At 48.5% G+C, this 229,344-nt stretch overlaps 4 protein-coding genes across 6 annotated transcripts; 3 read left to right on the top strand and 1 right to left on the bottom strand.

Annotated features, from left to right (window-relative positions):
• The first annotated feature begins 22,916 nt into the window (after positions 1 to 22,916).
• CDK16 (cyclin dependent kinase 16) lies at positions 22,917 to 125,217 on the top strand. Of its 3 annotated transcripts, XM_060252452.1 has the most exons (18): positions 22,917 to 23,112; positions 78,681 to 78,820; positions 85,942 to 86,082; positions 89,894 to 90,027; positions 94,512 to 94,637; positions 94,804 to 94,860; positions 98,277 to 98,391; positions 101,016 to 101,110; positions 106,920 to 106,982; positions 108,885 to 109,008; positions 110,391 to 110,511; positions 111,089 to 111,186; positions 112,309 to 112,414; positions 114,933 to 114,975; positions 116,833 to 116,923; positions 120,744 to 120,821; positions 121,394 to 121,443; positions 122,886 to 125,217. In XM_060252452.1, the coding sequence occupies exons 2-17, from the start codon at positions 78,703 to 78,705 to the stop codon at positions 121,429 to 121,431; spliced, it is 1,548 nt and encodes a 515-aa protein (XP_060108435.1). In that variant the 5' UTR covers positions 22,917 to 23,112; positions 78,681 to 78,702; the 3' UTR covers positions 121,432 to 121,443; positions 122,886 to 125,217. The 3 variants fall into 3 exon arrangements, with proteins under 3 accessions (XP_060108435.1, XP_060108434.1, XP_060108436.1); XM_060252451.1 differs by lacking the exon at positions 121,394 to 121,443; XM_060252453.1 differs by lacking the exons at positions 85,942 to 86,082; positions 121,394 to 121,443.
• A 13,134-nt stretch (positions 125,218 to 138,351) lies between these two features.
• USP11 (ubiquitin specific peptidase 11) lies at positions 138,352 to 195,935 on the top strand. The gene is made up of 21 exons (XM_060252685.1): positions 138,352 to 138,560; positions 155,231 to 155,340; positions 155,837 to 155,967; positions 157,768 to 157,885; positions 158,456 to 158,601; positions 163,348 to 163,409; positions 164,713 to 164,812; positions 167,857 to 168,030; positions 169,875 to 170,033; positions 173,722 to 173,946; positions 176,964 to 177,047; positions 177,143 to 177,237; positions 178,719 to 178,925; positions 180,698 to 180,798; positions 181,078 to 181,422; positions 183,310 to 183,380; positions 183,491 to 183,603; positions 186,967 to 187,116; positions 188,645 to 188,760; positions 190,183 to 190,271; positions 194,125 to 195,935. Exons 1-21 carry the CDS (start codon positions 138,448 to 138,450, stop codon positions 194,293 to 194,295), a joined length of 2,880 nt encoding a protein of 959 aa, XP_060108668.1. The 5' UTR covers positions 138,352 to 138,447; the 3' UTR covers positions 194,296 to 195,935.
• A 4,963-nt stretch (positions 195,936 to 200,898) lies between these two features.
• Positions 200,899 to 211,903, bottom strand: LOC132581313 (ER membrane protein complex subunit 3-like). Its single transcript, XM_060252502.1, has 8 exons — positions 211,716 to 211,903; positions 209,895 to 209,952; positions 209,059 to 209,152; positions 206,980 to 207,084; positions 205,806 to 205,887; positions 205,604 to 205,683; positions 203,635 to 203,720; positions 200,899 to 201,041 (listed from the first exon to the last, which is right to left on the bottom strand). The coding sequence occupies exons 1-8, from the start codon at positions 211,871 to 211,873 to the stop codon at positions 200,931 to 200,933; spliced, it is 774 nt and encodes a 257-aa protein (XP_060108485.1). The 5' UTR covers positions 211,874 to 211,903; the 3' UTR covers positions 200,899 to 200,930.
• A 548-nt stretch (positions 211,904 to 212,451) lies between these two features.
• UXT (ubiquitously expressed prefoldin like chaperone) lies at positions 212,452 to 224,169 on the top strand. Its single transcript, XM_060252326.1, has 7 exons — positions 212,452 to 212,536; positions 213,164 to 213,280; positions 213,589 to 213,670; positions 214,713 to 214,780; positions 222,389 to 222,496; positions 222,781 to 222,844; positions 223,800 to 224,169. Exons 2-7 carry the CDS (start codon positions 213,195 to 213,197, stop codon positions 223,863 to 223,865), a joined length of 474 nt encoding a protein of 157 aa, XP_060108309.1. The 5' UTR covers positions 212,452 to 212,536; positions 213,164 to 213,194; the 3' UTR covers positions 223,866 to 224,169.
• The last annotated feature ends 5,175 nt before the right edge of the window (positions 224,170 to 229,344 follow it).

The raw sequence follows: 229,344 nt of genomic DNA, 5'->3' as shown, positions 1-229,344 counted from the left end.
GTGGAGTCTTGTGAGCAAAAGTTCTACTTGGTGAGCTACTGGTATTAAAGTTGGGAGCTGCTGCAGAAATTAGCTTGCTCTAGGACCATTTTTCCTGAGCTGAGACAACAATGTGTGAGCTGGAGGCTAAAAAATTGTGAGCTAGCTCAGCCTAGAGGGAACACTGTTTGTCATAGCGATCGGTTGTTTGAAGTAGGCGGTCAGGAAAGTCTTTTTTGCTTTTCAAAATACGATGGCCTTAGATGAACGCAAAGACTTGTGCAATGCCTTAAGCTGCTTTGGTTGATCTTAATGGAAGGTGTTACACTTTGTTCTTGTTTTCGGTTTTCCATGGAGCAATCTCGCTTTGCCCTAAGGCAAACCTGCTCTTGTTAGATTTCACGAAGCGAAACAGGATTGGCTCTGCTTAGTATGTGGATGAGAGATCCCCCAAGAAGTCCAGGGTTGCCTTTGCAAAGTTAGGCAACCCCCCTCTGTTCATCTCTTGCCTGGAAAACCCTCTGGGGGTTTCCAGATAGCTGAGACTTGATGGTACTTTCCACCACCAATACAGCTGGACAATTTAATCATATCGGTAAGGGACACACACCCTGCTATAAAAACAGAGAAAAGACTGCCCCCTGACCAGGCCTCAGATGCAGCAGGAGCTTGCAAGAGCGCAGCTCCTGAACCTTTCTGAGGGTTCCCCCCCTTCCTACCTTGTCCACTGAATAGTAGGTGCAGCTGCATAACAATCCCTGGATTAGGAGAGCAGCCGGCCAGCCAGCCAGCCACCAGGGGCTTTGCCACACCCCCAGTAGCCCTCATTAACCCCTGGAGAAGCCCGTGCCACTCTTTCTCCACTTCTTATGTGATTTTGGGCTGGCCTGTTGACTTGGGAAGGGGCGGCCTAGTAAAGCCCCAGGCGAGAAAGGCCTGCTTGGGGTTGGCTGGATCTCTAGCCAGCCCAAGCAGGTCTCGCTCGCCCGGGGCTCTCCTTTCTTGCATCGGGTTGCTTTTGGCTGGTGTGTGTGTGTGGCATATATGCTAATGAGTTATGCTAAGTTCTGCCACCTATTTTTCTACAAAACGACCCCTGCCCTTAACTTTTTTTGGGGGGAGGCATTCTAACTCCCTAATGGATCTTGAGATGACCTAGAGCAGGGGTCGCCCAACTGTGGCTCAGGAGACACATGTGGTTCTTTCACGCTTATCATGTGGCTCTCGAAGCTCCCATTGCCTCGTCAGCTGGCTTGGAGAAGGCAAGAGTTGCTTTGCTCAGAGTTGCCTATTCCAGATTCAAAAATGCCCAGTAGCAGGGGTGGGATTCTAGCAGGAGCTCCTTTGCTCCTTTACACCTCATGATGTAGCCAATCCTCTAAGAGCTTACAAAAAAGAGCCTTGTAAGCTCTTGTAGGATTGGCTACATCAGGGGAGTGTGGCCTCATATGCAAAGGAGCTCCTGCTAGAATCCCACCCCTGCCTAGTGGTTTGAAGATGGAACCTAGGAGAATGGGGTGTAGGGAGGCAGTATAAAATAATGCAAGAATTCACAGGCACTCAGTGAAATTCATGAGTTTAGGACAGATTAAAGGAAGTCCTTCTTCATCCAAAGAGTCATTAACACGTGGAATTCACTGCCGCAGGAAGTAGTGGCAGCTATAAGCATAGACAGCTTCAAGAGAGGACTGGATAAACATATGGAGCAAAGGTCCATCAGTGGCTATTAGCCACAAGGTCCATAGATGGACAATTATGTGTACAGCTGTCACGCTCTGTATTCTTGGTGCTTGGGGAGGGCACAGCGGGAGGACTTCTGGAGCTCTGGCCCCACTAGTGAACCTCCTGATGGCACCTGGGTTTTTTGGCCACTGTGTGACACAGAGTGTTGGACTGGATGAGCCACTGGCCTGATCCAACATGGCTTCTCTTATGAGGCAAGGGACCACGGCAGGGTGTAATGCCACACAATTCATCTCCCCAAACAGTCATTTCCCCCAGAAGAAGTGGAATAAGAGAGTCAGTTTGGTGTAGTGGTTAAGTGTGCGGACTCTTATCTTACAGATCCGGATCTGATTCCCCCCTCCTCCACTTGCAGCTGCTGGAATGGCCTTGGGTCAACTATAGCTCTGGGAGGAGCTGTCAGAGCTCTCTCAGCCCCACCTACCTCACAGGGTATCTGTTGTGGGGATGGGGGAAGGTAAAGGAGATTGTGACCCCTCTAAGATTCAGAGTATAGGGTGGGATATAAATCCAATACGTTTTTAAAAATTACTTTTTATTAAAAATTAAGTTCACCAAAAAAGAGCAATCTAAAAATAGAACCATCACAACATCAACCAGTAGATGTTTGATTTTTCTCTTTCATTTGCAGAATAAATGTGTTAAATAAACAAGCCACGTCTCTAGTCTGGAGGGCAGTTGTAATTCCAGGAGGTCTCCAGCTCCTGCCTGGAGGCTGGCAACCCCACCAGCATTGCCAGTCAGAGTCTCTTATTTGTCCATCCAGCCACGGCTTCTGTCCCTTTGCCCCCTAATGGCCGATCGAAGTCTCCTTGAGCGCGGCTAAGTTGGCGACCCCTTGGCATTGCCAACTCTTTGAGGAATTCATTTGTGCCAACCGCATACGGCGATCAAAGTCTCCCGGGAGTTGGGCTGCGGCGTCCCGCTTGTTCAATATTCAGTGGACTAAGTAGGTCAAAGCCGACCCAGCCGGGCAGCGCAGGAAGCACCCCGGTGTGGAAGCCTCAATTAATTAGAGCTGGGAATGGAAACCGGCTTTCTCCCATGCCCCTCTTGTAAACTTCCAAGGTCACCTATGCCAGGAGAGAAGAAGAAGATATTGGATTTATATCCCACCCTGTACTCTGAATCTCAGAGTCTCAGAGGGGTCACAAGCTCCTTTATCTCCCCACCCCTCACAGCAGACACCCTGTGAGGTTGGTGGGGCTGAGAGAGCTCTGACAGAAGCCCTTTCAAGGACAACTCCTAGGAGAGCTATGGCTGACTCAAGGCCATTCCAGCAGCTGCAAGTGGAGGAGTGGGAAATCAAACCCAGTTCTCCCAGATAATAGTCAGCACACTTAACCACCATGCCAAACTGGCTCTCAGCGCCCATTTTGCTTCCCTTAGGTGGAGATGCAGGGTCCTTTGGAGCGGGGCACAGCTGTACAAGAGAGACCCCGAACCTGCCCCTGAATGCAGCATGGGATTGGGGTGCCAACAGGTAGGGTTGCCAAGTCTAATTCAAGAAATATCTGGGGACTTTGGGGGGCGGAGCCAGAAACAAGGTTGTGACAAGCATAATTGAACCAAAGGGAGTTCTGGCCACCACGTTTGAAGGGACCGCACACCTGCCTTTCCTCCATTGGAAATAATAGAGGATGGGGCACCTTCTTTGGGGGCTCATAGAATTGGACCCTCTATTCAATCCTTTTGAAACTTGGAGGGTGTTTTGAGGAGAGGCATTGGAAGCTATGCTGCAAATTTGATGCCTCTACCTCAAAACACAGCCCCCGCCTCCCCCCCCCAAGCCTCAGATATCCTCAGATCAATTTTCCATTATACCCTATGAGAATCAGTCTCCATAGGGGAAAATGGAGTGCCCAGCAGACATCCCCCCCCTTTCTGATGACCCTGAAGCGGAGGGGGGGCTCCAAACCAGGGGATCTTCTGCCCTCACCTGGGAATTGGCAACCTGGTCCCTACCAATGGGCCAGGAGAAAACTGTCCTGCCTCTTTTAATAGAGGCATGGAAACAGGTAGCTGAAGGCTTTCATGGAGCTGGAGGTCCATAACAGTACCTGGTCCCACTAAGCCTCTGTTAAAGGGGCAAAGCATTTTCCTTCCATTTTTGCTGGCAACCCTCTCAAAGGATGTGTTATTAAAAGCACAGGGGCAAGCAAGAAAAGGGCCAGAGGGTTTTTTCCCTCTTCTCTTGTTTGTCTGCCTTCTTCTCATCCCTCCTTGCCTTTTGCTAGAAAAAAACATTTAAACCAGGGGTGGTCAAACTGTGGATCGGGAACAACATGTGGCTCTTGAAGCACCCTCACCTCACCCCACCCCACCCCACCCCACCGGCTGACTTGGAGAAGGCATTTATCTCTTTACAGCACCTCTCCAAGCCACATTTAAAGTTACTTGCTTTCTTTCTACCTCCCTCTCCCATCTATTCCTCCCTCCCTCCTTCCTTCCTTCCTTCCTTGCAGCTTTCAAACATCCGGCTAAGTGTGCGGACTCTTATCTGGGAGAACTGGATTTGATTCCCCACTCCTCCACTTGCAGCTGCTAGCGTGGCCTTGGGTCAGCCATAGCTCTCTTGCAAGCTTTGTTCTTCAAAGAGCAGTTTCTGGGAGAGCCCTCTCAGCCTCACCCACCAAACAGGATGTCTGTTGTGGGGGAAGTAGTTAAAGGAGACTGATTCAGAGAGAAGGGTGGGGTATAATTCTACGATCTTCTTCTTCATGTCTTGCGGCTCTCAAACATCTGACATTCATTCTATGTGGCTCTTGCATTAAGCAAGTTTGGCCACCCCTGATTTAAACCAAACTAAAATTTAATTAATCAATTATTCTCACAAATATAGACCTGAAACGACTTACATCCATCTCCTGTCCTTCATTTTATCCTTTAAAAAATCCCTGTGAGGTAAGTTAGTCTGAGGGGATGTGACTGGCGCAAGGTCACAGGGAGAGCACAAAAGAAAACCATGGTAGTGTGATGCCTTTTAAGTCTATCAGTGTAACACGTTGTTATCCCACTCATCCTGTGGCAATCTTAGAGTGACATACACAATTTCCCTTTTGTCATTTTCTCCTCACAATGACCCTGTGAGGCAGGCTAAGCTGAGAGTGACTGACTGATGGGCGCAAAATTGCCCAGCATGCATCATGGCAATGAGGGGATTTGAATCCAGGCCTCAGAGATCCTAGCCACTGTCAGGACTAAACTGCACTGGTGCAGAGTTAAATGGGTCCTAACTCCTTTGTGTGTGAGGACTGGAACTCACAGTTCCAAGCCGGCAGTCCTAATAAACTTATGTGGGAGTAGAGTCCATTTAGAAAAAGAAAGGTTGGCTTTTATACCTGGCTTCTCACAACTTGGAGGAGTCTCAAAGTGGCTCACAATTGCCTTCCCTTCCTCTCTCTACAACAGTTACCCTGTGAGGTAGGTGGGGCTGAAAGAGTTCTGAAAGAACTGTGACTGGTCCAAGATCACCTAGCAGGCTTCATGCAGAGGAGGAGTGGGGAATCGAATCCAGTTCTCCAGATTAGAGTCTGCCTCTCTTAACCACTAGTCTAGACCACCCTAGCCTTCTGAGTACACACGTCATTGCCAAGAAATAGAAATGCATGTTTCAGGTTGCCAACTTTTTATCAAGCCTGTGTTCATGTGGCACTCCATGCTTATCTCTATAACATGAAAAACACCTAATCAGGGCACCTCGGGCTGTTGTTGAAGTCGGTGTGGTTTAGTGGTTAAGAGTGTTGGACTAGTCCTCTGGGAGCAGGGTTGCCAATCACCAGCTGGGGGTGGGGGATCCCCTTGTTTTGGAGGCCCTCCCCCTGCTGCGGTTATCAGAAAGCAGGAGAGGGGATGTCCACTGGACACTCCAGTATACCCTATGGAGACTGGTCTCCATAAAGCAGGGGTGGTTAAACTTGTGTAACATTAGAGTCATACAGAATAAACATCAGATGTTTAAGAGCCACACGACGTGAACGTCAGATGCTTGAGAGCCACAAGGAAGGAAGGAAGGAAGGAAGGAAGGAAGGAAGGAAGGAAGGAAGGAAGGAAGGAAGGAAGGAAGGAAGGAAGGAAGGAAGGAAGGAAGGAAGGAAGGAAAATAGATGGGGGAGGGAAAGGTAGAAAGAAACAACTTTAAATACATTCTCCAAGCCACCCCCGGGCTTTGCTTGGAAAAGTGATTTAAAGAGACCATTGGATTCTCCAAGCCGACCAATAGGGCTGTGGGGGCCTTGAGAGCCATACAATATGTGTGAAACAGCCACATGTGGCTCCTGAGCCACAGTTTGGCCACTTCTGCCATAGAGTATAATGCAGAATTGATTTGCAGGTATTTGGAGCTCTGGGAGGGCTGGATTTTTTTTTTTTAAGGAAGAGACACCAAATTTCCAGCATAGCATCTGGTGCCTTTCCTCAAAAAACTTTCCAAGTTTCAAAAAGATTAGAGCCGGTGGTCCAATTCTATGAGCCTCAAAAGAAGGTGGCCCTATCCTCCATTATTTCCAATGGAAGGAAGGCATTTAGAGGGCATGTGGTTTTTTAAAAAGCTGATGGCCAGAACTCCCTTCGAATTCAATTGTACTTGTCACAGCCGTGCTCCTGGCTCCACCCCCAAAGTCCCCAGATATTTCCTGATTCGGACCTGGCAATCCTATGTGGAGACCCGAGTTCGAATCCCCACTTTGCCATGCAACCTCACTCGGGGAGTTTAGGCCAGTCCCACACTTTCAACCTAACCTACCTTACAGGGTTGTTGTGGGGTTAAAACAGAGGAGAGGAGAATGATGTAAGCTACATTGGGGCCCATACCAAGTAGAAAAGTGGAGGTATAAATGAATGAATTTTTAAAGCCCAAGAACAGGGCGAGCCAGCTTTTTAGGGTCAGTGGGCCACCCTATTCTGCTCCCTTCCCCCTTGACCAGCCCATCCTCCATCATTTAAATTCAGAGATGCCTGCACTCCACCCCCCAGCCCCCGTGGTTTCTTGGCATGCACTCGTGGTCAGATCTCCACCACCTCATGGTTCTATGGCAGCATTAGTCCTCGTTAAGATGATGGGCATCACTCTGACAGGCCCACGCTTGAGTTCACCGAACAGAATCTGACAGGGGAATGTCCAAGCCGGCAGCCGAGAGGGGGAACACAATTCTCCGGCTGCTCTGGGCAGGAAAACAGAACGAAAGTCAGATTGTTGTTTAATTGGATGAGGCGAGTGGGCGTGCGGATGCTAGCGAAGTCTGTCTTCTCTCACAAACACGGTTTGGGGGTGGGGGGGGAGGCTGGGAACGGAATGTTCGGCAGAATGGGAATTCGGGTCCGTTGTCGGGAATTTGTAAAAAAGAAAAAAGATGGGGGACCCTCTTTCTCCAAGACGTATCAGGTCTGGGGCAGCCGGAATAACTTCTTTTGGGGAGGTGAAGAGGTTAGTGGTGGTATCTGGTTGCCCCCTATATTCCTGTTCAACCGCTATGGGAAACTGAAGGAGGCTGAATACTCGCTCTAAGCTGTGGAGTCTTGTGAGCAAAAATTCTACTTTGTGAGCGGCTGGCATTCACGTTGTGAGGTCCTGCATCAATTCGTTTGTTCTGGGGCCATTTTTCCTGAGCTAAGGCAAAAATGTATGAGCCGGAGGCTAAAAAAATGTGAGCTAGCTCACTCTAACTCAGCTTAGAGGGAACGCTGTCTGTTTCTTTGTTATATGTTCCCTGTCCCAAATTCCTGCTTTCAGCTACCCTTTCCTAGGAATCTAGGTGGGTTGGCTATAAAGCAAGTGCTCTAGAGTCACACCCTAGGTTTGCCAGTTCCCTGCCGAACACCAGCCAGAGATGGAGGGGTAGGATTGCTAGAGCCAGGCTGGGAAACTCCTGGAGATTTGGGGAGTAAAATGCCACAGTGTCCACCCTCCAAAGCATCCATTTCCTCCTGAGGAATGGATCTCTGCAGTCTGGAGATAAGCAACAGTGGCCTACCCAGTCCAACACTCCGTGTCATGCGGTGGCCAAAACCCATGTGTCACCAGGAGGTCCACCTGCAGGGCCAGAACTCCAGAAGCCCACAGGCACCAAGAATACAGAGCATCACTGCCCCAGACATCTGACTGAGTGTTGTATTCTTTCCGCTTGGTGCTTTACTGTGAAAATCACCTGTACTCCAATGAGGGGGTGATTTTGCTAAAATATATTAGCAGAAACAACCTAGTCCAATTAAAAACAAAACAGTTCAGCAGCTGCGGGGTTTGGACTGGCAGACTATTATAGCAGATTTGCACATGGGTTTAACTGTAGGTTCCCTAGGGAACAGGGGCATACAGCACAATATTTTGTTCCCTGTGGGTGGTATTGGCAGAAATAGACAGCTGAGCCTTTATGTTGTAAAATGCGGTCAAGCCACTGCACTGGGAAAAAAGCAAGTGAGGCAGCAATTACCACCAAATATCTGGAGATATGGGGAGGGGGGTTGGAGCCTGAGGAAGGTTTGGGGAGGGAGGAACTTCCATGGGGTATAATGCCAGAGAGTCCACCTTCCAACGTAGCCATTTACTCCAGTTGAACTGATCTCTGTTGCTCAGTTGTAATAGCAACAAGATCTTTCACAACCGAATATTCATTCGTATAACCGAATATTCATTCGTACAACCAAATACTTCATTCATTCACTGCCTTTCTCCTCAATGGCCCCTAAAGTGGCTTGCATCCTTCTCCTTGTGTGAGGTACAATGAAGGTTGAGTCCACTGGCACCTTGAAGATCAGCAAAGTTTTATTCGAGGTACAAGCTTCCGTCTGCTTGCACACTTCTTCAGATACAATTAAATAGGAATTACCAGTCCACACATATCTGTAGAGGGTGAGCAGACAATCAGCATACAGGAGCAATAAATCAGCATTCAGCATAATGAAGATGTTGAACAGATTTGAGGACCAAACTGGAAGAACAGGTTTTGTTTATATGGTTATCATTTGTTTGGGTTTAATTCAAGGGGAAACATAGTGAGGGAAATAAATATGTCAAAACTGGAGATGGATGGGCAGATGTATCCTTAATTGCGGAACACTGAGAGTAATTACCTGAGACCCTGCCATTGTGCTCCATCCATCTCCTCTCAAGCATGGAGGCTGAGAGTATGTCATTGGCCAAATCTCACTCAGAAAGCTTCCATGGTAGAGTGGGGAATCAATCCTAGGTTGCCCAGATCCTTGTCCATCACAATAGCTCAGGGGTGACCAAACTGTAGCTTGGGAACCACATGTGGTTCTTTCACACATATTGTGTGGCTCTCAAAGCCCCTACCACCCCTTTGGCTGGCTTGGAGAAGGCATTTGTCTCTTTAAATCACTTATCCAAGCCAAGTCAGCTGGTGGCTTAGAGAATGCATTTAAAGTTAAAGTTGCTTTCTTTCCACCATTCCTTCCCTTCTCCCCATCTATTTTCCTTCCATCTCTTCCTCCCTCCCTCCCGCCTGCTCTTGCATTAAGCAAGTTTGGTCACCCCTGCTCTAGCTCCTACATCACACATGAGCCCCTTCTTTTTCTTTTTATTTCTTCTTTCCCCTCCTGTATTCCTCCAGCACTCCCTTCTTCTCCTTTCTGCATTCCCACCTCCTTTCCTCCCCCAGAAGTCTCTGCCCTTCCCCCCCTCAACAACACACCCCTCCCTCCCCTCCTTTGCTCTCCTTGCCTTATCTGCTCTTCCCACTTCAGCTTCACTCTTCCCATCCCATCCCATCTAATACCTTTCAGTCTATCTCCCTCTATGGGCCCTCGCACCTTTAGAGGTCCCGAGATGATCTTCCTCCTGGTTTCCCCCCTGCTTGCAGCCCTCACAGTCTGCACACACAGCCAGAAACTGAGCTACTCATTGCCCAACTTGCCTGGTGTGTAGGGTTGCCAAGTCCAATTCTAGAAATATCTGGGGACTTTGGGGGTGGAGCCAGGAGACTTTGAAGGTGGAGCCAGAAGACTTTGGGGGTGGAGCCAGGAGCAAGGGTGTGACAAGAACAATTAAACTCCAAAGGGAAGTCTGGCCATCACATTTAAAGGAACCGCACTCCTTTTAAATGTCTTCCCTCCGTTTGGAATAATGAAGGACGGGGCACCTTCTTTTGGGGCTCATAGAATTGGACCCCCCAGTTCAATCATTTTGAAACTTGGGGGGGTATTTTGAGGAGAGCCACCAGATGGTATGCTGCAAATCTGGTGCCTCTACCTCAAAAAACAGGGGGCCCCCTAGACCCCTGGATACCCACGGATCATTTCTCCATTATTTCCTATGGGAATAAGTCTCCATAGGGAATAATAGAGTTCGCAGCAGACAATTCCCTTCCCTCCCCTCCCCTGCTTTCTAATGACCCTGAAACGGAGGGGGGGGGAGAGCCTCCAAACAGGGAGATCTCCTGCCCCCACCTGGGGATTAGAATGACAATAGAGAGAATCACGGAGAGAATGAAAACCCAAAGAGATACCGTGACAAAATAACGAACACAATTGTTAATCCCTTTACAATTATTTAAGTATGAAACTTCAAAGCACTGACTATTATAATCCAATTCAACAATTAATATATCAAGATAAGTACATGCAAATCATTTCCAAAACGCATCTAAGCACACACTTTATTGGAACAAATTGCTTAAAGCGCTTCATGCTACCAAGTGCTTGTAGGTCAAAGTGCCTGTGCAGATTTTTCTTCCCAAAAGGAATGAATCCTTTTCCCTACCTGGGGCTTGGCAACCCTACCAGTGGGGCTGCTGCTGGCATTGCGTCACCAAATTTGCCTCTCTCTGCCTCCCCCCCCCCCCAATCCCGCAGCTCTGTCAAAGGGGCTTCTGAGAAGGGGCCTGCAGGCTGCAGTGGGGGCCGCAGGTGGCAGGGGCTCTGACTCTGCGATTATTTGTGAGGGGGCCCCCGAGATTTTGACTGCCTAGGGGCCTCCACAGGGTTTAATCTTGCATTATCCATAGTTGAACCGTGCACGCTGAAGAGGCACATGGATGTGGGCTGATTGTATTCAAAACATTCTGGCCCCCAGCCCCAAATCCCAGTTTTTGCACAGAAGAATTCTGGCAGCCCCCCACCCCCGCTCCCGCCCCTGTGTCAACTGGTAAAATCCGTTTCCTGTAGGACTGAGTTTCTTGTGCATAAGTACATATGAAGCTGTGTCATGCTGAGTAAACCACCAGGCCATTGCCATTAGCAGGTCTCATTTTGGGCAGGAGCTCACAGGAGCAGAGCTCCAGAACCTCTCAATTTTATTGTGCTCTTTCTTTCTTAAAGGTAAAGGTCAAGGTAGTCCCCTGTGCAAGCACCAGTCGTTGCCGGCTCTGGGGTAACATCGCATCACATTGTTTTCACAGCAGAATTTTTACGAGGTGGTTTGCCACTGCCTTCCCCAGTCATCTATGGTTGACCCCCAGCAAGCTGGGTACTCAATTTATCGACCTCAGAAGGATAGAAGGCTGAGTCAACCTTGAGCTGGCTACCTGAACCCAACTTCCGCTGGGATCGAACTCAGGTCATGAGCAGACCTTGGATTGCAGTACCACAGCTTCCCATTTTGCATCACAGGGCTCTTTCTTTCTTACCCCCCCCTCCAAAAAAATTGCTACTGGCTCCATTGTTCACCCTCCCCCATGAGAATTTTGCTGAACTTTAAGATCTGACAAACTTTCTAATATTTTCCCCACACACAAAAAATGGGGAAATAACCAAAACTTATAAAGCAGATGGATGGAAATCTGCATGATGCCATTGTGGCCACATAGGAGAAAGTAATTTTAAAAGTATGACGGGAGTAAGGTTTCATTCATGACGGGAGTAAGGTTTCAAGAAGCATTTTAAGGTAGATGTTGAGCTGATATAATTTAGTACACCTTCCAGTGATGTCCTTCCGGTGATGTTGGGTGTATGGCATAGAAGAAGAAGAAGAAGAATTGCAGATTTATACCCCGCCCTTCTCCCTGAATCAGAGACTCAGAGTGGCTTACAATTTCCTATGTCTTCTCCCCCGACAACAGACACCCTGTGAGGTGGGTGGGGCTGAGAGGGCTCTCACAGCAGCTGCCCTTTCAAAGACAACCTCTGTCAGAGCTATGGCTGACCCAAGGCCATTCCAGCAGGTGCAAGTGGAGGAGTGGGAAATCAAACCCGGTTCTCCCAGATAAGAGCCCGCACACTTAACCACTACACCAAACTGGCTCTGTTTGCAGATGAAACATGCAAATAGGTTGTGCTAATGAGCTCTGGCACCTCTTTTTCTATGAAACAATCGCTGGCCATTAGACTTGTCTGCTCAGACTGGCAGCAGCTTGGTTTTGTGTACTCAGACTGGCAGCTGCTCTCCAGGGTCTCAGGAAGAGGGATTTTGCATCACTTACTGCTTAATCCTTTTAACTGGAGATGCCAGGGATTGAACCTGGGACCTTTTGCGTGCCAAGCAGATGCCTTATCATTAAGCCACGGCCCTCTGCCCTCTCTGCTTATCTATTTATCTTCTGAATAACCCCTTGCCCACACACCTATGGCAAGGAAGAACCAGTGGCGGACTGGGTCTAAACATATTGCTTGCCAGGAGACAAAGGGGGCCCACCCACAACTATAAGGCTATCATTTAATTTTTATAAGAAAGAAACAAAATTTTCAAAAAATGCATAAGTGGAAAAAATTAAAACTTTTGTAAAATAAATGTGGTAAATACAGTGTACGTATATTGTACATTTTACTGGCAGTATGCAGCAGATATTAAATGTAAATACAGATTGCATTTTCTCCAGGGGAGTTGATCTCTGCCAGCTGGAGATCAGTTGGAAAAGCAGGAGATCCCCAAGCCCCACCTGGAGGCTGGCAACCCTAAATACAATGTAAATTTTAGCTGCATTATAGTAATAGTATTGGGACTTCTATTATATTTTCAAGCTGCTAACATATTGTCTAATGTTTAAGGGGGGCCATGTCATTGGGGGCCCAACTGCCCTTGGGCAAGCTGACACCCTGGCCAGTCTGCCACTGGGAAGAACTGGTTACCGTGCAAGATGTACCCGGTTGGTCAGTGTAATATCTTGCTTGGAAAATACGCTGTCTTGTATCTGATGCCACCCTGATAACAAGCGAAGTCCTTCCTGGTCAACTAACATTCTGGCATAATTTTCCTGATGCTTAGATAGAAGACAACGGGAGATCTGTTTCTGTTTAGTTTACAAGCATTGCTGATGGATATCTTCTTGTTCGAGATGCAGATCTGGGATTGTAGCTTGGGGTGATTCATGGTGTTTAATTTTTTTTTTTTTTAAGAGACGAGGCACCTTTCTGGGAAGGGAAGGCGGCATGGAATAACGCAGGCATGCCAGCCTCCAGGTGGGACTTGGGGATCCCCCAGAGTTACAGCTCCTCTCCAGACTACCGAGACCAGCTCTCCTGGAGAACTTGGATGCTTTGGAGGGTGGGCTCTGGGGCACTGTGCACCCCACTGAGGCCCCTGTCCTCCCCAGGCTCCATCCCCAAATCTTCAAGAGCTTCCCAACCTGGATGTGGCAACCCTACCTAACCCTACCTCCTCCCCCATCCCCCGCCAGGGGTTCAGGGGGAAACCTGGCATCCCAAACTCATCAGAGCTCAGCAAGGCTTTTTTTTTTGGTAGAAAAGGCCCAACAGAAACTCATTTGCATATTAGGTCACACACCCCCTGACATCACCACAGTTTCACACAGGGCTTTTTCTACCCCCCCCCCAAACCCCGCCCTATGTGGAACTATGGTGATGTCAGGGGTGCGTGCCCTAATATGCAAATTAGGAGCTCATCTGCATATTAGGCCACACCCCTTACCTCACACAGGGCTTGTTTCACACAGGGCTTTTTTTTGTTGGAAAAGCCCAGCAGAAACTCATTTGCATATTAGGTCACACCCCTGACATCGCCATTGTTTCATACAGAGTTTTTTTGTAGAGAAAGCCCAGCAGGAACTCATTTGTGCATTACGCCACACCCACTGACACCATTTTTCCACACAGGGCTTTTTTGCAGAGAAAGCCCAGCAGGAACTCATTTGTGTATTAGGCCACATCTATGACATCACCATTGTTTCACACAGGGCATTTTTTGTAGAAAAAGCCTAGCAGGAATTCATTTGCGTAATAGGCCACACCCCCTGATGCCAAGCCTGAACGGTGTTCCTGTGCGTTCCTGCTCAAAAAAAGCCCTGCAGTTCAGAAGCTAGAAGAAGATGAGAAGAAGATGAAGAAGAAGATATTGGATTTATATCCCGCCCTCCACTCCGAAGAGTCTCAGAGCGGCTCACAATCTCCTTTACCTTCCTCCCCCACAACAAAAACCCTGTGAGGTGGGTGCGGCTGGAGAGGGCTCTCACAGCTGTTGCCCTTTCAAGGACAACCTCTGCCAGAGCTATGGCTGAACCAAGGCCATGCTAGCAGGTGCAAGTGGAGGAGTGGGGAATCAGACCCGGTTCTCCCAGATAAGAGTCCGCACACTTAACCACTACACCAAACTGGCTCTCCAAGCTAAGCAGAGTCGTTACTTAGAAAGACTCTGCAGAGGAAGGCCATGGGCAACCATCTCTGCATCTCACTTGCCTTGGAAGCCCTTTGCTGGGGTCTCTACAGAGAGCCAGTTTGGTGTAGTGGTTAAGTGTGCAGACTCTTATCTGAGAGAATCAGGTTGGATTCCCCCGCTCCTCCACTTGCAGCTGCTGGAATGGCCTTGGGTCAACCATAGCTCTCACAGGAGTTGTCCTTGAAAGGGCAGCTTCTGGGAGAGCTCTCTCAGTCCCACCCACCTCACAGGGTGTTTGTTGTGGGGGGGAGGAAGATAAAGGAGATTATAAACCACTCTGAGTCTCTGATTCAGAGAGAAGGGTGGGGTATAAATCTGCAATTCTTCTTCTTCTATAAGTTGGCTGTGACTTGGTAGCACTTTATGCACACAGATACCTTTCGGCAGGGGTTGGTTTGTAGAAAAATAGGTGGCGGAGCTCGTTAGCATAATTTGCTAGCATATGCCTCCTCCCCAAAGCAACCCAATGCAAGAAAGGGGAACCCCGGGCCAGTGAGGCCTGTTTGGGCTGGTTAGAGATCCAGCCAGCCCAAGCAGGCCTTGCTCACTTGGGGTCTCCTGGGCTGCCCTCCCCAATCAAAATGCCAGCAAGCCATCCGTTGCCCAAAATCACATAAGGTGCGGAGAAAGGGTTCTCCAGGGGTTAATGAGGGCTGCTGGGGGCATGGCAAAGCCCCTGGTAGCTGGCTGGCTGCCTGCTCTCCTAATCCAGGGGTTGTTATGCAGCTGCACCTCCTATTCAGTGGACAAGGTAGGTGGGGAGGAGGAGGGGGGCCATAAGAAAGGTTCAGGAGCTGTGCTGCTGCTGAATCTGAGGCCTGCCTTTCGGAAGCCTGCGTAGCGTGAGGCGGGAAGGTAGGAAGGACAGCAGCCCCTGTTGGATCCCCACATGCCTGGCGAGAAGCTTTCTGCCTGCAGGGTTGGTGAGGGTGCCCCGGCCTGACCTCCAACGTGAGAACCTTTGAAGCAATCAGCATGTGCTTGCCGCGGAACACAGTCACGATGCCCTAGGAAGCCTTTTTTTATACCCGACTAGAGCCGCACTATTTGCAGCTGAGAATCTTGGCACGGGATTCGTTAGCGAGAGCTTGTTACCAGGAAAACAGACACGCTCAACCATGCCTTTCTCCATCTGTTCCCATAGCCTTGCTTGGAGGATTCAGGGCTGTGCTGGAATCCAGGCTGAATCAGGGCAAATTAGGGCTGCCAATCCCCAGGTGGAGGCAGGGGATCCCCCAGTTTGGAGGCCCTTCCCTTGCTTCAGGGTCATCAGAAAGTGGGGGGAGGGAAATGCTTTCTTGGAACTCCATTATTCCCTATGGAGATCAATTCCCATAGGGTACAATGGAGAATTGAACCGTGGGTATCTAGGGCTCTGGGGGGCTGTGTTTTGAGGTAGAGGCACCAGATTTTCAGCATACCATCTGGTGACTCTCCTCAAAATACTCCCCAAGTTTCCAAATGATAGGACTGGGGGGGTCCAAATCTATGATCCTCAAAAGAAGGTGCCCCTATCCTTCATTATTCCAAATGGAGGGAAGGCATTTAAAAAGGTGTGCAGTCCCTTTAAATGTGATGGCCAGAACTCCCACAGTTTGGCCACCCCTGCCATAGGGAATAATGGAGCGCCTAGCAGACATTTCCACCCCCCCTTTCTGATGAACCTGAAGCGGAGGGCCTCCAAACCAGGGGATCTCCTGCCCCCACCTGGGGATTGGCAACCCTGTTGCCTGGAGATCAGTGGCAAATCTCCAGCCACCACTCTACTTGGCAATCCTATAAAAACAGCAATCCGATATTGAAAACACTGATTTGTTAGAAAGGTGACACAAGGCAGTGGGGGGGGGGGGGGCGGGAAGTATGTGAATGATAAAAGGTGAAGCTGGCTGGAAAACTCCAGTCTACTTTCCTTCTAGAAAGGGGAATAAGTAGATCATATTGTATCTGGGAGGAGATCAACTCTGGTGTTTTACGTACAAGTGCAGTTTATGTCAATAGCATGATATATTCAAGCGTTTATTAATGACGTCCTACGTAGAGGTATACCATTCAGAGTCTGCTGCAGTCAATGGGCTTAGAAGACTATAACAGGGGCCCTTTCGCATTCCTATTCTAAACCAGATGTTATCTGTTGTTGGCTCGTTTCCAAGTAAAGCAATACAGGGATGGAGGTTTCCTATAGCAAATTTCATTCTGTTACTGAGCTGTCTGTGAAGCAATCTGGCCACTTCAAACAGTTCTGTGCTTTCCCCGCATCTTTTCTTGCCCGCATTATCTTCCTCAAGCTGCTTTTTTAAGTGTTCTAAGTTGAGCGCTATAGTGCTAGACAAACATAGCACTGAGATGCTATATTCTAGCGCTATAGTGCTTAACTCAGAATGTTCAAAAATGTTCGAGGAAGATCGGGGGGGTTGAAAAAGGGTGTGTGTGGGGGGGAGCGCATATTTTAAACAGCCCACTAAAGTGATTCAGAAGTGCAAAGAAGCAGTGAAAAGAGGTTTGTTAGCAACTCTATGTTGGCAGGGGGGTGGCCAACTTCCAGGTGGTGGCTGGAGATCTCCCAGAATTATAATTGATCTCCAGGCCCTGGGCCTCACCTCAAAAGCTGGCAACCCTTGTTCCAAGTGTGGTTTGAACTGCAGCCTTCCTTCCATAGAGAGGGGCCAGTGCTTAGAATTTATTAAGATCCCCCTCCAAAGCCATTATCTATCTATCTATCTATCTATCTATCTATCTATCTATCTATCTATCTATCTATCTATCTATCTATCTATCTATCTATCTATCTATCTATCTATCTATCATCTATCTATCTCTCTCTCTCTCTCTCTCTCTCTCTCTATCATCTATCTGTCTGTCTGTCTGTCTGTCTATCTACGTATCTATCTATCTATCTATCTATCTATCTATCTATCTATCTATCTATCTATCTATCTATCTATCTATCTATCATCTATCTGTCTGTCTGTCTATCTATCTACGTATCTATCTATCTATCTATCTATCTATCTATCTATCTATCTATCTATCTATCTATCTATCTATCTATCTATCATCTATCTCTCTCTCTCTCTCTCTCTCTCTCTCTCTCTCTCATCTATCTGTCTGTCTGTCTGTCTGTCTGTCTATCTACGTATCTATCTATCTATCTATCTATCTATCTATCTATCTATCTATCTATCTATCTATCATCTATCTGTCTGTCTGTCTATCTATCTACGTATCTATCTATCTATCTATCTATCTATCTATCTATCTATCTATCTATCTATCTATCTATCTATCTATCTATCTATCTACCTACGTATCTATCTATCTGTCTGTCTGTCTATCTATCTATCATCTACCTACGTATCTATCTATCTATCTATCTATCTATCTATCTATCTATCTATCTATCTATCTATCTATCTATCTATCTATCTATCTATCTATCATCTCTCTCTCTCTCTCTCTCTCTCTCTCTCTCTATCTATGTATCTATCATCTATCTACGTATCTATCTACCTACATATCTATCATCTACCTACATATCTACCTACGTATCTAAGTATCTGCCTATCTACCTACCTACCTACCTATCATCAACCTACGTATCTATCTATCTATCATCAACTTACGTATCTATCCATCTATATATCATCTACCTACGTATCTATCTATCATCTACCTACATATCTTCCTATCTACCTACCTACCTATCTCTGTATCCATCCATCCATCTTAATTTCTAGTCCGCCCTATCCCACGATAGGGCTCAGGGCAAATTACAACAAATTTAAACAATAACAATAAACAATAAAATTAGAAGTAAATTAAACAGTTAGAACAATAAAATTACTCCATTTCAGGTGGAAGACAACTAATCAGACCGTAGTGCAAACAGAGCTGGAATTGATAATATTTCAGTAGGCCCGACAAGGGAAGCCAGACTCAATGTACTCACGGAGAAGAAAGCAGGGGGACTTTACACTGGAGTATTTGAAAAATAAAAGAATAATTTATAATGACATCAGTGACAGAAGGCGATACAAGTAGTTGGCAACCATCTAGCACAGACAATATTACTTCCAAACAGTTCATTTCCCCAAGTCTGTTTGTTTCTTTGTCTACAAAATGATTTTACATATTTCTCGGAAGAGAAAGATTCCAGCAGGCAGCTGTGTTGCTCTGAAGCAGCACAATAAAGTTTGTGTCCAGGGGCATCCTGAACACGAGCAAAGTTTTATTCAAGGTGTACACTTTTATGTGCAAGCACAATATGCTTGCACATGAAAGTGTATACCTCGAATAAAATTTTGTTGGTTTTCAAGATGCCACTGGACACAAATGTTACATTTCTAGGAAGTCTGCTAAGCAGGAATGCAGTTTACAGGATTCGACCTGCTTAGCCTAACATTGGAACTGTATCAGTACAAAATTAACTAAACCAAAAACCAACTTTTTGCTAATGTTGCAGGGTTGCCTAAATGAATCCCTTCAGTGGCATCTCTAATAGCTGCATAAAAGGTAAAGGTAATCCCCTGTGCAAGCACCAGTATTTCCGACTCTGGGGTGACGCTGTTTCACAATATTTTCATGGCAGACTTTTTAATGGGATGGTTTGCCATTGCCTTCCCCAGTCATCTACACCTCCCCCACAGCAAGCTGGGTACTCATTTTACCGACCTTGGAAGGATGGAAGGCTGAGTCAACCTTGAGATGGCTACCTGAACCCAGCTTCTGCCAGGATTTATTTATTTATTTATTTATTTATTTATATTGGGATTTATACCCCGCCCTTCGCACCGAAGTGTCTCAGGGCGGCTTACAACATGATAATTCAAATACTACAATTTAAAACACTTACAAGTAAAATTAAAACCATAAATTAATAAAAGCAAGATAGATAAAAACCGGCGGTCTACAGATGCATTTTGTTCCATCCAAAAGATTTCCTTGTCAGTCAGTATTATAGGCCTGCCGGAAGAGGGCTGTCTTACAGGCCCTGCGGAACTGCCCTAGGTCCCGCAGGGCCCGCACCTCCTCCGGCAGCTGGTTCCACCAATAAGGTGCCGTTACTGAGAAGGCCCGATCCCTGGTGGATTTTAGACGGGCCTCCTTTGGCCCGGGGACTACCAACAGGTTTTGTGAACCCGAGCGTAGTACTCTCTGGGGAACGTGTGGGGAAAGACGGTCCCTAAGGTAGACAGGTCCTAGGCCATATAGGGCTTTAAAGGTAATAACCAACACCTTGTACCGGACTCGGAATATTACTGGCAGCCAGTGCAGACCCCGGAGCCCCGGCCGAATGTGCTCCCATCTTGGGAGCCCTAATAACAGCCGGGCAGCAGCGTTCTGCACCAACTGCAGTTTCCGGGTCCGGCACAAGGGTAGCCCCATGTAGAGGGCTTTACAGTAGTCTAACCTCGAGGTGACCGTAGCATGAATCACTGTTGCCAGGTCGTCAGGTTGAACTCAGGTTGTGAGCAGAGCTTGGATTGCAGTACTGCAGCTTTATCACTCTGTGCTACGGGGTGGGCGGGCTGGCTCTCTATTTATTGCTACATAGGGAGCTACTATTAAATGGTGATATAGCCATTGTTAAGGCTTTCCTGGAAGCAAGAATCACTGAATACAATGGAACTAATTTCAAGTAGACCTGCTTCCAACTGCTTCCTAGGTCACTTTAAGAAGAAGACTGTAGATTTATACCCCACCCTTCTCTCAGAATCAGAGAGGCTTACAATCTCCTATATCTTCTCCCCCCCACAACAGACACCTTGTGAGTTGGGTGGGGCTGAGGGCTCTCACAGCAGCTGCCCTTTCAAAGACAACTCCTGCGAGAGCTATAGCTAACCCAAGGCCATTCCAGCAGGTGCAAGTGGAGGAGTGGGGAATCAAACCCGGTTCTCCCAGATAAGAGTCTGCACACTTAACCACTACACCAAACTGGCTCTCAGAGCCAATCACTTTCTCTCTCTTCCTCAGTTGCTGATCTTCAACAGGGGTAGGGATACCAAAGGCCTGCCATACAAGGTTGTTATAAGGATTAGTGTGCTGATGTAGGTGAAGCACTTTGCAAAGCACTATTCAAATAAAATAAAAGGGTTGCTAGGTCTGTGTTGGAAAATACTTGGAGACTTTGGGGGTGGATCTGGGAGAGGGCAGGGTTTGTTGAGGGGCCTCACCTCAGCATGGTACAATGCCATAGAGCAGGGGTGGCCAAACATATTGTGTGGCTCTCAAAGTCCTCACTGCCCCGTTGGCCAACTTGGAGAAGGCATTTGTCTCTTTGAATCGCTTCTCCAAGCCAAGCCATCCAGTGGCTTGGAGAATGCGTTTAAAGTTGCTTTCTTTCCACCTCTCCCGCCCTCCTCCCTCTATTTGTCTTCCTTCCTTCCTGTTCTCAAACATCTGACGTTCATGTCTTGTGACTCTCAGACATCTGACATTTATTCTATGTCGCTCTTACGTTAAGCGAGTTTGGCCACCCCCTGCCATAGAGTCCACCCTTCCAAGCAGCCATTTTCTCCAGGGGAGCTGATCTCTGCCTGTAAAAGCAGGGGATCTCCGGTCCCCACCTGGAGGCTGCTAGCCCTATGGTACTGCATGCCTAAGAAATGGTTGATCGTGCACTGATATGAGACTTCACTCTCCCAAAGAATTCCAAAATTCAGAATGGAGATCAGAATGCAGGGCTCAAGCCTACATGTAGTAACCCAAGCCAAAGGGTAAATGTAGGGTTACCAGATGTCTCCCTCTATTATTTAGCATAAACAAGTCAATTAAAATGGCTGCTATTTAAAAACAAGAAAGGTTAGGAATAGTCATCGTTAGTAGCAATGATTACAGTTTAAAGAGTAAAATAAGATTGGTTATAGCAATCAGGTTGTTTGAAGCAGTCTGTCGGGAAATATGCCCTTTTATTTGCTCTTCTAAATATGGTAACCCTAGTAAATGGATACATTCGGGATCCTATTTCGATTACTTTAAAACAGGGGTGGCCAAACTTACTTAATGTAAGAGCCACACAGAATAAACATAAGATGTTTGAGAGCCACAAGACATCAATGTCATATGTTTGAGAGCCACAAAACAGGAGGGAGGCAAATAGATGGGGAGGAAACAGAGGTAGAAAGAAAGCAACTTTAACTGCATTCTCCAAGCTGCCAGCTGGCTTTGCCTGGGGAAGTGATTTAAAGAACTGGCTAATAGGGTGGTGGGAGTGTCAAGAGCCACACAATATATTTTAAAAAAATGCAAAAAGAGAAGTTTCATTTTCTAAAACTCCCAATTAGTTAAAAAAAATACAAGAACAAAATGTGGTTCATTCTGCCGGTTGAAAAGGAAAATGAATAAGGAAAATCTACCTGAGTCAGGTACTCAAGTACTACAGACGTGGGGGGAGTATCTAATTATCCCCCTATTTTTTAGATATGGTTGCGGCCAAAAAATGGCGTATATGAGAGCCAAACCATTATCAACCATTATAGAGGGAGAGTACACACGCTTTGTTCTCGTCCCTCAAAACTTCCATTTTTAAAACTTTTCAAATACTTTATTAAAACTTTCACTTTTTATTTAATGACGTATTTGACAAAAGGCCCTAGCCTTTTAAAAAAGATCCCTAGCACTGATCTGTTAAAAAAAAAAAGTTCCCCACTTTGCTCTGTGGTATCGTCCCGCAGCCCTTGGCTCAGTGAGGTGGAGCAAACCATCGCGACGCTAATAGAGGAGGCAAAATGCGAACCGCTTTCTCGTCAGTTATTCTCCACAAATCAATGATTTATAACGATTGGAGTCTGTTTCCTTGGACTTTGTTCTGTTTTTTAAAACTAGTACTTCCACTTTCATTACATCCCAAACTTCTCTTTTTTATTAATGGTATCGCCCTCTATTCTTCTCCTGATAAAGCTGCTTGGGCGAGCTTATTTGGGACGTCTGAAAAGAAGCGGCGACTGAGTTGCCCGCGTCTCCGTGAAAGCCATTTTTGAGGCTTGTGAAAGACGCAAGATGCCACGTTGACGGCAGTTTTTGCCGCATTGTCTAACGTCCGGCCGACGAGACAAAACCCCTCACACGAACCCCCACCTTGAAACGTCAAAATGGTATCGCCTAATCCAGGCATGGCCTGCGCGTGCGTCTGGCGGTAGTTAAGAAGGACGATTAGTTGAACGAAAGGGGGGGGGCGGAGAGAAGGCGTGGAATGTACTATTACAACACTGGGGGAGGACAATAGATTACTTTTACATTGCTTACTGAACCTCTGTGGCGATACGAGTTCATCCCGTTTCAAAAGATCCGTATATAGTCAACTTCGGGTTCAATAAGGGGCAGGAATTTGTCATTCAAGAAAACTGCTCCCCCATTTCAGAAAATGGTAGAGCCTGGGTGCTACCAAGTGAAACGAAAGAGGGAGACCCTTTACGAGTCTCTCACTGATTAATAAAGCTGCGGCTTTGCGAGTAGCAGCGAAGAGCTCCACCCCCCCTTCTCCATCCTCAGTTTTGTTTTGAAGAGTCTAATGGCGCCCGTAGAAAAACCCCTGTCACGAGAGCCCAGGTTTTTGCCCCCCCTCGTCTTGCGGAGAATGGTACACCCCGAGGGGAGGGGAGAGTGAAGCCCTGCCAGGAGGTTGGCTTTGGCCAGTCGCAGGGTGGGAGGCGGCCAGGCCGGGGGGGGGGGGGGCGGCGGCTCTGCGCAGCTGGGAGGGCGGAGCCGAACGAGCCCCGGGCTTGAGGGGGGAGACCATGGGCGGCTGAGGGGAGCCGCGTCCAGAGGCGGCCCGGGCGGGCGGCCATGGCCGAGGATTACTGGGACTCGCCATAGCAGAAGCCGCTGCCAAGGTAAGAAGACGCCCTCCCTTGTTTTTAGCCGGGGGGTGCGGGATCCACTGTGACCTTTGACCCCGGCCAGGAGCCTGCTTCCCGGGGATCATCAGCTCTGCCGGCTTTGCATGGGATCCTGCAGGGACCTCCGCCTTGACCTCTCCTTGATCCTCTCCCTGGCATGGGCTTTTCCCAGTTAGACCAGGGCTTTGCCTCCTTTCTCTTTACAATAGATTCCCCCCTTCCCCAAAAGGCGACTACTTCACACGCCCAGCAGCTTCCCTTCCCCTCTCCCCCCCCCCCCCCATCAGATCTTCCCCTCTTTCCCCTTTAGGAGATGCATTTTAGCCTGGGACAGCGCCGGTGATCCCTGGTAGCTTCTCGATTTACGGGGGATCCGTTCGGGTCCCTGTGATTTGCAGGGATCCTCCCGCTCTGCGCGTGTTTCCAAGCCAGCCTGCATGCTTTGCGGCTGGGAAGGGGGGAGTGGTGTGGTGTCTAAGATCCTGGGGATCGGTGTCGTTCAACGTCATAAATCCAGTTTGTATAGTTAAATTCCTGGGGATTTCGCTGCTGCCGTGCCCTATAGGTTCCCTTGCCCTCCCCGCCCGGCCTTTCTTCGTGCCCCAGGCGGTTCAGTGGCTTTCACCTGAGAAGGAGCTTTCAGACTCTAGGCGATTCTCCCTTTTGCCACATGGCTGCCGGTTTGGCGTGGCCCTTTCCGGGCAGAACATATGAAGCTGCCTTATATTGAATCAGCCCCAGGGTCCATCAAAGTCAGTCTTGTCTGCTCAGGCTGGCAGCGGCTCTCCAGGGTCTCAAGCTGAGGTTTTTCACCCCTGTTTGCCTGGACCCTTTTCAGTTGGAGATGCCAGGGATTGAGCCTGGGACTTAGATGCTCTACCACTGAGCCACCATCCCTCCCCGGGTTTGGGGTGGGTTGAAAATATCCTTCTGATATTGGCACACTGGTGATCTTTCGTGTGTGAGGCCCAGGGTTCCCTTGCTTTTGCTCCCGGCCTTGGACTGGCGAGGGTGCCCCTTTCGTTCCTGCCACCAACCCTGTCAGATGGGCCTCTTCTCTTAGGAGGGGGGTGGGATTCAGTTGGCCTTTTCCCTACCGATCCTTTATTTAGCCCCATGTGCGGGTAAGTGGCTACATCCAACCTGAGAGCTAGGAGCGATTCTCTGGTGGGTGTAGAGCGAACCTGGGCAATCGGGGATATTTTTTGAGAGAAAAGAGTCCCATCTTCTCTGTATCTCTTCCATTGGGGTTAGGGGCTGGGCAGAGGGTACAACATGGGTCTAGTGTTCCCTTGGGGGCACCTCAGCTTATGAGAGAAGGGGCTGAGCAGGCAGAGAAACTGCAGTCAGCCTCCCTGGGGGATTCTCTCGCTGTTTCTGTTCAGGAATTCCAGCTGCTCTCTTCTCTCCCTCCCACCGTAGGGGGGGGAAGGGAGTTCATTGTCCCCCCCCACTTGATGCTATCACCTGCCTCCTTGCCAGCCTGATGATGTCATGGGGGGGGGTGAGATCTTCCTTCCCCTGTCACACAACGCTGCGTCTGTGCGCGACTGAGAATGCACCGGTAGACAAATGGCTCCGTCGACGGTGCTGCGAGGTTGGCACGGGTTCAGGGCTGTCTCCCGCGGGACCGGCTTCCCGGCAGCTGTGAGCCGGATTAGCCACTCCAGGGGTTTTGGTGCAGAGCCCTGCTGCTGGCGGGCAGGTCTCCTCCCTCTTGTCCCCCTACACATGCAACCCAAAGTTCCCAGCTTTGCTTCTGTACTGGTAGGAGCTGGTGGCTTAGCAACCCCCCCACCCCCCAATGTCCAAATGCTTGTCCTCATTTGCCTGCCAAACCTTTGCCAATTCTTCATGGGGGGGGGGGAGTGAATGTGTTCGTTTGGGGCCACAAAATATATGGTACTCGGATGTGTCCTCAGATGGCACCTTTCCTTAATCTCCCCCCCCCCCCCCCCCGTCCCTTCTGCCAGCTTTTGGCACTCTGGGATGTTGGCACCGGTGCCTGGTCTGCAGAGAAAGCGGCATTAACATCTTAGCTGAGAGCAGGAAGGACTTGGCTGCAGTCGGTGTTGATGTTAATTTTTCTTTCTCCCGCTCTCCTGGGAATGTGTGTTAAAAGGATGGGACTGTTTCTTGGCTCTCAAGCCATTGGAGAAGGGTTTTATTATCATATCTGAAAAAGGTTCTTATCTGGCCTTTGGGATCATAGAATCAGAGTTGGAAGGACCTCCAGTGTCATCTAGTCCAATCCCCTGCACTATGCAGGAAACTCACAAACACCTCCCCCTAAATTCACAGGATCTTCATTGCTGTCAGGTGGCCATCCGGCCTCTGTTAAAAAACCTCCAAGGAAGGAGAGCCCACTACCTCCCGAGGGAGCCTGTTCCACTGAGGAATCGCTCTGGCAATCAGGAATTTCTTCCTCATGTTGAGGCGGAAACTCTTGATTTAATTTCAACCCATTAGTTCTGGTCCTACCTTCCGGGGCCACAGAAAACAATTCTGCACCATCCTCTATATGACAGCCCTTCAAGTACTTGAAGATGGTGATCATATCACCTCTTAGCCGCCTCCTCTCTAGGCTAAACATGCCCAGCTCCTTCAACCTTTCTTCATAGGACTTGGTCTCCAGACCCCTCACCATCTTTGTCGCCCCGCTCTGGACCTGTTCCAGCTTGTCTATATCCTTCTTAAAATGTGGTGCCCAAAACCGAACACAATACTCCAGGTGAGGTTTTATCAGAGCAGAGTAAAGCGATACCATCACTTTGCGTGATCAGATTACTCTAGATCTTGGACTGCTACAATTTGCCCATGTCGAAGCTTGCTTAAGAGGAGTTGGACTCAAAACTCATATAGTGCTACCCTTGATTAGGGCCATCAGTTCATAAGAACATGGAAGCCATGCTGGATCAGGCCAATGGCCCATCCAGTCCACCACTCTGTGTCACTCAGGGACCAAAAAACCCCAGGTGCCATCAGGAGGTCCATCAGTGGGGCCAGAACACTAGAAGCCCTCCCACTGTTGCCTCCCTCCAAGCACCAAGAATATAGAGCATCACTGCCCTAGTTCCTTCCTTCAACTCACCCTATCCAGAAAACCGAGTGTTGCAGTCAGAAAGTAGGTGAACCTCAGAATCTCTGCTCATGCCCTGAAATCAGACAGCTACAGATAACTTGAGCAAGTGAGCCAAGTTTTATATTTTAGAAGATGGCGCAGTAAGAAAGGGTTATGCAGATAAAGGTTATTTTTATAGTTCTTTTTGGTAGCCAGGGTACTTTACGATTCCTGTATCACTTATGTGCCTTGTCATGTACTAGGTTGAAAGATGGTTGATTGCTTCTTCAATGGAGTAGCTAAATAAGGAGCTGAGCCTGGATTCCAATGCCAAACGCTTAATTCGATGGCTCATGATCAAGGCTTTTTTTCGCAGCGGGAACTCCTTTGCATATTAGGCCACAACCCCTTGATGTAGCCAATCCTCCTGGAGCTTACAGAAGGCCCTGTACTAAGAGCCCTGTACTAAGAGCTACATCAGGGGGCCGTGGCCTAATATGCAAAGGAGTTCCTGCTCCCAAATAAGCCCTGTTCATGATGTTCTCTTTCTTTAGTCACTTCGATGTGCAAAGTGTGCTATGATGTTTTTCATTGGCTTTTGCTATAATATGTGAGAAACCTGACTTCCTTTGAAGACAGTGAACTAATAGGGACCTCAAGCCTCTGATCAGGATCTGAGAGCCACAGGTTTGAACCCCGCCCCTCCCCCGGGCCTCCGCCACTGAAGCTCGCTTGGTGACCTTGAACCCGTCACACGTTCTCAGCCTCACGGGGTTGTTGTGCGGTTATAGTGGAGAAGGGGAGAAAGTTGTAAGGCGCTTTGGGCCCCCACTGGGGAGAAAGGCAACATATAAATGAAAGAAATGCCAAAATAAAATTCAGAGGGACAGGGCTGAGAGAGTGACATTTGCTGCCTTGAGATCCTCTGAGGAAAGGTAGAGTGAAAATGTACTAGATGAGAGGTCTTCAACCTTATTGAGCATGTGGATGTTTTGAGAAAGGGTGGTGGGCACCACCACAAAGTGGTTGCCGTGGGAGGCACGCTCGATCACAGAATGATGACGATGGTGATATTGGATTTATAATATCCCGCCCTTCCCTCTGAATCTCAGAGTCTCAGAGCGGCTCACAATCTCCTTTACCTTCCTCCCCCACAACAGACAGGTAGGTGAGGTAGGTGGGGCTGAGAGATCTCTCCCAGAAGCTGCCCTTTCAAGGACAACTCTGCGAGAGCTACGGCTGACCCAAGGCCATCCCAGCAGCTGCAAGTGGAGGAGTGGGGAATCAAACCCGGTTCTCCCAGATAAGGTTCTTCTCACTTAACCCCTACATCAAATTGGCTGTAGTGGGTGGGGCAATTTTAAAACATTTGCAGGTTTTGTGCCAGGCGCCCTTCTGTGATGGGGCAGCTGTTTCCCTGCAGATCCAGAGACGATGCTTCCTGCCATCTTCTGAAGCACCTCTTACACTGGTGAGAGGTAGGAAATCGAGCACTGGCAACTTGCAGTGGGCACAAAGGAATACTTTGGTTGGGCACTGTGTTGTCCACCAATCCCCCAGATGGGGAATCTCTGCACTGGGTAGCATTCTGTTATTCTGTCCCTCGGACAGGGCTGTCCTCTTAATGGATTTTTGAATCTTGATTTGAGATCTGGTATCCCATACGTAAGTTCTTGCACTCCACGGTAACAAACTTAGAATAACTGCGTCCCCCCCCCCCTTCCACGTGCTCCGAGTTCCGTGTTCTCCTTTAGAACCTCCACCATTGATAAGAACTTGAGCTTATTCTCGAAGTGTGTTGACTGTGGCTATCATGGAGAGGTAAGGGCGACTCGGGCTGATGTTTTGTATGCGCCTGTTTAGGAGAAAGTCCTCTCAAACTCACTGGAATTCTGCCTCAGACACCATTAGAAGTAGGGTGTAATCCATACCGTGTATTTCCTCTTGGGGGAATGCTGGTTCTCACCTTTCATCCTTTCTGTTCCGACATTTAAGAAGGGACTCGGTTGTAATCAGCAAGCAGAGCATTTCAGACCCATGCCAATGTCCCCTCTAAGCTGCAGAGTCTTTTTTTTTTTTTTTTTAATGTCCAAAAACTTTTTTATTGAATTTAGTAAACATACAAATAAAGCAATCAATGACTGTATCTGCAATCATTCTTTGTGTATAAGCATAGCATACCAGTAGAAAACAGAATATATATATATACACAAAATACAAACAAAACAACACATACATACATTCACACATACATACATACTTGGCAGCTGAATTAAAAAATAAGTACTCTGTCCATATGTTAATTACATCAAATTAATAATGTCATAATATCTACCAGGAATACATGTACGCATCTGATCTACAGGACTAAAAGAAAATTTAAGAAATGGAAGCCACTTGTACATCAGAGAATCGTTACCTTCTGAATTATTTATATTGCATAAACTATCTAGCTGCAGAGTCTTGTGAGCAAAAATTCTACTTTGTGAGCTGCTGGCATGAAAGTTGTGAGCTGCTGGCATTAAATTAGTTTACTCTGGGACCATTTTTCCTGAGCTAAGACAAAAACGTGTGAGCTGGAGGCTAAAAATCTGTGAGCTAGCTCAGCTTAGAGGGAACACTGACCCGTGCATGTGCAGAACTGAGCACCCTGAAGATTTGCAGCTTGCATTATTAAGTTTTGAAAGGGAAGAATCAAGTTTCTAGTCCCTGGGTCTGGAAAGATGGCTTTGAAAAGTGCATCGGTAATGCTCTGGCCTGGAGGGCCCCAGTCTCATCGGAAACTGGAAGCTAAGCAGGATGGGCCCCAGTTAATACTTGGATGGGAGACCGCTGAGGAAAACGAGGTCACTACACAGAGGCAGCCGTTGTTTGTCTCTTGCCTTCAAAACTATACGGTTGTGGTCCCCAACCCCTGGGCCATGGATCGGTACCAGTCTTTGGCCTGTTAACAACCGGGCAATGAGTTGTATAATTATTTCATTATATATTACAATGTAATAGTAGTAGTAGGAATAATAAGACGACACTGGATTTATATCCTGCTGTCCACTCTGAATCTCAGAGCGGCTCACAACCTCCTTTATCTTCCTCCTCCACAACAGACACCCTGTGAGGTAGGTGGGGCTGAGAGAGCTCTCCCCAGAAGCTGCCCTTTCAAGGACAACTCCTACGAGAGCTATGGCTGACCTAAGGCCACCCCAGCAGCTGCAAGTGGAGGAGTGGGGAATCAAACTCGGTTCTTCCAGATAGGAGTCCACACACTTAACCACCACACCAAAATAAAGTGCACAATTGTATCATCCCAAAACCATCGACCCCCCCTCCCCTTCCTGGTCCGTGGAAAAATTGTCTTCTGTATAGCTCCTTGACAGTCCCCTGGATTAGCATAATCAGGGTTCAGTTATGTTAAATAAGCAAAATAGAGGCAGGATTGCTGGATTTCCATAACATATGGAGGCTTCAGGTTTTTCTTGGCACAGATTTTGGGACACCTTGGTGCGCAAGTTTGATATTATTTTTAGCACAAACAGCTCTCGTTATAATGGGATCTTTGTTTTGTGAACACTGACTGTCTCTCTGTTGGCGGCTCGGACTCCACACGAACCTCCTGCTGTTTCGTATTTGTTTTGGGGGCAGCCATGGGGCATGGGCATTATCCCGGGCACAGAACTGACTGAAGAGGTGTTTTGTCTTTGTTACCAGGCTTACCAACTCCTATATTTTCATGGAAAGGAATAAAATTTAAAAAAACAAGACTGACAACGTTTTTATTTCGGTATGAGCTTTTCGTGAATTGTTTCATTAGGAATGCACTGGGAAGATAGTAGGAGTTCTTGTGGAAAATATTCTAAAAGGGGCGGGGTGGAACTGAGGTAGAAGTTTGGTGTGAATTCTGTCATGAGTTTTTCACGTGCAAATTCTCTGTGTAAAGGAAAAAGAGAGGAGCTGAAGTAGAAATGTTGAGGGAAGAGTCTTGTCCTAGATCAACAGAATTAGCAATTGCAGAGAGTGGATGGTGAGAGAGGTCATAGATTCAGACAGACAAGCTAAGCAGTGAAGGTAGATAATTAGGGAGAGTAAACATTTGTCAGAGAGAAAAGTCTAAAGTTAAGGAGAAAATTAACAGATCCTGGTATAGGGTTATAGTTTGATGGACGGAGGCAGCTCATTCTCCAGACTTTCCAAGCTCTCTGAGAAACGATAAGGTAGTTCCATTTCTACCTCAGCAGGCGGGTTGAAAGTAGGGTAGCCAGGTCCGGGGTAGGAAATTCCTGGAGATTTTGGAGGTGGAGTCTGGGGAGAGCAGGGTATGGGGAAGGTTATAATGTGATTGAGTTCACCCCCTGAAGCAGCCATTTTCTCCAGGGGAACTGGACTCCTTGGTCTGGAGATCAGTTGTAATTCAGAGAGATCTCCAGCCAGTACCTGGGAAGTGGTAGCAATCCCCAGATCTCCAGGTATTTCCCAACCCAGAGCTTGCAAACCTTTGTTGTTGTTGTTGTTCAGTCACACAGTCGAGTCCGACTCTTTGCCGACCCTATGGACCGAGTCACGCCAGGCCCTCCTGTCTTCCAGCATCCTCCGAAGTCTGCTCAAATTCATGTTAGTTACATCAGTAATGCTGCCCAAATATCCCATCTTTTGCTGTCCCCTTCTTCTTTTGCCTTCTGTCTTTCCCAGCAGCATCAGGGTCTTCTCCAGGGAGTGCTCCCTTCTCATTGGGTGGCCAAAGGATTTGAGGTTCAGCATCTGGCCTTCCAAGGAACAGTCGGGGTTGATTTCCCTTAGGACTGACTGATTTGATCTTCTTGCAGTCCAAGAGACTCTCAAGCTTCTTCTCCAGCACCGCAGTTCGAAAACATCTATTCTGCGCTCGGCCTTCCTTATGGTCCAACCTAGGGTATAGGAAAAATGGAGTATGGGTGTTCCATGGAAGGCTTTCAGGGAAGATTGAGTTTGGAGAAGGGAAGTCAAGGTTTAGGAACTGCTCTTCCAGCTGTCAGAAGGCTGATTCGTAGAACTGCGATTCCCAAACGGAGTCTTTCTAAAGGAGGTCCGCAGGGCAGTTGGTAAAGACTACCGAAACCCCTTTCTGGATGCCTTTGGGTCACCTGTCTGAGCCAGCCAATGAAGATGCTGAGTTGGCCAGCACGACACCAAAATCTGCACATGTCCAGGGCTTTTTTTTGTAGCAGGAACTCATTTACATCTTAGGCCACACACCCCTGATGCAGCCATTCCTCCAGGAGCTTACAGGGCTCTTAGGACAGGGCCTACTGTAAGCTCCAGGAGGATTGGCTACATCAGGGGCGCGTGGTCTAATATGCAAAGGAGTTCCTGCTACAAAAACAGCCCTGCACATGTCCCCTTTTTGTAGTAAAGCAACATTTGTAATAATTAGGGAGCGTAAGTAATGCAGAATATTCAGGCAGCTTCCCTTGACACAGCCTTACAGGGGTGGGGCCATGGCTGCGTGATAAAGCATCCGCTTTGCATGCAGAAGGTCCCAAGTTCAAACCCCGGCCTTTCTAATTGAGAGGGCTAGGCAATGTGGTGGAAAGTGCCATCAGACCACAGCTGATTTGGAAACCCCCGTGGGGTTTTCAAGGCAAGAGACATTCAGAGGTGGTTTGCCATCGCCTGCCTCTGCAAAGGCCCCGGAGAGCTGCTGCCAGTCTGAGTAGACAATACTGACTTAGATGGACCGAGTGTTTGATTCGATACAAGGCAGTTTCATGTGTTTGTGGGTGTGGGTGTTATCCATTTTCCGACTCTGTAAAACAGGTCAATAGAATTGAGACCACGGGTCTATCAAGGTCAGTGTTGTCTACTCAGACCAGCAGCAGCTCTTGAGGGTCTTGGGCACGGAGTTTGCACATCACCTGTTCCCTGATTCTTTCACCTGCCGATGCCGGGGATTGAACATGAGACCTTCTGCATGCCTGGCAGATACGCTACCCCAGGGGTGTTGAACTCTTTTGTTTTGAGGGCCGGATCTGACATAAATGAGACTGGGCCGCGCCAGTCTGGGCTGTGTCCGACCAGGCCATGCCTATTTAAGATTAGGTAGCAGAGATATAAACTTTATAAAGGACACAGACAAACATGACTAAAGATTTTTAAAAAACCCAACTTAAAATAAAACATGCTTAAAACATTAGCCCTTGTTGGTTTTAAAGGTGCTTTCTTTGTGTATCTCCCGTGGAATCCAGGAAACTGGGCAAAGGAAGCTCTGGCTCTTTCCCTCCCTTCCCAGGGGACCAGGAGGGGGAGGAGCCTCAACCAATGGAGAAAACTGAGGTTTTTGCTCTGTAGCTCCTGTGCGATTGAGCAAGCCTTGCAAAGCGAGTTGAGATGCAGAAGGAAGCAAGAGAGAGGGAGAAGGAAGCAGACAAGAGCCAGTTGCTCGGGGGCCTGATAGGAGGCCTCCGGTGGTCTGATTCGGCCCTTGGGCCATGAGTTTGACACCCCTGTGCTACCCCATCTGGCTTGGCGGCAGCTGGTGTGCTCAGACAGCGTGAAAGGCAAGTGAGCCAATCTAGCAAGTTCAGGGCAGAGTCAAGATTCCAAAGAGGAAAGTGTGGCTGTTGCACACCGTATCTGCTGGCCGGTGCAGAGACGAGAGCCAACGAGGTATCACTCTGCTTCATTAGTGGCTAACCCGCATATCCTCAAGGGCCGTTCTTTTCAGAGGGGAGCCCAGTAGCCTGGATGGGCATCCGGCCACCCATTTGCTCACTTAACGGATGGCCAGCCTCTGCAGGAGTCTTGGCAGTCAGACAGAAGGAAAAGGTTTTCCAGTCCTGCAGCGAGCCGCGCTCCGGAACATAGCTGGAGCATTGCGTACAACGGCCGAACAGGGATGTGCGATTAAAGTGTGGAATTTTAATCTCGTTCTTTTGCAGCCTTCTGTTCCCCCCCCCCCCGAAGAAATTTCTTCTCCTTGCATGTAACTCTTGGGGAGGAACATTAAAAACAAAAACCAATCTTAAAACTTGGCAGGAGAACCAAGGGCCAAGTAAAATTGCTTTGGCCCGACAAGCCACCCACGGCGTTTCAGGGTCAGCCGTGGGCACCACTCAAGGACGCCGAAACTCAAAGCAACCTGCAGCCCGACAGCAGGGCTGCCTCCCATTTCTCCTCGTTCGGGGCCCCCGCTTAATGGCATTGGATCGGTGCCCATTTTCAGATGGCAAGGACGGGCGGAGAAGATGTCCCTGGCGACGCCTCCCCCTCCTCCTGTGGCGGTTATGAGATTCTCTCCCACTGGAAGCTCGCCAACGTCACTTTTTTGGAAAGACTGTCAGAAGTTATCTGTTCTGGCTGGCTTGCGGGGGAATTAGGTTTACGCCACAGTGCGGTGCACAGCGTGCTGCTAAAATATGCGTTCGTCCTGAGCTGGTGGGGTTAGGCTGTCTCTGGATTTATGGAGATCTCTTTTTTATCATTAACTATTATTATTGTTATTATTTCACCTTATCCCGGCCAATGCTGGGCTCTAGGCGATATACAACAAAAGGTACACACAAAATCAATAAAACCAGTAATTTAAAACAGTTGCAACCCAATGAACATACTTTATAGCGTGCTGTAATTCTGCTTTCAAGGCATTGGGAGCAGTTCCCCCCCCTCCTTAAGTTGAGGGGGGTTGCCAGCCCGGCAGCCGTCGCTGTCCTCAAACAAATTTATTTGTCATATTTTCAATAACAGTAAGGAATGACGATTCATAAGAAAACGCATAACGCCATAAAACCAACATTCGCAACGGGCAGACACAAAGGTGCTAATAGCTGTAACAGGCGGTCAGTGTTGTGGGCTAGCTTATAGAAAATGGGGAATATCTCAAGCCAAAGCATAGCAAATCAGTGTGTTTCAGAAAAAGAGATGAATCAAATTAAAATTTATAAAGTGGAAATATTGATGTCCTCGAGAAGGTTTAGAACCATCAACTGAATGAATCAAGTTTCTCCAGCAGGGGAAACCAGCGCTCGTAAAGAGCCGAGCTATAAGATGAAGATGCATTACAGGCGATATTTTCCGATATTTTGTCCATTAGTGGATGAGTCCATATCTTAGAGAGCCAGTCCTTAATGGTGGGGAAGTCTTCTGTTTTCCAGCAAGAAGCAATGACGGTCTTAGTGGCTGAAAGGAGTATAGTTATGAGATCTGTCCTTGCATGTGGAATTGAAACTCCATTCCATTGCTTTAGTAGAACAGTTACTGGATTACAGGGTACTGTATAACCTGGGGGCGTCGAGCTCATTCGTTATGAGGGCCAGATCTGACATAAATGAGACCTTGTTGGTCTGGGTCATGGGTGTCATAAAATGTAACACCAAGTAGCAGAGAGATAAGGTTTAGAAAGGACACAAACACAATTACATGTGTTTTTTTAAAATCCCCTTAAAATATGCTTAAAAGATGAGCACTCTTGCAATATTTTGTTTAATGGTTTCTGATAACTGACACCTCTTGCTCTGAATTATTGCATCAAAATCTGAAGACAGCATCTGCGCTGTAGCAATCTTGATTATGCTGTTCAGGTGTGTGTCTGTAAGTTGCAAACTTACTTTTGATTGATTAACATTCATTACAGAAATCTCATGGTCAATGCTTTGAGCCTGAGACCCAGGGGAGAACGTGAAATGGCCTGGCATTGTGAGCTTTTGTACATGTTACTTCATGTGCTGGTCAGCCGATGGAGAAAATAGCTTTGCTCTGTAGCTCCTGTGCAATTGAGCAAGCCTGGCAAAGCAAGCTGCGATGCAGAAGGAAGCACGAGAGAGGGAGACTGAAGCAGACGATAGCCAGTTGCTTGGGGGCCTGAGAGGACCCCACCGAGAGCCTGATTTGGGCCACATGTTTGACCCCCCCCCCCCTGATTTAAAACATTTCTATGCTGCCTACTCTCCCAACTCCCGGTTCCCCAACAGACAAGCATCAAAACATTTAAAAAGTTTTAAAAATTGAGGCATTAAATAGCATTAAACTAAAGTACTGTGGTTGTTGTTCAGTCACACAATCGAGTCCGACTCTTTGCGACCCCATGGACAAAGTCACGCCACGCCAGGCCTGCCTGTCTTCCACCATCCTCTTCAGTCTGCTCAAATTCGTGTTAGTTACATCAGTAACGCTGTCCAGCCATCTCATCTTTTGCCGTCCCCTTCTTCTTTTGCCTTCTGTCTTTCCCAGCATCAGGTCTTCTCCAGGGAGCGCTCCCTTCTCATTGGGTGGCCAGAGTATTTGAGCTTCAGCGTCTGACCTTCCAGGGAACAGTCTGGGTTGATTTCCCTTAGGACTGACTGATTTGATCTTCTTGCAGTCCAAGGGACTCTCTAGAGTCTTCTCCAGCACCACATCTCGAAAGCATCCATTCTTCTGCGCTCGGCCTTCCTTATGGTCCAACTCTCACAGCCATACATTACTACTGGGAATACCATCGCTTTGACTATACAGACTTTTGTTGGCAGGCTGATGTCTCTACTTTTTATTATACTGCCTACATTCGCCATAGCTGTCCTCCCAAGGAGCAGACGTCTTTTAATTTCATGGCTAAAGTATGTATGTACATTATTTTAAACGTTGCAATAAAACCATACGAACCCACAAATGCAAATGACAACACAGCTAGGGAGGAGGGCTAATAATAGTGCCTGGGAGGTTGCCAAACAAATCAGAAAGTCTAGCAGAAGACAGAAGACTGCGGTAGTTGTATCGGAGGGCCTGTCCTCCTCCAGTCCAGGCTGCGGCCTGCTCCAGCCCATCTGCTCAAGGATGTTTGTTCCTTAGATGCCTAGAAGTCCTGCCTGGTCTCTGCGTTTCTTAGATAAAGTCTGACCTTGCCAAAGTGCTATCTTGGAGTCCTGTACAGAACTGCACACGGTGTACCCACGGGTCCCTTGCCTAATGCATCTAGGGCTCTTGGGAGAAATGCCACATCATGCTTCTGCCACAGCAGGATCTGGACAAGATCTCCACCTCTGCTGGTGGAGGGGTGCCACTCTTGACCGAATAAAGACAGCTTTGCGTCTTGGATAAAGTTTGGGTCTAGTGCAGGTTGCGGGGGGGGGGGGGGCAAACTGTGGCTCGGGAGTCACATGTGGCTCTTTCACATGTATTGTGTGGCTCTTGAAGCCCCTGCAGCCCCATCAGCCAGCTTGGAGAAGGCATTTGTCTCTTTAAATCGCTGTGAAGAAGATGATATTGGATTTATATCCTGCCCTCCACTCCAAACAGTCTCAGAGTGGCTCACAATCTCCTTTACCTTCCTCCTCCACAACAGACACCCTGTGAGGTGGGTGGAGCTGAGAGGGCTCTCGCAGCAGCTGCCCTTTGAAGGACAACCTCTGCCAGAGCTATGGCTCACCCAAGGCTATTCCAGCAGGTGCAAGTGGAGGAGTGGGGAATCAAACCCAGTTCTTCCAGATAAGAGTCCGCACACTTCACCACTACACCAAACTGGCTCTCCTTTGCCAAGCCAGCTAGCAGTTTGGAGAATACGTTTAAAGTTAAATTTGCTTTCTTTCCACCTCTCCTCCCTTCCCTCCTGCCTGCCTGCCTGCAGCTTTCAAACATCTGACATTCATGTCTTGCGGCTCTCAAACGTCTGACATTTATTCTTTGTGGCTCTTACGTTAAGCAAGTTTGGCCACCCCATGGCACCTTTAAGACCAACAAAGTTTAATTCTGCAAGACAAGACAATGCTATGCCACTATACTATACTATACTATGCTATGCTATGCTATGCTATGCTATGCTATAGCTTCTTGCTTTATTTATCATAGCTGTAATCGAATAAAGGTCATTACCTTTAAAGCCCTGTATGGCCTGGGACCTGCCTACCTGAGGGACCGTCTCTCCCCACACGTTCCCCAGAGAGTACTGAGGTCTGGGACTCAAAATCTTCTCACCATCCCCGGGCCCAAGGAAGTGCGCCTCAAAAGAACTAGAGACAAGGCCTTTTCCACAATGGCCCCTATGTGGTGGAACCAGCTACCGGAAGAGGTGAGGGCCCTGCGGGATCTTACTCAGTTCTGCAGGGCCTGTAAGACGACCCTCTTCCGGTTAGCCTACGCCTGACTGGACAAATGTAGCTTTCAGATTCCAGATTTTTGTGATTATACTGTATAGTTTTAATGTATAATGTAAAATTTTAAGGTTTTTAGGTTTTAAATGCTTGATTTTAAATGTTATTAATTTGTTCCGATTTTATTGTTTGTTGTAAGCCGCCCTGAGCCACTTGTGGGAAGGGCGGGATATAAGTTACGGAATAAATAAATAAATAATGGTTTGATATGTTATGTCCTACCGTCACCTTCCCCTTTTTTCTCCTTACTTTCGTATGTAATGGTGTTTTTGTTTGTTTTTGATGGTGGGTTCTTTTTCTTTCGTTACGTTCATTATACTCTATATAAAAACCAATAAAATTGTTTTTTTAAAAAAGTTTAATTCCGTGTATAAGCTTTCTTGCGCATGCCCACTTGAAGTGTGCATGCCCACGATAAGCTTACACCCCAAATTAAACTTTGTTCGTCTTAAAGGTGGCACCACTGCACTCGAGCTTTGTTCTGTTGCTTCAGACCAACATAGCTGCCCGGCTGAAGTTTTGCATCTTGTGGGATTCCCTAAGCGATGCTTACGTTGGTTTAGTGCTAGGCTACATCGCCAAAAAGTGCTAGTCTGGATGCAGCTGCCATTCCTGTCCGTCATCTGATTAGTTAATCAGAAAGGAGAAAGGGGTCACAGGACTTCATAAACCTGGCTCATGGCTGAAAGTTCATGGGAACTCTCACCAGGAATCTGTTGTCATCGATGGCTCGCTGTTGAGCATGCAATTATCCCTGTTCATGTTGCACTGGTCCGTTGTTAACATGGTGCTTAAGGAGAGAGTATGAGGGTGCTTAAGGGTTAATGCCTTTGGTCCTCCAGGACAGAGAGAGCTGGACAGAGTGTCCTTGCAAAAAAAACCCAAACCCATGCCTAGAAGATGGAATGGCCAAGTTTGCTTCTCAGCTGCAAGATCAGCAGTGATGTTTAAATGGTCCCCAAAGTGTCTGAGTAAAGAGTGCAGCATAGGCTTGTTCTGTTTTACTTGTTCATTCATATCGTCTGTTTATCTCCCTGTGTTTCCTCCTCATCGCCTAACTCTAGAGGAGACATAAATGGAGCTGATCCTGTTTTTGTTTTCTCAGCGGTCCTGCAACTCACGTCTTGTTGAGGATGAGAAAAAAAAAGACTGACTCAAAGTCACCCAGTAACACTAGCTTGACTGATCTGTGGGTCTGAACCCAGATTCCCTGAGCCTGCCTCTGATATTCCATCTTCTGCATTAGTACAGATACTCCTTTTTTTGGAGACTCAAGAGTGCTGGGGAGTTCCGAGCATCAGCTGGGATCCATTGGAGCAGGAGAGCCAGTTTGGTGTAGTGGTTAAGTGTGCGGGCTCTTATCTGGGAGAACCGGGTTTGATTCCCCACTCCTCCACTTGCACCTGCTAGCATGGCCTTGGGTGAGCCATAGCTCTGGCAGAGGTTGTCCTTGAAAGGGCAGCTGCTGGGAGAGCCCTCTCCAGCCCCACCCACCTCACAGGGTGTCTGTTGTGGGGGAGGAAGGGAAAGGAGATTGTGAGCCACTCTGAGACTCTTCGGAGTGGAGGGCAGGATATAATTCCAATTTCTTCTTCTTCAAACTTGCTTAATGTAGGAGCCACATAGAATAAATGTCAGATGTTTAAGAGCCACAAGACGTGGATGTCAGAGGAAGGAAGGAAGGAAGGCAGGCAGGCAGGCAGGCAAATAGATGGGCAGAAAGAGGTGGAAAGAAAGCAACTTTAACTGTATTCTCTAAGCAGCCAGCTGGCTTGGAGAAATGATTTAAAGAAAGAAATGGCTGATGGGGTGGGGACTTTGAGAGCCACACAGTATGTGCGGAAGAGCCACATGTGGCTTCTGAGCTGCAGTTTGGCCACCCCTGAAGTAGAGTGAGGTTCTTAGAATCTTAGTGGGTTTTAGCAGAAGTCACAGAGAAGGAGACGCTGGTCAGAGGCTGGGATGTGACTGTCGTATGCAAAGGCTGCATACGCCAGAATGCTGCTTTTTTGGGCAGCCATGCCCTTTCTTCGATGGTTTTTGGCTTCTCAAAAGCATCTGGGGAAGCCGCTATAGATGACCATCCCTGGGCCGAGAGAGGCCAAACTCCAAAACACCAGAGTACGAGCCTTTTCAGTTGCGGCACCTGCACTGTGGAACCAGCTCCCGGAGGAGGTGCGGGCCCTGCGGAACCTCGACCAGTTCCGCAGGGCCTGCAAGACTGCCCTTTTTAGACACGCCTATAATGATACGGACTGCTGAGTTGCAATGAACGAAGAACCGCCATCTCTAACACCATTTAAACTGGCAGAATCAGCGCCAGAACAGTTATTACTGCCAGATATATATATAATGTAATGTAAAATTAAGTATTTTAACTGAATTAACGGGTTTTTATATGTGTAATTTTAATTGCTAGTCTAATGTTTTACTATTTATGTTAATATATTACTTACTGTTAGCCGCTCTGAGCCGCTTTGCGGGGAGGGCGGGGTAGAAATAAAATTTATTATTATTATTATTATTATTAGATAATGGAATGCCGAACTAGATGGGTGCCAAGGTCATAGTTTACCTGATGGTGGTGAAAAGTGCCATGAAGCCCCAGCTGATTAATGGTGACCCTGGTGGGGTTTTCGAGGCAAGAGACATTCTGAGGTGGTTTGCCATTGCCTGCCTCCCCATAGCAGCCCTGGTATTCCTTGGAGCCCTTCCGTCCAAATATTAACAAGGGCTGACCCTGCTTAGCTTCTGAGACCTGATTAGGGCTAGCTGGGGCCATCCAAGTCAAAGTTATAGTTTGCCTGTGGCACCAGAAAACCTTGGATGGATCACCACACTAAGTAAGTTTGGACTTCTGGGCCACCATACCGCAGCCACTGCAATGTAGAACCGTCATACATTCAGGCTATTATCAGCCATTCAGACATGAGGAACAATAATACAATTGATCTTGCCTTTTTGGGGGAAAGAACAGCCAAATGTCCCTCCCACCCCTTTATTCAGCTATCTTATTATTCTCCATTCACTGTGTTTCTCTAGCCCAGGGGTGTCAAACATGCGGTTCGGGGGTCAAATCAGGCCCCCGGAGGGCTCCTATCAGGCCTCCGAGGAACTGGCTGTCATCTGCTTCCTTCTCCCTATATCTTGCTTCCTTTTGCATAACAAGTTGCTTTGGAGGGCTTGCTCAATTGCACAGGAGTTACAGAGCAAAACCTTTATTTTCTCCATTAGCCGAGCCTCCTCCCTTGGGTAGGAAGGGGGGGGGGAGGCAGAGCTTGTTTTTCCAGGCTTTCTCAATCACACAGTAGAGCTACTGAGCCAAGCCTCTCTTCTTTCTATTGGCTGAGGGAAGGAAGGAAAGAGCCACAGTTTCCTTTGCCCAGTTCCCTGGATCCCATGGAAGAAATACAAAGAAAGCACTTTTAAGACCAACAAGTGCTAAAGTTTTAAGTTTTTAATATATATATTATAAAGTCTATATCTCTGCTGCCTAATCTTAAATAGGTACACACATGGCCTGGCCCGACATGGCCCAGCCCAACCTGACATGGCCCAACCCAACAACGTCTCATTTACGTCAGATCTGGCCCTCATAACAAATGAATTCGACATCCCCTGCTCTAGCCAGTGGAGTTCCCAGGGCCTAGTCTGTCCCTGGGGAGTGTCAGCAGCCCACTTAGTTGCTCATTTGGGAACAAGCAGGGTGGGGGAGGGTGTATGGAAAAAGTAGAGGGCTACAATACAGGAGGGGCTTGAATAGAATGGTGGAGGCCCGGCATCTCTCCAGGAAGCTGAGTTCAGTCTGTGGAGGAATGAACTCCACCCAGTCTGAGGGAATCCTGCTATTGTTCAGATGATCACTTAATCCAGGGTGAAACCCAGGAATGCGAGCCAAAAACACCGAATGCTGGAGAGAATGGCCAGAGGCCAATTTACTTTATTAACTCAAATGCAGGACTCTGTCTTTTCCAGAACAGAGTTGGAGTCCAGTGGTACCTTTAAGATCCATGAAGTTTTATTTGAGATATAAACTTTTGTGTGCACGCACACGTCTTCAGATACAGTGAAACAAAACTTCCTCCACCATAACATATATATATTTTCCAGTCAGCCATCAAAAAGAAGAGGGGGTGGTTTTACGTTTTTATGCAAGTTACAGTTATGTACACTTTTTTAGACAGGTTGTTATATTCAGGGGAGCCCCGTGGCGCAGAGTGTTAAAGCTACAGTACTGCAGTCCTAAGCTCTGCTCACAACCTGAGTTAGATCCCAGCAGAAGCTGGTTTCAGGTAGCCAGCTCAAGGTTGACTCAGTCTTCCAACCTTCCAAGGTTGGTAAAATGAGTACCCAGCTTGCTGGGGGCGGAAATGTAAATGACTGGGGAAGGCATTGGCAAAACCACCCCATAAAAAGTCTGCCGTGAAAACATTGTGAAAGCAATGTCATTTCAGAGTCGGAAACAACTGGTGCTTGCACAGGGGACCTTTCCTTCCTATATTCAGGAGAAGAGCCCCGTGGCGCAGAATGGTAAAGCTGCAGTACTGCAGTCTGAACTCTCTGCTCACGACCTGAGTTCAATCCCGGAGGAAGCTGGTTTCAGGTAGCTGGCTCAGGTTGACTCAGCCTTCCATCCTTCCAAGGTCGGTAAAATGAGTACCCAGCTTGCTGGGGGGGAAATGTAGATGGCTGGGGAAGGCTATGGCAAACCACCTCATAAAAAGTCTGCCATGAAAACATTGTGAAAGCAACGTCACCCCAGAGTCAGAAACGGACAGTGGCTCAGTGGTAGAGCATCTGCTTGGGAAGCAGAAGGTCCCAGGTTCAATCCCTGGCATCTCCAAAAAAGGGTCCAGGCAAATAGGTGTGAAAAGCCTCAACTTGAGACCCTGGAGAGCCGCTGCCAGTCTGAGAAGACAGTACTGACTTTGATGGACCAAAGGTCTGATTCAGTATAAGACAGCTTCATATGTTCATATATGTTCATATTTTTATATTCAGGGTCTTCTCTTTTTTAAGAGTAAACATGGTACCTTTTGGATATGCACCCTGCAGAAGGGCTTTCTTTTTGAGCAGGAACGTAGCCCCAGCTGACTTTGGCATCAGGGGGTGTGGCCTGATATGCAAATGAGTTCCTGCTGGGCTTTCCCTGCAAAAACGACCTGTATGAAACAATGGTGATGTCAGAAGGTGTGGCCTAATATGCAAATGAATTCTTGCTAGGCTTTTTCTACAAAAGAAGCCCTGCCCTGCAGTTTTAAGACCCACCAGAGAGCAGTGTAGCGTAGCGGTTAGAGTGCTGCACTAGGATCTTGAGAGACTCAGGTTCGAATCCCCATTCTGCCATGGCAACTTGCTGTGTGACTTAGGGTCAGTCATATTCTCTGAGCCTAACCTACCTCACAGGGTTGTTGTGAGGATAAACGATGTCAGCTGTTTTCGGTCAGCATACCGAACATCACAGTTGGGGTGCTTTTTTTTTTTGTGAGGTTGGAAATGTGTTGACTTGGGGGAGGGAGACCCCTGTAGTTTTATTTGCTCCCTCCCCCCACAACCTTGTCCTCAAGTGCTGTCCTGCATTTTCCCCATAGGAATGAATGGAAGGCATTTGTTTGCATAGGAAAAAAATAGAGGCAGGTTACATCATGTTGGGGACTCAACTTGCCCTTGACGATTCTACAGTGCTGGGAGCGGGCCTTGGTTTCTCAGCTGTGTGCCAATTTGCACCCTGTTGGGTTTCTTCCATAAAACTGCTTGTGACTGAGAGGAAAGACCAAGAACCAAGCCCGTCCCTGTGTACCTGTGCCCTGCATTCAAGTTCTTGGATGTGCTGGAATGGTTCTGAATTTCTTTTCTTTTTTTTGGGGGGGGGGGGGGTTGAGTGTGGAGTCAGCATCTACAGAAACAAAATAGAATTTTTTTGTCATCATAACTCTGGGTGGTTATGCTCGTAGGGCTGCTGTCAGAAAAGCTGACGGAGTTCCTTTTAGGCTGATGGTATTAATAGGAAAGCAGGCTTTTGGATTACACAGCAGTCTTGCCTGGAGAAGAGTCCTTAAATGCATGGCCTAAATCTGGTGTGGCTTAGAAAGGAAGGACCCTCCTTTCCATTTGTGGACTTGGCTCGTTGCCCAAGAATCAACCCTTAACGTCACTCAGAGCAGGGGTGGTCAAACTGGCTTAATGGAAGAGCTACACAGAATAAATATCAGATGTTTGAGAGCCACAAGACTTGAACATCAGAGAAAGGAAGGAAGGAAGGAAGGAAAATAGATGGGGAAGGAAAATAGATGGGGAGGGAGAGGTAGAAAGAAAGCAACTTTAACTTTAAATGCATTATCCAAGCCAATGGCTAGCTTGGCTTGGAGAAGTGATTTAAAGAGACAAATGCCTTCTCCAAGCTGGCTGATGGGGCTGCGGGGGCTTCGAGAGCCACACGATATGTGTGAAAGAGCCACAGTTTGGCCACCCGTGACTCGGAGCATTCTAGGAGAGACGGAGCTGTGATCCCCAAAGCTTTTACATTATCTGTATCCCAGGACAGAGAGACCCAAAGTCTTCTCTCTTCTACATGTCCCCATCCCCGATTTAACGAACTCTTGGCTATTTGCTGTTGGACTCTGCAGGGTTACTGCTATCCCTATGCATCATCGGCCAAGTTATTCCCCAAAGTATTAATAGAATGACGAGCGCCGTCTCTCTCGCATACCGGATGGAGCAAAACGTCCTCCGGCCCAGAGCCTCTTATTGGGGTAGGATCTTTTTCTTCTTTGTAATCGGTCCCTTTAAGACTTGGGGTGGGGTGGGGGAGAGAACTGATCGTTATTGGGGAAGGGGGGGAACTTGGCACAACCTGTGGGAAGTCATGCTTAGCTCTCCTTGCAGAAAGCGTGGCGACGTCTTCTCCCCTGCCATTTGTCGGCAGAGGGCTTCCTTTTTGACATATTACGTGGGGTGCAAAGGCCTCCCACGTGAGAGTCTTTCCACCTAGTGAATCACTGTCTACTAATGGAAACCTGGGTCCATGGATCTGGGGATCGGCAACTGCTGCCTGTTGCTGAGCACACGCACAGAGAGCGTTTGGAGAGTTGCCAACCTGCCAGCAGGGCCTCGAGATCTCTCAGAATTACAGCTGATCTATGGACTACAGAGAGTGGTTTCCTTGCAGGAAATGGCTGCTTTGGAGAGTGGACTCTATGGCATTATACTAGGGGTGGCCAAACTGCAGCTTGGGAACCACATGTGGCTCTTTCACATATACTTGAAGCCCCCTCCCCCTGGCCAGCTTGGAGAAGGCATTTCTCTCTTTAAATCACTGTTCTGAGCCAAGCCAGCCATTGGCTTGGAGAATGCATTTAAAGTTGCTTTCTTTCCCCCTCCCCATTTATTTCCTTCCTCCCTCCCTCCCATCTGATGTTCATGTCATGTTAGCGTATCCAGTAATTAGGTGGGGGGGCAGGCAAAGAGGAAGGGTTTGCAGATGGCTTAGATTTCTCTCTCTACTCTGCTGCCTCTGAAAAACGTCTGAACTTGGGTTGGGAACAGACCCTGTCCAAAGGATGTGGTTCTACTTATCAGAAAGGGCCAGAGTCCAGTGGCTGAGTCATAAAATATATCGTAGTTGCCCTGTGGCATGCAAATGCCCTAACCTGGATAGTCAGATCTCAGAAGCTAAACAAGGTGGGGGCCCTGGTTAGTATTTGGATGGGAGACCTCCAAGGAATACCAGGGTCATGACGCAGAGGCAGGCAATGGCAAAACCACCTCTGAAATGTCTCTTGCCTTGAAAACCCTGTGGGATCACCATAAGAAGAGAAGGCAGAGAAAGAAGTACTTTTTCCCCCTTTCTCACAATACAAGAACTTGTGGACACTCAATGGAATTGCTAAGCAGTCAGGTTAGAACGGATAAAAGGAAGTCCTTCTTCACCCAAAGGGGGATTAACACATGGAATTCACTGCCGCAGGAGGTGGCGGCGGCTACAGGCATAGCCAGCTTCAAGAGGGGATTGGATAAACATATGGAGCAGAGGTCCATCAGTGGCTGTTAGCCATAAGGCATTGATGGAACTCTGTCTGGGGCAGTGATGCTCTGTATTCTTGGTGCTGGGGGTGGGCAACCGTGGGAGGACTTCTAGTGTTCTGGCTGCACTGGTGGACCTTCTGATCCCTGCACCTGGGTTTTGTCCACTGTGTGACACAGAGTGTTGGACTGAATGGGCCATTGGCCTGATCTAGCGTGGCTTCTCTTGTGTTCTTATGTTGTTAAGTCACTGTGACATGATGGCAAAAAACAACAGATAGCGTGTAAGCACTGTTTCCTTGTTCAAGTTTTTAACAGACTATTAACCACTGGTCTTTAAATATGATGATGTTTAAATATGATCTGTGTTAGATAGGCTATCACTGGTTGGTTTGGAATGCAGATGGATCCCATTACTGTTAGGTGGATCTGTAACTGGTTGACAGATCTCACCCAAAGGCCCTGTTCACACAGCGTGTTGAGTCTGTGTTAAACTGACCCGGTTCTGTTCCGAAAGACCTCTGAATAGCAGAGTCAGAAGTTAGCATCAGATGAAGTTAGCATCTTAAAACAGGGGTCCCCAACTTTCTTGAGCCTGTGGGCAGATATGTAAGACTGACACAGCATGGGGGATGCAGCAACAAAATGGCTGCTGTGAGAGGTGGAGCTAGCCACAAGATGGCTGCCGCAGCTTAACTTCAGTCTAGATCCTTGTGCTGTGGTAGCAGTTGCTGCCAAAGCAGCATCTAGACAGCCAATCAAATCTGTATCAGTGAACTGGAAGGCTTGCTGGGCAAAAGAGCCAACCTGGCGATGTAGTAAAAAAAAAAGGTGACCGTAAACTGGATGTCTGAGGCTCTTTTTGCTCTGGGACAGCCTTCAGACATCCAGAAGATAGTTAATATCGCAGCAGAACTATCCAGATGGAGAAAACTATGAGGTGAAACTGGAGAACTCAAAAAACACCGCAAAGGAGCAGGTAACAAAATAATCCGGTTCTGAGAAGGATTGGGGGGCTACCACAAGTTAATACCGAGAGGCAGATGTTGCTGTCTGATCAGCCATTTTAAATCCAGAAGGAAACAGCAGTGACATCTGATTATATTGTGCGTCTGAACCAGGGCCAAAGAGTGCTTGTGAATGGTTCCTCATCTTCTTGGAGAGGAGTGACAAGTGGAGTGCCTCAAGAATCTGTCCTGGGACCTATTTTCTTTAATATCTTTATAAATAATTTAGATGAAGGAACAGATAGAATGCTTATTAAATTTGCAGATGATACTAAATTGGAAGGGTTAGCAAAGAAGGTAGAAGAAAGAGTCAGGACACAGGATGATCTCAAAAGGCTGGAAAACTGAGCTAAAACCAATAAAATGAATATTAACAGGGATAAATGTAAAGTTCTGCATTTAGGTAGAAAAAAAATCCAATGCATAATTATAGGATGGGGGAGACTTGTCTTGGCATGTGCAAAAAGGATCTAGGAATGTTAGTGGACCGTATACTGAGCATGAGTCAGCAGTGTGATGCAGTAGCTAAAAAGGCAAATTCCATTTTGCACTGAATCAACAGAAGTATGGTTTCTAGAGATCAAGTGAAGTGATGGTATCACTTTGCTCTGCTCTGGTTAGACCTCACCTAGAGTATTGTGTTCAGTTTTGTGCATCACCATTTAAGAAGGCTATAGACAAGCTGGAACGTGTCCAAACGAGGGCAACAAAGATGGTGAGGGGTCTGGAGACCAAATCCTATGAGGAAAGGTTGAAGGAGCAGGGTATGTTTAGCCTGGAGAGGAGGTGACTGAGAGGTGATATGATCACCATCTTCAAGTACTTGAAGGGCTGTCATCTAGAGGATGGTGTGGAGTTTTTTTCTGTTGCCTTGGAAGATTGGGCCAGAACCAGCGGGTTGAAATTAAATCAAAAGAGTTTTTGGCTAAAAATTAGGAAGAGCCTCTTGACAGTTAGAGCAGTTCCTCAGCGGGACAGACTTCCTCAGGAGGTGGTGGGCTCTCCTTCTTTGGAGGTTTTGAAACAGAGGCTGGATGGCCATCTGACAGCAGTGCTGATTCTGTGAATTAGGCAATACATGAGGAGGGCAGGAAGGGTTGCATCAGTGCCTCGTTCTCGTGGCCCTTTCTCACATGACCAGGGAAAAGCCGTTTGCCCCTTTGGGCTCAGGCAACACTTTTTCTGCAGGCCAGTTTGGCCTGAGATCCTGGAGGTCCCCCCCCCCCCATCTTCTGGGCACGGAGCAGAGGTCACTGGAGGTGGGGAGGGGAGTTATTTGCGAAGTTCCTGCATTGTGCAGGGGTTTGGACTAGATGACCCTGGAGGTCCCTTCCAGCTTGGCGATTCTATGCGTGACTCTTAATGTAAGAGGAAAAAGGGGGAAGTCGGTGTGGAAGGGGGCGGGGTAATGTCCCCATAATAAATAAACAGAATTAACATCATTAGGGTTTGTAGAATCTTTCGGGATCAAGTGCCGTGTTCTACTGGAGAAAGTTTTCCTTCCAGACGTTTCGTTCTCAGCTGCGGAGAACATCCTCAGTGGCGTTGCAGCCGGAGCAGGCGCTCAGACCTTCTTGGCTGCTGTGCATTGAGTGGGGCCAGGGCTGCTGGAGAGCTGCTATTTCTAGGCTGGAGGGGGTGTGATGAAAGGGCAATTGGTTTGTGGATGAGCCCATTGTTTGGTGGGGCTTCCTGGAAGGGTAGTGATAAGGAAACTGGCTGTTGAATGTGACCATTGTTCCGTGTTAATTGCTGGGAGGGTTGGAAGGGGTTTGAAGATAAGGAAGATGGTTGTTGACTGTGCTGATTGTTCTGGGGAATTTGCTGGTTGTTCTGAGACTTTCTGCAATTTATAGTCTGTAGGGTGTTTTGCAGAGCTGGGTACCAAGATTGGTGGATGAAAATGCCTTCTTCCTTTCTGTTAAAATAAATCATTAGAGGTTTCAACAGAGCAGCTGATGGTTTAAGTCAGGGGTCCACAGTGTGTGGTCCATGGGGACCTGGGGACCCACCATCTTTTTCCGGCACCCACCAAGTATTTGAGGAACTGGGTGTGGTCATGTTGGCTTGTCTGCCCAGCAAGCCTTCCAGTTCACTGATACAGATTTGATTGGCTGTCTAGATGAAGCTGTGGCAGCCATCTTGTGGCTATCTCCACCTCTCATGGCAGCCATTTTGTTGCTGCATCCCCCATGCTGTGTCAGTCTTACATATCTGCCCACAGGCTCAAGAAGGTTGGGGACCCCTGGTTTAAGATGCTAACTTCCTCTGATGCTAACTTCTGACTCTTGCTATTCAGAGGTCTTTCAGACCTCTGAGTGTGGAGGTTCCCTTTGACTACCATGGCAGCCCTTTTTTTATAGCAGGAACTCCTTTGCGTTTTAGGCCACACACCCCTGCTGTAGCCAATCCTCCAAGAGCTGACAGTAGGCCCTGTAAGAAGAGTCCTGTAAGCTCCGAGAGGATTGGCTACATCAGAGGGGTGTGGCCTAATAGGCAAAGGAGTTCCTGCTACTAAAAAAGCCCTGATCACGGCTAATAGTCGCTGATAGACTTGTCCTCTGTGAATCCATCTAATCCTCTTTTAAAGCTGTGGGTGTCTCTCTGTATGCTGCAGTCGTATGTTACTCCGAATGTGTCCCTAAGTGCGGGTCAGGTGGCCACAAAACGCTGGAAGTATAGAGTGAAATGAGGTAAAATCGAAAATCGGATCAAGAAAAACACAGAGGCTTTTTTATAACTGCGTTGCCTTGCTTAACACCTGTAAAGAGTGTTTTTGTTAAGCTGGTCACGGTTAATAAATCACGCAAGAATGCTCTGTAAGCTTAACTTCAGATGACAGATTCTCCCACTCTTGTTCTTGTACAAAAAAGCAGGCTTTAACACTTCGGGTTGGATGTATGCTCGCAATTTGGTTTCGACATTTTTAAGCTTAGGCGCGAACGTCTTTGTTGGTCTCAAATTCAGCCTCTGTTTTAACCTTTTTTAAAAAAATGTGTGTTCTAATGTACAATTTAAAAGGTTGGTTTTCTTTTTTTAGTCACTGATTTCATAGAATGTAGAGTTGAAAGGGGCTCTGCTGGCCATCTAGTCTCACCCCCTGCTCAGTGCAGGATCAGCCTAAAGCGGGGGTGGCTGAACTGTGGCTCGTGAGCCGCATGTGGCTCTTTCACACCTATTGTGGGGCTCTCGAAGCCCACCGCACCAGCTGGCTCGGAGAAGGCATTTGCCTCTTTAAATCACTTTTCCAAGCCAAGCCAATCACTTCTGCAAGGCAGCTTGGAAAATGCATTTAAAGTAGCTTTCTTTCCACCTCTCCCTTCCCCGTCTTTTTGTTTTCTTTCCTTCCTTATGGCTTTCAGACATCTGATGTTCGTGTCTTACAGCTCTCGAACATCTGGCCTTTATCCTGTGTGGCTCTTACGTTAAGCAGGTTTGGCCACCCCCAGCCTAGACCACAGCATCCTTGACAAGTGTTTGTCCAGCTGCTGTTTGAAGATTGCCAATGAGGGGGAATTCACTGCCTCTCTCAGTAGCTGATTCCACTGTTGAACTAGTCCTGCTGTAAAAAAGTTTTTCCTACTGCCCAGCCAGTAAACCCATTATCTCAAGTTCTCTCTTCTGCTGCCAACAGGAACAGCTCCTTGCCCTCCTCTAAATGACAGCCCTTCAGAATACTTCAAGAGAGCAATCATGTCCCCCCCCTCAACTTCTTCTGCAGACTGAACGTTCCCAGGACCCTCAGCCTTTCCTTAAAGGGCTTGGTCTCCAGGCCCTTGATCGTCCCCATCACTCTCTTCTGCACCCGCTTCATTCATGCTTGCTTGCATGCTTTAGTTCCACTTTGCACACAGCAGAAGGGGATAACTGGTTGAATGTTTTTGTTCCTCTACCTCTTGTTTCCCTCTGATTTTCATTGCATGTGGGTCACACAAGCTTGTATCAGGGAGTCCGGGAACCGGCCGTGGCTTGCTGGTGTGTCCTGCTTCAGTCTGAATGCAGGGAAGAAAATTGTGTGGCCGTTCTGCACATCATAGGTATTTCCTGTAATATGGAATGTGGTCCTTGTGATTCTATGTATCGGAGCGGCCAAACTGCAACTTGGAAGCCACATATGGCTCTTTCACACATATTGTGTGCCCCCCACTACGCTGTCGACCGGTTTGGAGAAGGCTGTTGTCTCTTTAAATCACTTCGCCCAAGCCAAGCCATCCATTGGCTGGGAGAATGCATTTAAAGTTAAAGTTGCTTTCTTTTTTCCTCCCTCTTCCCATCTATTTTCCTTCCTCCCTCCTTTCCTCCCTCCCTCCCTCTGATGTTTATTCTATGTGGCTCTCATGTTAAGCAAGTTTGGCCACCCCTGCTATATATTCACTGAAACATATTCCCACCTCTTCCCTTGGCCACTCAAGGGAGCTTACAGAATTAAAAATATCACAGAACAATACGCCCCAAACTTCACCCGCGTCTTCCGTTCCCATCCAGATTTCTGGACCCTTTAAAAATGTGGACAGTACCACCAACTCAGTTACGTCTGACTTACGGTAGCCCCGCAGGGCAAGAAGTGAACAGAGATAGTTTGCCATTGCCTGCCTCTGCGTTGTGACCCTGGACTTCCTTGGTGGTCTCCCACCCAAATGCTAAGCAAGGCCAATCCTGCTACGCTTCCAAGATCTGATGAAACTGGGCTAGCCTGAGCTATCGGGGCCAGGAAAGAGAAAAACAAGGTGGTTTGCCATTGCTTGCCTCTGCGTTGTGACCCTGGACTTCCTTGGTGGTCTCCCGCCCAAATACTAAGCATGGCCAATCCTGCTACGCTTCCAAGATCGGATGAGACTGGGCTAGCTTGAGCTATCCGGGTCAGAACGGAGAAAAACAGAGATGGTTTGCCATTGCCTTGCCTCTGCATAGCGACCCTGGACTTCCTTGGTGGTCTCCCATCCAAGTACTAACCAGGGCCGACCCTGCTTAGCTTCTGAGATCTGACAAGATCGGACAACCCTTGGCCACCCAGGTCAGGGCTAAACAGAGGGCGAGAACATAGCAATAGGCAAATGTATTTAGTCCGCGTAAAGTTTTAACAGTTGAAAACGATTTCAGATTGTAATTGTTCGGAAGTGCAGAACGTTTGCCCTGCCCTCCCCTCTTCCGAAGGCGCTCCTTTTCCCCAGTTGCCAGAGGCTGGCTTGGTCTCCTGGCCTAGCTGATCAAAGGCAAGAGGCTTGTCTATTGATCCACTGAGCGAAGGGCAGCCTCTGACAAAACGAGCGCTCATTTTCTCCGGAAGGCAGCGGGTAGCGGATGGTGCTCTTTGTGTCCGGCTGCGGCTCTGAAGGCTTGGCGTCGGTTCAGGGCTTCTGCCGTGGACGGAAATAGAAACCCATAGAGCTGGAAGGGCTTGAAGCTGACCTCCTTTCTCTGTCAGGTTGTCCTGGATTGAAAGCGTTTCTCTCACATGAGCCGGTCCACCTTCCTCCTCCTGAACGGCACCAAGAAAGACGATTCTAGGCTCTTTCAGGGCAGCTTGCAGCCCTCTCTTCAGCCAGAATTAACTGGTCCTGAAGAGAGTAGCCTCTATTCTGGGTCTTGGGAGCTGAAACCTTTTCTTGTCGTCTCCACAGCGGATAGGGCAAACAGTTGTTCCCTTCCTTTCAGGCATTTTTCGGCCTTTGTGGGATTTCCCCCTCCCCCCAATTTGTTTGCTACTTTTCTCCCTCAAGGGAACCAAAGTGTTTTAAGCAGGGCTTTTTTTTTTAATAGCAGGAACGCAGTTCCGGCTGGCTTAGGTGTCAGGGGATGTGGCCTGATATGCAAATAAGATCATGTTGGGCCTTTTCTACAAAAAAGCCATGTGTGAAACAATGGTGACATCAGAGGGTGTGGCCTAGTATGCAAATGAGTTCCTGCTGGGCTGGTTTTAAGGGCCATCAAGTTGTTTTTGACTTGTGCCTCTGTGAATAAACATCCTCCAAAAACATCCTCTCGTTAACAGCCATTCTTAAGTCTTGCAAACATGGCTTCCTTGATTGACTGAATCCATCCCAATGTTGGTTCTACTTCTTTTCCTGCTGCCATCACCTTTTCTCTAGTATTATTGTCTTCTCCAGTGACTCTTGTCCTCTCAGGATATGACAGAGTACGACAGCCTCAGTTAAATCATTTTAGCTTCTGGAAAGAGTTCCTTGTACCAAAAAAAAGCCCGCCGGTCACTATTTGAAACGGAGTTTACCAAGGAATACTAGAGCGATGATGTGGAGGCATCAGAAGTTGGTTGCAACTCGATGGCAGTTTCTATTACCTCCACCATGTAGTTGCCAGTTTGGAATATGTTCCCTTTTTCTTGAATTCATCCAAGGCTTTTGAACTTTGCTGTACGTTTTGCTCCTCTCCCACCCCAAAGTCTGAAACAAGTGTCCTTTTAAATCCCAGAGAATGGGTTGTGGACCCGCCTTTCCATCCAAACGGGCTCTACCAGTCGGCTCACCGCGGGCTTAGTACAATACAAAAATGCAACCCAAGAACGGCCAGCTGTGTAATCCCATAACCCTGTTTTCTCTGTCGGTTTATTAAGAGATTTGCGTCCTGCCCTTCCTGCGTTCAGGGTGTGGCTCACAATAAAAAAAACTAGAAATCCATCCGGTGAACAGTCCCAATAATAAAAAGCTGTCCCAGAACCTGCAGTCGTATCAGTAATGAATAATAAAAAAACACAGCTCAGATCACAAGTGTTTCACTGAAAATACCACCCTGTCACAGTTGCAGGTAAGAAGCTTGTTTTTAAAAAGGTTTTTCAGGCTCTGCGTCACCCAGCCAAAGACATTACCTTTCTTATCCATATAGATAAGAATCTGAATCGTAATCTGTTTTAAACATACCTGGTTCTTGCAGCTTGACCTCCTGGTGTCTGTTGTAAGCATAACAAACTCAGGACTCTGCCTTATACTGAGCCCGATGGTTAGCCCCAGAAGGATAGCATTGTCACCGCACCTCAAAAAAGATATTGCAGCATTGGAAAAAGTGCAGAAAAGGGCAACTAGAATGATTAAAGGGTTGGAACACTTTCCCTATGAAGAAAGGTTAAAACACTTGGGGCTCTTTAGCTCGGAGAAACATTGACTGAGGGGTGACATGATAGAGGTTTACAAGATTATGCACGGGATAGAGAAGGAAGAGAAAGAAGGACTTTTCTCCCTTTCTCACAATACGAGAACTCGTGGACATTCAATGAAATTGCTGAGCAGTCGGGTTAGAACGGATAAAAGAAAGTCCTTCTTCACCCAAAGGGTGATTAACATGTGGAATTCACTGCCACAGGAGGTGACGGCGGCTACAAGCATAGCCAGCTTCAAGAGGGGATTGGATAAACATCTGGAGCAGAGGTCCATCTGTGGCTATTAGCCACAGCTTATCGTTGGAACTCTCTGTCTGGGGCAGAGATGCTCTGTATTCTGGGTGCTTGGGGGGCACAGTGGGAGGGCTTCTGGCCCCACTGGTGGACCTCCTGATGGCACTTGGGTTTTTTTTGGCCCCTGTGTGACACAGAGTGTTGGACTGGATGGGCCATTGGCCTGATCCAACATGGCTTCTCTTATGTTCTTATGTCAGCTCTGGCTGGCAGCTGCTCTCTAGGGACTCAGGCAGAGATAGAATCATAGAGTTGGAAGGGACCTCCAGGGTCATTAATCCAATCTTCCACAATGCAGGAAATTCACAAATTCTTCCCCCCACACACACACACACCCTGATCCATGCCCAGAAAAACCTCCAGAATCCCTGGCCAAATTGGCCTGGAGAAAAGTGCTGTCTCACCCCAAAGTGGCAAACAGCATTTCCCTGGACATGTAAGAAAGGTCCATGAAAACTACACACTGTCCTCCTTCCCATGATCTGCCTAAGTTCACAGAATCAGCATTGCTGTCAGGTGGCCATCTAGCCTCTGTTTCAAAACCTCCAAGGAAGGAGAGCCCACCACCTCCTGAGGAAGCCTGTTCCACTGAGGAACCGCCGCCTCCTCCTTCCCCGTTTCCTCCTCCCTCACTGCCACTCCCCACGCATCCTCGCTGTCTCCTCCTCCCTCCTTTGCTGCTGCCTCCTCCTCCCCCTGTTTTCACCATTTTAAGGCCAGGGAAGGGGCCGTGAAGTGCCTCCCAGGCCAACTCCCCCCCCCCCCCGCCCAATCAGCTGGTGGGCGGGAAAATCATAGCAGCTGCCCTTGTCTCTTTCCCTTCCCCGGTCTTAAAATGGTGAAAAGGGGGGGGGGGAGGCACCACAGAGGGGGGGGGGCGAGGTTGCACGGCCCATTTCAAACAGACCGTGGCCCGGTACTGGTCCCCGGTCCAGGGGTTTGGGACCCCTGCCCTAGGGGATCACCATAAGTCAGGTGTAACTCGACGGTGCTTTCTGCCAGCACTGAAATCTCATGTGTTTGCTAAGCTTGGGCTCTCTGTCGTGCTGAAATTTCCTTTGTTTGTGGGCCTTCTTTTTCTGATAAATGTACAGAAGCTTAGTCAGAGGAGACAGCACCTCAAGGTTCTCTCCTCACTGTTTTATCCCCCAACAGCCCAATGAGGTAGACTAGAGTGAGAGAGTGTGGCCGGCTCAAGGGCTCCGAGCAAGTTTCCATAGCAGGGGGGTTCGATGCCAGGGATCTGAGGCTGACACACCAGCCATTATGCTGCTGTGGCTCCTTGGGTTATGATATGAAGCCAAAACACACAGCAGAAGTCACATCACATTTATCTTGGGTTACCAACCTCCAGGTGGTGGTTTGAGTTCTCCTGGGATTATAGCTGGTCTTCTGTTGACAGAGATCAGTGCCCTTGGAGAAAATGGCCATTTTGAAAGATGGGTTCTATGACATTGTACCCCATTGAAGTTCCTCCTCAGGCTTCACCCCCAAATCTCCAGATATTTCCCCACTCGGAGTTGGCAACTCTACATTTATTGCTTGCAGATGGGACTACGTGTGGCTCTGGTTCTCACACAGTGGCCATAAGTCCCAAAGCATTCATGCTTGGTGCCATAATTGTACCATGAGGAGCCATGTTGCATGATTATACCCATGGAGTAATCTGTAGTTAGTTATAGACAACCCCCACCCCTCTCCAAATTGCTGCTTGCAGGAACTCAAGAGCTCCTTGAAGTTTAAGAATAGCCAGGTTCTTTCAAACCACGTGAGCAGTGCTAGGAGTTTTGGTTCTTGTTTACCAGACTTCAGCCACTGTGAAGAGTTTTCTGCAGAAGATGGATTGTCTTGTGTTCTGTCTGTGGGCAAACCTCTCTCTCTCTCTGTGGAGCTGATTGGCAACCTTACTTTCAATCCACTTCCAATGCACTTTCCAACTGGATTTTACTGTGTGATTTTACTGTCTCTCTTTTTCTTTCATTCTTCCGTCTTTTCCTTCCTGCCACCTACACATTCATAACCCCCTCCTGAATATTTTAGCGCCCGTTGTGCAATGGGCTTTACTGCTGGTTAACATATAAACCCCAAAGGCTGAAAAAAAAAGACTGGCTCCTAATTTTTTTGAGCGAGGGTACCCCTAAAGCTGGAGGAAATTTTTTTAAGCATTTCCTCGCATCAATATGGACATTGATGGAGTGGGAGCTAAATCTGGGCTCAGTTTCCCATACTTCTAGAGTAAAAGGCATTTAACATCTGACCTGGGAGAAGACTGCCACCCCACATCTCTAAAGAGCTATGATTACTATATGATCACCATCAGGAAAAGAATCCGCCTATATTAAAGACAGCACCATAGAATGTTTTTTAGAATGTTTTAATTGTAATTGCATTTTATTGGTTTTTAAATTGTAAATGCAAATATTTAAATTGACTGTTAGCCGCCCTGAGTCCGCTTGCGGAGAGGGCGGGATAGAAATTTAAGGTTAAAAAATAAATAAATAAAAAATATTGCTGCGGCCTGCTGCCACTTGAACAGTTTTTTGTTTTTTAAAAAAATAAATAGCCTAATTTTTAACTACCCATAGCCCTATTCGATGTCAGCTGAGTTAGCTGAATGTAATCACTTGGTAGCAGCTTCTGCATGGGGGGGGGGGGGGGGAGTCCCTTGTTGCTTTAGCATGTGCCTGCTCACCCACTGTTGGAGACAGAGCACTAGGCTACTGGAATTTTAATCAGGCAACACGGTTTTTCTTACATCTAGAAGATGGTGCAGTAAAAGCCGTTTTTGGCTTTGGATTCTTTTTAATCTCTTCCATCAGCATTCCTGAGGTTGGAGGCAGCATTGGGGGAGCTAAATTTGGGAAACCCAGAATTCCTGGAGGGTATAGTTCAGAGGTGGCCAAACTGCGGCTCGGGAAGTTTCACACATATTGTGTGGCTCTCGAAGCCCTCACCACCCTGTCAGCCTGCTTGAAGAAGGCATGTGTCTCTTTAAGCCTGTTGGCAGCTTGAAGACTGCATTTGAAGTTAAAGTTGCTTTCTTTCTACCTCTCCCTCCTTTCTCCCCATCTCCCTCCCTCCCTTCCTGGTCTCAAACATTTGATGTTTATTCTATGTGGCTCTTATGTTAAGCAGGTTTGGCCACCTCTGGCATAGTTGCTGTGGGACCTGCATAGACCTTCCTGCATTTGTATGTTCAGCACCCAGTATCTTAACGGGTCAAGGCTTAGATTTAGATTAGCAAACATCTGTGCTGATTGGACTGTTCGTAGAGAAGGAATGTTGAGGGGGTACTGAAGCAGCTAGGCTCTTTCAGCTCTTTCTGATATAGAAAAGCAAGGCCAGGCCAGAGAGGATTTCTTGGTGCTTTTCATTTAATGGGACTCCACGCTAGTAGCATGAAAGGGGGAAGCGATCTCTTCAACCCTAGGGATATATTTGACCTTGGATATCCCTTCAAGCTGCTGATTTCCTGGGCCCAACTTAGAAAGGATTAGGTATAAATAAGTTTACTGGGCTGAAGCAGGGTGATTGCTTGCAAGCACAGAAAGGCATAGGCTGTGTCTGCACTGTAGGATATCCTGGTTGCATCTGTTTGGATTAAGCATTCTGCTTCTGCAGCACCGGATTTTGGCAGGCAGGGGCTGGAGTTGCTACTGGCTTCGAAATGTTCGGTGTCTAAGCAATCCATGAGCATGTGGAAAAATCCAAGGAGCCTGGGGCCATAGAACTATTTCCCCCCCAGTTCTGCTGACTCCATATTAGCCTGACAGGGCTGTGAAACCACATGACGTTAAAGCAGTGCAAAAGGAGATCTGCCACTGGTGTGAATTAGCCAGGTGTTTGATTCTGCCTTACCTGGGAGCAATACTCCCTGTGAGCTGTGGTGTTTTGTGAGCAAAAATTCTACTTTGTGAGCTACTGGCATTAAAGTGGTGATCTGTTGCATACATTAGTTTGCTCTAGGGCCATTTTTCCTGAGCTAAGACAAAAATGTGTGAGCTGGAGGCTAAAAAACTGTGAGCCAGCTCACATTAACTCAGCTTAGAGGGAACACTGCCTGGGAGTGGAAGAACTCCAAGCAGAGGGCAGATGCAACTCCAGTAGAGTCATAAGAACATAAGAGAAGCCGTGTTGGATCAGGCCAATGGCCCATCCAGTCCAACACTCTGTGTCACATAAGAACATAAGAGAAGCCATGCTGGATCAGGCCAGTGGCCCATCCATTCCAACACTCTGTGTCACATAAGAACATAAGAGAAGCCGTGTTGGATCAGGCCAATGGCCCATCCAGTCCAACACTCTGTGTCACATAAGAACATAAGAGAAGCCATGCTGGATCAGGCCAGTGGCCCATCCATTCCAACACTCTGTCATAAAGTGGCCAGAAACACCCCGGGTGCCATCAGAAGGTCCACTAGTGAGGCCAGAACACTAGAAACCCTCCCACTGTTGCCCCCCCAAGCACCCAGAAAACAGAGCATCACTGCCCTGGACAGAGAGTTCCCTCCTTCCCTGTGGCTAATAGCCACTGATGGACCTCTGCTCCATATGTTGATCCAATCCCCTCTTGAAGCCATCTATGCACGTAGCTGCCACCACCTCCTCTGAACCTTGTATCTGTAGGGAGGTCCTGATAGCTATCAGGGAGCTGCCCCTATGCCAACTGGCATGGGATTTAAAGGGTTCTAGATTGGAGCCCTGTGCTGTTGCACCCTTGATTGGCTTTGAATTTCCCTTCCCCAGTTGAAGTTGAAGAACAAGCTTCATTGGGTGGTGAATGAGCAGGCAAGTCTAGATCTGCCCTTTTAAATGTATCAGTTCCTTCATTTTCCCATCATTTGATGGTGGTCAGTGCAATAAAGTTGCAGCTGATTTATGATGACCCCATTGGATTTTCAAGACAAGAGAGGAACAGAGGGGGTTAGATGTTGCTTGCCTCTGCATAGTGACCCTAGACTTCCTGTGTGGTCTCACATCTAAGTACTAACCTAGGCCAATCCAGTTTAGCTTCTGGACTCTGTATGGATGTGCTGTGCCTGCAAAGAGGCCTTTCAGTATGGCTGAGGGAAAAGAATTTTAACCGAGAGAGCATAAATTCTCTTCTATGATGAGGGATTGTTAGGTCATTTAGGTAGCTCTGGCTAGCATAAGAGAAGGGAACGCCAAAGAATGTTGGTGAGAGTAGATGCCGTTTGTGAGGCTCTCAAAGCCCCGCCCCAACATTGGCCGGTTTAAAGGCATTTCTCTTTAAATCACTTCTCCAAGCCAAGCCAGTTGGCAGCCTGGAGAATGCATTTAAAGTTGCTTTCTTTCCACCTCTCTCCCCCCCCTATTATTTCCCTTCCCTTTCCTTTCCTTCCTTCCTCCGTCCCTCAAACATCAAGCCTTGTGGCTCTCAAAAATTTGATGTTTATTCTATGTGGCTCTTACGCTAAGCAAGTTTGTCCATCCCCAATCTAGATTCAGTACTGAGAGCTTTATTTGTTTTACGACATCCATCTCTTTGTCATTGAATCCTAACCGTTGGGAGTCTGTTCTTAACTATCACTTTCCACGGCCCCATAAAAAGGTCTTTCTCAATAAAAATTTATTTATTTATTTATTTATTATTTTCGACCTATGGGCTCTGGGTGGATAATAAGTCAATAATACAAGGTTAAAATCAGATACGTATAATAAGATAATATACAATCTAAAAGCAATATAACAGTCTAAAAACAAACTCCAAGTTGAAAATCCCTTTCTTTGCATTTAAAATCCAAGATCCAGGCATGGGTTTCCAGTGAATTCTGGGTGAAATGTGCTGCAGGCTTTAGCCTCTCCTTCAGACTTGGGTTTCACTCTTGTCTTTCACCATAGTGGCACCATGGGTGCATGAGCATGGAAGAGTTCCATTGTGTGTGTGTCAGGAAGGGAAAAAAACTCAGGAAACAGGCAAAGGAGAACATCAAGTGCAGTTTTCCCACTGCCTTGTGTCTTCACCACCCCACGGGGGTTGGGGAGTGCAGAAGGGAAGGCTTATTGCGGGAAGACTTATTGGTATCTTGACCGCAGGGCAGCGCGCACTGTAACTCCCGGCAAAACGCAGGCAACATTATCTGCTGTGAGTGGATACGGCTGTAGGCAGAGATAAAAATCTATCTAGCACATTTCTATCCTGCCTTTTCTCCAGAGAGCTCGGAGCAATGTATAAGGTTCTTCTCTCCTCCATTTTACCCTCGCAAGGAGACTGGGAGTTAAGGTGGACTTAGAGACAGAGAAGCTGAGCCAAGGTCATTTGGAGAACTTCCTGTGTGAATAGATGTCTCCTAGCTCAGGGCTTCCCAACCTTCTTGAGCCTCTGAGTACCTTTGGAATTTTGACACTGTGTGGTGGGCGCAATCCTGACGTGGAAGCCCGAAGCAGGGGATAGGGTTGCTGGGTCCAAGAAATATTTGGGTGCGGAGGCAGGAGCAAGGTTGTGGCAAGCATAATTGAACTCCAAAGGGAGTTCTGGCCATCACATTGAAAGGGACCGCATACCTTCTAAATGTCTTCCCTCCATTGGAAATAATGAAGGATAGGGGCACCTTCTTTGGGGGCTCATAGAATTGGACCCCCTGGTCCAATCTTTTTGAAACTTGGAAGGTATTTTGAGGAGAGGCACCAGATGCTATTAGGGTTGCCAGTCCGCAGGTGGGGCAGGGGATCCCCTGGTTTAGAGACCTTCCCCCCACTTCAGGGTCATCAGAAAGTGGGCACTCCACTATTCCCTATGGAGACCGATTCCTATAGGATATACTGGAGAATTGATCCACAAGTATCTGGGGCTCTGGGGGGGGGCTGTTTTTTTAGATAACCAAATTTTCAGCATAGTATCTGGCACCTCTTCCCAAAACACCTTCCGAGTTTCAAAAGGATTGGACCAGGGGGTCCAATTCTATGAGCTCCCAAAAGAAGGTGCCCCTATCCTTCATTACTTCCAATGGAGGGAAGGCGTTTAAAAGCTGTTTGGTCCCTTTAAATGTGATGGCCAGAACTCTTTGGAGTTCAACCATGCTTGTCACAACCTTGCTCCTGGCTCCACCCCCAAAGTCCCCAGATATTTCTTTGATTGGACTTGGTAACCCTAGATGCCATGCTGCAAATTTGGTGGCACTACCTCAAAAAACAGCCCCCCCCCCAGAAGCCCATGGATCAATTCTGCATGATACCCTATGGCAGGGGTGGCCAACGGTAGCTCTCCAAATGTTTTTTTTGCCTACAATTCCCATCAGCCCCAGCCATTGGCCATGCTGGCTGGGGCTGATGGGGTTTGTAGGCAAAAAAAACATCTGGAGAGCTACCGTTGGCCACCCCTGCCCTATGGGAATCAGTCTTCTTAAGGAATAATAGAGTGCCCAGCAGACATTTCCCTCCCACCCACCCCCCTCTGCTTTCTGATGACCCTGAAGCAGGTTGGGGGAAGGCCCCCAAGCAGGGGGATCCCCTGCCCCCACCTGGGGACTGGCGATCCTAGCAGGGGAGAAGAGGGATAATTTAATACACTAGGAAAAAGGATAAAACCAACTCTGCGGGAGCAGCTGCCCCTGGAACAACCTTATCTTAATCTGCACAGCCAATCAGATCTTCATCGGGCAGTCAGAAGAGTCTCACAAGCCCCACCCACTTTCTAAAATGCTTGTTGGGCGTCAGGAGAGGTGTTGGCGGATGCTGTGGTGCCCATGGTCACCAGAGCCAGTTTGGTGTAGTGGTTAAGTGTGCGGGCTCTTATCTGGGAGAACCGGGTTTGATTCCCCACTCCTCCACTTGCACCTGCTGGAATGGCCTTGGGTCAGCCATAGCTCTGGCAGAGGTTGTCCTTGAAAGGGCAGCTGCTGTGAGAGCCCTCTCCAGCCCCACCTACCTCACAGGGTGTCTGTTGTGGGGGAGGAAGGTAAAGCAGATTGTGAGCCGCTCTGAGACTCTTCGGAGTGGAGGGCGGGATATAAATCCAATATCATCATCATCATCAAATATCATACGTTAGAGATCCCTGCTCTAGTTTAATAACCTTATACCACAACGGCCTCTGTAAAATGGCCTGTATTTATTTATTTATTATTTTATTTTATTTTATTGGATTTATATCCCGCCCTCCCCGCCGAAGCAGGCTCAGGGCAGCTTACAACAATAAAAACATTTACAAATACTGAGCATTAACTAATTAAAACCTTAAACAGTATAATAATTAACACATTTTAAAACAATTTGGTCCTTATGGTAGATCCCAATAATTTGGAAGAGTTAATGAAGAGCCAGACTTCTAAGAGCGGAGAAGTATGGTTCATTTTGAGACACTGCCGCTACATTTTTAGATGGCTGGGATTTTTCACTGTGTGTCATGAATGGGTGTCATTCAGCGTGGTGTTTTTGTGGGAGGGGTATCTCAGAAGGCCCCTCTGCCAGAGTAATGAAGTGCTCAAATAAAAAAAAGGGGGGGACACAGTAGTGAAAAGCCTGAGAAATAACTGCAGAGAAACTGCGTTCAATATTGCTACAAAATCATGCAAATAATATTTACACAATATCAACAACACATAACAAACCAATAACAAGTATCAGTTACAAACAGGGCTTTTTTTTTAGAGAAAGCCCAGTCGGAACTCATTTGCATATTAGGCCACACACCCCTGACATCACCATTGTTTCACACAGGGGTTTTTTTTGTAGAAAAAGCTCAGCAGGAATATTTGCATATTAGGTCACACCCCGACACGAAGCCAGTCGGAACTGCGTTCCTCTGCGTTTCTGCTCAAAAAAAGCCCTGGTTATAAACAATGTCCTTGAAATGTGGCAGAAAATCCACCTCCCGGTATTTTGCTGGTAATATTCCCAAATAGGTATAATCTGAGTCATGCAGTCTTATTCCATTTAAGGATAATTCTATTGGTCAGATTATTCACATACAAGAAAATTTTCCTTTTCGGGGTCCCCGTTAATACATTCTCCCAGCCATGCAGCTTCACAAAATTCAAGCTCGGGTAGGCCCCTCTGCCAGAGTATTGAAGTGTGGCACTCCACAATAATGGATTCCTGGATTGCCATCTTTTATCGTCATTCTCTGCCACTCTACATGGTTTGTCCTTGGCAGGGGTGGAATTCTAGCAGGAGCTCCTTTGCCTGTTAGGCCACACCCCCTGATGTAGCCAATCTTCCAAGAGCTTACAAGGCTCTTTTTTTGCAAGCTCTTGGAGGATTGGCTACATCAGGGGGTGTGTGGCCTAATATGCAAAGGAGCTCCTGCTAGAATTCCACCCCTGGTCCTTGGTTTCACTAGATTATTGCTGTATCCTTCCCCAATATTCATCAGAGCGATCGCAGCTCAGTGCATTGGAATTCCAAGATCCACGCAAATGCAAGGACTTTGTTGTGGTTGTTGTTCAGTTGCACAGTTGATTCCAACTCTTTGCGACCCCATGGACAAAGTCATGCCAGGCTCTCCTGTCTTCCACCATCCTCCGAAGTCTGCTCAAATTCATGTTTGTTACATCAGTAACGCGGTCCAACCATCTCATCTTTTGCTGTCCCCTTCTTCTTTTGCCTTCTGTCTTTGACCCCATCTTATTTGTTTAATTTATTTATTTCAAGGATTTTCATGCCGCCTTTCCCACCTGATCAAGGTCCTCAAGGTGCCATACAAAAATAGGATAGAACATTTAAAAACAACATTTAAAATTTTAAAATAAGGCAATAGAAGCACATGAAGAAACAATGCCAGAACCTCGGAGGAGGGCCAATAATGGCTATGGGGGGGGGGGTATAATAAACCAAACGAAAAAAGGCTTCGCCCACTGGTGGAGGACATTGATAGAGGCAGACAGACAAATGTCACTTGAGAAGAAGTTCCAAAGATGTTGTTTTTTAAAGTCAGGGCCGGAGGATGGTTACATCTGTAATTCCTCCTTCCTTCAAAGAATTCACATTGGTGTGTCAGCGTTTCTTCCTACTTCATTTCACAAGGGCCTAGCATTCCTGTTACAAGCCAGCCAGATAACGGTATGGTTGAACAGTCTTTTAAACCCAGGACCCCACCAATACTTCTCTAAGCTGTGGAGTTTTGTGAGCAAAAATTCTACCTTGTGCGTTACCAGTGTTGTGAGCTACGGCATAAGTTACTTTTCTCTGGAGCCATTTTTCCTGAGCAAAGACAAAAATGTGTGAGCCAGAGGCTAAAAAACCTGTAAGCTCACACTAACTCAGCTTAGAGGGAACACTGGTCCCCACTCTATTGCATTCCAGCCCAAATCCACACAACCCAGTTTTGAAGCGTTTCAAATCATCTTGAAAACGCCAGAGCGGGGCCGTGGCTTGGCAGTGGAGTGTCTGCCTTGCGTGCAGAAAGTCTCTGATTCAATCCCTGGCATCTCCAGTTCAAAGGATCAGGTAGGAAGTAGGTGATGTGAAAGACCTGCATCCGAGACCCCTGGAGAGTTGCCGCAAGCTGGAGTAGACAATACTGGCCTTGACACATAGTTTGTTAGAAAAAGGCAGCTTCATGTGTTTGTGTGATCTGTCTGAATCTTCAGCAAACCCACTGCTAAGAATATCCAAGGTTGTCTGCATGAGCGTGCAAGCTAAAAGCTTAACTGAGAAACGGAATTCTCAAAATACTGCTTTCTGTAGTCTTTTCAGGCTGGGGGGTGGGGAGAAAATGTTTCTTCCCCTCCACCCTTAATTTCTGTGCTCATGCCAGCTCAATCCGATGCCCGTAGGTATCGTATCTGGCCCCCATGCAATAGATCAGGGACAGCCTTTCTGCAAGGGGTAGGGGGAGGGAATGTACTCCCCTCCCCTTGAAACCAGCATCAAATACCCAGCGGCCAGGAGAGATACTGCTGCTGTATGAATAATACGGGCATAGCTGCAACATAATGCAAAAAGATCAGGCGTCTGCCCAGGGGGCGGTTTGCCATCTTCCGTTTCAACAGTGGGGGAGAGAAGAGAAAGCTGAGGGTAAACCAAGGATGAATGTAGATGAATGTATTCGGACTTCATTTCAGACGTGGCGGGGGAAGGACGGAAGGGTTGTGTCCAGAGCTTCCCGGTAAGATTTGGATTTGGGGGAGGGGTTCGGAGAGAGATGAAAATGTGGCACCAGGCAGATGTTCATCGAGAGAGCAGCAAACAGGAGGCATCAGGATGCAGATCCGACAGCACGCGAAAGAGCAATGAGATTTCCCGAGAATAAGTTTTCAGTCCCTGATTTGGATGGCCCAACAGGGGTGGCCCAACTTGCTTAACGTGAGAGCTACATGAGAGCCACTTCAGATGTTTGAGAGCCACAAAACAGGAAGGAAGATGGGGAGGTGGAGGTGGAAAGAAAGCAACTTTAATTTTAAATGCATTTTTCAAGCTGATGGCTGTATTGGCTTGGGAGAAGTAATTTAAAGACCAATGCCTTCTCCAAGCCACTGGCTGACAGGGCAGCGGGAGCTTCAAGAGCCACACAATATGTGTCAAAGAGCCGCATGTAGCTCGTGGGCCACAGTTCGGCCTCCCCTGGCCCAGACTAACCCAGTCTCGTCAGAATCATAGCGTTGAAAGGGGCCTCCAGGGTCATCTAGCCCAACCCCATGCACAATGCAAGAAATTCACAAATCCCTCCCCCCCCACACACACACACACCAGTGACCCTGTTCCATGCTTAGAAGATGACAAAAACCCTTCTGGATCCCTGGCTAAATAGGCCTGGAGAAAAATTTGGGGGGTGGGTCCTGGGGAGAGCAGGGCTTGGGGAGAAGAAGGACCTCAGCAAGGTATTAAAGCGATGGAGTGCATCCTCCAAAGCGGCCATTTTCTTCATGGGAACTGATTTCTGTAGCCTGGAGAGCAGTGGCGATTTGGGCAGCTCTCCAGGCCCCACCTGGAAGTTGTGCAACCAAAAACAAGCAACGTGGATAATGGAGCAGGAATAAAGGTATAAACCTCTGTGAAAACCAGCCTCCAAATTTATGAAAATGTTTACTATAACTGTAATCAGTAGAAATTCTCTCAAATAGTCACCAGCAGATTTGTACATAAAGGAACATCACCCGATCACCCAAAGTCATTAAATAACAAATAAATGTCCAATTTTTATAACAGACAGGTACAGGTGGCGATTCCAATAGTGTAGTCCTCCACGGAGACCGAAGCTCCCAAAAATTCCTTTTCTCCCTGTACAGCAAGGCACAGAATAATTTGCCACGCAGTTGTACTTAATCCCACATTTCGCTTTTGCTTCGACGAGCTTTCAAAAACTGCTTCATGTTCCAACTGCTGTCGCTTGTAATGTTCATTTATGTACAAATCTGTTGGCAACTATTTGAGAGAATTACTGTCTTAGTAAACATCTTCATAAATTTGGAGGCTGTTTTTTGTAGAGGTTTATACTTTTATTCCTGCCCCACCTGGAAGTTGGCAGCCTTATTTATTGCTGGTTGGAGCCTCCAAGAGCCATGAAGGAGAGAGACACTGGGCTAGACCAGGGGTGGCCAAACTTGCTTAACGTAAGAGCCACATAGAATAAGCGTCAGATGTTTGAGAGCCACAAGAGATTAACGTCAGAGGGAGGGAGGGGTGGAAAGGGGTGTTTGAGGGAGGGAGAGGTGGAAAGAAAGCAAGTTTAAATGTATTCTGCAAGCCACCGGCTGGATTGGGTTGGAGAAGTAATTTAAACAGAAATGCCCTCTCCAAGCCGACCAATGTGGCGGTGGGGGGTTCAAGAGCCACACAATATGTGCCACAGTTTGGTCACTCTCGAGACACAGTGTGGCCACTCCTTGACTAGGCCGTTGCTTTCAGACTGATCCAGAGGACGAAGGGTACTAGTTTGGCTGGGCCTGTTGCTCTGACTGTGTTAGGCTGGCTTGTTCAGAAATGCATCATCCGGGGCGGACGGGAGTTGCGCTTTCTGCGATTGTTCCTGTGGGCATCGAGGCTTTCCTCTGACCCTTTCCGATCCAAAAGGGGAATTCTATTTAATACGGAGTGACAGAGCGAGGTGAGGGGTGTCATCTTTGTTCACAGCACGCCTCCTCCGCTCGCTGCCTGCCTGGAAGCCTTGAGCTCCCAACTTGTCACATCTTTCTTCCTCCGCAGAGCTCAGAGGGAGGCAAGCATCAGTGGGGGGCTGGGCATTGCGCCAGCGAGGACACCAGCCCTTGACACCCTAGGCCAGTGGAAGAGGAGGGCGCTGGAGGGAGGATGGGATCTTCGTTGCTAGGGCTCCGTGAGGTGATCTGCATTTATTGCAACCCAGAACTGGATCCAGAAAAAGTAGATTTCTGCAGAGATTTTTTTGTAGCAGGAACTCCTTTGCATATCAGGCCACTCCCCTCCCCATGTAGGCAATCCTCCTGGAGCTTACAGTAGGGTCTGTATTAAGAGCCCTGTAAGCTCTTGGAGGATTGGCTACATCAGGAGTGTGTGGCTTAATATGCAAAGGAGTTCCTGCTACAAAAAAGGCCCTGGATTTCTGAATCCATTTTTATATGTTCCAGTATACAAAATTCAGTCATCTCTGAGTCGTCACACAATATCCATAGCTTCCCTCTTCAAAATTCAATCAGTTTATTCAAATTATATTCAAAATTCTACCACAACGGATGGCATATCATAGTGGACAGTGTCAGGTGGATCCTGGGAGACCTGTGTTCGAATCCTCACTTCTACCATGGAAGCTTGCTGGGATAGGGTATTGGGCTAGAATCCTGAGAGACCTGGGTTCGAATTCCTGCTTTACCATGGAAGCTTGCTGGGGTGGGCTAGGATCCTGAGACACCCAGATTCGAATTTCAACTTCTACTGTGGAAGCTCACTGGGTGACCTTGGGACAAACTCTGAGCCTGGCCTACCTTGCAGGATCGTTGTGAAAAAGCAGAGGAGAGAAGGGTTTTCTAAGACATTTTGAGTCCCAACTGAGGAGACAAGCAGGATGTAAGCAAATAAACACAAAATACATAAGCCTTCGTGGTTATAGTTCTAGATCGACTATCAACTGAAACAGCTGTATGGTTAAGTAGTCTAGAACAGGGATGGCCAAGCTTGCTTAGTGTAAGAGCCACATAGAATAAACGTCTGATGTTAAAGAGCCAGAAGACTTGAAAGCAGAAAGGAAGAAAGGTGCTTAGAGAAGTGATTTAAAGAGACAGATGCCTTCTCCAAGACAGCTGACAGGGCAGTGGGAGCTTTGAGAGCCGCACAATATGCGTGAAAGAGCCACATGTGGCTCCCGAGCTGCAGTTTGGCCACCTCCTCCCCAGTCTTGAAGCTAACATGCATGCTTATTTTATTTCTTTTAATGGACTTTTACTGCTGATCTTATCACATGAACACTTAAAGCTGAGTACAGGAAGCGGCCCTTATACAGAATCAACATTGGTCCATCAAGATTAGTATTGTCTACTCAAGCTGGCAGCGGTTCTCTGGGGTCCCAGCCAGGCTGAGATTTTTCACATCACCTACTACCTGATCCTTTTAGCTGGAGATACCAGGGATTGAACCTGGGACCTTCTGCATGCCAAGCAGATGCTCTGCCACTGAGCCACAGCCCCTACCAAGAAAGTCCAGGTTCCATCTTCCTTTACCTTGCCGCATTGCGTGTGCATTTTTTCCCCTTTTTCTAAGAAGTGCAAGCATTTTGGTATAGGAAGTCATGTTTTAGAACACCTTTATGGTGCCTCACGCATTCATAGGTATCAAATCTAATAAGATCCTTGGGGCTGACTCACCAGGATATCGGCATTGTTAGGAGACTTCTCCACCAGTTAGAAACTGAAGATTTGGTGTATAACAATGGTAACAAGGCGTTTCTATGAACAGAGAAGTGTGAAAATAGGATATTTTTACATCTAGCAATCAAAGTTCAGCACACAGTGACGGAAGCCGGTGTTCCAACAGAGAACAATCAAAGCCATATGTTGGAAAGAATACAATACAGGCTGCTGGTGGAAGCCACAACTGAATCTGTCTTTGGCAGGGATTTGTAATATTGGACATAACCAGGGCTCTTTTTTCTGAGCAGGAATGCACAGGAACACAGTTCTGGCTGACTTGGCATCAGGGGGTGTGGACTAATGGGCAAATGAGTTCCTGCTGGGCTTTTTCTACAAAAAGCCCTGTGTGCAACAACGGTGATATCAGGGGGTGTGGCCTAATAGGCAAATAAGCTCTTGCTGAGATTTCCCTACAAAAAAAGCCCTGTGTGAAAAATGGCGATACCAGGGGGTGTGGTCTAATATGCAAATGAGTTCCTGCTGGGCTTTTTAAAAAAAGCCCTCGATGGAACCGTATAGGTATGCCTGGAGAATGCAAGTTGAATTTTTCTTAAAAAGCTGGTTTTGAAGGTTGTCACATCTAAGGTTGCCAACCTCAAGGTGGGGCCTGGAGATCCCCCCACTATAACAATTGCCCTCCAGACAGTAGAGATCCGTTCCCCTGGAAAAGATGGCTACTTTGCAGGGTAGATTATTATGTCATTGACATTGTACCCTGCTGAAGTCTCTCCCTTTCCTAAACCCCACCTTCCCCAGGCTCCACCCCCTAAATCTCCAGGTATCTCCCAACCCAGAGCTGGCAACCTTGCACATGACTCTGTGGCTGTTGTGGCAGAGGAAGAGGTAGGGTTGCCAAGTCCAACTCAAGAAATATCTGGGAACTTTGGGGGTGGAGCCAGGAGACATTGGGGGTGGAGCCAGGAGCAAGGTTGTGTGACAAGCGTAATTGAACTCCAAAGGGAGTTCTGGCCATCACATTTAAAGGGACTGCACATCTTTTAAATGCCTTCCCTTCATTGGAAATAATGAAGGATAGGGGCGCCTTCTTGTAGGGCTCATAGAATTGGACTCCGTGGTCCAATCCTTTTGAAACTTGGAGGATATTTTGGGGAGAGGCGCTGGATGCTATGCTGCACATTTGGTGCTTTTCCTCAAAAAACAGTCCCCCCCCCAGAGCTCCAGATATCAGCAGATCATTTCTCCATTATACCCTATGGGAATTGGTCTCCATAGGGAATAGTGGAGTCCCTTGCAGACATTTCCCTCCCCTCCCTGCTTTCTGATGACCCTGAACCAGGGGGAGGGTCTCCAAGCCTGGGGATCCCTTACCCCCACCTGGGGACTGGCAACCCCAGGAAGAGGGTGCTCACGCATGTGTGCGCTGATCAGCCCTGAAGCTGGTTAAGAGTCGATAGGGAGCAGCATGCTTCGAGGCAGGGCTGGGAGGGCATCTCTGAGCCGATTATCGCTGCAGAAAGGTATTTAACAACAGCTTGCAGACTGAACCAAGAAGCTTATCTAGTGGGGATTCTCCCTGCCGCATCTTATCCCTTCAGGGCTGACCGCAGAGGTGGATCTGATGGCGGAGAAGCGACAAGGCCAGATTTGGCGATAACGTGGAGCTGCTTTTTCCATGCAGGGGGCAGAGTCTGGGATTGCTATCTTCTCCAGACAGCTTCTGACTAAATTGTCTGCATGTGTCACTTGGTGTTTGTGTGTATGCGTGTGTCTTCTTTGTTCCTGATGGCCCCGAAACTGCTCTCATTTAGAAGAAGATGATGAAGAAGATGATATTGGATTTATATCCCGCCCTCCACTCCAAAGAGTCTCAGAGCGGCTCACAATCTCCTTTACCTTCCTCCCCCACAACAGACACCCTGTGAGGTGGGTGGGGCTGGAGAGGGCTCTCACAGCAGCTGCCCTTTCAAGGACAACCTCTGCCAGGGCTATGGCTGACCCAAGGCCATGCTAGCAGGTACAAGTGGAGGAGTGGGGAATCAAACCCGGTTCTCCCAGATAAGAGTCCGCACACTTAACCACTACACCAAACTGGCTTGCCAAGTCTGACTGAAGAAATATCTGGGGACTTTGGGGGGTGGAGCCAGGAGCAAGCGTATGACAAGCGTAATTGAACTCCAAAGGGAGTTCTGGCCATCATGTTTCAAAGGACCACAGTCCTTTTAAATGCCTTCCATTTGGAATAATGAAGGATAGGGGCATCTTCTTTTGGGGCTCATAGAATTGGACCCCACAGTCCAATCTATTTTGAAACTTGGAGGGGTTTTTTTTTGAGGAGAGGCATTGGATGCCATGCTGAAAATGTGGTGCATCTACCTCAAAAAAACAGCCCCCCCCCCCCAGCACTAGATACCCATGGATCAATTCTCCATGATATCCTGTAGGAATCAGTTTTTTAGGAATCAACCTGAAGATGGGCAAAATCAACAACTGTATGTCCTCTTGCTTTCTCAGTTGCGGCTCCCGCCTTGCCAGTATGGTGTAGTGGTTAAGTGCGTGGACTCTTATCTGGGAGAACCGGGTTTGATTCCCCACTCCTCCACTTGCAGCTGCTGGAATGGCCTTGGGTTAGCCATCGCTCTCATAGCAGTTGTCCTTGAAAAGGCAGCTTCTGTGAAAGCTCTCTCAGCCCCACCTACCTCACAGGGTGTCTGTTGTGGGGAGGGGAAGGGAAAACAGATTGTAAGCCACTCTGAGACCCCAAGTGAAGGAAAGGAAAGGTCCCCTGTGCAAGCACCAGTCATTTCCGACTCTGGGGTGGCATTGCTTTCACAACGTTTTCACAGCAGACTTTTAATGGGGTGGTTTGCCATTGCCTTCCCCAGTCATCTACACTTCCCACCCCAGCAAGTTGGGTTCTCGTTTTACCGACCTCGGAAGGATGGAAGGCTGAGTCAACCTCGAGCCGGCTACCTGAGAACCCAGCTTCTGCCGGGGATTGAACTCAAGTCGTGAGCAGAGCTTAGGACTGCAGTACTGCAGCTTTAACACTCTACGCCACGGGGCAGGGTATAAATCCTCTTCTCTTCCTCTCTTCTCCTAGTCCATATTTTGGGGTTGTTGGTCAAAAGCATTGCAGAGCGGGTCTGTGGCTTTCTGATGCAGTTGTGTGGGTTACTATGGTCCCTGGCCCACTTAAATTCTTTTGTGCCGCACCCCCCCCCCCCCCCATTTCAGAAAGTGGGCCTGTGTTACGTTGGGAGAGCTCTAGCCCCGAGCAAACCCTTCACCTACAGTTCTGGCAGTAGTTGGATGCCAGCTGCCAAGTTGTGTGCTCAGACCGGGCGGTTTCCTCTTGCGTGCCAGCCCTTTGGTGCTAAATTTAATCCCTACCCTTCATTACAGGAAGGTTCAGGAGGTAGATGAAAGCAGTCAGGAGTTACCCACAAGTACAGCTTTCTGACCAAACACCGGCTGGTTCAGAACCTCAGATGAAATCATCTTTCCTCTCAGCACCGGGTCACGGATGGGCCTTTGTGTGTGTGGGTGATGCTAACGTAGACACACACACACACTCACACTCTCCCCAATTATGTGCTTAGAATGAATTATGCTAATTGTGTTGCTAGCCAGATTGACCTGAGGGGAAATTTCTTCTCCTCTCCAAATATGGTAATAAGTACAAAACAAAAAAAACCCTCCGTTGCCTACTAATAAGGGAAGCTTCTTATTATTTCTGTCATGCCCACCGATTGTGATATGTCTGGCCCTGGCAACCTTTGGCACTTCAGATCGGCGAGTTTTGAGCTTTTTGCCTTAGGGGACTCTTTCCACGTTGACTTGTCGAAAAAGGGACGTTGCCATGCCACTCTTTGTGTGGCAGAGGATTCTGGGAAGGGCTGATGAGCAAAGAGTTTAGTTCTCAGGGGGTTCTGGCCGGGCCTGTGGGCTATGCATTCTCTCCACACATACTGTGAGCCCAAGAACACACCTAGCCCTGATTTGCTGAGGGAGTACCTCTCAGCAAAGTTTGTCCTCTGTTCCTGATATTCTCATTAAGGAATCCCTGATGGATCCTCCGAGGAATTCCAGGGCTCTCTAGAAGAGGGGTTCTCCATCTTTTACAGCCGGCAGGCACCTTTGGAATTCTTATCCAGCATGGTGGGTGCAGCCACAAGATGGCTGCTGCAGGAGCTGCAAAACCATTGCCAAGTCCAGGGCTTTTTTTTTTTGTAGCAGGAACTCCTTTGCATATTAGGCCACACACCCCTGAGGTAACCAATCCTCCAAGAGCTTACAGGGCTGTTATTACAGGGCCTACTGTAAGCTCTTGGAAAATTGGCTACATCAGGGGGTGTGGCCTAAAATTCAAAGGAGGTCCTGCTACAAAAAAGACCTGGCTTCAGTCACATAGCATGTTGTGGTGGCAGCAGCTGCCAAAGTGACAGCCAATCAGATCTTCAGTAGCCATTCAGGAGACTTGCTGGGCAAAAGTCCTGCCTGGATCAACCAACTTCATAAGAGGACTTGGAAGTTGCCAGAAAAAGTGTCAAGCCAGTGCCATAGTTCCCAGGGGCGCCATGTTGGAGAACCTTATCTTGGAAGGTGGTTGGAAAGCCACTGTCTTGGAGGAAGGGAAGTAAAAAAAAAATCTCAAGACTGGCAGTGGTTCTCTGTATGCGTGAAGGGAATATCACATGCTTATTGAAAACACAAGTAGGCTTCCCAATCCCCAGGTCCCAGCGGGGGATTCCCTGGTTTTACAGGCTTCCCGCCCCCTGCCAGCTGGCCTGCGGGTGAAGCTCCTTCCCCCACAGCCACCATGTACCTTTAGATCTTTTAAAATGTGTGTGTGCCTTTAAATTGGAGCAGGAAGTACTTCATGGGGAAGGGTTAGAAACAGCAGACCTTGTCGGAGTGCATCCCCTGTGTTTTGTTTTGCTTTCGTTTCGGACAATGAGCGTGTGTGTAAAAGAGCAGCATAGCCCTTGTACTTTCCAGACCTCATTGTGGAGGCACCAGAGACTTCTGCTTTGTTCTGCTTCAGACCAAAACGGCTGCCCACTTGCACCAGAAACAGTTAAGCGTCTGTGTGAGTGAGAAAGAGAAAACGGGGGGGAGGGGAGGGAACTCTATTATTCCCTATGGAGACTTATTCTCATAGGAAATAATGGAGAATTGATCCACGGGTATCTGGGGCTCTGGGGGGGCTGTTTTTTAAGGTAGAGGCACCAGATTTGCAGCATAGCATCCAGTACCTCTCCCCAAAATACCCCCCAAGTTTCAAAAAGATTGGACCAAGGGGTCCAATTCTATGAGCCCCAAAAGAAGGTGCCCCTATCCTTCATTATTTCCTATGGAGGGAAGGGATTTAAAAGATGTGTGGTACCTTTAATTGTGATGGCCAGAACTCCCTTGAAGTTCAATTATGCTTGTCACACAACCTTGCTCCTGGCTCCGTCCCCAAAGTCTCCTGACTCCACCACCAAAGTCCCCAGATATTTCTTGAACTGGACTTGGCAACCCTAAACACAAGTGCAAATATAATCTCATTCATTGCTTCCTTGCTCCCAACTTGCTTGTGCCCCTCCACATCTGCACACACTGTTGTTGTCTCTGCCTCTATGGCACATGGTTTGTGCCGTGTTTCTTGGTTATTCCTATCCAGCAGGGCCTGAGGAGGAGGCAGTGCCTGTGTTTGCACTACTGGGCAGCGCCCGAGGGGCAAAATCGCACCTCGTTGGGGTGGTGCCCATGCAGCTATTAATTACTCATCCTGTAACTTTGCTTACCTGCCCTTCCTTTCTGGGCCTGTCTGCAGATTCAAAAAGGCGGTGCATTTGTTAGAGCGGGGGTGGCCAAACTGCAGCTTGGGAGCCACATGTGGCTCTTTCGCACATATGGTGTGGCTCTTGAAGCCCCCCCTGCCCTGTCGGCCTGCTTGGAGAAGGCACTTCTCTCTAGGGTTACCAAGTCCAATTCAAGAAATATCTGGGGACTTTGGGGGTGGAGCCAGGAGACATTAGGGGTGGAGCCAAGATCAAGGCTGTGACAAGCATAATTGAACTCCAAAGGGAGTTCTGGCCATCACATTTAAAGGGACGGCACACCTTTTCAATTCCTTCCTTCCACAGGAAATAATGAAGGATAGGGGCACCTTCTTTTGGGGCTCATATAATTGGACCCCCTGGTCCAATCTTTTTGAAACTTGGGGGGTATTTTGGGGAGAGGCACTAGATGCTATACTGAAAATATGGTGCCTCTACCTCAAAAAACAGCCCCCCCAGAGCCCCAGATACCAACGGATCAATTCTCCATGATTTTCTATGGAAATAAATCTCCATAGGGAATAATAGAGTTCCCAGCAGACATTTCCCTCCCCTCCCCCCGCTTTCTGACGACCCTGAAGCGGGGGGAGGGCCTACAAACTGGGGGATCCCCTGCCCCCACCTGAGGATTGGCAACCCTACTTCTCTCTTTAAATTGCTTCGCCAAGCCAGCCAGAAGTTTGGAGAATACATGAAAAGTTAAAGTTGCTTTCTTTCCTCCTCTCCCTCTCCCATCTATTTGCCTCCCTCCCTCCCATGCTCATGTCTTGCAGTTCTCAAACAGTTGATGTTTATTCTTTGTGGCTCTTACATTAAGCAAATTTGTCCACTCCTGTGCTAAAGGAATCTCATTGTCAGATGTTGAGTGGTAGCCAGAACACATGCGGGCCTTCCTCCCTTCTTTGGCCCTCAGGTTGTCCATTTCACGTTGGGAAATTTCTGGAAGTTTTGGGGCTGCAGTCTGCGGCAGGCAGGCTTTGGGGAGGGGAAGCCCCTCAGTGGGGTATAATGCCATAGAGCCCACCTTCCAAAGTAGCTATTTTCTCCAGGGGAGCTGCTGTCTCTAGTCTGGAAACCTATTATAATTGTAAAATTATAGATTTCCAGGCCCCACCTGGAGATTGATCAAGATGGGTAGCCATAGGGTTGCCAGGTCCCCTCCGCTCTCCAGAAGCAGAGACTTCTGCATGCACGTGACGCATCGATGTCATTGCGCCGGTGCCAGCACTTGGGGACGCTCTAGCCATTTGGGAAGGAAAACTCTATGGTACCTATTGTATCATAGAGTTTTCCCTTCCAAATGGCTAGAGTATCCGGGAAAACCATAGAGTTTTCTTGGAAATGCCTAGAAGAGCGGCCGCGCACCATCGCACCAACGACATTGGGGGAGGTTGGGAACCTCCCTGCCTGGACCGGGGGGGGGGGCGGCTTGGCAGCCCTAGGTAGCCATGTTAGCCTGTTTGTAGCAGTAGAAAAAAGCAAGAGTCCAGTAGCACCTTAAAGACAAACACAATTTGTGTCAGGGGAGGAGCTTTTGCGAGTCACTGCTCACTTCTTTAAGGTGCTACTGGATTCTTGCTCTTTTCCCACCTGGAGATTGGGCCCCAGTAGGGGTCCCAAACAGTATCAAGGTCCGCTGTGTGGCCTCACAGTTGTCATTCAAAAGTTCATCTTCTCACAACCGCTCTCAGGCAGTGGATTCAGATGACTCTGCCATGGTTTTCAGAACAGGGGAACTCTGGATGGGTTCAGAGGAACGGGAACTACATGGAAGACCCTTGGAAAGCATTCTGCATGGCATGTGGATAGGCAGTCATCTGTAGCTGTCAACCACGGTGTTAGACCTCACCTTGCTGCATCTGCTGAGAGATCTGGAAAGTCAGAGCGTCCATCAGTGCAGTCAGAGGATTTGGGTGCCCCAGTCTCTGAACTCTGAAATGGCTGCTGCGTGGTTCCAGAATCTTCCCTAAAATCTCCTCATAGCTCAGTCCCCATTTTGCACACATATTGCCCGTATCCTTCCCCAAATAGCTTCCCCTCCTATTTGTTTATGTACCACTTTTGTACTGCTTCTCCAGGAACCTGCCTGAGGTGCCTTCCAAATTTGAAAAAATAATGTATAAACAAAAAAAAAGTTATGTATTAAAACTCCGCTTTAAAAGCCCAGCCCAGCATAAAAACAAAGGCCACAGAAACAGGTCACTGCCAGCCTAAAATAACACTTTACAATCTAAAATAGGATTAAAAGATCCACCCTGGGTGAAAAACCCGGGTGAACAGAAACATTTTGGCCTGCTGCCTTTAAAAAAAGCAATACAGGTTCTAAGCGAGCCTCAAGAGCTACAGTGTTTCACAAACAAGGTGCCACTACTGAAAATGACCTGTCACTTCTTGCCACCTGCCTCACCTCTTAAAATGGTGGCGGAAAGAACAGGGCTCATGAGGCAGATCTTAACTGGCAGGCTGGGCAATACATTCTCCCTGTGCTAATTTTTTATTCAGGTAGGTCCTCAGATGTCCTTTACTCCTAGGCCTTTCAGATTTCACATTACCAAGGACAGCTGACTGCCAGCTCAGAGGCCACCTTTGGTCCTGAAATATTCTTACGTGGTTCTGAGTAGTCTCCTCAGACTAACGTGGGCTACAGTGTTGTGCTCATGGCTTCACTTGTGGAGAAAAGCAGCATTCGTTCTGTATGTTTTTCACTGCGAAGCTGATATTTGAGAATATATTTAAGTTAGCACATTAGCACTTCCCACCAGTGCCTCCAAGCTCATTGGCGCCGGCCCTGCGAAGCCTTTAACGGCTAGGTAATGCCAGCTTTGTTATAGAACTGGAGAGACGAGAAATCCATCCCTAAAAATGAGCTAGGAAGCTAATAACTATGATGACAAAGACCTGTCTCGGGTTGTCATATTATAGGTGGGAGAAACAAGAAGCATGATTGCATAACCATTTTCTTAATGTTCTGAGCAACATTTCCCCCCTGCTGCTGACGCACGTATCTGTATCCCTTCTTTCTCCCACATGGTTCAGGTGAACTTATGTGGTTCTCCCCCTACTGTTTTGCCCTCACAACAACTCTTTGAGGTAAAGAATGGCCAGCCCAAAGTCACCCTCAGAGCATTATGGGAAATCAAGGGCTGGATCCCAGGTCCTAGTCCAACACTCCAAACGCTAGACTCTACTGGCTTGTTTCCCATTAATAAAGTTGCTCTGAAGCGGATTACAGGAGTGGCTTCTGGTCAGGAATCAGAACGTTAAAAACATTTCCCCTGCATTAACGTGGGTCAGAGTGGTTCAGGCTTGTGAGCTCATCATGCCCCCTGGGATTCCCATCAAAGACTTGGAAATCTCTGAGGCTGGACTTTATAATTGCATAAATAGTAATGAAAAACAAACTTTGAAGCTTGGTGGCCACGAATCTAGCAAGGAGATTATGTTTGGTATAGTGGGAGGCAGTTTGGTGTAGTGATTAAGTGTGCAGACTCTTCTGGGAGAACCGGGTTTGATTCCCCGCTCCTCCACTTGCAGCTGCTGGAATGGCCTTGGGTTAGCCATAGCTCTCGCAGGTCTTGTCCTTGAAAGGGCAGCTGCTGTGAGAGCCCTCTCAGCCCCACCCACCTCACAGGGTGTCTGTTGTGGGGGGGGAGAGAAGATATAGGAGGTTGTAAGCCATTCTGAGTCTCTGATTCAGAGAGAAGGGCGGGATATAAATCTGCAATTCTTCTTCTTCTTCTTGCGATGGCGTAGATCTTTGAATGGCTCAGCATTTGGATTACTGATGCTGCTGACCTTTTTTGTGCTCCACAGAGATCCTTCTTTAGGGCCAAAAGGTTCCAAATCAAATGTTTAATTGCACCTACCATCGTCTGTATCGAGGGACAATTTCCCTGCACGTGTCGAACTCATTTGTTATGAGGGCCGGATCTGACATAAATGAGAACTTGTTGGGGCGGGCCATGTATGTATCTATTTAAAATGAGGTAGCAGAGATATAAATTTTATAAAGAACACATATTTTTTAAAAAACTTAAAAACATGCTTAAAACGTTAGCACTCATTGGTCTTAAAGATGCTTTCTTTGTATTTTCCCCATGGGATCCAGGGAACTGGGCAAAGGAAGCTCTGGCTCTTTCCTTTCTTCCCCAGGGGACTAGGTGGAGGAGGAGCCTCAGCCAATAGAAGGAAGAAAGGCTTGGCTCAGTAGCTCTGCTGTGCCATTGAGCAAGCCTTGCAAAGCGAGCTGTTATGCAGAAGGAAGCAAGATACAGGGAGAAGAAAGCAGATGAAAGCCAGTTGTTCAGGGGCCTGATAGGAGCCCTCCAGGGGCCTGATTCAGCCCCCAAGTTGCATGTTCGACACCTCTGGTCTGGAGTGTAGTAATCTTTTTCTTTTGCTCTCATGGCAGTGACACTAGCGATTTTCCCACCATGGATCGGATGAAGAAGATCAAGAGGCAGTTGTCTATGACGCTGCGGGGGAGCAGGACGGTAGAGAAAAACCTCAACGAGCCCATCAACATAGAAGAAAACAACAGCAGCGATAATGGTGAGTTCTTTGGGGAGGGGGGGGTTGTGGGTGACACATTAGAGCAGGTACAGACAAGAGTGGCTCCAAATTTCCACACTAGTAAGATTTCACCACAGAGTGTGACATCCAGTGAAGAACTTGTTAAATGCTTTAGAATCCTTTGACCTGAAAGATCATTTAAAAATGCCCTTCTAGGCCTTAATATTGTGAAGGAAAGGAAAAATCCTACACATAGAAGATAGATTGACATTTTGTTTGACGTTGAGGATTAGGTGGGTCTGTGAGGGGACTTCTCTGCTTAGCTCAGCATCTCCCGGGTTTCCTAGATTTATTCCATTCTTATTGTACTGTTCCATAAGTGTCAGTCTGAACAAATGCGAGTGAAGTTTGTTATCTTTAAAGAACTGACATAGATTGTGGCAAGAAATGAGTTTTGTAAAGCACAAAATTGTTAAGCAATGGTTTTCCATTCTTTACAAACAGGGAAATATGTTCAGTAAGATAGTTGAGTATCTTCAAATTTAATAAGGAAACAAGCCTAGCATTTAAAAAAGAAACCTTCCTTCGTTGCAAAATATTTACCTGAAGGGGAATTTGATTTAAAGTAGTCAACTGCTGGCTTCTTTGAACCTGTGGAGAAAGAGAAGAGGTGAATGAGTTCCTCCACTCTAGCCTCCTCTCCTCTCACGAAGGCCCAGAGAGAAAATATTTCTTTTGTTTTTCTCTTTCTCAACAGCTTTTTTTGGTTGTTTTTTTAAAAATTGCCAGTGGAAAAATTTGGGAAATTTGGGGGAACAATGAAAAAAAATGAGCACACCCCTTCACAAATTATATTTTTTTGAAAAGTGAAATGCTTTTTTGAGATGAGGTTTCATTTGCTGAAAGGGTATGTCATGAATGCCTGTGGTGATCCCCCCTCCCAGTTTTTGTGATGGAAAATTTTGAGGAGTGCTGGGAAAAGTTGGATTTCCTCCCTTTTTGAATGCGTGAAATGTGCTAAGATAGTACAGGATTAGGGCTGCCAATCCCCAGTTGGAGGCAGGGGATCCCTTGGTTTGGAGGCCCTCCCCCACTTCAAGGTTATCATTAAGTGGGGTAGGGGGAGAGAAATATCTGTTGGGCACACCATTATACCCCTATGGAGACCAATTGCCATAAAGTATAATGGAGAATTGATCTTTGGTTATAAACGATACATTTGTATCGTTATGATGTTAAAGCAGCAAAACAGGCTTAGGTTTGATAGGACAGCAAGCATTACATACGTTTTATCTTTTTTTCCTGACAATTTTCTGTTTCTTCCACTCATAGCTTCAACATTTCTGGAAATTGTATATCTCTATGCCCACCTTTTGTTGTAAGTGTTTTTGTTTCTCCCCTTTGAATTGTTTTTTTTTTTTAGGGGAAAAATCCCATTGTTCCATATTTGTAAATACTCATTTTAATACCTTTTTAACCTGCTGAGTTTTTAACTTTCTTGGACTCTTTTTCTAGCAGGAGCTCCTCTGCATATTAGGCCATGCCCCTCTGATGTGGCCAATCCTCCAAGAGCTTAGATGGCTCTTAGTACAGGACCTACTGTAAGCTCCAGGAGGATTGGCTACAACAGGGGGCGTGGCCTAATATGCAGAGGAGTTCCTGTATCTCAGTGATCCCCGGTGTGGTGTGCCCTTGGGTGCCATGGGACTCACCATTTTTTTTCTTGACGGTCCCATGCTCCTTCCCTAAGATATCTTTTACCCAGAGCAAAGAGGAATCCTGGCTTTCCTCCGTTTCTCTGGAGCAGAAGGTGCTTCAGAAGGTGCCTGGATTTGGGGGTTCACAGGTAGGCTATAGTAGACAGTGTCCATTTGCCCTAATAGGCAAACATTTCTATGAAATTCCCCAGCATTTTGTGATTGGCTGCCCCAGGGCTAAAACCAATTTATTATGGCGCCCCCTGAACATTCTTTGTTCTTTGATCTGGGTAGTCCAGGTTAGCCCGATCTCGTCAGAAGCCAAACAAAGTCGGCCCTGGCTAGTATTTGGATGGGACACCACCAAGGTCATGGCCCAGAGCCAAGCAATGCCAAACCACCTCTGAACATCTCTCTCTTGAAAGCTGCAGTAAGTCAGTTGAAACTCGATGGCGCTTTCCACCACCAAACTGGAGTGGCTTTCCATAGGATTGCTCTCTAATTTTAGCCTATCCAAAGAACTGTGCCGAAGATCCCATAGATGCCATTGCCCGCTCATCCATCTCAAAGAAGAATTTAACTCTTTTCTAAGCGGTTGCTTGAGTACCTCCGTTTCATCATTGCTCTCAGTATCTTCACTTGCATGTCTTGCCAGTTCCACATCAGACCGGGGATGACAACATCCCTTCCGCCCATCTGAGAGGAGACATAGAAACAGGCCTCGTTTTGGGCAGGAGCTTACAGGAGCAGAGCTCCGGAACCTCTACATTTTATTAGAACAAAGTAGGAGTCGACTTGCATCTTTAAGACCAACAAAGTTTTATTCATAATGTAAGCTTTTGTGTGTGCATGCACGCTTCTTCAGACGAGGAATCAGGTACAGTGAGCAGAGCTACATATAGCTGGTAAACTATACCAGCTATATGTAGCTTACCAGCTGTATGTAGCTCTGCTCACTGTACCTGATTCCTCGTCTGAATAAGTCACACACACAAGACAGCATTTATTGGCATATATAAGAATATAAAATAGAGGGTCGGCCAGGTTACATATTTAAATACATAATCCATACAGCAGGGGTGGCCAACGGTAGCTCTCCAGATGTTTTATGCCTACAATTCCCATCAGCCCCAGCCAGCATGGCTGATGGCTGGGGCTGATGAGAGTTGTAGGCAGAAAACATCTGGAGACCTACCGTTGGCCACCCCTGCCATACAGAATAAAATTAGTATTACAAGATAAAAACAACATAGCAATTTAGTAAAACCTGATACATCATACTACTTATCAGGACGAGTAACCATGGCTCTATAAAAAAAACCTTGCTACTAATTGTTATTTCCGGATCAGAATTATCAAGCAAGAAAAGCACCTTAAAATCATCAGAGGTCTCTAAAATTTGGGTCAATATGGGGTATAAAAGATCCCAGCGGGACGCCAAATAGAGAGGACATTGGAGAAGAACATGGCCAACAGTCTCAACACAATTGATTTTACAGGGACAGCACCTGCTTGAATAGGGAGTCCCTTGGAATCTGCCAAATAAAATGGCTGACGGAAGGGCATTGGATCTGGCCAAGGAAAAGGCTTTGCGCAAATTTGGAGCTAGAAGTTGGTAGAGGTACACAGCTGGAATATTTGCATTTGGAACAATTCCTAAGTTTAGGGGAGAACAGGTTCTGTTGGCAAGACTACTGTCTGAAGAAGTGTGTATGCATACATGAAAGCTTACATTCTGAATAAAACTTGGTTGATCTTAAAGGTGCAACTTGACTCCTGCTTTGTTCTGCTGCTTCAGATCAACACGGCTGCCCGCTTGGATTTATTTACATTTTATTGTGCTCTTTCTTTCTCCTCCCTCCCCCTCCCCCCCGAATACTTGCTTCTGGGCTCTATTGTTCAACCGCCCTGTGAGAATTTTGCTGAACTCTTAAGATTTGACAAACGTTCTAATATTTCCCCCCACAAAAAATGGGAAAATAACCAAAACATATAAAGCAGACAGATGGAAATTTTCGTCATGCCACTGGGGCCAAATAGGAGAAAGTAATACAAAAACTATGATGGGAGTCAGGTTTTATTATGACAATTATAATTCAAGAAGCATTTTAAGCTAGATGCCGAGCTGATATAATTTAGTGCCCCTTCCGGCGATGTCAGGGGGTGGGTGGCATATGCAAATGAGTTGTGCTAATGAGCTCTGGCACCTCTTTTTCTACAAAATGATCCCTGCATATAAATAAGGATTTTTTTTTTTAGTTTTGACTGCCTGCCAATCAAGTGAACTCATAACTTGCTTTTAAACTTTGGATTATTATATACGTTGATGGTATATTTCTCTCTCCTTCTCCCCGATACAAATTGAATGAAACTTCCATGGACTGGCCTCGTGCAACTCCAAGGAATAATCGCCTGAAAAAAACATGAATTACAACTTTGGCACGGTTGAGGTTACCTAATGCTGAGCTGGCAATCGTTCCCATTCATTGTTGTTGATTTTATGAAAACAGCAGCTCTTTAGAAATGGAAAACTTTCCACGGAACATTAAAGGCATGGAATGTTTTCCACCCCGCACTTCTGGATACAAATGCTGCAGACTGGGTATCTGCGTTCCAGGAGTAAGATGAAGGTGTAGCAGGGGGGAAGGGAGACTTGTCTGTTTCCAAGAGGGGAGTGTCTGTTGGGGAAAGCTCTGAAAGTTGGCTCAGGGGCCATGCAGTGGTCTCACCTTCCAGGCTCTCATTGGGAGTGTTCCTGAGAATAATGGGAGTTTTTGTGCTTTTCTCTGGATCTGTTGCCTTCTTTCTCTTCTGCCTCCTCTGGTTTCAATCTCCGTTTGGGCTTCAAGTTTATAGAATCACAGAGTTGGGCGGGGTCATGCAGGCCATCTGGTCCAGCTCCTGCTCAATGCAGGACCAGCCTAAAGCATCCCTGACTAGTGTTTGTTCATCTGCTGTTTAAAGACTGCCAGAGGTGGGGAGCTCACCAGCTCTCTAAGCAGGCCATTCCATTTCTGAACTACTCTTACTGTAAAAAAATTTCTCCCTTAATATCCAGCTGGTATCTTTCCCGCTTAATATCCAGCTGGTATCTCTCAAACCCGTTATTGCAAGTCCTCTCCTCTGCTGCCAACACGAGCAGCTCCCTGCCCTCCTCTAAGTGCCCTCTTCCTTCAAATACTTAAGAGCAGGGGTGGAATACTAGCAGGAGCTCCTTTGCATATTAGGCCACACACCCCTGATGGAGCCAGTCCTCCAGGAGCTTACAAGAAAGAGCCCTGTAAGCTGTTGGAGGATTGGCTGCGTCAGGGGTGTGTGGCCTAATATGCAAAGGAGCTCCCGCTAGAATTCCACCCCTGCTTAAGAGAGTAATCATGTCCTCGTTCAGCCTCCTCTTCTTCAGACTGAACCTTCTGAGGACCTTCAGCCTGGGCTTGGTCTCCAGGTCCCTGTTCATATTCATTGCTCTCTTCTGCACCTCCTCCATTCTGCTCATTTTTGAAGTGAGGCCTCCAAGTACATATGGTACCCCAAATACAGCCTGACTGATGTGATGTACAGCAGGACTATGACATCTTGTGATTTGGATGTTACACTTCCGTTGACACACTCCAAGACCGCATTAGCCTTTTTTGCCGCTGCATCACACCGACTGCTCATATTTAGCCCACAGCCCACCCATACCCCAAAAATCTTCTTCACAAACACACACTGCTTCCCAGAAGTGAGTCCCTCATCCAGAATGCGTGCTTCTCATTTTTGTTACTTGGATCTAGCACTCTGAACTTATCCTTATTGAACCTCATCTTATTCACATCTGCCCACTTTTCCAGTGTGTTCAGATCTCAAACACTCTGAGCAGAGGATTATCCTTGAGCAGCCCTTCCGTATCCCGAGTTGCTGTTCGCCGTAGTTTCCTCAGGTTCTTTTTTCCTGTCTTCAAGAGGGAGCTGTGTGTTAGCTGCTCTTCCAGACAGAGGGCAAACCTGACAGATGCTACGGAAACCGGAGAAGGAGAGGGAAAGGGGTTGACAGCAGATGAGCTGAAGTGGAACAGAGGCGAACAAGAGATCCGCTTTCTGGATTTTTAAACTGCAGTGGGCTAGTCCACCGCCTCGCCTTCTATCAAGACACGTAGTTTTGTCCATCAGACTGAGGTGCTGTAGCTTAGCACGAATTGAAACACAAATTTCGCAACCGGAGGGGAAGAGACCAGATTCTTCCAGTTTATAAATTATGGAAATGACGGTGAAAGATATCTAACCAGCCGTCTCTCGTGGGAGATTATTAAAGGGCAGGAGGTTGAGGACTGGGTGGTTGTGGCTGTAAGCGAGTAGGGGAGTGGGGAACTCTGTCAAGTAGGAAGACTGTTCCTGACCGTTGAAAAGTCCCTCATTGTCCTGCTAAAGGCTTTGTAGTACTGAACAGAATGCTGCTTTGGCTCTTTGAAGTACTATCCCTGTAGCACTAAGGGCTAGAAACTCGTTCTAGTTTTGACAGCTGGGGTTCTAAAGAATTTGACAAGCGCTGGGGAGCCCACACTTTGAAGCCATGCTCTGTGGGTTGGAGCCATGCGGTAAGTTTTGACTCCAGAGGAAAGTGGTTTCCTGACTTTTGCAAGGAGAGAGGCCCCTAAGTTTTGGTGAGATTCGTTCTTTCATTGTTAATGGCTCTTACCCTCAGGATCATTGGGGCGGGGTGGGGATGGGGGGTTGTGCTACGAGAAAACCTGTCCCTCTCAGGTAAGTTGTCCCTGTCTGTTATGCTCCCTTCATGCCTTTCTGCTGAGGGCCCCCTTTTTAAGTTGGACTTCCATTCTGGTTTGACTTTTTTTCAGTTTGCCTTTTCCCTCCCCCCTTCATATTTCTTTCTCTCTTTTTTTTTTCTCCTTCTTCCCTGTTCTTTTTGATTCCTCCTTCCTTGTGCTGTCTCGGTGGTGACCCCACCCCTGCTTGTGTCATGACTGACCCTTCCCCTTTTGTATATCTGACTTTGGTTTGTGTGCTTTTCCCCCCTATTTCCCTTTCCCTTCCGTGCTTTTCTTCCCCTGGTCTCTGCACGCCCATCTGTTTCCCCCTTCCTTTTGGTGTGTGCACGGGATTTCTGTTCCTCTTCATGCATCCATTTCCCTTCTTAATTCCTGGATCTGGCTTCTCCTCATCTGGTGGAGGGGTGGCTATTTTCCTCTTGGCTCTCACTGTCTCCTACCTGTGGTCTTCCCACACCTGTTGCTTCTGCCACTCACTGGTGATTTTCTCCCTGTCGCAACTGTTCTGCCCTTTGTTGATTTTTGGTGCTCCACCCGCCCTTGCACCGTCGCACCCCACCTGCTGATCTCGGTCAACGTCCCTCGGTTCCTGCACCTTCCGTATCCCATCGGCTCTCACCTCCACGCCCCTGTGTGTCTGTCTGTCCATTTGTCCATCCATGGGCTCCCCTCTTCCCTTCCCCCTTCCCCCCCAGGCCCCACAGTGAAGAGCGTGCGCCCAGGCACCTCCCGCAGCGTTAACTCCTTCCTGCACCACTATGCAGGCACCTTCCGCAGGCCCCGCCTGGCCATCAGCCGCAGTCTGAGCACTCACCTCAACCGCACCGCCAGACTAGGTGATTATTGCACCTCCCACTGTGCCCGCAAGGACTCCCGGTGGTGGGTAGGGGTTCTGCCGATCCCTGCTGGACTGAAATAAGATGTTTTGGAATCTAGACTGAATGACTGACACACAGTTAGGCCCCTTGTCATCAAGCTGGGCTGTCTTAGAGCTGGCAGTCTCTTAGCTGAGGAGACCAGGTAGGCCAGAGTATTGAATTTCGGTTCCTGGCTTCAGAAGGAGTGTGATAAGGGTGCTGATGTCGTCTGGGTCTTGGTCCCAGTGAACTCTGCATGAGTCGTATCAACTTGGTATCAACATGAGCCTTAAGACCTGTGTCTTAATAGTGTGTCAGTCATGGTTTGGGCTAATCAGAAGTGCACTGATTTCATAAGTATCTACTTCTAGCTGAAGTTTGTGCCTCAGGGATGAGGTTGCTATGAAATCGGCATGCTGACTCTTCAAAATAATAGCTTACAATGGGGATTCCCAACATGGAGAACCTGTTTGGTGTAGTGATTAAGAGTGCGCCCACTCATCCACATGCAGCCAGCTGGGTGACCTTGGGGCAGCCACAGTTCTCTCAGAGCTGTTCTTTCAAGAGCAGGTCTCTCAGCCCCACCTACCTCACAGGGTGTCTGTTGCGGGGAGAGGAAGCGAAGGAGATTGTAAGCTGCTCTGAGACTCCCAAGTGAAAGGTAGGGTATAAATCCAATCTCTTCTTCCTTGCCTGGGGTTCGTCAAGTTTATTTAGAACACTTTAGACGGGGCCTGTAACTGTTGGGGCTTTTCCGCAGCCAGACTTCCGATCGGCCATTGTAAATTTGATTGGCTGTGCCTATTTGCAGCTTACATCACAGCACAACAATCTTCATGGTGTGACGGAAGTTAAGCTGTGGCAGCCATTTTGCGGCTGCGCCCACCACACTGTGTCAGAATTCAAAGGTGCCTTCAGGGGTCCATAAGGTGGGGGACCCCTGGTTATAAGATCCCTGCTGATTTTCAAAAAGTTATCTAAAACCATGTGATCCAGGCGGTAGGTGTTTAAGGCATGGATCCACATGCAGGGCGTCTGCTTTGAGTATGGACTTGCTCTTAAGTGGCCTTGAGCCAGGTCTGTCAGTGGCTATTAGCCACAGTGTATCGTTGAAACTCTCTGTCTGGGGCAAGTGATGCTCTGTATTCTTGGTGCTTGGGGGAGGGGGAAACAGTGGGAGGGCTTCTAGTGTCCTGACCCCACTGATGGACCTCCTGATGGCACCTGGGTTTTTGGCCACTGTGTGACACAGAGTGTTGGACTGGATGGGCCATTGGCCTGATCCAACATGGCTTCTCTCATGTTCTTTATCTCTGAACTGCATCTGTAGATTCACAAAGAAAAGAGTCTGGGTTGTTAATCCCACATATGGGACTTTTCATATCAAGATGGTTATAAGCAGCATGGACAACTCAATTTAATGGTTCTGGATAGGTTTTTATTGGAGAGGTAAGAGTGGGGAATCCGTACAGTGCGTTACCCAAAGCCTCCTGATTTGAGGCTAGACCTGTCCAAACAGCCATAGGATGGTAGAGCTTTGAGGAGGTAAATTGGACTGTACCACTTCAGACCACAGCTAGCATAGAATGGATGACTTTTCTATACTGTCCCATCAAAAAAGTCCCTGCCTGTAGAAAACTAGCACCCTAAGGTGAAAGGTCCAGCCTTCCTCATATTTATAGTTATTAATTTAAAAAAACTATTTCTATTCCACTTTCTCTCTAATGGGGACCTAGCACAGTCCATCACATTGTTCTACCCTCTACCACTTTATCCTCACATCAGCCAAGCTGTGAAGAGTGCAACAGAGTCAAGGTCACCAGGCTAGCTTCCAGTGTAGAGCGAGGACTCGTACTCAGGTGTCCTGGTCTTATCATTTATAGTCTGCCTTTCTCATGGGACTCAAGGTGGATTACACATAGTGAGTAAATAGTAAAAACAAAATGGGAAAGTCTCTGGAACCAACGGAAATAAGGGAAGCATAGCATAACTATTCACATGACACATTAAATGGTGCAAAAATTACAGAATGGGGTCCTACTTTCAATAAGGGATATGCAGAAGTATAGAACATAGTCCTGATCATTTTATCTGAATAAGTTTGTGAACCATTTTGTTCAGTGGGAGGGATGGTGGCTCAGTGGTAGAGTATCTGCTTGGTAAGCAGAAGGTCCCAGGTTCAATCCCTGGCATCTCCAACTAAAAAGGGTCCAAGCAAGTAGGTGTGAAAAACCACAGCTTGGGACTCTGGAGAGCCGCTGCCAGTCTGAGTAGACAAGACTGACTTTGATGGACCCAGGGTCTGATTCAGTATAAGGCAGCTTCATATGTTCATATGTTGTTCTCCCTGCTTCAAAGGAGTCCACTCTGGGCTCTCCTTTACTAATGGGGAGGGACAGTGGCTCAGCGATAGAGCATCTGCTTAGTAAGCAGAGAGTCCCAGGTTCAATCCTTGCCATCTCCCAACGAAAACGGGTCCAGGCAAATAGGGGTGAAAAACCTCAGCTTGAGACCCTGGAGAGCCACTGCCAGCCTGAGTAGACAATACTGACTTTGATGAACCGAGGGTCTGATTCACTATAAGGCAGCTTCATATGTTCATATGTATAGTGTAACCTTGTGACCTGTGCAGAAAAGCCCTCTTCAGTGGTTCACTTTTGCACAGTTTGTGAAAGGCCAGGAGCCATTTTGCAAGACCGTAGATTTATTCCCTTCCCTTCTCCCTGAATCAGAGTCTCAGAGCAGCTTACAGACACTCTGTGAGGTGGGTGGGGCTGAGAGGGCTCTCACAGCAGCTGCCCTTTCAAGGACAACCTCTGCCAGAGCTGTGGCTGACCCAAGGCCACTCCAGCAGGTGCAAGTTGAGGAGTGGGGAATCAAACCCGGTTCTCCCAGAAAAGAGTCTGCACACTTAACCACTACACCAAACTGGCTCGCAAATGTGCTGTGATGTAGACGGGGCTGAGAGAGCTCTGACAGAAGCTGCCCTTTCAAGGACACCTCTGTGAGAGCCGTGGCTGACCCAAGCCAATTCTAGCAACTGCAAGTGGAGGAGTGGGGAATCAAACCCGGTTCTCCCAGATAAGAGTCCGCACACGGAACCACTACACCAAACTGGCAAGGCAGGAGCCGCAACAGAGGAAGTATGAGCATAGTTGTTGAGTTTGCCCATTTTCAAGTTGGCTCCTGCAGAAGCCCCTGTTGTCATTAGGAAGAGAGGTGGTCCCACAAAGAAGAGAGGCCAAGACCATGAAGAGCTTTGTACATGATAACCTATACCTTGAGCTATCCACTGCTATGGTATCCTTGGTGGTTTTCAGGGGTTTTTTTTTTGTAGCAGGAACTCCTTTGCATATTAGGCCACGCACCCCTGATGTAACCAGTCCTCCAAGAACTTACAGGGCTCTTAGTACAGGGCCTACTGTAAGCTTCAGGAGGATTGGCTACATCAGGGGGTGCGTGGCCTAATATGCAAAGGAGTTCCTGCTACAAAAAAAGCTCTGGTGGTTTTCTATTTGCAGGGGACGTTTAATGTAGAGGATCATTCAGAACCATGATCCTGCTCCCTTATTGTTTGAAGCAATCCTGTCCATTCATTCTGTCAATGGGTGGATCAGTCCTTATTTCTGTCTACGAGAGGGAAAGTTACAAAGCCGTTTCATACCGAATCAGAGGGGGGTTTGCTTCCCTGAGTCCAGCTTTATGGAATGTTAGAAGGACTGGAATAAAGGGAAAGCGGCCGCTAATTTCCCTTGCCTCTGGGATCTGCCTCTCTCTCTCCTTGGCACAGAAATCGTCCATGAAGACCTCAAGATGGGCTCGGACGGTGAGAGCGACCAGGCATCGGGGACGTCGTCAGACGAGGTGCAGTCTCCAGTCCGCGTGCGCATGAGGAACAACCCGACGCGCAAGATTTCCACTGAGGTGCAAAGCCTTAGAGGTGGTGGCGGGAAGATTGAGGGGACAATCTCTATTGAAGGGGCTCTCTGTCTCCCTTTAGTGTTATTTTTTTATTGTGTGTGTGTGGGGGGTGATGGGGTACAAATTAGGGTTGCCAGACGCCCCCCCCCCCAAGTGGAGGCTGGGGTCCCCTGCTGCCAGGCTTTGCCCCCCAGCCGCCAATCATCTAGCTGGCAGGGGAACTTAGCAGTAGAAAGAAGGCCTAGGCCATGTCGGAGGCATCGCACTGGAAGTGATGGCATCGTGCCAGCAACTTCCAGGTGACACTCTAGTATTTGGGCAAAAACTGTATGGTGGGAGATAGTTTTACCATAGAGTTTTTAACCCGAATACCAGAGCATCACCTGAAAGCCGCTGGTACGATGATGTCACTTCTAGTGCGAGCTGGTGATGTGGCCACTGTTCCCTCTTAGCTGAGTTAATGTGAGCTAGCTCACAGTAGGTTAGCCTTCAGCTCACACATTTTTGTCTTCTCCCAGGAAAAACGGCCTCAGAGCAAACCAATTTATGCAGTAGCTCACAACTTTCATGCCAGTAGCTCACAAAGTAGAATTTTTGCTCACAAGACTCCACAGCTTAGAGGGAACTTTGGATGTGGCATAGGTCTTCTGCCTTCTACTGGTGAGCCCCCTGCCCCCCCATCTCCAACCAGTTGCTGGGGCAGGGCTGGCAACTCTAGTGCAGATATGTATGGATAGCTGTGTACATAATGTACTCCCTTGGGAGGGACAGTGGCTCAGTGGTAGAGCATCTGTTTGGTAAGCAGAAAGTTCCAGGTTCAATCCCCGGCATCTCCAACTAAAAAGGGTCCAGGCAAATAGGTGTGAAAAACCTCAGCTTGACACCCTGGAGAGCCACTGCCGGTCTGAATAGACAAGACTGACTTTGATGGACCAAGGGTCTCTGATTCAGTATAAGGCAGCTTCATATGTTCCTCCCCCCCAACGCAGCTTCCATTGTGAGGGCAGTCAAAGTCTGCTCCAAGTAATCTCAACTTCCATATTCCAAACAGGGCCATCCCATCCTTTAGGCAGCTGCCTAGGGCACAGCCCTGGGGGTTGCCGGTTTGGGCGCTCCCATCCACCCTTGGCTCCTCAGTGAGGGAAATAGGTGAGCGTGGGGGCGAAGATGGGGAGAGGGAGGCTACAAGCAGGGGGCGGGGCCTCACCTCAGGTGCCAGATGTCCTGAAGGCAGCCCAGGTTCCAAATAAAAAAATACATATTAGTGACATGAACAAATGTGATTCTGTGTCACGTAACCCATTGATGGGCACCCATTACCCCTTTTTGTAACCTCTTTGAAGTCCCACATGAGGAATTCTGACAGTGAAACCTGTAACCACCAATGCTCCCTCTAATCTGTGGAGTCTTGTGAGCAACAATTCTACTGTGTGAGGTGCCGGCATTAAAGTTGTGAGCTGCTGCATACATTAGCTGGCTCCGGGGCCATCCTTCCTGAGCTGAAACAAAAACGCATGAGCCGGAGGCTAAAAAACTGTGAGCTAGCTCATACTACCCCAGTTTAGAGGGAACACTGGTAACAAGCCAACTTTCTGGCCACAAGGGGATCTTGCTTGCTCCTTAGGCCAGGGATGGCTAACTTCAGTATTGGGGGGGGGGGGGGCTCCTCACTCTTCTGCAGGCAGTGTGCTGGTGAAGAGGACAGGTCAGGCTCAGCAGTTCCGAGGCCATCCTTTGAGCATTGGGCATTACATGTGAATGTGTACTTCTGCAGGTTGCAAACAAAAACACTTGCATGCACAGGCTTTCATGACTTGGAAGAAGAAGATGAAGAAATTGGATTTATATCCCGCCCTCCACTCCGAATCTCAGAGCGGCTCACAATCTCCTTTATCTCCCTTCCTCACAACAGACACCCTGTGAGGTGGGTGGGGCTGGAGAGGGCTCTCACAGCAGCTGCCCTTTCAAGGACAACCTCTGCCAGAGCTATGACTGACCCAAGGCCATTCCAGCAAGTGCGAGTGGAGGAGTGGGGAATCAAACCCGGTTCTCCCAGATAAGAGTCTGCACACTTAACCACTACACCAAACTGGCTCTCAAATGTGCTCCGTGAGCTACTTTCTGTGTACTAAATAATAGCCCAAGGCACATGCTTTGTAATATTGGAGCAGCATTTGTTTTGTGTTGAATACAAGTATGCAGTCAATATTTACCTTTTCCTAAAGGGCTCAGTGTTTCTTTTTCTGGTGTCTTTCAATTATAGCTATATTATTTTGTCTAAAAGCCTGTGCACTGTGCATACTTCTAAGAAATATAGGGTCAATAGGATATCAACATCAAGATGTTTCACTAAAATAGAAAAGTTTTCTAAAACTGCAGAGAAGCTTGCCCAAAATTACATCAAATTAGTTGTGCATTAATCTTGGAAGCACTGCCACAGGAGTTGGTGGCAGTGACAAGCATAGCCAGTTTCAAGAGGGGATTGGCTATGCAGCAGAGGTCCATCAGTGGCTATTAGCCACAGCGTATTGTTGGAACTCTCTGTCTGGGGCAGTGATGCTCTGTATTCTTGGTGCTGAGAGGGACAACAGTGTGAGGGCTTCTGATGGGCCTCCTGATGGTGCCTGGGTTTTTTTTTGGCCACTGTGTGACACAGAGTGTTGGACTAGATGGGCCACTGGCAAAGGATGGAAGATGAAAGACACTACTTCCATCTTAAGAAAGGATGGAAGACACTACTTCCTGCCTTCAGATCAAGTTGAATTCATGTTGGCATCTATTGTCAGGGAAGGGCAATGGGAAAGGAATTTAAAAAATGAACTCCTTTTGCTAGATTTCTCTAGGGACGCCAGCCTCCAGATGGGACCTGGGAATCCCCCAGAACTAAACACTGCTGAGATTAGTTGCCCTGGAGCAAATGGATGCTATGGAGGGTGGACTTTGTGCCCCACTGAAGTACTCATCCTCCCCGGACTCCATCCCCAAATTTCCAAGTTTCCCAATCTGGTTCTAGCAACCCAATCCTCCTGTCCCCAGCCAGGAGGGATATGGAAACTCTAGGTTTCATGCACCTACTGTTTCAACCTTAGAGATGACGTTCCACTAGCCTCCTCTCTGAAGAGGGCTTCTGACCCACCAGAAAGTTCAGCTCTTTGGGCTGGCCCAGGGGTGGCCAAACTGTGGCTCAGGAGCCACATGTGGCTCTTCCACACATATTGTGTGGCTCTTGAAGCCCCCAAGGCCCCATCAGCCAGCAGCTTGGAGAAGGCATTTCTCTCTAAATCATTTCTCCAAGTCAATGCAGCCGGCAGCTTGGATAATACATTTATAATTAAACTTGCTTTCTTTCCATCTCCCTCCCTCCCTCCCTCCCTCCCTTCCTTCCTTCCTTCCTTCCTTCCTTCCTTCCTTCCTTCCTTCCTTCCTTCCTTCCTTCCTTCCTTCCTTCCTTCCTTCCTTCCTCCCTCCCTCCCTCCCTCCCTCCCTCCCTCCCTCCCTCCCTCCCTGTTTTGTGGCTCTCAAACATCTGAAGTTTATTCTGTGTTGCTCTCACGTTAAGCAAGTTTGGCCCCGCCCCTGGGCTAGCCTCTTCAAATCAAGCACAATCTGGAGGCATTCCGGCTCCTCCAATATGACACCTGATTGCCTTGTGTGGTTTGAGACAGCAGCTCTCTCTGCAAAGCCAAATGTTTGGCAAAGGTTGCGGAAACACTGGAGCTCAAGTGGGATCCGGCAGCCGCATGTTTGAGCAGCAGGGCGGGTGGGGGAACAGAATACGGAGTCAGCGGTGGACACTGAGAGAGCTTGACAACGTTGTGGGAGTAGATGGCTTATTTTATTTAGCCTGTCAGTAAATCAATATACCCACCTGTCCATCAGATCAGTATTCTCAGGGTGGGTCCCGATACAAACACAAACGTTGGCCTTGAAAACCAACCAGGCAATAAAAGGAGTAAAGACAATAGGGCAGGGCTTTTTTTTTGTAGCAGCAGCTCCTTTTCATATTAGGCTACACCCCCTTGATGTAGCCAGTCCTCCAAGAGCTTTCAGGGCTCTTAGTAGGGGGCCTACTTAAGCTTCAGGAGGACTGGCTACATCAAGGGGGTGTAGCCTAATATGCAAAAAAGCTGCTGCTACAAAAAAAAAGCCTTGCAAAATAGGGTAGTGGCAAGCAAGGTCTAGCGGTGCCAGAATCAGCTTGGTGAGGCCAGTGCTTCTGAACCTGTAGCAGATTCCTTGGGAATAAAAAGGCTTTTACTGCCATTATCAAAAAACACCAAAAAACCCAAAAGAGGCCTAGTGGGCAGAGTTCATCTAGGCAAGGCACCCCTTATGATAGTCAACCTGGCCCCAGAAGGTTATCAGCACTGTTTGGCTGTGCAGTGGGTATCCTCTGAGCTGCAGGTGGTAGGATTGATTCCCTGAGGGTTTCACAGTTCTAGCTTTCTCAGCTGGCACCGAACCCAGTTTTCTCTTGCCTCCCTCAGGACATCAACAAACGCCTGTCGCTCCCGGCTGACATCCGCTTGCCCGAAGGCTACTTGGAGAAGCTGACCCTCAACAGCCCCCTCTTCGACAAGCCCTTGAGCCGGCGGTTACGGAGAGTCTCATTGGTAAGAGGCGGTCCTGCCCTCCCTTGCTCCCCCCCCCCCGCTGCTTCTGTCGTGCCCCTCATGGGAGCTGGAGCAGCAACGGTGACCCTCCTTTCTGACTTTCGAGGGCACCCCCTAGCAGAATAGAATATCACACCTCTGTGTTTCTCTGTTCTTTCTTGTGCAGTCAGAGATTGGGTTCGGGAAGCTGGAGACGTACGTCAAGTTGGATAAGCTGGGAGAGGTGAGTTTTACTGTCCTTGTGCGGCCTGGCCAGAGGAGTGGGCTTGGCTCTGCTTGGCCCGTTTCCCCTACATTGTCTTCGCTTGGAGTACCTTGAGTAACCTTCATTCTCCTGTTCCTTCTAAGAGTGATAAACGTTGGCCAGTTCAGTATCTCTCTGGTGTAGTGGTTAAGTGTGCGGACGCTTATCTGGGAGAACCGGGTTTGATTCCCCACTCCTCCACTTGCAGCTGCTGGAATGGCCTTGGGTCAGCCATAGCTTTCGCAAAAGTTGTCCTTGAAAGGGCAGCTGCTGTGAGAGCCCTCTCAGCCCCACCCACCTCACAGGGTGTCTGTTGTGGGGGAGGAAGATAAAGGAGATTGTGAGCCACTCTGAGATTTGGAGTGGAGGGCGGGATATAAATCCAATATCATCATCATCTTCTCTCCTTCACCACAGTAACAGCTCCACTCCTGCCTTTCCAGTAGCCCCTCTCCCAGCTGCTTTGGACCAGTCAACCCTGGTGACAATCCAGACTTGGTTGTTGTAGATTTTCCGGGCTGTATCATCATGGTCTTGGCATTGTGAGACCTGACGTTTCGCCAGCAGCTGGACTGGCATCTTCAGAGGTATAACCCAGAAAACTGGAGAGTAATACCTCTGAGGATGCCAGTCACAGCTGCTGGCGAAACGTCAGGTCTCACAATGCCAAGACCATGGCCACATAGCCCAGAAAACCTACAATAACAAATGAACTGCAGCCGTGAAAGCCTTGGACAACATATAATCCAGACTTGGGTTTCGAAGTCCTGAATTCCAGTCCTGGCATGGTTTTGCAAAGCATCTTTCTACTACTTCTTTCAGTTCCGTGGACTTAGAATTGGGTATTATTGACTTAGTGATGGCTTCCGTATTCAACCATATGCAGTCTGCCTTTCTCAAATAAGAATCATGGAAATTCTCTAATGTAGAGTGACTGTCATTCTATCAGCATTGAGCCTTTACTGCACATGGTGTTTTGCCAGATAATGTAAGCTTTAAAAAGACTGGTTCCTCTTCCAAGGAGCTTGAAATCTATACATTTTATTAGTATGGATTTATGACCTAGAGGGAGGGGAGGAATGAAAGAGGCGAGCAGAACAAGGGACGGATACGAGCAAATGCGCTTGGAAGCACAGACGCTTTGTTTCTGAAAACGTTCCACAGAACTCAGCTCTGCAAGAGTCTCAGTATGCAAAAGAATGAAACTGGCCGATGCTCGTAAGAGATTATTGGGCATTTTGACAGTTGCATTCTGGGAAGTTTGGAGTTTTCACTCCATCTATTGAGAAGTATGGTGCTCCCATCCTGACCCTGTTTTCTTGAAATTGTACAGTTTGGTGTAGTGGTTAAGTGCGTGGACTCTTATCTGGGAGAACCGGGTTTGATTCCCCCCTCCTCCACTTACAGCTGCTGGAATGGCCTTGGGTCAGCCATAGCTCTCACAGGAGTTGTCCTTGAAAGGGAAGCTTCTGTCAGAGCTCTCTCAGCCCCACCTACCTCACAGGGATTCTGTTGTGGGGGAGAAGATATAGGCGATTGTAAGCTGCTCTGAGTCTCTGATTCAGAGAGAAGGGCGGGGTATAAATCTGCAGTCGTCTTCTTCTTCATTTCACTGAGACGTGCTTTCAAGCGTGTATGCTGAGAATTGCAGCACCTGGATCGTTCATTTTCCAGATCTCAACCTATAGTGCTCTGATCCAGAGCTCCATGTTCACTTGGGTCTCTTGAAGGAAAGGAAAGGTGCAGAAAAGGGCAACTAAAATGGTTAAAGGAATGGAACACCTTCCCTTTGAAGAAAGGTTAAAGAGGTCAGGGCTCTGTAGCCTGGCGAAACGAAGGCTGAGGGGTGACATGAGAGAGGTTGGCAGAATTATGCATGGGCTAGAGAAGGGAGAGGAAGAAGTACTTTTCCCCTTTCTCACCGTACATGAACTTGTGGGCGCTCCATGAAATTAATGAGCAGTAGACTTAGGAAGTATAAAAGGAAGTCCTTCACCCAAAGTGTAATGAACACATGGAATTCACTGCTGCAGGAAGTAATGGCAGAAAAGGGCAACTAGAATGATTAAAGGGTTGGAAGACTTTCCCTATGAAGAAAGGTTAAAACGGTTGGGGCTCTTTAGCTTGAAGAAACGTCGACTGAAGGGTGACATGATAGAGCAGGGGTGGCCAGCGGTAGCTCTCCAGATGTTTTTTGTCTACAACTCCCATCAACCCCAGCCAGCATGGCCAATGGCTGGGGCTGATGGAAGTTGTAGGCAAAAAACATCTGGAGAGCTACCGTTGGCCACCCCTGCGATAGAGGTTTACAAGATTAGGCATGGGATAGAGAAGGCAGAGAAAAAAGGACTTTTCTCCCTTTCTCACAATACGAGAACTCGTGGACATTCAATGAAATTGCTGAGCAGTCAGGTTAGAACTGGTAAAAGGAAGTACTTCTACACCCAAAGGGTGATTAACATGTGGAATTTACTGCCACAGGAGGTGGCGGCGGCTACAAGCACAGACAACTTCAAGAGGGGATTGGATAATTATATGGAGGAGAGGTCAGTGGCTATTAGCCACAGCTTATCATTGGAGCAGAGTGGTAAAGCTGCAGTACTGCAGTCGGAATCCTTTGCTCACGACCTGAGTTTGATTCCAGCGGAAGCTGGTTCTCAGGTAGCCGGCTCGAGGTTGACTCAGCCTTCCATCCTTCCGAGGTCGGTAAAATGAATCCCCAGCTTGCTGGGGGGAAAGTGTAATGACTGGGGAAGGCAATGGCAAACCACCCCGTAAAAAGTTGCCGTGAAAACGTTGTGAAAGCAGCGTCACCCCAGAGTCGAAAACGACTGTTGCTTGCACAGGGGACCTTTCCTTTCCTATCATTGAATTCTCTGTCTGGGGCAGTGATGCTCTGTATTCTTGGTGCTTGGGGGGAAGCACAGTGGGAGGACTTCTAGTGTCCTGGCTCCACTGGTGGACCTCATGATGGCACTTGGTTTTTTTGGCCACTGTGTGACACAGAGTGCTGGACTCGATGGGCCATTAGTCTGATCCAACATGGCTTTTCTTGTGTTCTTACAAGCATAGGCAGCTTCAAGAGGGGACTGGATAAACATACGGAGCAGAGGTCCACAAGTGGCTATTAGCCACAAGGTAGAGATGGAACAATCTGTCTGGTGCAGAGTATTCTTGGTGGTTGGAGGGCAACTGTGGGAGGGCTTCTGGCCCCACTGGTGGACCTCCTGATGGCACCTGGGTTTTGGCCAGTGAGTGACATAGAGTGTTGGACTGGATGAGCCATTGGCCTGATCCAATATGGCTTCTCTTATGTTCTCAACCTCCATGGTGGAGGGAAGCAAGATAGCTGGGTATTCTGTGACAGGCTCCTAACCATGTCCTCATTGCTGCAGGGGACGTACGCTACTGTCTACAAGGGAAAGAGTAAACTCACAGACAACCTGGTAGCCCTGAAGGAGATCCGTCTTGAGCACGAGGAGGGGGCCCCTTGCACGGCCATCCGGGAAGGTGCGTAGAGGTCACTTGGAAGGGAGAGTTTGTAAACGAAAGGGAAGTATTCCTCGCTGTGTAGCTAATCAGAACTAACCCCTGGAGCTCAACTCTGGGGGATGTCATGGAGGCAACCAGAATGAAATTTTTTTAAAGATGATTGCACAAATGTAAGGCAGATGGGTTGATCGAATGGGAGGGATGGTGGCTCAGCGGTAGAGCATCTGCTTGGTAAGCAGAAGGTCCCAGGTTCAATCCCTGGCATCTCCAACTAAAAAGGGGTCCAGGCAAATAGGTGTGAAAAACCTCAGCTTGGAGACCCTGGAGAGCTGCTGCCAGTCTGAGTAGACAATACTGACTTTGATGGACTGAGGGTCTGATTCAGTATAAGGCAGCTTCATATGTTCATATGACTGCTAACCAGAGTAGTCACAAGTGCCAGTTCATGAAACAGTTAAGTAGATTACAGAGAGGATCAGGATCCAGCAAGACAATTGCAGCCCACGAAACATGCATATTGTCTGACTAGGAACTGTGACTAGAAAAGCAGGAAGTTGGCAGGTGCTTGGCACAGTGTGATGGAGGATTGGTGAGCTACATTCAACATGGGCTGCAATTGATACGTGCACCATGCTTGTGGATCTCTGTGTCTTCTGGGTGTCATGGTGCCATGTCACTCACTATGGTGGGAGACCTCCCAGCAGTTCCTTTCATTGCCCGCCAGCATCTCAAAGGCTGATGAGAGAAGAAATAGTGTGGTTCGGAGGTCACTTCCATTGAGCACCAAAAGTGATGTCATAAGCCCAGGGACACTCTAGGACTTGTTAAAATTCTATGGTTAAAACCATAGTGGATTTAAAAAAATTCTAGAGATCCCCTCACATAATGACATCACTTCTGGTTTTCCCTAGAAATGACTCCATTCCCCCAGGCTGATGAAAGAAGAAATAGTGTGGTTGGAGGTCACTTCCATTGAGGTGCAGAAGTGATGTCATAACCCCGGGGACACTCTAGGACTTGTTAAAACTCTGTGATTAAAACTACAGTGGATTTTTAAAAAAAGAAATCCTAGAGTTCCCCTCACATAATGACATCACCTGGTTTTCCCCAGAAATGACTTCATATGAAGCTAGCACAACTGTCCTCACTCCCCACATCTTCCTGAGGGTACCAGACCATGGCCTGGCATTCTTATCTGGATGTCTTGATCAGTGGTCCTACACACCATAGCCAGCGTTTGTGTCCCTGACATCATAGGCAAAGGAATTTGCTTTCGAACAAAGCGGGATAGAAGAGAAAATATTTTGAGACTGGAACCATCACAGGACCCTAGAACCATTGGAAACCTTTGTTAGTTGGGCTCCATGGGTTATTCTAGAACCAGTTGGTCCCAGCAATTCTGCCAGTTCCTTTGGCAGCGATCTGCCCATGGGTGCCAAAGCCAAATGGCCTGGCATGCCAAGTGTACTTGTTTGTGGTGAAGGCTGCATATTCCTCTAGCCATGGCTCACACATTTGCTACAGCCATAAGGACTAGGATCTTGCTTTTAAAATGGCAACTTGAGGTGGTTTGGGCAGCCAGATTCAGTGTTGGAAGCCAAACTGTGCAAGTTTGTGCATTGAAAGGAATTTGCATGAGTTTTGGAAGTAGTAGCTAGTGATGGATTTGGAATAACACCAGCAGGGTCGTTTTGTAAAATAATAGGTGGTGGAGCTCATTAGCATATCTCATTAGCGTAAGCCGCCCCCCCCCCCCCCCAGCCAAAAGCAACCTAATGCAAGAAAGGAAAGCCCTGGGCAAGCGAGGTCTGCTTGGGCTGGCTAGAGATCCAGCCAGCCCAAGCAGACCTTGCTTTCCTGGGGCTCTCCTGAGTCGCCCCCCTCAGTCAAAAGGCCAGCAAGCCACCTGCCACCCAAAATCACATAAGAAATGGAGAAAGGGTGGCGCAGGAGTCTCCAGGGGTTAATGAGGGCTGCTGGGAGCGAGCCAAAGCTCCTGGTGGCTGGCTGGCTGCCCACTCTCCTAATCCAGGGATTGTTATGCAGCTGCACCTACTATTCAATTGACAAGGTAGGTGGGGAAGAAAAGGGGGGACCCTCAGAAAGGTTCAGGAGCTGTGCTCCTGTGAGCTCCTGCTGAATCCATGGCCTGAACACCAGTAACTTGAAAGGGGAAGCGAACACGTACCTGGATCGCTTTGTGTCCTCTGGGACAGATGACAAATTCCCATGTGCTGGCAAACACATCCCCAGGAGCAGAGACACAGATTTTTTTTCCTGAGCTAAAAGTGGAACCAGGCTTTCTTTTTATGCCTCGAAATAAGTGAATCACCATTCAGAGTGTACCCTGTGATTTGAAGGAGGTCAGCCCAGAGCAGTGACTCATACAGAGTCACAGAGGGCGGTATCTTCTGAAGCAGAATTATTATTTTTACCCATCGTGAACTTTTTATAGTTTCTGAATAGGATAGTCGGCGGAACAACAAACAGTGTCATCCAGCTCCCCGTCCTCTTCTCCATGGCACATTCTCTGTTGCAGCGGGCATTTTGGAAATTATTACATTCCATTGCTGTTTGTGATTCTTGGGCAAATCTCACCACATACCTCTTTTTCATTCATTCTCTCTCTCTCTGCCTTCCAGTATCGCTTCTAAAAGATCTTAAACACGCCAACATAGTGACTCTGCATGACATCATCCATACAGAGAAATCCCTCACGCTTGTCTTCGAGTATTTAGTGAGTATTCGGGTGAGGGAGACAATAAAACTTAAGGTGCGTATCTCTCGAGAGCCTAAACGCTTTCAACCAAGTTCCAGGAAAGTGCAGAAGATTGACCAAGCGCAAACCCCAAAGGTAGAGTTTGTTTGAACAAAGATTATATTTGTCACACAAACTGACCTGGATGGCCCAGGCTAACTAACATCATCAGGAAAGCTAAGCAGGGGTGACCCTGGTTGGTATTCAGATGGGAGACACTCCCCCCCCCCCGGAAGTCCAGCATTGCTCTGCAGAGGAAGGCAATGGAAAGCCCATCTCTGCTCATCTGTTGCCTTGGAAACCCTACAGGGTTGCTATATAGCAGCTGCAAGCGGACCACACTTTGCATCACCAGCATTTTTTAATGAACCATGATTATATTTGCTGTGGCTTTATTTGTCACGGCTTCCTCCCGAGGAAGGGTGCTGAACACGTGGAATTCACTGCCACAGGAGGTGGTGGCAGCTGCAAGCATAGACAGCTTCAAGAGGGGATTGGATAAACATCTGGAGCAGAGGTTCATCAGTGGCTATTGGCCACAGTGTATTGTTGGAACTCTCTGTCTGGGGCGATGCTCTGTATTCTTGGTACTTGGGAGGGGCAACAGTGAGAGGGCTTCTAGTGTCCTGGCCCCACTGATGAACCTCCTGATGGCACCTGGGGGTGTTTTTTGGCCACTGTGTGACACAGAGAGCTGGGCTGGATGGACCATTGACCTGATCCAACATGGCTTCTCTTATGTTCTTATATGGGGGAATGTACTTCAATGAGAGAGGTAAACAATTAAGTAGCCTGACCTAGTTAGATCTTGGAGGCTACACAGGATCAGCCCTTGGATGGGAGACCACCAAGGAAGTCCAGGGTTGCTGTGCAGAGGCAGGCAATGGCAGACGACCAACTGACCCTCTCTTGCATTGAAAGCCCTATGAGGCTGCCATAAGTCCTGCTCTTCACTCAGAGCCTCAGAGCAGCTTACAATCTCCTTCCCTTCTCCCCACAACCAACACCATCTGAGGTACGTGCGGTGAGAGAGCTCTGAGAGAACCGTGACTGTCCCAAGGTCACCCAGCTGGCTGCATGTGGAGGAGGAGTGGGGAATCAAACCCGGTTCTCCAGATTAGAGACCACCACTCTTAACCACCACACCAAACTGGCTGCAACTTGACAGAGAGAGAGAGGGAGAAGAAGGAAGGAAGGAAGGAAGGAAGGAAGGAAGGAAGGAAGGAAGGAAGGAAGGAAGGAAGGAAGGAAACACTGAGGATAATTCTCAGTAGTCTTTCCAAGCCACTATTTCAGCAGGGTGGTGCTGTGATGCTCAGTCTGCCTCCAGATCATATTAATTTTTTTTTTAGGAAATGTGGTCCACATTTGTGGAAGGTAAATAATAATTACAGCTATTATATGGCCGCGTGTGTAGTGTAGCCAGGAGATCCTAAAATTGTCTGGCAGCCAAAAGTTCCTGCTCTTTTAATGTTATGCACCACTAGGTGGCCAACTAGACTTGTTTTCAAGGCAAGAGATGTTGACTCTGCTTCACAATCACAAATGAAAAGCCTTGAATGCAGGGCTTTTTTTTGTAGCAAGAACTCCGTTGCATGTTAGGCCACACCCTCCTGATATAGCCAGTCCTCCTGGAGCTTACAGTAAGCCCTGTACTGAGAGCCCTGTAAGCTCTTGGGGGATTGGCTACATCAGGAGGGTGTGGCCTGATATGCAAAGGAATTCCTGCTACAAAAAAAGCCCTGCATGAATATAAATAACTAATGCACTATGTATTGACTTCAAAAATGAATTATAGGACAGTTACAACAATCCAATAAAGACAATATAAATAAAGTGAAATGTGTACAATTTCTTCCAAATGTAGATAAGGTACAATATATAACAGTCCTTCCAGTATAATCCAAATCCAAACCTCTTCAAACTAGTAGGTACAAAAGCACTAGTGGTGATCCTCTAAAGCAGGGGTGGCCAACGGTAGCTCTCCAGATGTTTTTTTGCCTACAACTCCCATCAGCCCCAGCCAACATGGCTGATGGCTGGGGCTGATGGGAGTTGTAGGGGGGAACATCTGGAGAGCTACCATTGGCCACCCCCGCTCTAAAGCGCTTCAAAATATATCCAGTCTCTTTCAATATAATCTTGTGAATTCCCAGTTGATGACGTTTCCAGATGTAATGGGCGTTCTCAAGCTCTAATGAATGCTGTTGACTTGTGGAGTCATTTCTAAATAATTCTACCTCAGAGTGGCATAATGTCAGTCCATATCTTTCCACAGTGAACAGCAAGCTTCAAGCACCAAGTTTCTCAGTAAGGCCATTCACACGACAGCAATATGGACTTGTTTTCAAGGCAAGAAACATTGCAGGCGGTGTTTCCTCTAAGCTGAGTTAGTGTGAGCCAGCTCACAGCTTTTTAGCCTCCGGCTCACACATTTTCGTCTCGGCTCAGGAAAAATGGCCCCAGAACAAACTCATTTCTGCAGGAGTTCACTGCTTGAATGCCAGTCGCTCACAAAGCAGAATTTTTGCTCTCAAGACTCCACAGCTTAGAGGGAGCATTGGTTGCAGAGGTGGTTTGCCGTTGCCTGCAGTGCCGGATTAAACCCTGTGGAGGCCCCTAGAGCAGGGGTGGCCAACGGTAGCTCTCCAGATGTTTGTTGCCTGCAACTCCCGTCAGCCCCCGCCATTGGCCATGCTGGCTGGGGCTGATGGGAGTTGTAGGCAAAAACATCTGGAGAGCTACCGTTGGCCACCCCTGCCCTAGGCAGTCAAAATCTTGGGGGGCTCTTTGGAAATTATCTCAGAGTCGGAGCCCTGCTGCAGCCTGCAGGCACCTTCTCAAAATCCCCTTTGACAAAGCTGCGGGGGGAGAGGCAGAGAGAGGCAGACTTGGTGATGACACCAGCAGCAGCCGCACCAGGCAAGTCGGGCAAAGAGTGGCTCAGTTGCTGGCTGCACATGCAGGCCGGGAGGGCTGCAAGCAGAGGGGAAATTGTGGAGGGAGCTGGCCCGGGGCCCCTATAGGCATGGGGACCCATAGGCCAGTGCCTACTTGGCCAGTTAATCCAGCCCTGGTTGCCTGCTTCTGCGTCCCGACTGGTATTCTTTGGAGGCCGCCCATCCAAACACTACCCAGGGCTGACCCTGCTTAGCTTCCGAGATCTGACGAGTGGGCCAGCCTGGGCTATTGAGGTCAGGGCCGTGGAAGGTTAATCCCGTAGAGCACGGTAATGACAACAAAGCATCCCTTCACATTTATATAATCCCTTCTGGGAGCACTTCCCAAGCCCGAGCTCCATACCAGCTGCAACAATCCTGTAAATTAGACATGTTTCCCTAAACTTCAGAGAGGAGAAGTCTTGTTTTCCAAGCCACCTAAGAGGCTTGTAGCTTAAGTAAGAATTGAATTGGGGGTTTCTCAAACTGCTGCACTGCCAGGGGTGGGGGGTAATCTAACGGTGAGCAAAGTTTGAGTCCAGCGGCATTTTTAAGACCCAAAAAGTTTAATTCTGGGTATAAACAGGGCTTTTGGGGGGGGGGGTAGAAAAAGCCCAGCAGGAATGCATTTGCATATTAGGCCACACCCCCTGACACCACCATTGTTACGCACAAGGCTCTTTTTGTAGAAAAGGCCCAGCAGGAACTCATTTGACACCAAGCCTGCTGGAACTGTGTTTCTGCGTGTTCCTGCTCAAAAAAAGCCCTGGGTATAAACCGGGGGTGGCCCCAAACTTACTTAACGTAAGAGCCACGTAGAATAAACGTGAATGATGAATGTCGGAGAGCCATGAGACATGAACGTCAGATGTTTGAGAGCTGGAAGGAAGGAGGATGGAGAAAGGAGGAGGGAGAGAGAGGTGGAAAGAAAGCAACTTTAACTTTAGATGCATTCTCCAAGCCAGCCGAAGGGGCATTGGGGGCTTCGAGAGCCATACAATATGTGTGAAAGAGCCACAGGTGGCTCCCGAGTCGCAGTTTGGGCGCCCCTGGGATAAACGCTCATGTGCATGCATCTGAAGACGTGTGTGTGCACGCCAAAGCTTACCCAGTATTAAACTTTGAAAGGCACCACTGGACTCCAGCTTCGTTGCGTTGCTTCAGACCGACACAGTTATCCAGAAGAACGGAAGAGTTTGTCTTAGGAAAAATGTTTCTGACATGCATGAAACTTTGATAGGATTTAACAGTGACACCCCCCACCCCCAGCTAATTGGTAGCAGTTCATGGTGATTTAGAAGAGATTGTGCAACTGAAATGGCTTGCATCCACTTGTGAGAAATTGTGCAACTGCAGCTGAGTGGCTCCCGGCACAGAAGATTTTTCTGTATGCACTAGGGTTCTATGCACAAGTGGAACTTAAGGGGAAACTGAATTAAATGGCCTGAGCTGCTTTTTCCACTTGCACAAGATATCAGGGAGGCAATTTCCGAGCGCTGTAACATTTAGGAAGGAGAACGCTACCCGTTATGGCAGATCTGGCTCGAGCAGAACTGTGCTAAGTCTGTTTCCTTCTCTGCTTCTGCATCACTGGATCCGAGCCTACGAATCCTAGAACTGCTGCCCACAGAGAAGGAGGGATTGCCAGGACTTGTCCTTTTACCAGCTTGGCATACTGAGAGCCAGGTTGGTGTAGTGCAGGGGTGGCCAAACTGTGACTCGGGAGCCGCATGTCACTCTTACACATGTTGTGTGGCTCTTGAAGGCCCCACCGTCCTGTTGGCCAGCTTAGAGAAGGCATTTTTCTCTTTAAATCACTTCTCTAAGCCAAGCCATCTGGCAGCTTGGAAAATGCATTTAAAGTTAAATTTGCTTTCTTTCCACCTCTCTTCCCTCCATCTATTTTCCTTCCTTCCTTCCTTCCTTCCTTCCTTCCTTCCTTCCTTCCTTCCTTCCTTCCTTCCTTCCTTCCTTCCTTCCTTCCTTCCTTCCTTCCTTCCTTCCTTCCTTCCTTCCTTCCTCCCAGCTCAGAAACATCTGATGTTCATGTCTTATGGCTCTTGAACATCTGATGTTTATTCTATGTGGCTCTTACATTAAGCAAGTTTACCACTATACCCTGGTATAGTGGTAAAAAGCGGTGAACTCTAATCTGGGAGAACCTAGTTGGATTCCTCACTCCTCGACATGCAGCCAGCTGGGTGACCTTGGGTCAATCCAAGTTCTCTCAGAGCTGTTCTCTCAAGAGCAGTTCTCTCAGCCCCACCTGCCTCACAGGGTGTCTGTTGTGGGGAGGGGAAGGGAAAGGAGATTGTAAGCTGTTCCAAGACTCCAAGTGAAGGAAGGGGCATAAATCCAATCTCCTCTTCTTCTCCTTGCCCTACTCTCAAGTGGTCTGCTACTTTGGCTTTATACAATAAATATTTCTGTTCTGTTCTATACTGAAAGGTGATTCCCCCCCATCCCGGAATGAATGGTGCCCACTGACTTTAATCAGGGCTCTTTTTCTAGCAGGAGCTCCTCTGCATATTAGGTCACGCCCCCTGATGTAGCCAATCCTCCAAGAGCTTAGAGGGCTCTTAATACAGGGCCTACTGTAAGCTCTAAGAGGATTGGCTACTTCAGGGGGGCGTGGCCTAATATGCAAAGGAGCTCTTGTTAGAAAAAGAGCCCTGGACTTTGTAAAGAACAGAGTATGGCCCTACGCAGGCTCATTTTACAAGCCTTCCTGAGTTCCATAGGACTTGCTGCCAGGGAATTGTGTAATAGGATTACGAGCTTAATTCAAGACATAGAAGCCATGCCCGATTTTTATAGCCATCTCTTTTGCCTTTCTTCCCTCTCTGCAGGATAAAGACCTGAAACAGTACTTAGATGATTGTGGCAATGTCATAAATATGCACAATGTGAAGGTAAGGATTGTCTCCTCTCAGCCTCTGTAGATACCTGGGAGCATTTGGGAAGGGGGAAGGGCAACTTTTACAGGATGGTAAACCCAGGGCTAGCTCAGGTTGGTAAACCATCTTTTTTGAGAAATCGTTGCCCCTTTATAAATCTGTGGTGCGGCCTCATTGGGAATATTGTGTACAGTTCTGGTCACTGCACCTCAAAAAAAATATTGTAGCATTGGGAAAAGTGCAAAAAAAAGGGCAACTGAAATGGTTAATGGGATGGAATAACTTTCCAATGAAGAAAGTTTAAAGCTCTTGGGGCACTTTGGCTTATAGCAGGGGTTTCCAACCACCAGGCCATGGACCGGAACCGGTCCGTGGTCTGCTAGCAACTGGGCTGCTGAGCGAGGCAGAAACACCACACTGCCCCTGCCCGCCTGGGACTCAGTGTGGCCTCGCTCTGAGGCAGTGAGGCAGCCTTGGAGCAAGGACACGCCGCCTCTTTTGTCTGCCTGGGTCACAGGCTGGCAGAAGGGGCAGCACTGCTGCTGCCTTAGCCTAGCCCTTATTTATAGGCCCTCGCTGATCAGCTGATTGTCTTTAAATGGGAGGGGGAGACAGATCGGCCTTCTGCCACCTGGCCACCTAGCGGGGAGGCAGCAGAAACAACCCCAGTCTCTCCCCCCTCGTTTAAAGATCCCATGGGGCGCAGGCAGGGGGGCAGCCTGGGGCGTCAAAAACCCCAGCGCCCCCCCCCCCCCACCGGTCCATGGAAAAATTGTCTTCTACAAAACCGGTCCCTGGTGTCAAAAAGGGTGGGGGAGCCACTGGCTCAGAGAAACAAAGATTGAGAGGTGACCTGATAGAGGTTTACAAAATTATGCATAGGATACAGAAGGGAGAGAAAGAAGTATTTTTCTCCCTTTCTCACCATATAAGACTTGTGGGCGCTCCGTGAAATTAATGAGCAGTAGGCTTAGGACAGATCAGAGGAAGTACTTCTTCTCTCAACGAGTAAATAACATGTGGAATCCACTGCTGCAGGAAGAGTTGGCGGGCGGCTACAAGCCTAGACAGCTTCAAGAAGGGACTGGATAAACATACGGAGCAGAGGTCCATCAGTGCCTCTTAGCCACAAGGGTTTGTGGGCTCCTAGAATATAAGAACATCAGAAGAGCCCTGCTGGATCAGACCAGTGGCCCTTCTAGTCCAGCATCCTGTCTCACACGGTGGCAAACTAGTTCCTGTGGAGGGTCAAAAACAGGGCAGAGAGGCCTTCCCTTGATGTTGCCTCCTGGCTCTGGGATTGAGAGGCTTAGTGCCTCTGAATGTGGAGGTTCCCCTCAGTCACTGCGGCTAGTAGCTACTGATAGACCTCTCCTCCGTGAATCTGATCCCTTCTAAAGCTGCTTATTCCTGTGGCCATCACTCCATCCTCTGGCAGCGAATTCCACATTTGAATCAGTCTCCGTCTCAAGTAGTGTTTCCTTTTGTCTGTCCTGAACCTACTGCCCATCGGTTTCCTTGGATGCTCTCAAGTTCTAGCCTTTGAGGAGAGGGAGGAAAAGTTCTCCTTTGTCAACTCTCTCCACCCCATGCATAATTTTATAAGCCGCTGTTACATTTGTTTGTCTGTTATTTTTGAGATTTATATCCTGCCGCGCCCCACAAGTGGGCTCAGAGCAGCTCACCACCTAGAAGGTAATTAAACGATTCTATAAAACATTACAATGTCAAACATTACATCCGTAGAATCAGAACTTAAAATTTAAATAGCGTTCCTCTCTTAGCTGTCTCTTCTTTCTTTACAAACCGCGCCGTATACCCAGCTGTGACAGCAGGACTTGGGGGGGGGGGGGGGGACCTGGCAGGCATTCCAAAGGAAGAAAAAGAAAACCAACATGGTTTTGTTTCCTCTTCCAGCTATTCCTCTTCCAGCTGCTCCGTGGCCTAGCCTACTGCCACCGTCAGAAGGTGCTGCATCGAGACCTCAAGCCCCAGAACCTCCTTATCAACGAAAGAGGGGAGCTCAAACTAGCGGACTTTGGTGAGTGGGGAAAATAAATGAACTTCTCTCTATTGGAGAGTCTCCTCCAGTGCAGAGCTTTCCAACAGGTAGCTCGTGGTCCACTGGTGGTTTTCCAGATGCTTCAGAGTGGTCTGAGCATCTCTTAGAGCAGCAGTTCCCCATCCTTTTTGGTGCAGTGGCCCCCAAGCCCAAATTTATTTGGCATGGTGACCAATGTTCCCTCTAAGCTGTAGAGCAGGGGTGGCCAACGGTAGCTCTCCAGCTGTTTTTGCCTACAACTCCCATCAGCCCCAGCCAGCATGGCTGAGGCTGATGGGAGTTGTAGGCAAAAAAACATCTGGAGAGCTACTGTTGGCCACCCTTGCTGTAGAGTCTTGTGAGCAAAAATTCTACTTTGTGAACTACTGGTATTAAAGTTGTGAGCTACTGGCATTAAAGTTGTGAGCTACTGCATAAATTAGCTTGCTCTGGGGCCATTTTTCCTGAGACAAAAATGTGTGAGCTAGAGGCTAAAAAGTTCAGCACTCCATTTCCTACAATGCCAGCCAGATGTTTTTGAGAATCCGACTACCATTGCAGAAAGAGCACAGCTGCCCAAACGACGAACCTCCAAGCAAGTTTTGACATATGCAGCCTTTGCATATCCCAGCCTTTGACCAACCTCTCTTTCTCCATTACTCCTGCTAATCCCCACTAAGATTCTGTGGAGAGCCAGTTTGGTGTAGTGGTTAAGTGTGCGGACTCTTATCAGGGAGAACCAGGTTTGATTCCCCAATCCTCCACGAACACCTGCTGGAATGGCCTTGGGTCAGCCATAGCTCTGGCAGAGGTTGTCATTGAAAGGGCAGCTGCTGTGAGAGCCCTCTCAGCCCCACCCACCTCACAGGGCGTCTGTTGTGAGGGAGGGAGGCAAAGGAGATTGTGTTCACTCTGAGATTCATAGTATAGGGTGGGATATAAATCCAATATCTTCTTCCTCTTTTTGTAGCAGGAACTCCTTTGCATATTAGGCTACACCCCCCTGATGTAGCCAATCCTCCAAGAATTTACAGTAGGCCCTGTAAGAAGAGCCCTGTAAGCTCAGGGGGGTGTAGCCTAATATGCAAAGGAGTTCCTGCTACAAAAAAGACCCTGTATCCAGGGAAAAGGGCATCCTGGGATGTTTTTCGTTATGCAGAAGTAGCTCTCATTAAAGAAGGGATTAGTATTTATTTATTTATTATATTTGACTTATATCCCGCCCTCTCCGCAAGCGGACTCAGGGCGGCTCACAGTATCATTTACACAGTTAAACTAATAAAATATATAAAACCATAATTTACAATTCACAGTTTAAAAACATATTACAATAGTGACCTCTACCGTAATGCATATATATAATTTTTTTTTAATTCTGTCAGGTCTGGCCCGGGCGAAATCCATTCCCACCAAGACCTACTCCAATGAGGTGGTGACGCTTTGGTACCGACCCCCCGACATCCTGTTGGGCTCGACGGAATATTCCACGCAGATTGACATGTGGTAAGGAACTCTGTGCAGCCATCTGGAGACTAGGCCTACAGCCACAGATTTTATGGTTGCATGCCCCATAATTACTGTGGGGATGAGGTAGGATGGCATATCGTTGGTCAAAGAGTGATAGCCAAAGCCTAAATACCTTTAACCCAGTTTGGTGTAGTGGTTAAGTGCATGGACTCTTACGTGAGAGAACTGGGTTTGATTCCCCACTCCTCCACTTGCAGCTGCTGGAATGGCCTTGGGTCTGCCATAGCTCTCGCAGGAGTTGTCCTTGAAAGGGCAGCTGCTGGAAGAGCCCCACAATCCTCACTGGCCAGCCAGGCTCCAGGGAAGCTGCCACGTGGTTCAGTTCGGTCCAGCAATTGGGACAGAGGTTCCCCACCCCTGATCTATACAGATATCGAAGTGCCACCTGCTGACCACTGGGTTTCCATGTTAGATTCAGGTTGCAGAAGTTGGCTTTTCTTGGTGCAGGATTTCTGGGCCCAGAATCAGGATTCCATTTTGAAACAGTGTTTAAATGACAGGTCCTGACGGGTCATCCTGCTTCCCACTGACGCTTGTCTTTCTGTCCCCTCAGGGGCGTGGGCTGCATATTCTACGAGATGTCCACAGGACGGCCGCTTTTCCCTGGCTCCACAGTTGAGGAGCAGCTACACTTCATTTTTCGGATATTGGGTATGGGCCTGATGCAGGGTCTCACAGGGTTGCGTTGCTGATTAGGCACTGGGAAGCAGAGAAGAGGAAGCCCTCTGCTGTATTGTACTGTACAGTGAGTTGTGGAACACCCCCCCCCCCCACTCTGCGGAAATGGGCGGCAGAACTCTTCTGGATTTAGAGGGGGAGACTCCTGTCAAAACAATGGCCTTGAGAGCCAGATGGTGGCTTCATCACCTCAGCCCGCTCTGAGTATGCCCTCAGGGTGGAACTAAAAATGTCAGGGAGTGCATTTTTCAGGAGGAATGGGCAAGTGAATGGCATGTATTTGGGTGACCAGCTAGGGTTGCCAAGTCCCCTGCGGCTGCCGGGACACTCTAGGAATTTACAGGAAACTCTATGGTTTCACACAGAGACACTTTAGCAGTTTTGGGGAAAACTCTTATGCTGAACATAAGAGAAGCCATGTTGGATCAGGCCAATGGCCCATCCAGTCCAACACACTGTGTCACACAGTGGCTAAAAAAAACAAGTGCCGTCAAGGAGGTCCACCAGTGGAGCTAGAAGCCCTTCCACTGTCCCCCCCCCCCAAAGCACAAGAATACAGAGCATCACTGCCCCAGATAGAGAGTTCCAACAATATACTGTGGCTAATAGCCACTGATGGACCTCTGCTCCATATGCTCCATATGCTGGAGTGTCTCCACATGAAACCATAGTGTTTCCTATGAATTCCTAGAGCATTCCAGGTGCAACATGTCACTTTGGGATGCCGCACTTGCTGGTGAGGGAACTCTTTGGGAAGGCAGGGATTCCCCAGCGGGAACTATGCCAAACGCTTCACACGCCTGTTGAGTTCTCCCTGTATATGCCCTTCAGGCAATTTAAACCACTTTTCCTGAGCCGTTCCCAAAAACCCAAAGAAAGCTTGGCTGAGGGGGAGATAGTTTGTGCAGGGATTTCAGTGGACAGAATAAGCTAGGGTAACCAACCTCCAGGTGGCAGTTGGAGATCTCCTGGGTTTACAAAGCCAACTCTGAGGGCTTGTTACAATGCTAAAGCATTTGTTCTTCGGTTCAGGATGTTTGCAGTATTGCTGATTTACCCATCTCTGTTCCTTCTCCTCCTCCTCTGCACCATCAGGGACACCCAACGAAGAGACGTGGCCTGGAATCCTGTCCAATGAGGAATTCCGAGCCTATAACTACCCCAAATATCGCGCTGAGGCCCTGATCAACCATGCTCCTAGGTGAGTGTTGGCATATGGGTCAAAGGAGATGAGAGTCTCTGAATCCAGCATGGTTATTAAGAGGCAAACACGTTATGCATGTAGGAGTGTAGGTTGTAGTGTTTCTGACATCATGCCAGGCATTGCCCACACAATACTAAGCAGTCATGGGGTAGTGTTGTGATCCTAGACCTAGTGTGGCCTACAGGCTCCAGGCAAGCCTGTATTAGAGTAGCAACCAATGTTCCCTCTAAACTGCAGTTTTATGAGCAGAAATTCTACTTTGTGAGCTACTGGCTTTAAAGTTGTGAGCTGCATACATCTGTGTTCTCTGGGGTCATCCTTCCTGAGCGAAGACAAAAATGTGTGAGCTGAAGGCTAAAAATGTGTGAGCTAGCTCATGCTAACTCAGCTTAGAGGGAGCACTGACAGCAACCAGGTCTGCATCTCCCAGGATCCCTTATGTCCGTCTGATAGGGTGGGACCCGGAAGAAAGGAAATAAAGGGCCAAGCTAGAGAGTGGGAAGTGTTCTCTCTTGGAATGGCTGAACTAGAGAGAGGCTGCAGTAGGAGAGTTGCCTCATCCAAAGAGAGGTGAGCTTGTTTGAAATCAAAAGGAGGGAATGTTTAGTTAGTTGTGTCAGGGCTGTTATTTTCTTTGTACCACCTTTACTCTTTTTCCCTTTTCCACTGTTGCACTAATAATTGAAACCCACTTGTTTGTTCTTGAGCACTTACAAAAAGCTTGTTATTGTTATACTGCCTGGGTCCTCACGCCTCTTTGGTCAGAGGAAGGTATTTGCTGTGAAGGAAGGCAGAGGGGTTGAGTGGGTGATCTGGGCCTTCCCAGACAGACCTGTACCACAGTGGTGGCAGCTCGTAGAGGCCTTCCCTGGTCCCTTGCTTTTGACAGATGGTCATTGTTAATAATATATCATTGCTATTATTAGTCCACTGGGACTATCCAGGGCCTTTTTGAGCAGGAATGTACAGGTACGCAGTACCAACTGGCTTGGTGTCGGTGGTGTGGCCTAATAAGCAAAGGAGTTCCTGCTGGGCTTTTTCTACAAAAAAAAGCCCTGGGACCAGGGCTTTTTTTGTAGCAGGGACTCCTTTGCATATTAGGCCACACACCCCTGATGTAGCCAATCCGCCAGGAGCTTACAGGACTCTTAGTACAGGGTCTTATGTAATCTCCAGGAGCATTGGCTACATCAGGAGTTGTGTGGCCTAATATGCAAAGGAGTCCCTGCGACAAAAAAAGCGCTTCCTGGGACTATCAATATTTCTCACTGGGACCCAATGTATGATTTTTAAAAAACCCTTTCAGTCAGTTAGTGAGTGGATTATAAGATCAACAACATTTGACTCTTAACAGCAAAGATTCCAAGTAAAGCAAAATAAAGCAGTTGAGCTGGGATTGTGGGACAGAATGGGGGAGGAGGAATCCAGAAGAATACATGCACACCTGTCCACTGAAGACGATCAGCATAGGAAAGATTTAATCCTAAATAAGGCACCTCCGGAGCTGAACTATTACACTGCAGCGAGGAACTTGCTTTTTATTTTTCAAATAAAGAAATGAAATGTGCAGTTCTTAGGGGGCCGAAGGCTCCACTCAGTGTGAGGTTCTGCACTTTTTAAAGAATCACAGTTGTACATATGGCCTTGTGAACTGAGTGACAGGTGGCAGAGCCCTCTCGGGTGGGGAAATGTCCGTGTCATAGATGCATGCTGTTACAGCTCCTCTCCAGACTACAGAGATCAGTTCCCTTGGAAAAAATAGATGCTTTAGAGGGTGGACTCTCCGGCATTGTGCCCCGCGGGGGTCCCTGCCCTCCCCAGGCCCCATCCTCAAATCTTCACGAGTTTCTCAACCTGGATCTGGCAACCCTACAGCCCCCCCATCCCCCACCGGTAGCCGGGGGGGATCTGGCAACCCTAGACATGGAACAGATTTCAGCATGGCTGATGGGTGCATGTCTGTGTATTCTGGCTTAGAGTTCTCCATGCTGAGAATTTTCCTTCCTTCCTTCCTTCCTTCCTTCCTTCCTTCCTTCCTTCCTTCCTTCCTTCCTTCCTTCCTTCCTTCCTTCCTTCCTTCCTTCCTTCCTTCCTTCCTTCCTTCCTTCCTTCCTTCCTTCCTTCCTTCCTTCCTTCCTTCCTCCCTCCCTCCCTCCCTCCCTCCCTCCCTCCCTCCCTCCCTCCCTCCCTCCCTCCTTTCCCTTATCTTCTCTTCCCTTCCCTCCCTCCTCCTTCCTTTCTTCCTCTCTCCCTCCCTCCTTTCCATTCCCTCCCTCCCTCCCAGAATGCCTGTAATGATCAAGATATCTGCTGCAATACACTGATGGCTTTCTAATGAACAGCAGCCCAGGCCAAAAAGCTCTGCCATGTTCTCCTTCCCAATTCTCTTTTCCCCCACAAGAAGTCCTAGAAAGATGGTCAGCAGTTCCACAGACCTCTGTGAAGCATAGCCTCAGTTTCTCTAAAGGGATGCCTAAACTGACTTTCCCTCCTTTGTCTCTCTGGTACCTTACAGGCTGGACAATGACGGGGCTGACCTCCTAGGCAAGCTGCTGCAGGTAAACGTTGGAGTTGGGGGAGTTGCTTCTCTTCTCTGGGACCCGACCCCTTGGTTTCCTTCCCAGCCTGAGCAGTGGGATGGCCTTCCCTGCAATGGCTGGCAAAACAGATAGCTAGGAACCTCTCCCCTCCAGCATCCTGTCTCTCACACAGCAGCCAACCAGTTCCTCTGGAGGGCCAACAACAGGGCAGAGAGGCTGAGGCCTTCATAAAAACAAGAGCCCTGCTGGATCAGAGCAGTGGTCCATCCAGTCCAGCATCCCGTCTCACACAGCAGCCAACCAGTTCCTCTGGAGGGCCAACAACAGGGTAGAGAGGCCAAGGCCTTCATAAAAACATGAGAAGAGCCCTGCTGGATCAGAGCAGTGGTCCATCTAGTCCAGCATCCCATCTCACACAGTGGCCAACCAGTTCCTCTGGAGAGCCAACAACAGGGCAGAGAGGCCGAGGCCTTCATAAGAACATCAGAAGAGCCCTGCTGGATCAGACCAGTGGCCCATCTAGTCCAGCATCCTCTCTCACACAGTGGTCAGCCAGTTCCTCTGGAGGGCCAACAACAGGGCAGAGAGGCTGAGGCCTTCATAAGAACATCAGAAGAGCCCTGCTGGATCAGACCAGTGGTCCATCTTGTCCGGCATCCTCTCTCACACAGTGGCCAGCCAGTTCTTCCGGAGGGCCAACAACAGGGCAGAGAGGCTGAGGCCTTCGCCTGGTTGCCTCCTGGCTCTGGGATTCAGAGAATTTGTGCTTCTGAATGAAGAGGGTCCCCTCAGACACCCTGGCTAGTAGCCATTAATACACTTATCCTCCATGAATCTATCTAATCCCCTTTTAAAGCTCTTTACTCCTGTGGCTATCACTACATCCTCCGGCAATGAATTCCACATTTGTGTAAATTATTGGAAAATGCTATTTCCTTTTGTATGTCCTGAACCTTCTACCCATCAGCTTCCTTGAATACGCTCAGCAATTGGGGAGAGGGAGAAAAATTTCTCTTTGTCAACTTTCTCCACCACATGCGTAATTTTATAAACCTTTATCGTTCCCTTAGACATCTAAACTGAAAAATCTCAGACTCTTCAGCCTCGACGCTAAAAAGTCCCAGACTTCTAACTTAAATTTAACATTTACATTTAAATTAGATCAGATGTAGATAGATGTGGTCAGCTGTGTGGCAGAATAGATTACGTTTGTATTGTTATGTGACAAAATGCTTTCTTCAATAAAAGATGCTGGGAAATTGAAAAACAAACCAACAACTGTGTGACAGAATTTATGCAGCTGCAAAAAAACCAGAAAGGTGTAGCAAGGTTGTCCTCCTTTTCACTGACTGGAGTGTTATTTGAAGCGAACCTGCTTGATCGGGGGCCCTCACAGGAGCCTTTTGAGTGGGAGCACTCCTTTGGCGGAGATGGTCTTTCTGGTATGAGTTGAGTAGGGCAGTCATAAGGTAAAAGGTAAAGGTAGTCTCCTGTGCAAGCACCAGTCATTTCTGACTCTGGGGTGACGTTGCTTTCACAATGTTTTCACAGCAGGCTTTTTTACAGGGTGGTTTGCTATTGCCTTCCCCAGTCATCTACACTTTCCCCCAGCAAACTGGATCCTCATTTTACTGACCTCAGAAGGATGGAAGGCTGAGTCAACCTCGAGCCGGCTACCTGAATCCAGATTCTGCCGGGATCGAACTCAGGTCGTGAGCAGAGCTTAGGACTGCAGTACTGCAGCTTTCCCACTCTGCGCCACGGGGCTCTTAGTAGGGTAGTCATATGACCCTTTAAACCTGACCCAGACTTTGGGATTGATCTTTCTCTCTCTTTCTCTCTTTCCCTCTCTTCTCCCCCCCTGTTCCATTGCAGTTTGAGGGCAGGAAGCGGATCTCTGCAGACGAGGCCATGCGGCACCAGTTCTTCCACAGTCTGGGAGAGCGAGTCCTCAAGCTCCCGGACAGTAGGTGCAGGCAAAGGAGGGCGGGAGGGGGGCCCAATCAAAAGGGTATTTGGGCAGAAACGTGGCCAGTGGTGGTGGGTAGTATTTACAGCAGCGGATGTATTCTATGTGAACGTGGACACCATGCGTGAACGTGACAAAGGACCACGGTGTTGTCGACGAGCCGTAATCTGTCAGTCCTCACGAATGGGACCCCAGCCATTATCAGTTGATAAACTGACATGGGCAGATTGCAATCTGTGGGCTCGCACTTTGGTTTTTTAAAAAAAGATCTTTTGCTTCTGCTGTAATACGGAGAGCTAAAAGATTAAACCATGGAAACCTGCAGTCAGGTATCATTTGCTCACGGTGTGAAATCAAACACATTGTTCCGCATATTTGTTCATCCTCACTGCTCCCTTCTGTGGACTCATGATGCTGCAGAGACGATGGGATCAACAACAGGCACCACTTCTCCCTATGACTCTTAGAAGAGCCCCTTCAGAGTCATCCTGACAACCCTGTGTGCCCCTTTGGCTCTTTAGTCCACATTAGAGAGCCAGTTTGGTGTGTAGTGGTTAAATGTGCAGACTCTTATCTGGAAGAACCGGGTTTGATTCCCCACTCCTCCACTTGCACCTGCTGGGGTGGCCTTGGGTCAGCCATAGTTCTGGCAAGAGTTGTCCTTGAAAGGGCAGCTGCTGTAAGAGCCCCACCCACCTCACAGGGTGTCTGTTGTGGGGGAAGAAGATATCAGAGATTGTAAGGTGCTCTGAGTCTCTGATTCAGAGAGAAAGGCGGGGTATAAATCTGCGGTCTTCTTCTTCTCTCAGCCCCACCCACCTCACAGGGTGTCTGTTGTGGGGGGAAGAAGATATCAGAGATTGTAAGCCGCTCTGAGTCTCTGATTCAGAGAGAAAGGCGGGGTATAAATCTGCGGTCTTCTTCTTCTCTCAGCCCCACCCACCTCACAGGGTGTCTGTTGTGGGGGGAAGAAGATATCAGAGATTGTAAGCCGCTGTGAGTCTCTGATTCAGAGAGAAGGGTGGGGTAAATCTACAATCTTCTTCTTCTGCAGCCCTTTCTTTAAAAGTCTACCTCTAGTACTTACACAGGCATTCTCAGGTTCATGTATAACTGTCCACTCCCTACTATTTCATTCATTCGCTCTGCCTCTGGGATTGTTGCCTGTTATATCCCGCCCCCCTCATTCTTGGGTAACCTCCCAAGCAGCCTCCCAGTCCATACACAGCTCCTCCCTCTGTCAGGACTGTGGGGGATGTTCACTTCCCAACCAGATTGACAAGTAGTGTTCCCTCTAAGCCGAGTTAGCGTGAGCGAGCTCATAGATTTTTCACCTCCAGCTCACACCTTTCTGTCTTAGCTCAGGAAGGATGACCCCAGAGCACAATCATTGATGCAGTCGCTCACCACTTTGATGACTGCAGCTCACAATATTTAATACCGGTAGATCACAACGTAGAATTTTTGCTCACAAGACTCTGCAGCTTAGAGGGAACATTTATAGAATCGTAGAGTTGGAAGGGACCTCTAGGGTCATCTAGTCCAACCCCCTGCACAATGCAGGAAACTCACAAATACCTCCCCCTAAATTCACAGGATCCTCATTGTTGTCAGATGGCCATCTAGCCTCTGTTTAAAAGCCTCCAAGGAAAGAGAGTCCACCACCTCCTGAGGAAGCCTGTTCCACTGAGGAACCGCTGTAACGGTCAGGAAGCTCTTCCTAATGTTGAGCCGGAAACTCTTTTGATTTACTTTCAACCCATTGGTTCTGGGCTACCTTCCGCACCATTCCACAACATTGCTGACAAGTACCCTTTCCCATAGAAGTTGGACTGTTTCTGTTGCTGAGGGTTGTGTCAGACGATGGGATCTCAAATTGACCAGACCTTGAATTGTTGCAAAGTTAGGCTTTATTTGATAATCCATAAGCATCCGAACGAAGGAAAATTGAGACTGATACGTTGTAGCACTAGATGGCAGGCTATATTGGGGTACATCAAAGGGAACTATACAAAGCCACAATTCTAAACATTGCTGAGGTGAGGTGCAAAGATTCACACGGTCTCCCTCTCTTATCTTATTGTTACTGTTAGTCTTCCGGGGATGGCCAGGCGGCTATCCCTGGAGGCGCTTTATCTTCAAAGGAATTTCTGCCTTTGTTAGTATCAAGGGAAAGAAATGTTCACATCAAGCATTGGCAACATCTGCACTTTCTACTTCGATATGCAAGGTCTTTTCTCATGGTTAGTAACAGCGCTTAAAGATGGCGACAGTCCAGCTAAGCATTTTATTCAGTAAAGTTACATCGGCTGACAGGTTGTTCCTCTGAGCTATTAGGATGTTCGTAAGTGTTCGGCAGTATCATCCCAGCTGTGCCAATCACTGCCTGAGGCTCTTATCCCCACAAGCAAAGCGCAATATAGATAGCACTTCTTTCCGCCATTGGAGGATAACTTACAGATTAATAAGCAAGCTAGCTGTCACCTCCCTCGCCCTCAAAAGGGGGCCATATGTTAAGATGCCGGTAATGTGTCGCTGTATTTATAAACTTTTCACGGTTTTAAATTTAAGCAGCCAAAAATTCTTTGAACAGTTGGCCACCCTGGTAATGATGTATATTATGTAATTTGTTGAATTCCGAGGACTGACGCTTGTTGAGGAATGTAGAGATCGGTCTCCAGCTGGAATGCAGTTTTAATGCATTCATAATTGGCTTGAATTTGGAAAACCGGGGAGAGGATTTTTAAAATTCAGTTTTGAGAAGCACTTTAAAAAAGAAAAAAAGTCACACCATTCATATCTGGGAATGTGGCTTTAAAAATGTGAAGTAAGTCCAGGCATCTCCAACTTTGTGACCGTGGAGTACCACAGTGCCTTTTGATGCATCTCGTGGTGCGCATGAACAAGTAGGCAGGGCCGGATCTAGGGGTGAGCAGAGGGGGTGCCAAATTGGATATGGAGTCCTTTCTATTCTGTGGGCTTATAAGATAGAATGGGCCCATAATGGGCATCATTTTTTAGTTTTGTCCCCCCCCCCTTCAAAAAACATGCAGATCTGGTCCTGGAAGTAGGTTGGGCTTTTTCTCAGTAAGGCTTCTGATTAACCATTGGACATAAGAACATAAGGGAAGCCACGTTGGATCAGGCCAGTGGCCCATCCGGTCCAACACTCTGTGTCACACAGTGGCCAAAAAACCCAGGTGCCATCAGGAGGTCCATTAGTGGGACCAGGACATTAGAAGCCCTCCCACTGTTGCCCCTCCCAAGCACCAAGAATACAGAGCATCACTTCCCCAGACAGAGAGTTCCAGCATTTGATTGGCTGTGTAGATTTTTTAGAATGTTGCTTTGGCAGCAGCTTCTATCACAGCACAAGGATCTTTACTTCATGACTGAAGGCAGGGCTTTTTTTGAGTAGGGACACAGCCTTGGGGTCTAGGGTGTGGCCTGATATGCAAATGAGTTCCTGCTGGGCCTTTTCTACAAAAAAGCCCTAACTAAAGATAAGCTGCTGCAGCCATTTTGTGGTTGGCTCCACCACCTGTGGCAGCCATTGTATGGCAGACATTTTGTGACTGAGCCCTCTCCCCCGTGCCAGAATTCAAAAGGTGCCCACAGGTTCAAAAAGTTTGGCAAATCTGATTGGGACTATAAATGTATATCTTTTGATTCAGGAATATGATGATTGGGGAAGAGGCAGAGATTTTTTTGTTGTTAGTGACTATTGAATTGCTCACTCAAGAATTGTTCTAGACTAGCAGATCGAGTAAAAGGCGTTTGTTCCATTTGCTTCTTATTTTTCCATCTCCTCCTGCAGCCACATCAATATTTGCACTAAAGGAGATTCAGTTACAGAAAGAGACGGGGCTGAGATCAGCGTCCCTGCCTGAATCAGGTGAGCCACTCTTGCCCCTCATCAGGAGTCCTGCCCACCTTTCCATCTGCCCCGCCCACTGAGAATCAAGCCCTGCCCAGTTTTGCTCCAGCTCTTTCTCCCAACTTTTCGCCCATCATCTTTCACTTTTCCTACTTGTAAGTCCCCAGAGGCGGCCCAACCCCACAACAAGCCCAAGGCGTCTGTGGGCATCTGAGCAGGAGATGAAGTAGTCCCTCTCATTGGGGTACAACTCCCTGCTTATCACAGTGATGCATAGGAGGATGTCTGAGTCTCCCCGTATTTATTAATAGGAAGAGGACAGCATTTGGATCTCCTAATGTGGGCAGAGAAATGTCTTGGACTTGCCCTCGCTAAAGCTGTCTCCTCCTTACAATTGGCATATTCCTCCAATTCAGCACAGAAGATCCCTCAGGAACCACCTCTTTGCCGGTTGTTCCTTCTCTTTTCCAAATGCCTTTGAGAAGGGAAAACACCCCATCTTCCACCATGCCCCCCATGAACTATACAGTGTCCAGTCCTTGCAGTAATACTCTGCAGCTGAGCGGTGAACAGTCTCTCCTCTCTCACAGGCAGCGCCGCGTTCCAGGTAGTGGACACTGAATTTTAGCCACCGAGTCAGGTATCTGTGCCCCTCCCCTTTTCATCAGCACCCTTCTTGTTCTCAGCATGACAAGTGGCATTCCCTCCCCTTACATCGGCACACGGTCATAGCCCTTTCACCCGCATCCGAACTCTAGTCCTCACCTGCATCCGAACTCTTACCTTTTCCCTTGATACACATCCACACGTGGATGTTGTATTGTTTGGAATTGGAAGCACGGGAGTGGGGGTTAGGATGTGGAAGGTACAGGAGGGGTAAAGGTGGCAAAAGAAATGCAGAGATGGTACGGTGTCTGAGAGCCAGTTTAGGTTAGTGGTTAAAGTGCCGCACTAGGATCTGAAGGGCCCAGGTTTGAATCCTCACTTTGCCTTGAAAGCTTGCAGGGTGACCTCGGGTCATTCACTCCGTCTTGTCCTAATCTCCTCAAACAGTGAAACAAAGGGTGCGGGGGGGGGGGGGAGACTGGAGTATGCCGCCTTTAGCTCTTTATTTTATTGACTTTATTAGCCTATCTTTGTCACTGAACATATGAACATGAACATATGAAGCTGCCTTATACTGAATCAGACACTTGGTCCATCAAAGTCAGTCTTGTCTTCTCAGACTGGCAGCGGCTCTCCAGGGTCTCAAGCTGAGGTTTTTCACACCTGTTTACTGGACCCTTTTTTGGAGATGCCGGGGATTGAACCTGGGACCTTCTGCTTCCCAAGCAGATGCTCTACCACTGAGCCACCATCCCTCCCTGAGACTTGAAGTGGATTACGGAATATAAAGGAATCAGGACAGCAGAGTGTTAACAGTGCCATAGGATTATGAGTACAGAATTGGACAACCCTGGAAATAAACAAGCAAAAGACCTGCTTATTCGTGAATCAGGAAGTCCCTTGTTGAATTTTATTTATTTATTTCAATGTTTCAGCTGCCCTCCCCTGGCAGATCGGGCTCATACAACATAGTCAGGAAACAGCAATTAAGAACAGGCCAATAAAGCTATTAAAAACAGGCCAATAAAGCCTGGATATCTTAATTGCTGTAAGGATGGGGATGAATGTAGTAGGAAAGGAAAACGCTGGACATGCTAAAATATAGATGGAACTTTTCACCATATATGGTGGACTCGTAAAAAAGCAAAAAGATATTGGAAGGAAATACATGGGAAAATGCAGGGCGCATTAAGTCATCTCTCCAAGTTTAGAAGAATGGGAAAATAAACGTGCAGATTATGCAAAATTAACAACCTATTTGAGAAGATGGAGTGTTTACTATGCAAGCAGAAGACAGATTTAGAATGTGAAATAGGATGGGGGTGAACAAGCAGAAGGAAAGAACTGATAGGTGGAAAAGGAAACTTTAAAGAATATAGTAAACTGGGGCGGGGGGCGGTTAGGGTGATGGTGATGTTTCCAGAGAGGAGAGTGGAGGCAGAACATACCTGAATACTTTCTGTGTTTTTCTTTCAGTGAATGGACAGAACGGACGACCGAGCCTGCTGCTTTGAAACCCCCCCCCCTCCCGGATCTGGGTTGGCGGGGCAGAAAATAAACCAGCTCCCCCACCCTGGGCACACCCCTACTGCCAGCTTCTTTGTGTCGAACTGTGGAGCGAGGACTCAGGCTGGGAAATTTGCAGGGGTGAGGGTGGGGGTCACGATGCCCTGGAGCCGAGGATAAGCACCTCCTACCCCTGGCATCAGATGGCCAGGAACTGATAACTCCCTCTGCTGCTCAGATGGACCCTCCCTCGCTCGCTCTCTCACTCACACACACACACACGCATGGTGTTTCATTTTATTTTTTAAGTTTTTTATTTTTTCAATGCGATATGATAAATATTATATTTACAGATATTCATAAAGAGAGACACCTCTGCTCTACCCTTTCCCGTTGCGGGGAGCATACAGTATTATCTGCAAGGGAGCCCAACCCCACTTCAGCCTGATTGGGCAGAAGGGCAGGGAGGAGAGATGCATGGAGGGAAAGGGGGAGAAGTATAAGGGTCCTTATCTGTCTAGCCATCTTCTGCACTCATGTATATCTTGCAAGTGGGGCAGGCGAGAGGTACTTTGGTTATCTGAAAGACGAGTGGATTCTCGCTTGGTTTGACATCTGCCCTGTTGTCTCCCCTTCTCCTCAAGTTGTTATTGGCTTTGGCTTGGGGTGGTAGTCTTCCTGGAAGGGAGGTGTGTTGAAAGCCCACCTGCTGGGCCAGGGGAACAGGTATCCTTGGAGGCCTCTTTTTTGGGAGTGGTATCCTTTTCTTCCTGTCTATCATCCTTTCCTGCTTGGTTATTCATCTTTCATGCTGCATGGAGTCACCCCTTGCCCCATTTTCCTATCTGCTTCCACTCAGAGGTGTAGTCCATGACTCCCCGTTTTTTTCTTCACATTTTAGTAGAGGCTTCCCCCTCCCCCTTTGCTTTCCTTTGTCTTCCTCCGATCTGTGCCTCGCTTGGGCTCTCGGCGCACATTTGGTCAGCTCTGTCATCCTGGCTGCGTTATTCCTGTTGATCAGTCATGCCGCTTGCATGACTTGCTTGCTTACTCAGGGTTTGTACGTAGTCCTTTATAGACCCGATCCATCGGGAACTTTTTAGGGCAAGCTCTGTTGAAATGAATAGGAGCCGCTGTCAATAGGGCATGCCCAGAAGAAATTTCCCTCTGGATTGGATCTTGTTCCTGCCCTCCCCTGATACTTAAGTCTTTGGCAATTACGACTTGTTGCTTGGTCTCAGACGACATTTTTTTTTTTACAGTACTCGAGACCTTTTTCTGATATTACAGCGTTTCTGAAGTCCTCGCTTGATCTCTGCACAGATCATTTTTTTGCAGCCGCCTTGGTGATTACTCCCAACTTTTCTTTTGGTCCATAGTCTTCACTTTTATTCTCTGCAGTCTGCAGCTGTTCTTGGCAGTTGCTCCTCAGTCCTTCCATAAACCAAGTCGTCCAAGGCCCACCTCTGGCCTACGTCAAAGGTCAGCCGACAGCTGTTCTGATGATAACTAGCCTCCATTTTGCTCTCTCTCAGAACACCTTATCAAAAAGCTGAGAGTTTTGAGTAAGGGGTTATTCAGCCCCTATTCTATCAAAGAGCTACTTAGAGGTTAATTGGCCTCTTTCTCCTTTACTCAGTGAGCCTTTATCTTATGGTTTAACAGACACATTCTTAACTTTTACTGCTGTATGCAGCACTGACTCCAAGGCTATTTGACCCTTTCACACACACACACACATAAAAAAACCCACTTCCGTCTCCGTGACTTCTATTTTATTTTTTATTTGTCTGATGTATGCAATCTATTCTTACACAAAAACTTCCCAGCCTTTATTTATTTAGGCTCCAAAATCTCTGGAGAATCCTGCCGGTATGTAGGAATCCTCGAGGACTTTGATTCCCCATCCTTCTGCCTCTCTATTACAGAGAGATACCTCAGAGGACAAGGGAAATATCTCCAGTCCCCACTCCAAAAGCTAAGCTTTTTTTAAAAAAAATATTGCAGTACTCTAAATGCAAACGTATTGCAGCTCCCCAGGCGGTCAAGATTGTTTCTGTAGGTCAGAGCCCAGAGTCCTGGGTGGATGGAATTCTAGGATGCCGATCCACTCCCGCCTTTTGTTGTCTTTGCACGTATAGACAAGGTGGCACCCAGCCTTCCTCCCTTCAATCATGGCCTATATATATATATATGTAATTTGTGTGTTTGTGTGTATATATGTACATATGTAACCATTTTTATATGCAGCATGAAACGCTTGTAAGGTTCAAAAAATACCTCCCCTCCCTCCTGTTAGAGCCATATTGTTATTATTACTACTACCCTCTGGCAGCGTAAAGGATTGCTGAAGGTGCGCCGCCTCTAGAGGGGGGGTGCGTGCAGAAACGTAGTCTTGCCTTGCACTGGGCTACAAGGAATCAGTGATGCGGGAGGCCTCTTGTGTGGTGGAGAGATACAAGGAGAATCCCACCGATGGAGGCCTTGCCCACTGCCTGGGGATAACCACCGCAGTGATAACACTGAGGGGAACCTAATGCTCAGGGAAAAAAGAGGGTTGTGTTTACAGAGAGGGTCCTAATAAGCAGGAAAGAAGAGCGCCTTTCCTTCGGTTTTCGGAGAACAGCAACGCTAGCCCAATAACCTGCCTGCATGAGCCTCCTTCTCTTCCTGCCTGCTCTCTCTAGGCTCTGGCCTCTTGGCTCCTCTTTTTCCGTCTATTCCCTGGGATGCCCCTTATGACTGAAGAGGCTTTTGTTAGGGGGACCGTTTTCCTTGACCCCACCTAGTCTTCCTACTAAGATCTGTTTCTTTAAGAACTCCAGGCCCACCGGGATGAAAGTTTTCCCTGCCTTTGTCTTAAAGAAATACTAGCCATCGCTGGGTCCAAACGAGTCAACCTTCCTTTCCACGGGAGCTTGCTCTTTGGAGTGCACGGGTCCTCGTCGCTCCTCCTCTTCCAGCCCAGGACCAATGCAAAGCCACAACTTATTTCTTTGACCCTTCTTAAGGTCATCGATATATAAGGCGGCCCTGGTTCTAGCTTCCCAAGCTGAGCCCTGGCTCCGGAGGGCATGTGTAGGGAGACGCCAGAAACAGCAGAGGTGGGACAAACTGCCTTAATTATGGTTTGCTCGTTGCAGATGGAATGCTTAACCGTGGTTAATATAAACCAAAGTCTTGGATCCTACAAGTCATTTCTATGGACAGGGCATTTTCTGCCTTCACAGGACTTCCCCAGTGCAGCCCAGTATGTCCCTGAAATGCTACTTTGGACCATCCATGGAAATGCTCTTATGGCTCCAAATAGGGCTCTTTTTCTAGCAGAAGTTCCTCTGCATATTAGGTCACGCCCCCTTGATGTAGCTAATCCTCCTGGAGCTTACAGTAGGCCCTGTACTAAGAGCCCTCTAAGCTCTTGGAGGATTGGCTACATCAGGGGGCATGGCCTAATATGCAGAGAAGCTCCTGCTAGAAAAAGAGCCTTGGGTCCAAGCCATGGTTTGCAAACAACTTCAGCCTGTGATTTCACATCCTGGTTTGCAGCCAATCCTTAAACCATGGTTTTAGGTATGCAGTCCCTTTATCCATGGTTAAGGACCTCAGTCCTTGGTTAAATTTACATCTGTTCAGGGCCCATGGAAGTTCCTGTTACAGTGTAGTCTGAGTGGAGTTAGTGAGTGGATATCAACCAAGAAATACAGCGATACTTTGTGGGGCGGGGGGAAGTCCAGAATCTAAATTTCTGTTTTCTCTGTTACTGGAAGACAAGAAATGGGAGTACAGAGAAATGTTGCAGAGTTGGATACAACAAATGGTACGACTAACCTGCAAGCGTAAGCCGGCTGTATCCCGTTTTGATTGTCATGACTTCTCCCCCTTGTAGTTTTTGGAGGGTGCCATGATAGTTAAACTCGTTGGTTCACTGTATATGGATGGATTCTCAGTCAGTATCTAAGAACTGGGATAATCCAGCTTGGTTGTTGTGAGAGGGAAACCCAAAGAGGCCTGTTGAAGAGCGAATGTGCAGAGGATCTGGATGAGTTACTTTTGGAGGGGTGTGCTGGTTGGACGAACCCGTCAGAACTGACATTTCTGGACCGGAACAGATAAGTTAACTTTTTCTTGCAGTGAACAAGAAGCTCTGAAACTGGATAGCCATTAGCATATGGAATGGACGCTATCCGCGTGCTTCCCTCCGCCTTTTGCTGGGGTGGATATGGAGTCTAGTTCTCCTGTTAGCGGGAAAAGGATACCTTGTAAAGAACTTGAACCAAGGAGGCAGCTTCTTTGCTTTAACAGATCAGAAAGCAACGTTCATTGCAGAAGAAGATTCGGTGGTAGAAAAGAACGTGCAGAATTCTCTCTCTCCCAGCTGCTCCTCCACCCCCCTATTCAGGGTTTTGCACCATATCCAAATGTACGAAACTGATTAAAAAGTCTCCAAGAATGTTTGTGTGTCTAACGTATCTCTTTTGGATTCAGATGGAAGAAAGTAGAACTGTATTGAAGGGACGAGGAATCAGGTACAGTGAGCAGAGCTACATATAGCTGGTAGGCAGTGGCTTAGAATGCAAAATGGTACAAATTTAAGATCCCATGACAGAATAGTAAAGTTAACAGCATAGTAGATTTAACAAATTGAGCAAACCTTTGATCTGGGTAACATGAGCATGAGAACCCAATAAAACAGCAGTAGAAGAAGAAGATATTGGATTTATATCCCGCCCTCCACTCCGAAGAGTCTCAGAGCGGCTCACAATCTCCTTTACCTTCCTCCCCCACAACAGACACCCTGTGAGGTGGGTGGGGCTGGAGAGGGCTCTCCCAGCAGCTGCCCTTTCAAGGACAACCTCTGCCAGAGCTATGGCTGACCCAAGGCCATTCCAGCAGGTGCAAGTGAAGGAGTGGGGAATCAAACCCGGTTCTTCCAGATAAGAGTCCGCACACTTAACCACTACACCAAACTGGCTCTCTCAGTAACATGTCAAAATGTGAGAATGTCTGCTAATCACTATTGTTAACAGATACTCTCACATTTTAACATGTTACTGTTCTATTGGGTTCTCACACATGTTACCCAGATCAAAGGTCTCCTCAATTTGTTAACTTTGCTATGCTGTTAATTTTACTATTCTATCATTGGATCGTAAATTTGTACCATTTTGCATTCTAAACCACTGCCTACCAGCTATATGTAGCACTGCTCACTGTACCTGATTCCTTGTCTGATGAAGTGTGCTTAGAGCACACGAAAGCTTACGTTCTGAATAAAACTTTGTTGGTCTTAAAGGTGCAACTTGACTCCTACTTGGTTCTGCTGCAGACCAACATGGCTGCCCACCTGGATCTATCTGTATTGAAGGGATTTATGCAGAAGATAGAATTCCCCTGCAGTCCGTGCGGGCAGCTGTTACCTCTTGGACTGCACACATTTTTTATTCCAGATCATCTCTCTATTCGTTACATTCTTGAAAACACCCTCCCAAGCATTTATATATAAAAAGCCAGTTCCCACTATTGCATAATATTATATTCTACTTAGAAATATAAAATTTCCAGCAATTTCAAAGCCATGGGGTAAAAATAACCCCCCCTTGGAAACAATCCAGAAATGTTGGGGAAAATTGAAATATATGCAATACTTACTTATCCTACAAAGCCTAAACTAATTTTACTGCTTTAACAACACAAAATGCATTTTTATATTAGCCTATAAAATGCAATACTTGACATATTTATGGAATTTAAAAAATATAAATTCCTTAGGTTTGTACAAGCGAAATTGCAAATATACCCAGCAGGTGAGAAAACACTGTTAAGCTGATGCACTCTATGCTAACTTAGTACACAAACTTACATTTTTGCTATCTGGAGACCACTAAGTTTTCAACAACAAAAATCAGTTGTCCCCTCAGGCTTTAGTGCAGTCCCTGCCCCATTTTCTTCTGATCTTTCCCCCCTCCCCTCCATGTTGCAAGATAGGAAGTTAGGTCAAAAAGACAACAGAAGGAACGCAACTGGTGAGAAACAATGGAAGCCCTGCATGCTCTCGTGAAGATCCGCTATCCTTCCGGGGTGGAGAAATACATCTTGGATTTAAAAGCTATACGTGTCACAGAATCATAGAGTTGGAAGGGACCTCCAGGGTCATCTAGTCCAACCCTCTGCACAATGCCGGCGTGGCGTAGTGGGGAAAAGCGGCAGTTTCGGATCTGGCGTGATCAACCGGGTTCGAATCCCTGTCTCCTCCACGAAACCTGCTGGGTGACCACGGGCCAGTCACGTTCTCTCAGCCCCACCTACCTCACAGGGTGCTTGTTGTGGGGAGAGGAGGGGGAGGTGGTTGTGACCCGCTTTGAGGCTCCTATCGGCGGCGAAAGGCGGGAAACAAGCGCCGACCCTTCTAGACTGTGTTGTAAGCCGCCCTGAGCCACTTGTTGGGAAGGGCGGGATAGAAGTCATAAAATAAATAAAAATAAATAAATAAATGCAGAAACCCCACAAATACCCCAAATTCACAGGGTCTTCATAATTGGTAGCATGCCCACTTTGCCTTTAAAAGCATTTTGCTCATTCAGAACAACTATATAATAGGAGGTTTTTTCAGTATACCCCCAAATCAGTAGTCCCCCAAATCCACTGGAAAACTTTGGGTAAAAAATGCCTTGGGACAAAAATGGGAGTCCTGGAGCGTAAGGGGAGAGAGGTTGCTACCTGAGAGGTATGATTTGGTGGAAAGCACCTCAGCGTGCAGAAGGACCCAGGTTCGATCTCTGACAGATGGTAGACCTCCACCTGAAGAATAAGATGATATTGGATTTATATCCTGCCCTCCACTCTGAGTCTCAGAGTGGTTTACAATCTTCTCTATCTTCTCCCCCCACAACAGACACCCTGTGAGCTGGGTGGGGCTGAGAGGGCTCTCACAGCAGCTGCCCTTTCAAGGACAACTCCCACGAGAGCTATGGTTGACCCAAAGCCATTCCAGCAGCTGCAAGTGGAGGAGTGGGGAATCAAACCCGGTTCTCCCAGATAAGATTCCGCGCACTTAACCACTGCACCAAACTGGCTCTCAGACCCTGGAGAGGTGCTACAGGTTAGTACAAAAGACACCTTGATAGACTGAGGTTCTGGCTGAGCAGAAAGCAGCTTCATGTGTTGCCTGTCAACAGAAAAGCACCTGCTCAACTTGCAGAAGATCCCAGGTCTGATCTTTATTTCTCTGATCTCATAGAGGAGGTGACGGGTCCCACAAGGGGTTCAAATAGAGACAGTGGACTTTAGCAGAAAATAATGTTTGAAGTACAGAGGGATCCTTACCCATGACACTGAAAGCGAGTTCTCAGAGTTCTAACAGATACACCATGCTACCTAAATAGTGTCCTCTTTCATCTCCAGTTGCCCTGTGACCTATTCACTATGTATTTACTATGTTTTCATTATCATTTACTATGTTCAGCAATTACATTTCTTTAATGTGCATTTCAGCGTTATATAGATAACCTATAGATAGACAATACTCCCTCTAAGCTGTGGAGTCTTGTGAGCAAAAAATTCTAATTTGTGAGCTACTGGCATTAAAGTTGTGAGCTGCTGCATAAATTAGTTTGCTCTGGGGCCATTTTTCCTGAGCTAAGACAAAAATGTGTGAGCCAAAGGCCAAACAAATGCGAGCTAGCTCACACTAACTCAGCTTAGAGGGAACACTGGGATAACAGGCAATTTCTATTGAAAACGATTACTATTTTCTTCTTCTTCTTGGCTTGACTTCGCGAACGAAGATTTAAGAAAGGTGCAGTAGTCCACATCTGCTGCAGGCTCGCTGGTGGCTGACAAGACCAATGCGGGACAGGCAGGTCCTGCCACAGTGGCTGCAGGGAAAAGTCTGATTTAATGATTACTATTGACCTATAGATAACTGCCACATACTCATGGCAGGCAACTGTTCATTGTGTCTGTCCATCTTCAACTTCTAACTTCTGCATCTTATCTCTCAGGCTGGGTTTAGGACAGACATCAGCATTGTTTTATATTATAGTACAGCCCTAGACCTACTCGAAGCAGGCACGAACAGTCTTAATGTGACACCTTTTACATGATGTCAGCAGCATTTATGATATTGCCAGAATTCAGGCAGAGTTTAGGAATTCAGGACATATAAAGATTCAAGGCACACAAAACGGAGTCGGGTTTTTTTTTGTTAATTTCTCCATCATTCTCCCCCATTTTGCTTGTTTACAAGCACTTTCCCAAGTACACTTATTCACGCTTCATTTTACACTTTATGTTCTGGTCTTCCATCACTCTTTTCCTCTGGACTTCCAACACGCTCAAAATCAACATGCTATACATTAACTGGATAGTCTTTTTCACAACATTTACAGCGACGCAGAAAGAAAGAAACCAACACATATACAACAAAAATATTTACCTAGGAATATTAGATCACGTCTCACCAGGAGCTTAAGCAAATTTCCAGCCATTCCTTCTGCCTCAAGAAGCCACCTTTACCAGTCAATAGGCTCTTCTTCCACAACTTTTATGGGAAAATGTTCACGGAACATAAAAGAAGCCATGTTGGATTAGGCCAGTGGCTTATCCAGTCCAACTCTCTGTTACACAGTGGCCAAAAAAAACCCAGGTGCCATCAGATGGTCCACCAGTGGGGCCAGGACACTAAAAACCCTCCCACTGTTGCCCCCCCAAGCATCACAAATACAAAGCATCACTGCCCCAGAGAGAGATTTCTATCTATACCCTGTGGCTAATAGCCACTGAAGGACCTCTGCTCCAGATGTTTATCTAGTTCCGCCTTGAAGCCATCTATGCTTGTAGCTGCCACCACCTCCTGTATTATGAACAACAGTATTTACTAGCATATAAATCTTCCTTGGGGCAGCAAACAAATAATTTAAAATCACATGGTGCTGCACCATATTGTAACAGGGTAAAGTTCTAATTTCTTTTTTGCAAGGCTTTCAAAACATCAATAATGGCATTGCCAAGAGCTTCTGTGGTTGCCGAAATATAAGCAACAGCTAGGGTTGCCAAGTCCAATTCAAGAAATATCTGGGGATTTGGGGGGTGGAGCCAGGAGACTTTGGGGGTGGCGCCAGGAGACATTAGGGGTGGAGCCAAGGTCAGGGCTGTGACAAGCATAATTGAACTCCAAAGGGAATTCTGGCCATCACATTTAAAGGGATGGCACACCTTTTCAATTCCTTCATTCCATAGGAAATAATGAAGGATGGGGCACCACCTTTGGGGACTCATAGAATTGGACCCCCTGGTCCAATCTTTTTGAAACTTGGGGGGTATTTTGAGGAGAGGCACTAGATGTTATACTGAAAATTTGGTGCCTCTACCCCAAAAAACAGCCCCCCAAGAGCCCAAGATACCTGCGGATCAATGCTCCATGATTTTCTATGGGAATAAATCTCCATAGGGAATAATAGAGTTCCCAGCAGACATTTCCCTCCCCTCCCCCCGCTTTCTGACGACCCTGAAGCAGGGGGAGGGTCTCCAAACCGGGGATCCCCTGCCCCCACCTGGGGATTGGCAACCTAGCAACAGCAGTCAATTATGAAATGTCTAGGTCTGCAAGTGACACAGAATTTGATGGAAACATAGTATTTCTATGTTAGGGCAGATTCCCTTTTTTAGGCACGGGAAGACTGGGTGGGTAAAAAAACTCTCATCCCGGTGGTAATAATTAGCATTGTGTCAGGCAAGACTAGGTGCCAAGTTCCAATCTAATTGTACGGCAATGTTTTGTAGGCCCATTTCCCACATAACTAATACAATCCAGAAATCATTATTTCAGGGTACATTTGCAGTTCCATTTCAGCAATAAGAAGCAAAGCAGGAGTTTGGAAAAGATATCTTCCCTCGAACACTCACTGAGCTTTTCAGCTTGGTTTGGCTCATGTGTTTGGCATGCCACTTCGGGGTGCATCGGGCCCCACCGTTGGTGCGCACTCACTTATCCGTAAGTGACAGAAGCATTAGAACATAGTAGGAGTCCAGCAGCACCTTTAAGACAAAGTTTAATTCAGAATGTAAGCCTTTATATGCATGCATACTGCATCAGACAATGGAACGGGGTACAGTAGGGTTCCCAAGTCCAACCCCCAAAATATCTGGGGACTTTGGGGGTGGAGCCAGGAGACTTTGGGGGTGGAGCCAGGAGACAATGGGGTGGAGCTAGGGGGGAGGGGGGCAAACGGCGAGCCACCCCTGCGCAGCTGACTCCTCTTCTCTGCTCGCCGTGGTTGCTCCTCCGAGATGGGCTCAGGCTGAGCCCATCTCGGAGGAGCAGCCACGGCGAGCGGAGAAGAGGCCGCCTCGCCCGCTCCGCCTCTGGGGTGGAAGCGGAGGGGGGGGTGGAGGCAGGCCGGGGGCGTGGCGAGCCGTGAGTCCGGGTCCTAGAAGGGCCCGGATTCGCGGCTCGCCATGCTCCTGGCCTGCCTCGCCCTCCCCTGCGCTGCTGCCACCTCTTGGCTGCTCCTCTGAGATGGGCTCAGCCTGGGCTCATCTCGGAGGAGCAGCTGCGGTGGGAGGGGAGGGGGCAGCAGCGGTGCGGCTTGGCGGCCTCGCCGGCTCCGGGATGCGGCGGCTGGCCTTGCTCCCCGGCGCCGTTTCCACCCCCCTCCCCCCGCTTCCGTTTTTTGGGGGAGCGGGGGAAGAGGGTGGAAATCCTGGGGTCCCCCGCCAGGGCGGGAGGGTTGGGAAGCCTAGGGTACAGCAAGCAGTGCTACATATAACTAGTGGACAGTGATTAAGCATGCAAAGTGGTATAAAGTTAGCATCCAGTGGCAAAACAGTAAAATTAAGAAACTGAAAGAACATTTGGTCTGGATAGCGTCAGCATGGGAAAACAACAAAGGCAGAATTGAAGAATAATGGTGAAAATGTGACAAGGCAATAAATGCAGTCTGTTAATTGCTCTATTGGAAGAGTCTTATGGCGCAGAGTGGTAAAGTTGCAGTACTGCAATCAGAGCCCTCTGCTCACGACCTGAGTTCAATCCCAGCAGAAGCAGGTTCAAGTAGCCGGCTCCAGATTGACTCAGGCTTCCATCCTTCCGAGGTCAGTAAACTGAGTACCCAGCTTGCTGGGGGGAAAATGTAGATGACTGGGGAAGGCAATGGCAAACCACCCCGTAAAAAGTCTGCTGTGAAAACATTGTGAAAGCAACGTCACCCCAGAGTTGAAAACGACTGGTGCTTGCACAGGGGACTACCTTTACCTTTTACCTTTAATTGCTCTATTGCTCCTCCAGTCTGGTTTAAAAACTGAGAATATGTTTTGATAGAAGTGTGTTGCTGATGTGCCCACATCACTACTAGGTAACATGGACACGCCGGGGGTGGCGCCCGTCACCACACAGAAGTAACACGAGCATGTCGGGGCGATGCCCTTGCATCACTTCTGGATGACACGAGCACGCCAGGACAGGCCCTGATGCCACCCGAACCAGTTTGGTTTGGGTGGTTCTATTTCGATCAGGGGTTCAGTTTGGGACCGCAAAGTTCGCAAGCCCTGGATAGAACTGGGCTGTTCCAGTTTATGCCCATGCCTACGGATGGCAGATGTGGACCGTGCCCTCCCTTTTTGCAAGGGTCAGTTATGGCTTGCATGAAAACGGCTAACATCAGCGTGGCCTTTGTGACAGTGATCTCTTTGTGGCGTGATGTGAGTCATCGAAGCATGTGCTTTAAAGAAACATGCCTAAAGAGACTCCTAGGGCTCAAGCCCTTTTAAATACAGTATTGTTTGAAAGCGTTAAAAAAGACCAAAGCCAACATAAAGCCTCCCCCTGGGAAATTTATGTGTAAACAATTAAGATGGCCCACGTATAGGGTTGCCAGGTCTGTGTTGGAAAATACCTGGAGATTTTGCAAGTGGATCCAGGAGAGGGCAGGGTTTGGGGAGGGGAGGGGTCTCAGCAGGATATAATGACATAGAGTCCACCCTGCAAGGCAGCCATTTTCTCCAGATAGGGCTGCCAAGCCCCCGGTCCAGGCGGGGAATCTCTCGTCCAGAAGGTTCTCAACCCACCGGCCCACATTTGGCCAGCATGGGGAACTTCCCCCTGTGTCACTGGTGCGATGATGTCACCTGGAAGTGATGTCATAAAAATGGCGGTGCCCCCGTGCGGGGCCGCTCTAGGCATTTCCGGAAAACTCTATGGTTTCCTCGAATGCTCTAGCCATTTGGAAGGTAAAACTCTATGGTACAATAGGCACCATAGAGTTTTAACCTCTCAAATGGCTAGAGCGTCCGAGCAAACCATAGAGTTTCCCCAGAAATGCCTAGAGTGGCCCTACACGAGGCGCTGCCATTTTGATGACATCACTTTGTTGCATACGTGCACACATTGCACATTTGAATGTCCCTGAGCGGGGGATGAAGAGGACTTGGCAACCCTATCTCCAGGTGAGCTGATCTCTGCCAGTTGGGGATCAGTTGTAAAAGCGGGAGATCTCCAGGCCCCACCTGGAGGCTGGCAGCCCTACCCACATAATGGATTTTGCATGCAGGCTCCATGGCAGGGGTCCCCAGTCTTTTTGAGCCTGTGGTAAGGCTGCTAAGCCCCCGGTCCGGGCAGGGGTTCCCCCACCTGAGAGGTTCCCAACCTGCTGGCCCACATTGGGCCAGCCGGGGGAACCTCCCCCTACGGCGCCAGCACAATGACATCACCCCAGAAGTGATGTCATTGCACCAGCGACGTTGCACAGGGCCACTCTAGGTGTTTCTGGGAAAACTCTATGGTTTTCCAGGATGCTCTAGCCATTTGGGAGGGAAAACTCTATGGTGCAATAGGTACCGCTGCAGAACGCAGGGGACTTGGCAACCCTAGCCTGTGGGCATCACTGGAATTCTGACGGGGATGACAAGCGCAATCCAAAATGAGTGCCACCAGAGGCTGAGCCAACTGCAAAATGCAACTCTTCTGTGTAACTCTTAAAGAGCAGTTCTTCCATCTTTCAGCCAGGCAACAGCCCTGTTTAAATGAGATGCCTTTTAAAATGAATATCTCCTCCCCAAATATTTTTTAGCATATGCAGAGTTTATCTCCAGTCATCCTGTCGTTGTGTTGGGGTGGCAGCTGCTGCCAAAGGAAGTTTTTTAAAAGCTGCTCAGCCAATCAGAACTCCAGAGGCTAATCAGAAACCCTGCTGGGCGAAAGCCCCACTCACTTTCAGAAAACATTTGGTGGGGACCCAGAAAGGTATCTGTAGGCAGGGCTCACTTTGTAGCAGGAGGAGGAGGAAGAAGGAAGAAGAGAAGATATTGGATTTATATCCTGCCCTATACTCTGAATCTCAGAGTGGTCACAATCTCCTTTATCTTCCCCCTCCACACACACAACAGACACCCTGTGAGGTTGGTGGGCCTGAGAGAGCACTCATGGAATCTACCCTTTCAAGGACAACTCCTGCTAGAGCTATGGCTGACCCAAGGCTATTCTAGTCGCTGCAAGTGAAGGAGTGGGGAATCAAACTGTTCTCCCAGATAAGAGTCTGTGCACTTAACCACTACATAGGGCTGGCAACCCCGCCAGCCCAGAACCTCCCCCTGTGATGACGTCACCCGGAAGTGGCCTGTGTGGGGCCACTCTAGGCATTTCTGGGGAAAACTCTATGGTTTCCCCAGAAAGCCTAGAGCTGCCCCGCATGGCCGGCACCATTTTGATGACGTCACTTCTGGGTGACATCATTCGTTGCGTGCTCGGCATGTGTGCGAATGTCCCCCGCTAGGGGATGAAGAGGACTTGGCAACCCTACCACTACACCAAACTGACTCTCAAAAGAACTCCTTTGCATTTTAGGCCACACACTCTTCCAAGAGCTTATAGTAGGCCTTGTAAGCTCTTGGAGGATTGGCTACATCAGGGGGATGTGGCCTAATATGCAAAGGAGCTCCTGCTTGAAAGTGAGCCCTGTCTGTAGGTACCATGGAATTCAAGGGCACCCAGGTTGGGGAACCCTAGTCTACGTACAAGAGCTTCACAAAGTGCTTGTTTCCAAGCCATTTGTGGATAAAGAGCCCTAATCTAACATGATTTCCTTTGGAACGGTTTCTTCCTAAATCCGTGCGGGTCTAACAATCCAGCTTTCACATGTATTCCTCCAGATTGCACTGAATGATAAAACTGCAAACAGACAAGGGGTGACACAGGAAAACAGAAACTGGCAACTTTAACCCTGTGTTGCTTTTCCACCTTGGCATTTATATAGCAACGTTTGAGTTCAATTACATCTTTAAGATTAACAAACTTTAATTCTGGTTATAAGCTTCTATGCACATGCACAATTCTTCTCAATTTTAAGAGGTGGCAGTATCTGTCTGTTGCAGCAAAAATTAAACAATGTTTTGTGGCCACAGTGGTATGAAGATTTCCGTCTGCTTTATATGTTTTGGTTATTTTCTCATTTTTTTGCGGGGGGGGGGGTGGAATATTAGAAAGTTTGTCAAATCTTAAGAGTTCAGTGAAATTCTCACAGGGGGTTTGAACAATGGAGCCCAGAAGCTAGTTTTTTGTTGGGGGGGGGGAAGGGTAAGAAAGAGCACAATAAAATTTTGAGGTTCCGTAACTCCTGCCCAAACTAAGCCCTGATAATAGACCCAGGTGAGCAGCCGTTTTGGTCAGAAGTAATAGAACAAAGTAGGAGTCAAGTTCACCTTTAAGACCAACAAAGTTTTATTTAGTATGTAAGCTTTCGTGTGCTAGAAGCACACTTCATCATACAATATTAGGATGGAATGGCAAACAGTCCTAAATATAAAGTGGCCCCACAAAAATGGGGAAATACAAAAATGGGCACAGTAATTTATGCAGTAGCTCACAAAAATGGGAAAATAACCAAAACATATAGCAGACAGACTGAAATCTTCATCATGCCACTTTAGACACACAGGAGAAAGTAATGTTAAAAGTATGATGAGAGTAAGGTTTTATGATGCCAGTTATAATTCAAGAAGCTAGAAGCACACTTCGTCAGGCAATAGGATGGAATGGCAAACGATCCTAAATATAGATTATTTTTAGGACTGTTTGTCTCTCTCTCTCTCTCTCTCTCTCTCTATATATATATATATATATAGGACTGTTTCCCATTTCATCCTACTGCCTGATGAAGTGTGCTTCTAGCACACGAAAGCTGACATTCTGAATAAAACTCTGTTGGTCTTAAAGGCGACGCTAGACTTCTACTTTGCTCTAAGGCCTGATCAGTAATGAGGTCTAAAAACTGGGCATGCGCCGAACTGCCGGTTCCTCCCCTCCCCCAACAAGATGGCGGCCACAACGTCCCCGCCGGGCCGAGGCCTCTTCGGCACGCCACACTTCACATGGCTGCCAGTTCCGCTCTCTCTTCTCCCTCCTTGCCACACCTATCATGGCTGGCCGGAAGCGGGTGGGCGGGGCCGCTCGAGAGCCGGGGAGTGGGAAATAAGGTGTCTCCGCTCCTCGTTTCCGGGCCGGTGGAGGAACGGAGCGGCGCGGGAGGAGGAGGCGGCGGTGATGATGGCGGCGGAGCGGGGGGTGCCGGGGCTTGAGGCCCAGAAGCTGCAAGTCGAGGGCGACGGGCCTGGCCAACCGGGCCGGGAGCGGCCGCTGCGGGCGGGAGAGAAATGGTAAGGGGGCCTGAGGGGATGGGGGGAGTGGGGAGCCGGCGGGGGGCTAAAAATATCCCCATTGGGGTCCCCGGTAGGAAGCCGCAGTCACTTTCAGTGTTTCCTTTAAGCTGAGTTAGCGTGAGCTAGCTCACAGACTTTTAGCCTCCAGCTCACACATTTCTGTTTTAGCTCAGGAAGGATGACCCCAGAGTACACTAATTTATGCAGCAGCTCACAACTTTAATGCCAAGATCGCTCACAACTTCAATGCTAGTAGCTCACAAAGTAGAATTTTTGCTCACAAGACTCTGCAGTTTAGAGGGAACATTGGTCACTATCAGTGTCCCCTCTAAACTGAGTTAGGGTGAGCTAGCTCACAGATTTTTAGCCTCCAGCTCACACATTTTTGTCTTAGCTCAGAGCGCAATAATTTATGTAGGAGCTCACAACTTGAATGCCAGGAGCTCACAACTTTAATACCAGTAGCTCGCAAAGCAGAACTTTCGCTCACAAGACTCTGCAGTTTAGAGGGAACGTTGGTCACTATCCTCTTCCTGGGTTCTGTCCACATGCACAGTCGCTAATTCGGATTAGAATTATCCACCTTTAAAAACTATTGAGGGGCGGTATTCACATGGTATTTTACCTATCAGGAGCCGCATGGTTCAAAACTTCTCCCCATTTAAAAAGGAGGGAACATTAGTCACTATCCTTTTCCTGGGTTCTGTCCCCACATGCAGCTGCTAATTTGGATTGGAATAATCCCCTGTTTAAAACTATTGGGGGGGGGGTGGTTCACACGGTTTTTTACCTATCAGGAACTGCGCGGTTCAAAAATCGAATCCACATGGAGCCCAAGGGCCGAGTTCCGTTGCCTCGAGTAACTTTCTCTTCCTGCAACGAAATTGGAGCTACGATCCTGCCCTTGTCTTGTATATGTGTGTTTAGTTATTTATATATTGCAGGAGGGAGTGGGGGGGGGGGGGTTAGACGCGCTGAGCCAGTCGCTGCAAAACTGAACCTGGAGCCTTGTGTGACTGTCTGACAAGGTTTTATTTTCAGCAAAAGTTTTCCGTTTTGGACTACAGCCTGCTTTTTCAGATGCGACCGGGGGTGGGTTATAGATGGGTTGCTGCACCGATTGGCTATATGCATGCCGTCCAAAGTAGATTCGAGTGAGTAGCCATTGTTGGTCTGAAGCCATAGACGAGGGGTGGCCAAACTTGCTTAACATAAGAGCCACACAGAATAAACGTCAGATGTTTGAGAGTTACAAGACATGGACATCAGATGTTTAAGAGAAAAAAGAAAGGAATAAAAAATAGATGGGAGGGAGAGGTGAAAAGAAAGCAGCTTTAACTTTAAATGCATTTTGTAAGCTGTTGGCTGGCTTGGCTTGGATAAGTGATTTAAAGAAACAAATGCTTCTCCAAGCCAGCTGCTGGTTGGTGGAGGCTTCGAGAGCCACACAATATGTGTGAAAGAGCCAGATGTGGCTTCCAGGCCACAGTTTGGCCACCCCTGCCCTAGAACAAAGTTGGAGTCCATTCAGTGGCTCCTTTAAGACCAATACATGAAAGCTTATACTTGGAATTAAACTTTGTTGGTCTTAAAGGTGCCACTAGACTCAAATTTCGTCCAAAGGAGTCATTCCAGAGGGGCTGTACCTGTGTTACAAGCTCCAGTTTGGGAAATTCCTGGAGACTGAGGGAGGATGGATTCTGGGGAAAGGCCTCAGCTTGGTATGATGCCATAGAGTCCACCATAGAGTCCATAGAACAGGGCATAATGCAGTATAAAAGCTGTTCCCTCCCTAGGGGAAAAGTATCTAAGCAATCTGGAGATCAATTGCAAGTCTGAGAGACCTCCAGGTACCACCTGGAGAGACTGGCAACCCTACCTGTTACTTCTGCAGGAAAAGGATTCAGACATCCAGTGATGCCTTCAAGACTAATAAATTTTCATAGAACAAAGCGCAAGTCCAGTGGCACCTTTAAGACCAACAGAGTTTAATTCTGAGTATTAGCCTTCATGCGCACAAAAGCTTATACCCGGAGTTAAACTTGGTTGGTCTTAAAGGTGCCCCTGCACTTAAAACTTTGTTCTGTTCTTTCAGACCAACATAGCTATCCCCCTGAATGAAGTTTCATGTCATCTTAAGTTTCTGTGGGTGAGAATGTTGGAGCTCTGACTCTTTAGAAAACTAAAACTGGAGTAAGTTGTAAGTCCTGAAGATGCTTCAAAGATTAATGTTTAATTTTTATACACGTGGTCGTTTCTACCAGCAGTGCTTTTTTAGAGTATGGTATTGAAGCTGGTGCCCTGACCCCAGTAGTAGTAGTTGTATGCTAGGAGCATACAATCTCAGTCTGCAGCCTCGCGTGGAGGATTTGCATTGTGGGGTAGTGCTAGAGCGTTGTCCCTCGTGCATCGCTCTGTTGAGTTTTTCTCTGCTCTGTGTCTCTTGTGCAGTGGGCATGTTCAGGATCACCCCACTAAATTTAGTTTCCCTCTGGAGCGTTTCTAGCCACCTTATTCATTTACTTATTTAATTCATTTGTACTCTGCCTTTCTCTCCCCAGTGAGGATCAAAAGCAGCTTTCGTCCTCTGAATCTCAGAGCTAGGAGGCAACTTCAGGGGAAGGCCTCGGCCTCTCTGCCCTGTTGTTGGCTCTCCAGGGGAAGTGGTTGGCCACAGTGTGAGACAGGGTTCTGGACTAGATAGACCACTGGGCTGATCCAGCAGGGCTCTTCTGATGTTCGTATGAAGGCCTCAGCCCTCTTCCCTGTTGTTGGCCCTTCAGAGGAACTGGTTGGCCACTGGACTGGATGGACCACTGTCAGATCCAGCAGGGCTCCTCTGATGTTCTTATGAAGGCCTCAGCCTCTCTGCCCTGTTGTTGGCTCTCCAAAGAAACTGGTTGGCCACTGTGTGGGACAGGATGCTGGACTAGATGGACCACTGGTCTGATCCAGCAGGGCTCTTCTGATGTTTTTATGAAGGCCTCAGCCTCTCTGCCCTGTTGTTGGCCCTTCAGAGGAACTGGTTGGCCACTGGACTGGATGGACCACTGTCAGATCCAGCAGGGCTCCTCTGATGTTCTTATGAAGGCCTCAGCCTCTCTGCCCTGTTGTTGGCTCTCCAAAGAAACTGGTTGGCCACTGTGTGGGACAGGATGCTGGACTAGATGGATCACTGGTCAGATCCAGCAGGGCTCTTCTGATGTTCTTACGAAAGCCTCGGCCTCTCTGCCCTGTTGTTGGCTCTCTAGAGGAACTGGTTGGCCCCTGTGTGGGACAGGATGCTGGACTAGTTGGATCACTGGTCAGATCCAGCAGGGCTCTTCTGATGTTCTTAGGAAGGCCTCGGCCTCTCTGCCTTGTTGTTGGCCCTCCAGAGGAACTGGTTGGCCACTGTGTGAGACAGGATGCTGGATTAGATGGTCCACTGGTCCAGCAGGGCTTATCTTCTTACACTGTTCTCCTGTCCTCCATTTTATCCTCACAACAACTGCGTGAGGGAGGTTAGGCTGGGATAATGTGACTGACCCAAGGTCACCCAGTAGTTTGAACCCATGTCTCTCAGATGCTAGTCGAAACTTGTTTAATGTATAAATATCAGATGTTTGAGAGCTGCAAGACATGAATGTCAGATATTTGAGATCTGCAAGACAGGAAGGAAGGTGGAAAGAAAGCAACTTTAACTGTAAATGCATTCTCCAAGCTGGCGGGCTTGACTTGAAGAAGTGATTTAGAGATGCAATTGCCTTCTCCAAGCCAACCGACAGCCACACAATATGTGTGAAAGAGCCACATGTGGCTCCTGAGCCACAGTTTGGTCACCCCTGTGCTAGTCCAGCACTCTCAGATGCTAGTCAGATGTGAGCCAGTTTGGTGTATTGGTTAAGTGTGCGGACTCTTATCTGGGAGAACCGGGTTTGATTCCCCACTCCTCCACTTGCACCTGCTGGAATGGCCTTGGGTCAGCCATAGCTCTGGCAGAGGTTGTCCTTGAAAGGGCAGCTGCCGTGAGAGCCCTCTTAGTCCCACCCACCTCACAGGGTGTCTGTTGTGGGGGGAGAAGATATAGGAGATTGTAAGCCGCTCTGAGTCTCTGAAATTCAGAGTGGAGGGCGGGACATAAATCCAATATCTTCTTAGCTTCCTCTTAGTCTTAACTGCTACACCACACAGGTTTCTGATGCTTCCTTCTGGGTTGATTAAAGAGTGGTTGGGAGGCAGATCACCTATTCTTTCAGTGAATAGATTCAAATCCAGTAGCAGCTTAGAGACCGACAATTTGGGGGGGTTATAAGCTTTCAAGAGCCAAGATATCTGACGGAGGGGGCTTTGGCTGCTGAAAGTTCATACACTGAGAATTTCATTGGAATTTAAAGTGCTTTTGGGCTTGAATCTGGCTGTTCTACTGCAGGCTGACATGGCCACCCTCTGAAACTGTCTTCCAGCGCTTGTTCACTTGTGGTGTGAGCACCTGAATCCATACAGTGAACATGGACCGGGCTGTTATCCCGGCCCAGCTCATAGGAGAGGTCTGCGTTACGTTTGGCTGCTTTCCTTTTCTCCTTTGTATGCTGCCTTCTTGAGTCCAGAGATCCTGGCATAGATAGCTTTGTCACGTCAGAGAGCTTCCTCAGTGGCAACCTTTCCTTTGTCACATCAGAGAGCTTCCTCAGTGGAAACCTCTTGGTAAAGAGGTAAAGGTAGTCCCCTGCACACGCACCAGCCATTTCTGACTCTGGGGTGACGTTTCATCATGACGTTTTCACGGCAGACTTTTTTCTGGGTTGGTTTGCCACTGCCTTCCCCAGTCCTCTACACTTGACTCCCAGCAAGCTGGGCACTCATTTTACCAGCCTCGAAAGGATGGAAGGCTGAGTCAACCTTGAGCCGGCTACCTGGACCCAGCTTCTGCCAGGATCGAATTCAGGCCATGAGCAGAGCCTGGACTGCAGTATGGCAGCTTACCACTCTGCGCCAAGGGGTAGCTGCAGTGCAACAGCATATTGATGGCATTCTCTGCTGAGGCAGTGATGCTTTGTATTCTTGGGGGGGGAGGGAACAGTGGGAGGGCTTCTAGTGTCCTGGCCCTCCTGACGGCACCTGGTTTTTGGCCACTGTGTGACACAGAGTGTTGGACTGGGTGTGCCATTGCCCTGGCCCAACATGGCTTCTCTTATGTTCTTAATTCTCCTCCCTACAGAACTGCACACGGGTATTAATGTATCTCTTAACCGAAATGAGATTTAAAGAATCAACTTGGGACCTCCTTAGAAAGGGTTAGTCTTCTCATGTGAGGGGGGGAATACACTTGATTCGTATAGCTTTCTCCCCCCCCCCATAGAACTTCTTGGCTTTTTAGGGGCCCCTGGCAGGCAGAATTCCAACAGGTGTAACTTCTCCGGCATCTCCTGAGCATTTGTGCCTTGCGCTGCAGTTGTAAAAGCACTGGAGCGCTTTGTTCCAAAAAAGTGGCAACCTGCTATTTCTCTTGGGGCCAGGGTTACTGTACAGTGCTGTGAGCATGTCGGGGGGGGGCACCTTATAGCAGCAGTGGTGTCTAGCCACCCGAGTGTCGAGGCAGTTTCAGTTTCATAGCTGTTTCACCCTCCGTGGCCTCAATATCTTGGTGTGTCCGCTATCTCTTTTGTGGGAATGCTTAGCCTATCCGCATATCCTTATTTGACACCCCCCCCGCCACTCCCTTCTAAGGAATTAATTGCTTTTGGTTTTGCTCTGAAGTTGCTAACCAACTTCCTGTTTTGTGGTGCAATTCCAGTTTCTTGTTTCAGCTATTTTCACTTCCCTCCCCCCTTTCATGTCTTTGGGGACTGGAATTTGACATTCCACATGTTCTGCCCTTCCTGGATCTCTAGATGCTAACTTGCAGATTTTTTTTGGTACGTTTAAATGTGTGTGTGTGTGTGTGTGTGCATGTGCACCTTGAAGTCATGGTGACCTCTGGTGACTGACCTCTACTGGGGGTCTGGAGGATATTCAGAGAAGCGGCTGAATGAAGCCTGCCCCTGCCCTCCCGACTGCTGGTATTCCGAGCGCGTCTCCCCTCCAAGTACTTGCCAAAGTTGACCCTGCTTAGTTTTACTTGGTGTAGTGGTGAAGTGCGCGGACTCTTATCTGGGAGAACCGGGTTTGATTCCCCACTCCTCCACTTGCACCTGCTGGAATGGCCTTGGGTCAGCCATAGCTCTCGCAGGAGTTGTCCTTGAAAGGGCAGCTTCTGGGAGAGCTCTCTCAGCCCCACCCACCTCATCGGGTGTCTGTTCTATGGGAAGAAGGTAAAGGAGATTGTAAGCCGCTCTGAGACTCTGGTTCAGAGAGAAGGGCGGGGTATAAATCTGCAGTCTTCTCCTCTTCCTCCTCCTCCTCCTCCTCCTCCTTTTCTTCTTTCTTCTTCTTCCTTCTTGCCTGGACTGTTAAGTGAGGGCCTAACTTGCAAGTTTGTGTGTGTTGTTGAGATACCAAGGTTATGATGCTGGTGTAACTGAGGAACCCCTGTCTCCACCGTATATGGTCAGTCGTCTTGTAGTAAGGTATGCAGACTCCTGTGCATGTTGACATGGAAGCCAGTTCAGTGGAGCTTTCTTTAAAGACAATGCCTGTAGGACTGCAGCCTAAATGAAAAAGAGGAGATTGGATTTATACCCTCCCCTTCACTCGGAGTCTCAGAACAGTTTACAATCTCCTTCGCTTCCTCTCCCTGCAGCCGTCACCCTGTGAGGTAGATGGGACCGAAAGAGCTGGGAGAGAACAGCTCTGAGAGATCGTGACTGACCCAAGGCCACCCAACTTTCTGCGTGTGGAAGAGTGCGGAATCAAACCCGGTTCTCCAGATTAGAGTCCGCCACTCTTAACCACTACACCAAAATGAGATTGAAGTTAATGCTGCAGGGGTGATAATCTGTGTGCTGCTTTCCTTGTCAACTTGAAGCTTCTAGTCTTTACTTAAAAATAAGTCTTCTACTGTCCTGACGGTTTCTCTGTTGTGCCTTCTTCATCTAGCCACACCTGCTGTAAACGTCCCCTCTCTCATCTGCTCACGCTGAGCAAAATAGCTGGTGTCTCCCTTCCTTGCTTGCCCATATCCCGTGTGATCCTTAGTTTTGTTTTGTTCTAATGACTCATCTTGCTGTTTTTTCTAGCCGGCGGGGTGTGGGGGAGGAATTGGGTTTGTCTTGTAGTAAATGAAAGCGATAATGGGTGTGTAGTTAATGAAAGCGATAATGGGTGGGTAGCTTCTTTGCTAGCTGGTACTAATTTCCTCAAAAGGTGGGGTGCTCACCTTGGTCTGAGTGAGCAGTGCCAGTTCTTGGAATGTCAAATCCAGAGGGGGGCGGGCAGCGGAATACTCCTTCCACTGGGTTTCTTCTGGTGGAGGAACGATTAGAACTTTCCGGCACCGTTAAAATTGCTTCCCGGCCAAGTTGTGTGTTCTTTTTGTTAGTTCAGGGGTGAAACATCTGAGTAGGCAGGGCTTGCCCTGACCTGGATAGACCAGGCTAGCCCAATCTCGTCAGCTCTTGGAAACGAAGCAGGGTTGACCTTGCTTAGTATTTGGGTGGGAGACCACCAAGGAAAGTCCAGAGTCGCTATGCAGAAGCAGCCAATGGCAAACCACCTGCTTTTCTCTGTCCTCCTGGTCTGGATAGTTCAGGCTAGCCCAATCTCTTCAGATCTTGGAAGCGAAGCAGGATTGGCCTTGTTTAGTATTTGAATGGGAGACCACCAAAGAAATCCAGGGCCGCTATGCAGAGGCAGCCAATGGCAAACCACCTGTTTTTCTGTGTCCTGACCCAGATAACTCAGGCTTGCCCATTCTCATCAGATCTTGGAAGCGAAGCAGGATTGTCCTTGCTTAGTATTTGAGTGGGAGACCACCAAGGAAGTCCAGGGTTGCTATGCAGAGGCAGGCAATGGCAAACCACCTACAGAGGCATGCAACATCAAACCACTTCTGTTTTTCTCTTCTGTGACGATGGCCCAGGCTAGCCCAATTTCATCCGATCTTGAAAGCTAAGCAGGATAGGCCTTCCTTAGTATTTGGGTGGGAGACCACCAAGGAAGTCCAGGTTCGCTATGCAGAGGCAGGCAATGGCAAACCACCTGTTTTTCTCTTTCCTGGTCTGGATAGCTCAGGCTAGCCCAATCTCATCAGATCTTGAAAGCTAAGCAGGATAGGCCTTCCTTAGTATTTGGGTGGGAGACCACCAAGGAAGTCCAGGTTCGCTATGCAGAGGCAGGCAATGGCAAACCACCTGTTTTTCTCTGTCCTCCTGGTCTGGATAGCTCAGGCTAGCGCAGTCTCATCAGATCTTGGAAGCTAAGCAGGATTGTCTTCGCTTAGTATTTGGGTGGGAGACCACAAAGAGAGTCCAGGGTCGCTATGCAGAGGCAGGCAATGGCAAACCAATTCTTTCTCTTCTGTGATCAGGTTAGCCCAATCTTATCAGATCTAGGAAGCAAAACAGGGCCAAACTTTCAGATCAAGCTCAGTCTTGTCAGATCTAGGAAGCAAAGCATAAGAACGTAAGAGAAGCCACGTTGGATCAGGCCAATGGCCCATCCATTCCAACACTCTGTGTCACACAGTGGCCAAAAAAACCCCAAGTGGCATCAGGAGGTCCACCAGAGGAGCCAAGACTACTATTAGCCCTCCCACTGTGCCCCCCCAGCACCAAAAATATAGAGCATCACTGCCCCAGAGAGCTCCAACAAGACACTGTGCCTAATAGTCACTGATGGACCTCTGTGCCATATGCTTATCCAGTCCCCCCTTGAAGCTGTTTATGCTTGTAGCCGACACCACCTCTTGTAGCAGTGAATTCCACATGTTAATCACCCTTTGGGTGAAGAAGGACTTCCTTTTATCTGTTCTAACCTGACTGCTCAGCAATTTCATCGAATGTCCACGAGTTCTCGCATTGTGAGAAAGGGAGAAAAGTACTTCTTTCTTTCTCTATCCCATGTGTAATCTTGTAAACCTCTATCATGGTTTACAAGCAGGGCCAGCCCTGGTTAGTATTTAGGTGGGAAACCACCGAGGAAGTTGTTAGCACATGGAATTTGCAAGAAGTCCAGCATCGCTATGCCGAGGCAGGCAATGGCAAAACACTTCTGAGCGTCTCTTGCCTTGAAAACCCTCTGGGGTTGACGTAAGTCGGCTGTGACTTGACCCCAAAAGAAAAGTCAGGCTTAAATCTATGGACAGGAGACAGAAACTATAAGGACTTTGCTGACTTTTGGGTTCCACAGACTTCTGTTAGCTCAAAGAGGTCTGTGTTAACTCAAAAGCCTGCACGCTTGTATCTTTGCGGAACCTTGTGCAGTTCCGCAGGGCCTGCAAGACTGTCCTCTTCCGGCTGGCATTCAGTTGACTCGGCACTGGTATTTAAGAGAAGTGGAAGAAGGCCGTCGCCGCCAGAATAGCACCAGCTCAATATAACTGTTTTAGTCACTGCGTATCTATTTTATTACCGAATGTGTAATTTTAATACTTATTAATTTAATTGTTTGTGGGATTTTACGTTGTGAGCCGCCCTGAGCTTGCTTCGGCGGGGAGGGCGGGATATAAATCAAATCAATCAATAAAATATCTCTTTTCTTTGGGTAAGGAAGCTAGAGCTTTTGAACGGCCTGAATTCTTCATCAGCTTGTATAGGGGTCGTTCTCAAGACAAGAACTCTGCTGCCCCAGGAAGATGAGTAATTGGGCAGGAAGAGGTCATATCCTCCCATGAGATCCTGGGAGCTCTGCAAACAGCTGGAGGGGGGAGGAGTCCTCGCTTAATGTTTTCGATGCCAAAAGCTGCCAGAAAGCTAGCGGAGTAGGATAGTGGCTGGAAAGTCCTCTGTTCAGATCTTGCCTCTGACACAAACTAAGTAGGTAGGTAGCCTTAGGCAAGACATGTTTTCTGCACACACTGCACCCCCTTCCTTAAGTACAGGAATGATAAAACTGTCCTGCTTTACAGAGCTTTTGTAAGGATTACAGCAAAGAGAATGTGTCTAAAAGTATTGGACCAGAGTTTTATAAGTGATAGGGGAGGGACGGTGGCTCAGTGGTAGAGCATCTGCTTGGTAAGCAGAAGGTCCCAGGTTCAATCCCTGGCATCTCCAACTAAAAAGGGTCCAGGCAAGTAGGCGTGAAAAACCTCAGCTTGAGACCCTGGAGAGCTGCTGCCAGTCTGAGTAGACAATACTGACTTTGATGGACCAAGGGTCTGGTTCAGTATAAGGCAGCTTCATATGTTCATATGGTCAGGGGTGGCCAAACTTGCTTAGTGTAAGAGCCACATAGAATAAATGTCAGATGTTTGAGAGCCACAAGACATGGAAGGAAGGCAAATGAATGGGGGGGGGGGGGGAGGGAGAAGTGGAAAGAAAGCACCTTTAACTTTAAATGCATTCTCCAAGCCGTTGGCTGTCTTGACTTGGAGAAATGATTTAAAGAGACAGATACCTCTGAGAGCCACGCAAGATGTGTAAAAGAGCCACATGTGGCCCCTGAGCCACAGTTTGGCCACCCCTGCAATAGATTGTGGTGTTGTGGCTCCTGCAGAGATGACAAATGTTTAGAAATTTCAGATTGTTTAAAAAGTGCAAAAAGTTGAGTGTGTGGGGGGGAATTACAATATTGACAGTAATGGGTTTCTTATCAAATCTAAACTTACGTTGTTCCTTTAACAACTTTTGAGGGGACAGGCCTATGGCAACCCCATGGGGTTTTCAAGGCAAGAGATATTCAGAGGTGGTTTGCCATTGCCTGCCTCTGCATAATTATCCTGGTATTCCTTGGAGGACTCTTTTCCAAATACTGGCCACAGCTACTTAACTTCTGAGATGTGATGAGATTGAGATGTGATGAGATTTGACTAGCCAGAGAGAGCCAGTTTGGTGTAGTGGTTAAGTGCGTGGACTCTTATCTGGGAGAACTGGGTTTGATTTCCCACTCCTCCGCTTGCACCTGCTGGAATGGCTTTAGGTTAGCCATAGCTCTCGCGGGAGTTGTCCTTGAAAGGACAGCTGCTGTGAGAATCCTCTCAGCTTCACCCACCTCACAGGGTGTCTGCTGTGGGGGGAGAAGATATAGGAGATTGTAAACCACTCCCAGTCTCTGATTCAGAGAGAAGGGTGGGTATAAATCTGTAATTCTTCTTCTTCTTCTCCTTGTTCTTTTTCTTCTTGACTTCACAACACACTGTGCACCATTTATCACTTAGCACAGACAATTGTGCTATTTGGCATGTTTATAGAATGCCTTCATTTTCTATAAACAAAACTGTGAATATACACAGTGCTTCAGAGGCTTGCTTCGCTTTCCACGCTCTGTGCTGCCTGAGCACATGTGTCTTAGTTTTTTGTCATTCAAGAGGAAGGAAGAAATAAAAGGTGAAACTAGAGAACGTTTTGTACTAAACAAAAGCCCGTTATTTGAATAACAGCAGTCGGCTGTATATATTATTTGGAGACAAAAAAATTAAACTTTCTAGTACTGAAAAAGCTTGAACTCTTCAATAGGCTATTCTGCATTTTTAGTACATGTACATTATTTGCGGCAGAGGTTGTCCTCGAAAGGGCAGCTGCTGTGAGAGCCCTCTCAGCCCCACCCACCTCACAGGGTGTCTGTTGTGCGTGGGGGAGGAAGGTATAGGAGATTGTGAGCCGCTCTGAGTCTCTGATTCAGAGAGAAGGGTGGGGTATAAATCTGCAATTCTTCTTAGCAAATCAAATATTAACGAAATGTTACAAAACAGTTCTGGAAAACGGTATGTGCCTGTTTGTGGTGGAAAGTGCCTAGCCAATGAGAAGTCATTCTCATGGGTGTTTTGGGGCAAGAGATGGTCAGAGGTGGGTAGCCATTGCCTGCCTCTGCATAGCAACCCTGGATTTCTTGGTGGTCTCCAATCTGTGTATGATCCAGAGCCGGTTCTGCTTAGCTTGTGAGAGCTGGCAAGATTGGGCTACCCTGGGCCATCCAGGCCAGAGCTTATACCAGGGGTGACCAAACTGTGGCTCGGGAGCTCCATGTGGCTGTTTCATGCATACTGTATGGCTCTTCGAAGCCCCTACTAGAGAGCCAGTTTGATGTAGTGGTTAAGTGTGCGGACTCTTTTCTGGGATACCTGGGTTTGATTCTCCACTCCTCCACTTGCACCTGCTGGAATGGCCTTGGGTCAGCCATAGTTCTTGTAGGAGTTGTCCTTGAAAGGGCAGCTGCTGTGAGAGCCCTCTCAGCCCCACCCACCTCACACGGTGTCTGTTGTGGGGAGAGAAGATATAGGAGATTGTGAGCCACTCTGAGTCTCTGATTCAGAGAGAAGGGCAGGGTATAAATCTGCAGTTCTTCTACTACTACTACTACCCTGTTGGTCGGCTTGGAGAAGGCATTTCTCTCTTTAAATCGCTTCACCAAGCCAGCCAGCAGCTTGGAGAATGCTTTTAAAGTTACTTTCTTTCTACCTCTCCCTCCCTCCCTCCCCGTTCCCCCATCTATGTGCCTGCCTTCCTTCCCTCAAACACCTGACATCCATGTCTCGTGGCTCTCAAACATCTGATGTTTCTACCATGTGGCTCTTTTGTTAATTGCATCACCCCTGGCTTATACTTAGTAGGCCACTGCAGTTAGTGGCGAACCTGTTTTTTGCAGAGCTGGACATATATTTCATGTTCTGAACTGACCAAATTAGGGCCCAAAAGAACAGCATTTATGTAAGTTCCCCAGTAGGAAAAGCTAAAATGCAGCTTCTTTCCCTTTCTCTGGGACCCTTTCTGTGGGCTAGAACAGACAGGTTGGCTTGTAAGACAGGAATTTGGCATACTGCAGGGCACAATAGAATTCAGGGTTCACCTTCACAGGCAAAATTCTGCAAGGGGAATGTTAGAATAGATTCAGGTGGGTAGCCTTATTGCTCCGAAGCAATAGAACTAAGTTTGAGCCCAGTAGCACCTTTAATTTGTTTATTTTATTTATGTTAGATTTATATCCCGCCCGTTCTGTGAAGACTCCAGGTGGCTAACAACATAAGATATCAGCGTTAAAACAATAAAACAGTCAGATAAAATCACAATGGTGCTACTGGATCAGGCAAGATCATATACGGTAATAATTTGCTTTCTCCAAAGCGGTCAGATCCTAGGTAGATGGTACTAATGCGAGATGGATCCAGGTGAGGTGGCAGCCCTCTCCCATTTAAATGTCATATGCCAGCCGAAACAATTCAGTCCTGCATGGCTTGCGGAACTGCAATAAGTCCCACAGGGCCCTGATGGCTTCTGGGAGGGAGTTCCAGATTGTTGGGGCTGCCACCAAGAAGGCTCTTGCTCTGGTGGAATTTAGCCTAGCCTCTTTTAGCTCAGGGACAGCCAAAAGATTTTGAGAACTTCATCGAAGTGCTCTCTGGGGAAGAAGAAGAAGAATTTCAGATTTATACCCCGTCCTTCTTTCTGAATCAGAGACTCAGAGCGGCTCACAATCTCCTTTTATCTTCTCCCCCCACAACAGACACCCTGTGAGTTGGGTGGGGCTGAGAGAAGAAGACTGCAGATTTATACCCCGCCCTTCTCTCTGAATCAGAGACTCAGGGCAGCTTACAATCTGCTTTATCTTCTCCCCCCACAACAGACACCCTGTGAGGTGGGTGGGGCTGAGAGGGCCCTCACAGCAGCTGACCTTTCAAGGAAAACAGCTATGACTGACCCAAGGCCATTCCAGCAGCTGCAAGTGGAGGAGTGGGGAATCAAACCTGGTTCTCCTCTATAAGAGTCCACACACTTAACCACTACACCAAACTGGTTCTCTGGGGGAGCATTTGGGCAAAGCAGTCCCACAGATAGATAGGTCCTAGGCCATATAGGGCTTTGAAGGTTAATACCAGAACCTTGAAACGGACCCGGTATGCAACAGGCAGCCAGTGCAGCGCACTCAGCACAGGTTGGATGTGCTCCTGCCGAGGAAGCCCCATTAGTAACTTTTAAGACCAACCGAGTGTAATTCTGGGCAAAAGCTTTTGAGGGGAGTGCATGCGCATGAAAGCTGATTCCCAGAATTAAACTCTGCTGGTCTTAAAGGTGCCACTAATAGATCGTTGAGTAATGCCGCATGGCTCAGTAAGTTTAATTGGCAGGGAAACAGATATTTGTATAGCACTGTGGAATATCCTGATACACAGGGTGGTTCCCACCATTCTTCAGGGAGCACTTCCTCCAACAGAAGAGCCACGGATTGGAGGAAGGTGTCTTAGGCAGGAGAAAGGCTTCTTGTTTGCCCCGTGGAGTGATAGGATAGGGGTGGAATCCACCCCATTAATGGTTTAACCTGTAAGACTGAGTTAAGGATCTCTTTTTCCACCCCTGAAAATAACTGGTAATTTATGGTTTAATAAATTTAATCAGTAAGGAAGTTAAGTTTAAATTTATGGTTTAATAAATTTAATCAGTAAGGAAGTTAAGTTTAAATTTATGGTTTAATAAATTTAATCAGTAAGGAAGTTAAGCCAGTTTGGTGTAGTGGTTACGTGTGTGGACTCTTATCTAGGAGAACGGATTTGATTCCCTACTCCTCCACTGACAGCTGCTGGAATGGCCTTGAGTTAGCCATAGCTCTCACAAGAGTTGTCCTTGAAACGGCAGCTGCTGTGAGAGCCCTCTCAGCTCCACCCACCTCACGGGGTGTCTGTTGTGGGGGGAGAAGTTATAGGAGATTGTAAGCTGCTCTGAATCTCTGATTCAAGAGAGAAGAGCAGGGTATAAATCTGCAGTCTTCTTCTTTTTGGTAATAAGCTAATATATTAAATTAATCTAGCTGACCGGTCTTAACCAGAAAAAGGTTTGAGTCAGTTGGCACCTTTCCAAAACCAACAAAGTTTTAAGAACATAAGAGAAGCCATGTTGGATCAGGCCAATGGCCCATCCAGTCAAATACTCTATGTCACACAGTGGCCAAAAATATATATATATACACACACACACTGTGGCTAACAGCCACTGATGGACCTCTGCTCCATATTTTTATCTAACCGCCTCTTGAAGCTGACTATTCTTGTAGCCGCCACCACCTCCTGTGGTAGGAGGTATAAGCTTTTGTGTTCAAGCACACTTCGTCAGATACAGCAAAACAGAAGTTCCTCAGCCATTACATATAGGAAAGAGAGGAGGAGGAAGTCAGTTGCCAGGTAGAGCCATTTAGAGTCAACACAGAGACAGAAACAAAATGAAAATTACCAGTCCATCCATATAGATCAGGGATGGCCAAACTTACTTAATGTATGAGCCACATAGAGTCAACGTCAGATGTTTGAGAGCTGCAAGACTTGAATGTCAGATGTTTGAGAGAAGGCAGGCATGCAAATAAATGGGAGAAGGGAGGAGGGAGAGGTGGAAAGAAAGCAAGTTTAACTTTAAAAACATTCTCCAAGTCAGCCAATGGGGCCATGGGGGCTTTGAGAGCCACACAATATGTGTGAAAGAGCTGCAAATGGATGGGAGGAGGGAGAGGTGGAAAGAAAGCAACTTTAACTTTAAAAGCATTTCCCAAGCCAGCTGATGGGGCTGTGGGGGCTTTGAGAGCTACACAATATGTGTGATAGAGCCGCAAATGGATGGGAGAAGGGAGAAGGGAGAGGTGGATAGAAAGCAACTGTAACTTTAAAAGCATTCTCCGAGCCAGCCGATGGGGCCATGGGGGCTTTGAGAGCCACACAATGTGTGTGAAAGAACCGCATGTGGCTCCGAAGCTGCAGTTTGGCTAGCCCTGGTATAGATAGAGGATGAACAGTAAATTATCATCCAATATAATGAAGATGTTTAACAAATTCAGGGGTTAAAACAACAATACAAAATATAGTTTATATGGTTACCTTTTATTTGGGTTCAGCTCTGTTGTTGGGGGTGGAACAGTGGAGGCCTTTAATTACTTATAAACGACTGCATACGTTCTTGATTTCTTAGATGCATTTTGGTTTGCTTTGTAAAGCACCAAAGATTGCTCATCCTAATGGCCATCACTGATGGAAGGAGGCATGGTTGTCAGGAAATAGTGGAGTTTTAGTATCAGGATGAAGACGAGGGAAAGCGTGGAAAGAATCTTTTGAAGACGATGATGATATTGCATTTATACCCCGCCCTCCACTCTAAATCTCAGGGGCTCGCAATCTCCTTTACCTTCTTCCCCCACAACAGACACCCTGTGAGGTAGGTGGCGCTGAGATAGCTCTTCCAGAAGCTGCCCTTTTAAGGACAACTCTGCGAGAGCTATGGCTGAGCCAAGGCCATTCCAGCAGGTGCAAGTGGGGGTGGGGCGGGGAATCAAACCCGGTTCTCCCAGATAAGAGTCCGCACACATAACCACTATACCAAATTGGCTCTCTGGTCATGGGAAGCCTTTGTCACTCTTGTCAGCCTTCAGCTGGCATGGCTTTCCTCTTGGAAAGCTTATCTCAGCAGTCATGGTCCCTGGGAGCTTCTAAAATAAAACAGCTGGACTTCTCAAGGACCGGGATGAGTTAGTTGCCAGCGGCGTTCTGTTGTTCTTAGCGCTGTCCTGAATATGCAATAAGCTGCGCTCTGGTTTGAAGTGAGGGTGGCAAGAGAAGTCGAAGACTGTTCCTCTTTGCAAGCTGCTGTCCTCTGAATTCAGTCTCCTGCTTCCTTGTGCAGGTATCTGCTGGAGAACCACTGGTACCAGCAGTGGAAAGCTTACGTGGAATCCGGAGACCAGAACTCCAGCTCTTACCCAGGTCGGATCAACAACGCCGAACTCTTTGAAGGTACGTTTCTGCTGACTGATCAGACTTGGTTCCCTTGCCATCTTGTTTCGAGTGGAGTGTGTAGGTGGTCAGGATATGGCATTCCCTTTTTTCCCACCATAGCAGTGAGTTCCACAGATGAACTGCCAGCTACCCTTTGTGCTGGAATAGGCTACACACTGTTTGCTGAAGAGTCGCTTCCTTCCCTGGGAAGGTGGGCCTGCCTGTGACTTCAAGCCCTCTTGGTTAAGTGTGCAGACTCTTATCTGGGAGGACCGGGTTTGATTCCACACTCCTCCACTTGCAGCTGCTGGAATGGCCTTGGGTCAGCCATAGCTATTGCAGGAGTTGTTCCTGAAAGGGCAGCTGCTGTGAGAGCCCTCTCAGCCCCACCCACCTCACAGGGTGTCTGTTGTTGGGGAGGAAGATGAAGGAGGTTGTGAGCCGCTTTGAGATTCGGAGTGGAGGGTGGGATATAAATCTAGTATCATCATCTTCCTTCTTTCCTTCCTTCCAGATTTGGAGTCATACCGGTTGAAGGACAGGCTGGTGGAATACGAGGAATACATTCTGGTGCCGGAGGAAGTCTGGAACAAGCTGGTGAGCTGGTACGGCATTGAGCATGAACAGCCACCCATTGAACGCAAGGTGAGGAGTTGCAGTTTAGTGCCTTAAACTGGAGGAAGGATACATTTCCCCCTTCCTGTAAAAAGCGGGCTTGCTGGGAGCTGTAGTACCTCCCAGCTTTTGTCTGCCATGGTTTTTGCAAGGAAGAGCATGGTGGTGGGATGTTGGGCTTTTAGAGCATAGATGAAGGGAGCGTGGGGAAAAGAGAACCCATAGATATGAACCGTGATGGTTCTTTATGATAGGGAGTCAGTCTAATCCAGGGGCAGCCAAACTGTGGCTCGGGAGCCACATGTGACTCTTCCACACATATTGTGTGACTCTCGAAGCCCCCACCGAGAGGGAGGGAGGGACAGTGGCTCAGTGGTAGAGCATCTGCTTGGTAAGCAGAAGGTCCCAGGTTCCATCCCTGGCATCTCCAACTAAAGAGGGTCCAGGCAAATAGGTATGAAAAACCTCAGCTTGAGACCCTGGAGAGCCACTGCCAGTCTGAGTAGACAATACTGACTTTGATGGACTGAGGGTCTAATTCAGTATAAGGCAGCTTCATATGTTCATCGAACCCGTTGGCTGACTCGAAGAAGCCATTTGTTTCTTTAAATCACTTCTCCAAGTCAAGCCAAGCAGCAGCTTGGAGAATGCATTTAAAATTTAAGTTGCTTTCTTTCCATCTCTCCTTCCTTCCTTCCTTCCTTCCTTCCTTCCTTCCTTCCTTCCTTCCTTCCTTCCTTCCTTCCTTCCTTCCTTCCTTCCTTCCTTCCTTCCTTCCTTCCTTCCTTCCTGTTTGGTGTGGTGGTTAAGTGTGTGGACTCTTATCTGAGAGAACCGGGTTTGATTCCCCACTCCTCCACTTACAGCTGCTGGAATGACTTTGGGTTAGCCATAGCTCTCGCAGGAGTTGTCCTTGAAAGGGCAGCTGCTGTGAGAGTCCTCTCAGCCCCACCCACCTCACAGGGTGTCTGTTGTGGGGGGAGGAGATATAGGAGATTGTGAGCCGCTCTGTGTCTCTGATTCAGAGAGAAAAGGGCGGGGTATAAATCTGCAGTCTCCTTCTCTTTCTCCTCCTTCCTTCCTCCCTCATCTGACGTTTATTTTATGTGGCTCCTACATTAAGCAAGTTTGGCCACCCCTGGTCTAATCTCATACTAGTGGGCTACCCTCTTCAGCATCTCTTCTATAAACACACGGCTCTTCTTTTTGCTGCTGCGGAGAGGAAGATTACCAGATGCTGTTTAGGGCAAAACCTGCTCTCTCTAGCAAGGGGTATCGAAGCAGTCTCTCGTAGAACTTCCAAGGTGGAAGTCATTTTTTTTTCTTGATGTGGTGCTCACCACCACCTTTCAAAACTCCAAGTGTGCCCTCAGGCTTAAAAATGAGAATCCTCAGGAAAGAGCAAGTTTCTAGCTTTTGTGAAAGCAGTGGTAGAGACAGTGGTAGAGAAGGGACACGCATCTCTCCAGTTCAGAGAGCCAGTTTGGTGTAGTGGTGAAGTGGGCGGACTCTTATCTGGGAGAACTGGGTTTGATTCCCCACTCCTCCACTTGCGCCTGCTGGAGTGGCCTTGGGTCAGCTGTAGCTCTCACAGAGTTGTCCTTGAAAGGGTAGCTTCTGTCGGAGCTCTCTCAGCCCCACCCATCTCACAGGGTGAGGTTGTGGGGGAGGAAGTTAGAGGAGATTGTGGAGAGCGGGCTATAAATCCAGTATCATCCAATATCATCATAATAAAATGACTTTTCATGCTTGTCCTGTTGTGGGGAGGGCATATTACATCCTCCACTGCCTGATTTTTTTGTTTGTTTTGGCTTCATTCTTTGTGCTTAGGTGGTGGACTTACCGAGCATGCCCAAGGTGGAGGTTTACCTGGTGGACCTCTACCTCTGCCAGCACAATGACATGGACAACCCCGTCGTGGCCTCCTTCAGCCGCATGGACATTATCGGTAAGAACTCAAGTAGCTTGAGGCTGTCAGCAAGCGTGGGAGAAGAGGGATGGTCTGGGATTCTTGCAGAGTTTGCAAGTTTGTATGCATGAGAAAGAGAAGGTGGAGAAAGAAGTCCTTTTCTCCCTTTCTCACCATACAAGAACTCGTGGGCACTCCATGAAATGAATGAGCAGTAGGTTTAGAACAGATAAAAGGAAGTCCTTCTTCATCCAAACATGTGGAACTCACTGCCACAGGAAGTGGCTGTAAGCATAGACAGCTTCAAGAGGGGATTGGACATACATACAGAGCAGAGGTCCATCAGTGGCTATTAGCTGTTAGGTATATGGAACACTCTGTCTGGGGCAGTGATGCTCTGTATTCTTGGTGCTTGGGGGCGGGGGGAAACGTGGGATGGCTTCTGAGTTCTGGCCCTTCTGGTGGACCTCCTGATAGCACCTGGTTTTTGGCCACTGTGTGACAAGCGTGTTGGACTGGATGGACCATTAGCCTGATCCAACAGGGCTTCTCTTACATTCTTCTTACATTCCTGATTTCTCCCTTGTGCTCCTGTCCCGTTGCTCCTAGACAACGTCCTTAAGGAAGCCCGGCGCCTCTTTGTCATCCCGCCTGAGGAGGAGACAAGACTCTGGGTGAAAAACGCAGATGGGTCTTGCGAGAGGCTGCGGAACTTACAGATGACTGTGCTGGACGCTTGCCTCAGTTCAGGGCAGGTAACGCCGTTGTTTCCAAACGAACAGGTTCAGGCGGCTGTCCTCTTGCACCAGGTGTCCGCAGCAATCCTGGCATCTCTTGTTGAAAGGCAGCAGTTCTGGGAGAGATCTCAACTGGAGGCCTTGATGAGTTGCTGCCAATAAGATATGAGTTCTTGGAAGCTGTGCTAAATGGAACTCCTTTGCATGTTAAGCCACACCCCCTGATGTAGCTAATCCTCCCAAGAGCTTACAGGGCTCTTAATACAGGGCCTACAGTAAGCTCTTGGAGGATTGGCTACACCAGGGGGGTGTAGCCTAATATGGAAATGAGTTCCTGCTATAAGAAAAGCCATGGCCTTGACTAGGGTGTCAGACAGTCTAGGGCCTCCCCTGCCACTAGGCAAACTAGGCAATCGCCTAGGGCGCCAGCCTTCTTGAGGCACAGAATTGGCCACTCCCCACATAAGTCAGTGAACGAGGTCACCCATCCAAATACTTGCCAGAGTTGGCCCTGCTCAGCTTCCGAGATCTGACAAGATCAGGCTTGCCTGAGCTATGCAGGTCAGGGAGCAATTTCAAGTTTTGTGCTTTTAATTCCCCCCCCCCCCAATTTGTTTTTGAAAATTGGTTATCAGTGTGGGGGGTGGGCAGAAGTTAGCCTTGTCTAGGGTTCCAGAGAGCCAGTTTGGTGTGGTGGTTAAGTGCGCAGACTCTTATCTGGGAGAACCGGGTTTGATTCCCCAATCCTCCACTTGCAGCTGCTGGAATGGCTTGGGTCAGCCTTAGCTCTCGCAGGAGTTGTCCTTGAAAGGGTAGCTATTTTAAGAGCTCTCTCAGCCCTACCCACCTCACAGGGTGTCTGTTGTGGGGAAGGAAGGAAAAGGAGATTGTGAGCCGTTCTGAGACTCTGGGTGGAGGGTGGGATATAAATTCAAAATCATTATCATGTCATGTGAGTTTCCTGCATTGTGCAGGGGGTTGGACTAGATGACCCTTGAGGTCCCTTCCAACTTTATGATTCTATGATCATAATGATTATGATCATCCTCTTCTTCTACTTCTTCTTCTACTACTACTACTACTTCTAGTACTACTGCTTCTTCTACTTCTACTTCATAGTCTAGGACCAGCCCTGTTCAGAGGGTAATAAATGTCCCGGGGCCCATGTCTGTTTCCCTGATCTAGGGCAAGGGTTCTCAACCTTCTCAAGCCTGTGGGCAAAATTGCAGTTTGGACAAAGGTGGTAGGCACAACCACAAAATGGCTGCTGCAGGCGGCGGAGCCAAACAGGAAATGTCAGGGAGTGAATTTACATCGAACTCTGATAGTGACTCTTCAACACTTTAGGCAGACACTTACTTTTAACAGGATGCCTTTTAAAAGGAACATAATTTTTTCTAAGAAATCATAGTGACACAGGGAAATTAATGCCTCTGGCACAGCCAGTCTGATCTCCAGCAGTCCTGCCGGGTGGAAGCCTGCTTGACCCCGCCCACTTTCTAAAACCACTTTGAGGGACTGGGAAAGGTGTTCATGGGCATCGTAATGCCTTTGGGTGCCACAATGGGGATCCTCGATTTAGGGGGATTTGTAGCTTCTTCCTGCTTAAAAAAGTGTTTTTGGGAGGGACGTTGGCTCGGGGCAGAGCATCTGCTTGGTAAGCAGAAGGCCCCAGGTTCACTCCCTGGCATCTCCAACTAAAAAGGGTCCAGGCAAATAGATGTGAAAAACTTCAGATTGAGACCCTGGAGAGCTGCTGCCATTCTGAGTAGACAAGACTGACTTTAGAACATAAGAACATAAGAGAAGCCATGTTGGATCAGGCCAATGGCCCATCCAGTCCAACACTCTGTGTCACATAAGAGCATAAGAGAAGCCATGTTGGATCAGGCCAATGGCCCCTCCAGTCCAACACTCTGTGTCACATAAGAGCATAAGAGAAGCCATGTTGGATCAGGCCAATGGCCCCTCCAGTCCAACACTCTGTGTCACATAAGAGCATAAGAGAAGCCATGTTGGATCAGGCCAATGGCCCATCCAGTCCAACACTGTGTCACACAGTGGCAAAAAAATTTATATATACACACACACTGTGGCTAATAGCCACTGATGGACCTCTGCTCCATATTTTTATCTAAACCCCTCTTGAAGGTGGCCATGCTTTGATGGACTGAGGGTCTGATTCAGACTTTGATGGACTGAGGGTCTGATTCAGTATAAGGCAGCTTCATATGTCATGATGATGTGGGAAGAAGAAGAAGAATTGGTTTTATACCTCTCCCCTCATACTTGGAGTCTTGGAACGGCTTACGATCTCCTTTCCCTCCCCACAACAGACACCCTGTGAGGCAGCTGGGGCTGAGAGAGCCCTTTCGAGAACTGCTCTTGAGGGAACAGTTCTGAGAGAACTGTGTCTGGCCCGAGGTCAGCCAGCCCGGCTGCACTAGGAGGAGGAGTGGGGAATCAAACCCTGTTCTCCAGATTGGAGTCTTCTGCTCTTTACCATTACAGCAGTCACGGTACTGCTGGTTATATTTTTTTTAAGGGGGAAAAGAATACACAGTCATCGTGGGAAGCGGTTTAGCACCAATGTGTTTATTTTGCCCTGATTACGCCTGCTCCTGCTGCGTCTTCATTTAGCCACCTGCTGAGCCAGTAACCTAATTGTATCCGCTAAGAGATTGTGAAGCTCATTGAGCATAAAGGAACGTGCTACTGTTGGGAGCCATCTATATTCCCTGCAATGATTTAAACGTTGAATTAATGATCGGAACAAATGCTATTAAAATCACAGTGTGAGAGTGTTATCCTTGGGGGAAACAATCACCCAATGTGTTTGATAGGAACCTCCAGTTCAGGAGAAACGGGAGGAAAGAGGAAGTTAGAAAAAGGAGGTTGTAAGTGCAGGATGAGGGGGTAAATGGAGAGAAGAAGAAGATGATGATGATATTGGATTTATATCCTGCACTATACTCTGAATCTCAGAGCGGCTTACAATCTCCTTTCCCTTCCTCCCCCACAACAGACACCCTGTGAGGTGGGTGGGGCTGAGAGAGCTCTCACAGAAGTTGCCCTTTCAAGAACAGCTCTGCTAGAGCTACGGCTGACCCACGGCGATTCCAGCAGCTGCGAATGGAGGGGTGGGGAATCAAACCCGGTTCTCCCAGATAACCACTGTACCAAACTGGAGACCTTGCACTTGGGCACCTTTTTTCAGGTTCCCCAGCTCTGGGTTGGGAAATTCCTGGAAATTTTGGGGGTGGAGCCTGGGGAAGCAGGGGAAGAGACCTCAGAGGGGTATAATACCATAGTCACGACTCGCTACCTACTAAGGCAGTCCATTTTCTCCAGGAGAACTTATCTCTGTGTCTGGGTTTGGTTCCCCACTCCTCCACATGCATCTGCTGGGTGACCTTAGGTCAGTCACTGTTCTCTCAAGAGCAGTTCTCTCCAAGCTCTCTCAGCCCCGCCTACTGCACAGGATATCTGTTGAGGAGAAGGGAAGGAGATTCTAAGCTGTTCTGAGACTCAGGGTGAAGGGCGGGGTATAAATCTAATCTCTTCTTCTGGAGACAAGCTGTAATACTGACTGATCTCCCCAGCCACTATATCTTGGTTGGCAACCCTGTCTTTCTTCAGGTATTTCCACGCTTGCCTTTTCTGTCATCCCACTCCGTCACCCTGTTCAGTATTCCTAGACCATCCCCCCTACTCCCATCCAAGATGCCCATCACTTGAAAATAATCTAGCCAATCTGAGTCAAACTACCCCCAATCCTGTTGAGGTTTCCAGTGCCAAGAAAGGAGAAAAGGAGCGAGAGTAGACAAAGGGGCAAGAGGCTGTGGCTGTGAGCTTAAGAAAAGGGCGGGAACATTCCCTGCAAATAGGACCCCCTGTGTTGGCCCAGCAGCCACAATTTGATTGGCTTTGAAGCATACTTCATTCTGTACCGGTTGATCCGTGGTTGTCACAAAGAACTATACAGGCACTTTCACACACACTAAACAATGCACTGTCCATTCACTTTCAATGCTCTTTACAACTGGATTTTACTCTGTGAAATGGCAAGACCCACTTGCAGACAGAGTGGGTTGCACAGTGTGAAAGTGCTCATTATGATTTTGTAATCTTTTTTGCTTTATTGCTCCCCTCCTCCCTGGCTTGAAGGGATGCCAGCTCTGGATGTGGGTGACAGACGGTTGTACACAGGCCAGTTTGGTGTAGTGGTTAAGTGCGCAGACCCTTATCAGGGAGAACCAGGTTTGATTCCCCACTCCTCCACATGCACCTGCTAGCATGGCCTTGGGTCAGCCATATTGCAGGAGTTATCCTTGAAAGGGCAGCTGCTGTGGGAGCTCTTTCAGCCCCACCCACCTCCCAGGGTGTCTGTTGTGGTGGGGGAAGATATAGGAGATTGTAAGCCACTCTGAGTCTCTGATTCAGAGAGAAGGGCAGGGTGTAAATCTGCAGTCTTCTTCTACTTCTAGAGAAAGCCCAGCAGGAACTCATTTGCATACTAGCCACACACCCTGATGTTGTTTTGCACAGGGCTTTTTGTGTTAATAGCCCAGCAGGAACTCATTTGCGTATTAGGCCACACCCCCTGATGCCAAACCAGCCAGAATTGCGTTTCTGGTCAAAAAAAGCCCTGGTTGTACAGGCACACTCTAGTCAATTATATTAACTGTTTTCTTTATCACTGTGGTCCCCTTTTCTGTCCTCTTCTCTCCCCCCCTCCTCCCCTTGTGTGCATACTTCTGCCAGGTGGTGATCATGGAGTCCAGGAGCAAAGATGGAACCTGGCCCAGCTCTAGGCCACATATCATGTGAGTATCTCGTTCCAGCTTTTCGCACCATCCCCCAGGGAGGGCTCCATGTCCACCTTGCTTGATCTGCAGAACGTGAGAATTGGTCTTCCTGCTCCAAGGGCAGCTACATTTTGGACGGCGGATGAGCCAAAATGGTGGGATTCGGCAAGGATGTTTGGTAGCCCTTACCCCAACTGCTAGGGAGATAGGCCTTGGTGTTCCAGTCTCCCCTTTCACAGCCTGCATCTCCCCCCAAGCATTTCCCGTCTGTGCCAGTCAAGCTGACTGCAATATGCATTGTACCCTTGACTTCTTTACAAGTGTTCTTTGCAACCATAAGAACGTAAGAGAAGCCATGTTGGATCAGGCCAGTGGCCCATCCAGTCCAACACTCTGTGTCACACAGGGGCCCAAAAAACCCCCAGGTGCCATCAGAAGATCCATCAGTGGGGCCAGGACACTAGAAGCCCTCCCACAGTTGCCCCCTCCCAAGCACCAAGAATACAGAGCATCACTGTCCCAGACATAAGAACATAAGAGAAGCCATGTTGGATCAGGCCAGTGGCCCATTCAGTTCAACACTCTGTGTCACACAGTGGCCAAAAAAACTCAAGTGCCATCAGGATGTCCACCAGTGGGGCCAAGACACTAGAAGCCCTCCCACTGTGCCCCCCGCCCCAAGCACCAAGAATACAGAGCAGAGAGTTCCAACAATACACTGTGGCTAATAGCCACTGATGGACCTCCGCTCCATATGCTTATCCAATCCCCTCTTGAAGCTGTCTATACTTGCAGCCACCGCCACCTCCTGTGGCAGTGAATTCCACATGTTAATCATTCTATGGGTGAAGAAGGACTTCTTTTTATCTGTTCTAACCCGACTGCTCAGCAATTTCATTGAATGTCCATGAGTTCTCGCATTGTGAGAAAGGGAGAAAAGTACTTCTTTCTCTGCCTTCTCTATTCCGTGCATAATCTTGTAAACCTCTATCATGTCACCCCTCAGTCAACATTTCCCCAAGCTGAAGACCTCCAAGCGTTTTAACCTTTCTTCATAGGGAAAGGGTTCCAACCCTTGAATCATTCTAGTTGCCCTTTTCTGCACTTTTCCCATCCCTCTTTCCACCTTCTGGCTAGGATAACAGGACTCACATCTCCCATTTCTACACTGCTGTGTCTGGCGAAGAGAGTCTTGACTCTCGAAAGTTTATGCCCTGAAGCTCTTGCTGGTCTCTGAAGTGCAACTGGATTCAAATCCAGCGGTTCTGTTGTAGACTGACATGCTTATCTTCTGAAGCTCCCCTTTTTCTGCCTCCCTTAGGAAGAACTCCGTGGAGGATGAAGAATTGTACCAGGGCCAGCCGGGGGTCTGCGGCCTCACCAACCTGGGCAACACCTGCTTCATGAACTCTGCCTTGCAGGTACCAAATGTGGGCTGGGGCAGGCATGGCTGAGAGTGTGACGCCTCCAAGCCCTGGGCCATTCGGGTTCAGTGGCGGCAGCAGCAGCAGGGTCTCTACAGCAACACTCCCTCTAAGCTACAGATTCTCGTGAACAGAAATTCTACTTCACGAACTGTCAGCATTTAAATTGTGAGCAAGTGATTGGACTGCTGCAGAAATTAGTTTGCTCTGGGGCCGTCCTTCCTGAACTAAGACAAAAATGTGTGAGCCAAAGGCACTGTGAGCCAGCTCACACTGCGTAGAGGGAATACTGCTTTGCAGGAGTTTCCATGGCATGCAACACTGCTGCTGCAGTTTTGCATCTGTCCCACAAGTGGGCAGTAGAAGATCAACCCCTGCTTGCCTGGCCGTGCCATCCACTGGCAGCTTTTAAGCCGCTCTCTTATGTGAAGGGGGGAGGGGTTCCAAATGACTGGTCAGGAGAATCTCTGCTGTCTCTGATGAGTTAAATGTGGAGGGGAGGGGGCTACTGAGCACATGGGCTTTGCACCTCTGCTGCTTGTTTGGTTGCTAAGAAGCAGGAAACAAAAGATTAAGCACCGATTGGGTCAGTTCTGCCTGCTGCTCTTTTTGTTTTTCTTTTTGCTGTCAAGTCACAGCTGGCTTATGGTGACTCTATAGGACAGGGCTGGCCAAACTGGCTCGAGAGCTGCATGGAGCTCTCTTTTACACATATTGTGTGGGCTCTTGAAGCTCCCACTGCCCTGTTGGCTGGCTTGGCGAAGGCATTTAAAGTTAAACTTCCTTCCTTCCCTCCCTCAGAGTGGCTCACAATCTCCTTTACCTTCCTCCCCCACAACAGACACCCTGTGAGGTGGGTGGGGCTGAGGGAGCTCTCACAGCAGCTGCCCTTTCAAGGACAACCTCTGCCAGAGCTATGGCTGACCCAAGGCCTTTCCAGCAGGTGCAAGTGGAGGAGTGGGGAATCAAACCCTGTGATGTAGGTGGGGCTGAGAGAGCTCTGACAGAAGCTGCCTTTTCAAGGACAACCTCTGCTAGAGCTATGGCTGACCCAAGGCCATTCCAGCAGGTGCAAGTGGAGGAGTGGGGAATCAAACCCTGTGATGTAGGTGGGGCTGAGAGGGCTCTGACAGAAGCTGCCTTTTCAAGGACAGCCTCTGCCAGAGCTATGGCTGACCCAAGGCCATTCCAGCAGGTGCAAGTGGAGGAGTGGGGAATCAAACCCAGTTCTCCCAGATAAGAGTCCACACGCTTAACCACTACACCAAACTGGCTCTCCCTGGAGGGAGGAACCCAGTGGGGATCCCCTTTTTATCTCCCCCCCCACCCCACATTCAGTTTGTGCCTCTTACCCAAGCAATCGGTATCGTTTTTATAAACCGTCCTTCGAATTCCGCTGGCTTTTTTGACATGGGGGTGTCGTGTTCTCGTTTGTGCTTCAGCTTTCGATCCCAAGAGGAATGCATCCTGTAATCCATTAGAAAAAGCTCTGTGTATGTTTTGAAAGAGGGACAGAATTCCACTGAATAGAGATTCTAGTGAGGCTTGGGGAATCGGGTAGGAGGAGGGCATGACTTGGTGTGGTTAGAACAGCCGCGCCCCCCCCCCCCATTTTTCAAGCCTCTGGGCACCTTCTGACTCAGCATAGTCGGTGCGGCCACAAAATGGCTGCCCCAAAACATCTGCTGCAGGAGCCAATAACTGCAAGCCACCCCATGAAGATCTTTGTGCTGGGTAGCGGCTGCGACCAAAGCAGCCTTTTGAAAAAAATCTGTGCTGCCAATCAAATCTCTAGTGGCCAATCAGAAGCCTTGCTGGGCCAAAGCCCCGCCTGGTTCCGCTTGCTTTCTAAAAACATTTGGCGAGTGCCAGGAGAGGTGTTAGCAGACAACTTGGGATGCCTTGTCCACTGGTGGGGGAGGAACTTCTCAGGCATGGGGAGGAACATCCCAACGTGCCTACATAAATCGGAAGTGATGTAGACACGTTGCGGACATGGGGGTGACGCTCTGGTTTTGGGGCAAAGCTCTATGGTAGAATTCGCTTCAAATCATAGAGTTTTGCTCCCAAACCAGAGTAACATTCCCAACACGCCTGTTACATCCAGTTTACGTAGGGATGTCGCGATGATATCCAGATCCCTGCAGGTGAGACGGGGTAATTAGAGCGAGGGAGGGGAGTGCCCAAATTTGGGAGACCCTTTCCCACATGGGGTGGGGGGGGGGCGTGTCTGGCAACCTTAGCAGGCTCCACGGGCACCAACTTGGGGACTTCTGATTTAGAATTTGGGATGGGCCCTGATGACTTCTATGTTCTAATCAAGGATATTTTCCATTTTTGGAGAGGGGCATTTTGACAACTGTAGCACAGGATGTCCCATCTGATACCCAGGAGCCGCCTTGTCTGCTCGCTCAAGGACTGGAGCATTCAGGATACTGAGGGCTAAACTTCGGCCCAACAAAGGGGTTCAAATTCTGGACTCTGAAATAGGATTGCCACGGCCAACTCCGGAAATATCCAGGGACTTTGGATGTGGAGCCAGGAACATGGGTGTGACAAGCACGACTGAACTCCAAAGAAAGTTCTGGCCATCACATTGAAAGGGACCGCACGCCTTTTAAGTTGCCTTCCCCCCATTGGAAATGATGGAGGATAGGGACACCTTCTTTTGGGGCTCATAGAATTGGACCCCCTGGTCCAATCTTTTTTGAAACTTGGGGGGTATTTTGGGGAGAGGAACCAGATGTGAAGCTGCAAATTTGGTGCCTCTACTTCAAGAAACGCCTCCCCCCTCCCCCCGCCAAGCCCTAAATGCTCACAGGTTGATTCTCCATTATATCCTCTGTGAACCATTCTCCATAGGGAATAATGGAGTGCTCAGCAGACATTTCCCTCCCCCCCCCCCTTTCTGATGACCCTGAAGTGGGGGGAGGGCCTTCAAGCCAGGATCCCCTGACCCCACCTGGGGGATTGCAACCCTACTCTGAAGTAACAGGTACAGGCCCAGCTGAGTACCTCTTGACTTCCCGTTCTCTTTGCAGTGTCTGAGCAACGTGCCCTCTCTCACGGAGTACTTCCTCAAGAACTGCTACCTGGAGGAGCTCAACTTCACCAACCCTCTGGGGATGAAGGGGGAAATCGCGGAAGCCTACGCCGACCTCATTAAGCAGCAGTGGTCTGGCCACCACCGCTCCATCGTGCCTCGCATGTTCAAGGTGAGCCGGGTGCACGAAGGTGCTTCAGGCCTTCGGTCTGTCGAGGGCCATCCTCTCGGCCGGCAGCAGCTCTCCTGGTCCTTTCAAAACTGGAAGTATCAGGGATCGAACCTGGGGCATTAAAGCCACAGCCCCTTTGCTTAGTAAGTAAGTAAGTAAAATTTTATTTGTATCCCGCCCTCCCCGCCAAGGCAGGCTCAGGGCGGCTAACAGCATTTCATACATATACAATAATAAATATAAAACTTTAAATTTAACCATAAAAACTTTAAATTTAGCATCATTTAAAAACCAGTTAATGTACTTAAGTTCATATAATTTGAATTGATCTGGCAGCAATGGTGGCGTTCTGACGCTAGTTTCTGCCAGTTTGAATAATTCCGTGATGACATAGGTCCTTAGACAGGACCGTGTTGGCGGATCCTAGATTAACAACAATTCAGCAGTCGATATATGCTCGTTTAAAGAGGGTAGTCTTGCAGGCCCTGCGGAACTGATCAAGGTTCCACAGGGCCCGCACCTCCTCAGGGAGCTGATTCCATAGGGCAGGGGCCGCGATTGAAAAGGCCCGTGCTCGGGTATTCTGAAGCTTGATCTCTTTCGGCCCAGGGATAGTCATTTTATTTTTCCCGGCTGACCTCAGTGCCCTCTGGGGTTCATATGGGGAGAGACGGTCCCTCAGGTAGGTCGGTCCTTGGCCATACAAGGCTTAGCCACATCTGCTTTTCCTTTCCTTTCTGTTCCCGGAGCTTGAGGCCACCGACATGAGAGAAGCCTTGTTGGATAAGGCAGTGGCCCATCCAGTCTGACCCTCTTAAGTCACACAGTGGCCAAAACCCAGGAGCCATCAGGAGGTCCACCAGCAGGTTTAAGAACATAAGAGAAGCCATGGTGGATCAGGCCAGTGGCCCATCCAGTCCAACACTCTAAGTCACACAGTGGCCAAAACCCAGGGGCCATCAGGAGGTCCACCAGCAGGGCCATAACATAAGAGAAGCCATGGTGGATCAGGCCAGTGGCCCATCCAGTCCAACACTCTAAGTCACACAGTGGCCAAAACCCAGGGGCCATCAGGAGGTCCACCAGCAGGGCCAGAACAACAGAAGCCCTCCCAGTGCTGAGAGAAGAGAAGCCATGTTGTATCAGGCCAAGGGCCCATCCAGTCCAACACTTAGTCACACAGTGGCCAAAAAAACCCAGGTGCCATCGGGGGTCCACCAGCGGGGCCAGAACTCCAGAAGCCCTCCCACTGTTGACCCCCAAACACCAAGAATAAAGAGCATCACTTGCCCCAGACATAAGAATGTAAAGAGAAGCCCTGTTGGATCAGGCCAGTGGCCCACCCAGTCCAACATTCTGTGTCACACAGTGACCAAAACCCAGGTGCTATCAGGAGGCCCACTAATGGAGCCAGAACTCTAGAAGCCCTCCCACTGTTGCCCCCTAAGCATATACAGCATCACTGCCCCAGAAAGAGTGTTCCATCTATAAAGTAAAGGTGGTCCCTTGTGCCAGCACCCAGTCTTTACTAACTCAAGGGGTGATGTCACATCCCAATGTTTTCTTGGCAGTCTTTTTTTGGGGTGGTTTGCCATTGCCTTCTCCAGTCATCTACACTTTACCCCCCAGCAAGCTGGGTACTTGTTTTACTGACCTCAGAAGGATGGAAGGCTGAGTCAACCTTGAGCTGGCTATCTGAACCCAGCTTCCTCCTGGATTGAACCCAGGTTGCCAGTAGAGCTTGGGCTGCAGTACTGCAGCTGACCACTCTGCACCACGGGGCTCTCCGTTCCATCTCTGCTTTGTGACTAATAGCCACTGTCTTGCATTTCTCTTCCCTGCAGACCAAAGTGGGTCACTTTGCCTCCCAGTTCCTTGGCTACCAGCAGCACGACTCTCAGGAGCTTCTCTCCTTTCTGCTCGACGGGCTGCACGAGGACCTGAACCGCGTCAAGAAGAAGGAGTACATCGAGCTGAAGGATGCAGCCGGGCGGCCGGATGAGGTGAGGGGATTGCTGGCTGGGTACTGGTATTCAGGGCTTTTTTTGTAGCAGGAACTCCTTTGCATATTAAGCCACACACCCCTGATGCAACCAATCCTCCAAGAGCTTACAGGGCTCTTAGTACAGGGCCTACTGTAAGCTCCAGGAGGATTGGCTGCATCAGGGGTGTGTGGCCTAATATGCAAAGGAGTTCCTGCTACAAAAAAAGCCCTGCTGGTATTAAAGTTGTGAGCTACTACTAGCTTTAAAGTTGTGAGCGACCGCATCAATGAGTGTGCTCTGGGGCCATCCTTCCTGAGCTAAGACAAAAATGCGTGAGCTGGAGGCTAAAAACCTGTGAGCTAGCTTACGCTAACTCAGCTTAGAGGGAACACTGGTTAAAGTGCACGGGTCTTGTTATATTTCTAATAGCTTTAGATACTCTGCCTCTCCAGTACTGCTCGAGGCAGCTAAAGAAAATGTAAACAGCACTCAGTCACTGAAACAGAGCTGGAATAAGAGAAGCATTTTTTAATGGCAAAAAACAGCAACAGTAGCTGAGATGAGGTGAGAAATTCAGCCACACGCCAGTGTGTGATGCGTGGGAACAGTGCAGAACGGGGGAGGCTGAGCAGAGATCCCTGCTGGGGTTCCCTTTGGAGGGTCTCGTGTGCTTAAACAGTAAAGCTGCCTGCAGCAGTAGAAAAGAGCAAGAGTCCAGCAGCTAATACCCCCGGTGCTAGAATGATGTTTACATGCTAAATAGTAAATTAGGTGGACAAGAATATCACCATCCAATGTATTTCTCTTCTAGCTGTATTGGTGTAAGATATGGATATTGGCTGTTTATCTCATTACCTACGCTAAACCCATCTTCCACTATATTTTGATGTATTTTTCCTCTAATGGCAAAGTTACATGTTAAAAGGTAAATTAGTTAGATGGGAAAAACCTCTGAGAAAGTAATGCCCTCTTTTTTGACCCAGGCTTGTATAATAGGGTCATTGGATCTTAAATCTGTACCATTTTGCATTCTAAACCACTGCCCCCCAGCTATATTTAGCCCTGCTCACTGTACCCCATTCCTCGTCTGATGAAGTGTGCTTGGAGCACATGAAAGCTTACATTCTGAATAAAACTATGTTGGTCTTAAAGGTGTTCTTGACTCCTACTTCGTTCTGCTGTGGAGTCTTGTGAGAAAAAATTCAACTACTGTGAGCTACTGGCATTAAAGGTGTGAGCTACGGCATATATTAGTTTGCTCTGGGGCCATTTTTGCTGAGCTAAGACAAAAATGTGTGAGCCGGAGACTAAAAAACTGAGCTGGCTCACACGCAGCTCAGAAGGAACACTGTCTGCAGCACTTTGAAGAAGAAGAATTGCAGATTTATACCCCGCCCTTCTCTCTGAATCAGAGACTCAGAGCAGCTCACAATCTCCTATATCTTCTCCCCCCACAACAGACACCCTGTGAGGTGGGTGAGGCTGAGAGGGCTCTCACAGCAGCTCCCCTTTCAAGGACAACCTCTGCCAGAGCTATGGCTGACCTAAGGCCATTCCAGTAGGTGCAAGTGGAGGAGTGGGGGATCAAACCCAGTTCTCTCATATAAGAGTCTGCACACTTAACCACTACACCAAACTGGCTCTGGAGACTAGCCAAATTTTGTGGCAGGGGAGGAGCTGTTACAAGTCACCGCTCACTTCTTCAGATAATTCTTGAGGGCGTCCCCTGCCAAAAATTTGGTTGCTCTTCAAGGTGCTGCTAAAAAAATAAAAAGTTCTCCCTCAGTTGGTTCTCGATTTGCTTGCATTTTTTTCTACAAGAGTAGGTTTACTTTCAGATTTAGTGGAATTTAAATTATATGGCAATATATGCATATAATAATTTAAAAAGATGAATTTTAAAAAAAGAATTAGTGCGGCCTCAGGACGTCTTCAGTCAGTTGAGACAGCCACTAAAGGAATTTGGAGGTTCTTCACAGAGGCCCTGAGGCTAGGCTGGGCTGCAGAGAATACCGCAGCAGCCAGAATGAATTGGAGATGTCCCTTGGAGCACGAGTAACTTGGGGTGATGTTGGAGAATGGCTGGGGGATAGGGCCCAGTGTCAGTGCTCCAGGTCAGGAGTGGCCAAACTTGCTTGATGTAAGAGCTGCACAGAATGAACATCAGACATTTGAGAGCCACAAGAAGGAGGGAAGGAAGGAAAATAGATTGGGGGGAGGGAGAGGTGGAAAGAGAGCAGCTTTGAATGCATTCTCCAAGCCACTGGCTGGCTTGCCGTGGAGAAGGGATTTAAAGAAAGAAATGCCTTCTCCAAGTTGCCCAATGGCGGCTTCGAGAGCCACACAATATGTGTGAAAGAGCCGCATGTGGCTCCCGAGCCACAGTTTGGCCACCCCTGCTCCAAGTATTTCTGAAAGGCATCCTTGCTGCAAGGCCTCGGTCTTGAGTTCTGGCAGCTTACCATTGTCATGAATGCGGGGTGGCTAATGATGCTGGCAAATCCCATTTCTTCCCCCTCCCTTCCATATGTCTCCCCCCTCCCCCAGCTTACAAACAGCTGGTCTGAATAATTGTTTTCGGGCGTCAAAGAACATCAAGAAGTGGGAGGGAAGGCAGAAGGAAACACCGCATGTCTGCTTAGCAGGGCTTTTTTTGTAGCAGGAACTCCTTTGCATATGAGGCCACACATCTCCTGATGTAGCTAATCTTCCAAGAGCTTACAAGCAGGGCTTTTTTTTTTGTAGAAAAAGCCCAGCAGGAACTCCTTTGCATATTAGACCACACCCCCTGATATCGCTATTGTTTTGCACAGGACTTTTTTGTAGGAAAAAAGCAAGCAGGAGCTTATTTGCATATTAGGCCACGCCCTGTGACACTAAGCCAGCTGGAACTGCGTTGCTGTGTGTTTCTGCTCAAAAAAAGCCCTGCTTACAAGGCTCTTAGTACAGGGCCTACTTTAAGCTCCAGGAGGATTGGCTACATCAGGGGGTGTGGCTTAATATGCAAAGGAGCTTCCGCTAGAATTCTACCCCTGGGCCACACACCCCTGATGTAGCCAATCCTCCAAGAGCTTACAGGGCTCTTAGCACAGGGCCTACTATAAGCTCCAGGAGGATTGGCTACATCAGGGGTGCGTGGCCTAATATGCAAAGGAGCTCCTGCTACAAAAGAAAAGCCCTGCTGCTTAGAAATGGTTCCTAGATGTCTTCAAAGGTTTTCACTGACAATTTCCTTGTTTAGTAAGTGCCATAGCCAGGCAATACGACAGCAGGGCGCCCAACCTCAGCAGAGTTACCAACGTCAAGGTGGGACCAGCAGTTTTCCCAGAATTACAACCAAACTGCAGAGTTTAGTTCCCCTCGAGGAACTGGCACCTTTGGAGGCCAGACTCCGCAGTACTTTGCCTATTAGGCCACACACCCCTGATGAAGCCAATTCTCCTGGAGCTTACAGTAGGCCCTGCAAGAAGAGCCCTGTAAGCTCTTGGGAGATTGGCTACATCAGGGGTGTGTGGCCCTAATAGGCAAAGGAGTTCCTGCCACCAAAAAACACCCCTGATCTAGCTGAGCTCCTTCCTCTAAGCGCCGTTTCCAGATCGTGTGGAATTTCCAGATCTTCTGGAATTTACCAAACCAGGTTGGACAACCCTACGGCCCAGAGACAGAGGAAGATGCTCAGCCGCTTCCATTCTCCCTCTCTCTCCAGGAAGTAGCAGAGGAGGCGTGGCGGAACCACAAGCGTCGCAACGACTCCATCATCGTCGACATCTTCCACGGGCTCTTCAAGTCAACCCTGGTGTGCCCCGAGTGTGGCAAAGTTTCTGTGACCTTCGACCCCTTCTGCTACCTCAGCGTCCCTCTGCCCGTCAGCAAGGAGCGAGTCATGGAGATCTTCTTTGTCTACATGGATCCCAGCAAGAAACCTGAGCAGGTGCCAGCCGGCCACTCGAGGGCGGGGAGCTGACTTGGGCTCCTTCTGAAGCTGTGTGGAGCTCTGAGTCCTGCAGTGTAGCTTCTAGCTGTTTGGGAATGCAGATAATATAAAGGGGGAACAAATTAGAAGGTGGCAAAACTGGTTGTCAGAAGGGGGGAAGGGAGCCGATGGTTGGTTGTCCCCATGAGATTTTCCATGGACCAAAATGGACTCCCATCTTGTTGACTTGGGACCAGAGTTCAAATCTGTGTTTAGTATATTTTTTGCTGTCAAGTCCCAGCTATTTTATTTGAAGACGATGATATTGAATTTATATCCCACCCTCCACTCTGAATCTCAGAGCGACTTTCAATCTCCTTTATCTTTCTCCCCCACAACAGACACCCTGTGAGGTGGGTGGGGCTGAGAGAGCTCTCCCAAAAGCTGCCCTTTCAAGGACAACTCCTACGAGAGCTGTGGCTGACCCAAGGCCATTCCAGCAGCTGCAAGTGGAATAGTGGGGAATCAAATCCAGGTCTCCCAGATAACTGTCCACACACTGAACCACTGCACCAAATTAGCTCTCTTATGGGGTCCCCATGGGGTTTTCAAGGCTATGCAAGTCAGAATTGTGTCAGGTACGCAGAATTGTGTCGGGTACGATATCAATCTGGATATCGTGGTTTTTTTGCTGTCAGGTTGCTCCTTTCCTACTGCACCTAGCAGTAGCAGCAGATTTCTTGTTGGCTGTCATAGGAACAGAAAGGAAAGGTCTCCTGTGCAAGCACCTGTTGTTTCCGACTCTGAGATGACGTTGCTTTCACAACGTTTTCATGGCAGACTTTTTACGGGGTGGTTTGCCATTGCCTTCCTAGTCAACTACACTTCCCCCCCAGCAAGCTGGGTACTCATTTTACCAACCTCAGAAGGACGGAAGGCTGATCAACCTGGAGCCGGCTACCTGAAAACCCAGCTTCCACCGGGGATTGAACTCAGGTCATGAGCAGAGCATAGGACTGCAGTACTGCAGCTTTAACACTCTGCGCCACGGGGCTGTCATAATGCAAGGTTAAACGCAGTATCATAAAAAGCCATCAAACATAAATCTTGGTCCACGGGGTTGCAAAGAGTTGGACTCGACTGTGCGATTGATCAACAACACATTGCTATAATACCGCACCTAGTCATGGTCTTGGGACGGTATCAGTCTGCCTGTGTGCATTACTGATCCAACAAAAAGAGGTTTACTTGGGAACTTGACCTCTGGTGTTGGAGTTGCAGGAGTGTCGTGGAAGTATATTGCAAACAGACTCCAGAGCTGCCTCTTCTCTGATGCCACAGAGACCGTAGTGTAGGTAGCCTCAAGTTTAAACGTGGTTCCTTTGTGTTCTGTCTCCCGTGGTGGAAAGTGCCATCAAGTCGCAACCGAATAATGGCAATCTCTTAGGGTTTTTAAGGCAAGAGAGGGTCCAGGAGCACCTTTCAGGCAAACAAATCTTATTGTAGCATCAGCTTTCGAGAAACATAGCTCTCTACGTCAGAGGAGAGACTTGTGTTAGAAGACGTATGCATCTGAAGAAGAGAGCTGTGTTTCTTGAAAGCTGATGCTACAGTATGTGACTCTTATGTTAACCAAGTTTGGCCACCCCTGTTCAACAAATTTCATTGTGTTGAACAGGGGTGGCCAAACTTGGTTAACATAAGAGTCACATAGAACAAATGCCAGACGTTTGCGAGCCGCAAGACATGAACACCAGGTGTTTGAGAGCCACAGGATGGAAGGGAGGAAAGGAAGAGGAGAAAGGAGGGAAGGAAGGAAAATAGATGGGAGGAGGGAGGGAGAGGTGGAAAGAAAGCAACTTTAACTTTACATCCATTCTCCAAGCTGCTGGCTGACTTGGGTTTGGAGAAGTGATTTAAAGAGAGAAATGCTTTCTTCAGTCTGGCTGGGTAGGAGGTGGGGACTTTGAGAACCACACAGTATGTGTGAAAGACCCACATGTGGCTCTTGAACCTCAGTTTGGCCACTCCAGCCTTAAAGGTGCTGCTGGACCTTTTGGTGTTTTGGTGTTTTTGCAGCAACAGACTAGATCCTCTGAATCTAAGGCAAGAGGTGGTTTGCTGTTAACCTGCCTCTGCGTCACAAGCCTGGATGCCCTTCCATCCAAACACTAACCAGGTTTGCTTAGCTTTTGAGATCTGAGGAGACTGTGCTAGTTTGGGCTAGCCAAGTCAGGGCTGTATGAGGTAGACAGAGAGCCAGTTTGGTGTAGTGGTGAAGTGCGCGGACTCTTATCTGGGACAACCGGGTTTGATTCCCCATTCCTCCACTTGCAGCTGCTGGAATGGCCCTGTGTCAGTCATAGCTCTCGCAGAGCTGACTTTGAAAGGGCAGCTTCTGGGAGAGCTCACTCAGCCCCGCCTACCTCACAGGGTGTCTGTTGTGGGGGAAGGAGATAAAGGAGATTGTAAGCCGCTCTGAGACTCTGATTCAGAGAGAAGGGCAGGGTATAAATCTGCAGTTGTCGTCGTCTTCATCATCTTTGCTGTCCTTTTTTTTTGCCATCCAATAGCAGCTGACTTCCTCTCCAGGGCTGACCCTGCTTAGCTTTTGAGATCTGTTGAGACTGCGCTAGTCTGGGCTAGCCAGGTCAGCGTTGTGTGAGGTACACAGCAATGTTCCCTCTATGCTTCAGAGTCTTGTGAGCAAAAATTCTACTTTGTGAGCTACTGGCATTAAAGTTGCGAGCTCTTGCATAAATTATTGTGCTCTGGGGTCCTCCGTCCTGAGCTAAGACAAAAATGTGTGAGCCAGAGGCTCAAAATCTATGAGCTAGCTCACACTAACTCAGCTTAGAGGGAACACTGGTACGGAGATACCCTTGCTGTCCGATCTTTTGCCGTCAAGTAGCAGCTGACTTCCTATCCAAGTACTAACCAGGGCTGACCCTGCTTAGCTTCTGAGAGCTGATGAAATGGAGCAGCCAGGTCAGGGCCTTGATATCCCAACCCTCTCTCTTTTCTTTTTTAAACAGCACCGACTGATTGTCCCAAAGGCTGGGAAAGTGCTCGACCTCTGCCGCACCTTGTCCAAGCACACTGGAGTGCCAGCCGAGCGGGTGAGTTGGGGAGAGGAGGGAACAGTGCCCTGGCCCCCGTGGACCGGTGTTGCCTCCGCCTTCCCTCCGTGATGGGTGACGGTCTCCCTTCCCAGATGATGGTGGCGGATGTGTTCAGCCATCGCTTCTACAAGATCTACCAGATGGAAGAATCCCTGAGCTGCATTCTGGACAGGGACGACATTTTCATGTGAGTTCGAGGCTTCGCTCGGAGAGGTTGGCAGGGGTGGCCAAACTTGCTTAACATAAGAACCACATAGAATAAATGTCAGATGTTTGAGAGCTGGAAGGAAGGAAGGAGGGAGGGAGGGAAGGAGGGTGGGTGGATAGATGGGAGGGAAGGGAGTGGAAAGAAACTTTAAATGCATTCTCCAAGCTGCTGTCTGGCTTGACTTGGAGAAGTGATTTAAAGAGACAAATGCCTTTTCCATGCCACCTGACAGGGCAGTGAGGGCTTGGAGAGCCACACAATATGTGTGAAAGACACCTGGCCTAGTGCAAGGGTCCCTGGCCTTTTTGAGCCTGCGGGTACCTTTGGAATTCTGACACGGTGGTGAGCACAATCATAACAATGCCTGTTGCAGCAGGCAAAACCAACCACCAATTGCCAGGGATCAAGATTATTTAAAAGTCTAATAATATTAACTTTTCAAAATTAGAGGCTGATGCTCTGTTTAACTGGATGCCTTTTAATGTGTACAGCCAATCAGAAGCCCTGCTGGGAAAATGTTCACAGCCAATCAAGAGCCCTGCTGGGGAAAAGCTGCATCTAACCCTGCCCCCTTTCTGAAAGCACTTGGCGGGCACCTGGTAACCTCTGGTCTAATGGGCGGGAACCGCCCATGTGCAAAGTTACCTCAGATGAATCCCACCCCCCCGGGTGAAAGAACAACATGGAGTATCTAGAAGTATCATCACTATTAGTTGCCTTTCTCCCTTCTAGATTTCATGGCAGCTTACAGTGAAAACAGAATACACAAGAATGCATAAAATATGCAAGGCCGTAAATTAAAACCACAATTTAAAACTGCCAGTAGGCAGAAGAAATAAGCTAATCGAATTAAAACCACATTCATCTGCCTCCTGAATATCTAAAGGGAGAGAGAGAAGCAGAACTCCCTGGAGGGGCTGTTCCAGAACAGTGAGGCTACCACTGAAAAGATCCTGTCCTGTGTTGCCCACGAGACATGTATCTTTGGTCGATGGGAGGGCCTTTCTCTGTGTTCTGAATTTCTGGGGAGGAACATATGGCAGAAGACGATCCTTTAGGATGCCCCAGTCCTATTTAGGTCGTGAAAGGTCAAAACCAACACTTTTAATGGGGCTGGGGAGTGGATCAGTAGTCACTGTAATTGCAGCAATATTGGCGTACTGTGCTTCTGTGCTCCTGTACCAGCATTCCAGCTGCAGCTTCCAAGTCAGGAAACGCTCCTTTGCATGATGTGTGGGACAGTGGTAGGATCCTTGCTTCCCAGTCAACCCCCACGGGGGTGGCATGCAGAGCTACTGATTTGCCCCTTTGCGCACCACTTCAGCAAGGTCGCAGAACAGTTCTAGGACGTATCGAAAGCGAAACACCAGACTTTTGTCTTCCGGGCACAAGCACACAGATCTCAGCTGTCGGAGAATTGAACTTCAATGCAAACGGACTGCGCTGCTTCCTCTCTCCAGATACGAAGTGTCGGTGTCCACGCAGGAGGACCCGGCCACGGCGGATGCGGTGGTCCTGCCCGTGTACCTGCGGGAGTGCACCCATGGGCGCGAGTACAGCGACACCTACTACGGGGTCATGCTCTTCGGCCACCCGCTCCTGGTCTCTGTGCCTCGGGAACAGCTCTCTTGGGACGCCCTCTACCAGCTCCTGCTGCATCGGCTCTCGTGAGTGGCTCGCGTTTCTTTTTCCCCACTGGGCGTGGGACTTCCTCTCAGCCTGATTCACTCCTGCTTCCACTTCCCACTTGCCTGCTACAAAGAGGGAGCACGCAGGTCTCCCTCCCCCCACAACGTCATGCCCTGGGGTGCAGGCAGGGAATGAGACCCAGTCCCAGACAGGGTATGAGCTGAAGATCAGAGGGGGAACCATCAGGGCCAGTCCAAAGCACAGAGTCTGAAGCCAGTCTGAGGTCAGAGCAGAATGAAATAGGAACCGATAGAGAACGATGTCCAGGCACACCAACCGATAGCTGAGTCGTTCGTAGCCAGGAGTCCAGGAGCCGAAGGATCAGGTTTCAAAGGCAGCCAGGGTGGGGGGGGGGCGTGGAGGCACGTCGCAAGATGAGACGCGTTGCTTCCACAGGGGAATCAGCCCGGAGCAGGGAGCTAAGTGGCTTGCTGCCGCTGTTTCCAATTAGCGAGCGGCCAGGCTCCTGTTAGAACTCCGGGCTGAGGGAGCGCCTAACTCTCAACCGTGCTTCTCGGCGCCGGGTGACCAAACCTTGCCAAAGTCTCTCTTGAAGACGAGCCATCCGCAGGGGTGAGTCGGAGAGAGGGGGGGGCGAGCTTTGTGCTTGTGGCCGTTCAGCAGCAGTGCCCAGCTGTCAGTTTTTTCCAAGGGACCGGCTGCTGTGCTGTCAGAAGGCTCAGCTGCCAGTTCTGCTGCAACCGGCAGCTCCGCGGCTGGCACCTCTCCTTCCCCAGAGAGTCAGTTTGGTGTAGTGATGTAGTGTGCTGACTCTTATCTGGGAGAACCGGGTTTGATTCCCCACTCCTCCACTTGCACCTGCTGGAATGGCCTTGGGTCAGCCATAGCTCTGGCAGAGGTTGTCCTTGAAAGGGCATTTGCTGTGAGTCCTCTCAGCTGCACCCACCTCACAGGGTGTCTGTTGTGGGGGAAGAAGATATAGGAGATTGTAAGCCACTCTGGATCTCTGATTCAGAGAGAAGGGTGGGGTATAAATCTGCAGTTCTTCTTCTCTCAGCCCCACCCACCTCACAGGGTGTCTGTTGTGTGGGGGGGAGGAAGATAAAGGAGATTGTAAGCAGCTCTGAGTCTCTGATTCAGAGAGAAGGGTGGGGTATAAATCTGCAGTTCTTCTTCTCTCAGCCCCACCCACCACACAGGGTGTCTGTTGTGGCAGGGAGGAAGATAAAGGAGATTGTAAGCAGCTCTGAGTCTCTGATTCAGAGAGAAGGGCGGGGTATAAATCTGCAGTTCTTCTTCTTTTTCTTCTCCTCCTTCCCCTCCCATGACACCCAAAGCGCTGGCCTCTGGCCGATGAGTCGGGGCCAACAGAAGCGGACATGCTTTGGTACAGGGTGGGTGGCAGTGTTGCCTTTGTCATCTCTTGACCTGGTTTTCCCAAGGAGAGAAGATGATGATGATAGCGAAAAGTGCTATCAAGTTACAGCCGGCTCAGGGTGATCCCAAAGGGTTTTCGAGGCAAGAGATGAACAGAGGGGGCTTGCCGTTGTCTGCTTCTACGTAGCGACTCTGGACTTCCTTGGTGGTCTCCTGCCCGTCTGCTCACCCTGCTTAGCTTCTGAGGCCTGACAAGAAGACGACGATGACGACTGATTTATGCTCCGCCCTTCTCTCTGAATCAGAGTCTCAGAGCGGCTTACAGCCTCCTTTAGAGAGCCAGTTTGGTGTAGCGGTTAAGTGTGCGGATGGCCCTGGCCAGTTCACGGGTACAACCTGCCTGTCGTTGCAGCCGCTACGTGACTCGTCCGGATTCGGAGGAAGAGGAGGAGGAGGAAGATCAGAGTGAGGAAGAGGACCTCTACAGCAAGAGGCCCAACGGGCTGAGCGAAGGTGAGCAGCTTCTACAATTAAGTGCAGGGCTTTTTTTTGTAGCAAGAACTCCTTTGCATATTAGGCCACACACCCCTGATGTAGCCAATCCTGCAAGAGCTTACAGTAGGCCCTGTACTAAGAGCCCTGTAAACTCTTGGAGGATTGGCTACAGCAGGGGTGTGTGGCCTAATATGCAGAGCAGTTCCTGCTACAAAACAAGCCCTGCTTAATGTGCGTGCTGTGGCATGTTATAAGTGTTTCGCTACAACTGTTGTCTGCTCTTTCCGCAATGGGCAGGTGAGGAGGAGGAGGAGGAAGAGGAGGAGGAGACGACGACAGCGGAAGGCTCCACCAGCCAGGAGCCCAGCTCGGAGACAGAAGAAAACCCCTCCGACGCCTCCGTAGGGGAGGAAGCAGCTGGAGGGGAGGGGAGGCAGAGCTCCAGTCCGTCCCCGCACCGGCCAGCCCAGTCCCCCCGGGCCCCCTCCTCCAGCCCCAGTCCCCCTACCGCCAACCAGCCCAAGCGCAAGTGTTGCCTGCCGCAGCGGCGGAAACTGCTCTTCACCCTTCAAGCGGTCAACTCGAATGGTACCAGCGACCGGATGGCCGGTCCGGACGATGGCAGTGCTGTCTCCTTCAACTGTGAGTGCTCTCTCTCTGGAGCGCTGCTTTCTGAGCGGCGCAAATGTTGTGTCCTTTGCCAGGGGTGGAATTCTAGCAGGAGCTCCTTTGCATATTAGGCCACACCCCTCTGATGTAGCCAATCCTCCAAGAGTTTACAGGGCTCTTCTTACAGGGCTTACTGTAAGCTCCTGGAGGATTGGCTACATCAGGGGTGTGTGTGGCTTAATATGCAAAGGAACTCCTGCTAGAATTCCACCCCTGTCCTTGGCCAAGGAAAAGCTGAAGGGGGGGGGGTGTCTCTAGAGCTTTTGTTGGGCCCCAGCAGTGAGCTGACTCCCGGAACTCGCTCCAGTCATTTTTATTTTATATTTTATTTTGTTAAAACAGTTGCAAACAAAAATACAGAAAGATCTAATAACGTTGAGTAAGTATGGGGGGGCTGCCAAATGCAAACAAAATAATGCCTGATCCAGAAATAGTTCCTTTAAATATAGCATATATAATATGAAATAGATACCATTTTTTAATAATATTTGGCATTGCAGTGTTAAATAATCATATAACCAAATAGCTTCAAAATCTGAAGATTGCTTTATGTTAGTTAAAGGTTTTAAATTCATAGTAGTCTTATTCGTAACGTAAGTTCCAGAGTTTTTTTATGCCAGAGTTCAATATTGGGTGTGTGTTTGTCTTTCCATAGTAGAGCTATTATAGCTTTAGCTGCATACAGTAAAATCATTATAGTCAGAGCTTTGTTTGTAGCAGGAACTTCTTTGCTTATTAGGCCACACCCCCCTGATGTAAGCAATCCTTCAAGAGCTTACAGTAGGCCCTGTATGAAGAGCCCTGTCAGCTCTTGGAGGATTGGCTACATCAGGGGGGTGTGGCTTATTGTGCAAAGGAGTTCCTGCTACAAAAAAGCCCTGGTTATAGTCATTTACTATGGATGGAATTGAATTATTTAATTGCAGATTCACTAATACTGATCTCTAGTTGTCTTTATTGAAAACTTTATTAGCCTCCTTTCTAGCCTATAGAGCTCAAGCCACTTTACATGTAACTTAAGCAGTAATAATTATATAACATATAACATAAAAGACCATGACCTAAAATTATGGTTAAGACTACTAGTGAACAAAATCCTAAGAAGCTAAATGCAGTCCTAAATGAAACTATCTTTAGCTGCCTCCTAACGATCAAACACATGGGGGGCCAGGCACACCTCCCTGGTGAGGTTGTTCCATAATTGAGGGGCTGCCACCGAAAAGGCCCTCTCTTTCACATATCCACCTGACTGACTTCTTCGGCGTATGAATAGTCAGGTGGATTCATTCCTAGTTTTGGGCCTGGAACTGTAGTAATTGGGAGGGCTGTATATCCCTCCACAGGGGTTTTGGAGTCTTTTTCTTTGAATTTCTCTGCTTTTTTGCACAATAGGATAGCTGCCTGGACTTCCAGTGTTCTGTTCTGTGAGCAAAATGTAGCTCAGCAAATCCTTGATAATTTCACAACAAGAACATGTGCAATTTGTTAAACTCTGGTTATGCTTTTAGGTGTTCTCTTTTGCACACTGCTTCACACTTATCCTCCGTGGATCTATCCAATCCCCTTTTAAGACTGTTTATTCCTGCGGCCATCTCCGCATCCTCTGGCATTCCACATTGTAATCACTCTCTGTGTAAAGCAGCATTTCCTTTTGTCCGTCCTGAAGCTACTGCCCATCAGCTTCATTGGATGACCTCAACGTCTAGTATTTTGGGGGACAGAGAAAAAGTTCTCTTTGTCAGCTCTCTCCACAAGTCTCCCCGACAGCCGCAACCATCCATCCCCACTCGCTTGAGCATGCCCTCCAACCGCCACTTAGGTTTGCCCCCTCATTCATTACGACTTCTCTCCTTTGCTCAGCCCAACCGTACGTTGCCATAGACTGGGATTCGGACATGAAGAAGCGCTACTACAACGAGGTGGAAGCAGAGGTGAGTGTGCACGACGCCCCTCCTCTCGACCTGTCGCCTTCCCCGGTCCCTTTTCCACCTCCGTCGGGAGTCCTACAACCGACTCCTCCGACCGTGCCCGTCTTCCATAGGGCTACGTCAAACACGACTGCATGGGCTACACGCCGAAAAAGAACCCCGTGAGACTGCAGGAGTGCATCGAGCTGTTCACCACGGTGGAGACGCTGGAGGAGGAAAACCCTTGGTGAGAGCCGGCAGGTTCTTGCGCGTGTGTGTGTGTGGGGGGAGGGGGTGGGTTGGCAGGGAAGTGGAGCTAGCAGAGAGGTGCCTTCAGGCTTAAAAGACTTGAATCAGGCGCAGCCCTGAATCTCTGGTACTAAAACTGAGAATCTGCAGTTGGCTGACTGGGAGGTAAAGAAGACGCAAGTCCCACTACTGCTCCACGTCTCCCAGGCAAGCTTTAGATACACAGCCACAGCCGCCGCACACACTGTGTTAGGCTCCGACCTAGCCATTGCAGCTGAACTGCTTTGGAGGGCGAGGACCCTTCAGCCTGATTGGACAGCATCATAGGAACATAAGAGGAGCCATGTTGGATCAGGCCAGTGGTCCATCCAGCCCAACACTCTGTGTCACACAGGGGCCAAAAATCCCCCAGGTGCCACCAGGAGGTCCACCAGTGGGGTCAGAACTCCAGAAGCCCTCCCACTCTTGCCCCCCAAGCATCAAGAATACAGAGCATCACTGCCCAAAGAGGAAACCGCCTCTAGGCTAGTCACCATTTCAGCATCCGCTATTCACCCAAGCCCTTTGCAGGCCGACATCGGGGTTGGGGAGTCGGCCTTACAATGGCTTTCCTCCTTTCTCCTGGGTCGGGGACAAAGGGTGGCTATTGGGAGCGAGTGGTCCCGGAGGCACACACTGGATTGTGGGGTGCCTCAGGGAGCAGTTCTCTCCCCGATGTTGTTTAACATCTATATGCGCCCCCTTGCCCAGATTGCCCGGCGGTTTGGGCTGGGTTGCCATCAATATGCAGATGACACCCAGCTCTATCTATTAATGGACGGCCGGCCCGACTCCGCCCCAGGGAATCTCGACCGGGCTTTACAGGCTGTTGCGACATGGCTTAGGCTGAGTGGGCTGAAGTTGAACCCAGCGAAGACAGAGGTCCTTTGTGTGGGTCACGGCGCTCTGGGAGGGGGAATAGCTCTCCCGGCCTTCGACGGTGCGCCATTGAAAGCAGCGCACCAGGTAAAGAGCCTGGGTGTTCTACTGGAGCCTTCATTATCGATGGAGGCCCAGATAGCAGCCACTGCCAAGTCAGCATTCTTCCACCTGAAGCGGGCAAGGCAGTTGGCCCCTTTCCTTGAGCGCCGGGACCTCGCAACAGTGATCCATGCAACGGTCACCTCAAGATTGGACTACTGTAATGCCCTCTACTTGGGGCTACCTTTGTGCCGGACCCGGAAGCTGCAGCTAGTGCAGAACGCGGCGGCCAGGCTGTTGTTGGGACTCCTGAAATGGGAACATATACGGCCGGGGCTACGTGGACTGCACTGGCTGCCGATTATATACCGGGTCCAGTACAAAGTGTTGGTCATTACCTTTAAAGTCTTATATGGCCGAGGACCCACCTACCTGAGGGACCATCTTTCCCCATATGAACCCCAGAGAGCACTGAGGCCAGCCGGGAAAAATCTAATGGCTATCCCTGAAAGAGATTAAACATCAAAATATCAGAGCACGGGCCTTTTCAACCGCGGCCCCTGCCCTATGGAACCAACTCCCTGAGGAGGTGCGGGCCCTGCGGAACCTTGACCAGTTCCGCGGGGCCTGCAAGACCACCCTTTTTAAACTTGCTTATTCAGACTGCTAAAGAAGGCTGTTAAATAAGGATCCGCCAATGCGGTTTAAAGACCTAGACCGCTGTGTATAAACTGGCAGAACTAGCGTCAAACACCACCAGCACTGTCAGACCAAACTATCTAATTGTATTGACTGGTTTTTAATATTGTTACATTTAATGTTTTATATTGTTTTATATTGTTAAATTTAAAGGTTTTATTTATTACTGTATGTTTTTAAGAAATGTTGTTAGCCGCCCTGAGCCTGCCGAGGTGGGGAGGGCGGGATATAAATAAAATTTTTTATTATTATTATTATTATTATTATTATTATTATTATTATTATTATTATTATTATTATTATTATTATTATTATTATTATTATTATTATTATTATTATTATTATTAACTGTGAGAGTAAACAAGGCCACAGAAATTCACCAACCCTTGGAAGGAAGCACAGGCCACACACAGTCCCAGGACAGACTTCTTAAGCCCCTACTTATCGTCTGGAACCTCCCATCAGGTGGCTGCCGAAGTGCCTATACGCAGAGCCAGCCTACCCATTGCAGAGACCAGAGATTCAGAATCCCAGACTGTACTTTTTCAGGCTGTTTTGCTTTTTTCTTCCCATTGGGCTAGTTGACAACGCAAGAAGAGCTTTTGATCCAGAGAGAGCATTCTTTCCAGACACTGAGGCATAGCTCAGTAGCAAACTGTAGTTTGCTGCTTTGCGATGAAGCTGGGGTAGGGGGGCTCAGGTTTCTGGACTCGTCCTCTCTTCCCGTGCCCAGCTAACGTAGTTATTTCTGCTGCATGTTTGTGTTTCCCCGTAGGAAGACATATTTTGCCATGGCATCCACGTTGGCCAATTCATATTTTCCTTGTAAACCAGGATACCAAATAGCAGTTTTATCCCAGTTTTGGAATCCCCCCTTTTTGGGGTGTGTGTGTGTGTATTTTTGTATTTATATGTACGTGCGAGAGTGCACATGAGTGTGTGTGTGCGTGCCTGGAAGAATTGGCAGCCTCTGTTGACTGACCCCTGCTGGGGGCCTGGAGGATATTCGAGGAGGTGACTGAATAAAGCCTGCCCCTGCCCTCCTGACTGCTGGTATTCCCAGGAGGCCTCCCATCCAAGTACTTGCCAGTGTTGACCTTGTTTGGCTTCCGAGGTCTGACGAGATCAGGCTTGCCTGGGCTATCTAGGGCAGGGCGGCCTCCTGCCTTAAGAAGGGCTCAGTTTTAGGAGGGCAGCTATGTCGGTCTGCGGCAGAGCAGCTCGACTGAAGTCTGGGAGCGCCTTAAGGACCCACAAGATTTCAGGAGCTTATAAGCGTTTCCAGGGCTTTTTTTTTTTTTTAGCAGGAACTCCTTTGCATATTAGGCCACACACCCCTGATGTAGCCAATCTTCCTGAAGCTTACAGGAGGCCCTGTACTAAGAGCCCTGTAAGCTCCACGAGGATTGGTTATATCAGGGGTGTGTGGCCTAATATGCAAAGGAGTTCCTGCTAAAAAAAAAAGCCCTGGGCGTTCAAGAGTCAAAGTTCCCCACATATCTGACAAAGGGAGTTTTGACTCTTGAAAGTTTATACCCCGCCTCTCAATTCAAGCAGTCTCTAATGTGCTACTAGGCTTAAGTCTAACTGTGGCTCAGAGTTAGCTTTCCTGGCAGGAGGAAAAGTCCCAGAGCCTAAAACTTTGGCCCCTCCGTGGCCCTGTAGCTTTGGCTTGGTGCTCATGCTCCTTTCCTCTCCCCAGGTACTGCCCCACCTGCAAGAAGCACCAGCTGGCCACCAAGAAGCTGGACTTATGGTCGCTGCCGGAGACCCTAATCATCCACCTCAAGCGCTTCTCCTACACCAAGTTCTCCAGGGAAAAGCTCGACACTCTTGTGGAGTTCCCCATCCGGTGAGGGGCTGAAGTTGGTCTCCTCTTGAAGCCCAGGAGCCGGGGAACATGGGTGGGAGACAACATGTGGCTATCATTCCATGCAGTTTATGTCCCTGATGCACAGAAGAAGAAGACTGCAGATTTATACCCCGCCCTTCTCTCTGAATCAGAGACTCAGAGCAGCTTACAATCTCCTATGCCTTCTCCCCCCACAACAGACACCCTGTGAGGTGGGTGGGGCTGAGAGAGCTCTCACAGAAGCTGCCCTTTCAAGAACAACTCCTGTGATAGCTATGGCTGACCCAAGGCCATTCCAGCGGGTGCAAGCAGAGGATCAGGGAATCAAACCCAGTTCTCCCAGATAAGAGTCTGCACACTTAACCACTACACCAAACTGGCTCTACACATCTGGGCAGCATACAGGGGTTGCAGGGCGGAGCGTCACTGAAGGAGCCGATGTGTTCGTAGAACTTCAGAGTTCTGCAGCACAGAAAGTTATCAAAGGGCTGCTTCTTCCATCGTCGAACGTATTGATTTGTTGACTAAATTTTTATCCTAGGAAGGCATGCTAGCTGAGAGCCAGTTTGGTGTAGTGGTTAAGCGCGCGGACTCTTATCTGGGAGAACCGGGTTTGATTTCCCCACTCCTCCAGTTGCACCTGCTGGAATGGCCTTGGGTCAGCCATAGCTTTTATAGGAGTTGTCCTTGAAAAGGCAGCTTTTGTCAGAGCTCTTTCAACCCCACCTGCCTCACAGGGTGTCTGTTGTGGGAGGAGAAGGCATAGTCTGGAGATTGTAAAGTGCAACTGGACTTGAATCTGACCCTGGAATTAGAAGTAAAATGGCCTACCTTTCAGGGCGCTTGGAAGCATAACTGATGTACACAAAGCATTCTTGAACCCTTGGAATTTATGCAATGCCTCTCCCGTATAGGTGGGAACATAAGAGAAGCCGTGCTGGATCAGGCCAGTGGCCCATCCGGTCCAATGCTCTGTGCCACACAGTGGCCAAAACTCAGGTGTCATCACGAGGTCTGCCAGTGGGACCAGAACTCCAGAAGCCCTCCCACTGTGGCCCCTCAGCCACCAACAGTACAGAGCATCACTGCCCCAGAGATAAGAACGTAAGAGAAGCAATGTTGGATTAGGCCAGTGGCCCATCCAGTCCAGCGCTCTGCACCACATGGTGACCCTAACCCAGTCTTTATCGTGAGGTCCTCTAGCGGGGCAGAACTCCAGAAGCCTTCCCTCTGTTACCCCCCAAGCACCAAGAAGACCGCCCCAGACAGAGTGTTCCATTTATACCTTGTGGCTAATAGCCATTGATGGACCTCTTCACCATATGGGCATTCACATTTAGGCTGGAAGAAGAAGACTGGAGATTTATACCCCACCCTTCTCTCTGAATCAGAGACTCAGAGTGGCTTTCCACATGCAAGAACTGTGGCCAGTGTCTGCATAGGTGTTTCCTGGAGAGTCCTGTTGCTCCTAGGAAGGGAGGTTTGGGGGGGGGGGGAGATCCACTGTATCAAAATCTCTGTCTTGTAGGGACCTCGATTTCTCCGACTTCATTATCAAGCCACGGAAAGAAACCGACCACACGGTGTACAAATACGACCTCATCGCTGTGTCCAACCACTACGGTGGCCTCCGAGACGGGCACTGTAAGTACTGCCTGGTTTGGTGGGGGAGGAGAGGATTTAGGGAGATGAACCCCAAGGCTGGGCACAGATGGGGAGAAGCAAAAATCTGATGTCGCTGTGGGTCTTGAGGGGGCCTGGAAGAACTTGGAGCGGTTCATAGTATCTGTTCCTGAGGGGGGCTGTGCAATTCTGTGCCGTGGCTCCCAGCAGTAGAGCATCTGCTTTGCATGCCGAAGGTCCCAGGTTCAATCCCCGGCATCTCCAGTTAAAACGATTACATGATGTGAAAGATCTCCAGCTGAGGCTCTGGAGAGCCACCGCCAGTCTGTGTAGACTACACTGACTTTTATAGACTTAAGAATCTGATTCAGTATCATACAGCTTCATGCATGCATATGTCCATCTTGTACATCACTAAGGAGCCCGGACAGCAGAATGAGGCAGTAACCTCTCCACACTGAAGCAGTTGTGACAACAGTTTGGAAATAAAACCTCTTCTCACATCCATTTCTAGTCTGGAAATGTTAGGCCCGGGAGTCTAATGCAGGGGTCCCTGACCTTTTTGAGCCTCTGGGCCCCTTTGGAATTCTGACAGAGGGTGGTGGGCGCAGCTGCAAAATGGCCATAGGAGGCAGAGCCGGCCACAGAACGGCTGCAGTTAACACAGGGCAGATCCTTGTGCTGTGGTGGCAGTTACCGATAAAGAAAAGGAAAGGTCCCCTGTGCAAGCACCCGTCGTTTCCGACTCTGGGGTGACGTTGCTTTCACGTTTTCACGGCAGATTTTTTTACGGGGCGGTTTGCCATGGCCTTCCCCAGTCATCTACACTTTCCCCCCAGCAAGCTGGGTACTCATTTTGCCAACCTCGGAAGGATGGAAGGCTGAGTCAACCTCGAGCTGGCTACCTGAAAACCCAGCTTCCACCGGGGATCGAACTCAGGTCGTAAGCAGAGTTTAGGACTGCAGCTTTAACACTCTGCACCACAGGGCTCTTAGTTACCGATAAAGCAACATTTTAAAACATGCAGAGCCAGTAAAATCTCCAGTGTCCAGCAATACTCCCTCTAAGCTGTGGAGTCTTGTGGGCAAAAATCCTGCTTTGTGAGCTTTTGGCATGGAAGTGGTGAACTACTGCATAAATTAGCTTGCTCTGGGGCCATTTTTCCTGAGCTAGGACAAAAATGTGTGATCCGGAGGTTAAAAAACTGTGAGCTAGCTCACACGAACTCAGCCCCAAGGGAACACTGGTGGCCAATCAGAAGCTTTGCTAGGCAAAAGCCCCACCCACTTTCTGAAAACACTTGGCAGGTGCCAGGAAAAAGTATCAACGGGCACTGTGTTGGTGACCCCTGGTAGTAAGCCAGCATCCTTTCCATTGATGCGCCTTGGAAGAGCATTGAAATGGCGTCTCCCATGACCGGTCTGGTCTTTTCTGCCTTCCAGACACGACGTTTGCCCGGAACAAAGACAGCGGGACGTGGTTCTACTTTGACGACAGCAACGTCTCTCTGGTTTCCAAGGCCCAGATCGAGGTGAGCGAGATGAGACGGATGAAGCGCCGCTGTGTTTGCTTGACGCTTGTTGACCAAAGTTCGGGCTATCGATGCCCCCTCCCTCTTTTTAACCACCGCAGTGCTAAACTCTCTCTGGCCTGCTGCTGGTAGACAGGCTCGAGTCTGCCTTTTGTGTCCACCACATCTGAAGGCAAATCAGGTCTGATTGCTCTCTGGGTTGCTGTGTCACCTCCAGCCTCTTTTCCCTTCATTGAAGCTCTCTTTAAGGGGTCTTACTAGGGTTTTGTTTTGAGCAGGAACACACAGGAACGCAGCTCTGGCTGACTTGGCATCAGGGGGTGTGGCCTAATATGCAAATGAGTTCCTGCTGGGCCTTTTCTACAAAAAAGCCCTGTGTGAAACAATGGTGATGTCAGGGGGTGTGGCCTAGTATTCAAATGAGCTCCTGGTGGAATTTTTCTACAAAAAAAGCCAGAGTTTGATGTAGAAACCCTAGTCTCTCTCTCAGCAGTGTCAGCTCTCGACTCCATTTTTTTGACCGGATGAGCTGTGAAATTCACAAGGGATACGGAAAGGGGCTGTTCCCTTCCTGTACCCATACAGGGGTCAGTCTCTCATTGGCTACTACCTGTGGTGGCTAAAAGGGAGCCTTCACATTCAGAGGCAAGTCAACCTCTGAATCCCAGAGCCAGAAGGCAACATGAGGGGGAAACCTTGGCCTCTAGAGGAACTGGCGGGCCACTCTGTGAGACAGGATGCTGGACTAGATGGACCACAGGGCTGATCCAGCAGGGCTCTTCTGATGTTCTTATGAAGGCCTCAGCCCCTATGCCCTGTTGTTGGCCCTCCAGAAGAACTGGCTGGCCATTGCGTGAGACAGGATGCTGGACTGGATGGACCACTAGTCTGATCCAGCAGGGCTCTTTTGATGTTCTTATGAAGGCCTTGACCTCTCTGCCCTGTTATTGGCCCTCCAGAGGAACTGGCTGGCCACTGTTTGAGGCAGGATGCTGGACCCTCAAACATCTGACAGTCATGTATTGCAACTCTCAAACATCTGATGTTTATTCTGTGTGGCTCTCATGTTAAGCAAGTTTGGCTACCCCTGGGCCAAAGTCTTTCACATCACCTATTGACCGATCTTTTAACTGGAGAACCAGCAGGATTCTTCTGATGTTCCTCTGAGAGCGTGACTTGGCCCAAGGGCACAGGGCTGGGGGAATCTGAACCATCAGCTGTGTTTTCTTTTTGTACTAGCTGGTTTTCAGACACTTGGGAAGTGATTGAAAGTTTCAAACAGTATCCAGATTCTGGGACCTGTGCATGTTACGGCTTCTTGTCTCAGCACGAGTCTTCTTGGCAATTTTGTTATGACTGGGAACTATCCTCAACCTACATCAGTCCTCCCCTTTCCTTTGCCCAGGGACCCATTCATAAGTTTCTCCAGTAGCACTTCTGATTCAATCCACCAATCGTGCAGAAGGTCTCAGGTTCAAACCTTGGCATCTCCAGTTAAAAGACCTATCAATGGGTGATGTGAAAGACCTTGGCCTAGGGGCAGCCAAACTTGCTTAACATGAGAGCCTCATAGGATAAACATCAGATGTTTGAGAGTTGCAGTACGTGAATGTCAGATGTTTGAGAGTCGCAAGGAAGGAATGAGATAGGAAGAGGGAGGGAGAATTGGAAAGAAAGCAACTTTAAACGCATTCTCCAAGCCACCAGCTGTCTTGGCTTGGAGAGGTGATTTAAAGGGAATCATAGAGTTGGAAGAGACCTCCAGGGTCATCTAGTCCAGCCCCCTGCACAATGCAGGAAATTCACAAATGTGCCCCCCCCCCCATTCACAGGATCCACATTGCTGTCAGATGGCCATCCAGCCTCTGCTTAAAAACTTCCAAAGAAGGAGAGCCCACCACCTCCCGAGGAAGCCTGTTCCACTGAAAAACCGCTCTGTTAGGAAGTTCTTCCTAATGTTGAGCCAGAAACTCTTTTGATTTAATTTCAATGCATTGGTTCTGGTCCTACCTTCCGGGGCCACAGAAAACAATTCCACACCATCCTCTATATGACATCCCTTCAAGTGAAGATGGTGATCATATCACCTCTCTGCGGCCTCCTCTCCTGGCTGAACATATTGTTTGAAATACTATATGTATGCAACATATGTAAGAAATGCCTTCTAGAAGCTGGCCAACAGGGCAGTGGGGGCTTTGAGAGCCCCACAATATGTATGAAAGAGCCACACATGGCACCCGAGCCACGCTTTGGCCACCCCTGCCTTGGCCGGACAGCTGCTGCCTGTCCGAGTAGTCAGTACTGGCTTTGATGGACCAAGGATCTGATTTAATACAAGGCAGCTTAGTGCATTCAAGGCAGTCAGGGAAGGGCCTGTGGGTCAGTGGAACAGCCTCTGCTTAGCATGCAGAAGGTCCTAGGCTCAGTCGCCGGCGTCTTCAGTTAAAAAGGACCAGGCAGAAGGAGATGTGGAAGACCTCTGGCTGAGAGCCTGGAGAGCTGCTACCAGTCTGAGTAGACAAGGCTGACTTTCAGGGCTTTTTTTCCCTGTAGCAGGAACTCCTTTGCATTTTAGGCCACGCCCCCCTGATGTAGCCAATCCTCCAAGAGCATACAGTAGGCCCTGTACAAAGAGCCCTGTAAGCTCCTGGAGGATTGGCTACAAAAATTCCTGCTACAAAAAAAAGCCCCGCTGGCTTTGATGGTCCAAGGGGTCTGGTTTGGTATAAGAAAGTGGGGGTCAAGTAGCACCTTTTAAGGCCAACAAAGTTTTATTCAGAATGGAAGCTTTCATAGGCAAGCTTTCGTATGGAAGAACGTTTGGTCTTCCAGTTTTTTACACTATTTTGCCATTTGATCCTGACTTCGTATCAGTTTACACTCTTAAGAAGATAGAAGAAGAAGAAGATATTGGATTTATATCCCGCCCTCCACTCCGAAGAGTCTCAGAGCGGCTCACGATCTCCTTTCCCTTCCTCCCCCACAACAGACACCCTGTGAGGTGGGTGGGGCTGGAGAGGGCTCTCCCAGCAGCTGCCCTTTCAAGGACAACCTCTGCCAGAGCTCTGGCTGACCCAAGGCCATTCCAGCAGGTGCAAGTGGAGGAGTGGGGAATCAAACCCGGTTTTCCCAGATAAGAGTCCGCACACTTAACCACCACACCAAACTGGCTCTCCCACCAGCTATATGTATCTCAGCTCACTGTGCCCCATCCTCTCGCCTGAAGACGTATGCATGCATATGAAAGCTTAAGTTCTAAATAAAACTTATCTTATTGCATATACCAACCCATCCTCCCCTGTATCTTAATGTCTTCCTTTTTTTCTAATGGCAGACTATAATGGATGTTATAATCTCTTGAGAAACCATGCCCTCTATTTAAACTAACAAAGCCAGAATGTTACCTAGATTTATGGCACTTCGCACCTACGACAGCAGTCTGCTTTTTATCACCCTCCGGTGTTTTTTCAGCCCTGCTTTGTCCTGTCACTAACAAACACAGATCCCTCTTTGCGATTCTTTTAATCTGCTGAAAGCATTCCCATGATTCCATACTGCCCACTTATATTAAGAATTGCCGCTTCCATTCCCATTTTGTCTGATGAAGTCTGCTTCGAGCATACGAAAGCTTACATTCTGAATAAAACTTAGTTGGTCTTAAAGGTGCACTTGTCTACTGCTTTGTTGAAGAAAACTTTGTTGGTCTTAAAGGTGCAACTTGACTCCTACTTCGCTGTACTGCTTCAACATGGCTGCCCACTTGGATCTATCTATATGGTTTGGTCTAAGGCAGCTTCACGTGTTGACTCTCACCTTTGCTCTCCTTTTCTCTTCTTCCCCCGCCTCCCCCCAGTCCAAAGCTGCCTACGTCCTCTTCTATCAACGTCAGGACAAAATCCGACAGCCGGCTCCCCCTCCCGCAGCCACGAGCACCGCCAGCGCCAGAGAGCAGGAGGACTACGAGGCCAGCTGCGATTCTCTTCCCAGCCAGACCACTGGCCGAGACTTCATGGATGTGGACTGACCCTCACCTGGCTCCCCCCCTGCTCTCTTCGTTGCAGCCGGGGATGCTGTGGGGGGGGGCAAGAGCCATGCATCTTCCTTTCCTCCGAAACTGAACGCTGGCAGCCGTATTCTCTCTCCAGGGGCAGCGATTCATCTTTCTCAGGCTTTGGAACAGGGGTTTAGGGCAGGGCTGGAGAGAGGACGCGCCCCCTGCTGTTCCCCCTGTGCGTTGCACATAGTTTCTTGTTCTAAAAGACTTGTGGGGGGGGATCTTTGTCCTTCCCCACCCCCATTATAGGGGGAAAGTGTTGCACCAGCATTTTGTAAGATAAAAGAGGGCGGGGGGGGAGGCTTTTGGGTTCCTCCATCTCCAAAGCGTGGAGCTGTTTTCCGAGCTAGAGCTTCAGGATGGAGGGGGAACTGTCACGGAGATCATTCTCGAGAGCCTTCGGGTGTGCTACCCACTTCTCCCCTCCCCGAAAAAGCACTGGCGCTTCAGTTTGCTCTCTTAGCATGGGGGTTGACTGCCCCTTCCGCTGCTGCTTTCAGATTCCGGGGGTTCCCTCCCCCGCGGTCAGCCATACACGGCTCTTGTTTTTGCTCGGGAAGATGTTTTTTAAAAAATGAAAAAGTATTCTCTCTTTCTCTCCGGCCAGTTTGACACACGCATCCCCCTACCCCTAACCCAGTTGCAGCAAGGCGCCGGGATAAGTCTACCTTGTCCTCTCCCCCCCCCCACTTCTCAAGTGCCTCCTTCTGCACTCCAACCCCCTTCTCGAATAGCAGAGCAATAATTTTGACAGCTCCCCCTGCCGCTAGACCCACATGCGTTTCTTGGGCCGTCTTTTCCTCTCACGGTTTCCTTGTTTCTGAAGCCGCCTCGCTGCAGCCGGGGCGCTGCTCGTTAGTTGCTGGACTGCAAATCTGCTGCCACGGAATTTTCGTGTCGAAGCCTGTTGGGACGGGGAGGCGGGGGAGACCTGAGCTACGTCCAGCAGATGCAGCCCCAGAGCTATTCCTGCCCTCCTCCCCCTCCTCCGTCAGAGAGCAAGGAGCATCACAACCCGCTTCCCCTCTCCAGCCACCTCGGTTGAGTGCAGGGGAGCACCGTGGGTGTCGGTCGTAGGCCTCGCCTGGCCCCGGAGAGTCGGCGGGAGTCGGATGGAATTCTAGCAGGAGCTGCTTTGCATATTAGGCCACCCCCCTTCCCGATGCAGCCAATCCTCCAAGAGCTTACAAGGCTCTTTTTTGTAAACTCCTGGAGGATTGGCCACATCGGGGTGTGTGTGGCCTAATAGGCAAAGAAGCTCCTGCTAGAATTCTACCCCTGGCGGGAGGCCTTCCCTCCCTTTTTTCGCTCAGCGTCTCGACTACTGCTGCTGCTTTCCAGGCTCAGGGATCACACTGGTTTGTAAATAAGTTTTCCTCGTGCGGGGCAGGGAGCGAGCTGAGGCGCCCACAGCCACGCACGGAGCACTTGCCGGCCGCAGGAGCCCAAAGTGTATTTTCTTAAGGATTTTGGGAAGAAGTTTCCTTCACTGGATTTGGGGAGGCTCTTTCTTCTTTTGTGAGTTTTTTCTTATTCTGAAGAAACTATTTTTGGCATGTGGCAAAAAAAAAAGAAAAACCACCTGTACATAAAACGACTTCGTTGAAGGACGCGTGGGCTCTTCTTCGCACCCTTCTTGTTTTCGTATTGGTCCCTCTAGTTGAAATGGATCTGAAACCCCCTTTTTATGGCGGGGACGAGTGGGTTTATGTTACAAATCAGCTCTTACTTGGGGGAGAGGCCAGGGGAGACTTACTGGGGCTTTGTTCTAAAGCAGGGACCCCAATCATTTTGACCCAGTGGGCACTTTACAGTTCAGATCATAGAATGGCGGCCACAGCCGCAGAATGCTTATCAGAAAATGGCTGCTGCATTAAGAACGTAAGAGAAGCCCTGTTGGATCAGGCCAATGGCCCATCCAGTCCAACACTCTGTGTCGCATAAGAACATAAGAGAAGCCCTGTTGGATCAGGCCAGTGGCCCATCCAGTCCAACACTCTGTGTCACATAAGAACATAAGAGAAGCCCTGTTGGATCAGGCCAATGGCCTATCCAGCCCAACACTCTGTGTCACATAAGAACATAAGAGAAGCCCTGTTGGATCAGGCCAGTGGCCCATCCAGTCCAACACTCTGTGTCACATAAGAACATAAGAGAAGCCCTGTTGGATCAGGCCAATGGCCCATCCAGTCCAACACTCTGTGTCACATAAGAGAAGCCCTGTTGGATCAGGCCAATGGCCCCTCCAGTCCAACACTCTGTGTCACATAAGAACATAAGAGAAGCCATGTTGGGTCAGGCCAATGGCCCCTCCAGTCCAACACTCTGTGTCACATAAGAGAAGCCATGTTGGGTCAGGCCACTGGCCCATCCAGTCCAACACTCTGTGTCACATAAGAACATAAGAGAAGCCATGTTGGGTCAGGCCACTGGCCCATCCAGTCCAACACTCTGTGTCACATAAGAACATAAGAGAAGCCATGTTGGATCAGGCCAATGGCCCCTCCAGTCCAACACTCTGTGTCACACAGTGGCCAAAGAAACCAGGCACCATCAGAAGGTCCACCAGTGGACCACTGTGTCCCCCCCCCAGGCACCAAGAACACAGATCATCCCTGCCCCAGACAGAGAGTTCCGTCAATACACTGTGGCTAATGGCCACTGATGGACCTCTGCTCCAGATGTTTATCCAGTCCCCTCTTGAAGCTGTCTATGTTTGTAGCCGCCACCATCTCCTGTGGCAGTGAATTTCACGTTTATCACTGTTTGGGTGAAGAAGGGCTTCCTTTTATCCATTCTAACTCGACTGCTCAGCAATTTCATTGAATGCTCACGAGTTCTCATATTGTGAGAAAGGGAGAAAAAGTACTTCTTTCTCTGCCTTCAATGTCCCCTGCATAATCTTGTAAACCTCTATCATGTCACCCAGCAGTCAACGTTTCTCCAAGCTAAAGAGCCCCAAGCGTTTTAAACTTTCTTCATTGGGAAAGTGTTCCAACCCTTTCATCATTCTAGTTGCCATTTTCTGCACTTTTTCCAATGCTATAGTATCTTTTTTGAGGTGCAGTGACCATTCCGTGGAGCCAGCCACAAAATGGATGCTTTGGCACACCTTCAGTAACGATCCTTGTGCTGTGGTGGCAGCTCCTTGCAGCCAATCAGAAAGAGTCTGCCAAGAAACTGTGGGTGCCATGGCACTAGGGTTGCCACTAGGGTCTGTGTTGGAAAATACCTGGGTGGATCCAGGGGAGGAGAGAGGCCTTAGCCTTCTACAGAGCTATAGAGTCCACCCTTTGCAGCAGACATTTTCTCCCAGGAAGCTGATCTCTGCCAGCTGGAGATCAGTTGTAAAAGTGGGAGATCTCCAGGCCCCACCAGGAGGCTGGCAACCATGCATGGCCCCCCTGGCACCATTCCTTGCTCTAAAGAAACACTTAAGTCCTGTGTTCAGAGGGGCCCCTGAACTTGCACTTGGCTTTCTTGGGGTGGGGAGATTTGCTCACAGGCCATCGGAAAGCCTGAGCCACGATAGCAGAGGTGGCCAAAGTTGCTTAACGTTAACAGCCCCATAGATGTCAGCTGTTTGAGAGCCGCAAGACATGAATGTCAGACCTTTGAGAGTTGCAAGGAAGGTATGCATTGCCCAACTTGCCAGTTGGCTTGTCTTGGAGAAGTGATTTAAAGAGGCAAATGCCTTCTCCAAGCCAGCTGATGGGGCGGAGGGAGCTTCCAGAGCCACATAGTATGTATGAAAGCCACACGTGGTTCCCGGGCCACAGTACGGCCACCCCTGCGTGATAAACTTCTCTTGCAGTGCCCCCTACTGTGTAAGAGACAGAACCAGCACGTTGTCATTCTTGTCTTTTCACGCCCTTCAAGCTTTCACACGCTTCTTTTAACAGCTGAATGTCTTTGGTCCCCTCCTTCAGTTCAAACACAGATCCTCACTTGCTTGCAGCTCAAAACCTGCCACGCAGGTGGCCCAAGGGGGCTTGTAGAGGCAGGCTACCGTTGGCTAACAGGAGGGGAAATTCTAGGAGGAACAGGATGAGGTAACTATTGTTTGTCTCATCATGAACACTGGATGTAGAAGTGGCTCATAAATGTGGAAAAAGTTGAACAGCAGGCACAGTAGCCTGTGTGGCCTTAAAAGGTATATTTGCTCACACTCATTCATTTCTCTTGGCTTTTCTGCAATATCGTTTTCCTGGCTTGTGTGCGTTCCCCATTTTAGGGTTTTTTCCTGCTCCACACGTTTTGCTCCCTCTAGTGGTTGATCCTATATTACACTGCTGTATGTCAGGCATAAAACCTTTATGTCTTATGAAAGACACAAAGCAATGTAAGATCAAATCCACCAGCAAGACGTGGCGAGTTCAAGTTTATTTAGGCTTAATAGCCCATTGGCTATATGCCGTATAACAAAACATTTAAAAACAAGTTTGCTGCATGTAAAACAGAAACACCCCCAAAGTAATAGGAATGCACAGGAGAGGAAAATGACGTGGAAAAGCCCTTTGAAAGAGACATAATGGGGGCAGTATTGCTGTTTCCTGTTGCAGGAGAGCCAGTTTGGTGAAGTGCGCGGACTCTTATCTGAATGAACCGGGTTTGATTCCTCACTCTTCCACTTGCAGCTGCTGGCAAGGCTGGCGAGTGGGAGTAGGTGGGATAGGTGGCTGCGTAGGGTGCCATCCCACCTGGGCACCCCCCTTCCCTGGCCGGAAGGCACTGCTCGGCCGCCGCGCTCTTTGGGGGCTTCCTTGGAAGCCATTTTAGTGGCCTCCAAAGAGTGCGGCGGCCGCTTTTGGTCTGAAAGTGGCCAGGCGGTGCAGGGGGAAAGTGGTGGCGTGGCAGCACTCTTGTGCACCACCCGTTGCCCTGCACAGTTACATCACTAATGATGTCATCGTGCCGCGCGCACTATGCGTGTGCAAAAAAATCCCCAAAAGGGGCTGGGGGAGGCCTGGGGGTCTGCCGGTAGCAGAACACCTAGCCCCGGGCCTGGCTGCTGGAATGGCCTTGGGTCAGCCATAGCTCTTAGTTGTTGGGTCAGCCATAGCTCTTAGCTCTTAAAGCCAACTTTAAGAGGGGATTGGATAAAAATATGGAGCAGAGGTCCATCAGTGGCTATTAGCCACAGTGTGTATATATATATGTGTGTGTGTATATATACACACACACACATATATATTGGCCACTGTATGATACAGAGTGTTGGACTGGATGGGCCATTGGCCTGATCCAACATGGCTTCTCTTATGTTCTTATGTTGTCCTTGAAAGGGTAGCATCTGGGAGAGCTCTCTCAGCCATACCCACCTCACAGGATGTGTGTGTGGGGGGGGGGAGTAAAAGGAGATTGTAAGCCGCTCTGATTCTCTGATTCAGATAGAAGAGCAGGGTATAAATCTACAGTGGTCTTCTTCTTTTCAGTTCGGTGTAGTGGTTAAGTGTGCGGACTCTTATCTGGGAGAACCAGGTTTGATTCCCCACTCTTCCACTTGCACCTGCTGGAATGGCCTTGGGTCAGCCATACCTTTCATAGAAGCTGTCCTTGAAAGGGCAGCTGCTGTAAAAGCACTCTCAGCCCCACCTACCTCACAGGGTGTCTGTTGTGGGGGGGGGGGAGGTAAAGGAAAGTGTGACCGCTCTGAGATTCAGAGTATAGGGCGGGATATAAATCAAAATCATCCATCTTCTTTCCTTACCACAAAGGCCCATCGTGTTCCCTACGTTTCCATCACCCTTGTAGGCAGGTTTCAGAGTAGCAACTGCTCCATACTGCTGATGAAGTTATTGCTGACTTGAAAAGTTTTTGGGAAACCCCCTCCCAGAGCACTGAAAGCCTGGCTTTATTTGCCATCTGATGCTGGAGAAGACTCTTGAGCGTCTCTTGGATTGCAAGAAGATCGAATCAGTCAGTCCTAAGGGAAATCAACCCAGACTGTTCAGTGGAAGGTCAGATGCTGAAGCTGAAGCTCAAATACTTTGGCCACCAAAAGAGAAGGGAGCACTCGCTGGAGAAGATCCTGATGCTGGGAAAGACAGAAGGCAAAAGAAGAAGGGGGCGGCAAAAGATGAGATGGCTGGACAGTGTTACTGATATAACAAACACGAATCTGAGCAGACTTCGGAGGATGGTGGAAAACAAGAGGGCCTGGCATGACTTTGTCCATTGGGTTGCAAAGAGCTGGACTCAACTGCGCGACTGAACAACACAACAGCAAAGATACGATATCTGTCAAAGCAGGAAGAGTTCCAGCTATGTGTTTTAATACTCAAACCATTCTACACACACTTTTACACTTGGACAAGTGGAGGCAGCCCCCACACGCTCTGCCTCTCGGTGAGCAGAGGTGGCGTATCCTTTTTTCTCCACCCCCCCCCCCACCGGCCTTCTCAGCACCACCCGCTGTGGGGACCGACGGCTTGTTCCTGTGCTTCCATCGCCTCCTGCCGTAGCTCTCCTCTGCCCGGGAAGCTGATAGCCGTGCCACACTCTTTATCACACCATGCAAGGCGAGGGCGGCCTTTCGCCACTCCCTCTTCGGGGACTCATAGCTTTCCCCGTTGGACTGCGGCCCGCCGATGTCGGCGATAGGCTCAGTCGGGCCCAAACCTCCGTGCCAGCTTGAGATCCCGGCCCATCAGTTTCTCTTCTACGTCCTGGAGTGCCCAGCGATGAGAGACGAGCTCTAAAGCTTCCCACTCGGCCTAAGGCAGGAAAAAGGGAATATCCTCAGTACAAGAGCGATAAACAAAAATGTTGGGCTGACACTACAGCCCTGGGAAGATACCCTTCTTAGAACAGCGTCTGTGCAGGTAGCCGTGTATAGGGTTGGGGCATGGAAGTTTCGTTTAAAGGGCATAAACCCTTTCCTTTCCTTTGTGCTCTCAGAAGTTCACTGATTCACAAATCCTGAGTGGCAGAAGGCTATTATTTCTTAATATGTCAATTATTTTTTTTTATGCCGTTGCTAGAGTGATCTTTAGGATCTTTTGTCACTGAGCAAAAGAGCCAGGGTTTCTGGAGTATGGAGGGGACGACTGGTTGACTAAAGACTTTATACGGTAATCCCTCATCTCAAAACATCTGCATTCCAGCAGGGCAGGACAGGATGTCTCAATCCTATTAAGGCCACAAGAGCAAATTCTGTCAGTCTATGGCCTATTCAAACGTCTTCCCTGCAAAACCATTGTTAGTATAATATTCATTCTTGCAAACCAAAAAACTCTGCAATAACATGGGATAGTAAGACAGTACATCTAGGGGGGTAAAGTACATCACTCCAGAGTCAAAATACTTCACCTCCATAATTAAAGGAATCCTTCCACCAAAGGAATCTCTCCACCAGAAAGCCAGTTTGGTGTAGTGGTGAAGTGCGCAGACTCTTATCTAGGAGAACATGATTTGATTCCCCATCCTCCACTTGCAGCTGCTGGAATGGCCTTGGGTCAGCCATAGCTCTCACAGAGCTGTCTTTGAAAGGGCAGCTTCTGGGAGAGCACTCTCAGCCCCACCCACCTCACAGGGTGTCTGTTGTGGGGGAAGAAGGGAAAGGAGACTGTAAGCCGCTCTGAGATTCAGAGTGAAGGGTGGGGTATAAATCCAATATCTTCTAAAGTTGCCAGCTCTGGATTGGGAAATACCTAGAGATTATTGGGGATGGAGTTCAGGGAAGGGAGAGAGCTCGCTGGATAGAATACTATGGAGCCCACCTGCCAAAGCTGCCAATTTCTCCAGGGAGAATGTCATCTAGAAATCAGTGTGATACCAGGAGATCTCCAGGCTCCAACTGGAAGTTGGCAACAACTGAACTGTAAGGTAGGTTCAAAGGCCACCGCTCACTTCAGGGTACCGGAGAAGAGGGCCGCTGGAGTCCCTCCAGTGAACCGACGCCAAAGATAACATTTTGAAAGGAGGCATTTGAGGTATCACATGCTATACAGCTCTGCTATCATGAAATGCATCAACCAAGGTTTCACTGACCCCAAAAGCAAAGGCCTAGGACAGGGATGGCCAAACTGTGGCTCTTTCACACACACACTGTGTGGCTCTCAAAGCCCCCACCACTCCGTTGGCTGGCTTGGGGAAGGCATTTCTCTCTTTAAATCACTTCTGCAAGCCAAGTCAGCGGCTTAAGAGAATGCATTTAAAATAAAAGTTGCTTTTTTTCACTGCTCCTTCCCCCCATCTATTTTCCTTCCTTCCTGTGGCTCTCAAACATCTGACGTTCATGTCTTGGGGCTCTCGGACATCTTGACATTTATTCTATGTGGCTCTTACATTAAGCAAGTTTGGCCCCCCCCCCCCCCGGCCTAGGAGTTGTAGGGTTTGTAGGCCTACAAAATAACTCGTTTTGTCACTTGGTTGTGGGAAGTGCCGTCGAGTCGCAACTGACTACGGCGGCTTTGTGGGGTGTCCAAAGGCTAGAGGCAATCGGAGGGTGGTCTGCCATTGAGGCAGCAACCCTGGACTTCCTTGGTGGTCTCTCCTCCAAGTACTAACCTGGGCCAGCCTTCCTTAGCTTCCAAGACCGGATGAGACGGGGCTAGCCCTAGGCTGTTCAGCCTCCGGGTTTTTGTCACTTCTCTCTATGAACACAAGCTAGTTCTTCATCTATAGAGCCCCGTGGTGCAGAAGCGGTAAAGCTGCAGCACTGCAGTCCGAGCTCTCTGCTCACGACCTGAGTTCGATCCCAGCGGAAGCTGGGTTCGGGTCGCCGGCTCGAGGTTGACTCAGCCTTCCATCCTTCCGAGGTCGGTCAAATGAGGACCCAGTTTGCTGGGGGGAAAGTATAGAGGACTGGGGAAGGCAATGGCAAACCACCCCGTAAAAAGTCTGCCGTGAATGCGACGTCACTCCAGAGTCGGAAACGACTGCTGCTTGCACAGGGGACTACCCTTACCTTTTTTCTTTTTCTTTTTTAAGATCCAGGTGGGCAGCTGTGTTGATCTGAAGCAGTAGAACAAAGCAGGAGTCAAGTCTCATCTTTAAGACCGACGAAGTTTTATGCAGAATGGAAGCTTTCTTGTGCTCTAAGCACACTTCATCAGACTGTAGGATGGAACGGCAAGCAGTCCTAAATATAGACTATATTTAGGACTGCTTGCCATTCCATCTTACTGCCTGATGAAGCGTGCTTAGAGCACACGAAAGCTTCCATTCTGCATAAAACTTTGTTGGTCTTAAAGGTGATCCTGGACTCCTGCTTTGTTCTACTTTTTTTTTTTAGTTCTTCATCGAGTCCTGCCCCCGAAATGCTCTTACGTGCAGCTCCTGCCAAACTAAAACTCAAGTTCTTACCTTGAAGGCCTTATTGGGGTCTGGGGGGCTGGGCACAGGGGGACCCAGGAAATGATCTGGCTGGAGCAGCTGGTTCTGTTCTGCAGCTGCCGAGAGAAATGTGATTGGAAGGGAACAGAAATGGCTTTAATCCAGGGCTTTTTTGTGTGGGAAAAGCCCAGCAGGAACTCATTTGCATATTAGGCCGCCCCCCAATATCACCATCGTTTCACACAGGACTTTTGTAGGAGAAAACCCAGCAGGAACTCATTTGCATATCAGGCCACTCCCCCTGACAACAAGCCAGCCGGAACTGCATTCCTGTGTGTTCTTGCTCAACACCCTCCCTCCTTGCTTCACTCCAACAGACTAGTAGTAAAATTCATTGAATACAGTCAGGGGCCATTACAATTACAGCTACTTACAAGTTAAAAACAGTCAGGGACTCTAAAATTAACACATTCAAATTTAATTATTCACCGACTTATTACATACAGCGTCCCTGTGATTCCACAATCGGGCTCCAACAGACTAGTCCTCATTGAAGTGGTAAACCTGGGGCTGGGCTGCCCCGGAAGGGTTCGCAGGAGTGGAAAGCTCCTCCAAATCTCTCCCCCCCCCCAAAAAAAATCTCTACTTAAAACGGCCACATAAGGGGAAGGGCCCTAGCTAAGGCTTCTCGGGCTTCCTATGCACAGGGCGTGTTTCTATATGGCGGAGAATTCATTTGTGGGAGTCCCCCTGGGCCACGTGATCTGCCACAGCCCGGATCCAAGTGTATTGCCAACCGTGCAGGTTGGGGAGGGGGGGGGGGGAACATATAACCACTTCCCTGCGCCGCTCTCTGTAACCTGAAATCTGTACATCTAGTAGCAACATATGGCTCCCATCGACGGATCTCTAAATCCACAGATTTGGGCCACGTGGCCACCAAAGAGATTTCTCTGCAAACTTTCAGGGGACCCCCTCCCCCAATTTGCAAAAAAATCAAATCTTTTTTTAAAAAAAAACATGGGGGTTTAAATTGCCCCCAAATAAAAAGTGTTACATTTGCCTGTGCAAACAACACACCTTGCTGTATCCTGCAGAGCTGGCGGTGGACACCAGAAGCTGTTTTGGGCCCAGGCTCGGAGCAGCTCCCAGATAGAATCGGAGTTGGAGGGGATCTCCAGGGATATCTAGTCCAACCCCTGCACAATGCAGGAAACTCACAAACACCTCCCCCTAAATTCACAGGATCTTCATTGCTGTCAGATGGCCATCTAGCCTCTGTTTCAAAACCTCCAAGGAAGGGGAGCCCACCACCTCCCGAGGAAGTCTGTTCCACTGAGGAATCGCTCTAACAGTCAGGAAGTTCTTCCTCATGTTGAGCCGGAAACTCTTCTGATTTAATTTCAACCCATTGCTTCTGGTCCTTCCTTCTGGGGCCACAGAAAACAATTCCACACCATCCTCTATATGACAGCCCTTCAAGTACTTGAAGATGGTGATCATATCACCTCTCAGCTGCCTCCTCTCCAGGCTAAACATCCCCAGCTCCTTCAACCTTCCCTCATAGGGCTTGGTCTCCAGACCCCTCACCATCTTTGTTGCCCTCCTCTGGACTCGTTCCAGCTTGTCTATATCCTTCTTAAAATGTGGTGCCCAAAACTGAACACAATACTCCAGGTGAGGTCTTACCAGAGCAGAGCAAAGCGATACCATCACTTTACCTCCAGTCACACTCAGAACTGGGAGGTGGGGCCTGGTGCTGTGCTGAGCTTGGTGATGGGGAGGTAGGATTCCTCCCTGGAAGTGTAACAGCCCCCCCCCCCCCCCCCACCATTTCTGAAAGCTTAAAAACAGCCTTCGCTGTTCTTACGGATCTGAAGAAATCACATGCCCCATGGTCCCATCCTAACCTCCAGCCTTGGCTTACTCCTTGCAGCTCAGGGCTTCAGCCCCACCTCGCAGCATTCCCCACTGAATCAACCTTCCCCCAATCTCTTACCAGTCTCTTCCCCCAGGATGAGGCTGTACACCCGGCGCAGGCCGAAGACGTTGAGGAAGTACCAGGAGGCGGAACTCACCCTGTTGGGAGAAGAGCCACTGGTGATTATTGCAAATAACCTTCTGGGGCCCCGGTTCTGCGGGGTGAGACCCCCGGAGCCCCCTTCGTTCCCTCACAAAGGAGCAGGGAGAGAAGCGCTTACCAAGAGGGATCCAGGGAAGGCAAGTTAATCCCGCGCTGCAGCATGGGCTTGAATCGCAGGGTCAAGGGGAAGGGAACTTTGGCTAGGAGGTCGGGAGGGAGAGGGTTAGAGCTGGCCTCTCCCTGCAGCAAGCTCAACGGCTGCCCCACCGCCTGCAGCCCGCCTCCCCCTCTTCATCCACACTTCCCTGTTCAGCATGAAAATATCACCAGCTCATCCCTTCTGCGATCAAAGGAAATCATCTGCAGGACCTGAGTTCAAATTTTACTCACGACATGGAGCAATTGGACAGCACTTTCAAATGCTAGAACTTTGACTATAATCTTGCAACGCAGGCCAATTATGATTACTCGTGTGTTTTAAATGGCTGGAAAGGAGGAGACTGTGCAGAGGATGGCAGGTTGTCTATAGATGTCTGTTGCGTGCAAAGAAGACCAAAGATCTGAACAAGGGACTCCCTAATTCCCTGCTCTTTTAGCTGCTGTGTTATACTAGTTTGCTGTGGGCTAGCCACTCTCTCAGACTCAGTGCTCCCCATCTGTAAAACGGGCCGATAATGACCTATGAAAGCCACCTAAATCTATGGAGCAGAATTATAAATGGAACACACTATCTGGGGCAGTGAGGCTCTGTATTCTTGGTGCTTGGAGGGTCAACAGCAGGAGAAGTTCTGGAGTTCTGGCCCTGCTGGTGGACCTCCTGATGGCACATGGGTTTTTTGGCCACTGCGTGACACAGTGTAGGACTGGATGGGCCACTTGTCTGCTCAAACAGGGCTTCTCTTACGTTCTTATGTCTGGGGCAGTGATGCTCTGTATTCCTGGTGCTTGCGGGGGTAACAGTGGGAGGGCTTGTGGAGTTATGGCCCTGCTGGTGGACCTCTTGATGACCCTTGGGTTTTGGCCACCGTGTGACACAGAGTGTTGGACTGGATGGGCCATAGGCCTGATCCAACATGGCTTCTCTTATGTCCTTAAAGCTTCTGCTGGACCTCCTGATGGCTCCTGGGTTTTGGCCACCATGTGACACAGAGTGTAGGACTGGACAGGCTGTTGGCCTGATCCAAGGTGTCTTCAACTCTTATGCTCACTGGAGGCTAGAAGCATCACCACCCACTGGAACTCTGGCTCCGCACGCCTCTCTGCCATTCCCTTGCCCGAGTTGGTTCACTCACTTGCCACAAAGCCAGAGAACGCCCAGTTGATCCAGCCTCCGACGAGGATCATGGGAAGCACGTTGACGATATTCCCTTTCATCATCTCTGTTACCATGGTTGGATCTTGGGGGGAGCGGGACAGGGGAAGGAAGAACGAGAGGACGAGGGAACCGTGACTCTGTGCAAGCTGTTATCCAACAGCAGCAAAGGTAAAGCCTCTAAAACAGTGGTGCAAAGCAGAAAACTGAGCTCAGAGCCTGGTTTTCTTTTTCTTTCTAAAGTCTCCAGGCCTTATTGGAGGCGGCTCACCTGCTCGGTGATTGCCTAAGGCTGGAATCCTGCTTCAAGAGGGACTGGATGAACATCTGGAGCAGAGGACCATCAGGGGCTATTAGCCACAGGGTGTAGGGCACAGAGTGGTAAAGCTGCAGTTCTAAGTTCTGCTCATGACCTGAGTTCGATCCCAGTGGAAGCTGGGTTCAGGTAGCCGGCTCGAGGTTGACTCAGCCTTCCATCCTTCCGAGGTCGGTAAAATGAATACCCAGCTTGCTGGGGGCGGGGGGAGTGTAGATGACTGGGGAAGGCAATGGCAAAGCACCTTGTAAAAAGTCTGCTGTGAAAACGTCATGATGTGACATCCCCCCCAGAGTCGGAAACGACTGGTGCTTGCACAGGGGACTACCTTTATCTTTTTATGGATGGAACTCTCTGTCTGAGGCGGTGATGCTCTGTATTCTTGGTGCTTGGGGTGGGGGCACAGTGGGAGGGCTTCTGGACTCCACCTTGGTGCTTGGGGGGGGCACAGTGGGAGGGCTTCTGGAGGTCTGGCCCTACTGGTGGACCTCCTGATGGCACTTGGTTTTTTTGGCCACTGTGTGACACAGAGAGTTGGACTGGATGGGCCACTAGCCTGATCCAACATGGCTTCTCTCCTGTTCTTATGCTCTTAGCCCCAATGTTGTGCCCAGAGGCACCATGACACCTGCCAACACCTTTCCTGGCCCCCACCAAGTGTTTTTAGAAAGTGGGCGGGGCCTGGTGGGGTTTTTACTCAGCAAGGATAACGATGGCCCATTGCAAATCTGACTGGCTGTGCAGAGTTTTCACACTATTTCTTTGGCCCCAGCAGCCATCGCAGCCCAAGGCTCTTCACGGGGAGGGGGGCTGAAAGGAAGCTTCAGCAGCTGTTTTTGTGGCTGGTTCTGCCCCCTGATGAGGCTGCGTCGAATCCCAAAGGTGCCCACGGGCTCAACAAAGTTGGAGACCTCCAGCCTAGAGTGCCAGAGGGCAGGGGAGGCAAGGTACATCCACGCCCTGCAATGCTTCAACATCACCACTTGGCTCGCCAGGACACTTGGTGGCTTAACACCAGCCAGCCCAGGGTGTCCCACCAGGGTCGACCGGCCAAGTTTGGTGCAGAGGTTAAGAGTGGTGGGTTCTAATCTGGGGAACTGGGTTTGATTCCTCCTCCACGGGGCAGCTGCTGGGTGACCTTGGGTCAGTCACAAGTTCTCTCAGAGCTGTTCTCTCAAGAGCAGCTAGAGCTCGCTCAGCCCCACCTACCTCACTGTGGAGAGAGGAAGGGAAAGGAGATGGTAAGCCGCTCTGAGACTCCGAAGGGAGGGTGGGCTATCAATCCAACTCTTCTTTTTCTCTTCCTCCTGCGCCCAAGCTGCACCGCTGCAAGGATGCACTGCCAAACATACGGGCAGGGCTGCCCCTAGACTGTCTGGCACCCTAGGCAAAGCTAACTTCTGGTGCCCCCCGGCCTCGCACTGATAACATCACCGAGTCACATGGGGGGGCACCCAGTCTGGCGCCCCCAGAAGGCTGGCACCCTAGGCAGTTGCCTAGTTTGCCTAGTGGCAGGGCCGGCCCTGCATGTGGGCAGGATTTGCTGAAATCCTAAAGCCAGAGTATTTCCTCATGGCAGGATTCAGGGTTTCAGCAGCTTCTCCCCAGGTCTAACAGACTGATCTGTGGCGAGCGCTGACCCCAAATTTGCACTGAATCTTTTATGGAGCGGGGAGTACAAAGGATTTGAAAGGAGCCCAGTTTCCCCCACCGCCCTGGTGCCCGGCCCATTTCTCTCCTTACCCGTCAGTGGGTTTCGGGGCTGGATCTTTCGCTTCGTTTTACGGAGGAAGCCGCTTTCGGGGTTGTTGAAGTAATGTTTGCGCATGAGGAAGCCCTGTGGAAACACCCGGAAGGGCCATGAGAGGACACACAGGCCAAAATGCTGAGAGCTGGTATGGCGGAGGGGTTAAGAGCGGCAGACTAAAATCTGGGAGACTTGTGTCTGAGTCCCCGCTTGTGCCGTGGAAGTTCACCGGGCAACAAAAAAATCCCTGCACTCAGAAATCTATACGGGTTATACAACAAAATGTTTGTTTAACTGAACAGAACTCTTTGGCACCTGATTGCAGGGCCAGATTAACAATTAGGCCAAGTAGGCACTGGCCTATGGGCCCCCACGTCTTTAAGGGCCCCGGGTTGGCTCCCCCCCCCCCCCAAGTTTTCCCCCTGCCAGCAACTGAGCCACTCTTTGCCTGACTTGCCTGGTGCGGCTGTTGCTGCCATCATTGCTAAGTTTGCCTCTCTCTGCCTCTCCCCCAGAACTTTGTCAAAGGGGCTTCTGAGAAGGGGCCTGCAGTGGGGGCCATGGGGCTGGCGCTCTGACTCTAAAATAATTTGTGAGGGCCCCCCCCCCCCGATTTTAACTGCCTAGGGGCCTCCATAGGGTTTAATCCGGCACTGCCTGAGTGCAGAGCCCTGCAGTGGACAAAAGATACCACAAGACAAAATCCTGCACCAAAAAGCCACGCACATGCCTCCCTGTGTCTGGGCACTTGTTGAGAAGCACAATCCCAGAGATCATGTGAGGAGTAGAATAGGAGGGTCTTCAGAAAGGGATTGCCCCCATACTCTCTCACCTGAGGAGTCAGGAACCGTCCATTTTCCCTCAGAAGGCGGCTGCGTGCCAGCATCTGCCTGAAAGACAAAGAAACTCCACTCAGCCGAGCAAAGCAGGAGTCAAGTGGCACCTTTAAGACCGACCAAGTTTTATTCAGAATGTAAGCTTTCATGTGCTCTCTGAGCACACTTCATCAGACGACAGCTGATCCCCTTGTCTGATGAAGTGTGCTTAGAGAGCACACGAAAGCTTCCGTTCTGAATAAAACTTGGTTGGTCTTAAAGGCGCCACTTGACTCCTGCTTTGTTCAACTGCTTCAGACCAACACGGCTGCCCTCTTGGATCTAACTCCACTTGGCCATCATTCCAACATAACTTATTAGCCTAAAAAGGACACGCGAGGCATAAATGTTAATTGCTGAACTGCAGCCACCCCCAAATGTCTAGACCAGTGCTCCCTCTAGGGTGAGTTAGTGTGAGCTAGCTCACTTTTTTTTTTTTAGCCTCCGGCTCACACATTTTTTTACTCAACCTAGGAAAAATGGTCCTAGAGCAAGCTAATTTATGCAGTAGCTCACCAAGTAGATTTTTTGCTCACAGGACTCCACAAGTTAGAGGGAACATTGATCGAGACCCCTCCTATTCCCATCTTGTGAACTTCTGAAGCAATCAGAACAGGCAGCACCATCAAATCCCTGGCAGCGTCACAGAGGGAAAACCGTGAAGCTAAGTGCACAAGGGCAGAAAGGCAGGATATGAATTTTGTAACTAGGGTTCCCAACTTCCTGGAGCTCTCTCTCTCTTATAACTAATCAGATTATCCCATGGAGAAAAACAACTGCTTTGGAGGGTGAACTCTATGGCATTACACTTCAACAAACTTAAACTTTTGTTGGTCTTAAAGGTGCTACTGGACTCAAAATCTGTTCTACAGACTTCATCAGGTAGCTGTTTCCTTCGAAGGCTAGAGGACACTGCTGTGGATTAAAAAGATGGCCCAATCTTATCGAGCAACAGCTGCAGCCATGATTCAACACTTTCACACGACTGTTTCCCTGAGGACTTTCTTTTTGGTTTTGGGCCACTGTGTTGGGCCACAGAGCGTTGGACCGGATGTGCCATTGGCCCGATCTAACATGGCTTCTCTTATGTTCTTATGCTTCATGCACCTGATAAGCTCAAAGTTTATGCCCCAATAACAGTGCTGTGGAACTTTCCAGGCTTCTAATGCCAGCGGCGTAGATACCAGTTCCTTGATTTACCACCTTGCATACACAAGCTACTTAGGGTTGCCAATCTCCAATTGGGGGCAAGGGATCACCTGTTTTGGAGGCTCTCCCCCCCACCCCCCACTTCAGGATTATCAGTGTGACTGTGGAGGCTGAATGTCTGCTGGCACTCCATTATACCCTATGGAGACTGGTCACCCACAGGGTATAATGGAGAATTGATCTGTGAGTATCCAGGGCTGGCAAGGTTGTTTTTTGAGCCAGAGGCACCAAATTTTCAGCATAGCATCTGGTGCCTCTGTTCAAAAATCTTCCCAAGTTTTAAAACGTTTGGACCAGGGGGTCCAATTCTGTGCACCTCCAAAGAAGGTGTCCCCATCCGCCATAACTTCCAATGGAGGGAAGCCATTTAAAAGCACAGTCCCTTTATATGGGATGGAGTTCAATGGTGCTTGCCACACCTTGCTCCTGGGTTGCACCTGGCTGGCAACCCCACAGGCCACTGCAACAGAATAGAAAAGATCCCCCGTTTTTCCCACGCTTCACCACAACCATTGAAAACTGCTCCGAATGTGGGCGTGGCCTTCCCTCCGCTCCGCCCCCCCGCTCACGTGTCTTGCTGCTGCTCAGGCCAGACGAGCTCGCGCTCCCCGCGCAGCATCGCCGCCACGCGCAGGCGCAGGATCCCAACGGCCAACGCGATCCAAGCAACGGCCAGCAGAACCCAGAAGCGAATGGAGCCGTCCAGGCGCAACTCCGGCGCCGTCATGGCTGGGCGGACTCAGCACCGCTTTGTTTAAAAAAGCAACACAAGTTTTCTGAGGGGGGAAGCAAGGCACGGGAACCGGAAATGACTTCAAAGAGGAACCGGTCACTTCCGGTGCCTGGTTCCGAGAGACAAAATTTCGTTGGGAAGGGAACAGTTTTCTGTCAGATACTTGAAAAGCCCTTAATTTCGTTATAAAAACGAGTTTATTCTGGAAACGCTTATGCGGGTTCTGAAGAGGCCTTCGAGTTGCCCGGATGTTCAACCCGGAAATAGATTCCCTCTCTCACACCACGCTCAGCTATAGCTAAGAAAGGAGTGTGACCTCACGTGGGAAGCCTCCATAATGACTGAACGCCTTCCTGTACTCTGGCCCCGCAAATGGCGGCCTCCCAGGGGCACAGATGCCCGGGAAAAGCTGCAGGCAGACATTTGCCAACCAAATAAGATGAAGATACATAAAGGTGCTAGAAAGGAGTCCTTTATTCTGTTCTTACTGCCTTTGGGGCCGTTTCCTCTTAGTTTGTGTTGGCGTTCGATTTAATGCCGGAAGTGATGGGTTTGCGTGGGAGTCAAATTCTTACAGACTCTATGGCCACTTCCAAAGCTTGTGTGTAAGACTGTTTTGGCAACTCTCTTCGTGCCTTTCGGAGACCTGAGAAAAACGTGTGCATTTAAATGCAAAAACAGGCAAGCTTGCAAAAGGGATGTCTTGGAGGGAAGCGGATGGAATGAAGCAGTTAACACACACACCCTTTCCCTTTTTATTTCCTGACTGCCCGTCGCTTGTTTCCGCGAGCAGGAAACCAGCGAGATGAAGATTGTCGACCACGGCCATCCAGGGGGTGTGATAAATGCCGTGGGAGAAAAAGGGTAGTGGAAGGTCGGGGTGCCTTTGCCTTCTGAGAAACTTCAACAGCAGTGCTCAATCGTGTAATTCGCAAGCCGTTTCTGACGGGCTCAGGACTTGCTGGTTAGAGATCTGCTTTTGTTTCTCTCTCCCCCGCGCCTCCCGTTGCAGAGATTAATTTATTTTCCAGGCTGTGTGGCCGTGGTCTTGGCATTGTGAGACCTGACGTTTCGCTAGCAACAGTGACTGGCATCCTCAGATGTGTGACCCAGAAAACTGTTTTCTGGGTTACACCTCTGAGGATGCCAGTCACAGTTGCTGGCGAAGCGTCAGGTCTCACAATGCCAAGACCACAGCCATACACCCTGGAAAATCTACAACAGCCAATGGACTCTGGCCGTGAAAGCCTTCAATGACATATTAACTTCTCTTTTTTTCCACAGCCCTTGTCACTGCTGCTCTTCGAGGACTCCCATGGCAATGCTAAGCGAACAGCAAGTGCAAGGGAAGGTGCTGGAATATGAAGCTTTCATCAGTGATGTTCTGCAGAGAGATCTCCAGTAAGTGACAGCCCCCAGCCCTGTGCTGTGCCTTGGGCAAGCTCCCTCCCTTGGATTCCCAGTGGTTCTTGCTTTGGGTCCTGTTTCTCTTGTGCTTTTAGGCAGCAGGGCTACTTCTCCAACCAAGGGACAATTTGGGGTGGCATAGCTGAGGATGGTGTTGATGCCATTGAAACCTGGGCTGACCCTGTTTGGCTTTTGAGATCTGACAAGACTGGGCTAGCCAGGGCTGTCCAGGTTAGATCATACGTTCTTTAAGGTGGCAAAATAACTGCCCCTGCTGGACAGTCACTGATGTCTTCTCCCAGGAAAGTGTTGGAGCAGCGGGACGAAGTCTACGAGAAGATCGCCCAATACCTGCAGTTGAAGAACGTGATTGAGCGGCTTCAGGTAATTCAGAAGTCATTCCTTTGTTGTTCCTTCGAGTTGATGGTTTTAATCAAATTCGAAGTCGTGTGATGCGAGGGTTTGATTGCATCAGAACGCAGGCTGAAGGGGAAGTTGGAAAGGTAGCACTGTCCTAGGGAGCAGAAGTAAGAATGTAAGAACATAAGAGAAGCCATGTTGGGTCAGGCCAATGGCCCATCCAGTCCAACACTGTCACGCAGTGGCCAGAAAATCAGCTGGCATCAGGAGGTTCACCAGTGGGGCCAGGACACTAGAAGCTCTCCCACTGTAGCCACCCCAAGCACCAAGAATACAGAGCATCATTTGCCCCAGACAGAGAGTTCCATCAATACCCTGTGGCTAATAGCCGCTGATATATCTCTGCTCCATATGCTTATCTAATCCCTTCTTGAAGCTGTCTATGCTTGTAGCCGCCGCCACCTCCTGTGGCAGTGAATTCCATGTGTTAATCACCCTGAAGAAGTACATCCTTTTATCAGTTCTAACCTGACTGATCAACAATTTCATTGAATGCCCACGAGTTCTTGTATTGTGTATTGTATTTCTCTACCTTCTCCATCCCATGCATAATCTTGTAAACCTCTGTCACTCCTCAGTCAATGTTTCTCAAGCTAAAGAGCCCCAAGCGCTTTAACCTTTCTTCACAGGGAAAGTGTTCCAACCCTTTAATCATTCTAGTTCCCCTTTTCTGCACTTCTTCCACTGCTGTAATATCTTATTTGAGGTGTGGTGACCAGAATTGTACAGAGTAATCCAAATGAGGCCTCACCATCGATTTGTACAGGGGCATTATGATACTGGCTGGTTTGTTTTCAGTTCCCTTCCTAATTATCCCCGGTGTAGCGTTAGCCTTTTTTATTGCAGTCGCGCACTGTCTCGACATTTTCAGTGCGTTACCTACCACAACTCCAAGATCTCTCTCTTGGTCAGTCTCGTTCAGTTCAGACCCCATCAGTGTGTATTTAATAGTTAGGATTTTCAGCCCCATTATGTATATCGGTAAGATGCTGTCCTTTCCGCTCAGGAGACGGGAAGTCGGGAGTTGGTGACCCAAGTGGACCTTGGCTGCAATTTCTATGTCAACGCAGAAGTGTAAGTAGAGCACGGAGTCTCCTGCCCTGTGTTCTTTCCTTGCTGGTTCCAACCCTTTGTTTCCTGGCTCACCTTTGGCAATGTTTTTGAATAGTCAGGGTGGTGTTGTGGTTAGAGCAGGAGTGTCAGACATGTGGCCCGGGGGCTGAATCAGGCCCCTGGAGGGCTCCTATCAGGCCTGTGAACAACTCATTGTTTTCTTCCTTCCTTCTGCATCACTGCTTGCTTTTTCAGGCTTGCTCAATCACACAGGAGCTACACAGCAAAGCTCCTCCCTTGGGTAGGATGTGGGGGAAGGAGAGAAGAAGAAGAAGACTGCAGATTTATACCCTGCCCTTCTTTCTGAATAAGAGACTCAGAGCGGCTTACAATCTCCTATATCTTCTCCCCCCACAGCAGACATCCTGTGAGGTGGGTGGGGCTGAGAGGGCTCTCACAGCAGCTGCCCTTTCAAGGACAACTCCTGCAAGAGCTCTGGCTGACCCAAGGCCATTCCAGCAGCTGCAAGCGAAGGAATGGGGAATCAAACCCAGTTCTCCCAGATAAGAGTCCACACACTTCACCACTACACCAAACTGGCTCTCAATTAGCTTTGCCAGGCTCTCTCAATTTTACAGCAGAACTGCTGAGCCAAGCCGCTCTTCCTTCTTTGGCTGAGGCTCAGCAAGCCAGTGAGGTGGATTAGGCTGAGTGTGTGTGTTTGTCTGTGTCCTTTATAAAGTTTATATCTCCCTGACCTGGCACTATTTTATGACACACGTGACCTGGCTCGACAAGGTCAAGATCCAGCCCTCACATTAAATGGGCTCGACACCCCTGGGTTAGAGTGTCTGACTAGGATCTGGGAGAACCACGTTCGAATCCCCCTCTGCCCTGGAAGCTGACTGGGTAACTTTGAGCCGGTCACACACTCTTAGCCTAACCCACCTCACAGGGTTGTTGTTATGTGGATAAAATGAAGGAGAGAGGAAGTAGCCACCTTGGGTTGTCACTGGAGAGAAAAGTGGGTTATAAATGGAGTAAATAAATAAACGTTAGTATACAAGGGAGCCCTTTTTATAGAATCATAGAGTTGGAAGGGATTTCCAGGGTCATCTAGTCCAGCCCCCTGCACAATGCAGGGAATTCACAAGTATCTCCCCGCCACACCCCCAATGACCCCTGCTCTGTGCCCAGGAGATGGCAAAAACAGACAAACCTCCAGGATCCCTGGCCAAACTGACCAGAGAAAATGGCTGAATCCCTGGCCAAACTGGCCTGGAGAAAGTTTGCTTCCTGACCTCCAAGTGGTGATCAGCTTTTTACCCTGGGTGGGTAAGAAAGAGCCACAAGAACGGATAACTTGCTTGTTTTGAAGAAAACCAGTAGGGGCATGATAATAGTTGGAAAAGGCCAAAGGGCTATTTAGTCCAACGCCCTCTGAGTTCTGGCTATGCCCATGCAATCCCGAACACTGCACGCCACATCTGGAAGGCAGATGGGTTGTGTCTCAGTCCACAATGAAATCTACTTGCAAAGACTTTCTCTGCTTTCCTCTCCTTTTGCAACCCACTGATCCTCAGTCCAAGTTCTGTTCATGGGACTCAGCAGAAGAACAAAGAGCGCACAGTGAAGGTTTGCACTGGGAGGGGGCATTGGTGAAAATCCTTGCCCTCTCTTCCAAAGATGGAACCGCTGTTCAGTTTTGGACACTGTGTGATATATGCTTCTTTCTGGTTAGCAGATAGCTTCAGCTGGTTAAGGTAAGGGACCACAGCTCAGGAGAAGAACTACTGCTTTGCATGCAGAAGATTGTAGGTTCAATCCCTGACATCTCCACTTAAAAAGGACCAGGCAACGGGTGTCATGAAAGACGTCTGCCTGAGACCCTGGAGAGCCGCTGCCAGTCTGAGTAGACAATACTGACTTTGATGGACCAAGGAGCTGATTCACTATAAGGCAGCTTCATTTGAAGGAGGTAGGCAAATAGTGCCTTGCGTTGAGAGAAATCTGCTTTCATGGTAGAGGTGCCTTCAGCGTAGGGGTGTTCAGTTCAAACGGTGAATGGCGTGGGGCCAGAACGGTCTTTAATAGTAGCAAAGCCAGCCACGACAAGCCTCACTTTCCAGGAGAAGGGAAACTTCTCCGCAGCTTCTGGGATGGAGGCACGCCAGCTTCCCCACTCCCAGGAAGGAATCGGAGCGTAGCCCTGACAACTGAGAGATGGCGTTCTGGTCCTTCTCAGAGAAGCATTTCTGCTGCGTGGGGGAGGCTTTTGGTTGGAACACAAGCACCCTTTTGGAAGCAGATTTGTAAAGAAGGACATCTCCCACACGGACTTACCTGTATGCTCTGGTTTTATCTTCCGAGGCCCTGCTTCGATTGTCCCGTCATCTGAGGATAGATGGGCTTTGTCAGTCATGGCACCAAAACTATGGAGCTCTCTTCCTGGGGAGGTTCATCTGTCTCCTTCTCTTGATGTCATCCATATGGGAGGGATGGTGGCTCAGTGGTAGAGCATCTGCTTGAGAAGCAGAAGGTCCCAGGTTCAATCCCCGGCATCTCCAAAAAAGGGTCCAGGCAAATAGGTGTGAAAAACCTTAGCTTGAGACCCTGGAGAGCTGCTGCCAGTCTGAGTAGACAATACTGACTTTGATGGACCAAGGGTCTGATTCAGTATAAGGCAGCTTCATATGTCCATCAGCTATCGGGGGAGGGGCTTTTTTTGTAGCAGGAACGCCTTGGCATGTTAGGCCCCACACCCCTGATGGAGCCAATCCTCCAAGTAGGCCCTGTACTAAGAACCCTGTAAGCTCTTCTCTTACAGCTCCTGGTTCAAATTGTTAGATATTCAAAGCAAAGCGGGAAGCAAGCAGTCCCTCCCCCCAGGTCCCTTGCAGGTGTGCACTTAATCAGGCAAGAGCGACCTTGGTAACTCTTGAGACCAGGCAGAAAAGAATGTTTCAACTGTTACACAGAGATAGCGGCAACGCAAGCGGCGACAATGGAAAATGAAAGTTCATAGCAAGAGACTTCTTGACAATAGCTACAGCTTGGGTCAGAGGAGGACTGTCAGGAGAGGGGGGCGGGTAAGGGTGATTCCCAAGGGAAGAGGATAGTGAGAGCTCTTAGAAACCCCCTGTCTTCCGAAGCTGAGGCCCAAGGGAGCCCTAGGCAAAACGCCTGCCACAGTAATAGCTGGGAGAAGTGTAGCTCTTAGCTGAGCCTAATCCTGATGGAACGGTGTTCGTTGGCTTGTCTTGGAGAAACTTACTATGATATTTGAGAGCCTTTCCCTCCGCTCCCCCCCAAAGCCAGCATAGTTTAGCGGTTAGGGCATCATACTAGGATCTGGGAGGCCTCACTCTGCTATGGAAGCTTACTGGGTGACCTTTGGCCGGTTGCAGACTCTCAGCCTGACCTGCTTCTCAGGCTCATTGTGAGGTTAAGGAGAGGAGAATGATGTCAGCTGCTCTGGGTCCCCATTGGGGAGGAAAAAAAGGTCAAGGTAGTCCCCTGTGCAAGCACCAGTCGTTTCCAACTATGGGGTGACATCGCATCACGACTTTTTCAAAGCAGACTTTCTACAGGGTGGTTTGCCATTTGCCTTCTCCAGTCATCGGCACTTTCCCCCCAGCAAGCTGGGTCTTCATTTGACCATCCTCGGAAGGATGGAAGGCTGAGTCAGCCTGAGCTGGCTACCTGAACCCAGCTTCCACCGGGATCGAACTCAGGTCGTGAGCCGAGAGCTCAGACTGCAGTACTGCAGCTTTACCGCTCTGCGCCACGGGGTTTCTTATTGGGGGGAAAAGCAGAATATAAATGAGGGAAGTCCATAAAATAAACTTCTTTGTCTGATGAAACTTCCCAACCAGGGGTTTTGGATGGTTTCTGGACAGGGCAAAAGAGGCTAGCTTGAATGAGAACCGGTGTTCCCTCTAAGATGTGCCACTCATTAACCAGGAAGTCCCGCTCAGCAGGGAATCTGTCCATTTTAAGATCACAGCAGTAATATTCCGCTCTGGATATGAACTGCTCCTCTCGGCATCGATGAGAACGGTGCGCTCTTATCCCCAGAAGAACTCTTTCTAGGTTAAAAATAACTGATGCGTACCAGAAAGGTGCTTAACGCAACAAATGCCAAATTTAGGCTGTTTTCTCACTCTCTCCGAAGCAAAGATCGGGTGGGTTTGAGTGCGAAGCGACACTTTTTTCTTTCTGCTTCCTGCTGGCCATGGGCCAAGAGTGGTGCAAATGTATCTTAGCCGTGAGCAGCAGAAAGGGGGTTGGGGAGGAGAGGCCGTTCGTTTGAGGACAGATGGTAAGGGGAAGGAAGAGGAGGAATTTGCACTCAGTAGGGGCATGGGGTTGGGGTTGTTCCTTGTGTGAGATGTGTGTGGAATTCCCCTCCCTGCCCCCCAATGTAATTCTTGTCTGAGGATAGTTTCAGGTGGGTAGGTGTGTTGATCTGTGGTAGAAGAGCAAGAGCTGAATCCGGTACCCGCCTTAGAAAGCAACAAGGTGGCCGAGGTGTCAGCTTCTGAGAGTCAATGTGCTTTTGATCAGGTACCAACCTGACTAAGGGAGCTTTGACTCTCAAAAGCTTACACCCTGGAAATCTCATTGGTCTTCTTCTCATAAGGCTCTTCTACAGTTCCTTGAGCTGAACACCAGCCAGAACAATAATCTGGGTAAGGTTTTCTTAGCCATTGCTATTAATGCAGCCGTATATGTTCTCCCCCTCTTAAAGCAAATAAAAACATCAGAAGAGCCCCGCTGGATCAGACCAGTGGTCCATCTTGTCCCGCATCATTGGAAAAGGTGCAGAAAAGGGCAACTAGAACGAGTAAAAGGTTGGAACCCTTTCCCTATGAAGAAATGTTAAAACGCTTGGGGCTCTTCAGCTTGGGGAAATGTTGACTCAGGGGTGACAGGATAGAGGTTTACAAGATTATGCATGGGGTAGAGAAGGTAGAGAAAGAATGACTTTTCTCTCTTTCTTACAAGACAAGAACTCGTGGGCACGCAATGAAATTGTTGAGTAGTGAGGTTAGAACGGATAAAAGGAAGTACTTCTTCACCCAAAGGGTGATTAACATTGGACTTCACTGCCACAGGAGGTGGTGACGGCTGCCAGCATAGACAGCTTCAAGAGGGGATTGGATAAGCATATGGAGCAGAGGTCCATCAGTGGCTATCAGCCACAGCGTATTGTTGGAACTCTCTGTCTGGGGCAGTGATGCTCTGTATTCTTGGTGCTTTGTGGGGGGGCAATAGTGGAATCACACTCTGTGTAAAGAACTATTTCCTTTTGTACATCCTGAACCTACTGCCCATTCGCTTCATTGGATGCCTTCCAGTTATAGTATTTGGGGAGAGGGAGAAAAAGAGCCAGTTTGGTGTAGCGGTTAAGTGCGTGGACCCTTATCTGGGAGAACCAGGTTTGATTCCCCACTCCTTCACATGCACCTGCTGATGTGACCTTGAGTCAGTCACAAGTTCTCACAGAGCTTTTTCTCTCAAGAACAATTTCTGTCAGAGCTCTCTCAGCCCCACTTACCTCAGAGGGTGTCTGTTGTGAGGAGGGGAAGGGAAAGGAGATTGTAAGCCGCTCTGAGACTCCTTTGAGTAGTAGAGGACGAGGTATAATTCCAATCTCTTCTCTTCTTCTCCTCTTTGTCAACTGTCTCCACTCCATGCATAGTTTTATAAACAAGCCTCTGTCATGTGGCCCCGAATTGTCTCTTTTCTAAACTGAAAAATCTCAGCCTTTCCTCATCAGGAAGGTGCTCCAACCCTCTAATCCAGTGGTCCCCAACCTTTTTGGCACCAGGGACCGGTTTTGCGGAAGACAATTTTTCCAGGGACCGGGAGGGGGGTGGGGCAGGGATGTTTTGGGGATGATACAATTGTGCACTTTATTTCTATTAGTTTGGCATGGTGGTTAAGTGTGCAGACTCTCATCTGAGAGAACCGGGTTTGATTCCTCACTCCTCCACTTGCATCTGCTGGAATGGCCTTGGGTTAGCCATAGGTATTGCAGAGGTTGTCCTTGAAAAGGGCAGCTGCTGGGAGAGCTCTCTCAGCCCCACCCACCTCACAGGGTGTCTGTTGTGGGGGGAGAAGGTAAAGGAGATTGTGAGCCACTCTGAGACTCTGAAATTTGGAGTGGAGGGCAGGATATAAATCCAATGTCTTCTTCTTATTATTACATTGTAATATATAATGAAATAATTATACAACTCGCAGCCCAGTTGCTAACAGGCCACGGACCGGTACCATTCGCACAGACCAGGGGTTGGGGACCCCTGCTCTAATCTTCATGGCTGCCCTCTTTGGTATTTTTCCAGATCTGCAATGTCCTTTTTGAGATAAGGTGACCGGAACTGTACACAGTATCCCAAATGAGGCCACACCATAGATCTATATATTACAATATCAGCCATTTTTTTCTCAGTCTCTTTCCTAATAATCCCTAATGTAGAATTTGCCCTTTTCACTACTGCAACACACTGGCTCAACACTTTCATTGGGCTTGAACAGCAAGTTCAGACCCCGTTAGCCCATATTTGAAGTTGGGATTTCTATCCTTGAAGTCGCCACCTGAATGGCAGTTCCTCAGTCCTGCTCGTAGACCTCTGATGGCACCTGGGTTGTGGCTCCAGGTTATAGCTATGTGGGGCTTCCTGTGTTCATGAGCTTAGAGGGAACACAGCCCAAAAGACAAAGTTCTTTAGTGGATGGAATAGTCATGTGCTTTATTCCCTAGACAAGGGTGTCGAACTCATTTGTTATGAGGGCCGGATTTGACATAAATAAGATCTTGTTGGGCCAGGCTATGGGAGGCGAGGCCATGTGTGTATCTATTTAAGATTAGGCAGCAGAGATATAAACTTTATAAAGGACACAGACAAACACCACACAATTAAAAGATTTTAAACATGCTTAAAACATTAGCACTCGTTGGTCTTAAAGGTTCTTTCTTTGTATTTCTCCCATGGGATCCAAGGAACTGGGCAAAGGAAGCTCTGGCTCTTTCCTTCCTTCCCCAGGGGACCAGGAGGGAGAGGAGCCTCAGCCAATAGAAGGCAGAGAGGCTTGGCTCAGTAGTTCTGCTGAGCAATTGAGAAAAAGTGCAAGTGATTGAGAGAGCCTGGCAAATCCCCCCCTTCCTTCCTAAGGGAGGAGCCTCAGTCAATGGAGAAAATAGAGGTTTTGCTCTGTATCTCCTGTGCGATTAGGCAAGCCTGGCAAAGGAAGCTGTTATGCAGAAGGAAGCAAGAGAGAAGAAGGAGAAGGAAGCAGATGACCACCAGTTGCTTGGGGGCCAGATTCAGCCCCTGGGCCACATGTTTGACACTCCTGCCCTAGGAGATGTCCATCCAATGAACTTTCCATGGAAAGTGGTTCCTCAGCTTTCCTTAGAGCATCATTCCATTGCTTCCCTTGCAGTCATGAAACTCTTCATAACGGATAACACGAGCTCATTGGCTTCCCTGTTCCTTAAACAGCTGCTACTTGCAATAACTTTTAACAGGAAGTCACCTGTCTGCTTTCACTTCCCTCCTCTCAGTTGAGTCAAGTTCTACATGTTTTATTTTTCCACCTCTTTCCCCCATCTTGTTGCAGGCCGGACACTTCCACCATCTTTGTGGCCCTGGGTTATGGGTTCTACGCGGAGCTGACGCTGCCTGAGGCACTGGCCTTCATTGAGAAGAAGAGCAAGCTGTTGAATGAGTGAGTTCCAAAGGAAATCATCCTTCCCACCTGTCCCCAAATGATTCCAAAGAAGCTGACTCCTTAGAGGGTGGCGGGCCTGATGAAATCTCCCTTCCTCGGTATCAACTAGATGTCTTCTCAGGCTAGAGGTCTTTAACGGAGGTGTCTCAGCCTCTTCACCAGAAGAAATCCCCAGAATTCTTTGGGGAAGCCATGACAAAGAGAAATTTTAAGTCCTGCCAAGGTTTATCGGTCCCGATCCCTCCTTCTCCCTTACCTGCTTAGGGATTCTGTCTCAACAGGATTGCCGAGACCCTCACCAAAGACTCTGCCAAGATCAAAGCCAATATCCGGATGGTTTTAGAGGTAATGGCGTGGGTGAAGTGGGGGTTTTGCAATTATTATATTGATTTTCCAAAGTAGAAAAGAGGGGAGGGGAAATGGGGAATAGAAATTAAAGTTGTCATTAACAATACATTTGTAATCCAGTCTGCATACTGACAAGTCTTTCAAATAAAATATCACTGAAATATTGTTATTCGTTTTACACCCTGTCTTTCTGATCTATATAAAACGTTATAAAGATTGTAAGTCGTCATTTAAGCTATCTATCTAGCCATATTGGATTACCTTTCCACATTGTGATATACATCATAATAGAAAAGTAGGGCTTTTGCCATGGGGGTGGCAGGGCCATGTGGCATCTTGGAGGTATCCAGATGTTTGAGGGAAGGAGACATATGGTATGGGGTAGGAAGAGCTGCTTCTCAAGGGCTGTTCTGAGGTCCACATTGGGTTGCAACCTCCAGGCATGGCCTGGGGATCCCCCAAAATTTGACCTGATCTCCAGACAATAAAGATCATTTTGAAGAAAATGACTGTTTTGGAGGGTGTACTTGATGTCAGGGGTTGCCACACTTGCTTAAAGTAAGAGCAACGTAGAATAAACATCAGGTGTTTGAGAGAGGAAGGAAGGAATGAAAATAAATGGGGGACGAGGAGGAAGGGAGAGGTGGAAAGAAAGCAACTTTAACTTCAAATGCATTCTCCAAGCTGGCTGATGGGGTGGTGGGGTCTTCGAGAGCCACACAGTATGTGTGGAAGAACCACAAGTAGCTCCTGAGCCACAGTTCGGCCACCCCTCCTTTATGGCATTATGCCCCACTAAGGTCTGTTCCCTCCCCAGGCTTCAGCCCTGAAATCTCCAGGTGTTTCCCATCCCAGACTTAGTTACAGGGGACAGGAAAAAGGGCTTATTTTCACAGAATCCATTAGACATCCAAGTTGATCTTCTTTCCTTCCTCCCGCCCCATCCTTTCAGGGTTTGCGTGAACTCCAAGGGCTTCAGGACCTCCCTGAGGAGAGCCGACAGGAAATCATCCTTTAAACACCTGCCTTTCCCACCCCCAGCCGGGGTGTGTGTGGGGATCTTTCCGATGTCTGAGAACGCTGGAAGAAGAGCCGGCCTCTTGTGCAGCGAGAACTGTGCTTGTAGCTGGAAAACACTTCTCAGTAAGGCCCAGTGAATGGGAGGCGGCGATTGGAAATCGGGGAGGCGAGAGGTATTTCTCAAGGGCAGGTTTGGGCAGATTGGTTTCTAGCCGTGAGCTTTTGCCTCTTTTACCGAGGTGCTGCTTAGGAGCGAGCTCATCTCGGTTGTTAGAATCAATAAAAGATTCTGCGTTCTGATCCGTCTTGGCTTTTGGACCCATTCCTTCTGCCTGCTTCCTCCTTGGGCAGAAAGGCCTGCCAACTGTGGTGCAGATGCAATGAAAAGGTTAGCTCAAATGCTTACAGAGAGCCGTTGTCTGGTGTCCGCTTGCAGAACCAGAGAAGAAATCAACAGCAGAGCACACCACAAAAAGGGGCTTGATCGATTTTAGCTCTAGATCCCTGTCTCTCATCCTGGCGAGAGTCTTTCCCGAGAATTCTCCTGGACAGGGCTTTTTTTTGTAGCAGGAACTCCTTTGCATATTAGGCCACACACCCCTGATATAGCAACTTGGAGCTTACAGTAGGCCCTGTAAAGCTCTTGGAGGATTGGCTACATCGGAGGGGTGTTGCCTACTATGCAAAGGAGTTCCTGCTACAAAAAAAAAGCCTTGCTCCCGGTGTTCACAACTGGAATGGCCAGTTGCCACAGAGGCAACAAGCAAGTTAGAGCTGTGTGGCTGAAATCCTTGTTCGTGACCCCGGTATGTCGAAGAAAGGCACTAAAATGCTTTCCAAAACTGTTGAATTCTTTATTGTATGGTTGTATGAGACAGCCAGAGCAGATTCTCAGTGTGTGTGTGGGGGGGGGGGGCAGTGTTCCCTCTAAGCTGTGGGTGTGAGCAGCCACTCATGAACATAGGAAGTTGCGCTCAGCAGGAATCTGGAGCCATACAGGGTCTTGCCCAGTACCCGTTTTAAGATTACACCAGTTCTGTTCTGCTCAGTAGGGAAACACAATTGGCGGGACCATTGGTGGGGGGTTTCCTTTCCTAAGTACATTTATAGTCCCCCGGATAAACCTGTGCAACTAGATCCTGATCGTGGAATTTTCTGTTGAAACCAACTGCTTAGTCCCTTTCCTCTGTAGCTGGCATGGGCTGATACAGACCAGTTAGTTCTAAGCTTCAAGGTCACTTGCTTGTCTTTATTTTTGCAGTCACAGTACATCTCCCCTAGCCAGCATGAGTTCACCATTCTAACGTGTCTCCAGTCTGGTTCATTTTGACTTCCACAATATTGCGCTAATTTAATGCTGTAAAGTGAGAGGTGGCTGTTGTCCTCCCCCCACCCCGTGAGTTTGGTACTCCATCCTACACCCGGAATTACGATCTGAGATTTTGGCTTTGCTGTTAAACATTGAGGTCTTCAGTACACATTTCAGTTCAGTGGCAAACCAACAAGGGTCCCGCCCCCCCCCCCCCCCCCCAATCCCCATCTTCCTTTTGTCCATCTTTCGTGTGGCAGCTCTGTTTTGGGGCACATCTGCATTGCCATCATCCAGTGTTTGTCCTGCTTCTTCTTCTTTTTTTTTTATGTTCCGCTGCTGTCTTCCCCATACCTGATTTGTTACAATTTTGTTTTGAAAGATTGCCTTTAGACACTGAAGATCATGTTTTTATGCCCTGTTTTCCTCTACCTTAAGGAGTCTCAAAGCATCTTACAATTGCGTTCTCTCCACCACAGGCACCTTGTAAGGTAGGTGGGGCTGAGAGAGTTCTGCGAGAATTGTGACTGGCCCAAGGTCACCCAGTAGGGCTGAGGTGGAGGAGGAGTGGGGAATCAAACCCAGCTCTCCAGATTAGAGTCCATCACTTTTAACCAATACACCATGCTATGTAGTCTTTGTAACCTGTCAGTGGTACTTAAAAAGCCTTCAGCCTTTGTACCTTGTCAATGGTACCTAAATGTTGACTAAGGTAGGCATGTGGTAGCTTGGAGGGGGGCATAGAAAGTTGGTTAAAAAAAAATTAGACCCCTAACATAAGCTCTGATCCTAAGGAGTTTCCACCACCACGTATTTTAGTCCCTGTTTCCCAAGTAGAGATAAGAGCATAAGAGAAGCCATGTTGGATCAGGCTAGTCGCCCATCTAGTCCAACGCTGTGTGTCAAACAGTGGTCAAAACCCAGGCTCCATCAAGAGGTCCAGAACTTCAGCAACCCTCCCGCTGTTGCCCCCCCCCCCCAAGCACCAGTAATGCAGAGCTTCACTGCCCCAGAAGCAGAGTTCCATCTATACCTTGTGGCTAATAGCCACTGATGTATCTCTGCTCCATACGTTTATCCAACCCCCTCTGGAAGCCATCTATGCTTGTAGCCACCACCGCTTCCTGCAGCGGTGAATTCCACAGATGAATTACTGTTTTTGTGAAGAAGATTCAGACGCGACAGCAAGGCAAGGGGCAGATTAGCCATTGCTGGCTTTTCAGGTCTTCCTGGACTGGAAATCTGCCCCTCTGTTAAAAATTCTGCTGGCAAGCAGAGACATTGGATGTTGGGAGAGTTCTTTTATATATTCTCACCCAGATGTGTGATCTTCCCATTTCCTTTCTGCCTGCGGCTTTTGTGAAACGCTGCCTCTTTCTTATAAATGAGACACAGGCCCTACAGATGGCAAGGGCTTTCTAGTGGGTCTGTTCTTCCTGGCACACATCTAATTCCAACCTCTTTCTGTCGGTCGTGTCCTGGCTTTGATTCCCTGTGTGCTAAATTCGAAATGGGAAATCTTCGTTGATTCACTTTGGCAGCTCAAAAGCAAGACTAGATCCGCTTGCCTTCCCCCTCACCACGCATCTGGCAACCGCTTAAATGTAGATTCTCTCATCTCTATAGGCGCCTGGTATTTATATTTTTGCAAACTTCATGAATTCTGTGATCTTCTCCCCTCCCTTTAAAAAAAACAAAACCCTTTCCAAATTCTGTTGCATCTCTTGGCAATCGTTGTCCAGTTTAGGGAATGCTGATGAGGAGCTGACTTTCTTCAGAAGACTCCTGACAAGTTTTTGCCTTGAGTTCGTCCCGATGTTGTTTGGAGAATTGCTTTCTCTATACTAATAAAAACATAAGAGAAGCCATGTTGGATCAGGCCAGTGGCCCATCCAGTCCAACACTCTGTGTCACATAAGAACGTAAGAGAAGCCATGTTGGATCAGCCATGTTGGACCTCCGCCTTAGACCCTGGAGAGCCGCTACCAGTCTGAGTAGACAGGCCTGACCTTGAGGAACTGATGGTCTGTTCCAGTCAAAGGCAATTTCATGTATTATGGTTGCCAAGTCCAATTCAAGAAATATCCGGGGACTTTAGGGGTGGAGACAGGAGACATTGGGGGTGGAGCCAGAAGCAAGGTTGCGACAAGCATAATTGAACTCCGAAGGAATTCTGGCCATCACATTTAAAGGGACCACACACCTTTTAAATGCCTTCTTTCCACTGGAAATAATGGATAGTGGCACCTTCTTTTGGGGCTCATAGAATTGGCTCCCCTGGTCCAATCTTTTTGAAACTTGGAGGGTGTTTTGAGGAGAGGCACTGGATGCTATGTTGCAAATCTGGTGCCTCTACCTCAAAAAACACCCAGATACCTGCAAATCAATTCTCCATTATACCCTATGGGAATTGGTCTCCATAGGGAATAATGGAATGCCCAGCAGATATTTCCCTCCCCCCCCCCACTTTCTGATGACCCTGAAGTGGGGGGAGGGCTTCCAAACCGGGGGATCCCCTGCCCCCACCAGGGGATTGGCAATCCTGTCGTGTTCCAGTGTAGTCCTGAGCAAAGTCATACCATTCTAAGCTCATTGGCTCCAATGGACTTAGGAAGGTATATCTCTGCTTAGGATTGCATTGGTAGGTTAAAGGTAAGCTGCATCTACTGCAATGTATATTGCAAAAGGAAAAAAAGTCATTTCTTTGATTTATAAACCACTGTTCCCCTGGGGGGGCACTCAGGGCAGTGTTACAGTACAAAAATTAAATCATCCATCATCATCCATTGAAAGAATAAATAATTAAAAACGACCCAACTGTCTAGACTCTGGTATCCAATGTCTCTCCCTCCCTCCACAGGGGGCAGAACAAAGGCCAAATACGTGTTGCTGTCCTCAGCCATAAGCCTGAGCTCTGCTCAGTGGCCAGAAAACACTCAAGTGAGGGGTTGAATTGCTTATGACTGAGCATCAACCCAAGTATAAGCCAGATCCACAGCAAGAGTACAGGGCGAGCAATTCTTCAAGCCACATCGGGACAAAAGTCAAGGCAGAAACTTGTCTGAAAACTTCTGAAAAAAGTCAATCTGTCTTGTCAACCCTGCAGAACTGTACTAGGTCCCGCAGGGTGCAGATGTCACCAGGTAGAGTTCAGGCCCCGGCTCTGGTTTTGCCACAGGAGGTGGTGGCGGCTGCAAGCATTGACAGCTTCAAGAGGGGATTGGATAAACACATGGAGCAGAGGTCCATCAGTGGCTATTAGCCACAGTATATTGTTGGGACTCTCTGTCTGGGGCAGTAATGCTCTGTATTCGTGGTGCTTGGGGGGCACAGTGGGAGGGCTTCTGGTGTCATGGCCCCACTGATGGACCTCCTAATGGCACCTGGGTTTTTGGCCAATGTGTGACAGAGTGTTGAACTGAATGGGCCATTGGCCTGATCCAACATGGCTTCTCTTATGTTCTTATGACAGCCAGAGATGGGCCAGAGATCACCAATAGATTCTGATCTTCTTAGTGCCAAGTTTGAAGTAAGAGCACCAGTAGGCAGAGATTTTGGCAAGCTGTTAGGTGTGCAGAATCAGCAGTGATGACTGATGCTTCCAAACCTTACAGCAACTGTGCCAGTCTCTACTAGCCTCAATTACAGGTCAGTGCCTAGCCCAGGGCAAAAGTCATACAGCTAGCACAATATATGTATTTCAAAGCTGGTACCTTTCTCACCAGCCATTTCGGTGTAGTGGGTTAAGTGTGCAGACTCTTATCTGGGAGAACCGGGTTTGATTCCCCACTCCTCCACTTGCAGCTGATGCAATGGCCTTGGGTCAGCCATAGCTCTGGCAGAGGTTGTCCTTGAAAGGGCAGCTGCTGTGAGAGCCCTCTCAGCCCCACCTACCTCCACAGAGTGTCTGTTGTGGGGGAGGAAGATAAAGGAGATTGTGAGCCACTCTGAGATTCAGGGTGGAAGGTGGGATATAAATCCAATATCATCATCTTCTCTCTCTCTCTTCTCTGCCTCTTCTCCAGCATTTATATTTGCTGGTACAGACAGCTGTTTGAGCACAGCCAAAGGGAAAACAATACCCAAGATTACTCTTTTCCATTATGTTTTATCCAGCTCGTATGGACTACATTAGACAGTTGGAGAAATAACAAACTACCCTTGATAA

Source organism: Heteronotia binoei, chromosome 13, assembly GCF_032191835.1.
Source record: "Heteronotia binoei isolate CCM8104 ecotype False Entrance Well chromosome 13, APGP_CSIRO_Hbin_v1, whole genome shotgun sequence".
NCBI classification, from domain to species: domain Eukaryota; kingdom Metazoa; phylum Chordata; class Lepidosauria; order Squamata; family Gekkonidae; genus Heteronotia; species Heteronotia binoei.
This window is presented reverse-complemented; position numbering and strand designations above follow the sequence as displayed.

What these genes read in the sequence shown, in the direction of transcription:
- CDK16 (XM_060252451.1), top strand. Translation starts at nt 78,703, where the DNA reads ATGGATCGGATGAAGAAGATCAAGAGGCAGTTGTCTATGACGCTGCGG. An exon ending in GGTTACGGAGAGTCTCATTG is followed by an intron (nt 94,638 to 94,803) that starts GTAAGAGGCGGT and finishes TTTCTTGTGCAG; the next exon opens with TCAGAGATTGGGTTCGGGAA. An exon ending in TCCACGCAGATTGACATGTG is followed by an intron (nt 110,512 to 111,088) that starts GTAAGGAACTCT and finishes CTGTCCCCTCAG; the next exon opens with GGGCGTGGGCTGCATATTCT.
- USP11 (XM_060252685.1), top strand. Translation starts at nt 138,448, where the DNA reads ATGATGGCGGCGGAGCGGGGGGTGCCGGGGCTTGAGGCCCAGAAGCTG. An exon ending in AGCCACCCATTGAACGCAAG is followed by an intron (nt 155,968 to 157,767) that starts GTGAGGAGTTGC and finishes CTTTGTGCTTAG; the next exon opens with GTGGTGGACTTACCGAGCAT. An exon ending in CCAGCAAGAAACCTGAGCAG is followed by an intron (nt 173,947 to 176,963) that starts GTGCCAGCCGGC and finishes TTTTTTAAACAG; the next exon opens with CACCGACTGATTGTCCCAAA.
- LOC132581313 (XM_060252502.1), bottom strand. Translation starts at nt 211,873, where the DNA reads ATGACGGCGCCGGAGTTGCGCCTGGACGGCTCCATTCGCTTCTGGGTT. An exon ending in CCTGAGCAGCAGCAAGACAC is followed by an intron (nt 209,953 to 211,715) that starts GTGAGCGGGGGG and finishes TTTGTCTTTCAG; the next exon opens with GCAGATGCTGGCACGCAGCC. An exon ending in CCTTCCCTGGATCCCTCTTG is followed by an intron (nt 205,684 to 205,805) that starts GTAAGCGCTTCT and finishes TTCTCCCAACAG; the next exon opens with GGTGAGTTCCGCCTCCTGGT.
- UXT (XM_060252326.1), top strand. Translation starts at nt 213,195, where the DNA reads ATGGCAATGCTAAGCGAACAGCAAGTGCAAGGGAAGGTGCTGGAATAT. An exon ending in ACGTGATTGAGCGGCTTCAG is followed by an intron (nt 213,671 to 214,712) that starts GTAATTCAGAAG and finishes CTTTCCGCTCAG; the next exon opens with GAGACGGGAAGTCGGGAGTT. An exon ending in ATATCCGGATGGTTTTAGAG is followed by an intron (nt 222,845 to 223,799) that starts GTAATGGCGTGG and finishes CCATCCTTTCAG; the next exon opens with GGTTTGCGTGAACTCCAAGG.